Here is a 278,914-nt window from a genome sequence, read left to right on the forward strand (position 1 = left end):
AATCGTGTTCACGGATTTTGTATCTTGAAGAAAAAAAACATGCGATTTTTTCGATACACTTTTGAATGCATTTTTTTCTGGACAAATTTTTGACCGAATTTAGCTTAAATACTTATAAAATACTCATTAAAAGTGATTTCATCTCGATTGATCAATAAATAAAAATGTACCTCGATTTTTAATAACATTTTCAAAATCGACGTTTCTCGACCAGAGAAGCACATTTTGAGAATTTTTTCACTATTTTCAAATATAACCAATGAAACCATTATTTTTGTACTTTTTGCTTTAATTCAAGCAAATGTAACGATATTCATTCAAAAAACTGTTCAAATTCAATTTTCAATAAGAAATCGTTGTCACGGATTTTGTATCCTGAAGAAAAAAAACATGCGATTTTTTCGGTACACTTTTTAATGCATTATTTTCTGGACATATTTATGTCCCAATTCTGCTTAATTACCTATAAAATACTCATTAAAAGTGATTTCATCTCGATTGATCAATAAATAAAAATGTACCTCGATTTTTAATAACATTTTCAAAATCGACGTTTCTCGACCAGAGAAGCACATTTTGAGAATTTTTTCACTATTTTCAAATATAATCACTGAAACCATAACTTTTGTACTTTTTGCTTTAATTCAAGCAAATGTAACGATATTCATTCAAAAAACTGTTCAAATTCAATTTTATATAAGAAATCGTTGTCACGGATTTTGTATCTTGAAGAAAAAAAACATGCGATTTTTTCGGTACACTATTTAATGCATTTTCTTCTGGACAAATTTTTGACCGAATTCAGCTTAATTACGTATAAAATACTCATTAAAAGGGATTTCATCTCGATTGATCAATAAATAAAAATGTACCTCGATTTTTAATAACATTTTCAAAATCGACGTTCCTCGACCAGAAAAGCATATTTTGAGTTTTATTTTCACTATTTTCAAATATAACCAATTAAACCATTATTTTTGTACTTTTTGCTTTAATTCAAGCAAATGTAACGATATTCATTCAAAAAGCTGTTCAAATTCAATTTTCAATAAGAAATCGTTGTCACGGATTTTGTATCTTGAAGAAAAAAAACATGCGATTTTTTCGATACACTTCTGAAAGCATTTTTTTCTGGACAAATGTTTGACCGAATTTAGCTTAAATACTTATAAAATACTCATTAAAAGTGATTTCATCTCGATTGATCAATAAATAAAAATGTACCTCGATTTTTAATAACATTTTCAAAATCGACGTTTCTCGACCAGAGAAGCACATTTTGAGAATGTTTTCACTATTTTCAAATATAACCAATGAAACCATTATTTTTGTACTTTTTGCTTTAATTCAAGCAAATGTAACGATATTCATTCAAAAAACTGTTCAAATTCAATTTTCAATAAGAAATCGTTGTCACGGATTTTGTATCCTGAAGAAAAAAAACATGCGATTTTTTCGGTACACTTTTTAATGCATTATTTTCTGGACATCTTTATGACCGAATTCAGCTTAATTACCTATAAAATACTCATTAAAAGTGATTTCATCTCGATTGATCAATAAATAAAAATGTACCTCGATTTTTTAATAACATTTTCAAAATCGACGTTTCTCGACCAGAGAAGCACATTTTGAGAATTTTTTCACTATTTTCAAATATAATTACTGAAACCATAGTTTTTGTACATTTTGCTTTAATTCAAGCAAATGTAACGATATTCATTCAAAAAACTGTTCAAATTCAATTTTCAATAAGAAATCGTTGTCACGGATTTTGTATCCTGAAGAAAAAAAACATGCGATTTTTTCGGTACACTTTTTAATGCATTATTTTCTGGACATATTTATGACCCAATTCTGCTTAATTACCTATAAAATACTCATTAAAAGTGATTTCATCTCGATTGATCAATAAATAAAAATGTACCTCGATTTTTAATAATATTTTCAAAATCGACGTTTCTCGACCAGAGAAGCACATTTTGAGAATTTTTTCACTATTTACAAATATAATCACTGAAACCATTATTTTTGTACTTTTTGCTTTAATTCAAGCAAATGTAACGATATTCATTCAAAAAGCTGTTCAAATTCAATTTTCAATAAGAAATCGTTGTCACGGATTTTGTATCTTGAAGAAAAAAAACATGCGATTTTTTCGATACACTTCTGAAAGCATTTTTTTCTGGACAAATGTTTGACCGAATTTAGCTTAAATACTTATAAAATACTCATTAAAAGTGATTTCATCTCGATTGATCAATAAATAAAAATGTACCTCGATTTTTAATAACATTTTCAAAATCGACGTTTCTCGACCAGAGAAGCACATTTTGAGAATGTTTTCACTATTTTCAAATATAACCAATGAAACCATTATTTTTGTACTTTTTGCTTTAATTCAAGCAAATGTAACGATATTCATTCAAAAAACTGTTCAAATTCAATTTTCAATAAGAAATCGTTGTCACGGATTTTGTATCCTGAAGAAAAAAAACATGCGATTTTTTCGGTACACTTTTTAATGCATTATTTTCTGGACATCTTTATAACCGAATTCAGCTTAATTACCTATAAAATACTCATTAAAAGTGATTTCATCTCGATTGATCAATAAATAAAAATGTACCTCGATTTTTTAATAACATTTTCAAAATCGACGTTTCTCGACCAGAGAAGCACATTTTGAGAATTTTTTCACTATTTTCAAATATAATTACTGAAACCATAGTTTTTGTACTTTTTGCTTTAATTCAAGCAAATGTAACGATATTCATTCAAAAAACTGTTCAAATTCAATTTTCAATAAGAAATCGTTGTCACGGATTTTGTATCCTGAAGAAAAAAAACATGCGATTTTTTCGGTACACTTTTTAATGCATTATTTTCTGGACATATTTATGACCCAATTCTGCTTAATTACCTATAAAATACTCATTAAAAGTGATTTCATCTCGATTGATCAATAAATAAAAATGTACCTCGATTTTTAATAATATTTTCAAAATCGACGTTTCTCGACCAGAGAAGCACATTTTGAGAATTTTTTCACTATTTTCAAATATAATCACTGAAACCATTATTTTTGTACTTTTTGCTTTAATTCAAGCAAATGTAACGATATTCATTCAAAAAGCTGTTCAAATTCAATTTTCAATAAGAAATCGTTGTCACGGATTTTGTATCTTGAAGAAAAAAAACATGCGATTTTTTCGATACACTTCTGAAAGCATTTTTTTCTGGACAAATGTTTGACCGAATTTAGCTTAAATACTTATAAAATACTCATTAAAAGTGATTTCATCTCGATTGATCAATAAATAAAAATGTACCTCGATTTTTAAGAACATTTTCAAAATCGACGTTTCTCGACCAGAGAAGCACATTTTGAGAATGTTTTCACTATTTTCAAATATAACCAATGAAACCATTATTTTTGTACTTTTTGCTTTAATTCAAGCAAATGTAACGATATTCATTCAAAAAACTGTTCAAATTCAATTTTCAATAAGAAATCGTTGTCACGGATTTTGTATCCTGAAGAAAAAAAACATGCGATTTTTTCGGTACACTTTTTAATGCATTATTTTCTGGACATCTTTATGACCGAATTCAGCTTAATTACCTATAAAATACTCATTAAAAGTGATTTCATCTCGATTGATCAATAAATAAAAATGTACCTCGATTTTTAATAACATTTTCAAAATCGACGTTTCTCGACCAGAGAAGCACATTTTGAGAATTTTTTCACTATTTTCAAATATAATTACTGAAACCATAGTTTTTGTACTTTTTGCTTTAATTCAAGCAAATGTAACGATATTCATTCAAAAAACTGTTCAAATTCAATTTTCACTTAGAAATCGTGTTCACGGATTTTGTATCTTGAAGAAAAAAAACATGCGATTTTTTCGATACACTTTTGAATGCATCTTTTTCTGGACAAATTTTTGACCGAATTTAGCTTAAATACTTATAAAATACTCATTTAAAGTGATTTCATCTCGATTGATCAATAAATAAAAATGTACCTCGATTTTTAATAACATTTTCAAAATCGACGTTTCTCGACCAGAGAAGCACATTTTGAGAATTTTTTCACTATTTTCAAATTAAACCAATGAAACCATTATTTTTGTACTTTTTGCTTTAATTCAAGCAAATGTAACGATATTCATTAAAAAAACTGTTCAAATTCAATTTTCAATAAGAAATCGTTGTCACGGATTTTGTATCCTGAAGAAAAAAAACATGCGATTTTTTCGGTACACTTTTTAATGCATTATTTTCTGGACATATTTATGACCCAATTCTGCTTAATTACCTATAAAATACTCATTAAAAGTGATTTCATCTCGATTGATCAATAAATAAAAATGTACCTCGATTTTTAATAACATTTTCAAAATCGACGTTTCTCGACCAGAGAAGCACATTTTGAGAATTTTTTCACTATTTTCAAATATAAACACTGAAACCATTATTTTTGTACTTTTTGCTTTAATCCAAGCAAATATAACGACATTCATTCAAAAAACTGTTCAAATTCAATTTTCAATAAGAAATCGATGTCACGGATTTTGTATCCTGAAGAAAAAAAACATGCGATTTTTTCGGTACACTTTTTAATGCATTTTTTTCTGGACAAAGTTTTGACCGAATTCAGCTTAATTACGTATAAAATACTCATTAAAAGTGATTTCATCTCGATTGATCAATAAGTAAAAATTTACCTCGATTTTTAATAACATTTTCAAAATCGACGTTTCTCGACCAGAAAAGCACATTTTGAGAATTTTTTCACTATTTTCAAATATAATTACTGAAACCATAGTTTTTGTACTTTTTGCTTTAATTCAAGCAAATGTAACGATATTCATTCACAAAACTGTTAAAATTCAATTTTCACTTAGAAATCGTGTTCACGGATTTTGTATCTTGAAGAAAAAAAACATGCGATTTTTTCGATACACTTTTGAATGCATTTTTTTCTGGACAAATTTTTGACCGAATTTAGCTTAAATACTTATAAAATACTCATTAAAAGTGATTTCATCTCGATTGATCAATAAATAAAAATGTACCTCGATTTTTAATAACATTTTCAAAATCGACGTTTCTCGACCAGAAAAGCACATTTTGAGTTTTTTTTCACTATTTTCAAATATAACCAATGAAACCATTATTTTTGTAATTTTTGCTTTAATTCAAGCAAATATAACGATATTCATTCAAAAAACTGTTCAAATTCAATTTTCAATAAGAAATCGTTGTCACGGATTTTGTATCTTGAAGAAAAAAACATGCGATTTTTTCGGTACACTTTTTAATGCATTTTCTTCTGGACAAATTTTTGACCGAATTCAGCTTAATTACCTATAAAATACTCATTAAAAGTGATTTCATCTCGATTGATCAATAAATAAAAATGTACCTCGATTTTTAATAACATTTTCAAAATCGACGTTTCTCGACCAGAGAAGCACATTTTGAGAATTTTTTCACTATTTTCAAATATAAACACTGAAACCATTATTTTTGTACTTTTTGCTTTAATCCAAGCAAATATAACGACATTCATTCAAAAAACTGTTCAAATTCAATTTTCAATAAGAAATCGATGTCACGGATTTTGTATCCTGAAGAAAAAAATCATGCGATTTTTTCGGTACACTTTTTAATGCATTTTTTTCTGGACAAAGTTTTGACCGAATTCAGCTTAATTACGTATAAAATACTCATTAAAAGTGATTTCATCTCGATTGATCAATAAGTAAAAATTTACCTCGATTTTTAATAACATTTTCAAAATCGACGTTTCTCGACCAGAAAAGCACATTTTGAGAATTTTTTCACTATTTTCAAATATAATTACTGAAACCATAGTTTTTGTACTTTTTGCTTTAATTCAAGCAAATGTAACGATATTCATTCACAAAACTGTTAAAATTCAATTTTCACTTAGAAATCGTTGTCACGGATTTTGTATCCTGAAGAAAAAAACATGCGATTTTTTCGGTACACTTTTTAATGCATTATTTTCTGGACATATTTATGACCCAATTCTGCTTAATTACCTATAAAATACTCATTAAAAGTGATTTCATCTCGATTGATCAATAAATAAAAATGTACCTCGATTTTTAATAACATTTTCAAAATCGACGTTTCTCGACCAGAGAAGCACATTTTGAGAATTTTTTCACTATTTTCAAATATAACCAATGAAACCATTATTTTTGTACTTTTTGCTTTAATTCAAGCAAATGTAACGATATTCATTCAAAAAAACTGTTCAAATTCAATTTTCAATAAGAAATCGTTGTCACGGATTTTGTATCCTGAAGAAAAAAAACATGCGATTTTTTCGGTACACTTTTTAATGCATTATTTTCTGGACATATTTATGACCCAATTCTGCTTAATTACCTATAAAATACTCATTAAAAGTGATTTCATCTCGATTGATCAATAAATAAAAATGTACCTCGATTTTTAATAACATTTTCAAAATCGACGTTTCTCGACCAGAGAAGCACATTTTGAGAATTTTTTCACTATTTTCAAATATAAACACTGAAACCATTATTTTTGTACTTTTTGCTTTAATCCAAGCAAATATAACGACATTCATTCAAAAAACTGTTCAAATTCAATTTTCAATAAGAAATCGATGTCACGGATTTTGTATCCTGAAGAAAAAAAACATGCGATTTTTTCGGTACACTTTTTAATGCATTTTTTTCTGGACAAAGTTTTGACCGAATTCAGCTTAATTACGTATAAAATACTCATTAAAAGTGATTTCATCTCGATTGATCAATAAATAAAAATTTACCTCGATTTTTAATAACATTTTCAAAATCGACGTTTCTCGACCAGAGAAGCACATTTTGAGAATTTTTTCACTATTTTCAAATATAATTACTGAAACCATAGTTTTTGTACTTTTTGCTTTAATTCAAGCAAATGTAACGATATTCATTCACAAAACTGTTAAAATTCAATTTTCACTTAGAAATCGTGTTCACGGATTTTGTATCTTGAAGAAAAAAAACATGCGATTTTTTCGATACACTTTTGAATGCATTTTTTTCTGGACAAATTTTTGACCGAATTTAGCTTAAATACTTATAAAATACTCATTAAAAGTGATTTCATCTCGATTGATCAATAAATAAAAATGTACCTCGATTTTTAATAACATTTTCAAAATCGACGTTTCTCGACCAGAGAAGCACATTTTGAGAATTTTTTCACTATTTTCAAATATAACCAATGAAACCATTATTTTTGTACTTTTTGCTTTAATTCAAGCAAATGTAACGATATTCATTCAAAAAACTGTTCAAATTCAATTTTCAATAAGAAATCGTTGTCACGGATTTTGTATCCTGAAGAAAAAAACATGCGATTTTTTCGGTACACTTTTTAATGCATTATTTTCTGGACATATTTATGACCCAATTCTGCTTAATTACCTATAAAATACTCATTAAAAGTGATTTCATCTCGATTGATCAATAAATAAAAATGTACCTCGATTTTTAATAACATTTTCAAAATCGACGTTTCTCGACCAGAGAAGCACATTTTGAGAATTTTTTCACTATTTTCAAATATAATTACTGAAACCATAGTTTTTGTACTTTTTGCTTTAATTCAAGCAAATGTAACGATATTCATTCAAAAAACTGTTAAAATTCAATTTTCACTTAGAAATCGTGTTCACGGATTTTGTATCTTGAAGAAAAAAAACATGCGATTTTTTCGATACACTTTTGAATGCATTTTTTTCTGGACAAATTTTTGACCGAATTTAGCTTAAATACTTATAAAATACTCATTAAAAGTGATTTCATCTCGATTGATCAATAAATAAAAATGTACCTCGATTTTTAATAACATTTTCAAAATCGACGTTTCTCGACCAGAGAAGCACATTTTGAGAATGTTTTCACTATTTTCAAATATAACCAATGAAACCATTATTTTTGTACTTTTTGCTTTAATTCAAGCAAATGTAACGATATTCATTCAAAAAACTGTTCAAATTCAATTTTCAATAAGAAATCGTTGTCACGGATTTTGTATCCTGAAGAAAAAAAACATGCGATTTTTTCGGTACACTTTTTAATGCATTATTTTCTGGACATCTTTATGACCGAATTCAGCTTAATTACCTATAAAATACTCATTAAAAGTGATTTCATCTCGATTGATCAATAAATAAAAATGTACCTCGATTTTTAATAACATTTTCAAAATCGACGTTTCTCGACCAGAGAAGCACATTTTGAGAATTTTTTCACTATTTTCAAATATAATTACTGAAACCATAGTTTTTGTACTTTTTGCTTTAATTCAAGCAAATGTAACGATATTCATTCAAAAAACTGTTAAAATTCAATTTTCACTTAGAAATCGTGTTCACGGATTTTGTATCTTGAAGAAAAAAAACATGCGATTTTTTCGATACACTTTTGAATGCATTTTTTTCTGGACAAATTTTTGACCGAATTTAGCTTAAATACTTATAAAATACTCATTAAAAGTGATTTCATCTCGATTGATCAATAAATAAAAATGTACCTCGATTTTTAATAACATTTTCAAAATCGACGTTTCTCGACCAGAGAAGCACATTTTGAGAATGTTTTCACTATTTTCAAATATAACCAATGAAACCATTATTTTTGTACTTTTTGCTTTAATTCAAGCAAATGTAACGATATTCATTCAAAAAACTGTTCAAATTCAATTTTCAATAAGAAATCGTTGTCACGGATTTTGTATCCTGAAGAAAAAAAACATGCGATTTTTTCGGTACACTTTTTAATGCATTATTTTCTGGACATCTTTATGACCGAATTCAGCTTAATTACCTATAAAATACTCATTAAAAGTGATTTCATCTCGATTGATCAATAAATAAAAATGTACCTCGATTTTTAATAACATTTTCAAAATCGACGTTTCTCGACCAGAGAAGCACATTTTGAGAATTTTTTCACTATTTTCAAATATAATTACTGAAACCATAGTTTTTGTACTTTTTGCTTTAATTCAAGCAAATGTAACGATATTCATTCAAAAAACTGTTAAAATTCAATTTTCACTTAGAAATCGTGTTCACGGATTTTGTATCTTGAAGAAAAAAAACATGCGATTTTTTCGATACACTTTTGAATGCATTTTTTTCTGGACAAATTTTTGACCGAATTTAGCTTAAATACTTATAAAATACTCATTAAAAGTGATTTCATCTCGATTGATCAATAAATAAAAATGTACCTCGATTTTTAATAACATTTTCAAAATCGACGTTTCTCGACCAGAGAAGCACATTTTGAGAATGTTTTCACTATTTTCAAATATAACCAATGAAACCATTATTTTTGTACTTTTTGCTTTAATTCAAGCAAATGTAACGATATTCATTCAAAAAACTGTTCAAATTCAATTTTCAATAAGAAATCGTTGTCACGGATTTTGTATCCTGAAGAAAAAAAACATGCGATTTTTTCGGTACACTTTTTAATGCATTATTTTCTGGACATCTTTATGACCGAATTCAGCTTAATTACCTATAAAATACTCATTAAAAGTGATTTCATCTCGATTGATCAATAAATAAAAATGTACCTCGATTTTTAATAACATTTTCAAAATCGACGTTTCTCGACCAGAGAAGCACATTTTGAGAATTTTTTCACTATTTTCAAATATAATTACTGAAACCATAGTTTTTGTACTTTTTGCTTTAATTCAAGCAAATGTAACGATATTCATTCAAAAAACTGTTAAAATTCAATTTTCACTTAGAAATCGTGTTCACGGATTTTGTATCTTGAAGAAAAAAAACATGCGATTTTTTCGATACACTTTTGAATGCATTTTTTTCTGGACAAATTTTTGACCGAATTTAGCTTAAATACTTATAAAATACTCATTAAAAGTGATTTCATCTCGATTGATCAATAAATAAAAATGTACCTCGATTTTTAATAACATTTTCAAAATCGACGTTTCTCGACCAGAGAAGCACATTTTGAGAATTTTTTCACTATTTTCAAATATAACCAATGAAACCATTATTTTTGTACTTTTTGCTTTAATTCAAGCAAATGTAACGATATTCATTCAAAAAACTGTTCAAATTCAATTTTCAATAAGAAATCGTTGTCACGGATTTTGTATCCTGAAGAAAAAAACATGCGATTTTTTCGGTACACTTTTTAATGCATTATTTTCTGGACATATTTATGACCCAATTCTGCTTAATTACCTATAAAATACTCATTAAAAGTGATTTCATCTCGATTGATCAATAAATAAAAATGTACCTCGATTTTTAATAACATTTTCAAAATCGACGTTTCTCGACCAGAGAAGCACATTTTGAGAATTTTTTCACTATTTTCAAATATAATTACTGAAACCATAGTTTTTGTACTTTTTGCTTTAATTCAAGCAAATGTAACGATATTCATTCAAAAAACTGTTAAAATTCAATTTTCACTTAGAAATCGTGTTCACGGATTTTGTATCTTGAAGAAAAAAAACATGCGATTTTTTCGATACACTTTTGAATGCATTTTTTTCTGGACAAATTTTTGACCGAATTTAGCTTAAATACTTATAAAATACTCATTAAAAGTGATTTCATCTCGATTGATCAATAAATAAAAATGTACCTCGATTTTTAATAACATTTTCAAAATCGACGTTTCTCGACCAGAGAAGCACATTTTGAGAATGTTTTCACTATTTTCAAATATAACCAATGAAACCATTATTTTTGTACTTTTTGCTTTAATTCAAGCAAATGTAACGATATTCATTCAAAAAACTGTTCAAATTCAATTTTCAATAAGAAATCGTTGTCACGGATTTTGTATCCTGAAGAAAAAAAACATGCGATTTTTTCGGTACACTTTTTAATGCATTATTTTCTGGACATCTTTATGACCGAATTCAGCTTAATTACCTATAAAATACTCATTAAAAGTGATTTCATCTCGATTGATCAATAAATAAAAATGTACCTCGATTTTTAATAACATTTTCAAAATCGACGTTTCTCGACCAGAGAAGCACATTTTGAGAATTTTTTCACTATTTTCAAATATAATTACTGAAACCATAGTTTTTGTACTTTTTGCTTTAATTCAAGCAAATGTAACGATATTCATTCACAAAACTGTTAAAATTCAATTTTCACTTAGAAATCGTGTTCACGGATTTTGTATCTTGAAGAAAAAAAACATGCGATTTTTTCGATACACTTTTGAATGCATTTTTTTCTGGACAAATTTTTGACCGAATTTAGCTTAAATACTTATAAAATACTCATTAAAAGTGATTTCATCTCGATTGATCAATAAATAAAAATGTACCTCGATTTTTAATAACATTTTCAAAATCGACGTTTCTCGACCAGAGAAGCACATTTTGAGAATGTTTTCACTATTTTCAAATATAACCAATGAAACCATTATTTTTGTACTTTTTGCTTTAATTCAAGCAAATGTAACGATATTCATTCAAAAAACTGTTCAAATTCAATTTTCAATAAGAAATCGTTGTCACGGATTTTGTATCCTGAAGAAAAAAAACATGCGATTTTTTCGGTACACTTTTTAATGCATTATTTTCTGGACATCTTTATGACCGAATTCAGCTTAATTACCTATAAAATACTCATTAAAAGTGATTTCATCTCGATTGATCAATAAATAAAAATGTACCTCGATTTTTAATAACATTTTCAAAATCGACGTTTCTCGACCAGAGAAGCACATTTTGAGAATTTTTTCACTATTTTCAAATATAATTACTGAAACCATAGTTTTTGTACTTTTTGCTTTAATTCAAGCAAATGTAACGATATTCATTCAAAAAACTGTTAAAATTCAATTTTCACTTAGAAATCGTGTTCACGGATTTTGTATCTTGAAGAAAAAAAACATGCGATTTTTTCGATACACTTTTGAATGCATTTTTTTCTGGACAAATTTTTGACCGAATTTAGCTTAAATACTTATAAAATACTCATTAAAAGTGATTTCATCTCGATTGATCAATAAATAAAAATGTACCTCGATTTTTAATAACATTTTCAAAATCGACGTTTCTCGACCAGAGAAGCACATTTTGAGAATGTTTTCACTATTTTCAAATATAACCAATGAAACCATTATTTTTGTACTTTTTGCTTTAATTCAAGCAAATGTAACGATATTCATTCAAAAAACTGTTCAAATTCAATTTTCAATAAGAAATCGTTGTCACGGATTTTGTATCCTGAAGAAAAAAAACATGCGATTTTTTCGGTACACTTTTTAATGCATTATTTTCTGGACATCTTTATGACCGAATTCAGCTTAATTACCTATAAAATACTCATTAAAAGTGATTTCATCTCGATTGATCAATAAATAAAAATGTACCTCGATTTTTAATAACATTTTCAAAATCGACGTTTCTCGACCAGAGAAGCACATTTTGAGAATTTTTTCACTATTTTCAAATATAATTACTGAAACCATAGTTTTTGTACTTTTTGCTTTAATTCAAGCAAATGTAACGATATTCATTCAAAAAACTGTTAAAATTCAATTTTCACTTAGAAATCGTGTTCACGGATTTTGTATCTTGAAGAAAAAAAACATGCGATTTTTTCGATACACTTTTGAATGCATTTTTTTCTGGACAAATTTTTGACCGAATTTAGCTTAAATACTTATAAAATACTCATTAAAAGTGATTTCATCTCGATTGATCAATAAATAAAAATGTACCTCGATTTTTAATAACATTTTCAAAATCGACGTTTCTCGACCAGAGAAGCACATTTTGAGAATGTTTTCACTATTTTCAAATATAACCAATGAAACCATTATTTTTGTACTTTTTGCTTTAATTCAAGCAAATGTAACGATATTCATTCAAAAAACTGTTCAAATTCAATTTTCAATAAGAAATCGTTGTCACGGATTTTGTATCCTGAAGAAAAAAAACATGCGATTTTTTCGGTACACTTTTTAATGCATTATTTTCTGGACATCTTTATGACCGAATTCAGCTTAATTACCTATAAAATACTCATTAAAAGTGATTTCATCTCGATTGATCAATAAATAAAAATGTACCTCGATTTTTAATAACATTTTCAAAATCGACGTTTCTCGACCAGAGAAGCACATTTTGAGAATTTTTTCACTATTTTCAAATATAATTACTGAAACCATAGTTTTTGTACTTTTTGCTTTAATTCAAGCAAATGTAACGATATTCATTCAAAAAACTGTTAAAATTCAATTTTCACTTAGAAATCGTGTTCACGGATTTTGTATCTTGAAGAAAAAAAACATGCGATTTTTTCGATACACTTTTGAATGCATTTTTTTCTGGACAAATTTTTGATCGAATTTAGCTTAAATACTTATAAAATACTCATTAAAAGTGATTTCATCTCGATTGATCAATAAATAAAAATGTACCTCGATTTTTAATAACATTTTCAAAATCGACGTTTCTCGACCAGAGAAGCACATTTTGAGAATGTTTTCACTATTTTCAAATATAACCAATGAAACCATTATTTTTGTACTTTTTGCTTTAATTCAAGCAAATGTAACGATATTCATTCAAAAAACTGTTCAAATTCAATTTTCAATAAGAAATCGTTGTCACGGATTTTGTATCCTGAAGAAAAAAAACATGCGATTTTTTCGGTACACTTTTTAATGCATTATTTTCTGGACATCTTTATGACCGAATTCAGCTTAATTACCTATAAAATACTCATTAAAAGTGATTTCATCTCGATTGATCAATAAATAAAAATGTACCTCGATTTTTAATAACATTTTCAAAATCGACGTTTCTCGACCAGAGAAGCACATTTTGAGAATTTTTTCACTATTTTCAAATATAATTACTGAAACCATAGTTTTTGTACTTTTTGCTTTAATTCAAGCAAATGTAACGATATTCATTCACAAAACTGTTAAAATTCAATTTTCACTTAGAAATCGTGTTCACGGATTTTGTATCTTGAAGAAAAAAAACATGCGATTTTTTCGATACACTTTTGAATGCATTTTTTTCTGGACAAATTTTTGACCGAATTTAGCTTAAATACTTATAAAATACTCATTAAAAGTGATTTCATCTCGATTGATCAATAAATAAAAATGTACCTCGATTTTTAATAACATTTTCAAAATCGACGTTTCTCGACCAGAGAAGCACATTTTGAGAATTTTTTCACTATTTTCAAATATAACCAATGAAACCATTATTTTTGTACTTTTTGCTTTAATTCAAGCAAATGTAACGATATTCATTCAAAAAACTGTTCAAATTCAATTTTCAATAAGAAATCGTTGTCACGGATTTTGTATCCTGAAGAAAAAAAACATGCGATTTTTTCGGTACACTTTTTAATGCATTATTTTCTGGACATCTTTATGACCGAATTCAGCTTAATTACCTATAAAATACTCATTAAAAGTGATTTCATCTCGATTGATCAATAAATAAAAATGTACCTCGATTTTTAATAACATTTTCAAAATCGACGTTTCTCGACCAGAGAAGCACATTTTGAGAATTTTTTCACTATTTTCAAATATAATTACTGAAACCATAGTTTTTGTACTTTTTGCTTTAATTCAAGCAAATGTAACGATATTCATTCAAAAAACTGTTAAAATTCAATTTTCACTTAGAAATCGTGTTCACGGATTTTGTATCTTGAAGAAAAAAAACATGCGATTTTTTCGATACACTTTTGAATGCATTTTTTTCTGGACAAATTTTTGACCGAATTTAGCTTAAATACTTATAAAATACTCATTAAAAGTGATTTCATCTCGATTGATCAATAAATAAAAATGTACCTCGATTTTTAATAACATTTTCAAAATCGACGTTTCTCGACCAGAGAAGCACATTTTGAGAATGTTTTCACTATTTTCAAATATAACCAATGAAACCATTATTTTTGTACTTTTTGCTTTAATTCAAGCAAATGTAACGATATTCATTCAAAAAACTGTTCAAATTCAATTTTCAATAAGAAATCGTTGTCACGGATTTTGTATCCTGAAGAAAAAAAACATGCGATTTTTTCGGTACACTTTTTAATGCATTATTTTCTGGACATCTTTATGACCGAATTCAGCTTAATTACCTATAAAATACTCATTAAAAGTGATTTCATCTCGATTGATCAATAAATAAAAATGTACCTCGATTTTTAATAACATTTTCAAAATCGACGTTTCTCGACCAGAGAAGCACATTTTGAGAATTTTTTCACTATTTTCAAATATAATTACTGAAACCATAGTTTTTGTACTTTTTGCTTTAATTCAAGCAAATGTAACGATATTCATTCAAAAAACTGTTAAAATTCAATTTTCACTTAGAAATCGTGTTCACGGATTTTGTATCTTGAAGAAAAAAAACATGCGATTTTTTCGATACACTTTTGAATGCATTTTTTTCTGGACAAATTTTTGACCGAATTTAGCTTAAATACTTATAAAATACTCATTAAAAGTGATTTCATCTCGATTGATCAATAAATAAAAATGTACCTCGATTTTTAATAACATTTTCAAAATCGACGTTTCTCGACCAGAGAAGCACATTTTGAGAATGTTTTCACTATTTTCAAATATAACCAATGAAACCATTATTTTTGTACTTTTTGCTTTAATTCAAGCAAATGTAACGATATTCATTCAAAAAACTGTTCAAATTCAATTTTCAATAAGAAATCGTTGTCACGGATTTTGTATCCTGAAGAAAAAAAACATGCGATTTTTTCGGTACACTTTTTAATGCATTATTTTCTGGACATCTTTATGACCGAATTCAGCTTAATTACCTATAAAATACTCATTAAAAGTGATTTCATCTCGATTGATCAATAAATAAAAATGTACCTCGATTTTTAATAACATTTTCAAAATCGACGTTTCTCGACCAGAGAAGCACATTTTGAGAATTTTTTCACTATTTTCAAATATAATTACTGAAACCATAGTTTTTGTACTTTTTGCTTTAATTCAAGCAAATGTAACGATATTCATTCAAAAAACTGTTAAAATTCAATTTTCACTTAGAAATCGTGTTCACGGATTTTGTATCTTGAAGAAAAAAAACATGCGATTTTTTCGATACACTTTTGAATGCATTTTTTTCTGGACAAATTTTTGATCGAATTTAGCTTAAATACTTATAAAATACTCATTAAAAGTGATTTCATCTCGATTGATCAATAAATAAAAATGTACCTCGATTTTTAATAACATTTTCAAAATCGACGTTTCTCGACCAGAGAAGCACATTTTGAGAATGTTTTCACTATTTTCAAATATAACCAATGAAACCATTATTTTTGTACTTTTTGCTTTAATTCAAGCAAATGTAACGATATTCATTCAAAAAACTGTTCAAATTCAATTTTCAATAAGAAATCGTTGTCACGGATTTTGTATCCTGAAGAAAAAAAACATGCGATTTTTTCGGTACACTTTTTAATGCATTATTTTCTGGACATCTTTATGACCGAATTCAGCTTAATTACCTATAAAATACTCATTAAAAGTGATTTCATCTCGATTGATCAATAAATAAAAATGTACCTCGATTTTTAATAACATTTTCAAAATCGACGTTTCTCGACCAGAGAAGCACATTTTGAGAATTTTTTCACTATTTTCAAATATAATTACTGAAACCATAGTTTTTGTACTTTTTGCTTTAATTCAAGCAAATGTAACGATATTCATTCAAAAAACTGTTAAAATTCAATTTTCACTTAGAAATCGTGTTCACGGATTTTGTATCTTGAAGAAAAAAAACATGCGATTTTTTCGATACACTTTTGAATGCATTTTTTTCTGGACAAATTTTTGACCGAATTTAGCTTAAATACTTATAAAATACTCATTAAAAGTGATTTCATCTCGATTGATCAATAAATAAAAATGTACCTCGATTTTTAATAACATTTTCAAAATCGACGTTTCTCGACCAGAGAAGCACATTTTGAGAATTTTTTCACTATTTTCAAATATAACCAATGAAACCATTATTTTTGTACTTTTTGCTTTAATTCAAGCAAATGTAACGATATTCATTCAAAAAACTGTTCAAATTCAATTTTCAATAAGAAATCGTTGTCACGGATTTTGTATCCTGAAGAAAAAAAACATGCGATTTTTTCGGTACACTTTTTAATGCATTATTTTCTGGACATATTTATGACCCAATTCTGCTTAATTACCTATAAAATACTCATTAAAAGTGATTTCATCTCGATTGATCAATAAATAAAAATGTACCTCGATTTTTAATAACATTTTCAAAATCGACGTTTCTCGACCAGAGAAGCACATTTTGAGAATTTTTTCACTATTTTCAAATATAATTACTGAAACCATAGTTTTTGTACTTTTTGCTTTAATTCAAGCAAATGTAACGATATTCATTCAAAAAACTGTTAAAATTCAATTTTCACTTAGAAATCGTGTTCACGGATTTTGTATCTTGAAGAAAAAAAACATGCGATTTTTTCGATACACTTTTGAATGCATTTTTTTCTGGACAAATTTTTGACCGAATTTAGCTTAAATACTTATAAAATACTCATTAAAAGTGATTTCATCTCGATTGATCAATAAATAAAAATGTACCTCGATTTTTAATAACATTTTCAAAATCGACGTTTCTCGACCAGAGAAGCACATTTTGAGAATGTTTTCACTATTTTCAAATATAACCAATGAAACCATTATTTTTGTACTTTTTGCTTTAATTCAAGCAAATGTAACGATATTCATTCAAAAAACTGTTCAAATTCAATTTTCAATAAGAAATCGTTGTCACGGATTTTGTATCCTGAAGAAAAAAAACATGCGATTTTTTCGGTACACTTTTTAATGCATTATTTTCTGGACATCTTTATGACCGAATTCAGCTTAATTACCTATAAAATACTCATTAAAAGTGATTTCATCTCGATTGATCAATAAATAAAAATGTACCTCGATTTTTAATAACATTTTCAAAATCGACGTTTCTCGACCAGAGAAGCACATTTTGAGAATTTTTTCACTATTTTCAAATATAATTACTGAAACCATAGTTTTTGTACTTTTTGCTTTAATTCAAGCAAATGTAACGATATTCATTCAAAAAACTGTTAAAATTCAATTTTCACTTAGAAATCGTGTTCACGGATTTTGTATCTTGAAGAAAAAAAACATGCGATTTTTTCGATACACTTTTGAATGCATTTTTTTCTGGACAAATTTTTGATCGAATTTAGCTTAAATACTTATAAAATACTCATTAAATGTGATTTCATCTCGATTGATCAATAAATAAAAATGTACCTCGATTTTTAATAACATTTTCAAAATCGACGTTTCTCGACCAGAGAAGCACATTTTGAGAATGTTTTCACTATTTTCAAATATAACCAATGAAACCATTATTTTTGTACTTTTTGCTTTAATTCAAGCAAATGTAACGATATTCATTCAAAAAACTGTTCAAATTCAATTTTCAATAAGAAATCGTTGTCACGGATTTTGTATCCTGAAGAAAAAAAACATGCGATTTTTTCGGTACACTTTTTAATGCATTATTTTCTGGACATCTTTATGACCGAATTCAGCTTAATTACCTATAAAATACTCATTAAAAGTGATTTCATCTCGATTGATCAATAAATAAAAATGTACCTCGATTTTTAATAACATTTTCAAAATCGACGTTTCTCGACCAGAGAAGCACATTTTGAGAATTTTTTCACTATTTTCAAATATAATTACTGAAACCATAGTTTTTGTACTTTTTGCTTTAATTCAAGCAAATGTAACGATATTCATTCAAAAAACTGTTAAAATTCAATTTTCACTTAGAAATCGTGTTCACGGATTTTGTATCTTGAAGAAAAAAAACATGCGATTTTTTCGATACACTTTTGAATGCATTTTTTTCTGGACAAATTTTTGATCGAATTTAGCTTAAATACTTATAAAATACTCATTAAATGTGATTTCATCTCGATTGATCAATAAATAAAAATGTACCTCGATTTTTAATAACATTTTCAAAATCGACGTTTCTCGACCAGAGAAGCACATTTTGAGAATGTTTTCACTATTTTCAAATATAACCAATGAAACCATTATTTTTGTACTTTTTGCTTTAATTCAAGCAAATGTAACGATATTCATTCAAAAAACTGTTCAAATTCAATTTTCAATAAGAAATCGTTGTCACGGATTTTGTATCCTGAAGAAAAAAAACATGCGATTTTTTCGGTACACTTTTTAATGCATTATTTTCTGGACATCTTTATGACCGAATTCAGCTTAATTACCTATAAAATACTCATTAAAAGTGATTTCATCTCGATTGATCAATAAATAAAAATGTACCTCGATTTTTAATAACATTTTCAAAATCGACGTTTCTCGACCAGAGAAGCACATTTTGAGAATTTTTTCACTATTTTCAAATATAATTACTGAAACCATAGTTTTTGTACTTTTTGCTTTAATTCAAGCAAATGTAACGATATTCATTCAAAAAACTGTTAAAATTCAATTTTCACTTAGAAATCGTGTTCACGGATTTTGTATCTTGAAGAAAAAAAACATGCGATTTTTTCGATACACTTTTGAATGCATTTTTTTCTGGACAAATTTTTGATCGAATTTAGCTTAAATACTTATAAAATACTCATTAAATGTGATTTCATCTCGATTGATCAATAAATAAAAATGTACCTCGATTTTTAATAACATTTTCAAAATCGACGTTTCTCGACCAGAGAAGCACATTTTGAGAATGTTTTCACTATTTTCAAATATAACCAATGAAACCATTATTTTTGTACTTTTTGCTTTAATTCAAGCAAATGTAACGATATTCATTCAAAAAACTGTTCAAATTCAATTTTCAATAAGAAATCGTTGTCACGGATTTTGTATCCTGAAGAAAAAAAACATGCGATTTTTTCGGTACACTTTTTAATGCATTATTTTCTGGACATCTTTATGACCGAATTCAGCTTAATTACCTATAAAATACTCATTAAAAGTGATTTCATCTCGATTGATCAATAAATAAAAATGTACCTCGATTTTTAATAACATTTTCAAAATCGACGTTTCTCGACCAGAGAAGCACATTTTGAGAATTTTTTCACTATTTTCAAATATAATTACTGAAACCATAGTTTTTGTACTTTTTGCTTTAATTCAAGCAAATGTAACGATATTCATTCAAAAAACTGTTAAAATTCAATTTTCACTTAGAAATCGTGTTCACGGATTTTGTATCTTGAAGAAAAAAAACATGCGATTTTTTCGATACACTTTTGAATGCATTTTTTTCTGGACAAATTTTTGACCGAATTTAGCTTAAATACTTATAAAATACTCATTTAAAGTGATTTCATCTCGATTGATCAATAAATAAAAATGTACCTCGATTTTTAATAACATTTTCAAAATCGACGTTTCTCGACCAGAGAAGCACATTTTGAGAATTTTTTCACTATTTTCAAATATAACCAATGAAACCATTATTTTTGTACTTTTTGCTTTAATTCAAGCAAATGTAACGATATTCATTCAAAAAACTGTTCAAATTCAATTTTCAATAAGAAATCGTTGTCACGGATTTTGTATCCTGAAGAAAAAAAACATGCGATTTTTTCGGTACACTTTTTAATGCATTATTTTCTGGACATCTTTATGACCGAATTCAGCTTAATTACCTATAAAATACTCATTAAAAGTGATTTCATCTCGATTGATCAATAAATAAAAATGTACCTCGATTTTTAATAACATTTTCAAAATCGACGTTTCTCGACCAGAGAAGCACATTTTGAGAATTTTTTCACTATTTTCAAATATAATTACTGAAACCATAGTTTTTGTACTTTTTGCTTTAATTCAAGCAAATGTAACGATATTCATTCAAAAAACTGTTAAAATTCAATTTTCACTTAGAAATCGTGTTCACGGATTTTGTATCTTGAAGAAAAAAAACATGCGATTTTTTCGATACACTTTTGAATGCATTTTTTTCTGGACAAATTTTTGACCGAATTTAGCTTAAATACTTATAAAATACTCATTAAAAGTGATTTCATCTCGATTGATCAATAAATAAAAATGTACCTCGATTTTTAATAACATTTTCAAAATCGACGTTTCTCGACCAGAGAAGCACATTTTGAGAATTTTTTCACTATTTTCAAATATAATTACTGAAACCATAGTTTTTGTACTTTTTGCTTTAATTCAAGCAAATGTAACGATATTCATTCAAAAAACTGTTAAAATTCAATTTTCACTTAGAAATCGTGTTCACGGATTTTGTATCTTGAAGAAAAAAAACATGCGATTTTTTCGATACACTTTTGAATGCATTTTTTTCTGGACAAATTTTTGATCGAATTTAGCTTAAATACTTATAAAATACTCATTAAATGTGATTTCATCTCGATTGATCAATAAATAAAAATGTACCTCGATTTTTAATAACATTTTCAAAATCGACGTTTCTCGACCAGAGAAGCACATTTTGAGAATGTTTTCACTATTTTCAAATATAACCAATGAAACCATTATTTTTGTACTTTTTGCTTTAATTCAAGCAAATGTAACGATATTCATTCAAAAAACTGTTCAAATTCAATTTTCAATAAGAAATCGTTGTCACGGATTTTGTATCCTGAAGAAAAAAAACATGCGATTTTTTCGGTACACTTTTTAATGCATTATTTTCTGGACATCTTTATGACCGAATTCAGCTTAATTACCTATAAAATACTCATTAAAAGTGATTTCATCTCGATTGATCAATAAATAAAAATGTACCTCGATTTTTAATAACATTTTCAAAATCGACGTTTCTCGACCAGAGAAGCACATTTTGAGAATTTTTTCACTATTTTCAAATATAATTACTGAAACCATAGTTTTTGTACTTTTTGCTTTAATTCAAGCAAATGTAACGATATTCATTCAAAAAACTGTTAAAATTCAATTTTCACTTAGAAATCGTGTTCACGGATTTTGTATCTTGAAGAAAAAAAACATGCGATTTTTTCGATACACTTTTGAATGCATTTTTTTCTGGACAAATTTTTGATCGAATTTAGCTTAAATACTTATAAAATACTCATTAAATGTGATTTCATCTCGATTGATCAATAAATAAAAATGTACCTCGATTTTTAATAACATTTTCAAAATCGACGTTTCTCGACCAGAGAAGCACATTTTGAGAATGTTTTCACTATTTTCAAATATAACCAATGAAACCATTATTTTTGTACTTTTTGCTTTAATTCAAGCAAATGTAACGATATTCATTCAAAAAACTGTTCAAATTCAATTTTCAATAAGAAATCGTTGTCACGGATTTTGTATCCTGAAGAAAAAAAACATGCGATTTTTTCGGTACACTTTTTAATGCATTATTTTCTGGACATCTTTATGACCGAATTCAGCTTAATTACCTATAAAATACTCATTAAAAGTGATTTCATCTCGATTGATCAATAAATAAAAATGTACCTCGATTTTTAATAACATTTTCAAAATCGACGTTTCTCGACCAGAGAAGCACATTTTGAGAATTTTTTCACTATTTTCAAATATAATTACTGAAACCATAGTTTTTGTACTTTTTGCTTTAATTCAAGCAAATGTAACGATATTCATTCAAAAAACTGTTAAAATTCAATTTTCACTTAGAAATCGTGTTCACGGATTTTGTATCTTGAAGAAAAAAAACATGCGATTTTTTCGATACACTTTTGAATGCATTTTTTTCTGGACAAATTTTTGACCGAATTTAGCTTAAATACTTATAAAATACTCATTTAAAGTGATTTCATCTCGATTGATCAATAAATAAAAATGTACCTCGATTTTTAATAACATTTTCAAAATCGACGTTTCTCGACCAGAGAAGCACATTTTGAGAATTTTTTCACTATTTTCAAATATAACCAATGAAACCATTATTTTTGTACTTTTTGCTTTAATTCAAGCAAATGTAACGATATTCATTCAAAAAACTGTTCAAATTCAATTTTCAATAAGAAATCGTTGTCACGGATTTTGTATCCTGAAGAAAAAAAACATGCGATTTTTTCGGTACACTTTTTAATGCATTATTTTCTGGACATCTTTATGACCGAATTCAGCTTAATTACCTATAAAATACTCATTAAAAGTGATTTCATCTCGATTGATCAATAAATAAAAATGTACCTCGATTTTTAATAACATTTTCAAAATCGACGTTTCTCGACCAGAGAAGCACATTTTGAGAATTTTTTCACTATTTTCAAATATAATTACTGAAACCATAGTTTTTGTACTTTTTGCTTTAATTCAAGCAAATGTAACGATATTCATTCAAAAAACTGTTAAAATTCAATTTTCACTTAGAAATCGTGTTCACGGATTTTGTATCTTGAAGAAAAAAAACATGCGATTTTTTCGATACACTTTTGAATGCATTTTTTTCTGGACAAATTTTTGACCGAATTTAGCTTAAATACTTATAAAATACTCATTAAAAGTGATTTCATCTCGATTGATCAATAAATAAAAATGTACCTCGATTTTTAATAACATTTTCAAAATCGACGTTTCTCGACCAGAGAAGCACATTTTGAGAATGTTTTCACTATTTTCAAATATAACCAATGAAACCATTATTTTTGTACTTTTTGCTTTAATTCAAGCAAATGTAACGATATTCATTCAAAAAACTGTTCAAATTCAATTTTCAATAAGAAATCGTTGTCACGGATTTTGTATCCTGAAGAAAAAAAACATGCGATTTTTTCGGTACACTTTTTAATGCATTATTTTCTGGACATCTTTATGACCGAATTCAGCTTAATTACCTATAAAATACTCATTAAAAGTGATTTCATCTCGATTGATCAATAAATAAAAATGTACCTCGATTTTTAATAACATTTTCAAAATCGACGTTTCTCGACCAGAGAAGCACATTTTGAGAATTTTTTCACTATTTTCAAATATAATTACTGAAACCATAGTTTTTGTACTTTTTGCTTTAATTCAAGCAAATGTAACGATATTCATTCAAAAAACTGTTAAAATTCAATTTTCACTTAGAAATCGTGTTCACGGATTTTGTATCTTGAAGAAAAAAAACATGCGATTTTTTCGATACACTTTTGAATGCATTTTTTTCTGGACAAATTTTTGACCGAATTTAGCTTAAATACTTATAAAATACTCATTAAAAGTGATTTCATCTCGATTGATCAATAAATAAAAATGTACCTCGATTTTTAATAACATTTTCAAAATCGACGTTTCTCGACCAGAGAAGCACATTTTGAGAATTTTTTCACTATTTTCAAATATAATTACTGAAACCATAGTTTTTGTACTTTTTGCTTTAATTCAAGCAAATGTAACGATATTCATTCAAAAAACTGTTAAAATTCAATTTTCACTTAGAAATCGTGTTCACGGATTTTGTATCTTGAAGAAAAAAAAACATGCGATTTTTTCGATACACTTTTGAATGCATTTTTTTCTGGACAAATTTTTGATCGAATTTAGCTTAAATACTTATAAAATACTCATTAAAAGTGATTTCATCTCGATTGATCAATAAATAAAAATGTACCTCGATTTTTAATAACATTTTCAAAATCGACGTTTCTCGACCAGAGAAGCACATTTTGAGAATGTTTTCACTATTTTCAAATATAACCAATGAAACCATTATTTTTGTACTTTTTGCTTTAATTCAAGCAAATGTAACGATATTCATTCAAAAAACTGTTCAAATTCGATTTTCAATAAGAAATCGTTGTCACGGATTTTGTATCCTGAAGAAAAAAAACATGCGATTTTTTCGGTACACTTTTTAATGCATTATTTTCTGGACATCTTTATGACCGAAATCAGCTTAATTACCTATAAAATACTCATTAAAAGTGATTTCATCTCGATTGATCAATAAATAAAAATGTACCTCGATTTTTAATAACATTTTCAAAATCGACGTTTCTCGACCAGAGAAGCACATTTTGAGAATTTTTTCACTATTTTCAAATATAATTACTGAAACCATAGTTTTTGTACTTTTTGCTTTAATTCAAGCAAATGTAACGATATTCATTCAAAAAACTGTTAAAATTCAATTTTCACTTAGAAATCGTGTTCACGGATTTTGTATCTTGAAGAAAAAAAACATGCGATTTTTTCGATACACTTTTGAATGCATTTTTTTCTGGACAAATTTTTGACCGAATTTAGCTTAAATACTTATAAAATACTCATTAAAAGTGATTTCATCTCGATTGATCAATAAATAAAAATGTACCTCGATTTTTAATAACATTTTCAAAATCGACGTTTCTCGACCAGAGAAGCACATTTTGAGAATTTTTTCACTATTTTCAAATATAATTACTGAAACCATAGTTTTTGTACTTTTTGCTTTAATTCAAGCAAATGTAACGATATTCATTCAAAAAACTGTTAAAATTCAATTTTCACTTAGAAATCGTGTTCACGGATTTTGTATCTTGAAGAAAAAAAACATGCGATTTTTTCGATACACTTTTGAATGCATTTTTTTCTGGACAAATTTTTGATCGAATTTAGCTTAAATACTTATAAAATACTCATTAAAAGTGATTTCATCTCGATTGATCAATAAATAAAAATGTACCTCGATTTTTAATAACATTTTCAAAATCGACGTTTCTCGACCAGAGAAGCACATTTTGAGAATTTTTTCACTATTTTCAAATATAATTACTGAAACCATAGTTTTTGTACTTTTTGCTTTAATTCAAGCAAATGTAACGATATTCATTCAAAAAACTGTTAAAATTCAATTTTCACTTAGAAATCGTGTTCACGGATTTTGTATCTTGAAGAAAAAAAACATGCGATTTTTTCGATACACTTTTGAATGCATTTTTTTCTGGACAAATTTTTGATCGAATTTAGCTTAAATACTTATAAAATACTCATTAAAAGTGATTTCATCTCGATTGATCAATAAATAAAAATGTACCTCGATTTTTAATAACATTTTCAAAATCGACGTTTCTCGACCAGAGAAGCACATTTTGAGAATGTTTTCACTATTTTCAAATATAACCAATGAAACCATTATTTTTGTACTTTTTGCTTTAATTCAAGCAAATGTAACGATATTCATTCAAAAAACTGTTCAAATTCAATTTTCAATAAGAAATCGTTGTCACGGATTTTGAATCCTGAAGAAAAAAAACATGCGATTTTTTCGGTACACTTTTTAATGCATTATTTTCTGGACATCTTTATGACCGAATTCAGCTTAATTACCTATAAAATACTCATTAAAAGTGATTTCATCTCGATTGATCAATAAATAAAAATGTACCTCGATTTTTAATAACATTTTCAAAATCGACGTTTCTCGACCAGAGAAGCACATTTTGAGAATTTTTTCACTATTTTCAAAAATAATTACTGAAACCATAGTTTTTGTACTTTTTGCTTTAATTCAAGCAAATGTAACGATATTCATTCAAAAAACTGTTAAAATTCAATTTTCACTTAGAAATCGTGTTCACGGATTTTGTATCTTGAAGAAAAAAAACATGCGATTTTTTCGATACACTTTTGAATGCATTTTTTTCTGGACAAATTTTTGACCGAATTTAGCTTAAATACTTATAAAATACTCATTAAAAGTGATTTCATCTCGATTGATCAATAAATAAAAATGTACCTCGATTTTTAATAACATTTTCAAAATCGACGTTTCTCGACCAGAGAAGCACATTTTGAGAATGTTTTCACTATTTTCAAATATAACCAATGAAACCATTATTTTTGTACTTTTTGCTTTAATTCAAGCAAATGTAACGATATTCATTCAAAAAACTGTTCAAATTCAATTTTCAATAAGAAATCGTTGTCACGGATTTTGTATCCTGAAGAAAAAAAACATGCGATTTTTTCGGTACACTTTTTAATGCATTATTTTCTGGACATCTTTATGACCGAATTCAGCTTAATTACCTATAAAATACTCATTAAAAGTGATTTCATCTCGATTGATCAATAAATAAAAATGTACCTCGATTTTTAATAACATTTTCAAAATCGACGTTTCTCGACCAGAGAAGCACATTTTGAGAATTTTTTCACTATTTTCAAATATAATTACTGAAACCATAGTTTTTGTACTTTTTGCTTTAATTCAAGCAAATGTAACGATATTCATTCAAAAAACTGTTAAAATTCAGTTTTCACTTAGAAATCGTGTTCACGGATTTTGTATCTTGAAGAAAAAAAACATGCGATTTTTTCGATACACTTTTGAATGCATTTTTTTCTGGACAAATTTTTGACCGAATTTAGCTTAAATACTTATAAAATACTCATTAAAAGTGATTTCATCTCGATTGATCAATAAATAAAAATGTACCTCGATTTTTAATAACATTTTCAAAATCGACGTTTCTCGACCTGAGAAGCACATTTTGAGAATTTTTTCACTATTTTCAAATATAATTACTGAAACCATAGTTTTTGTACTTTTTGCTTTAATTCAAGCAAATGTAACGATATTCATTCAAAAAACTGTTAAAATTCAATTTTCACTTAGAAATCGTGTTCACGGATTTTGTATCTTGAAGAAAAAAAACATGCGATTTTTTCGATACACTTTTGAATGCATTTTTTTCTGGACAAATTTTTGATCGAATTTAGCTTAAATACTTATAAAATACTCATTAAAAGTGATTTCATCTCGATTGATCAATAAATAAAAATGTACCTCGATTTTTAATAACATTTTCAAAATCGACGTTTCTCGACCAGAGAAGCACATTTTGAGAATTTTTTCACTATTTTCAAATATAATTACTGAAACCATAGTTTTTGTACTTTTTGCTTTAATTCAAGCAAATGTAACGATATTCATTCAAAAAACTGTTAAAATTCAATTTTCACTTAGAAATCGTGTTCACGGATTTTGTATCTTGAAGAAAAAAAACATGCGATTTTTTCGATACACTTTTGAATGCATTTTTTTCTGGACAAATTTTTGATCGAATTTAGCTTAAATACTTATAAAATACTCATTAAAAGTGATTTCATCTCGATTGATCAATAAATAAAAATGTACCTCGATTTTTAATAACATTTTCAAAATCGACGTTTCTCGACCAGAGAAGCACATTTTGAGAATTTTTTCACTATTTTCAAATATAATTACTGAAACCATAGTTTTTGTACTTTTTGCTTTAATTCAAGCAAATGTAACGATATTCATTCAAAAAACTGTTAAAATTCAATTTTCACTTAGAAATCGTGTTCACGGATTTTGTATCTTGAAGAAAAAAAACATGCGATTTTTTCGATACACTTTTGAATGCATTTTTTTCTGGACAAATTTTTGATCGAATTTAGCTTAAATACTTATAAAATACTCATTAAAAGTGATTTCATCTCGATTGATCAATAAATAAAAATGTACCTCGATTTTTAATAACATTTTCAAAATCGACGTTTCTCGACCAGAGAAGCACATTTTGAGAATGTTTTCACTATTTTCAAATATAACCAATGAAACCATTATTTTTGTACTTTTTGCTTTAATTCAAGCAAATGTAACGATATTCATTCAAAAAACTGTTCAAATTCAATTTTCAATAAGAAATCGTTGTCACGGATTTTGAATCCTGAAGAAAAAAAACATGCGATTTTTTCGGTACACTTTTTAATGCATTATTTTCTGGACATCTTTATGACCGAATTCAGCTTAATTACCTATAAAATACTCATTAAAAGTGATTTCATCTCGATTGATCAATAAATAAAAATGTACCTCGATTTTTAATAACATTTTCAAAATCGACGTTTCTCGACCAGAGAAGCACATTTTGAGAATTTTTTCACTATTTTCAAAAATAATTACTGAAACCATAGTTTTTGTACTTTTTGCTTTAATTCAAGCAAATGTAACGATATTCATTCAAAAAACTGTTAAAATTCAATTTTCACTTAGAAATCGTGTTCACGGATTTTGTATCTTGAAGAAAAAAAACATGCGATTTTTTCGATACACTTTTGAATGCATTTTTTTCTGGACAAATTTTTGACCGAATTTAGCTTAAATACTTATAAAATACTCATTAAAAGTGATTTCATCTCGATTGATCAATAAATAAAAATGTACCTCGATTTTTAATAACATTTTCAAAATCGACGTTTCTCGACCAGAGAAGCACATTTTGAGAATGTTTTCACTATTTTCAAATATAACCAATGAAACCATTATTTTTGTACTTTTTGCTTTAATTCAAGCAAATGTAACGATATTCATTCAAAAAACTGTTCAAATTCAATTTTCAATAAGAAATCGTTGTCACGGATTTTGTATCCTGAAGAAAAAAAACATGCGATTTTTTCGGTACACTTTTTAATGCATTATTTTCTGGACATCTTTATGACCGAATTCAGCTTAATTACCTATAAAATACTCATTAAAAGTGATTTCATCTCGATTGATCAATAAATAAAAATGTACCTCGATTTTTAATAACATTTTCAAAATCGACGTTTCTCGACCAGAGAAGCACATTTTGAGAATTTTTTCACTATTTTCAAATATAATTACTGAAACCATAGTTTTTGTACTTTTTGCTTTAATTCAAGCAAATGTAACGATATTCATTCAAAAAACTGTTAAAATTCAGTTTTCACTTAGAAATCGTGTTCACGGATTTTGTATCTTGAAGAAAAAAAACATGCGATTTTTTCGATACACTTTTGAATGCATTTTTTTCTGGACAAATTTTTGACCGAATTTAGCTTAAATACTTATAAAATACTCATTAAAAGTGATTTCATCTCGATTGATCAATAAATAAAAATGTACCTCGATTTTTAATAACATTTTCAAAATCGACGTTTCTCGACCTGAGAAGCACATTTTGAGAATTTTTTCACTATTTTCAAATATAATTACTGAAACCATAGTTTTTGTACTTTTTGCTTTAATTCAAGCAAATGTAACGATATTCATTCAAAAAACTGTTAAAATTCAATTTTCACTTAGAAATCGTGTTCACGGATTTTGTATCTTGAAGAAAAAAAACATGCGATTTTTTCGATACACTTTTGAATGCATTTTTTTCTGGACAAATTTTTGATCGAATTTAGCTTAAATACTTATAAAATACTCATTAAAAGTGATTTCATCTCGATTGATCAATAAATAAAAATGTACCTCGATTTTTAATAACATTTTCAAAATCGACGTTTCTCGACCAGAGAAGCACATTTTGAGAATGTTTTCACTATTTTCAAATATAACCAATGAAACCATTATTTTTGTACTTTTTGCTTTAATTCAAGCAAATGTAACGATATTCATTCAAAAAACTGTTCAAATTCAATTTTCAATAAGAAATCGTTGTCACGGATTTTGTATCCTGAAGAAAAAAAACATGCGATTTTTTCGGTACACTTTTTAATGCATTATTTTCTGGACATCTTTATGACCGAATTCAGCTTAATTACCTATAAAATACTCATTAAAAGTGATTTCATCTCGATTGATCAATAAATAAAAATGTACCTCGATTTTTAATAACATTTTCAAAATCGACGTTTCTCGACCAGAGAAGCACATTTTGAGAATTTTTTCACTATTTTCAAATATAACCAATGAAACCATCACAAAGCGCCACGAAAGCTTGCTTAGTGCGTTCGGCTGTTAACCGAAAGGTTGGTGGTTCGAGCCCATCCGGGAGCGGTGTTGTGAGGTCTCAGATGAACCGAAAAAAGTCAAAGTTTTTCCACAATACCTGACGACCACTTAATTTCCGGGCATCTGTGGCGCCATGGTTAGCGCGTTCGGCTGTTAACCGAAAGGTTGGTGGTTAGAGACCACGCTGGGCCGTTAGTGTGAAGTGTTATAAGTAACGTAAAAAGTCAAAGTTTTTCCACAATACCTGACAACATTTTAAATTTTAAGCTTCTGTGTCGCAATGCTTAGTGCGTTCGGCTGTTAACCGAAAGGTTGGTGGTTCGAGCCCATCCGGGAGCGGTTAACAGCCGAACGCGCTAACCATTGCGGCACGGAAGCCCAAAAATTAAATGTTCGTCAGTTATTTTTAAAAAACTCTGAATTTTTCGTTACATCTACGACCTCACAACATCGCTCCCGGATGGGCTCGAACCACCAACCTTTCGGTTAACAGCCGACGGCGTTAACCATTGTGCAACGGAAGCCCAAAGATTAAATGTTCGTCAGGTATTGTGGAAAAGCTTTGACTTTTTACGTCACATCTGAGACTTCACAACACCGCTCCCGGATGGGCTCGAACCACAAACCTTTTGAATAACAGCTGAACGCTCTAACCATTGCGCCACGGAAGCCCAAAAATTAAATGTTCGTCAGTTATTTTTAAAAAACTCTGAATTTTACGTTACATCTAAGACCTCACAACACCGCTCCCGGATGGGCTCGAACCACCAACCTTTCGGTTAACAGCCGACGGCGTTAACCATTGCGCAACGGAAGCCCAAAAGATTAAATGTTCGTCAGGTATTGTGGAAAAACTTTGGCTTTTTACGTTACATGTGAGAGCTCACAAAACCGCTCCCGGGTGGGCTCGAACCACCAACCTTTCGGTTAACAGCTGAACGCTCTAACCATTGCGCCACGGAAGCCCAAAAATTAAATGTTCGTCAGTTATTTTTAAAAAACTCTGAATTTTACGTTACATCTAAGACCTCACAACACCGCTCCCGGATGGGCTCGAACCACCAACCTTTCGGTTAACAGCCGACGGCGTTAACCATTGCGCAACGGAAGCCCAAAGATTAAATGTTCGTCAGGTATTGTGGAAAAACTTTGACTTTTTACGTCACATCTGAGACCTCACAACACCGCTCACGGATGGGCTCGAACCACCAACCTTTCGGTTAACAGCCGAACGCGCTAACCATTGCGCCACGGAAGCCCAAAAATTAAATGGTCGTCGGGTATTGTGGAAACACTTTGGCTTTTTACGTTACATGTGAGAGCTCACAACACCGCTCCCGGGTGGGCTCGAACCACCAACCTTTCGGTTAACAGCCGAACGCGCTAACCATTGCGCCACAGAAGCCCAAAGATTAAATGTTCGTCAGGTATTTTTAAAAAACTCTGAATTTTACGTTACATCTAAGACCTCACAACACCGCTCCCGGATGGGCTCGAACCACCAACCTTTCGGTTAACAGCCGAACGCGCTTACCATTGCGCCACGGAAGCCCAAAAATTAAATGTTCGTCAGTTATTTTTAAAAAACTCTGAATTTTACGTTACATCTAAGACCTCACAACACCGCTCCCGGATGGGCTCGAACCACCAACCTTTCGGTTAACAGCCGACGGCGTTAACCATTGCGCAACGGAAGCCCAAAGATTAAATGTTCGTCAGGTATTGTGGAAAAACTTTGGATTTTTACGTTACATGTGAGATTTCACAACACCGCTCCCGGGTGGGCTCGAACCACCAACCTTTCGGTTAACAGCCGAACGCGCTAACCATTGCGCCACAGAAGCCCAAAGATTAAATGTTCGTCAGGTATTTTTAAAAAACTCTGAATTTTACGTTACATCTAAGACCTCACAACACCGCTCCCGGATGGGCTCGAACCACCAACCTTTCGGTTAACAGCCGACGGCGTTAACCATTGCGCAACGGAAGCCCAAAGATTAAATGTTCGTCAGGTATTGTGGAAAAACTTTGGATTTTTACGTTACATGTGAGATTTCACAACACCGCTCCCGGGTGGGCTCGAACCACCAACCTTTCGGTTAACAGCCGAACGCGCTAATCATTGCGCCACGGAAGCCCAAAAAGTAAATGGTCGTCGGGTATTGTGGAAACACTTTGGCTTTTTACGTTACATGTGAGAGCTCACAACACCGCTCCCGGGTGGGCTCGAACCACCAACCTTTCGGTTAACAGCCGAACGCGCTAACCATTGCGCCACAGAAGCCCAAAGATTAAATGTTCGTCAGGTATTTTTAAAAAACTCTGAATTTTACGTTACATCTAAGACCTCACAACACCGCTCCCGGATGGGCTCGAACCACCAACCTTTCGGTTAACAGCCGAACGCGCTTACCATTGCGCCACGGAAGCCCAAAAATTAAATGTTCGTCAGTTATTTTTAAAAAACTCTGAATTTTACGTTACATCTAAGACCTCACAACACCGCTCCCGGATGGGCTCGAACCACCAACCTTTCGGTTAACAGCCGACGGCGTTAACCATTGCGCAACGGAAGCCCAAAGATTAAATGTTCGTCAGGTATTGTGGAAAAACTTTGGATTTTTACGTTACATGTGAGATTTCACAACACCGCTCCCGGGTGGGCTCGAACCACCAACCTTTCGGTTAACAGCCGAACGCGCTAACCATTGCGCCACAGAAGCCCAAAGATTAAATGTTCGTCAGGTATTTTTAAAAAACTCTGAATTTTACGTTACATCTAAGACCTCACAACACCGCTCCCGGATGGGCTCGAACCACCAACCTTTCGGTTAACAGCCGACGGCGTTAACCATTGCGCAACGGAAGCCCAAAGATTAAATGTTCGTCAGGTATTGTGGAAAAACTTTGGATTTTTACGTTACATGTGAGATTTCACAACACCGCTCCCGGGTGGGCTCGAACCACCAACCTTTCGGTTAACAGCCGAACGCGCTAACCATTGCGCCACGGAAGCCCAAAAATTAAATGGTCGTCGGGTATTGTGGAAACACTTTGGCTTTTTACGTTACATGTCAGAGCTCACAACACCGCTCCCGGGTGGGGTCGAACCACCAACCTTTCGGTTAACAGCCGAACGCGCTAACCATTGCGCCACGGAAGCCCAAAAATTAAATGGTCGTCGGGTTTTGTGGAAACACTTTGGCTTTTTACGTTACATGTGAGAGCTCACAACACCGCTCCCGGGTGGGCTCGAACCACCAACCTTTCGGTTAACAGCCGAACGCGCTAACCATTGCGCCACGGAAGCCCAAAAATTAAATGTTCGTCAGTTATTTTTAAAAAACTCTGAATTTTACGTTACATCTAAGACCTCACAACACCGCTCCCGGATGGGCTCGAACCACCAACCTTTCGGTTAACAGCCGACGGCGTTAACCATTGCGCAACGGAAGCCCAAAGATTAAATGTTCGTCAGGTATTGTGGAAAAACTTTGACTTTTTACGTCACATCTGAGACCTCACAACACCGCTCCCGGATGGGCTCGAACCACCAACCTTTCGGTTAACAGCCGAACGCGCTAACCATTGCGCCACGGAAGCTCAAAAATTAAATGGTCGTCAGGTATTGTGGAAAAACTTTGACTTTTTACGTCACATCTGAGACCTCACAACACCGCTCCCGGATGGTCTCGAACCACCAACCTTTCAGTTAACAGCCGAACGCGCTAACCATTGCGCCACGGAAGCCCAAAGATTAAATGTTCGTCAGGTATTTTTAAAAAACTCTGAATTTTACGTTACATCTAAGACCTCACAACACCGCTCCCGGATGGGCTCGAACCACCAACCTTTCGGTTAACAGCCGACGGCGTTAACCATTGCGCAACGGAAGCCCAAAGATTAAATGTTCGTCAGGTATTGTGGAAAAACTTTGGATTTTTACGTTACCTGTGAGATTTCACAACTCCGCTCCCGGGTGGGCTCGAACCACCAACCTATTAGTTAACAGCCGAACGCGCTAACCATTGAGCCACGGAAGCCCAAAAATTAAATGGTCGTCAGGTATTGTGGAAAAACTTTGGCTTTTTACGTTACATTTGAGACTTCACAACACTGCTCCCGGGTGGGCTCGAACCACCAACCTTAAGCTTAACATCCGAACACGCTAACCATGGAGCCAAGGAAGCCCAAAAATTAAATGTTCGTCAGTTATTTTTAAAAAACTCTGAATTTTACGTTACATCTAAGACCTCACAACACGGTCCCGGGTGGGCTCGAACCACCAACCTTTCGGTTAACAGCCGAACGCGCTAACCATTGCGCCACGGAAGCTCAAAAATTAAATGGTCGTCAGGTATTGTGGAAAAACTTTGGCATTTGACATTACGTTTGAGATCTCACAACACCGCTCCCGGGTGGGCTCGAACTACCAACCTTTCGGTTAACAGCCGAACGCGCTAACCATTGCGCCACGGAAGCTCAAAAATTAAACGGTCGTCAGGTATTGTGGAAAAACTTTGGCTTTTTACGTTACATTTGAGACTTCACAACACGGCAGCCGGGTGGGGTCGAACCACCAACCTTTTGGTTAACATCCGACGGCGTTAACCATTGCGCAACGGAAGCCCAAAAGATTAAATGTTCGTCAGGTATTGTGGAAAAACTTTGGCTTTTTAAGTTACATGTGAGAGCTCACAACACCGCTCCCGGGTGGGCTCGAACCACCAACCTTTCGGTTAACAGCCGAACGCGCTAACCATTGCGCCACAGAAGCCCAAAGATTAAATGTTCGTCAGGTATTTTTAAAAAACTCTGAATTTTACGTTACATTTAAGACCTCACAACACCGCTCCTGGATGGGCTCGAACCACCAACCTTTCGGTTAACAGCCGACGGCGTTAACCATTGCGCAACGGAAGCCCAAAGATTAAATGTTCGTCAGATATTGTGGAAAAACTTTGGATTTTTACGTTACATGTGAGATTTCACAACACCGCTCCCGGGTGGGCTCGAACCACCAACCTTTCGGTTAACAGCCGAACGCGCTAACCATTGCGCCACGGAAGCCCAAAAATTAAATGGTCGTCGGGTATTGTGGAAACACTTTGGCTTTTTACGTTACATGTCAGAGCTCACAACACCGCTCCCGGGTGGGGTCGAACCACCAACCTTTCGGTTAACAGCCGAACGCGCTAACCATTGCGCCACGGAAGCCCAAAAATTAAATGGTCGTCGGGTTTTGTGGAAACACTTTGGCTTTTTACGTTACATGTGAGAGCTCACAACACCGCTCCCGGGTGGGCTCGAACCACCAACCTTTCGGTTAACAGCCGAACGCGCTAACCATTGCGCCACGGAAGCCCAAAAATTAAATGTTCGTCAGTTATTTTTAAAAAACTCTGAATTTTACGTTACATCTAAGACCTCACAACACCGCTCCCGGATGGGCTCGAACCACCAACCTTTCGGTTAACAGCCGACGGCGTTAACCATTGCGCAACGGAAGCCCAAAGATTAAATGTTCGTCAGGTATTGTGGAAAAACTTTGACTTTTTACGTCACATCTGAGACCTCACAACACCGCTCCCGGATGGGCTCGAACCACCAACCTTTCGGTTAACAGCCGAACGCGCTAACCATTGCGCCACGGAAGCTCAAAAATTAAATGGTCGTCAGGTATTGTGGAAAAACTTTGACTTTTTACGTCACATCTGAGACCTCACAACACCGCTCCCGGATGGTCTCGAACCACCAACCTTTCAGTTAACAGCCGAACGCGCTAACCATTGCGCCACGGAAGCCCAAAGATTAAATGTTCGTCAGGTATTTTTAAAAAACTCTGAATTTTACGTTACATCTAAGACCTCACAACACCGCTCCCGGATGGGCTCGAACCACCAACCTTTCGGTTAACAGCCGACGGCGTTAACCATTGCGCAACGGAAGCCCAAAGATTAAATGTTCGTCAGGTATTGTGGAAAAACTTTGGATTTTTACGTTACCTGTGAGATTTCACAACTCCGCTCCCGGGTGGGCTCGAACCACCAACCTATTAGTTAACAGCCGAACGCGCTAACCATTGAGCCACGGAAGCCCAAAAATTAAATGGTCGTCAGGTATTGTGGAAAAACTTTGGCTTTTTACGTTACATTTGAGACTTCACAACACTGCTCCCGGGTGGGCTCGAACCACCAACCTTAAGCTTAACATCCGAACACGCTAACCATGGAGCCAAGGAAGCCCAAAAATTAAATGTTCGTCAGTTATTTTTAAAAAACTCTGAATTTTACGTTACATCTAAGACCTCACAACACGGTCCCGGGTGGGCTCGAACCACCAACCTTTCGGTTAACAGCCGAACGCGCTAACCATTGCGCCACGGAAGCTCAAAAATTAAATGGTCGTCAGGTATTGTGGAAAAACTTTGGCATTTGACATTACGTTTGAGATCTCACAACACCGCTCCCGGGTGGGCTCGAACTACCAACCTTTCGGTTAACAGCCGAACGCGCTAACCATTGCGCCACGGAAGCTCAAAAATTAAACGGTCGTCAGGTATTGTGGAAAAACTTTGGCTTTTTACGTTACATTTGAGACTTCACAACACGGCAGCCGGGTGGGGTCGAACCACCAACCTTTTGGTTAACATCCGACGGCGTTAACCATTGCGCAACGGAAGCCCAAAAGATTAAATGTTCGTCAGGTATTGTGGAAAAACTTTGGCTTTTTAAGTTACATGTGAGAGCTCACAACACCGCTCCCGGGTGGGCTCGAACCACCAACCTTTCGGTTAACAGCCGAACGCGCTAACCATTGCGCCACAGAAGCCCAAAGATTAAATGTTCGTCAGGTATTTTTAAAAAACTCTGAATTTTACGTTACATTTAAGACCTCACAACACCGCTCCTGGATGGGCTCGAACCACCAACCTTTCGGTTAACAGCCGACGGCGTTAACCATTGCGCAACGGAAGCCCAAAGATTAAATGTTCGTCAGATATTGTGGAAAAACTTTGGATTTTTACGTTACATGTGAGATTTCACAACACCGCTCCCGGGTGGGCTCGAACCACCAACCTTTCGGTTAACAGCCGAACGCGCTAACCATTGCGCCACGGAAGCCCAAAAATTAAATGGTCGTCGGGTATTGTGGAAACACTTTGGCTTTTTACGTTACATGTCAGAGCTCACAACACCGCTCCCGGGTGGGGTCGAACCACCAACCTTTCGGTTAACAGCCGAACGCGCTAACCATTGCGCCACGGAAGCCCAAAAATTAAATGGTCGTCGGGTTTTGTGGAAACACTTTGGCTTTTTACGTTACATGTGAGAGCTCACAACACCGCTCCCGGGTGGGCTCGAACCACCAACCTTTCGGTTAACAGCCGAACGCGCTAACCATTGCGCCACGGAAGCCCAAAAATTAAATGTTCGTCAGTTATTTTTAAAAAACTCTGAATTTTACGTTACATCTAAGACCTCACAACACCGCTCCCGGATGGGCTCGAACCACCAACCTTTCGGTTAACAGCCGACGGCGTTAACCATTGCGCAACGGAAGCCCAAAGATTAAATGTTCGTCAGGTATTGTGGAAAAACTTTGACTTTTTACGTCACATCTGAGACCTCACAACACCGCTCCCGGATGGGCTCGAACCACCAACCTTTCGGTTAACAGCCGAACGCGCTAACCATTGCGCCACGGAAGCTCAAAAATTAAATGGTCGTCAGGTATTGTGGAAAAACTTTGACTTTTTACGTCACATCTGAGACCTCACAACACCGCTCCCGGATGGTCTCGAACCACCAACCTTTCAGTTAACAGCCGAACGCGCTAACCATTGCGCCACGGAAGCCCAAAGATTAAATGTTCGTCAGGTATTTTTAAAAAACTCTGAATTTTACGTTACATCTAAGACCTCACAACACCGCTCCCGGATGGGCTCGAACCACCAACCTTTCGGTTAACAGCCGACGGCGTTAACCATTGCGCAACGGAAGCCCAAAGATTAAATGTTCGTCAGGTATTGTGGAAAAACTTTGGATTTTTACGTTACCTGTGAGATTTCACAACTCCGCTCCCGGGTGGGCTCGAACCACCAACCTATTAGTTAACAGCCGAACGCGCTAACCATTGAGCCACGGAAGCCCAAAAATTAAATGGTCGTCAGGTATTGTGGAAAAACTTTGGCTTTTTACGTTACATTTGAGACTTCACAACACTGCTCCCGGGTGGGCTCGAACCACCAACCTTAAGCTTAACATCCGAACACGCTAACCATGGAGCCAAGGAAGCCCAAAAATTAAATGTTCGTCAGTTATTTTTAAAAAACTCTGAATTTTACGTTACATCTAAGACCTCACAACACGGTCCCGGGTGGGCTCGAACCACCAACCTTTCGGTTAACAGCCGAACGCGCTAACCATTGCGCCACGGAAGCTCAAAAATTAAATGGTCGTCAGGTATTGTGGAAAAACTTTGGCATTTGACATTACGTTTGAGATCTCACAACACCGCTCCCGGGTGGGCTCGAACTACCAACCTTTCGGTTAACAGCCGAACGCGCTAACCATTGCGCCACGGAAGCTCAAAAATTAAACGGTCGTCAGGTATTGTGGAAAAACTTTGGCTTTTTACGTTACATTTGAGACTTCACAACACGGCAGCCGGGTGGGGTCGAACCACCAACCTTTTGGTTAACATCCGACGGCGTTAACCATTGCGCAACGGAAGCCCAAAAGATTAAATGTTCGTCAGGTATTGTGGAAAAACTTTGGCTTTTTAAGTTACATGTGAGAGCTCACAACACCGCTCCCGGGTGAGCTCGAACCACCAACCTTTCGGTTAACAGCTGAACGCTCTAACCAATGCGCCACGGAAGCCCAAAAATTAAATGTTCGTCAGTTATTTTTAAAAAACTCTGAATTTTACGTTACATCTAAGACCTCACAACACCGCTCCCGGATGGGCTCGAACCACCAACCTTTCGGTTAACAGCCGACGGCGTTAACCATTGCGCAACGGAAGCCCAAAGATTAAATGTTCGTCAGGTATTGTGGAAAAACTTTGACTTTTTACGTCACATCTGAGACCTCACAACACCGCTCACGGATGGGCTCGAACCACCAACCTTTCGGTTAACAGCCGAACGCGCTAACCATTGCGCCACGGAAGCCCAAAAATTAAATGGTCGTCGGGTATTGTGGAAACACTTTGGCTTTTTACGTTACATGTGAGAGCTCACAACACCGCTCCCGGGTGGGGTCGAACCACCAACCTTTCGGTTAACAGCCGATCGCGCTAACCATTGCGCCACGGAAGCCCAAAAATTAAATGGTCGTCGGGTATTGTGGAAACACTTTGGCTTTTTACGTTACATGTGAGAGCTCACAACACCGCTCCCGGGTGGGCTCGAACCACCAACCTTTCGGTTAACAGCCGAACGCGCTAACCATTGCGCCACAGAAGCCCAAAGATTAAATGTTCGTCAGGTATTTTTAAAAAACTCTGAATTTTACGTTACATCTAAGACCTCACAACACCGCTCCCGGATGGGCTCGAACCACCAACCTTTCGGTTAACAGCCGAACGCGCTAACCATTGCGCCACGGAAGCTCAAAAATTAAATGGTCGTCAGGTATTGTGGAAAAACTTTGGCATTTGACATTACGTTTGAGATCTCACAACACCGCTCCCGGGTGGGCTCGAACCACCAACCTTTCGGTTAACAGCCGAACGCGCTAACCATTGCGCCACGGAAGCTCAAAAATTAAACGGTCGTCAGGTATTGTGGAAAAACTTTGGCTTTTTTCGTTACATTTGAGACTTCACAACACGGCAGCCGGGTGGGGTCGAACCACCAACCTTTTGGTTAACATCCGACGGCGTTAACCATTGCGCAACGGAAGCCCAAAAGATTAAATGTTCGTCAGGTATTGTGGAAAAACTTTGGCTTTTTAAGTTACATGTGAGAGCTCACAACACCGCTCCCGGGTGGGCTCGAACCACCAACCTTTCGGTTAACAGCTGAACGCTCTAACCAATGCGCCACGGAAGCCCAAAAATTAAATGTTCGTCAGTTATTTTTAAAAAACTCTAAATTTTACGTTACATCTAAGACCTCACAACTCGCTCCCGGATGGGCTCGAACCACCAACCTTTCGGTTAACAGCCGAACGCGCTAACCATTGCGCCACGGAAGCCCAAAAATTAAATGGTCGTCGGGTATTGTGGAAACACTTTGGCTTTTTACGTTACATGTGAGAGCTCACAACACCGCTCCCGGGTGGGCTCGAACCACCAACCTTTCGGTTAACAGCCGAATGCGCTAACCATTGCGCCACAGAAGCCCAAAGATTAAATGTTCGTCAGGTATTTTTAAAAAACTCTGAATTTTACGTTACATCTAAGACCTCACAACACCGCTCCCGGATGGGCTCGAACCACCAACCTTTCGGTTAACAGCCGAACGCGCTAACCATTGCGCCACGGAAGCCCAAAAATTAAATGTTCGTCACTTATTTTTAAAAAACTCTGAATTTTACGTTACATCTAAGACCTCACAACACCGCTCCCGGATGGGCTCGAACCACCAACCTTTCGGTTAACAGCCGACGGCGTTAACCATTGCGCAACGGAAGCCCAAAGATTAAAGTTCGTCAGGTATTGTGGAAAAACTTTGGATTTTTACGTTACATGTGAGATTTCACAACACCGCTCCCGGGTGGGCTCGAACCACCAACCTTTCGGTTAACAGCCGAACGCGCTAACCATTGCGCCACGGAAGCCCAAAAAATAAATGGTCGTCGGGTATTGTGGAAACACTTTTGCTTTTTACGTTACATGTCAGAGCTCACAACACCGCTCCCGGGTGGGGTCGAACCACCAACCTTTCGGTTAACAGCCGAACGCGCTAACCATTGCGCCACGGAAGCCCAAAAATTAAATGGTCGTCGGGTATTGTGGAAACACTTTGGCTTTTTACGTTACATGTGAGAGCTCACAACACCGCTCCCGGGTGGGCTCGAACCACCAACCTTTCGGTTAACAGCCGAACGCGCTAACCATTGCGCCACAGAAGCCCAAAGATTAAATGTTCGTCAGGTATTTTTAAAAAACTCTGAATTTTACGTTACATCTAAGACCTCACAACACCGCTCCCGGATGGGCTCGAACCACCAACCTTTCGGTTAACAGCCGAACGCGCTAACCATTGCGCCACGGAAGCCCAAAAATTAAATGTTCGTCAGTTATTTTTAAAAAACTCTGAATTTTACGTTACATCTAAGACCTCACAACACCGCTCCCGGATGGGCTCGAACCACCAACCTTTCGGTTAACAGCCGACGGCGTTAACCATTGCGCAACGGAAGCCCAAATATTAAATGTTCGTCAGGTATTGTGGAAAAACTTTGACTTTTTACGTCACATCTGAGACCTCACAACACCGCTCCCGGATGGGCTCGAACCACCAACCTTTCGGTTAACATCCGAACGCGCTAACCATTGCGCCACGGAAGCTCAAAAATTAAATGGTCGTCAGGTATTGTGGAAAAACTTTGACTTTTTACGTCACATCTGAGACCTCACAACACCGCTCCCGGATGGTCTCGAACCACCAACCTTTCAGTTAACAGCCGAACGCGCTAACCATTGCGCCACGGAAGCCCAAAGATTAAATGTTCGTCAGGTATTTTTAAAAAACTCTGAATTTTACGTTACATCTACGACCTCACAACACCGCTCCCGGATGGGCTCGAACCACCAACCTTTCGGTTAACAGCCGACGGCGTTAACCATTGCGCAACGGAAGCCCAAAGATTAAATGTTCGTCAGGTATTGTGGAAAAACTTTGGATTTTTACGTTACCTGTGAGATTTCACAACTCCGCTCCCGGGTGGGCTCGAACCACCAACCTATTAGTTAACAGCCGAACGCGCTAACCATTGAGCCACGGAAGCCCAAAAATTAATTGGTCGTCAGGTATTGTGGAGAAACTTTGGCTTTCTACGTTACATTTGAGACTTCACAACACTGCTCCCGGGTGGGCTCGAACCACCAACCTTAAGCTTAACATCCGAACACGCTAACCATGGAGCCAAGGAAGCCCAAAAATTAAATGTTCGTCAGTTATTTTTAAAAAACTCTGAATTTTACGTTACATCTAAGACCTCACAACACGGTCCCGGGTGGGCTCGAACCACCAACCTTTCGGTTAACAGCCGAACGCGCTAACCATTGCGCCACGGAAGCTCAAAAATTAAATGGTCGTCAGGTATTGTGGAAAAACTTTGGCATTTGACATTACGTTTGAGATCTCACAACACCGCTCCCGGGTGGGCTCGAACCACCAACCTTTCGGTTAACAGCCGAACGCGCTAACCATTGCGCCACGGAAGCTCAAAAATTAAACGGTCGTCAGGTATTGTGGAAAAACTTTGGCTTTTTACGTTACATTTGAGACTTCACAACACGGCAGCCGGGTGGGCTCGAACCACCAACCTTTTGGTTAACATCCGAACGCGCTAACCTTCGAGCCAAGGAAGCTCAGAAATGAAATGGTCGTCAGGTATTGTGGAAAAACTCTGACTTTTTACGTCACATCAGAGACTTCAAAACACCGCTCCCGGATGGGCTCGAACCACAAACCTTTTGAATAACAGCTGAACGCGCTAACCATTGCGCCACGGAAGCCCAAAAATTAAATGTTCGTCAGATATTTTTAAAAAACTCTGAATTTTACGTTACATCTAAGACCTCACAACACCGCTCCCGGATGGGCTCGAACCACCAACCTTTCGGTTAACAGCCGACGGCGTTAACCATTGCGCAACGGAAGTCCAAAGATTAAATGTTCGTCAGGTATTGTGGAAAAACTTTGGATTTTTACGTTACCTGTGAGATTTCACAACTCCGCTCCCGGGTGGGCTCGAACCACCAACCTATTAGTTAACAGCCGAACGCGCTAACCATTGAGCCACGGAAGCCCAAAAATTAAATGGTCGTCAGGTATTGTGGAAAAACTTTGGCTTTTTACGTTACATTTGAGACTTCACAACACTGCTCCCGGGTGGGCTCGAACCACCAACCTTAAGCTTAACATCCGAACACGCTAACCATGGAGCCAAGGAAGCTCAGAAATGAAATGGTCGTCAGGTATTGTGGAAAAACTTTGACTTTTTACGTCACATCTGAGACTTCACAACACCGCTCCCGGATGGGCTCGAACCACCAACCTTTCGGTTAGCAGCCGAACGGGCTAACCATTGCGCCACGGAAGCCCAAAAATTAAATGTTCGTCAGTTATTTTTAAAAAACTCTGAATTTTACGTTACATCAAAACCTCACAACACCGCTCCCGGATGGGCTCGAACCACCAACCTTTCGGTTAACAGCCGACGGCGTTAACCATTGCGCAACGGAAGCCCAAAGATTAAATGTTCGTCAGGTATTGTGGAAAAACTTTGGATTTTTACGTTACCTGTGAGATTTCACAACTCCGCTCCCGGGTTGGCTCGAACCACCAACCTATTAGTTAACAGCCGAACGCGCTAACCATTGAGCCACGGAAGCCCAAAAATTAAATGATCGTCAGGTATTGTGGAAAAACTTTGGCTTTTTACGTTACATTTGAGACTTCACAACACTGCTCCCGGGTGGGCTCGAACCACCAACCTTAAGCTTAACATCCGAACACGCTAACCATGGAGCCAAGGAAGCTCAGAAATGAAATGGTCGTCAGGTATTGTGGAAAAACTCTGACTTTTTACGTCACATTCGAGACTTCAAAACACCGCTCCCGGATGGGCTCGAACCACAAACCTTTTGAATAACAGCTGAACGCGCTAACCATTGCGCCACGGAAGCCCAAAAATTAAATGTTCGTCAGATATTTTTAAAAAACTCTGAATTTTACGTTACATCTAAGACCTCACAACACCGCTCCCGGATGGGCTCGAACCACCAACCTTTCGGTTAACAGCCGACGGCGTTAACCATTGCGCAACGGAAGTCCAAAGATTAAATGTTCGTCAGGTATTGTGGAAAAACTTTGGATTTTTACGTTACCTGTGAGATTTCACAACTCCGCTCCCGGGTGGGCTCGAACCACCAACCTATTAGTTAACAGCCGAACGCGCTAACCATTGAGCCACGGAAGCCCAAAAATTAAATGGTCGTCAGGTATTGTGGAAAAACTTTGGCTTTTTACGTTACATTTGAGACTTCACAACACTGCTCCCGGGTGGGCTCGAACCACCAACCTTAAGCTTAACATCCGAACACGCTAATTATGGAGCCAAGGAAGCTCAGAAATGAAATGGTCGTCAGGTATTGTGGAAAAACTTTGACTTTTTACGTCACATCTGAGACTTCACAACACCGCTCCCGGATGGGCTCGAACCACCAACCTTTCGGTTAGCAGCCGAACGCGCTAACCATTGCGCCACGGAAGCCCAAAAATTAAATGTTCGTCAGTTATTTTTAAAAAACTCTGAATTTTACGTTACATCAAAACCTCACAACACCGCTCCCGGATGGGCTCGAACCACCAACCTTTCGGTTAACAGCCGACGGCGTTAACCATTGCGCAACGGAAGCCCAAAGATTAAATGTTCGTCAGGTATTGTGGAAAAACTTTGGATTTTTACGTTACCTGTGAGATTTCACAACTCCGCTCCCGGGTTGGCTCGAACCACCAACCTATTAGTTAACAGCCGAACGCGCTAACCATTGAGCCACGGAAGCCCAAAAATTAAATGATCGTCAGGTATTGTGGAAAAACTTTGGCTTTTTACGTTACATTTGAGACTTCACAACACTGCTCCCGGGTGGGCTCGAACCACCAACCTTAAGCTTAACATCCGAACACGCTAACCATGGAGCCAAGGAAGCTCAGAAATGAAATGGTCGTCAGGTATTGTGGAAAAACTTTGATTTTACGTCACATCTGAGACCTCACAACACCGCTCACGGATGGGCTCGAACCACCAACCTTTCGGTTAACAGCCGAACGCGCTAACCATTGCGCCACGGAAGCCCAAAAATTAAATGTTCGTCAGTTATTTTTAAAAAACTCTGAATTTTACGTTACATCTAAGACCTCACAACACCGCTCCCAGATGGGCTCGAACCACCAACCTTTCGGTTAACAGCCGACGGCGTTAACCATTGCGCAACGGAAGCCCAAGGATTAAATGTTCGTCAGGTATTGTGGAAAAACTTTGGATATTTACGTTACATGTGAGATTTCACAACACCGCTCCCGGGTGGGCTCGAACCACCAACCTTTCGGTTAACAGCCGAACGCGCTAACCATTGCGCCAGGGAAGCTCAAAAATTAAATGGTCGTCAGGTATTGTGGAAAAACTTTGGCATTTGACATTACGTTTGAGATCTCACAACACCGCTCCCGGGTGGGCTCGAACCACCAACCTTTCGGTTAACAGCCGAACGCGCTAACCATTGCGCCACGGAAGCCCAAAAATTAAACGGTCGTCAGGTATTGTGGAAAAACTTTGGCTTTTTACGTTACATTTGGGACTTCACAACACGGCAGCCGGGTGGGCTCGAACCACCAACCTTTTGGTTAACATCCGAACGCGCTAACCTTCGAGCCAAGGAAGCTCAGAAATGAAATGGTCGTCAGGTATTGTGGAAAAACTCTGACTTTTTACGTCACATCAGAGACTTCAAAACACCGCTCCCGGATGGGCTCGAACCACAAACCTTTTGAATAAGAGCTGAACGCGCTAACCATTGCGCCACGGAAGCCCAAAAATTAAATGTTCGTCAGATATTTTTAAAAAACTCTGAATTTTACGTTACATCTAAGACCTCACAACACCGCTCCCGGATGGGCTCGAACCACCAACCTTTCGGTTAACAGCCGACGGCGTTAACCATTGCGCAACGGAAGCCCTAAGATTAAATGTTCGTCAGGTATTGTGGCAAAACTTTGGATTTTTACGTTACCTGTGAGATTTCACAACTCCGCTCCCGGGTTGGCTCGAACCACCAACCTATTAGTTAACAGCCGAACGCGCTAACCATTGAGCCACGGAAGCCCAAAAATTAAATGGTCGTCAGGTATTGTGGAAAAACTTTGGCTTTTTACGTTACATTTGAGACTTCACAACACTGCTCCCGGGTGGGCTCGAACCACCAACCTTAAGCTTAACATCCGAACACGCTAACCATGGAGCCAAGGAAGCTCAGAAATGAAATGGTCGTAAGGTATTGTGGAAAAACTTTGATTTTACGTCACATCTGAGACCTCACAACACCGCTCACGGATGGGCTCGAACCACCAACCTTTCGGTTAACAGCCGAACGCGCTAACCATTGCGCCACGGAAGCCCAAAAATTAAATGTTCGTCAGTTATTTTTAAAAAACTCTGAATTTTACGTTACATCTAAGACCTCACAACACCGCTCCCAGATGGGCTCGAACCACCAACCTTTCGGTTAACAGCCGACGGCGTTAACCATTGCGCAACGGAAGCCCAAAGATTAAATGTTCGTCAGGTATTGTGGAAAAACTTTGGATTTTTACGTTACATGTGAAAATTCACAACACCGCTCCCGGGTGGGCTCGAACCACCAACCTTTCGTTTAACAGCCGAACGCGCTAACCATTGCGCCACGGAAGCTCAAAAATTAAATGGTCGTCAGGTATTGTGGAAAAACTTTGGCATTTGACATTACGTTTGAGATCTCACAACACCGCTCCCGGGTGGGCTCGAACCACCAACCTTACGGTTAACAGCCGAACGCGCTAACCATTGCGCCACGGAAGCTCAAAAATTAAACGGTCGTCAGGTATTGTGGAAAAACTTTGGCTTTTTACGTTACATTTGAGACTTCACAACACGGCAGCCGGGTGGGCTCGAACCACCAACCTTTTGGTTAACATCCGAACGCGCTAACCTTCGAGCCAAGGAAGCTCAGAAATGAAATGGTCGTCAGGTATTGTGGAAAAACTCTGACTTTTTACGTCACATCAGAGACTTCAAAACACCGCTTCCGGATGGGCTCGAACCACAAACCTTTTGAATAACAGCTGAACGCGCTAACCATTTCGCCACGGAAGCCCAAAAATTAAATGTTCGTCAGATATTTTTAAAAAACTCTGAATTTTACGTTACATCTAAGACCTCACAACACCGCTCTCGGATGGGCTCGAACCACCAACCTTTCGGTTAACAGCCGACGGCGTTAACCATTGCGCAACGGAAGCCCAAAGATTAAATGTTCGTCAGGTATTGTGGAAAAACTTTGTATTTTTACGTTACCTGTGAGATTTCACAACTCCGCTCCCGGGTGGGCTCGAACCACCAACCTATTAGTTAACAGCCGAACGCGCTAACCATTGAGCCACGGAAGCCCAAAAATTAAATGGTCGTCAGGTATTGTGGAAAAACTTTGGCTTTTTACGTTACATTTGAGACTTCACAACAATGCTCCCGGGTGGGCTCGAACCACCAACCTTAAGCTTAACATCCGAACACGCTAACCATGGAGCCAAGGAAGCTCAGAAATGAAATGGTCGTCAGGTATTGTGGAAAAACTCTGACTTTTTACGTCACATCAGAGACTTCAAAACACCGCTCCCGGATGGGCTCGAACCACAAACATTTTGAATAACAGCTGAACGCGCTAACCATTGCGCCACGGAAGCCCAAAAATTAAATGTTCGTCAGATATTTTTAAAAAACTCTGAATTTTACGTTACATCTAAGACCTCACAACACCGCTCCCGGATGGGCTCGAACCACCAACCTTTCGGTTAACAGCCGACGGCGTTAACCATTGCGCAACGGAAGTCCAAAGATTAAATGTTCGTCAGGTATTGTGGAAAAAATTTGGATTTTTACGTTACATGTGAGATTTCACAACACCGCTCCCGGGTGGGCTCGAACCACCAACCTTTCGGTTAACAGCCGAACGCGCTAACCATTGCGCCACGGAAGCTCAAAAATTAAACGGTCGTCAGGTATTGTGGAAAAACTTTGGCTTTTTACGTTACATTTGAGACTTCACAACACTGCTCCCGGGTGGGCTCGAACCACCAACCTTAAGCTTAACATCCGAACACGCTAACCATGGAGCCAAGGAAGATCAGAAATGAAATGGTCGTCAGGTATTGTGGAAAAACTTTGACTTTTTACGTCACATCTGAGACTTCACAACACCGCTCCCGGATGGGCTCGAACCACCAACCTTTCGGTTAACAGCCGAACGCGCTAACCATTGCGCCACGGAAGCCCAAAAATTAAATGTTCGTCAGTTATTTTTAAAAAACTCTGAATTTTACGTTACATCTAAGACCTCACAACACCGCTCCCGGATGGGCTCGAACCACCAACCTTTCGGTTAACAGCCGACCGCGCTAACCATTGAGCCACGGAAGCCCAAAGATTAAATGTTCGTCAGGTATTTTTAAAAAACTCTGAATTTTACGTTACATCTAAGACCTCACAACACCGCTCCCGGATGGGCTCGAACCACCAACCTTTCGGTTAACAGCCGACGGCGTTAACCATTGCGCAACGGAAGCCCAAAGATTAAATGTTCGTCAGGTATTGTGGAAAAACTTTGGATTTTTACGTTACCTGTGAGATTTCACAACTCCGCTCCCGGGTGGGCTCGAACCACCAACCTATTAGTTAACAGCCGAACGCGCTAACCATTGAGCCACGGAAGCCCAAAAATTAAATGGTCGTCAGGTATTGTGGAGAAACTTTGGCTTTTTACGTTACATTTGAGACTTCACAACACTGCTCCCGGGTGGGCTCGAACCACCAACCTTAAGCTTAACATCCGAACACGCTAACCATGGAGCCAAGGAAGCCCAAAAATTAAATGTTCGTCAGTTATTTTTAAAAAACTCTGAATTTTACGTTACATCTAAGACCTCACAACACGGTCCCGGGTGGGCTCGAACCACCAACCTTTCGGTTAACAGCCGAACGCGCTAACCATTGCGCCACGGAAGCTCAAAAATTAAATGGTCGTCAGGTATTGTGGAAAAACTTTGGCATTTGACATTACGTTTGAGATCTCACAACACCGCTCCCGGGTGGGCTGGAACCACCAACCTTTCGGTTAACAGCCGAACGCGCTAACCATTGCGCCACGGAAGCTCAAAAATTAAACGGTCGTCAGGTATTGTGGAAAAACTTTGGCTTTTTACGTTACATTTGAGACTTCACAACACGGCAGCCGGGTGGGCTCGAAACACCAACCTTTTGGTTAACATCCGAACGCGCTAACCTTCGAGCCAAGGAAGCTCAGAAATGAAATGGTCGTCAGGTATTGTGGAAAAACTCTGACTTTTTACGTCACATCAGAGACTTCAAAACACCGCTCCCGGATGGGCTCGAACCACAAACATTTTGAATAACAGCTGAACGCGCTAACCATTGCGCCACGGAAGCCCAAAAATTAAATGTTCGTCAGATATTTTTAAAAAACTCTGAATTTTACGTTACATCTAAGACCTCACAACACCGCTCCCGGATGGGCTCGAACCACCAACCTTTCGGTTAACAGCCGACGGCGTTAACCATTGCGCAACGGAAGTCCAAAGATTAAATGTTCGTCAGGTATTGTGGAAAAACTTTGGATTTTTACGTTACCTGTGAGATTTCACAACTCCGCTCCCGGGTGGGCTCGAACCACCAACCTATTAGTTAACAGCCGAACGCGCTAACCATTGAGCCACGGAAGCCCAAAAATTAAATGGTCGTCAGGTATTGTGGAAAAACTTTGGCTTTTTACGTTACATTTGAGACTTCACAACACTGCTCCCGGGTGGGCTCGAACCACCAACCTTAAGCTTAACATCCGAACACGCTAACCATGGAGCCAAGGAAGCTCAGAAATGAAATGGTCGTCAGGTATTGTGGAAAAACTTTGACTTTTTACGTCACATCTGAGACTTCACAACACCGCTCCCGGATGGGCTCGAACCACCAAACTTTCGGTTAGCAGCCGAACGCGCTAACCATTGCGCCACGGAAGCCCAAAAATTAAATGTTCGTCAGTTATTTTTAAAAAACTCTGAATTTTACGTTACATCTAAGACCTCACAACACCGCTCCCGGATGGGCTCGAACCACCAACCTTTCGGTTAACAGCCGACGGCGTTAACCATTGCGCAACGGAAGCCCAAAGATTAAATGTTCGTCAGGTATTGTGGAAAAACTTTGGATTGTTACGTTACATGTGAGATTTCACAACACCGCTCCCGGGTGGGCTCGAACCACCAACCTTTCGGTTAACAGCCGAACGCGCTAACCATTGCGCCAGGGAAGCTCAAAAATTAAATGGTCGTCAGGTATTGTGGAAAAACTTTGGCATTTGACATTACGTTTGAGATCTCACAACACCGCTCCCGGGTGGGCTCGAACCACCAACCTTTCGGTTAACAGCCGAACGCGCTAACCATTGCGCCACGGAAGCCCAAAAATTAAACGGTCGTCAGGTATTGTGGAAAAACTTTGGCTTTTTACGTTACATTTGAGACTTCACAACACGGCAGCCGGGTGGGCTCGAACCACCAACCTTTTGGTTAACATCCAAACGCGCTAACCTTCGAGCCAAGGAAGCTCAGAAATGAAATGGTCGTCAGGTATTGTGGAAAAACTTTGGCATTTGACATTACGTTTGAGATCTCACAACACGGCAGCCGGGTGGGCTCGAAACACCAACCTTTTGGTTAACATCCGAACGCGCTAACCTTCGAGCCAAGGAAGCTCAGAAATGAAATGGTCGTCAGGTATTGTGGAAAAACTTTGACTTTTTACGTCACATCTGAGACTTCACAACACCGCTCCCGGATGGGCTCGAACCACCAAACTTTCGGTTAGCAGCCGAACGCGCTAACCATTGCGCCACGGAAGCCCAAAAATTAAATGTTCGTCAGTTATTTTTAAAAAACTCTGAATTTTACGTTACATCTAAGACCTCACAACACCGCTCCCGGATGGGCTCGAACCACCAACCTTTCGGTTAACAGCCGACGGCGTTAACCATTGCGCAACGGAAGCCCAAAGATTAAATGTTCGTCAGGTATTGTGGAAAAACTTTGGATTGTTACGTTACATGTGAGATTTCACAACACCGCTCCCGGGTGGGCTCGAACCACCAACCTTTCGGTTAACAGCCGAACGCGCTAACCATTGAGCCACGGAAGCCCAAAAATTAAATGGTCGTCAGGTATTGTGGAAAAACTTTGGCTTTTTACGTTACATTTGAGACTTCACAACACTGCTCCCGGGTGGGCTCGAACCGCCAACCTTAAGCTTAACATCCGAACACGCTAACCATGGAGCCAAGGAAGCCCAAAAATTAAATGTTCGTCAGTTATTTTTAAAAAACTCTGAATTTTACGTTACATCTAAGACCTCACAACACGGTCCCGGGTGGGCTCGAACCACCAACCTTTCGGTTAACAGCCGAACGCGCTAACCATTGCGCCACGGAAGCTCAAAAATTAAATGGTCGTCAGGTATTGTGGAAAAACTTTGGCATTTGACATTACGTTTGAGATCTCACAACACGGCAGCCGGGTGGGCTCGAAACACCAACCTTTTGGTTAACATCCGAACGCGCTAACCTTCGAGCCAAGGAAGCTCAGAAATGAAATGGTCGTCAGGTATTGTGGAAAAACTCTGACTTTTTACGTCACATCAGAGACTTCAAAACACCGCTCCCGGATGGGCTCGAACCACAAACATTTTGAATAACAGCTGAACGCGCTAACCATTGCGCCACGGAAGCCCAAAAATTAAATGTTCGTCAGATATTTTTAAAAAACTCTGAATTTTACGTTACATCTAAGACCTCACAACACCGCTCCCGGATGGGCTCGAACCACCAACCTTTCGGTTAACAGCCGACGGCGTTAACCATTGCGCAACGGAAGTCCAAAGATTAAATGTTCGTCAGGTATTGTGGAAAAACTTTGGATTTTTACGTTACCTGTGAGATTTCACAACTCCGCTCCCGGGTGGGCTCGAACCACCAACCTATTAGTTAACAGCCGAACGCGCTAACCATTGAGCCACGGAAGCACAAAAATTAAATGGTCGTCAGGTATTGTGGAAAAACTTTGGCTTTTTACGTTACATTTGAGACTTCACAACACTGCTCCCGGGTGGGCTCGAACCACCAACCTTAAGCTTAACATCCGAACACGCTAACCATGGAGCCAAGGAAGCTCAGAAATGAAATGGTCGTCAGGTATTGTGGAAAAACTTTGACTTTTTACGTCACATCTGAGACTTCACAACACCGCTCCCGGATGGGCTCGAACCACCAAACTTTCGGTTAGCAGCCGAACGCGCTAACCATTGCGCCACGGAAGCCCAAAAATTAAATGTTCGTCAGTTATTTTTAAAAAACTCTGAATTTTACGTTACATATAAGACCTCACAACACCGCTCCCGGATGGGCTCGAACCACCAACCTTAAGCTTAACATCCGAACACGCTAACCATGGAGCCAAGGAAGCCCAAAAATTAAATGTTCGTCAGTTATTTTTAAAAAACTCTGAATTTTACGTTACATCTAAGACCTCACAACACGGTCCCGGGTGGGCTCGAACCACCAACCTTTCGGTTAACAGCCGAACGCGCTAACCATTGCGCCACGGAAGCTCAAAAATTAAATGGTCGTCAGGTATTGTGGAAAAACTTTGGCATTTGACATTACGTTTGAGATCTCACAACACCGCTCCCGGGTGGGCTGGAACCACCAACCTTTCGGTTAACAGCCGAACGCGCTAACCATTGCGCCACGGAAGCTCAAAAATTAAACGGTCGTCAGGTATTGTGGAAAAACTTTGGCTTTTTACGTTACATTTGAGACTTCACAACACGGCAGCCGGGTGGGCTCGAAACACCAACCTTTTGGTTAACATCCGAACGCGCTAACCTTCGAGCCAAGGAAGCTCAGAAATGAAATGGTCGTCAGGTATTGTGGAAAAACTCTGACTTTTTACGTCACATCAGAGACTTCAAAACACCGCTCCCGGATGGGCTCGAACCACAAACATTTTGAATAACAGCTGAACGCGCTAACCATTGCGCCACGGAAGCCCAAAAATTAAATGTTCGTCAGATATTTTTAAAAAACTCTGAATTTTACGTTACATCTAAGACCTCACAACACCGCTCCCGGATGGGCACGAACCACCAACCTTTCGGTTAACAGCCGACGGCGTTAACCATTGCGCAACGGAAGTCCAAAGATTAAATGTTCGTCAGGTATTGTGGAAAAACTTTGGATTTTTACGTTACCTGTGAGATTTCACAACTCCGCTCCCGGGTGGGCTCGAACCACCAACCTATTAGTTAACAGCCGAACGCGCTAACCATTGAGCCACGGAAGCCCAAAAATTAAATGGTCGTCAGGTATTGTGGAAAAACTTTGGCTTTTTACGTTACATTTGAGACTTCACAACACTGCTCCCGGGTGGGCTCGAACCACCAACCTTAAGCTTAACATCCGAACACGCTAACCATGGAGCCAAGGAAGCTCAGAAATGAAATGGTCGTCAGGTATTGTGGAAAAACTTTGACTTTTTACGTCACATCTGAGACTTCACAACACCGCTCCCGGATGGGCTCGAACCACCAAACTTTCGGTTAGCAGCCGAACGCGCTAACCATTGCGCCACGGAAGCCCAAAAATTAAATGTTCGTCAGTTATTTTTAAAAAACTCTGAATTTTACGTTACATCTAAGACCTCACAACACCGCTCCCGGATGGGCTCGAACCACCAACCTTTCGGTTAACAGCCGACGGCGTTAACCATTGCGCAACGGAAGCCCAAAGATTAAATGTTCGTCAGGTATTGTGGAAAAACTTTGGATTTTTACGTTACATGTGAGATTTCACAACACCGCTCCCGGGTGGGCTCGAACCACCAACCTTTCGGTTAACAGCCGAACGCGCTAACCATTGCGCCAGGGAAGCTCAAAAATTAAATGGTCGTCAGGTATTGTGGAAAAACTTTGGCATTTGACATTACGTTTGAGATTTCACAACACCGCTCCCGGGTGGGCTCGAACCACCAACCTTTCGGTTAACAGCCGAACGCGCTAACCATTGCGCCACGGAAGCTCAAAAATTAAATGGTCGTCAGGTATTGTGGAAAAACTTTGGCTTTTTACGTTACATTTGAGACTTCACAACACGGCAGCCGGGTGGGCTCGAACCACCAACCTTTTGGTTAACATCCGAACGCGCTAACCTTCGAGCCAAGGAAGCTCAGAAATGAAATGGTCGTCAGGTATTGTGGAAAAACTCTGGCTTTTTACGTCATATCAGAGACTTCAAAACACCGCTCCCGGATGGGCTCGAACCACAAACCTTTTGAATAAGAGCTGAACGCGCTAACCATTGCGCCACGGAAGCCCAAAAATTAAATGTTCGTCAGATATTTTTAAAAAACTCTGAATTTTACGTTACATCTAAGACCTCACAACACCGCTCCCGGATGGGCTCGAACCACCAACCTTTCGGTTAACAGCCGACGGCGTTAACCATTGCGCAACGGAAGCCCAAGGATTAAATGTTCGTCAGGTATTGTGGAAAAACTTTGGATATTTACGTTACATGTGAGATTTCACAACACCGCTCCCGGGTGGGCTCGAACCACCAACTTTTCGGTTAACAGCCGAACGCGCTAACCATTGCGCCAGGGAAGCTCAAAAATTAAATGGTCGTCAGGTATTGTGGAAAAACTTTGGCATTTGACATTACGTTTGAGATCTCACAACACCGCTCCCGGGTGGGCTCGAACCACCAACCTTTCGGTTAACAGCCGAACGCGCTAACCATTGCGCCACGGAAGCCCAAAAATTAAACGGTCGTCAGGTATTGTGGAAAAACTTTGGCTTTTTACGTTACATTTGAGACTTCACAACACGGCAGCCGGGTGGGTTCGAACCACCAACCTTTTGGTTAACATCCGAACGCGCTAACCTTCGAGCCAAGGAAGCTCAGAAATGAAATGGTCGTCAGGTATTGTGGAAAAACTCTGACTTTTTACGTCACATCAGAGACTTCAAAACACCGCTCCCGGATGGGCTCGAACCACAAACCTTTTGAATAAGAGCTGAACGCGCTAACCATTGCGCCACGGAAGCCCAAAAATTAAATGTTCGTCAGATATTTTTAAAAAACTCTGAATTTTACGTTACATCTAAGACCTCACAACACCGCTCCCGGATGGGCTCGAACCACCAACCTTTCGGTTAACAGCCGACGGCGTTAACCATTGCGCAACGGAAGCCCTAAGATTAAATGTTCGTCAGGTATTGTGGAAAAACTTTGGATTTTTACGTTACCTGTGAGATTTCACAACTCCGCTCCCGGGTTGGCTCGAACCACCAACCTATTAGTTAACAGCCGAACGCGCTAACCATTGAGCCACGGAAGCCCAAAAATTAAATGGTCGTCAGGTATTGTGGAAAAACTTTGGCTTTTTACGTTACATTTGAGACTTCACAACACTGCTCCCGGGTGGGCTCGAACCACCAACCTTAAGCTTAACATCCGAACACGCTAACCATGGAGCCAAGGAAGCTCAGAAATGAAATGGTCGTCAGGTATTGTGGAAAAACTTTGATTTTACGTCACATCTGAGACCTCACAACACCGCTCACGGATGGGCTCGAACCACCAACCTTTCGGTTAACAGCCGAACGCGCTAACCATTGCGCCACGGAAGCCCAAAAATTAAATGTTCGTCAGTTGTTTTTAAAAAACTCTGAATTTTACGTTACATCTAAGACCTCACAACACCGCTCCCAGATGGGCTCGAACCACCAACCTTTCGGTTAACAGCCGACGGCGTTAACCATTGCGCAACGGAAGCCCAAGGATTAAATGTTCGTCAGGTATTGTGGAAAAACTTTGGATATTTACGTTACATGTGAGATTTCACAACACCGCTCCCGGGTGGGCTCGAACCACCAACTTTTCGGTTAACAGCCGAACGCGCTAACCATTGCGCCAGGGAAGCTCAAAAATTAAATGGTCGTCAGGTATTGTGGAAAAACTTTGGCATTTGACATTACGTTTGAGATCTCACAACACCGCTCCCGGGTGGGCTCGAACCACCAACCTTTCGGTTAACAGCCGAACGCGCTAACCATTGCGCCACGGAAGCCCAAAAATTAAACGGTCGTCAGGTATTGTGGAAAAACTTTGGCTTTTTACGTTACATTTGAGACTTCACAACACGGCAGCCGGGTGGGTTCGAACCACCAACCTTTTGGTTAACATCCGAACGCGCTAACCTTCGAGCCAAGGAAGCTCAGAAATGAAATGGTCGTCAGGTATTGTGGAAAAACTCTGACTTTTTACGTCACATCAGAGACTTCAAAACACCGCTCCCGGATGGGCTCGAACCACAAACCTTTTGAATAAGAGCTGAACGCGCTAACCATTGCGCCACGGAAGCCCAAAAATTAAATGTTCGTCAGATATTTTTAAAAAACTCTGAATTTTACGTTACATCTAAGACCTCACAACACCGCTCCCGGATGGGCTCGAACCACCAACCTTTCGGTTAACAGCCGACGGCGTTAACCATTGCGCAACGGAAGCCCTAAGATTAAATGTTCGTCAGGTATTGTGGAAAAACTTTGGATTTTTACGTTACCTGTGAGATTTCACAACTCCGCTCCCGGGTTGGCTCGAACCACCAACCTATTAGTTAACAGCCGAACGCGCTAACCATTGAGCCACGGAAGCCCAAAAATTAAATGGTCGTCAGGTATTGTGGAAAAACTTTGGCTTTTTACGTTACATTTGAGACTTCACAACACTGCTCCCGGGTGGGCTCGAACCACCAACCTTAAGCTTAACATCCGAACACGCTAACCATGGAGCCAAGGAAGCTCAGAAATGAAATGGTCGTCAGGTATTGTGGAAAAACTTTGATTTTACGTCACATCTGAGACCTCACAACACCGCTCACGGATGGGCTCGAACCACCAACCTTTCGGTTAACAGCCGAACGCGCTAACCATTGCGCCACGGAAGCCCAAAAATTAAATGTTCGTCAGTTATTTTTAAAAAACTCTGAATTTTACGTTACATCTAAGACCTCACAACACCGCTCCCAGATGGGCTCGAACCACCAACCTTTCGGTTAACAGCCGACGGCGTTAACCATTGAGCCACGGAAGCCCTAAAATTAAATGGTCGTCAGGTATTGTGGAAAAACTTTGGCTTTTTACGTTACATTTGAGACTTCACAACACTGCTCCCGGGTGGGCTCGAACCACCAACCTTAAGCTTAACATCCGAACACGCTAACCATGGAGCCAAGGAAGCTCAGAAATGAAATGGTCGTCAGGTATTGTGGAAAAACTTTGGCTTTTTACGTTACATTTGAGACTTCACAACACTGCTCCCGGGTGGGCTCGAACCACCAACCTTAAGCTTAACATCCGAACACGCTAATCATGGAGCCAAGGAAGCTCAGAAATGAAATGGTCGTCAGGTATTGTGGAAAAACTCTGAATTTTACGTTACATCTAAGACCTCACAACACCGCTCCCGGATGGGCTCGAACCACCAATCTTTCGGTTAGCAGCCGACGGCGTTACCCATTGCGCAACGGAAGCCCAAAGATTAAATGTTCGTCAGGTATTGTGGAAAAACTTTGGATTTTTACGTTACATGTGAGATTTCACAACACCGCTCCCGGGTGGGCTCGAACCACCAACCTTTCGGTTAACAGCCGAACGCGCTAACCATTGCGCCACGGAAGCTCAAAAATTAAACGGTCGTCAGGTATTGTGGAAAAACTTTGGCTTTTTACGTTACATTTGAGACTTCACAACACTGCTCCCGGGTGGGCTCGAACCACCAACCTTAAGCTTAACATCCGAACACGCTTACCATGGAGCCAAGGAAGATCAGAAATGAAATGGTCGTCAGGTATTGTGGAAAAACTTTGACTTTTTACGTCACATCTGAGACTTCACAACACCGCTCCCGGATGGGCTCGAACCACCAACCTTTCGGTTAACAGCCGAACGCGCTAACCATTGCGCCACGGAAGCCCAAAAATTAAATGTTCGTCAGTTATTTTTAAAAAACTCTGAATTTTACGTTACATCTAAGACCTCACAACACCGCTCCCGGATGGGCTCGAACCACCAACCTTTCGGTTAACAGCCGACGGCGTTAACCATTGCGCAACGGAAGCCCAAAGATTAAATGTTCGTCAGGTAATGTGGAAAAACTTTGGATTTTTACGTTACATGTGAGATTTCACAACACCGCTCCCGGGTGGGCTCGAACCACCAACCTTTCGGTTAACAGCCGAACGCGCTAACCATTGCGCCACGGAAGCTTAAAAATTAAACGGTCGTCAGGTATTGTGGAAAAACTTTGGCTTTTTACGTTACATTTGAGACTTCACAACACGGCAGCCGGGTGGGCTCGAACCACCAACCTTTTGGTTAACATCCGAACGCGCTAACCTTCGAGCCGAGGAAGCTCAGAAATGAAATGGTCGTCAGGTATTGTGGAAAAACTCTGACTTTTTACGTCACATCAGAGACTTCAAAACACCGCTCCCGGATGGGCTCGAACCACAAACCTTTCGGTTAACAGCCGACGGCGTTAACCATTGCGCAACGGAAGCACAAAGATTAAATGTTCGTCAGGTATTGTGGAAAAACTTTGTATTTTTACGTTACCTGTGAGATTTCACAACTCCGCTCCCGGGTGGGCTCGAACCACCAACCTATTAGTTAACAGCCGAACGCGCTAACCATTGAGCCACGGAAGCCCAAAAATTAAATGGTCGTCAGGTATTGTGGAAAAACTTTGGCTTTTTACGTTACATTTGAGACTTCACAACACTGCTCCCGGGTGGGCTCGAACCACCAACCTTAAGCTTAACATCCGAACACGCTAACCATGGAGCCAAGGAAGATCAGAAATGAAATGGTCGTCAGGTATTGTGGAAAAACTTTGACTTTTTACGTCACATCTGAGACTTCACAACACCGCTCCCGGATGGGCTCGAACCTTCAACCTTTCGGTTAACAGCCGAACGCGCTAACCATTGCGCCACGGAAGCCCAAAAATTAAATGTTCGTCAGTTATTTTTAAAAAACTCTGAATTTTACGTTACATCTAAGACCTCACAACACCGCTCCCGGATGGGCTCGAACCACCAACCTTTCGGTTAACAGCCGACGGCGTTAACCATTGCGCAACGGAAGCCCAAAGATTAAATGTTCGTCAGGTATTGTGGAAAAACTTTGGATTTTTACGTTACATGTGAGATTTCACAACACCGCTCCCGGGTGGGCTCGAACCACCAACCTTTCGGTTAACAGCCGAACGCGCTAACCATTGCGCCACGGAAGCTCAAAAATTAAACGGTCGTCAGGTATTGTGGAAAAACTTTGGCTTTTTACGTTACATTTGAGACTTCACAACACTGCTCCCGGGTGGGCTCGAACCACCAACCTTAAGCTTAACATCCGAACACGCTAACCATGGAGCCAAGGAAGATCAGAAATGAAATGGTCGTCAGGTATTGTGGAAAAACTTTGACTTTTTACGTCACATCTGAGACTTCACAACACCGCTCCCGGATGGGCTCGAACCACCAACCTTTCGGTTAACAGCCGAACGCGCTAACCATTGCGCCACGGAAGCCCAAAAATTAAATGTTCGTCAGTTATTTTTAAAAAACTCTGAATTTTACGTTACATCTAAGACCTCACAACACCGCTCCCGGATGGGCTCGAACCACCAACCTTTCGGTTAACAGCCGACGGCGTTAACCATTGCGCAACGGAAGCCCAAAGATTAAATGTTCGTCAGGTAATGTGGAAAAACTTTGGATTTTTACGTTACATGTGAGATTTCACAACACCGCTCCCGGGTGGGCTCGAACCACCAACCTTTCGGTTAACAGCCGAACGCGCTAACCATTGCGCCACGGAAGCTTAAAAATTAAACGGTCGTCAGGTATTGTGGAAAAACTTTGGCTTTTTACGTTACATTTGAGACTTCACAACACGGCAGCCGGGTGGGCTCGAACCACCAACCTTTTGGTTAACATCCGAACGCGCTAACCTTCGAGCCGAGGAAGCTCAGAAATGAAATGGTCGTCAGGTATTGTGGAAAAACTCTGACTTTTTACGTCACATCAGAGACTTCAAAACACCGCTCCCGGATGGGCTCGAACCACAAACCTTTCGGTTAACAGCCGACGGCGTTAACCATTGCGCAACGGAAGCACAAAGATTAAATGTTCGTCAGGTATTGTGGAAAAACTTTGTATTTTTACGTTACCTGTGAGATTTCACAACTCCGCTCCCGGGTGGGCTCGAACCACCAACCTATTAGTTAACAGCCGAACGCGCTAACCATTGAGCCACGGAAGCCCAAAAATTAAATGGTCGTCAGGTATTGTGGAAAAACTTTGGCTTTTTACGTTACATTTGAGACTTCACAACACTGCTCCCGGGTGGGCTCGAACCACCAACCTTAAGCTTAACATCCGAACACGCTAACCATGGAGCCAAGGAAGCTCAGAAATGAAATGGTCGTCAGGTATTGTGGAAAAACTTTGACTTTTTACGTCACATCTGAGACTTCACAACACCGCTCCCGGATGGGCTCGAACCTTCAACCTTTCGGTTAACAGCCGAACGCGCTAACCATTGCGCCACGGAAGCCCAAAAATTAAATGTTCGTCAGTTATTTTTAAAAAACTCTGAATTTTACGTTACATCTAAGACCTCACAACACCGCTCCCGGATGGGCTCGAACCACCAACCTTTCGGTTAACAGCCGACGGCGTTAACCATTGCGCAACGGAAGCCCAAAGATTAAATGTTCGTCAGGTATTGTGGAAAAACTTTGGATTTTTACGTTACATGTGAGATTTCACAACACCGCTCCCGGGTGGGCTCGAACCACCAACCTTTCGGTTAACAGCCGAACGCGCTAACCATTGCGCCACGGAAGCTCAAAAATTAAATGGTCGTCAGGTATTGTGCAAAAACTTTGGCATTTGACATTACGTTTGAGATCTCACAACACCGCTCCCGGGTGGGCTCGAACCACCAACCTTTCGGTTAACAGCCGAACGCGCTAACCATTGCGCCACGGAAGCTCAGAAATGAAATGGTCGTCAGGTATTGTGGAAAAACTTTGACTTTTTACGTCACATCTGAGACTTCACAACACCGCTCCCGGATGGGCTCGAACCTTCAACCTTTCGGTTAACAGCCGAACGCGCTAACCATTGCGCCACGGAAGCCCAAAAATTAAATGTTCGTCAGTTATTTTTAAAAAACTCTGAATTTTACGTTACATCTAAGACCTCTCAACACCGCTCCCGGATGGGCTCGAACCACCAACCTTTCGGTTAACAGCCGACGGCGTTAACCATTGCGCAACGGAAGCCCAAAGATTAAATGTTCGTCACGTTGTGGAAAAACTTTGGATTTTTACGTTACATGTGAGATTTCACAACACCGCTCCCGGGTGGGCTCGAACCACCAACCTTTCGGTTAACAGCCGAACGCGCTAACCATTGCGCCACGGAAGCTCAAAAATTAAATGGTCGTCAGGTATTGTGCAAAAACTTTGGCATTTGACATTACGTTTGAGATCTCACAACACCGCTCCCGGGTGGGCTCGATCCACCAACCTTTCGGTTAACAGCCGAACGCGCTAACCATTGCGCCACGGAAGCTCAAAAACTAAACGGTCGTCAGGTATTGTGGAAAAACTTTGGCTTTTTACGTTACATTTGAGACTTCACAACACGGCAGCCGGGTGGGCTCGAACCACCAACCTTTTGGTTAACATCCGAACGCGCTAACCTTCGAGCCGAGGAAGCTCAGAAATGAAATGGTCGTCAGGTATTGTGGAAAAACTCTGACTTTTTACGTCACATCAGAGACTTCAAAACACCGCTCCCGGATGGGCTCGAACCACAAACCTTTCGGTTAACAGCCGACGGCGTTAACCATTGCGCAACGGAAGCACAAAGATTAAATGTTCGTCAGGTATTGTGGAAAAACTTTGTATTTTTACGTTACCTGTGAGATTTCACAACTCCGCTCCCGGGTGGGCTCGAACCACCAACCTATTAGTTAACAGCCGAACGCGCTAACCATTGAGCCACGGAAGCCCAAAAATTAAATGGTCGTCAGGTATTGTGGAAAAACTTTGGCTTTTTACGTTACATTTGAGACTTCACAACACTGCTCCCGGGTGGGCTCGAACCACCAACCTTAAGCTTAACATCCGAACACGCTAACCATGGAGCCAAGGAAGATCAGAAATGAAATGGTCGTCAGGTATTGTGGAAAAACTTTGACTTTTTACGTCACATCTGAGACTTCACAACACCGCTCCCGGATGGGCTCGAACCTTCAACCTTTCGGTTAACAGCCGAACGCGCTAACCATTGCGCCACGGAAGCCCAAAAATTAAATGTTCGTCAGTTATTTTTAAAAAACTCTGAATTTTACGTTACATCTAAGACCTTACAACACCGCTCCCGGATGGGCTCGAACCACCAACCTTTCGGTTAACAGCCGACGGCGTTAACCATTGCGCAACGGAAGCCCAAAGATTAAATGTTCGTCAGGTATTGTGGAAAAACTTTGGATTTTTACGTTACATGTGAGATTTCACAACACCGCTCCCGGGTGGGCTCGAACCACCAACCTTTCGGTTAACAGCCGAACGCGCTAACCATTGCGCCACGGAAGCTCAAAAATTAAACGGTCGTCAGGTATTGTGGAAAAACTTTGGCTTTTTACGTTACATTTGAGACTTCACAACACTGCTCCCGGGTGGGCTCGAACCACCAACCTTAAGCTTAACATCCGAACACGCTAACCATGGAGCCAAGGAAGATCAGAAATGAAATGGTCGTCAGGTATTGTGGAAAAACTTTGACTTTTTACGTCACATCTGAGACTTCACAACACCGCTCCCGGATGGGCTCGAACCACCAACCTTTCGGTTAACAGCCGAACGCGCTAACCATTGCGCCACGGAAGCCCAAAAATTAAATGTTCGTCAGTTATTTTTAAAAAACTCTGAATTTTACGTTACATCTAAGACCTCACAACACCGCTCCCGGATGGGCTCGAACCACCAACGTTTCGGTTAACAGCCGACGGCGTTAACCATTGCGCAACGGAAGCCCAAAGATTAAATGTTCGTCAGGTAATGTGGAAAAACTTTGGATTTTTACGTTACATGTGAGATTTCACAACACCGCTCCCGGGTGGGCTCGAACCACCAACCTTTCGGTTAACAGCCGAACGCGCTAACCATTGCGCCACGGAAGCTTAAAAATTAAACGGTCGTCAGGTATTGTGGAAAAACTTTGGCTTTTTACGTTACATTTGAGACTTCACAACACGGCAGCCGGGTGGGCTCGAACCACCAACCTTTTGGTTAACATCCGAACGCGCTAACCTTCGAGCCGAGGAAGCTCAGAAATGAAATGGTCGTCAGGTATTGTGGAAAAACTCTGACTTTTTACGTCACATCAGAGACTTCAAAACACCGCTCCCGGATGGGCTCGAACCACAAACCTTTCGGTTAACAGCCGACGGCGTTAACCATTGCGCAACGGAAGCACAAAGATTAAATGTTCGTCAGGTATTGTTGAAAAACTTTGTATTTTTACGTTACCTGTGAGATTTCACAACTCCGCTCCCGGGTGGGCTCGAACCACCAACCTATTAGTTAACAGCCGAACGCGCTAACCATTGCGCCACGGGAGCTCAGAAATGAAATGGTCGTCAGGTATTGTGGAAAAACTTTGACTTTTTACGTCACATCTGAGACTTCACAACACCGCTCCCGGATGGGCTCGAACCTTCAACCTTTCGGTTAACAGCCGAACGCGCTAACCATTGCGCCACGGAAGCCCAAAAATTAAATGTTCGTCAGTTATTTTTAAAAAACTCTGAATTTTACGTTACATCTAAGACCTCTCAACACCGCTCCCGGATGGGCTCGAACCACCAACCTTTCGGTTAACAGCCGACGGCGTTAACCATTGCGCAACGGAAGCCCAAAGATTAAATGTTCGTCAGGTATTGTGGAAAAACTTTGGATTTTTACGTTACATGTGAGATTTCACAACACCGCTCCCGGGTGGGCTCGAACCACCAACCTTTCGGTTAACAGCCGAACGCGCTAACCATTGCGCCACGGAAGCTCAAAAATTAAATGGTCGTCAGGTATTGTGCAAAAACTTTGGCATTTGACATTACGTTTGAGATCTCACAACACCGCTCCCGGGTGGGCTCGATCCACCAACCTTTCGGTTAACAGCCGAACGCGCTAACCATTGCGCCACGGAAGCTCAAAAACTAAACGGTCGTCAGGTATTGTGGAAAAACTTTGGCTTTTTACGTTACATTTGAGACTTCACAACACGGCAGCCGGGTGGGCTCGAACCACCAACCTTTTGGTTAACATCCGAACGCGCTAACCTTCGAGCCAAGGAAGCTCAGAAATGCAATGGTCGTCAGGTATTGTGGAAAAACTCTGACTTTTTACGTCACATCAGAGACTTCAAAACACCGCTCCCGGATGGGCTCGAACCACAAACCTTTTGAATAACAGCTGAACGCGCTAACCATTGCGCCACGGAAGCCCAAAAATTAAATGTTCGTCAGATATTTTTAAAAAACTCTGAATTTTACGTTACATCTAAGACCTCACAACACCGCTCCCGGATGGGCTCGAAACACCAACCTTTCGGTTAACAGCCGACGGCGTTAACCATTGCGCAACGGAAGCCCAAAGATTAAATGTTCGTCAGGTATTGTGGAAAAACTTTGGATTTTTACGTTACATTTGAGACTTCACAACACCGCTCCCGGATGGGCTCGAACCACCAACCTTTCGGTTAACAGCCGAACGCGCTAACCATTGCGCCACGGAAGCCCAAAAATTAAATGTTCGTCAGTTATTTTTAAAAAACTCTGAATTTTACGTTACATCTAAGACCTCACAACACCGCTCCCGGATGGGCTCGAACCACCAACCTTTCGGTTAACAGCCGATGGCGTTAACCATTGCGCAACGGAAGCCCAAAGATTAAATGTTCGTCAGGTATTGTGGAAAAACTTTGGATTTTTACGTTACATGTGAGATTTCACAACACCGCTCCCGGGTGGGCTCGAACCACCAACCTTTCGGTTAACAGCCGAACGCGCTAACCATTGCGCCACGGAAGCCCAAAGATTAAATGGTCGTCAGGTATTGTGGAAAAACTTTGACTTTTTACGTCACATCTGAGACTTCACAACACCGCTCCCGGATGGGCTCGAACCACAAACCTTTTCAATAACAGCAGAACGCGCTAACCATTGCGCCACGGAAGCCCAAAAATTAAATGTTCGTCAGTTATTTTTAAAAAACTGTGAATTTTACGTTACATCTAAGACCTCACAACACAGCTCCCGGATGGGCACGAACCACCAACCTTTCGGTTAACAGCCGACGGCGTTAACCATTGCGCAACGGAAGCCCAAAGATTAAATGTTCGTCAGATATCTTTAAAAAACTCTGAATTTTACGTTACATCTAAGACCTCACAACACCGCTCCCGGATGGGCTCGAAACACCAACCTTTCGGTTAACAGCCGAACGCGCTAACCATTGCGCCACGGAAGCCCAAAGATTAAATGGTCGTCAGGTATTGTGGAAAAACTTTGACTATTTTCGTCACATCTGAGACTTCACAACACCGCTCCCGGATGGGCTCGAACCACAAACCTTTTGAATAACAGCTGAACGCTCTAACCATTGCGCCACGGAAGCCCAAAAATTAAATGTTCGTCAGTTATTTTTAAAAAACTGTGAATTTTACGTTACATCTAAGACCTCGCAACACAGCTCCCGGATGGGCACGAACCACCAACCTTTCGGTTAACAGCCGACGGCGTTAACCATTGCGCAACGGAAGCCCAAAGATTAAATGTTCGTCAGGTATTGTGGAAAAACTTTGGAGTTTTACGTTACCTGTGAGATTTCACAACACCGCTCCCGGGTGGGCTCGAACCACCAACCTTTCGGTTAACAGCCGAACGCGCTAACCATTGCGCCACGGAAGCCCAACGATTAAATGTTCGTCAGGTATTGTGGAAAAACTTTGGGTTTTTACGTTACATGTGAGATTTCACAACACCGCTCTTGGGTGGGTTCGAACCACCAACCTCTCGGTTAACAGCCGACGGCGTTAACCATTGCGCAACGGAAGCCCAAAGATTAAATGTTCGTCAGGTATTGTGGAAAAACTTTGACTTTTTACGTCACATCTGAGACCTCACAACACCGCTCACGGACGGGCTCGAACCACTAACCTTTCGGTTAACAGCCGAACGCGCTAACCATTGCGCCACGGAAGCCCAAAAATTAAATGGTCGTCAGGTATTTTTAAAAAACTCTGAGTTTTACGTTACCTGTGAGATTTCACAACACCGCTCCCGGGTGGGCTCGAACCACCAACCTTTCGGTTAACAGCCGAACGCGCTAACCATTGCGCCACGGAAGCCTAACGATTAAATGTTCGTCAGGTATTATGGAAAAACTTTGGATTTTTACGTTACATGTGAGATTTCACAACACCGCTCTTGGGTGGGCTCGAACCACCAACCTTTCGGTTAACAGCCGACGGCGTTAACCATTGCGCAACGGAAGCCCAAAGATTAAATGTTCGTCAGGTATTGTGGAAAAACTTTGACTTTTTACGTCACATCTCAGACCTCACAACACCGCTCACGGATGGGCTCGAAGCACCAACCTTTCGGTTAACAGCCGAACGCGCTAACCATTGCGCCACGGAAGCCCAAAAATTAAATGGTCGTCGGGTATTGTGGAAACACTTTGGCTTTTTACGTTACATGTGAGAGCTCACAACACCGCTCCCGGGTGGGCTCGAACCACCAACCTTTCTGTTAACAGCCGAACGCGCTAACCATTGCGCCACAGAAGCCCAAAGATTAAATGTTCGTCAGGTATTTTTAAAAAACTCTGAATTTTACGTTACATCTAAGACCTCACAACACCGCTCCCGGATGGGCTCGAACCACCAACCTTTCGGTTAACAGCCGAACGCGCTAACCATTGCGCCACGGAAGCCCAAAAATTAAATGTTCGTCAGTTATTTTTAAAAAACTCTGAATTTTACGTTACATCTAAGACCTCACAAAAACCGCTCCCGGATGGGCTCGAACCACCAACCTTTCGGTTAACAGCCGACGGCGTTAACCATTGCGCAACGGAAGCCCAAAGATAAAATGTTCGTCAGGTATTGTGGAAAAACTTTGGATTTTTACGTTACATGTGAGATTTCACAACACCGCTCCCGGGTGGGCTCGAACCACCAACCTTTCGGTTAACAGCCGAACGCGCTAACCATTGCGCCACGGAAGCCCAAAAATTAAATGTTCGTCAGTTATTTTTAAAAAACTCTGAATTTTACGTTACATCTACGACCTCACAACATCGCTCCCGGATGGGCTCGAACCACCAACCTTTCGGTTAACAGCCGACGGCGTTAACCATTGCGCAACGGAAGCCCAAAAACTAAATGTTCGTCAGGTATTGTGGAAAAACTTTGGAGTTTTACGTTACATGTGAGATTTCACAACACCGCTCCCGGGTGGGCTCGAACCACCAACCTTTCGGTTAACAGCCGAACGCGCTAACCATTGCGCCACGGAAGCCCAAAAATTAAATGTTCGTCAGGTATTGTGGAAAAACTTTGACTTTTTACGTCACATCTGAGACCTCACAACACCGCTCCCGGATGGGCTCGAACCACCAACCTTTCGGTTAACAGCCGAACGCGCTAACCATTGCGCCACGGAAGCTCAAAAATTAAATGGTCGTCAGGTATTGTGGAAAAACTTTGACTTTTTACGTCACATCTGAGACTTCACAACACCGCTCCCGGATGGTCTCGAACCACCAACCTTTCAGTTAACAGCCGAACGCGCTAACCATTGCGCCACGGAAGCCCAAAGATTAAATGTTCGTCAGGTATTTTTAAAAAACTCTGAAGTTTACGTTACATCTAAGACCTCACAACACCGCTCCCGGGTGGGCTCGAACCACCAACCTTTCGGTTAACAGCCGAACGCGCTAACCATTGCGCCACGGAAGCCCAAAAATTAAATGGTCGTCGGGTATTGTGGAAACACTTTGGCTTTTTACGTTACATGTGAGAGCTCACAACACCGCTCCCGGGTGGGCTCGAACCACCAACCTTTCGGTTAACAGCCGAACGCGCTACCCATTGCGCCACGGAAGCCCAAAAATTAAATGGTCGTCGGGTATTGTGGAAACACTTTGGCTTTTTACGTTACATGTGAGAGCTCACAACACCGCTCGCGGGTGGGCTCGAACCACCAACCTTTCGGTTAACAGCCGAACGCGCTAACCATTGCGCCACAGAAGCCCAAAGATTAAATGTTCGTCAGGTATTTTTAAAAAATTCTGAATTTTACGTTACATCTAAGACCTCACAACACCGCTCCCGGATGGGCTCGAACGACCAACCTTTCGGTTAACAGCCGAACGCGCTAACCATTGCGCCACGGAAGCCCAAAAATTAAATGTTCGTCAGTTATTTTTAAAAAACTCTGAATTTTACGTTACATCTAAGACCTCACAAAAACCGCTCCCGGATGGGCTCGAACCACCAACCTTTCGGTTAACAGCCGACGGCGTTAACCATTGCGCAACGGAAGCCCAAAGATAAAATGTTCGTCAGGTATTGTGGAAAAACTTTGGATTTTTACGTTACATGTGAGATTTCACAACACCGCTCCCGGGTGGGCTCGAACCACCAACCTTTCGGTTAACAGCCGAACGCGCTAACCATTGCGCCACGGAAGCCCAAAAATTAAATGTTCGTCAGTTATTTTTAAAAAACTCTGAATTTTACGTTACATCTACGACCTCACAACATCGCTCCCGGATGGGCTCGAACCACCAACCTTTCGGTTAACAGCCGACGGCGTTAACCATTGCGCAACGGAAGCCCAAAAACTAAATGTTCGTCAGGTATTGTGGAAAAACTTTGGAGTTTTACGTTACATGTGAGATTTCACAACACCGCTCCCGGGTGGGCTCGAACCACCAACCTTTCGGTTAACAGCCGAACGCGCTAACCATTGCGCCACGGAAGCCCAAAAATTAAATGTTCGTCAGGTATTGTGGAAAAACTTTGACTTTTTACGTCACATCTGAGACCTCACAACACCGCTCCCGGATGGGCTCGAACCACCAACCTTTCGGTTAACAGCCGAACGCGCTAACCATTGCGCCACGGAAGCTCAAAAATTAAATGGTCGTCAGGTATTGTGGAAAAACTTTGACTTTTTACGTCACATCTGAGACTTCACAACACCGCTCCCGGATGGTCTCGAACCACCAACCTTTCAGTTAACAGCCGAACGCGCTAACCATTGCGCCACGGAAGCCCAAAGATTAAATGTTCGTCAGGTATTTTTAAAAAACTCTGAAGTTTACGTTACATCTAAGACCTCACAACACCGCTCCCGGGTGGGCTCGAACCACCAACCTTTCGGTTAACAGCCGAACGCGCTAACCATTGCGCCACGGAAGCCCAAAAACTAAATGGTCGTCGGGTATTGTGGAAACACTTTGGCTTTTTACGTTACATGTGAGAGCTCACAACACCGCTCCCGGGTGGGCTCGAACCACCAACCTTTCGGTTAACAGCCGAACGCGCTACCCATTGCGCCACGGAAGCCCAAAAATTAAATGGTCGTCGGGTATTGTGGAAACACTTTGGCTTTTTACGTTACATGTGAGAGCTCACAACACCGCTCGCGGGTGGGCTCGAACCACCAACCTTTCGGTTAACAGCCGAACGCGCTAACCATTGCGCCACAGAAGCCCAAAGATTAAATGTTCGTCAGGTATTTTTAAAAAATTCTGAATTTTACGTTACATCTAAGACCTCACAACACCGCTCCCGGATGGTCTCGAACCACCAACCTTTCAGTTAACAGCCGAACGCGCTAACCATTGCGCCACGGAAGCCCAAAGATTAAATGTTCGTCAGGTATTTTTAAAAAACTCTGAAGTTTACGTTACATCTAAGACCTCACAACACCGCTCCCGGGTGGGCTCGAACCACCAACCTTTCGGTTAACAGCCGAACGCGCTAACCATTGCGCCACGGAAGCCCAAAAATTAAATGGTCGTCGGGTATTGTGGAAACACTTTGGCTTTTTACGTTACATGTGAGAGCTCACAACACCGCTCCCGGGTGGGCTCGAACCACCAACCTTTCTGTTAACAGCCGAACGCGCTAACCATTGCGCCACAGAAGCCCAAAGATTAAATGTTCGTCAGGTATTTTTAAAAAACTCTGAATTTTACGTTACATCTAAGACCTCACAACACCGCTCCCGGATGGGCTCGAACCACCAACCTTTCGGTTAACAGCCGAACGCGCTAACCATTGCGCCACGGAAGCCCAAAAATTAAATGTTCGTCAGTTATTTTTAAAAAACTCTGAATTTTACGTTACATCTAAGACCTCACAAAAACCGCTCCCGGATGGGCTCGAACCACCAACCTTTCGGTTAACAGCCGACGGCGTTAACCATTGCGCAACGGAAGCCCAAAGATAAAATGTTCGTCAGGTATTGTGGAAAAACTTTGGATTTTTACGTTACATGTGAGATTTCACAACACCGCTCCCGGGTGGGCTCGAACCACCAACCTTTCGGTTAACAGCCGAACGCGCTAACCATTGCGCCACGGAAGCCCAAAAATTAAATGTTCGTCAGTTATTTTTAAAAAACTCTGAATTTTACGTTACATCTACGACCTCACAACATCGCTCCCGGATGGGCTCGAACCACCAACCTTTCGGTTAACAGCCGACGGCGTTAACCATTGCGCAACGGAAGCCCAAAAACTAAATGTTCGTCAGGTATTGTGGAAAAACTTTGGAGTTTTACGTTACATGTGAGATTTCACAACACCGCTCCCGGGTGGGCTCGAACCACCAACCTTTCGGTTAACAGCCGAACGCGCTAACCATTGCGCCACGGAAGCCCAAAAATTAAATGTTCGTCAGGTATTGTGGAAAAACTTTGACTTTTTACGTCACATCTGAGACCTCACAACACCGCTCCCGGATGGGCTCGAACCACCAACCTTTCGGTTAACAGCCGAACGCGCTAACCATTGCGCCACGGAAGCTCAAAAATTAAATGGTCGTCAGGTATTGTGGAAAAACTTTGACTTTTTACGTCACATCTGAGACTTCACAACACCGCTCCCGGATGGTCTCGAACCACCAACCTTTCAGTTAACAGCCGAACGCGCTAACCATTGCGCCACGGAAGCCCAAAGATTAAATGTTCGTCAGGTATTTTTAAAAAACTCTGAAGTTTACGTTACATCTAAGACCTCACAACACCGCTCCCGGGTGGGCTCGAACCACCAACCTTTCGGTTAACAGCCGAACGCGCTAACCATTGCGCCACGGAAGCCCAAAAATTAAATGGTCGTCGGGTATTGTGGAAACACTTTGGCTTTTTACGTTACATGTGAGAGCTCACAACACCGCTCCCGGGTGGGCTCGAACCACCAACCTTTCGGTTAACAGCCGAACGCGCTACCCATTGCGCCACGGAAGCCCAAAAATTAAATGGTCGTCGGGTATTGTGGAAACACTTTGGCTTTTTACGTTACATGTGAGAGCTCACAACACCGCTCGCGGGTGGGCTCGAACCACCAACCTTTCGGTTAACAGCCGAACGCGCTAACCATTGCGCCACAGAAGCCCAAAGATTAAATGTTCGTCAGGTATTTTTAAAAAATTCTGAATTTTACGTTACATCTAAGACCTCACAACACCGCTCCCGGATGGGCTCGAACGACCAACCTTTCGGTTAACAGCCGAACGCGCTAACCATTGCGCCACGGAAGCCCAAAAATTAAATGTTCGTCAGTTATTTTTAAAAAACTCTGAATTTTACGTTACATCTAAGACCTCACAACACCGCTCCCGGGTGGGCTCGAACCACCAACCTTTCGTTTAACAGCCGAACGCGCTAACCATTGCGCCACGGAAGCCCAAAAATTAAATGGTCGTCGGGTATTGTGGAAACACTTTGGCTTTTTACGTTACATGTGAGAGCTCACAACACCGCTCCCGGGTGGGCTCGAACCACCAACCTTTCGATTAACAGCCGAACGCGCTAACCATTGCGCCACGGAAGCCCAAAAATTAAATGGTCGTTGGGTATTGTGGAAACACTTTGGCTTTTTACGTTACATGTGAGAGCTCACAACACCGCTCCCGGGTGGGCTCGAACCACCAACCTTTCGGTTAACAGCCGAACGCGCTAACCATTGCGCCACAGAAGCCCAAAGATTAAATGTTCGTCAGGTATTTTTAAAAAACTCTGAATTTTACGTTACATCTAAGACCTCACAACACCGCTCCCGGATGGGCTCGAACCACCAACCTTTCGGTTAACAGCCGAACGCGCTAACCATTGCGCCACGGAAGCCCAAAAATTAAATGTTCGTCAGTTATTTTTAAAAAACTCTGAATTTTACGTTACATCTACGACCTCACAACATCGCTCCCGGATGGGCTCGAACCACCAACCTTTCGGTTAACAACCGACGGCGTTAACCATTGTGCAACGGAAGCCCAAAGATTAAATGTTCGTCAGGTATTGTGGAAAAGCTTTGACTTTTTACGTCACATCTGAGACTTCACAACACCGCTCCCGGATGGGCTCGAACCACAAATCTTTTGAATAACAGCTGAACGCTCTAACCATTGCGCCACGGAAGCCCAAAAATTAAATGTTCGTCAGTTATTTTTAAAAAACTCTGAATTTTACGTTACATCTAAGACCTCACAACACCGCTCCCGGGTGGGCTCGAACCACCAACCTTTCGGTTAACAGCCGAACGCGCTAACCATTGCGCCACGGAAGCCCAAAAATTAAATGGTCGTCGGGTATTGTGGAAACACTTTGGCTTTTTACGTTACATGTGAGAGCTCACAACACCGCTCCCGGGTGGGCTCGAACCACCAACCTTTCGGTTAACAGCCGAACGCGCTACCCATTGCGCCACGGAAGCCCAAAAATTAAATGGTCGTCGGGTATTGTGGAAACACTTTGGCTTTTTACGTTACATGTGAGAGCTCACAACACCGCTCCCGGGTGGGCTCGAACCACCAACCTTTCGGTTAACAGCCGAACGCGCTAACCATTGCGCCACAGAAGCCCAAAGATTAAATGTTCGTCAGGTATTTTTAAAAAATTCTGAATTTTACGTTACATCTAAGACCTCACAACACCGCTCCCGGATGGGCTCGAACCACCAACCTTTCGGTTAACAGCCGAACGCGCTAACCATTGCGCCACGGAAGCCCAAAAATTAAATGTTCGTCAGTTATTTTTAAAAAACTCTGAATTTTACGTTACATCTAAGACCTCACAACACCGCTCCCGGATGGGCTCGAACCACCAACCTTTCGGTTAACAGCCGACGGCGTTAACCATTGCGCAACGGAAGCCCAAAAACTAAATGTTCGTCAGGTATTGTGGAAAAACTTTGGAGTTTTACGTTACATGTGAGATTTCACAACACCAATCCCGGGTGGGCTCGAACCACCAACCTTTCGGTTAACAGCCGAACGCGCTAACCATTGCGCCACGGAAGCCCAAAAATTAAATGTTCGTCAGGTATTGTGGAAAAACTTTGACTTTTTACGTCACATCTGAGACCTCACAACACCGCTCCCGGATGGGCTCGAACCACCAACCTTTCGGTTAACAGCCGAACGCGCTAACCATTGCGCCACGGAAGCTAAAAATTAAATGTTCGTCAGTTACTTTTAAAAAACTCTGAATTTTACGTTACATCTAAGACCTCACAACACCGCTCCCGGATGGGCTCGAACCACCAACCTTTCGGTTAACAGCCGACGGCGTTAACCATTGCGCAACGGAAACCCAAAGATAAAATGTTCGTCAGGTATTGTGGAAAAACTTTGGATTTTTACTTTACATGTGAGATTTCACAACACCGCTCCCGGGTGGGCTCGAACCACCAACCTTTCGGTTAACAGCCGAACGCGCTAACCTTTGCGCCACGGAAGCCCAAAAATTAAATGTTCGTCAGGTATTGTGGAAAAACTTTGGCATTTGACATTACGTTTGAGATCTCACAACACCGCTCCCGGGTGGGCTCGAACCACCAACCTTTCGGTTAACAGCCGAACGCGCTAACCATTGCGCCACGGAAGCTCAAAAATTAAACGGTCGTCAGGTATTGTGGAAAAACTTTGGCTTTTTACGTTACATTTGAGACTTCACAACACGGCAGCCGGGTGGGCTCGAACCATCAACCTTTTGGTTAACATCCGAACGCGCTAACCTTCGAGGCAAGGAAGCTCAGAAATGAAATGGTCGTCAGGTATTGTGGAAAAACTCTGACTTTTTACGTCACATCCAAGACTTCAAAACACCGCTCCCGGGTGGGCTCGAACCACCAACCTTTCGGTTAACAGCTGAACGCTCTAACCATTGCGCCACGAAAGCCCAAAAATTAAATGTTCGTCAGTTATTTTTAAAAAACTCTGAATTTTACGTTACATCTAAGACCTCACAACACCGCTCCCGGATGGGCTCGAACCACCAACCTTTCGGTTAACAGCCGACGGCGTTAACCATTGCGCAACGGAAGCCCAAAGATTAAATGTTCGTCAGGTATAGTGGAGACACTTTGGCTTTTTACGTTACATGTGAGAGCTCACAACACCGCTCCCGGGTGGGCTCGAACCACCAACCTTTCGGTTAACAGCCGAACGCGCTAACCATTGCGCCACAGAAGCCCAAAGATTAAATGTTCGTCAGGTATTTTTAAAAAACTCTGAATTTTACGTTACATCTAAGACCTCACAACACCGCTCCCGGATGGGCTCGAACCACCAACCTTTCGGTTAACAGCCGAACGCGCTAACCATTGCGCCACGGAAGCCCAAAAATTAAATGTTCGTCAGTTATTTTTAAAAAACTCTGAATTTTACGTTACATCTAAGACCTCACAACACCGCTCCCGGATGGGCTCGAACCACCAACCTTTCGGTTAACAGCCGACGGCGTTAACCATTGCGCAACGGAAGCCCAAAGATTAAATGTTCGTCAGGTATTGTGGAAAAATTTTGGATTTTTACGTTACATGTGAGATTTCACAACACCGCTCCCGGGTGGGCTCGAACCACCAACCTTTCGGTTAACAGCCGAACGCGCTAACCATTGCGCCACGGAAGCCCAAAAATTAAATGGTCGTCGGGTATTGTGGAAACACTTTGGCTTTTTACGTTACATGTGAGAGTTCACAACACCGCTCCCGGGTGGGCTCGAACCACCAACCTTTCGGTTAACAGCCGAACGCGCTAACCATTGCGCCACGGAAGCCCAAAAATTAAATGGTCGTCGGGTATTGTGGAAACACTTTGGCTTTTTACGTTACATGTGAGAGCTCACAACACCGCTCCCGGGTGGGCTCGAACCACCAACCTTTCGGTTAACAGCCGAACGCGCTAACCATTGCGCCACAGAAGCCCAAAGATTAAATGTTCGTCAGGTATTTTTAAAAAACTCTGAATTTTACGTTACATCTAAGACCTCACAACACCGCTCCCGGATGGGCTCGAACCACCAAACTTTCGGTTAACAGCCGAACGCGCTAACCATTGCGCCACGGAAGCCCAAAAATTAAATGTTCGTCAGTTATTTTTAAAAAACTCTGAATTTTACGTTACATCTAAGACCTCACAACACCGCTCCCGGATGGGCTCGAACCACCAACCTTTCGGTTAACAGCCGACGGCGTTAACCATTGCGCAACGGAAGCCCAAAAATTAAATGTTCGTCAGGTATTGTGGAAAAACTTTGGAGTTTTACGTTACATGTGAGATTTCACAACACCGCTCCCGGGTGGGCTCGAACCACCAACCTTTCGGTTAACAGCCGAACGCGCTAACCATTGCGCCACGGAAGCCCAAAAATTAAATGTTCGTCAGGTATTGTGGAAAAACTTTGACTTTTTACGTCACATCTGAGACCTCACAACACCGCTCCCGGATGGGCTCGAACCACCAACCTTTCGGTTAACAGCCGAACGCGCTAACCATTGCGCCACGGAAGCTCAAAAATTAAATGGTCGTCAGGTATTGTGGAAAAACTTTGACTTTTTACGTCACATCTGAGACCTCACAACACCGCTCCCGGATGGTCTCGAACCACCAACCTTTCAGTTAACAGCCGAACGCGCTAACCATTGCGCCACGGAAGCCCAAAGATTAAATGTTCGTCAGGTATTTTTAAAAAACTCTGAAGTTTACGTTACATCTAAGACCTCACAACACCGCTCCCGGATGGGCTCGAACCACCAACCTTTCGGTTAACAGCCGACGGCGTTAACCATTGCGCAACGGAAGCCCAAAGATTAAATGTTCGTCAGGTATTGTGGAAAAACTTTGGATTTTTACGTTACCTGTGAGATTTCACAACTCCGCTCCCGGGTGGGCTCGAACCACCAACCTATTAGTTAACAGCCGAACGCGCTAACCATTGAGCCACGGAAAACCAAAAATTAAATGGTCGTCAGGTATTGTGGAAAAACTTTGGCTTTTTACGTTACATTTGAGACTTCACAACACTGCTCCCGGGTGGGCTCGAACCACCAACCTTAAGCTTAACATCCGAACACGCTAACCATGGAGCCAAGGAAGCCCAAAAATTAAATGTTCGTCAGTTATTTTTAAAAAACTCTGAATTTTACGTTACATCTAAGACCTCACAACACCGCTCCCGGGTGGGCTCGAACCACCAACCTTTCGGTTAACAGCCGAACGCGCTAACCATTGCGCCACGGAAGCCCAAAAATTAAATGGTCGTCGGGTATTGTGGAAACACTTTGGCTTTTTACGTTACATGTGAGAGCTCACAACACCGCTCCCGGGTGGGCTCGAACCACCAACCTTTCGGTTAACAGCCGAACGCGCTAACCATTGCGCCACGGAAGCCCAAAAATTAAATGGTCGTTGGGTATTGTGGAAACACTTTGGCTTTTTACGTTACATGTGAGAGCTCACAACACCGCTCCCGGGTGGGCTCGAACCACCAACCTTTCGGTTAACAGCCGAACGCGCTAACCATTGCGCCAAAGAAGCCCAAAGATTAAATGTTCGTCAGGTATTTTTAAAAAACTCTGAATTTTACGTTACATCTAAGACCTCACAACACCGCTCCCGGATGGGCTCGAACCACCAACCTTTCGGTTAACAGCCGAACGCGCTAACCATTGCGCCACGGAAGCCCAAAAATTAAATGTTCGTCAGTTATTTTTAAAAAACTCTGAATTTTACGTTACATCTACGACCTCACAACATCGCTCCCGGATGGGCTCGAACCACCAACCTTTCGGTTAACAGCCGACGGCGTTAACCATTGTGCAACGGAAGCCCAAAGATTAAATGTTCGTCAGGTATTGTGGAAAAGCTTTGACTTTTTACGTCACATCTGAGACTTCACAACACCGCTCCCGGATGGGCTCGAACCACAAATCTTTTGAATAACAGCTGAACGCTCTAACCATTGCGCCACGGAAGCCCAAAAATTAAATGTTCGTCAGTTATTTTTAAAAAACTCTGAATTTTACGTTACATCTAAGACCTCACAACACCGCTCCCGGGTGGGCTCGAACCACCAACCTTTCGGTTAACAGCCGAACGCGCTAACCATTGCGCCACGGAAGCCCAAAAATTAAATGGTCGTCGGGTATTGTGGAAACACTTTGGCTTTTTACGTTACATGTGAGAGCTCACAACACCGCTCCCGGGTGGGCTCGAACCACCAACCTTTCGGTTAACAGCCGAACGCGCTAACCATTGCGCCACGGAAGCCCAAAAATTAAATGGTCGTTGGGTATTGTGGAAACACTTTGGCTTTTTACGTTACATGTGAGAGCTCACAACACCGCTCCCGGGTGGGCTCGAACCACCAACCTTTCGGTTAACAGCCGAACGCGCTAACCATTGCGCCACAGAAGCCCAAAGATTAAATGTTCGTCAGGTATTTTTAAAAAACTCTGAGTTTTACGTTACATCTAAGACCTCACAACACCGCTCCCGGATGGGCTCGAACCACCAACCTTTCGGTTAAGAGCCGAACGCGCTAACCATTGCGCCACGGAAGCCCAAAAATTAAATGTTCGTCAGTTATTTTTAAAAAACTCTGAATTTTACGTTACATCTACGACCTCACAACATCGCTCCCGGATGGGCTCGAACCACCAACCTTTCGGTTAACAACCGACGGCGTTAACCATTGTGCAACGGAAGCCCAAAGATTAAATGTTCGTCAGGTATTGTGGAAAAGCTTTGACTTTTTACGTCACATCTGAGACTTCACAACACCGCTCCCGGATGGGCTCGAACCACAAATCTTTTGAATAACAGCTGAACGCTCTAACCATTGCGCCACGGAAGCCCAAAAATTAAATGTTCGTCAGTTATTTTTAAAAAACTCTGAATTTTACGTTACATCTAAGACCTCACAACACCGCTCCCGGGTGGGCTCGAACCACCAACCTTTCGGTTAACAGCCGAACGCGCTAACCATTGCGCCACGGAAGCCCAAAAATTAAATGGTCGTCGGGTATTGTGGAAACACTTTGGCTTTTTACGTTACATGTGAGAGCTCACAACACCGCTCCCGGGTGGGCTCGAACCACCAACCTTTCGGTTAACAGCCGAACGCGCTACCCATTGCGCCACGGAAGCCCAAAAATTAAATGGTCGTCGGGTATTGTGGAAACACTTTGGCTTTTTACGTTACATGTGAGAGCTCACAACACCGCTCCCGGGTGGGCTCGAACCACCAACCTTTCGGTTAACAGCCGAACGCGCTAACCATTGCGCCACAGAAGCCCAAAGATTAAATGTTCGTCAGGTATTTTTAAAAAATTCTGAATTTTACGTTACATCTAAGACCTCACAACACCGCTCCCGGATGGGCTCGAACCACCAACCTTTCGGTTAACAGCCGACGGCGTTAACCATTGCGCAACGGAAGCCCAAAAACTAAATGTTCGTCAGGTATTGTGGAAAAACTTTGGAGTTTTACGTTACATGTGAGATTTCACAACACCGCTCCCGGGTGGGCTCGAACCACCAACCTTTCGGTTAACAGCCGAACGCGCTAACCATTGCGCCACGGAAGCCCAAAAATTAAATGTTCGTCAGGTATTGTGGAAAAACTTTGACTTTTTACGTCACATCTGAGACCTCACAACACCGCTCCCGGATGGGCTCGAACCACCAACCTTTCGGTTAACAGCCGAACGCGCTAACCATTGCGCCACGGAAGCTCAAAAATTAAATGGTCGTCAGGTATTGTGGAAAAACTTTGACTTTTTACGTCACATCTGAGACTTCACAACACCGCTCCCGGATGGTCTCGAACCACCAACCTTTCAGTTAACAGCCGAACGCGCTAACCATTGCGCCACGGAAGCCCAAAGATTAAATGTTCGTCAGGTATTTTTAAAAAACTCTGAAGTTTACGTTACATCTAAGACCTCACAACACCGCTCCCGGGTGGGCTCGAACCACCAACCTTTCGGTTAACAGCCGAACGCGCTAACCATTGCGCCACGGAAGCCCAAAAATTAAATGGTCGTCGGGTATTGTGGAAACACTTTGGCTTTTTACGTTACATGTGAGAGCTCACAACACCGCTCCCGGGTGGGCTCGAACCACCAACCTTTCGGTTAACAGCCGAACGCGCTACCCATTGCGCCACGGAAGCCCAAAAATTAAATGGTCGTCGGGTATTGTGGAAACACTTTGGCTTTTTACGTTACATGTGAGAGCTCACAACACCGCTCCCGGGTGGGCTCGAACCACCAACCTTTCGGTTAACAGCCGAACGCGCTAACCATTGCGCCACAGAAGCCCAAAGATTAAATGTTCGTCAGGTATTTTTAAAAAATTCTGAATTTTACGTTACATCTAAGACCTCACAACACCGCTCCCGGATGGGCTCGAACCACCAACCTTTCGGTTAACAGCCGAACGCGCTAACCATTGCGCCACGGAAGCCCAAAAATTAAATGTTCGTCAGTTATTTTTAAAAAACTCTGAATTTTACGTTACATCTAAGACCTCACAACACCGCTCCCGGGTGGGCTCGAACCACCAACCTTTCGTTTAACAGCCGAACGCGCTAACCATTGCGCCACGGAAGCCCAAAAATTAAATGGTCGTCGGGTATTGTGGAAACACTTTGGCTTTTTACGTTACATGTGAGAGCTCACAACACCGCTCCCGGGTGGGCTCGAACCACCAACCTTTCGGTTAACAGCCGAACGCGCTAACCATTGCGCCACGGAAGCCCAAAAATTAAATGGTCGTTGGGTATTGTGGAAACACTTTGGCTTTTTACGTTACATGTGAGAGCTCACAACACCGCTCCCGGGTGGGCTCGAACCACCAACCTTTCGGTTAACAGCCGAACGCGCTAACCATTGCGCCACAGAAGCCCAAAGATTAAATGTTCGTCAGGTATTTTTAAAAAACTCTGAATTTTACGTTACATCTAAGACCTCACAACACCGCTCCCGGATGGGCTCGAACCACCAACCTTTCGGTTAACAGCCGAACGCGCTAACCATTGCGCCACGGAAGCCCAAAAATTAAATGTTCGTCAGTTATTTTTAAAAAACTCTGAATTTTACGTTACATCTACGACCTCACAACATCGCTCCCGGATGGGCTCGAACCACCAACCTTTCGGTTAACAACCGACGGCGTTAACCATTGTGCAACGGAAGCCCAAAGATTAAATGTTCGTCAGGTATTGTGGAAAAGCTTTGACTTTTTACGTCACATCTGAGACTTCACAACACCGCTCCCGGATGGGCTCGAACCACAAATCTTTTGAATAACAGCTGAACGCTCTAACCATTGCGCCACGGAAGCCCAAAAATTAAATGTTCGTCAGTTATTTTTAAAAAACTCTGAATTTTACGTTACATCTAAGACCTCACAACACCGCTCCCGGGTGGGCTCGAACCACCAACCTTTCGGTTAACAGCCGAACGCGCTAACCATTGCGCCACGGAAGCCCAAAAATTAAATGGTCGTCGGGTATTGTGGAAACACTTTGGCTTTTTACGTTACATGTGAGAGCTCACAACACCGCTCCCGGGTGGGCTCGAACCACCAACCTTTCGGTTAACAGCCGAACGCGCTAACCATTGCGCCACGGAAGCCCAAAAATTAAATGGTCGTCGGGTATTGTGGAAACACTTTGGCTTTTTACGTTACATGTGAGAGCTCACAACACCGCTCCCGGGTGGGCTCGAACCACCAACCTTTCGGTTAACAGCCGAACGCGCTAACCATTGCGCCACAGAAGCCCAAAGATTAAATGTTCGTCAGGTATTTTTAAAAAATTCTGAATTTTACGTTACATCTAAGACCTCACAACACCGCTCCCGGATGGGCTCGAACCACCAACCTTTCGGTTAACAGCCGAACGCGCTAACCATTGCGCCACGGAAGCCCAAAAATTAAATGTTCGTCAGTTATTTTTAAAAAACTCTGAATTTTACGTTACATCTAAGACCTCACAACACCGCTCCCGGGTGGGCTCGAACCACCAACCTTTCGTTTAACAGCCGAACGCGCTAACCATTGCGCCACGGAAGCCCAAAAATTAAATGGTCGTCGGGTATTGTGGAAACACTTTGGCTTTTTACGTTACATGTGAGAGCTCACAACACCGCTCCCGGGTGGGCTCGAACCACCAACCTTTCGGTTAACAGCCGAACGCGCTAACCATTGCGCCACGGAAGCCCAAAAATTAAATGGTCGTTGGGTATTGTGGAAACACTTTGGCTTTTTACGTTACATGTGAGAGCTCACAACACCGCTCCCGGGTGGGCTCGAACCACCAACCTTTCGGTTAACAGCCGAACGCGCTAACCATTGCGCCACAGAAGCCCAAAGATTAAATGTTCGTCAGGTATTTTTAAAAAACTCTGAATTTTACGTTACATCTAAGACCTCACAACACCGCTCCCGGATGGGCTCGAACCACCAACCTTTCGGTTAACAGCCGAACGCGCTAACCATTGCGCCACGGAAGCCCAAAAATTAAATGTTCGTCAGTTATTTTTAAAAAACTCTGAATTTTACGTTACATCTACGACCTCACAACATCGCTCCCGGATGGGCTCGAACCACCAACCTTTCGGTTAACAACCGACGGCGTTAACCATTGTGCAACGGAAGCCCAAAGATTAAATGTTCGTCAGGTATTGTGGAAAAGCTTTGACTTTTTACGTCACATCTGAGACTTCACAACACCGCTCCCGGATGGGCTCGAACCACAAATCTTTTGAATAACAGCTGAACGCTCTAACCATTGCGCCACGGAAGCCCAAAAATTAAATGTTCGTCAGTTATTTTTAAAAAACTCTGAATTTTACGTTACATCTAAGACCTCACAACACCGCTCCCGGGTGGGCTCGAACCACCAACCTTTCGGTTAACAGCCGAACGCGCTAACCATTGCGCCACAGAAGCCCAAAGATTAAATGTTCGTCAGGTATTTTTAAAAAATTCTGAATTTTACGTTACATCTAAGACCTCACAACACCGCTCCCGGATGGGCTCGAACCACCAACCTTTCGGTTAACAGCCGAACGCGCTAACCATTGCGCCACGGAAGCCCAAAAATTAAATGTTCGTCAGTTATTTTTAAAAAACTCTGAATTTTACGTTACATCTAAGACCTCACAACACCGCTCCCGGATGGGCTCGAACCACCAACCTTTCGGTTAACAGCCGACGGCGTTAACCATTGCGCAACGGAAGCCCAAAAACTAAATGTTCGTCAGGTATTGTGGAAAAACTTTGGAGTTTTACGTTACATGTGAGATTTCACAACACCGCTCCCGGGTGGGCTCGAACCACCAACCTTTCGGTTAACAGCCGAACGCGCTAACCATTGCGCCACGGAAGCCCAAAAATTAAATGTTCGTCAGGTATTGTGGAAAAACTTTGACTTTTTTCGTCACATCTGAGACCTCACAACACCGCTCCCGGATGGGCTCGAACCACCAACCTTTCGGTTAACAGCCGAACGCGCTAACCATTGCGCCACGGAAGCTCAAAAATTAAATGGTCGTCAGGTATTGTGGAAAAACTTTGACTTTTTACGTCACATCTGAGACTTCACAACACCGCTCCCGGATGGTCTCGAACCACCAACCTTTCAGTTAACAGCCGAACGCGCTAACCATTGCGCCACGGAAGCCCAAAGATTAAATGTTCGTCAGGTATTTTTAAAAAACTCTGAAGTTTACGTTACATCTAAGACCTCACAACACCGCTCCCGGGTGGGCTCGAACCACCAACCTTTCGGTTAACAGCCGAACGCGCTAACCATTGCGCCACGGAAGCCCAAAAATTAAATGGTCGTCGGGTATTGTGGAAACACTTTGGCTTTTTACGTTACATGTGAGAGCTCACAACACCGCTCCCGGGTGGGCTCGAACCACCAACCTTTCGGTTAACAGCCGAACGCGCTACCCATTGCGGCACGGAAGCCCAAAAATTAAATGGTCGTCGGGTATTGTGGAAACACTTTGGCTTTTTACGTTACATGTGAGAGCTCACAACACCGCTCCCGGGTGGGCTCGAACCACCAACCTTTCGGTTAACAGCCGAACGCGCTAACCATTGCGCCACAGAAGCCCAAAGATTAAATGTTCGTCAGGTATTTTTAAAAAATTCTGAATTTTACGTTACATCTAAGACCTCACAACACCGCTCCCGGATGGGCTCGAACCACCAACCTTTCGGTTAACAGCCGAACGCGCTAACCATTGCGCCACGGAAGCCCAAAAATTAAATGTTCGTCAGTTATTTTTAAAAAACTCTGAATTTTACGTTACATCTAAGACCTCACAACACCGCTCCCGGATGGGCTCGAACCACCAACCTTTCGGTTAACAGCCGACGGCGTTAACCATTGCGCAACGGAAGCCCAAAAACTAAATGTTCGTCAGGTATTGTGGAAAAACTTTGGAGTTTTACGTTACATGTGAGATTTCACAACACCGCTCCCGGGTGGGCTCGAACCACCAACCTTTCGGTTAACAGCCGAACGCGCTAACCATTGCGCCACGGAAGCCCAAAAATTAAATGTTCGTCAGGTATTGTGGAAAAACTTTGACTTTTTACGTCACATCTGAGACCTCACAACACCGCTCCCGGATGGGCTCGAACCACCAACCTTTCGGTTAACAGCCGAACGCGCTAACCATTGCGCCACGGAAGCTCAAAAATTAAATGGTCGTCAGGTATTGTGGAAAAACTTTGACTTTTTACGTTACATGTGAGAGCTCACAACACCGCTCCCGGGTGGGCTCGAACCACCAACCTTTCGGTTAACAGCCGAACGCGCTAACCATTGCGCCACAGAAGCCCAAAGATTAAATGTTCGTCAGGTATTTTTAAAAAACTCTGAATTTTACGTTACATCTACGACCTCACAACATCGCTCCCGGATGGGCTCGAACCACCAACCTTTCGGTTAACAGCCGACGGCGTTAACCATTGTGCAACGGAAGCCCAAAGATTAAATGTTCGTCAGGTATTGTGGAAAAGCTTTGACTTTTTACGTCACATCTGAGACTTCACAACACCGCTCCCGGATGGGCTCGAACCACAAACGTTTTGAATAACAGCTGAACTCTCTAACCATTGCGCCACGGAAGCCCAAAAATTAAATGTTCGTCAGTTATTTTTAAAAAACTCTGAATTTTACGTTACATCTAAGACCTCGCAACACCGCTCCCGGATGGGCTCGAACCACCAACCTTTCGGTTAACAGCCGACGGCGTTAACCATTGCGCAACGGAAGCCCAAAGATTAAATGTTCGTCAGGTATTGTGGAAAAACTTTGACTTTTTACGTCACATCTGAGACCTCACAACACCGCTCACGGATGGGCTCGAACCACCAACCTTTCGGTTAACAGCCGAACGCGCTAACCATTGCGCCACGGAAGCCCAAAAATTAAATGGTCGTCGGGTATTGTGGAAACACTTTGGCTTTTTACGTTACATGTGAGAGCTCACAACACCGCTCCCGGGTGGGCTCGAACCACCAACCTTTCGGTTAACAGCCGAACGCGCTAACCATTGCGCCACAGAAGCCCAAAGATTAAATGTTCGTCAGGTATTTTTAAAAAACTCTGAATTTTACGTTACATCTAAGACCTCACAACACCGCTCCCAGATGGGCTCGAACCACCAGCCTTTCGGTTAACAGCCGAACGCGCTAACCATTGCGCCACGGAAGCCCAAAAATTAAATGTTCGTCAGTTATTTTTAAAAAACTCTGAATTTTACGTTACATCTAAGACCTCACAACACCGCTCCCGGATGGGCTCGAACCACCAACCTTTCGGTTAACAGCCGACGGCGTTAACCATTGCGCAACGGAAGCCCAAAGATTAAATGTTCGTCAGGTATTGTGGAAAAACTTTGTATTTTTACGTTACCTGTGAGATTTCACAACTCCGCTCCCGGGTGGGCTCGAACCACCAACCTATTAGTTAACAGCCGAACGCGCTAACCATTGAGCCACGGAAGCCCAAAAATTAAATGGTCGTCAGGTATTGTGGAAAAACTTTGGCTTTTTACGTTACATTTGAGACTTCACAACACTCCTCCCGGGTGGGCTCGAACCACCAACCTTAAGCTTAACATCCGAAAACGCTAACCATGGAGCCAAGGAAGCTCAGAAATGAAATAGTCGTCAGGTATTGTGGAAAAACTTTGACTTTTTACGTCACATCTGAGACTTCACAACACCGCTCCCGGATGGGCTCGAACCACCAACCTTTCGGTTAACAGCCGAACGCGCTAACCATTGCGCCACGGAAGCCCAAAAATTAAATGTTCGTCAGTTATTTTTAAAAAACTCTGAATTTTACGTTACATCTAAGACCTCACAACACCGCTCCCGGATGGGCTCGAACCACCAATCTTTCGGTTAACAGCCGACGGCGTTAACCATTGCGCAACGGAAGCCCAAAGATTAAATGTTCGTCAGGTATTGTGGAAAAACTTTGGATTTTTACGTTACATGTGAGATTTCACAACACCGCTCCCGGGTGGGCTCGAACCACCAACCTTTCGGTTAACAGCCGAACGCGCTAACCATTGCGCCACGGAAGCTCAAAAATTAAATGGTCGTCAGGTATTGTGCAAAAACTTTGGCATTTGACATTACGTTTGAGATCTCACAACACCGCTCCCGGGTGGGCTCGAACCACCAACCTTTCTGTTAACAGCCGAACGCGCTAACCATTGCGCCACGGAAGCTCAAAAATTAAACGGTCGTCAGGTATTGTGGAAAAACTTTGGCTTTTTACGTTACATTTGAGACTTCACAACACGGCAGCCGGGTGGGCTCGAACCACCAACCTTTTGGTTAACATCCGAACGCGCTAACCTTCGAGCCAAGGAAGCTCAGAAATGAAATGGTCGTCAGGTATTGTGGAAAAACTCTGACTTTTTACGTCACATCAGAGACTTCAAAACACCGCTCCCGGATGGGCTCGAACCACAAACCTTTTGAATAACAGCTGAACGCGCTAACCATTGCGCCACGGAAGCCCAAAAATTAAATGTTCGTCAGATATTTTTAAAAAACTCTGAATTTTACGCTACATCTAAGACCTCACAACACCGCTCCCGGATGGGCTCGAACCACCAACCTTTCGGTTAACAGCCGACGGCGTTAACCATTGCGCAACGGAAGCCCAAAGATTAAATGTTCGTCAGGTATTGTGGAAAAACTTTGGATTTTTACGTTACCTGTGAGATTTCACAACTCCGCTCCCGGGTGGGCTCGAACCACCAACCTATTAGTTAACAGCCGAACGCGCTAACCATTGAGCCACGGAAGCCCAAAAATTAAATGGTCGTCAGGTATTGTGGAAAAACTTTGGCTTTTTACGTTACATTTGAGACTTCACAACACGGCAGCCGGGTGGGCTCGAACCACCAACCTTTTGGTTAACATCCGAACGCGCTAACCTTCGAGCCAAGGAAGCTCAGAAATGAAATGGTCGTCAGGTATTGTGGAAAAACTCTGACTTTTTACGTCACATCAGAGACTTCAAAACACCGCTCCCGGATAGGCTCGAACCACAAACCTTTTGAATAACAGCTGAACGCGCTAACCATTGCGCCACGGAAGCCCAAAAATTAAATGTTCGTCAGATATTTTTAAAAAATTCTGAATTTTACGTTACATCTAAGACCTCACAACACCGCTCCCGGATGGGCTCGAACCACCAACCTTTCGGTTAACAGCCGACGGCGTTAACCATTGCGCAACGGAAGCCCAAAGATTAAATGTTCGTCAGGTATTGTGGAAAAACTTTGGATTTTTACGTTACCTGTGAGATTTCACAACTCCGCTCCCGGGTGGGCTCGAACCACCAACCTATTAGTTAACAGCCGAACGCGCTAACCATTGAGCCACGGAAGCCCAAAAATTAAATGGTCGTCAGGTATTGTGGAAAAACTTTGGCTTTTTACGTTACATTTGAGACTTCACAACACTGCTCCCGGGTGGGCTCGAACCACCAACCTTAAGCTTAACATCCGAACACGCTAACCATGGAGCCAAGGAAGCTCAGAAATGAAATGGTCGTCAGGTATTGTGGAAAAACTCTGAATTTTACGTTACATCTAAGACCTCACAACACCGCTCCCGGATGGGCTCGAACCACCAACCTTTCGGCTAACAGCCGACGGCGTTAACCATTGCGCAACGGAAGCCCAAAGATTAAATGTTCGTCAGGTATTGTGGAAAAACTTTGGATTTTTACGTTACATGTGAGATTTCACAACACCGCTCCCGGGTGGGCTCGAACCACCAACCTTTCGGTTAACAGCCGAACGCGCTAACCATTGCGCCACGGAAGCTTAAAAATTAAACGGTCGTCAGGTATTGTGGAAAAACTTTGGCTTTTTACGTTACATTTGAGACTTCACAACACGGCAGCCGGGTGGGCTCGAACCACCAACCTTTTGGTTAACATCCGAACGCGCTAACCTTCGAGCCAAGGAAGCTCAGAAATGAAATGGTCGTCAGGTATTGTGGAAAAACTCTGACTTTTTACGTCACATCAGAGACTTCAAAACACCGCTCCCGGATGGGCTCGAACCACAAACCTTTTGAATAACAGCTGAACGCGCTAACCATTGCGCCACGGAAGCCCAAAAATTAAATGTTCGTCAGATATTTTTAAAAAACTCTGAATTTTACGCTACATCTAAGACCTCACAACACCGCTCCCGGATGGGCTCGAACCACCAACCTTTCGGTTAACAGCCGACGGCGTTAACCATTGCGCAACGGAAGCCCAAAGATTAAATGTTCGTCAGGTATTGTGGAAAAACTTTGGATTTTTACGTTACCTGTGAGATTTCACAACTCCGCTCCCGGGTGGGCTCGAACCACCAACCTATTAGTTAACAGCCGAACGCGCTAACCATTGAGCCACGGAAGCCCAAAAATTAAATGGTCGTCAGGTATTGTGGAAAAACTTTGGCTTTTTACGTTACATTTGAGACTTCACAACACGGCAGCCGGGTGGGCTCGAACCACCAACCTTTTGGTTAACATCCGAACGCGCTAACCTTCGAGCCAAGGAAGCTCAGAAATGAAATGGTCGTCAGGTATTGTGGAAAAACTCTGACTTTTTACGTCACATCAGAGACTTCAAAACACCGCTCCCGGATAGGCTCGAACCACAAACCTTTTGAATAACAGCTGAACGCGCTAACCATTGCGCCACGGAAGCCCAAAAATTAAATGTTCGTCAGATATTTTTAAAAAATTCTGAATTTTACGTTACATCTAAGACCTCACAACACCGCTCCCGGATGGGCTCGAACCACCAACCTTTCGGTTAACAGCCGACGGCGTTAACCATTGCGCAACGGAAGCCCAAAGATTAAATGTTCGTCAGGTATTGTGGAAAAACTTTGGATTTTTACGTTACCTGTGAGATTTCACAACTCCGCTCCCGGGTGGGCTCGAACCACCAACCTATTAGTTAACAGCCGAACGCGCTAACCATTGAGCCACGGAAGCCCAAAAATTAAATGGTCGTCAGGTATTGTGGAAAAACTTTGGCTTTTTACGTTACATTTGAGACTTCACAACACTGCTCCCGGGTGGGCTCGAACCACCAACCTTAAGCTTAACATCCGAACACGCTAACCATGGAGCCAAGGAAGCTCAGAAATGAAATGGTCGTCAGGTATTGTGGAAAAACTCTGAATTTTACGTTACATCTAAGACCTCACAACACCGCTCCCGGATGGGCTCGAACCACCAACCTTTCGGCTAACAGCCGACGGCGTTAACCATTGCGCAACGGAAGCCCAAAGATTAAATGTTCGTCAGGTATTGTGGAAAAACTTTGGATTTTTACGTTACATGTGAGATTTCACAACACCGCTCCCGGGTGGGCTCGAACCACCAACCTTTCGGTTAACAGCCGAACGCGCTAACCATTGCGCCACGGAAGCTTAAAAATTAAACGGTCGTCAGGTATTGTGGAAAAACTTTGGCTTTTTACGTTACATTTGAGACTTCACAACACGGCAGCCGGGTGGGCTCGAACCACCAACCTTTTGGTTAACATCCGAACGCGCTAACCTTCGAGCCAAGGAAGCTCAGAAATGAAATGGTCGTCAGGTATTGTGGAAAAACTCTGACTTTTTACGTCACATCAGAGACTTCAAAACACCGCTCCCGGATGGGCTCGAACCACAAACCTTTTGAATAACAGCTGAACGCGCTAACCATTGCGCCACGGAAGCCCAAAAATTAAATGTTCGTCAGATATTTTTAAAAAACTCTGAATTTTACGCTACATCTAAGACCTCACAACACCGCTCCCGGATGGGCTCGAACCACCAACCTTTCGGTTAACAGCCGACGGCGTTAACCATTGCGCAACGGAAGCCCAAAGATTAAATGTTCGTCAGGTATTGTGGAAAAACTTTGGATTTTTACGTTACCTGTGAGATTTCACAACTCCGCTCCCGGGTGGGCTCGAACCACCAACCTATTAGTTAACAGCCGAACGCGCTAACCATTGAGCCACGGAAGCCCAAAAATTAAATGGTCGTCAGGTATTGTGGAAAAACTTTGGCTTTTTACGTTACATTTGAGACTTCACAACACGGCAGCCGGGTGGGCTCGAACCACCAACCTTTTGGTTAACATCCGAACGCGCTAACCTTCGAGCCAAGGAAGCTCAGAAATGAAATGGTCGTCAGGTATTGTGGAAAAACTCTGACTTTTTACGTCACATCAGAGACTTCAAAACACCGCTCCCGGATAGGCTCGAACCACAAACCTTTTGAATAACAGCTGAACGCGCTAACCATTGCGCCACGGAAGCCCAAAAATTAAATGTTCGTCAGATATTTTTAAAAAATTCTGAATTTTACGTTACATCTAAGACCTCACAACACCGCTCCCGGATGGGCTCGAACCACCAACCTTTCGGTTAACAGCCGACGGCGTTAACCATTGCGCAACGGAAGCCCAAAGATTAAATGTTCGTCAGGTATTGTGGAAAAACTTTGGATTTTTACGTTACCTGTGAGATTTCACAACTCCGCTCCCGGGTGGGCTCGAACCACCAACCTATTAGTTAACAGCCGAACGCGCTAACCATTGAGCCACGGAAGCCCAAAAATTAAATGGTCGTCAGGTATTGTGGAAAAACTTTGGCTTTTTACGTTACATTTGAGACTTCACAACACTGCTCCCGGGTGGGCTCGAACCACCAACCTTAAGCTTAACATCCGAACACGCTAACCATGGAGCCAAGGAAGCTCAGAAATGAAATGGTCGTCAGGTATTGTGGAAAAACTCTGAATTTTACGTTACATCTAAGACCTCACAACACCGCTCCCGGATGGGCTCGAACCACCAACCTTTCGGCTAACAGCCGACGGCGTTAACCATTGCGCAACGGAAGCCCAAAGATTAAATGTTCGTCAGGTATTGTGGAAAAACTTTGGATTTTTACGTTACATGTGAGATTTCACAACACCGCTCCCGGGTGGGCTCGAACCACCAACCTTTCGGTTAACAGCCGAACGCGCTAACCATTGCGCCACGGAAGCTTAAAAATTAAACGGTCGTCAGGTATTGTGGAAAAACTTTGGCTTTTTACGTTACATTTGAGACTTCACAACACGGCAGCCGGGTGGGCTCGAACCACCAACCTTTTGGTTAACATCCGAACGCGCTAACCTTCGAGCCAAGGAAGCTCAGAAATGAAATGGTCGTCAGGTATTGTGGAAAAACTTTGACTTTTTACGTCACATCTGAGACTTCACAACACCGCTCCCGGATGGGCTCGAACCTTCAACCTTTCGGTTAACAGCCGAACGCGCTAACCATTGCGCCACGGAAGCCCAAAAATTAAATGTTCGTCAGTTATTTTTAAAAAACTCTGAATTTTACGTTACATCTAAGACCTCACAACACCGCTCCCGGATGGGCTCGAACCACCAACCTTTCGGTTAACAGCCGACGGCGTTAACCATTGCGCAACGGAAGCCCAAAGATTAAATGTTCGTCAGGTATTGTGGAAAAACTTTGGATTTTTACGTTACATGTGAGATTTCACAACACCGCTCCCGGGTGGGCTCGAACCACCAACCTTTCGGTTAACAGCCGAACGCGCTAACCATTGCGCCACGGAAGCTCAAAAATTAAACGGTCGTCAGGTATTGTGGAAAAACTTTGGCTTTTTACGTTACATTTGAGACTTCACAACACGGCAGCCGGGTGGGCTCGAACCACCAACCTTTTGGTTAACATCCGAACGCGCTAACCTTCGAGCCAAGGAAGCTCAGAAATGCAATGGTCGTCAGGTATTGTGGAAAAACTCTGACTTTTACGTCACATCAGAGACTTCAAAACACCGCTCCCGGATGGGCTCGAACCACAAACCTTTTGAATAACAGCTGAACGCGCTAACCATTGCGCCACGGAAGCCCAAAAATTAAATGTTCGTCAGATTTTTAAAAAACTTTGAATTTTACGTTACATCTAAGACCTCACAACACCGCTCCCGGAAGGGCTCGAAACACCAACCTTTCGGTTAACAGCCGAACGCGCTAACCATTGCGCCACGGAAGCCCAAAGATTAAATGGTCGTCAGGTATTGTGGAAAAACTTTGACTTTTTACGTCACATCTGAAACTTCACAACACCGCTCCCGGATGGGCTCGAACCACAAACCTTTTGAATAACAGCAGAACGCTCTAACCATTGCGCCACGGAAGACCAAAAATTAAATGTTCGTCGGTTATTTTTAAAAAACTCTGAATTTTACGTTACATCTAAGACCTCACAACACCGCTCCCGGATGGGCTCGAACCACCAAACTTTCGGTTAACAGCCGACGGCGTTAACCATTGTGCAACGGAAGCCCAAAGATTAAATGTTCGTTAGGTATTGTGGAAAAACTTTGACTATTTACGTCACATCTGAGACTTCACAACACCGCTCCCGGATGGGCTCGAACCACAAACCTTTTGAATAACAGCTGAACGCTCTAACCATTGCGCCACGGAAGCCCAAAAATTAAATGTTCGTCAGTTATTTTTAAAAAACAGTGAATTTTACGTTACATCTAAGACCTCACAACACAGCTCCCGGATGGGTACGAACCACCAACCTTTCGGTTAACAGCCGACGGCGTTAACCATTGCGCAACGGAAGCCCAAAGATTAAATGTTCGTCAGGTATTGTGGAAAAACTTTGGAGTTTTACGTTACCTGTGAGATTTCACAACACCGCTCCCGGGTGGGCTCGAACCACCAACCTTTCGGTTAACAGCCGAACGCGCTAACCATTGCGCCACGGAAGCCCAACGATTAAATGTTCGTCAGGTATTGTGGAAAAACTTTGGATTTTTACGTTACATTTGAGACTTCACAACACTGCTCCCGGGTGGGCTCGAACCACCAACCTTAAGCTTAACATCCGAACACGCTAACCATGGAGCCAAGGAAGCTCAGAAATGAAATGGTCGTCAGGTATTGTGGAAAAACTTTGACTTTTTACGTCACATATGAGACTTCACAACACTGCTCCCGGATGGGCTCGAACCACCAACCTTTCGGTTAACAGCCGAACGCGCTAACCATTGCGCCACGGAAGCCCAAAAATTAAATGTTCGTCAGTTATTTTTAAAAAACTCTGAATTTTACGTTACATCTAAGACCTCACAACACCGCTCCCGGATGGGCTCGAACCACCAACCTTTCGGTTAACAGCCGACGGCGTTAACCATTGCGCAACGGAAGCCCAAAGATTAAATGTTCGTCAGGTATTGTGGAAAAACTTTGGATTTTTACGTTACATGTGAGATTTCACAACACCGCTCCCGGGTGGGCTCGAACCACCAACCTTTCGGTTAACAGCCGAACGCGCTAACCATTGCGCCACGGAAGCCCAAAGATTAAATGGTCGTCAGGTATTGTGGAAAAACTTTGACTTTTTACGTCACATCTGAGACTTCACAACACCGCTCCCGGATGGGCTCGAACCACAAACCTTTTCAATAACAGCAGAACGCGCTAACCATTGCGCCACGGAAGCCCAAAAATTAAATGTTCGTCAGATATTTTTAAAAAACTCTGAATTTTACGTTACATCTAAGACCTCACAACACCGCTCCCGGAAGGGCTCGAAACACCAACCTTTCGCTTAACAGCCGAATGCGCTAACCATTGCGCCACGGAAGCCCAAAGATTAAATGGTCGTCAGGTATTGTGGAAAAACTTTGACTTTTTACGTCACATCTGAGACTTCACAACACCGCTCCCGGATGGGCTCGAACCACAAACCTTTTGAATAACAGCAGAACGCTCTAACCATTGCGCCACGGAAGACCAAAAATTAAATGTTCGTCAGTTATTTTTAAAAAACTCTGAATTTTACGTTACATCTAAGACCTCACAACACCGCTCCCGGATGGGCTCGAACCACCAACCTTTCGGTTAACAGCCGACGGCGTTAACCATTGTGCAACGGAAGCCCAAAGATTAAATGTTCGTTAGGTATTGTGGAAAAACTTTGACTATTTACGTCACATCTGAGACTTCACAACACCGCTCCCGGATGGGCTCGAACCACAAACCTTTTGAATAACAGCTGAACGCTCTAACCATTGCGCCACGGAAGCCCAAAAATTAAATGTTCGTCAGTTATTTTTAAAAAACAGTGAATTTTACGTTACATCTAAGACCTCACAACACAGCTCCCGGATGGGCACGAACCACCAACCTTTTGGTTAACAGCCGACGGCGTTAACCATTGCGCAACGGAAGCCCAAAGATTAAATGTTCGTCAGGTATTGTGGAAAAACTTTGGAGTTTTACGTTACCTGTGAGATTTCACAACACCGCTCCCGGGTGGGCTCGAACCACCAACCTTTCGGTTAACAGCCGAACGCGCTAACCATTGCGCCACGGAAGCCCAACGATTAAATGTTCGTCAGGTATTGTGGAAAAACTTTGGATTTTTACGTTACATGTGAGATTTCACAACACCGCTCTTGGGTGGGTTCGAACCACCAACCTCTCGGTTAACAGCCGACGGCGTTAACCATTGCGCAACGGAAGCCCAAAGATTAAATGTTCGTCAGGTATTGTGGAAAAACTTTGACTTCTTACGTCAAATCTGAGACCTCACAACACCGCTCACGGATGGGCTCGAACCACTAACCTTTCGGTTAACAGCGGAACGCGCTAACCATTGCGCCACGGAAGCCCAAAAATTAAATGTTCGTCAGTTATTTTTAAAAAACTCTGAATTTTACGTTACATCTAAGACCTCACAACACCGCTCCCGGAAGGGCTCGAAACACCAACCTTTCGCTTAACAGCCGAACGCGCTAACCATTGCGCCACGGAAGGCCAAAGATTAAATGGTCGTCAGGTATTGTGGAAAAACTTTGACTTTTTACGTCACATCTGAGACTTCACAACACCGCTCCCGGATGGGCTCGAACCACAAACCTTTTGAATAACAGCAGAACGCTCTAACCATTGCGCCACGGAAGACCAAAAATTAAATGTTCGTCAGTTATTTTTAAAAAACTCTGAATTTTACGTTACATCTAAGACCTCACAACACCGCTCCCGGATGGACTCGAACCACCAACCTTTCGGTTAACAGCCGACGGCGTTAACCATTGTGCAACGGAAGCCCAAAGATTAAATGTTCGTTAGGTATTGTGGAAAAACTTTGACTATTTACGTCACATCTGAGACTTCACAACACCGCTCCCGGATGGGCTCGAACCACAAACCTTTTGAATAACAGCAGAACGCTCTAACCATTGCGCCACGGAAGACCAAAAATTAAATGTTCGTCAGTTATTTTTAAAAAACTCTGAATTTTACGTTACATCTAAGACCTCACAACACAGCTCCCGGATGGGCACGAACCACCAACCTTTCGGTTAACAGCCGACGGCGTTAACCATTGCGCAACGGAAGCCCAAAGATTAAATGTTCGTCAGGTATTGTGGAAAAACTTTGGAGTTGTACGTTACCTGTGAGATTTCACAACACCGCTCCCGGGTGGGCTCGAACCACCAACCTTTCGGTTAACAGCCGAACGCGCTAACCATTGCGCCACGGAAGCCCAACGATTAAATGTTCGTCAGGTATTGTGGAAAAACTTTGGATTTTTACGTTACATGTGAGATTTCACAACACCGCTCTTGGGTGGGCTCGAACCACCAACCTTTCGGTTAACAGCCGACGGCGTTAACCATTGCGCAACGGAAGCCCAAAGATTAAATGTTCGTCAGGTATTGTGGAAAAACTTTGACTTTTTACGTCACATCTCAGACCTCACAACACCGCTCACGGATGGGCTCGAACCACCAACCTTTCGGTTAACAGCCGAACGCGCTAACCATTGCGCCACGGAAGCCCAAAAATTAAATGGTCGTCGGGTATTGTGGAAACACTTTGGCTTTTTACGTTACATGTGAGAGCTCACAACACCGCTCCCGGGTGGGCTCGAACCACCAACATTTCTGTTAACAGCCGAACGCGCTAACCATTGCGCCACAGAAGCCCAAAGATTAAATGTTCGTCAGGTATTTTTAAAAAACTCTGAATTTTACGTTACATCTAAGACCTCACAACACCGCTCCCGGATGGGCTCGAACCACCAACCTTTCGGTTAACAGCCGAACGCGCTAACCATTGCGCCACGGAAGCCCAAAAATTAAATGTTCGTCAGGTATTGTGGAAAAACTTTGGCATTTGACATTACGTTTGAGATCTCACAACACCGCTCCCGGGTGGGCTCGAACCAACAACCTTTCGGTTAACAGCCGAACGCGCTAACCATTGCGCCACGGAAGCTCAAAAATTAAACGGTCGTCAGGTATTGTGGAAAAACTTTGGCTTTTTACGTTACATTTGAGACTTCACAACACGGCAGCCGGGTGGGCTCGAAACACCAACCTTTTGGTTAACATCCGAACGCGCTAACCTTCGAGCCAAGGAAGCTCAGAAATGAAATGGTCGTCAGGTATTGTGGAAAAACTCTGACTTTTTACGTCACATCCGAGACTTCAAAACACCGCTCCCGGATGGGCTCGAACCACAAACCTTTTGAATAACAGCTGAATGCGCTAACCATTGCGCCACGGAAGCCCAAAAATTAAATGTTCGTCAGATATTTTTAAAAACTCTGAATTTTACGTTACATCTATGACCTCACAACACCGCTCCCGGACGGGCTCGAACCACCAACCTTTCGGTTAACAGCCGACGGCGTTAACCATTGCGCAACGGAAGCCCAAAGATTAAATGTTCGTCAGGTATTGTGGAAAAGCTTTGGAGTTTTACGTTACCTGTGAGATTTCACAACACCGCTCCCGGGTGGGCTCGAACCACCAACCTTTCGGTTAACAGCCGAACGCGCTAACCATTGCGCCACGGAAGCCCAACAATTAAATGTTCGTCAGATATTGTGGAAAAACTTTGGATTTTTACGTTACATGTGAGATTTCACAACACCGCTCTTGGGTGGGCTCGAACCACCAACCTTTCGGTTAACAGCCGACGGCGTTAACCATTGTGCAACGGAAGCCCAAAGATTAAATGTTCGTCAGGTATTGTGGAAAAACTTTCGCATTTGACATTACGTTTGAGATCTCACAACACCGCTCCCGGGTGGGCTCGAACCACCAACCTTTCGGTTAACAGCCGAACGCGCTAACCATTGCACCACGGAAGCTCAAAAATTAAACGGTCGTCAGGTATTGTGGAAAAACTTTGGCTTTTTACGTTACATGTGAGATCTCACAACACCGCTCCCGGGTGGGCTCGAACCACCAACCTTTCGGTTAACAGCCGAACGCGCTAACCTTCGAGCCAAGGAAGCTCAGAAATGAAATGGTCGTCAGGTATTGTGGAAAAACTCTGACTTTTTACGTCACATCCGAGACTTCAAAACACCGCTCCCGGATGGGCTCGAACCACAAACCTTTTGAATAACAGCTGAACGCGCTAACCATTGCGCCACGGAAGCCTAAAAACTAAATGTTCGTCAGATATTTTTAAAGAACTCTGAATTTTACGTTACATCTAAGACCTCACAACACCGCTCCCGGATGGGCTCGAACCACCAACCTTTCGGTTAACAGCCGACGGCGTTAACCATTGCGCAACGGAAGCCCAAAGATTAAATGTTCCTCAGGTATTGTGGAAAAACTTTGGATTTTTACGTTACATGTGAGATCTCACAACACCGCTCCCGGGTGGGCTCGAACCACCAACCTTTCGGTTAACAGCCGAACGCGCTAACCATTGCGCCACGGAAGCCCAAAAATTAAATGGTCGTCGGGTATTGTGGAAACACTTTGGCTTTTTACGTTACATGTGAGAGCTCACAACACCGCTCCCGGGTGGGCTCGAACCACCAACCTTTCTGTTAACAGCCGAACGCGCTAACCATTGCGCCACAGAAGCCCAAAGATTAAATGTTCGTCAGGTATTTTTAAAAAACTCTGAATTTTACGTTACATCTAAGACCTCACAACACCGCTCCCGGATGGGCTCGAACCACCAACCTTTCGGTTAACAGCAGAACGCGCTAACCATTGCGCCACGGATGCCCAAAAAATAAATGTTCGTCAGTTATTTTTAAAAAAATCTGAATTTTACGTTACATCTAAGACCTCACAACACCGCTCCCGGATGGGCTCGAACCACCAACCTTTCGGTTAACAGCCGACGGCGTTAACCATTGCGCAACGGAAGCCCAAAGATAAAATGTTCGTCAGGTATTGTGGAAAAACTTTGGATTTTTACGTTACATGTGAGATTTCACAACACCGCTCCCGGGTGGGCTCGAACCACCAACCTTTTGGTTAATAGCCGAACGCGCTAACCATTGCGCCACAGAAGCCCAAAGATTAAATGTTCGTCAGGTATTGTGGAAAAACTTTGGATTTTTACGTTACATGTGAGATTTCACAACACCGCTCCCGGGTGGGCTCGAACCACCAACCTTTCGGTTAACAGCCGACGGCGTTAACCATTGCGCAACGGAAGCCCAAAGATAAAATGTTCGTCAGGTATTGTGGAAAAACTTTGGATTTTTACGTTACATGTGTGATTTCACAACACCGCTCCCGGGTGGGCTCGAACCACCAACCTTTTGGTTAACAGCCGAACGCGCTAACCATTGCGCCACGGAAGCCCAAAGATTAAATGTTCGTCAGGTATTGTGGAAAAACTTTGGCATTTGACATTACGTTTGAGATCTCACAACACCGCTCCCGGGTGGGCTCGAACCACCAACCTTTCGGTTAACAGCCGAACGCGCTAACCATTGCGCCACGGAAGCTCAAAAATTAAACGGTCGTCAGGTATTGTGGAAAAACTTTGGCTTTTTACGTTACATTTGAGACTTCACAACACGGCAGCCGGGTGGGCTCGAACCACCAACCTTTTGGTTAATATCCGAACGCGCTAACCTTCGAGCCAAGGAAGCTCAGAAATGAAATGGTCGTCAGGTATTGTGGAAAAACTCTGACTTTTTACGTCACATCCGAGACTTCAAAACACCGCTCCCGGATGGGCTCGAACCACAAACCTTTTGAATAACAGCTGAACGCGCTAACCATTGCGCCACGGAAGCCCAAAAATTAAATGTTCGTCAGATATTTTTAAAAAACTCTGAATTTTACGTTACATCTAAGACCTCACAACACCGCTCCCGGATGGGCTCGAACCACCAACCTTTCGGTTAACAGCCGACGGCGTTAACCATTGCGCAACGGAAGCCCAAAGATTAAATGTTCCTCAGGTATTGTGGAAAAACTTTGGATTTTTACGTTACATGTGAGATCTCACAACACCGCTCCCGGGTGGGCTCGAACCACCAACCTTTCGGTTAACAGCCGAACGCGCTAACCATTGCGCCACGGAAGCCCAAAAATTAAATGGTCGTCGGGTATTGTGGAAACACTTTGGCTTTTTACGTTACATGTGAGAGCTCACAACACCGCTCCCGGGTGGGCTCGAACCACCAACCTTTCTGTTAACAGCCGAACGCGCTAACCATTGCGCCACAGAAGCCCAAAGATTAAATGTTCGTCAGGTATTTTTAAAAAACTCTGAATTTTACGTTACATCTAAGACCTCACAACACCGCTCCCGGATGGGCTCGAACCACCAACCTTTCGGTTAACAGCCGAACGCGCTAACCATTGCGCCACGGATGCCCAAAAATTAAATGTTCGTCAGTTATTTTTAAAAAACTCTGAATTTTACGTTACATCTAAGACCTCACAACACCGCTCCCGGATGGGCTCGAACCACCAACCTTTCGGTTAACAGCCGACGGCGTTAACCATTGCGCAACGGAAGCCCAAAGATAAAATGTTCGTCAGGTATTGTGGAAAAACTTTGGATTTTTACGTTACATGTGAGATTTCACAACACCGCTCCCGGGTGGGCTCGAACCACCAACCTTTTGGTTAATAGCCGAACGCGCTAACCATTGCGCCACGGAAGCCCAAAGATTAAATGTTCGTCAGGTATTGTGGAAAAACTTTGGATTTTTACGTTACATGTGAGATTTCACAACACCGCTCCCGGGTGGGCTTGAACCACCAACCTTTTGGTTAACAGCCGAACGCGCTAACCATTGCGCCACAGAAGCCCAAAGATTAAATGTTCGTCAGGTATTTTTAAAAAACTCTGAATTTTACGTTACATCTAAGACCTCACAACACCGCTCCCGGATGGGCTCGAACCACCAACCTTTCGGTTAACAGCCGACGGCGTTAACCATTGCGCAACGGAAGCCCAAAGATAAAATGTTCGTCAGGTATTGTGGAAAAACTTTGGATTTTTACGTTACATGTGTGATTTCACAACACCGCTCCCGGGTGGGCTCGAACCACAAACCTTTTGAATAACAGCTGAATGCGCTAACCATTGCGCCACGGAAGCCCAAAAATTAAATGTTCCTCAGATATTTTTAAAAAACTCTGAATTTTACGTTACATCTATGACCTCACAACACCGCTCCCGGATGGGCTCGAACCACCAACCTTTCGGTTAACAGCCGACGGCGTTAACCATTGCGCAACGGAAGCCCAAAGATTAAATGTTCGTCAGGTATTGTGGAAAAACTTTGGCTTTTTACGTCACATCTGAAACCTCAAAACACCGCTCCCGGATGGGCTCGAACCACCAACCTTTCGGTTAACAGCCGAACGCGCTAACCATTGCGCCACGGAAGCTCAAAAATTAAATGGTCGTCAGGTATTGTGGAAAAACTTTTACTTTTTACGTCACATCTGAGACCTCACAACACCGCTCCCGGATGGTCTCGAACCACCAACCTTTCAGTTAACAGCCGAACGCGCTAACCATTGCGCCACGGAAGCCCAAAGATTAAATGTTCGTCAGGTATTGTGGAAAAACTTTGGCATTTGACATTACGTTTGAGATCTCACAACACCGCTCCCGGGTGGGCTCGAACCACCAACCTTTCGGTTAACAGCCGAACGCGCTAACCATTGCGCCACGGAAGCTCAAAAATTAAACGGTCGTCAGGTATTGTGGAAAAACTTTGGCTTTTTACGTTACATTTGAGACTTCACAAGACGGCAGCCGGGTGGGCTCGAACCACCAACCTTTTGGTTAACATCCGAACGCGCTAACCTTCGAGCCAAGTAAGCTCAGAAATAAAATGGTCGTCAGGTATTGTGGAAAAACTCTGACTTTTTACGTCACATCCGAGACTTCAAAACACCGCTCCCGGATGGGCTCGAACCACAAACCTTTTGAATAACAGCTGAAATCGCTAACCATTGCGCCACGGAAGCCCAAACATTAAATGTTCGTCAGATATTTTTAAAAACTCTGAATTTTACGTTACATCTATGACCTCACAACACCGCTCCCGGATGGGCTCGAACCACCAACCTTTCGGTTAACAGCCGACGGCGTTAACCATTGCGCAACGGAAGCCCAAAGATTAAATGTTCGTCAGGTATTGTGGAAAAACTTTGGATTTTTTCGTTACATGTGAGATCTCACAACACCGCTCCCGGGTGGGCTCGAACCACCAACCTTTCGGTTAACAGCCGAACGCGCTAACCTTCGAGCCAAGGAAGCTCAGAAATGAAATGGTCGTCAGGTATTGTGGAAAAACTCTGACTTTTTACGTCACATTCGAGACTTCAAAACACCGCTCCCGGATGGGCTCGAACCACAAACCTTTTGAATAACAGCTGAACGCGCTAACCATTGCGCCACGGAAGCCCAAAAATTAAATGGTCGTCGGGTATTGTGGAAACACTTTGGCTTTTTACGTTACATGTGAGAGCTCACAACACCGCTCCCGGGTGGGCTCGAACCACCAACCTTTCTGTTAACAGCCGAACGCGCTAACCATTGCGCCACAGAAGCCCAAAGATTAAATGTTCGTCAGGTATTTTTAAAAAACTCTGAATTTTACGTTACATCTAAGACCTCACAACACCGCTCCCGGATGGGCTCGAACCACCAACCTTTCGGTTAACAGCCGACGGCGTTAACCATTGCGCCACGGAAGCCCAAAGATTAAATGTTCGTCAGGTATTGTGGAAAAACTTTGACTTTTTACGTCACATCTGAGACTTCACAACACCGCTCCCGGATGGGCTCGAACCACAAACCTTTTGAATAACAGCTGAACGCTCTAACCATTGCGCCACGGAAGCCCAAAAATTAAATGTTCGTCAGTTATTTTTAAAAAACTCTGAATTTTACGTTACATCTAAGACCTCACAACACCGCTCACGGATGGGCTCGAACCACCAACCTTTCGGTTAACAGCCGAACGCGCTAACCATTGCGCCACGGAAGCCCAAAAATTAAATGGTCGTCGGGTATTGTGGAAACACTTTGGCTTTTTACGTTACATGTGAGAGCTCACAACACCGCTCCCGGGTGGGCTCGAACCACCAACCTTTCGGTTAACAGCCGAACGCGCTAACCATTGCGCCACGGAAGCCCAAAGATTAAATGTTCGTCAGGTATTTTTAAAAAACTCTGAATTTTACGTTACATCTAAGACCTCACAACACCGCTCCCGGATGGGCTCGAACCACCAACCTTTCGGTTAACAGCAGAACGCGCTAACCATTGCGCCACGGATGCCCAAAAAATAAATGTTCGTCAGTTATTTTTAAAAAAATCTGAATTTTACGTTACATCTAAGACCTCACAACACCGCTCCCGGATGGGCTCGAACCACCAACCTTTCGGTTAACAGCCGACGGCGTTAACCATTGCGCAACGGAAGCCCAAAGATAAAATGTTCGTCAGGTATTGTGGAAAAACTTTGGATTTTTACGTTACATGTGAGATTTCACAACACCGCTCCCGGGTGGGCTCGAACCACCAACCTTTTGGTTAATAGCCGAACGCGCTAACCATTGCGCCACAGAAGCCCAAAGATTAAATGTTCGTCAGGTATTGTGGAAAAACTTTGGATTTTTACGTTACATGTGAGATTTCACAACACCGCTCCCGGGTGGGCTCGAACCACCAACCTTTCGGTTAACAGCCGACGGCGTTAACCATTGCGCAACGGAAGCCCAAAGATAAAATGTTCGTCAGGTATTGTGGAAAAACTTTGGATTTTTACGTTACATGTGTGATTTCACAACACCGCTCCCGGGTGGGCTCGAACCACCAACCTTTTGGTTAACAGCCGAACGCGCTAACCATTGCGCCACGGAAGCCCAAAGATTAAATGTTCGTCAGGTATTGTGGAAAAACTTTGGCATTTGACATTACGTTTGAGATCTCACAACACCGCTCCCGGGTGGGCTCGAACCACCAACCTTTCGGTTAACAGCCGAACGCGCTAACCATTGCGCCACGGAAGCTCAAAAATTAAACGGTCGTCAGGTATTGTGGAAAAACTTTGGCTTTTTACGTTACATTTGAGACTTCACAACACGGCAGCCGGGTGGGCTCGAACCACCAACCTTTTGGTTAATATCCGAACGCGCTAACCTTCGAGCCAAGGAAGCTCAGAAATGAAATGGTCGTCAGGTATTGTGGAAAAACTCTGACTTTTTACGTCACATCCGAGACTTCAAAACACCGCTCCCGGATGGGCTCGAACCACAAACCTTTTGAATAACAGCTGAACGCGCTAACCATTGCGCCACGGAAGCCCAAAAATTAAATGTTCGTCAGATATTTTTAAAAAACTCTGAATTTTACGTTACATCTAAGACCTCACAACACCGCTCCCGGATGGGCTCGAACCACCAACCTTTCGGTTAACAGCCGACGGCGTTAACCATTGCGCAACGGAAGCCCAAAGATTAAATGTTCCTCAGGTATTGTGGAAAAACTTTGGATTTTTACGTTACATGTGAGATCTCACAACACCGCTCCCGGGTGGGCTCGAACCACCAACCTTTCGGTTAACAGCCGAACGCGCTAACCATTGCGCCACGGAAGCCCAAAAATTAAATGGTCGTCGGGTATTGTGGAAACACTTTGGCTTTTTACGTTACATGTGAGAGCTCACAACACCGCTCCCGGGTGGGCTCGAACCACCAACCTTTCTGTTAACAGCCGAACGCGCTAACCATTGCGCCACAGAAGCCCAAAGATTAAATGTTCGTCAGGTATTTTTAAAAAACTCTGAATTTTACGTTACATCTAAGACCTCACAACACCGCTCCCGGATGGGCTCGAACCACCAACCTTTCGGTTAACAGCCGAACGCGCTAACCATTGCGCCACGGATGCCCAAAAATTAAATGTTCGTCAGTTATTTTTAAAAAACTCTGAATTTTACGTTACATCTAAGACCTCACAACACCGCTCCCGGATGGGCTCGAACCACCAACCTTTCGGTTAACAGCCGACGGCGTTAACCATTGCGCAACGGAAGCCCAAAGATAAAATGTTCGTCAGGTATTGTGGAAAAACTTTGGATTTTTACGTTACATGTGAGATTTCACAACACCGCTCCCGGGTGGGCTCGAACCACCAACCTTTTGGTTAATAGCCGAACGCGCTAACCATTGCGCCACGGAAGCCCAAAGATTAAATGTTCGTCAGGTATTGTGGAAAAACTTTGGATTTTTACGTTACATGTGAGATTTCACAACACCGCTCCCGGGTGGGCTTGAACCACCAACCTTTTGGTTAACAGCCGAACGCGCTAACCATTGCGCCACAGAAGCCCAAAGATTAAATGTTCGTCAGGTATTTTTAAAAAACTCTGAATTTTACGTTACATCTAAGACCTCACAACACCGCTCCCGGATGGGCTCGAACCACCAACCTTTCGGTTAACAGCCGACGGCGTTAACCATTGCGCAACGGAAGCCCAAAGATAAAATGTTCGTCAGGTATTGTGGAAAAACTTTGGATTTTTACGTTACATGTGTGATTTCACAACACCGCTCCCGGGTGGGCTCGAACCACAAACCTTTTGAATAACAGCTGAATGCGCTAACCATTGCGCCACGGAAGCCCAAAAATTAAATGTTCCTCAGATATTTTTAAAAAACTCTGAATTTTACGTTACATCTATGACCTCACAACACCGCTCCCGGATGGGCTCGAACCACCAACCTTTCGGTTAACAGCCGACGGCGTTAACCATTGCGCAACGGAAGCCCAAAGATTAAATGTTCGTCAGGTATTGTGGAAAAACTTTGGCTTTTTACGTCACATCTGAAACCTCAAAACACCGCTCCCGGATGGGCTCGAACCACCAACCTTTCGGTTAACAGCCGAACGCGCTAACCATTGCGCCACGGAAGCTCAAAAATTAAATGGTCGTCAGGTATTGTGGAAAAACTTTTACTTTTTACGTCACATCTGAGACCTCACAACACCGCTCCCGGATGGTCTCGAACCACCAACCTTTCAGTTAACAGCCGAACGCGCTAACCATTGCGCCACGGAAGCCCAAAGATTAAATGTTCGTCAGGTATTGTGGAAAAACTTTGGCATTTGACATTACGTTTGAGATCTCACAACACCGCTCCCGGGTGGGCTCGAACCACCAACCTTTCGGTTAACAGCCGAACGCGCTAACCATTGCGCCACGGAAGCTCAAAAATTAAACGGTCGTCAGGTATTGTGGAAAAACTTTGGCTTTTTACGTTACATTTGAGACTTCACAAGACGGCAGCCGGGTGGGCTCGAACCACCAACCTTTTGGTTAACATCCGAACGCGCTAACCTTCGAGCCAAGTAAGCTCAGAAATAAAATGGTCGTCAGGTATTGTGGAAAAACTCTGACTTTTTACGTCACATCCGAGACTTCAAAACACCGCTCCCGGATGGGCTCGAACCACAAACCTTTTGAATAACAGCTGAAATCGCTAACCATTGCGCCACGGAAGCCCAAACATTAAATGTTCGTCAGATATTTTTAAAAACTCTGAATTTTACGTTACATCTATGACCTCACAACACCGCTCCCGGATGGGCTCGAACCACCAACCTTTCGGTTAACAGCCGACGGCGTTAACCATTGCGCAACGGAAGCCCAAAGATTAAATGTTCGTCAGGTATTGTGGAAAAACTTTGGATTTTTTCGTTACATGTGAGATCTCACAACACCGCTCCCGGGTGGGCTCGAACCACCAACCTTTCGGTTAACAGCCGAACGCGCTAACCTTCGAGCCAAGGAAGCTCAGAAATGAAATGGTCGTCAGGTATTGTGGAAAAACTCTGACTTTTTACGTCACATTCGAGACTTCAAAACACCGCTCCCGGATGGGCTCGAACCACAAACCTTTTGAATAACAGCTGAACGCGCTAACCATTGCGCCACGGAAGCCCAAAAATTAAATGGTCGTCGGGTATTGTGGAAACACTTTGGCTTTTTACGTTACATGTGAGAGCTCACAACACCGCTCCCGGGTGGGCTCGAACCACCAACCTTTCTGTTAACAGCCGAACGCGCTAACCATTGCGCCACAGAAGCCCAAAGATTAAATGTTCGTCAGGTATTTTTAAAAAACTCTGAATTTTACGTTACATCTAAGACCTCACAACACCGCTCCCGGATGGGCTCGAACCACCAACCTTTCGGTTAACAGCCGACGGCGTTAACCATTGCGCCACGGAAGCCCAAAGATTAAATGTTCGTCAGGTATTGTGGAAAAACTTTGACTTTTTACGTCACATCTGAGACTTCACAACACCGCTCCCGGATGGGCTCGAACCACAAACCTTTTGAATAACAGCTGAACGCTCTAACCATTGCGCCACGGAAGCCCAAAAATTAAATGTTCGTCAGTTATTTTTAAAAAACTCTGAATTTTACGTTACATCTAAGACCTCACAACACCGCTCACGGATGGGCTCGAACCACCAACCTTTCGGTTAACAGCCGAACGCGCTAACCATTGCGCCACGGAAGCCCAAAAATTAAATGGTCGTCGGGTATTGTGGAAACACTTTGGCTTTTTACGTTACATGTGAGAGCTCACAACACCGCTCCCGGGTGGGCTCGAACCACCAACCTTTCGGTTAACAGCCGAACGCGCTAACCATTGCGCCACGGAAGCCCAAAGATTAAATGTTCGTCAGGTATTGTGGAAAAACCTTGGCTTTTTACGTTACATTTGAGACTTCACAACACGGCTCCTGGGTGAGCTCGAACCACCAACCTTTCGGTTAAAAGCCGACGGCGTTAACCATTGCGCAACGGAAGCCCAAAGATAAAATGTTCGTCAGGTATTGTGGAAAAACTTTGGATTTTTACGTTACATATGAGATTTCACAACACCGCTCCCGGGTGGGCTCGAACCACCAACCTTTCGCTTAACAGCCGAACGCGCTAACCATTGCGCCACGGAAGCCCAAAGATTAAATGTTCGTCAGGTATTGTGGAAAAACTTTGGCATTTGACATTACGTTTGAGATTTCACAACACCGCTCCCGGATGGGCTCGAACCACAAACCTTTTGAATAACAGCTGAACGCTCTAACCATTGCGCCACGGAAGCCCAAAAATTAAATGTTCGTCAGTTATTTTTAAAAAACTCTGAATTTTACGTTACATCTAAGACCTCACAACACCGCTCACGGATGGGCTTGAACCACCAACCTTTCGGTTAACAGCCGAACGCGCTAACCATTGCGCCACGGAAGCCCAAAAATTAAATGGTCGTCGGGTATTGTGGAAACACTTTGGCTTTTTACGTTACATGTGAGAGCTCACAACACCGCTCCCGGGTGGGCTCGAACCACCAACCTTTCGGTTAACAGCTGAACGCGCTAACCATTGCGCCACGGAAGCCCAAAGATTAAATGTTCGTCAGGTATTGTGGAAAAACCTTGGCTTTTTACGTTACATTTGAGACTTCACAACACGGCTCCTGGGTGGGCTCGAACCACCAACCTTTCGGTTAACAGCCGAACGCGCTAACCATTGCGCCACGGAAGCCCAAAGATTAAATGTTCGTCAGGTATTGTGGAAAAACCTTGGCTTTTTACGTTACATTTGAGACTTCACAACACGGCTCCTGGGTGAGCTCGAACCACCAACCTTTCGGTTAACAGCCGACGGCGTTAACCATTGCGCAACGGAAGCCCAAAGATAAAATGTTCGTCAGGTATTGTGGAAAAACTTTGGATTTTTACGTTACATATGAGATTTCACAACACCGCTCCCGGGTGGGCTCGAACCACCAACCTTTCGGTTAACAGCCGAACGCGCTAACCATTGCGCCACGGAAGCCCAAAGATTAAATGTTCGTCAGGTATTGTGGAAAAACTTTGGCATTTGACATTACGTTTGAGATCTCACAACACCGCTCCCGGGTGGGCTCGAACCACCAACCTTTCGGTTAACAGCTGAACGCGCTAACCATTGCGCCACGGAAGCTCAAAAATTAAACGGTCGTCAGGTATTGTGGAAAAACTTAGGCTTTTTACGTTACATTTGAGACTTCACAACACGGCAGCCGGGTGGGCTCGAACCATCAACCTTTTGGTTAACATCCGAACGCGCTAACCTTCGAGCCAAGGAAGCTCAGAAATGATATGGTCGTCAGGTATTGTGGAAAAACTCTGACTTTTTACGTCACATCCGAGACTTCAAAACATCGCTCCCGGATGGGCTCGAACCACAAACCTTTTGAATAACAGCTGAACGCGCTAACCATTGCGCCACGGAAGCCCAAAAATTAAATTTTCGTCAGATATTTTTATAAAACTCTGAATTTTACGTTACATCTACGACCTCACAACACCGCTCCCGGATGGGCTCGAACCACCAACCTTTCGGTTAACAGCCGACGGCGTTAACCATTGCGCAACGGAAGCCCAAAGATTAAATGCTCGTCAGGTATTGTGGAAAAACTTTGGATTTTTACGTTACATGTGAGATCTCACAACACCGCTCCCGGGTGGGCTCGAACCACCAACCTTTCGGTTAACAGCCGAACGCGCTAACCATTGCGCCACGGAAGCCCAAAGATTAAATGTTCGTCGGGTATTGTGGAAACACTTTGGCTTTTTACGTTACATGTGAGAGCTCACAACATCGCTCCCGGGTGGGCTCGAAACACCAACCTTTCGGTTAACAGCCGAACGCGCTAACCATTGCGCCACGGAAGCCCAAAGATTAAATGTTCGTCAGGTATTGTGGAAAAACCTTGGCTTTTTACGTTACATTTGAGACTTCACAACACGGCTCCTGGGTGGGCTCGAACCACCAACCTTTCGGTTAAAGGGTATGAGAAGCTTCGTTTGAAAAACCTCTGATTTATATAGCAAAAGATAGAATTAATTACTGTGAATTCAAAAATATCAAGCGTTTAATTCTCCGATTTCTAGTTATTTGGCAATATGCGTTTGAAAATGCTTCATATGAAATTATTTAAAATCCACTTTTTAAAAGTTTTTAAGAAAGGCTACGTTTTCTTGTTTTTGACGTCACGCACGCGAGATGGTGCCACTCTCTCCGCTATCAAAGCATAGACAGAGCACGAGACGGGTAGCGCTCGCGCTCGCTCGTATAGGTTTGCCCGTGTGATGTCATAAACCAACCGAACAAGCTGACAAGACAAAATGATTTATATATCGAAGCTGAGTTTTCGTGATTTTCCAATGGATTTTAAAAATAGAAACTTTGGTTCAATTATATTAAAAACTTTATATTTTGAAAGTAGAGACTTGAAGGTGTAATATAATACCACTTTCGTGCTAAAATATGATATGAAATTGTAAATTCCCATACCCTTTAACAGCCGAACGCGCTAACCATTGCGCCACGGAAGCCCAAAAATTAAATGGTCGTCGGGTATTGTGGAAACACTTTGGCTCTTTACGTTACATGTGAGACTTCAAAACACCACTCCCGGATGGGCTCGAACCACAAACCTTTTGAATAACAGCTGAACGCGCTAACCATTGCGCCACGGAAGCCCAAAAATTAAATGTTCGTCAGATATTTTTAAAAAACTCTGAATTTTACGTTACATCTAAGACCTCACAACACCCCTCCCGGATGGGCTCGAACCACCAACCTTTCGGTTAACAGCCGACGGCGTTGACCATTGCGCAACGGAAGCCCAAAGATTAAATGCTCGTCAGGTATTGTGGAAAAACTTTGGATTTTTACGTTACATGTGAGATCTCACAACACCGATCCCGGGTGGGCTCGAACCACCAACCTTTCGGTTAACAGCCGAACGCGCTAACCATTGCGCCACGGAAGCCCAAAGATTAAATGGTCGTCAGGTATTGTGGAAAAACTCTGACTTTTTACGTCACATCCGAGACTTCAAAACATCGCTCCCGGATGGGCTCGAACCACAAACCTTTTGAATAACAGCTGAACGCGCTAACCATTGCGCCACGGAAGCCCAAAAATTAAATTTTCGTCAGATATTTTTATAAAACTCTGAATTTTACGTTACATCTACGACCTCACAACACCGCTCCCGGATGGGCTCGAACCACCAACCTTTCGGTTAACAGCCGACGGCGTTAACCATTGCGCAACGGAAGCCCAAAGATTAAATGCTCGTCAGGTATTGTGGAAAAACTTTGGATTTTTACGTTACATGTGAGATCTCACAACACCGCTCCCGGGTGGGCTCGAACCACCAACCTTTCGGTTAACAGCCGAACGCGCTAACCATTGCGCCACGGAAGCCCAAAGATTAAATGTTCGTCGGGTATTGTGGAAACACTTTGGCTTTTTACGTTACATGTGAGAGCTCACAACATCGCTCCCGGGTGGGCTCGAAACACCAACCTTTCGGTTAACAGCCGAACGCGCTAACCATTGCGCCACGGAAGCCCAAAGATTAAATGTTCGTCAGGTATTGTGGAAAAACCTTGGCTTTTTACGTTACATTTGAGACTTCACAACACGGCTCCTGGGTGGGCTCGAACCACCAACCTTTCGGTTAAAGGGTATGAGAAGCTTCGTTTGAAAAACCTCTGATTTATATAGCAAAAGATAGAATTAATTACTGTGAATTCAAAAATATCAAGCGTTTAATTCTCCGATTTCTAGTTATTTGGCAATATGCGTTTGAAAATGCTTCATATGAAATTATTTAAAATCCACTTTTTAAAAGTTTTTAAGAAAGGCTACGTTTTCTTGTTTTTGACGTCACGCACGCGAGATGGTGCCACTCTCTCCGCTATCAAAGCATAGACAGAGCACGAGACGGGTAGCGCTCGCGCTCGCTCGTATAGGTTTGCCCGTGTGATGTCATAAACCAACCGAACAAGCTGACAAGACAAAATGATTTATATATCGAAGCTGAGTTTTCGTGATTTTCCAATGGATTTTAAAAATAGAAACTTTGGTTCAATTATATTAAAAACTTTATATTTTGAAAGTAGAGACTTGAAGGTGTAATATAATACCACTTTCGTGCTAAAATATGATATGAAATTGTAAATTCCCATACCCTTTAACAGCCGAACGCGCTAACCATTGCGCCACGGAAGCCCAAAAATTAAATGGTCGTCGGGTATTGTGGAAACACTTTGGCTCTTTACGTTACATGTGAGACTTCAAAACACCACTCCCGGATGGGCTCGAACCACAAACCTTTTGAATAACAGCTGAACGCGCTAACCATTGCGCCACGGAAGCCCAAAAATTAAATGTTCGTCAGATATTTTTAAAAAACTCTGAATTTTACGTTACATCTAAGACCTCACAACACCCCTCCCGGATGGGCTCGAACCACCAACCTTTCGGTTAAAAGCCGACGGCGTTGACCATTGCGCAACGGAAGCCCAAAGATTAAATGCTCGTCAGGTATTGTGGAAAAACTTTGGATTTTTACGTTACATGTGAGATCTCACAACACCGATCCCGGGTGGGCTCGAACCACCAACCTTTCGGTTAACAGCCGAACGCGCTAACCATTGCGCCACGGAAGCCCAAAGATTAAATGGTCGTCAGGTATTGTGGAAAAACTCTGACTTTTTACGTCACATCCGAGACTTCAAAACATCGCTCCCGGATGGGCTCGAACCACAAACCTTTTGAATAACAGCTGAACGCGCTAACCATTGCGCCACGGAAGCCCAAAAATTAAATTTTCGTCAGATATTTTTATAAAACTCTGAATTTTACGTTACATCTACGACCTCACAACACCGCTCCCGGATGGGCTCGAACCACCAACCTTTCGGTTAACAGCCGACGGCGTTAACCATTGCGCAACGGAAGCCCAAAGATTAAATGCTCGTCAGGTATTGTGGAAAAACTTTGGATTTTTACGTTACATGTGAGATCTCACAACACCGCTCCCGGGTGGGCTCGAACCACCAACCTTTCGGTTAACAGCCGAACGCGCTAACCATTGCGCCACGGAAGCCCAAAGATTAAATGTTCGTCGGGTATTGTGGAAACACTTTGGCTTTTTACGTTACATGTGAGAGCTCACAACATCGCTCCCGGGTGGGCTCGAAACACCAACCTTTCGGTTAACAGCCGAACGCGCTAACCATTGCGCCACGGAAGCCCAAAGATTAAATGTTCGTCAGGTATTGTGGAAAAACCTTGGCTTTTTACGTTACATTTGAGACTTCACAACACGGCTCCTGGGTGGGCTCGAACCACCAACCTTTCGGTTAAAGGGTATGAGAAGCTTCGTTTGAAAAACCTCTGATTTATATAGCAAAAGATAGAATTAATTACTGTGAATTCAAAAATATCAAGCGTTTAATTCTCCGATTTCTAGTTATTTGGCAATATGCGTTTGAAAATGCTTCATATGAAATTATATAAAATCCACTTTTTAAAAGTTTTTAAGAAAGGCTACGTTTTCTTGTTTTTGACGTCACGCACGCGAGATGGTGCCACTCTCTCCGCTATCAAAGCATAGACAGAGCACGAGACGGGTAGCGCTCGCGCTCGCTCGTATAGGTTTGCCCGTGTGATGTCATAAACCAACCGAACAAGCTGACAAGACAAAATGATTTATATATCGAAGCTGAGTTTTCGTGATTTTCCAATGGATTTTAAAAATAGAAACTTTGGTTCAATTATATTAAAAACTTTATATTTTGAAAGTAGAGACTTGAAGGTGTAATATAATACCACTTTCGTGCTAAAATATGATATGAAATTGTAAATTCCCATACCCTTTAACAGCCGAACGCGCTAACCATTGCGCCACGGAAGCCCAAAAATTAAATGGTCGTCGGGTATTGTGGAAACACTTTGGCTCTTTACGTTACATGTGAGACTTCAAAACACCACTCCCGGATGGGCTCGAACCACAAACCTTTTGAATAACAGCTGAACGCGCTAACCATTGCGCCACGGAAGCCCAAAAATTAAATGTTCGTCAGATATTTTTAAAAAACTCTGAATTTTACGTTACATCTAAGACCTCACAACACCCCTCCCGGATGGGCTCGAACCACCAACCTTTCGGTTAACAGCCGACGGCGTTGACCATTGCGCAACGGAAGCCCAAAGATTAAATGCTCGTCAGGTATTGTGGAAAAACTTTGGATTTTTACGTTACATGTGAGATCTCACAACACCGATCCCGGGTGGGCTCGAACCACCAACCTTTCGGTTAACAGCCGAACGCGCTAACCATTGCGCCACGGAAGCCCAAAGATTAAATGTTCGTCAGGTATTGTGGAAAAACTTTGACTTTTTACGTCACATCTGAGACTTCACAACACCGCTCCCGGATGGGCTCGAACCACAAACCTTTTGAATAACAGCTGAACGCTCTAACCATTGCGCCACGGAAGCCCAAAAATTAAATGTTCGTCAGTTATTTTTAAAAAACTCTGAATTTTACGTTACATCTAAGACCTCACAACACCGCTCACGGATGGGCTCGAACCACCAACCTTTCGGTTAACAGCCGAACGCGCTAACCATTGCGCCACGGAAGCCCAAAAATTAAATAGTCGTCGGGTATTGTGGAAACACTTTGGCTTTTTACGTTACATGTGAGAGCTCACAACACCGCTCCCGGGTGGGCTCGAACCGCCAACCTTTCGGTTAACAGCCGAACGCGCTAACCATTGCGCCACGGAAGCCCAAAGATTAAATGTTCGTCAGGTATTGTGGAAAAACCTTGGCTTTTTACGTTACATTTGAGACTTCACAACACGGCTCCTGGGTGGGCTCGAACCACCAACCTTTCGGTTAACAGCCGAACGCGCTAACCATTGCGCCACGGAAGCCCAAAGATTAAATGTTCGTCAGGTATTGTGGAAAAACCTTGGCTTTTTACGTTACATTTGAGACTTCACAACACGGCTCCTGGGTGGGCTCGAACCACCAACCTTTCGGTTAACAGCCGAACGCGCTAACCATTGCGCCACGGAAGCCCAAAGATTAAATGTTCGTCAGGTATTGTGGAAAAACCTTGGCTTTTTACGTTACATTTGAGACTTCACAACACCGCTCCCGGGTCTGCTCGAACCACCAACCTTTCTGTTAACAGCCGAACGCGCTAACCATTGCGCCACAGAAGCCCAAAGATTAAATGTTCGTCAGGTATTTTTAAAAAACTCTGAATTTTACGTTACATCTAAGACCTCACAACACCGCTCCCGGATGGGCTCGAACCACCAACCTTTCGGTTAACAGCCGAACGCGCTAACCATTGCGCCACGGAAGCTAAAAATTAAATGTTCGTCAGTTACTTTTAAAAAACTCTGAATTTTACGTTACATCTAAGACCTCACAACACCGCTCCCGGATGGGCTCGAACCACCAACCTTTCGGTTAACAGCCGACGGCGTTAACCATTGCGCAACGGAAGCCCAAAGATAAAATGTTCGTCAGGTATTGTGGAAAAACTTTGGATTTTTACGTTACATGTGAGATTTCACAACACCGCTCCCGGGTGGGCTCGATACACCAACCTTTCGGTTAACAGCCGAACGCGCTAACCATTGCGCCACGGAAGCCCAAAGAGTAAATGTTCGTCAGGTATTGTGGAAAAACTTTGGCTTTTTACGTTACATTTGAGACTTCACAACACGGCAGCCGGGTGGGGTCGAACCACCAACCTTTTGGTTAACATCCGAACGCGCTAACCTTCGAGCCAAGGAAGCTCAGAAATGAAATGGTCGTCAGGTATTGTGGAAAAACTCTGACTTTTTACGTCACATCCGAGACTTCAAAACACCGCTCCCGGATGGGCTCGAACCACAAACCTTTTGAATAACAGCTGAATGCGCTAACCATTGCGCCAAGGAAACCCAAAAATTAAATGTTCGTCAGATATTTTTAAAAAACTCTGAATTTTACGTTACATCTATGACCTCACAACACCGCTCCCGGATGGGCTCGAACCACCAACCTTTCGGTTAACAGCCGACGGCGTTAACCATTGCGCAACGGAAGCCCAAAGATTAAATGTTCGTCAGGTATTGTGGAAAAACTTTGGATTTTTACGTTACATGTGAGATCTCACAACACCGCTCCCGGCTGGGCTCGAACCACCAACCTTTCGGTTAACAGCCGAACGCGCTAACCATTGCGCCACGGAAGCCCAAAAATTAAATGTTCGTCAGGTATTGTGGAAAAACTTTGACTTTTTACGTCACATCTGAGACCTCACAACACCGCTCCCGGATGGGCTCGAACCACGAACCTTTCGGTTAACAGCCGAACGCGCTAACCATTGCGCCACGGAAGCTCAAAGATTAAATGTTCGTCAGGTATTGTGGAAAAACTTTGGCTTTTTACGTTACATTTGAGACTTCACAACACGGCAGCCGGGTGGGCTCGGACCATCAACCTTTTGGTTAACATCCGAACGCGCTAACCTTCGAGCCAAGGAAGCTCAGAAATGAAATGGTCGTCAGGTATTGTGGAAAAACTCTGACTTTTTACGTCACATCCGAGACTTCAAAACACCGCTCCCGGGTGGGCTCGAACCACCAACCTTTCGAATAACAGCTGAACGCTCTAACCATTGCGCCACGAAAGCCCAAAAATTAAATGTTCGTCAGTTATTTTTAAAAAACTCTGAATTTTACGTTACATCTAAGACCTCACAACACCGCTCCCGGATGGGCTCGAACCACCAACCTTTCGGTTAACAGCCGACGGCGTTAACCATTGCGCAACGGAAGCCCAAAGATTAAATGTTCGTCAGGTATAGTGGAAAAACTTTGACTTTTTACGTCACATCTGAGACCTCACAACACCGCTCACGGATGGGCTCGAACCACCAACCTTTCGGTTAAAGGCCGAACGCGCTAACCATTGCGCCACGGAAGCCCAAAAATTAAATGGTCGTCGGGTATTGTGGAAACACTTTGGCTTTTTACGTTACATGTGAGAGCTCACAACACCGCTCCCGGGTGGGCTCGAACCACCAACCTTTCGGTTAACAGCCGAACGCGCTAACCATTGCGCCACAGAAGCCCAAAAATTAAATGGTCGTCGGGTATTGTGGAAACACTTTGGCTTTTTACGTTACATGTGAGAGCTCACAACACCGCTCCCGGGTGGGCTCGAACCACCAACCTTTCGGTTAACAGCCGAACGCGCTAACCATTGCGCCACAGAAGCCCAAAGATTAAATGTTCGTCAGGTATTTTTAAAAAACTCTGAATTTTACGTTACATCTAAGACCTCACAACACCGCTCCCGGATGGGCTCGAACCACCAACCTTTCGGTTAACAGCCGAACGCGCTATCCATTGCGCCACGGAAGCCCAAAAATTAAATGTTCGTCAGTTATTTTTAAAAAACTCTGAATTTTACGTTACATCTAAGACCTCACAACACCGCTCCCGGATGGGCTCGAACCACCAACCTTTCGGTTAACAGCCGACGGCGTTAACCATTGCGCAACGGAAGCCCAAAGATTAAATGTTCGTCAGGTATTGTGGAAAAACTTTGGATTTTTACGTTACATGTGAGATTTCACAACACCGCTCCCGGGTGGGCTCGAACCACCAACCTTTCGGTTAACAGCCGAACGCGCTAACCATTGCGCCACGGAAGCCCAAAAATTAAATGGTCGTCGGGCATTGTGCAAACACTTTGGCTTTTTACGTTACATGTGAGAGCTCACAACACCGCTCCCGGGTGGGCTCGAACCACCAACCTTTCGGTTAACAGCCGAACGCGCTAACCATTGCGCCACGGAAGCCCAAAAATTAAATGGTCGTCGGGTATTGTGGAAACACTTTGGCTTTTTACGTTACATGTGAGAGCTCACAACACCGCTCCCGGGTGGGCTCGAACCACCAACCTTTCGGTTAACAGCCGAACGCGCTAACCATTGCGCCACGGAAGCTCAAAAATTAAATGGTCGTCAGGTATTGTGGAAAAACTTTGACTTTTTACGTCACATCTGAGACCTCACAACACCGCTCCCGGATGGTCTCGAACCACCAACCTTTCAGTTAACAGCCGAACGCGCTAACCATTGCGCCACGGAAGCCCAAAGATTAAATGTTCGTCAGGTATTTTTAAAAAACTCTGAAGTTTACGTTACATCTAAGACCTCACAACACCGCTCCCGGATGGGCTCGAACCACCAACCTTTCGGTTAACAGCCGACGGCGTTAACCATTGCGCAACGGAAGCCCAAAGATTAAATGTTCGTCAGGTATTGTGGAAAAACTTTGGATTTTTACGTTACCTGTGAGATTTCACAACTCCGCTCCCGGGTGGGCTCGAACCACCAACCTATTAGTTAACAGCCGAACGCGCTAAACATTGAGCCACGGAAAACCAAAAATTTAATGGTCGTCAGGTATTGTGGAAAAACTTTGGCTTTTTACGTTACATTTGAGACTTCACAACACTGCTCCCGGGTGGGCTCGAACCACCAACCTTAAGCTTAACATCCGAACACACTAACCATGGAGCCAAGGAAGCCCAAAAATTAAATGTTCGTCAGTTATTTTTAAAAAACTCTGAATTTTACGTTACATCTAAGACCTCACAACACCGCTCCCGGTTGGGCTCGAACCACCAACCTTTCGGTTAACAGCCGAACGCGCTAACCATTGCGCCACGGAAGCCCAAAAATTAAATGGTCGTCGGGTATTGTGGAAACACTTTGGCTTTTTACGTTACATGTGAGAGCTCACAACACCGCTCCCGGGTGGGCTCGAACCACCAACCTTTCGGTTAACAGCCGAACGCGCTAACCATTGCGCCACGGAAGCTCAAAAATTAAATGGTCGTCAGGTATTGTGGAAAAACTTTGACTTTTTACGTCACATCTGAGACCTCACAACACCGCTCCCGGATGGTCTCGAACCACCAACCTTTCAGTTAACAGCCGAACGCGCTAACCATTGCGCCACGGAAGCCCAAAGATTAAATGTTCGTCAGGTATTTTTAAAAAACTCTGAAGTTTACGTTACATCTAAGACCTCACAACACCGCTCCCGGATGGGCTCGAACCACCAACCTTTCGGTTAACAGCCGACGGCGTTAACCATTGCGCAACGGAAGCCCAAAGATTAAATGTTCGTCAGGTATTGTGGAAAAACTTTGGATTTTTACGTTACCTGTGAGATTTCACAACTCCGCTCCCGGGTGGGCTCGAACCACCAACCTATTAGTTAACAGCCGAACGCGCTAACCATTGAGCCACGGAAAACCAAAAATTAAATGGTCGTCAGGTATTGTGGAAAAACTTTGGCTTTTTACGTTACATTTGAGACTTCACAACACTGCTCCCGGGTGGGCTCGAACCACCAACCTTAAGCTTAACATCCGAACACGCTAACCATGGAGCCAAGGAAGCCCAAAAATTAAATGTTCGTCAGTTATTTTTAAAAAACTCCGAATTTTACGTTACATCTAAGACCTCACAACACCGCTCCCGGGTGGGCTCGAACCACCAACCTTTCGGTTAACAGCCGAACGCGCTAACCATTGCGCCACGGAAGCCCAAAAATTAAATGGTCGTCGGGTATTGTGGAAACACTTTGGCTTTTTACGTTACATGTGAGAGCTCACAACACCGCTCCCGGGTGGGCTCGAACCACCAACCTTTCGGTTAACAGCCGAACGCGCTAACCATTGCGCCACGGAAGCCCAAAAATTAAATGGTCGTCGGGTATTGTGGAAACACTTTGGCTTTTTACGTTACATGTGAGAGCTCACAACACCGCTCCCGGGTGGGCTCGAACCACCAACCTTTCGGTTAACAGCCGAACGCGCTAACCATTGCGCCACAGAAGCCCAAAGATTAAATGTTCGTCAGGTATTTTTAAAAAACTCTGAATTTTACGTTACAACTTAGACCTCACAACACCGCTCCCGGGTGGGCTCGAACCACCAACCTTTCGGTTAACAGCCGAACGCGCTAACCATTGCGCCACGGAAGCCCAAAAATTAAATGGTCGTCGGGTATTGTGGAAACACTTTGGCTTTTTACGTTACATGTGAGAGCTCACAACACCGCTCCCGGGTGGGCTCGAACCACCAACCTTTCAGTTAACAGCCGAACGCGCTAACCATTGCGCCACGGAAGCCCAAAAATTAAATGGTCGTCGGGTATTGTGGAAACACTTTGGCTTTTTACGTTACATGTGAGAGCTCACAACACCGCTCCCGGGTGGGCTCGAACCACCAACCTTTCGGTTAACAGCCGAACGCGCTAACCATTGCGCCACGGAAGCTCAAAAATTAAATGGTCGTCAGGTATTGTGGAAAAACTTTGACTTTTTACGTCACATCTGAGACCTCACAACACCGCTCCCGGATGGTCTCGAACCACCAACCTTTCAGTTAACAGCCGAACGCGCTAACCATTGCGCCACGGAAGCCCAAAGATTAAATGTTCGTCAGGTATTTTTAAAAAACTCTGAAGTTTACGTTACATCTAAGACCTCACAACACCGCTCCCGGATGGGCTCGAACCACCAACCTTTCGGTTAACAGCCGACGGCGTTAACCATTGCGCAACGGAAGCCCAAAGATTAAATGTTCGTCAGGTATTGTGGAAAAACTTTGGATTTTTACGTTACCTGTGAGATTTCACAACTCCGCTCCCGGGTGGGCTCGAACCACCAACCTATTAGTTAACAGCCGAACGCGCTAACCATTGAGCCACGGAAAACCAAAAATTAAATGGTCGTCAGGTATTGTGGAAAAACTTTGACTTTTTACGTCACATCTGAGACCTCACAACACCGCTCCCGGATGGTCTCGAACCACCAACCTTTCAGTTAACAGCCGAACGCGCTAACCATTGCGCCACGGAAGCCCAAAGATTAAATGTTCGTCAGGTATTTTTAAAAAACTCTGAAGTTTACGTTACATCTAAGACCTCACAACACCGCTCCCGGATGGGCTCGAACCACCAACCTTTCGGTTAACAGCCGACGGCGTTAACCATTGCGCAACGGAAGCCCAAAGATTAAATGTTCGTCAGGTATTGTGGAAAAACTTTGGATTTTTACGTTACCTGTGAGATTTCACAACTCCGCTCCCGGGTGGGCTCGAACCACCAACCTATTAGTTAACAGCCGAACGCGCTAACCATTGAGCCACGGAAAACCAAAAATTAAATGGTCGTCAGGTATCGTGGAAAAACTTTGGCTTTTTACGTTACATTTGAGACTTCACAACACTGCTCCCGGGTGGGCTCGAACCACCAACCTTAAGCTTAACATCCGAACACGCTAACCATGGAGCCAAGGAAGCCCAAAAATTAAATGTTCGTCAGTTATTTTTAAAAAACTCTGAATTTTACGTTACATCTAAGACCTCACAACACCGCTCCCGGGTGGGCTCGAACCACCAACCTTTCGGTTAACAGCCGAACGCGCTAACCATTGCGCCACGGAAGCCCAAAAATTAAATGGTCGTCGGGTATTGTGGAAACACTTTGGCTTTTTACGTTACATGTGAGAGCTCACAACACCGCTCCCGGGTGGGCTCGAACCACCAACCTTTCGGTTAACAGCCGAACGCGCTAACCATTGCGCCACGGAAGCCCAAAAATTAAATGGTCGTCGGGTATTGTGGAAACACTTTGGCTTTTTACGTTACATGTGAGAGCTCACAACACCGCTCCCGGGTGGGCTCGAACCACCAACCTTTCGGTTAACAGCCGAACGCGCTAACCATTGCGCCACAGAAGCCCAAAGATTAAATGTTCGTCAGGTATTTTTAAAAAACTCTGAATTTTACGTTACATCTAAGTACTCACAACACCGCTCCCGGATGGGCTCGAACCACCAACCTTTCGGTTAACAGCCGAACGCGCTAACCATTGCGCCACGGAAGCCCAAAAATTAAATGTTCGTCAGTTATTTTTAAAAAACTCTGAATTTTACGTTACATCTAAGACCTCACAACACCGCTCCCGGATGGGCTCGAACCACCAACCTTTCGGTTAACAGCCGACGGCGTTAACCATTGCGCAACGGAAGCCCAAAGATTAAATGTTCGTCAGGTATTGTGGAAAAGTTTGACTTTTTACGTCACATCTGAGACCTCACAACACCGCTCACGGATGGGCTCGAACCACCAACCTTTCGGTTAACAGCCGAACGCGCTAACCATTGCGCCACGGAAGCCCAAAAATTAAATGGTCGTCGGGTATTGTGGAAACACTTTGGCTTTTTACGTTACATGTGAGAGCTCACAACACCGCTCCCGGGTGGGCTCGAACCACCAACCTTTCGGTTAACAGCCGAACGCGCTAACCATTGCGCCACGGAAGCCCAAAAATTAAATGGTCGTCGGGTATTGTGGAAACACTTTGGCTTTTTACGTTACATGTGAGAGCTCACAACACCGCTCCCGGGTGGGCTCGAACCACCAACCTTTCGGTTAACAGCCGAACGCGCTAACCATTGCGCCACGGAAGCCCAAAAATTAAATGGTCGTCGGGTATTGTGGAAACACTTTGGCTTTTTACGTTACATGTGAGAGCTCACAACACCGCTCCCGGGTGGGCTCGAACCACCATCCTTTCGGTTAACAGCTGAACGCTCTAACCATTGCGCCACGGAAGCCCAAAAATTAAATGTTCGTCAGTTATTTTTAAAAAACTCTGAATTTTACGTTACATCTAAGACCTCACAACACCGCTCCCGGATGGGCTCGAACCACCAACCTTTCGGTTAACAGCCGACGGCGTTAACCATTGCGCAACGGAAGCCCAAAGATTAAATGTTCGTCAGGTATTGTGGAAAAGTTTGACTTTTTACGTCACATCTGAGACCTCACAACACCGCTCACGGATGGGCTCGAACCACCAACCTTTCGGTTAACAGCCGAACGCGCTAACCATTGCGCCACGGAAGCCCAAAAATTAAATGGTCGTCGGGTATTGTGGAAACACTTTGGCTTTTTACGTTACATGTGAGAGCTCACAACACCGCTCCCGGGTGGGCTCGAACCACCAACCTTTCGGTTAACAGCCGAACGCGCTAACCATTGCGCCACGGAAGCCCAAAAATTAAATGGTCGTCGGGTATTGTGGAAACACTTTGGCTTTTTACGTTACATGTGAGAGCTCACAACACCGCTCCCGGGTGGGCTCGAACCACCAACCTTTCGGTTAACAGCCGAACGCGCTAACCATTGCGCCACGGAAGCCCAAAAATTAAATGGTCGTCGGGTATTGTGGAAACACTTTGGCTTTTTACGTTACATGTGAGAGCTCACAACACCGCTCCCGGGTGGGCTCGAACCACCATCCTTTCGGTTAACAGCTGAACGCTCTAACCATTGCGCCACGGAAGCCCAAAAATTAAATGTTCGTCAGTTATTTTTAAAAAACTCTGAATTTTACGTTACATCTAAGACCTCTCAACACCGCTCCCGGATGGGCTCGAACCACCAACCTTTCGGTTAACAGCCGACGGCGTTAACCATTGCGCAACGGAAGCCCAAAGATTAAATGTTCGTCAGGTATTGTGGAAAAATTTGACTTTTTACGTCACATCTGAGACCTCACAACACCGCTCACGGATGGGCTCGAACCACCAACCATTCGGTTAACAGCCGAACGCGCTAACCATTGCGCCATGGAAGCCCAAAAATTAAATGGTCGTCGGGTATTGTGGAAACACTTTGGCTTTTTACGTTACATGTGAGAGCTCACAACATCGCTCCCGGGTGGGCTCGAACCACCAACCTTTCGGTTAACAGCCGAACGCGCTAACCATTGCGCCACAGAAGCCCAAAGATTAAATGTTCGTCAGGTATTTTTAAAAAACTCTGAATTTTACGTTACATCTAAGACCTCACAACACCGCTCCCGGATGGGCTCGAACCACCAACCTTTCGGTTAACAGCCGAACGCGCTAACCATTGCGCCACGGAAGCCCAAAAATTAAATGTTCGTCAGTTATTTTTAAAAAACTCTGAATTTTACGTTACATCTACGACCTCACAACATCGCTCCCGGATGGGCTCGAACCACCAACCTTTCGGTTAACAGCCGACGGCGTTAACCATTGTGCAACGGAAGCCCAAAGATTAAATGTTCGTCTGGTATTGTGGAAAAGCTTTGACTTTTTACGTCACATCCGAGACTTCACAACACCGCTCCCGGATGGGCTCGAACCACAAACCTTTTGAATAACAGCTGAACGCTCTAACCATTGCGCCACGGAAGCCCAAAAATTGAATGTTTGTCAGTTATTTTTAAAAAACTCTGAATTTTACGTTACATCTAAGACCTCACAACACCGCTCCCGGATGGGCTCGAACCACCAACCTTTCGGTTAACAGCCGACGGCGTTAACCATTGCGCAACGGAAGCCCAAAAGATTAAATGTTCGTCAGGTATTGTGGAAAAACTTTGGCTTTTTACGTTACATGTGAGAGCTCACAACACCGCTCCCGGGTGGGCTCGAACCACCATCCTTTCGGTTAACAGCTGAACGCTCTAACCATTGCGCCACGGAAGCCCAAAAATTAAATGTTCGTCAGTTATTTTTAAAAAACTCTGAATTTTACGTTACATCTAAGACCTCACAACACCGCTCCCGGATGGGCTCGAACCACCAACCTTTCGGTTAACAGCCGACGGCGTTAACCATTGCGCAACGGAAGCCCAAAGATTAAATGTTCGTCAGGTATTGTGGAAAAATTTGACTTTTTACGTCACATCTGAGACCTCACAACACCGCTCACGGATGGGCTCGAACCACCAACCTTTCGGTTAACAGCCGAACGCGCTAACCATTGCGCCACGGAAGCCCAAAAATTAAATGGTCGTCGGGTATTGTGGAAACACTTTGGCTTTTTACGTTACATGTGAGAGCTCACAACACCGCTCCCGGGTGGGCTCGAACCACCAACCTTTCGGTTAACAGCCGAACGCGCTAACCATTGCGCCACGGAAGCCCAAAAATTAAATGGTCGTCGGGTATTGTGGAAACACTTTGGCTTTTTACGTTACATGTGAGAGCTCACAACACCGCTCCCGGGTGGGCTCGAACCACCAACCTTTCGGTTAACAGCCGAACGCGCTAACCATTGCGCCACGGAAGCCCAAAAATTAAATGGTCGTCGGGTATTGTGGAAACACTTTGGCTTTTTACGTTACATGTGAGAGCTCACAACACCGCTCCCGGGTGGGCTCGAACCACCAACCTTTCGGTTAACAGCCGAACGCGCTAACCATTGCGCCACAGAAGCCCAAAGATTAAATGTTCGTCAGGTATTTTTAAAAAACTCTGAATTTTACGTTACATCTAAGACCTCACAACACCGCTCCCGGATGGGCTCGAACCACCAACCTTTCGGTTAACAGCCGACGGCGTTAACCATTGCGCAACGGAAGCCCAAAAGATTAAATGTTCGTCAGGTATTGTGGAAAAACTTTGGCTTTTTACGTTACATGTGAGAGCTCACAACACCGCTCCCGGGTGGGCTCGAACCACCATCCTTTCGGTTAACAGCTGAACGCTCTAACCATTGCGCCACGGAAGCCCAAAAATTAAATGTTCGTCAGTTATTTTTAAAAAACTCTGAATTTTACGTTACATCTAAGACCTCACAACACCGCTCCCGGATGGGCTCGAACCACCAACCTTTCGGTTAACAGCCGACGGCGTTAACCATTGCGCAACGGAAGCCCAAAGATTAAATGTTCGTCAGGTATTGTGGAAAAATTTGACTTTTTACGTCACATCTGAGACCTCACAACACCGCTCACGGATGGGCTCGAACCACCAACCATTCGGTTAACAGCCGAACGCGCTAACCATTGCGCCACGGAAGCCCAAAAATTAAATGGTCGTCGGGTATTGTGGAAACACTTTGGCTTTTTACGTTACATGTGAGAGCTCACAACACCGCTCCCGGGTGGGCTCAAACCACCAACCTTTCGGTTAACAGCCGAACGCGCTAACCATTGCGCCACAGAAGCCCAAAGATTAAATGTTCGTCAGGTATTTTTAAAAAACTCTGAATTTTACGTTACATCTAAGACCTCACAACACCGCTCCCGGATGGGCTCGAACCACCAACCTTTCGGTTAACAGCCGAACGCGCTAACCATTGCGCCACAGAAGCCCAAAGATTAAATGTTCGTCAGGTATTGTGGAAAAACTTTGTATTTTTACGTTACCTGTGAGATTTCACAACTCCGCTCCCGGGTGGGCTCGAACCACCAACCTATTAGTTAACAGCCGAACGCGCTAACCATTGAGCCACGGAAGCCCAAAAATTAAATGGTCGTCAGGTATTGTGGAAAAACTTTGGCTTTTTACGTTACATTTGAGACTTCACAACACTGCTCCCGGGTGGGCTCGAACCACCAACCTTAAGCTTAACATCCGAACACGCTAACCATGGAGCCAAGGAAGCTCAGAAATGAAATGGTCGTCAGGTATTGTGGAAAAACTTTGACTTTTTACGTCACATCTGAGACTTCACAACACCGCTCCCGGATGGGCTCGAACCACCAACCTTTCGGTTAGCAGCCGAACGCGCTAACCATTGCGCCACGGAAGCCCAAAAATTAAATGTTCGTCAGTTATTTTTAAAAAACTCTGAATTTTACGTTACATCTAAGACCTCACAACACCGCTCCCGGATGGGCTCGAACCACCAACCTTTCGGTTAACAGCCGACGGCGTTAACCATTGCGCAACGGAAGCCCAAAGATTAAATGTTCGTCAGGTATTGTGGAAAAACTTTGGATTTTTACGTTACATGTGAGATTTCACAACACCGCTCCCGGGTGGGCTCGAACCACCAACCTTTCGGTTAACAGCCGAACGCGCTAACCATTGCACCAGGGAAGCTCAAAAATTAAATGGTCGTCAGGTATTGTGGAAAAACTTTGGCATTTGACATTACGTTTGAGATCTCACAACACCGCTCCCGGGTGGGCTCGAACCACCAACCTTTCGGTTAACAGCCGAACGCGCTAACTATTGCGCCACGGAAGCCCAAAAATTAAACGGTCGTCAGGTATTGTGGAAAAACTTTGGCTTTTTACGTTACATTTGAGACTTCACAACACGGCAGCCGGGTGGGCTCGAACCACCAACCTTTTGGTTAACATCCGAACGCGCTAACCTTCGAGCCAAGGAAGCTCAGAAATGAAATGGTCGTCAGGTATTGTGGAAAAACTCTGACTTTTTACGTCACATCAGAGACTTCAAAACACCGCTCCCGGATGGACTCGAACCACAAACCTTTTGAATAAGAGCTGAACGCGCTAACCATTGCGCCACGGAAGCCCAAAAATTAAATGTTCGTCAGATATTTTTAAAAAACTCTGAATTTTACGTTACATCTAAGACCTCACAACACCGCTCCCGGATGGGCTCGAACCACCAACCTTTCGGTTAACAGCCGACGGCGTTAACCATTGCGCAACGGAAGCCCAAAGATTAAATGTTCGTCAGGTATTGTGGAAAAACTTTGGATTTTTACGTTACCTGTGAGATTTCACAACTCCGCTCCCGGGTGGGCTCGAACCACCAACCTATTAGTTAACAGCCGAACGCGCTAACCATTGAGCCACGGAAGCCCAAAAATTAAATGGTCGTCAGGTATTGTGGAAAAACTTTGGCTTTTTACGTTACATTTGAGACTTCATAACACTGCTCCCGGGTGGGCTCGAACCACCAACCTTAAGCTTAACATCCGAACACGCTAACCATGGAGCCAAGGAAGCTCAGAAATGAAATGGTCGTCAGGTATTGTGGAAAAACTTTGATTTTACGTCACATCTGAGACCTCACAACACCGCTCACGGATGGGCTCGAACCACCAACCTTTCGGTTAACAGCCGAACGCGCTAACCATTGCGCCACGGAAGCCCAAAAATTAAATGTTCGTCAGTTATTTTTAAAAAACTCTGAATTTTACGTTACATCTAAGACCTCACAACACCGCTCCCAGATTGGCTCGAACCACCAACCTTTCGGTTAACAGCCGACGGCGTTAACCATTGCGCAACGGAAGCCCAAAGATTAAATGTTCGTCAGGTATTGTGGAAAAACTTTGGATTTTTACGTTACATGTGAAAATTCACAACACCGCTCCCGGGTGGGCTCGAACCACCAACCTTTCGTTTAACAGCCGAACGCGCTAACCATTGCGCCACGGAAGCTCAAAAATTAAATGGTCGTCAGGTATTGTGGAAAAACTTTGGCATTTGACATTACGTTTGAGATCTCACAACACCGCTCCCGGGTGGGCTCGAACCACCAACCTTACGGTTAACAGCCGAACGCGCTAACCATTGCGCCACGGAAGCTCAAAAATTAAACGGTCGTCAGGTATTGTGGAAAAACTTTGGCTTTTTACGTTACATTTGAGACTTCACAACACGGCAGCCGGGTGGGCTCGAACCACCAACCTTTTGGTTAACATCCGAACGCGCTAACCTTCGAGCCAAGGAAGCTCAGAAATGAAATGGTCGTCAGGTATTGTGGAAAAACTCTGACTTTTTACGTCACATCAGAGACTTCAAAACACCGCTCCCGGATGGGCTCGAACCACAAACCTTTTGAATAACAGCTGAACGCGCTAACCATTGCGCCACGGAAGCCCAAAAATTAAATGTTCGTCAGATATTTTTAAAAAACTCTGAATTTTACGTTACATCTAAGACCTCACAACACCGCTCCCGGATGGGCTCGAACCACCAACCTTTCGGTTAACAGCCGACGGCGTTAACCATTGCGCAACGGAAGCCCAAAGATTAAATGTTCGTCAGGTATTGTGGAAAAACTTTGTATTTTTACGTTACCTGTGAGATTTCACAACTCCGCTCCCGGGTGGGCTCGAACCACCAACCTATTAGTTAACAGCCGAACGCGCTAACCATTGAGCCACGGAAGCCCAAAAATTAAATGGTCGTCAGGTATTGTGGAAAAACTTTGGCTTTTTACGTTACATTTGAGACTTCACAACACTGCTCCCGGGTGGGCTCGAACCACCAACCTTAAGCTTAACATCCGAACACGCTAACCATGGAGCCAAGGAAGCTCAGAAATGAAATGGTCGTCAGGTATTGTGGAAAAACTTTGACTTTTTACGTCACATCTGAGACTTCACAACACCGCTCCCGGATGGGCTCGAACCACCAACCTTTCGGTTAGCAGCCGAACGCGCTAACCATTGCGCCACGGAAGCCCAAAAATTAAATGTTCGTCAGTTATTTTTAAAAAACTCTGAATTTTACGTTACATCTAAGACCTCACAACACCGCTCCCGGATGGGCTCGAACCACCAACCTTTCGGTTAACAGCCGACGGCGTTAACCATTGCGCAACGGAAGCCCAAAGATTAAATGTTCGTCAGGTATTGTGGAAAAACTTTGGATTTTTACGTTACATGTGAGATTTCACAACACCGCTCCCGGGTGGGCTCGAACCACCAACCTTTCGGTTAACAGCCGAACGCGCTAACCATTGCGCCAGGGAAGCTCAAAAATTAAATGGTCGTCAGGTATTGTGGAAAAACTTTGGCATTTGACATTACGTTTGAGATCTCACAACACCGCTCCCGGGTGGGCTCGAACCACCAACCTTTCGGTTAACAGCCGAACGCGCTAACCATTGCGCCACGGAAGCCCAAAAATTAAATGTTCGTCAGTTATTTTTAAAAAACTCTGAATTTTACGTTACATCTAAGACCTCACAACACCGCTCCCAGATGGGCTCGAACCACCAACCTTTCGGTTAACAGCCGACGGCGTTAACCATTGCGCAACGGAAGCCCAAAGATTAAATGTTCGTCAGGTATTGTGGAAAAACTTTGGATTTTTACGTTACATGTGAAAATTCACAACACCGCTCCCGGGTGGGCTCGAACCACCAACCTTTCGTTTAACAGCCGAACGCGCTAACCATTGCGCCACGGAAGCTCAAAAATTAAATGGTCGTCAGGTATTGTGGAAAAACTTTGGCATTTGACATTACGTTTGAGATCTCACAACACCGCTCCCGGGTGGGCTCGAACCACCAACCTTACGGTTAACAGCCGAACGCGCTAACCATTGCGCCACGGAAGCTCAAAAATTAAACGGTCGTCAGGTATTGTGGAAAAACTTTGGCTTTTTACGTTACATTTGAGACTTCACAACACGGCAGCCGGGTGGGCTCGAACCACCAACCTTTTGGTTAACATCCGAACGCGCTAACCTTCGAGCCAAGGAAGCTCAGAAATGAAATGGTCGTCAGGTATTGTGGAAAAACTCTGACTTTTTACGTCACATCAGAGACTTCAAAACACCGCTCCCGGATGGGCTCGAACCACAAACCTTTTGAATAACAGCTGAACGCGCTAACCATTGCGCCACGGAAGCCCAAAAATTAAATGTTCGTCAGATATTTTTAAAAAACTCTGAATTTTACGTTACATCTAAGACCTCACAACACCGCTCCCGGATGGGCTCGAACCACCAACCTTTCGGTTAACAGCCGACGGCGTTAACCATTGCGCAACGGAAGCCCAAAGATTAAATGTTCGTCAGGTATTGTGGAAAAACTTTGTATTTTTACGTTACATGTGAGATTTCACAACTCCGCTCCCGGGATGGCTCGAACCACCAACCTATTAGTTAACAGCCGAACGCGCTAACCATTGAGCCGCGGAAGCCCAAAAATTAAATGGTCGTCAGGTATTGTGGAAAAACTTTGGCTTTTTACGTTACATTTGAGACTTCACAACACTGCTCCCGGGTGGGCTCGAACCACCAACCTTAAGCTTAACATCCGAACACGCTAACCATGGAGCCAAGGAAGCTCAGAAATGAAATGGTCGTCAGGTATTGTGGAAAAACTTTGACTTTTTACGTCACATCTGAGACTTCACAACACCGCTCCCGGATGGGCTCGAACCACCAACCTTTCGGTTAGCAGCCGAACGCGCTAACCATTGCGCCACGGAAGCCCAAAAATTAAATGTTCGTCAGTTATTTTTAAAAAACTCTGAATTTTACGTTACATCTAAGACCTCACAACACCGCTCCCGGATGGGCTCGAACCACCAACCTTTCGGTTAACAGCCGACGGCGTTAACCATTGCGCAACGGAAGCCCAAAGATTAAATGTTCGTCAGGTATTGTGGAAAAACTTTGGATTTTTACGTTACATGTGAGATTTCACAACACCGCTCCTGGGTGGGCTCGAACCACCAACCTTTCGGTTAACAGCCGAACGCGCTAACCATTGCGCCAGGGAAGCTCAAAAATTAAATGGTCGTCAGGTATTGTGGAAAAACTTTGGCATTTGACATTACGTTTGAGATCTCACAACACCGCTCCCGGGTGGGCTCGAACCACCAACCTTTCGGTTAACAGCCGAACGCGCTAACCATTGCGCCACGGAAGCTCAAAAATTAAACGGTCGTCAGGTATTGTGGAAAAACTTTGGCTTTTTACGTTACATTTGAGACTTCACAACACGGCAGCCGGGTGGGCTCGAACCACCAACCTTTTGGTTAACATACGAACGCGCTAACCTTCGAGCCAAGGAAGCTCAGAAATGAAATGGTCGTCAGGTATTGTGGAAAAACTCTGACTTTTTACGTCACATCAGAGACTTCAAAACACCGCTCCCGGATGGGCTCGAACCACAAACCTTTTGAATAACAGCTGAACGCGCTAACCATTGCGCCACGGAAGCCCAAAAATTAAATGTTCGTCAGATATTTTTAAAAAACTCTGAATTTTACGTTACATCTAAGACCTCACAACACCGCTCCCGGATGGGCTCGAACCACCAACCTTTCGGTTAACAGCCGACGGCGTTAACCATTGCGCAACGGAAGCCCAAAGATTAAATGTTCGTCAGGTATTGTGGAAAAACTTTGTATTTTTACGTTACCTGTGAGATTTCACAACTCCGCTCCCGGGTGGGCTCGAACCACCAACCTATTAGTTAACAGCCGAACGCGCTAACCATTGAGCCACGGAAGCCCAAAAATTAAATGGTCGTCAGGTATTGTGGAAAAACTTTGGCTTTTTACGTTACATTTGAGACTTCAAAACACTGCTCCCGGGTGGGCTCGAACCACCAACCTTAAGCTTAACATCCGAACACGCTAACCATGGAGCCAAGGAAGCTCAGAAATGAAATGGTCGTCAGGTATTGTGGAAAAACTTTGACTTTTTACGTCACATCTGAGACTTCACAACACCGCTCCCGAATGGGCTCGAACCACCAACCTTTCGGTTAACAGCCGAACGCGCTAACCATTGCGCCACGGAAGCCCAAAAATTAAATGTTCGTCAGTTATTTTTAAAAAACTCTGAATTTTACGTTACATCTAAGACCTCACAACACCGCTCCCGGATGGGCTCGAACCACCAATCTTTCGGTTAACAGCCGACGGCGTTAACCATTGCGCAACGGAAGCCCAAAGATTAAATGTTCGTCAGGTATTGTGGAAAAACTTTGGATTTTTACGTTACATGTGAGATTTCACAACTCCGCTCCCGGGATGGCTCGAACCACCAACCTATTAGTTAACAGCCGAACGCGCTAACCATTGAGCCGCGGAAGCCCAAAAATTAAATGGTCGTCAGGTATTGTGGAAAAACTTTGGCTTTTTACGTTACATTTGAGACTTCACAACACTGCTCCCGGGTGGGCTCGAACCACCAACCTTAAGCTTAACATCCGAACACGCTAACCATGGAGCCAAGGAAGCTCAGAAATGAAATGGTCGTCAGGTATTGTGGAAAAACTTTGACTTTTTACGTCACATCTGAGACTTCACAACACCGCTCCCGGATGGGCTCGAACCACCAACCTTTCGGTTAGCAGCCGAACGCGCTAACCATTGCGCCACGGAAGCCCAAAAATTAAATGTTCGTCAGTTATTTTTAAAAAACTCTGAATTTTACGTTACATCTAAGACCTCACAACACCGCTCCCGGATGGGCTCGAACCACCAACCTTTCGGTTAACAGCCGACGGCGTTAACCATTGCGCAACGGAAGCCCAAAGATTAAATGTTCGTCAGGTATTGTGGAAAAACTTTGGATTTTTACGTTACATGTGAGATTTCACAACACCGCTCCCGGGTGGGCTCGAACCACCAACCTTTCGGTTAACAGCCGAACGCGCTAACCATTGCGCCAGGGAAGCTCAAAAATTAAATGGTCGTCAGGTATTGTGGAAAAACTTTGGCATTTGACATTACGTTTGAGATCTCACAACACCGCTCCCGGGTGGGCTCGAACCACCAACCTTTCGGTTAACAGCCGAACGCGCTAACCATTGCGCCACGGAAGCTCAAAAATTAAACGGTCGTCAGGTGTTGTGGAAAAACTTTGGCTTTTTACGTTACATTTGAGACTTCACAACACGGCAGCCGGGTGGGCTCGAACCACCAACCTTTTGGTTAACATACGAACGCGCTAACCTTCGAGCCAAGGAAGCTCAGAAATGAAATGGTCGTCAGGTATTGTGGAAAAACTCTGACTTTTTACGTCACATCAGAGACTTCAAAACACCGCTCCCGGATGGGCTCGAACCACAAACCTTTTGAATAACAGCTGAACGCGCTAACCATTGCGCCACGGAAGCCCAAAAATTAAATGTTCGTCAGATATTTTTAAAAAACTCTGAATTTTACGTTACATCTAAGACCTCACAACACCGCTCCCGGATGGGCTCGAACCACCAACCTTTCGGTTAACAGCCGACGGCGTTAACCATTGCGCAACGGAAGCCCAAAGATTAAATGTTCGTCAGGTATTGTGGAAAAACTTTGTATTTTTACGTTACCTGTGAGATTTCACAACTCCGCTCCCGGGTGGGCTCGAACCACCAACCTATTAGTTAACAGCCGAACGCGCTAACCATTGAGCCACGGAAGCCCAAAAATTAAATGGTCGTCAGGTATTGTGGAAAAACTTTGGCTTTTTACGTTACATTTGAGACTTCACAACACTGCTCCCGGGTGGGCTCGAACCACCAACCTTAAGCTTAACATCCGAACACGCTAACCATGGAGCCAAGGAAGCTCAGAAATGAAATGGTCGTCAGGTATTGTGGAAAAACTTTGACTTTTTACGTCACATCTGAGACTTCACAACACCGCTCCCGAATGGGCTCGAACCACCAACCTTTCGGTTAACAGCCGAACGCGCTAACCATTGCGCCACGGAAGCCCAAAAATTAAATGTTCGTCAGTTATTTTTAAAAAACTCTGAATTTTACGTTACATCTAAGACCTCACAACACCGCTCCCGGATGGGCTCGAACCACCAATCTTTCGGTTAACAGCCGACGGCGTTAACCATTGCGCAACGGAAGCCCAAAGATTAAATGTTCGTCAGGTATTGTGGAAAAACTTTGGATTTTTACGTTACATGTGAGATTTCACAACTCCGCTCCCGGGATGGCTCGAACCACCAACCTATTAGTTAACAGCCGAACGCGCTAACCATTGAGCCGCGGAAGCCCAAAAATTAAATGGTCGTCAGGTATTGTGGAAAAACTTTGGCTTTTTACGTTACATTTGAGACTTCACAACACTGCTCCCGGGTGGGCTCGAACCACCAACCTTAAGCTTAACATCCGAACACGCTAACCATGGAGCCAAGGAAGCTCAGAAATGAAATGGTCGTCAGGTATTGTGGAAAAACTTTGACTTTTTACGTCACATCTGAGACTTCACAACACCGCTCCCGGATGGGCTCGAACCACCAACCTTTCGGTTAGCAGCCGAACGCGCTAACCATTGCGCCACGGAAGCCCAAAAATTAAATGTTCGTCAGTTATTTTTAAAAAACTCTGAATTTTACGTTACATCTAAGACCTCACAACACCGCTCCCGGATGGGCTCGAACCACCAACCTTTCGGTTAACAGCCGACGGCGTTAACCATTGCGCAACGGAAGCCCAAAGATTAAATGTTCGTCAGGTATTGTGGAAAAACTTTGGATTTTTACGTTACATGTGAGATTTCACAACACCGCTCCCGGGTGGGCTCGAACCACCAACCTTTCGGTTAACAGCCGAACGCGCTAACCATTGCGCCAGGGAAGCTCAAAAATTAAATGGTCGTCAGGTATTGTGGAAAAACTTTGGCATTTGACATTACGTTTGAGATCTCACAACACCGCTCCCGGGTGGGCTCGAACCACCAACCTTTCGGTTAACAGCCGAACGCGCTAACCATTGCGCCACGGAAGCCCAAAAATTAAACGGTCGTCAGGTATTGTGGAAAAACTTTGGCTTTTTACGTTACATTTGAGACTTCACAACACGGCAGCCGGGTGGGCTCGAACCACCAACCTTTTGGTTAACATCCGAACGCGCTAACCTTCGAGCCAAGGAAGCTCAGAAATGAAATGGTCGTCAGGTATTGTGGAAAAACTCTGACTTTTTACGTCACATCAGAGACTTCAAAACACCGCTCCCGGATGGGCTCGAACCACAAACCTTTTGAATAAGAGCTGAACGCGCTAACCATTGCGCCACGGAACCCCAAAAATTAAATGTTCGTCAGATATTTTTAAAAAACTCTGAATTTTACGTTACATCTAAGACCTCACAACACCGCTCCCGGATGGGCCCGAACCACCAACCTTTCGGTTAACAGCCGACGGCGTTAACCATTGCGCAACGGAAGCCCAAAGATTAAATGTTCGTCAGGTATTGTGGAAAAACTTTGGATTTTTACGTTACCTGTGAGATTTCACAACTCCGCTCCCGGGTGGGCTCGAACCACCAACCTATTAGTTAACAGCCGAACGCGCTAACCATTGAGCCACGGAAGCCCAAAAATTAAATGGTCGTCAGGTATTGTGGAAAAACTTTGGCTTTTTACGTTACATTTGAGACTTCACAACACTGCTCCCGGGTGGGCTCGAACCACCAACCTTAAGCTTAACATCCGAACACGCTAACCATGGAGCCAAGGAAGCTCAGAAATGAAATGGTCGTCAGGTATTGTGGAAAAACTTTGATTTTACGTCACATCTGAGACCTCACAACACCGCTCACGGATGGGCTCGAACCACCAACCTTTCGGTTAACAGCCGAACGCGCTAACCATTGCGCCACGGAAGCCCAAAAATTAAATGTTCGTCAGTTATTTTTAAAAAAACTCTGAATTTTACGTTACATCTAAGACCTCACAACACCGCTCCCAGATGGGCTCGAACCACCAACCTTTCGGTTAACAGCCGACGGCGTTAACCATTGCGCAACGGAAGCCCAAAGATTAAATGTTCGTCAGGTATTGTGGAAAAACTTTGGATTTTTACGTTACATGTGAAAATTCACAACACCGCTCCCGGGTGGGCTCGAACCACCAACCTTTCGTTTAACACCCGAACGCGCTAACCATTGCGCCACGGAAGCTCAAAAATTAAATGGTCGTCAGGTATTGTGGAAAAACTTTGGCATTTGACATTACGTTTGAGATCTCACAACACCGCTCCCGGGTGGGCTCGAACCACCAACCTTTCTGTTAACAGCCGAACGCGCTAACCATTGCGCCACGGAAGCTCAAAAATTAAACGGTCGTCAGCTATTGTGGAAAAACTTTGGCTTTTTACGTTACATTTGAGACTTCACAACACGGCAGCCGGGTGGGCTCGAACCACCAACCTTTTGGTTAACATCCGAACGCGCTAACCTTCGAGCCAAGGAAGCTCAGAAATGAAATGGTCGTCAGGTATTGTGGAAAAACTCTGACTTTTTACGTCACATCAGAGACTTCAAAACACCGCTCCCGGATGGGCTCGAACCACAAACCTTTTGAATAACAGCTGAACGCGCTAACCATTGCGCCACGGAAGCCCAAAAATTAAATGTTCGTCAGATATTTTTAAAAAACTCTGAATTTTACGTTACATCTAAGACCTCACAACACCGCTCCCGGATGGGCTCGAACCACCAACCTTTCGGTTAACAGCCGAACACGCTAACCATGGAGCCAAGGAAGCTCAGAAATGAAATGGTCGTCAGGTATTGTGGAAAAACTTTGACTTTTTACATCACATCTGAGACTTCACAACACCGCTCCCGGATGGGCTCGAACCACCAACCTTTCGGTTAACAGCCGAACGCGCTAACCATTGCGCCACGGAAGCCCAAAAATTAAATGTTCGTCAGTTATTTTATAAAAACTCTGAATTTTACGTTACATCTAAGACCTCACAACACCGCTCCCGGATGGGCTCGAACCACCAATCTTTCGGTTAACAGCCGACGGCGTTAACCATTGCGCAACGGAAGCCCAAAGATTAAATGTTCGTCAGGTATTGTGGAAAAACTTTGGATTTTTACGTTACATGTGAGATTTCACAACACCGCTCCCGGGTGGGCTCGAACCACCAACCTTTCGGTTAACAGCCGAACGCGCTAACCATTGCGCCACGGAAGCTCAAAAATTAAACGGTCGTCAGGTATTGTGGAAAAACTTTGGCCTTGTACGTTACATTTGAGACTTCACAACACTGCTCCCGGGTGGGCTCGAACCACCAACCTTAAGCTTAACATCCGAACACGCTAACCATGGAGCCAAGGAAGCTCAGAAATGAAATGGTCGTCAGGTATTGTGGAAAAACTTTGACTTTTTACGTCACATCTGAGACTTCACAACACCGCTCCCGGATGGGCTCGAACCACCAACCTTTCGGTTAACAGCCGAACGCGCTAACCATTGCGCCACGGAAGCCCAAAAATTAAATGTTCGTCAGTTATTTTTAAAAAACTCTGAATTTTACGTTACATCTAAGACCTCACAACACCGCTCCCGGATGGGCTCGAACCACTAACCTTTCGGTTAACAGCCGACGGCGTTAACCATTGCGCAACGGAAGCCCAAAGATTAAATGTTCGTCAGGTATTGTGGAAAAACTTTGGATTTTTACGTTACATGTGAGATTTCACAACACCGCTCCCGGGTGGGCTCGAACCACCAACCTTTCGGTTAACAGCCGAACGCGCTAACCATTGCGCCACGGAAGCTCAAAAATTAAACGGTCGTCAGGTATTGTGGAAAAACTTTGGCTTTTTACGTTACATTTGAGACTTCACAACACTGCTCCCGGGTGGGCTCGAACCACCAACCTTAAGCTTAACATCCGAACACGCTAACCATGGAGCCAAGGAAGCTCAGAAATGAAATGGTCGTCAGGTATTGTGGAAAAACTTTGACTTTTTACGTCACATCTGAGACTTCACAACACCGCTCCCGGATGGGCTCGAACCACCAACCTTTCGGTTAACAGCCGAACGCGCTAACCATTGCGCCACGGAAGCCCAAAAATTAAATGTTCGTCAGTTATTTTTAAAAAACTCTGAATTTTACGTTACATCTAAGACCTCACAACACCGCTCCCGGATGGGCTCGAACCACCAACCTTTCGGTTAACAGCCGACGGCGTTAACCATTGCGCAACAAAAGCCCAAAGATTAAATGTTCGTCAGGTATTGTGGAAAAACTTTGGATTTTTACGTTACATGTGAGATTTCACAACTCCGCTCCCGGGTGGGCTCGAACCACCAACCTATTAGTTAACAGCCGAACGCGCTAACCATTGAGCCGCGGAAGCCCAAAAATTAAATGGTCGTCAGGTATTGTGGAAAAACTTTGGCTTTTTACGTTACATTTGAGACTTCACAACACTGCTCCCGGGTGGGCTCGAACCACCAACCTTAAGCTTAACATCCGAACACGCTAACCATGGAGCCAAGGAAGCTCAGAAATGAAATGGTCGTCAGGTATTGTGGAAAAACTTTGACATTTTACGTCACATCTGAGACTTCACAACACCGCTCCCGGATGGGCTCGAACCACCAACCTTTCGGTTAACAGCCGAACGCGCTAACCATTGCGCCACGGAAGCCCAAAAATTAAATGTTCGTCAGTTATTTTTAAAAAACTCTGAATTTTACGTTACATCTAAGACCTCACAACACCGCTCCCGGATGGGCTCGAACCACCAATCTTTCGGTTAACAGCCGACGGCGTTAACCATTGCGCAACGGAAGCCCAAAGATTAAATGTTCGTCAGGTATTGTGGAAAAACTTTGGATTTTTACGTTACATGTGAGATTTCACAACACCGCTCCCGGGTGGGCTCGAACCACCAACCTTTCGGTTAACAGCCGAACGCGCTAACCATTGCGCCACGGAAGCTCAAAAATTAAACGGTCGTCAGGTATTGTGGAAAAACTTTGGCTTTTTACGTTACATTTGAGACTTCACAACACTGCTCCCGGGTGGGCTCGAACCACCAACCTTAAGCTTAACATCCGAACACGCTAACCATGGAGCCAAGGAAGCTCAGAAATGAAATGGTCGTCAGGTATTGTGGAAAAACTTTGACTTTTTACGTCACATCTGAGACTTCACAACACCGCTCCCGGATGGGCTCGAACCACCAACCTTTCGGTTAACAGCCGAACGCGCTAACCATTGCGCCACGGAAGCCCAAAAATTAAATGTTCGTCAGTTATTTTTAAAAAACTCTGAATTTTACGTTACATCTAAGACCTCACAACACCGCTCCCGGATGGGCTCGAACCACCAACCTTTCGGTTAACAGCCGACGGCGTTAACCATTGCGCAACAAAAGCCCAAAGATTAAATGTTCGTCAGGTATTGTGGAAAAACTTTGGATTTTTACGTTACATGTGAGATTTCACAACTCCGCTCCCGGGTGGGCTCGAACCACCAACCTATTAGTTAACAGCCGAACGCGCTAACCATTGAGCCGCGGAAGCCCAAAAATTAAATGGTCGTCAGGTATTGTGGAAAAACTTTGGCTTTTTACGTTACATTTGAGACTTCACAACACTGCTCCCGGGTGGGCTCGAACCACCAACCTTAAGCTTAACATCCGAACACGCTAACCATGGAGCCAAGGAAGCTCAGAAATGAAATGGTCGTCAGGTATTGTGGAAAAACTTTGACATTTTACGTCACATCTGAGACTTCACAACACCGCTCCCGGATGGGCTCGAACCACCAACCTTTCGGTTAACAGCCGAACGCGCTAACCATTGCGCCACGGAAGCCCAAAAATTAAATGTTCGTCAGTTATTTTTAAAAAACTCTGAATTTTACGTTACATCTAAGACCTCACAACACCGCTCCCGGATGGGCTCGAACCACCAATCTTTCGGTTAACAGCCGACGGCGTTAACCATTGCGCAACGGAAGCCCAAAGATTAAATGTTCGTCAGGTATTGTGGAAAAACTTTGGATTTTTACGTTACATGTGAGATTTCACAACACCGCTCCCGGGTGGGCTCGAACCACCAACCTTTCGGTTAACAGCCGAACGCGCTAACCATTGCGCCACGGAAGCTCAAAAAGTAAACGGTCGTCAGGTATTGTGGAAAAACTTTGGCTTTTTACGTTACATTTGAGACTTCACAACACTGCTCCCGGGTGGGCTCGAACCACCAACCTTAAGCTTAACATCCGAACACGCTAACCATGGAGCTAAGGAAGCTCAGAAATGAAATGGTCGTCAGGTATTGTGGAAAAACTTTGACTTTTTACGTCACATCTGAGACTTCACAACACCGCTCCCGGATGGGCTCGAACCACCAACCTTTCGGTTAACAGCCGAACGCGCTAAGCATTGCGCCACGGAAGCCCAAAAATTAAATGTTCGTCAGTTATTTTTAAAAAACTCTGAATTTTACGTTACATCTAAGACCTCACAACACCGCTCCCGGATGGGCTCGAACCACCAACCTTTCGGTTAACAGCCGACGGCGTTAACCATTGCGCAACGGAAGCCCAAAGATTAAATGTTCGTCAGGTATTGTGGAAAAACTTTGGATTTTTACGTTACATGTGAGATTTCACAACACCGCTCCCGGGTGGGCTCGAACCACCAACCTTTCGGTTAACAGCCGAACGCGCTAACCATTGCGCCACGGAAGCTCAAAAATTAAATGGTCGTCAGGTATTGTGCAAAAACTTTGGCATTTGACATTACGTTTGAGATCTCACAACACCGCTCCCGGGTGGGCTCGAACCACCAACCTTTCTGTTAACAGCCGAACGCGCTAACCATTGCGCCACGGAAGCTCAAAAATTAAACGGTCGTCAGGTATTGTGGAAAAACTTTGGCTTTTTACGTTACATTTGAGACTTCACAACACGGCAGCCGGGTGGGCTCGAACCACCAACCTTTTGGTTAACATCCGAACGCGCTAACCTTCGAGCCAAGGAAGCTCAGAAATGAAATGGTCGTCAGGTATTGTGGAAAAACTCTGACTTTTTACGTCACATCAGAGACTTCAAAACACCGCTCCCGGATGGGCTCGAACCACAAACCTTTTGAATAACAGCTGAACGCGCTAACCATTGCGCCACGGAAGCCCAAAAATTAAATGTTCGTCAGATATTTTTAAAAAACTCTGAATTTTACGTTACATCTAAGACCTCACAACACCGCTCCCGGATGGGCTCGAACCACCAACCTTTCGGTTAACAGCCGACGGCGTTAACCATTGCGCAACGGAAGCCCAAAGATTAAATGTTCGTCAGGTATTGTGGAAAAACTTTGGATTTTTACGTTACATGTGAGATTTCACAACACCGCTCCCGGGTGGGCTCGAACCACCAACCTTTCGGTTAACAGCCGAACGCGCTAACCATTGCGCCACGGAAGCTCAAAAATTAAACAGTCGTCAGGTATTGTGGAAAAACTTTGGCTTTTTACGTTACATTTGAGACTTCACAACACTGCTCCCGGGTGGGCTCGAACCACCAACCTTAAGCTTAACATCCGAACACGCTAACCATGGAGCCAAGGAAGCTCAGAAATGAAATGGTCGTCAGGTATTGTGGAAAAACTTTGACTTTTTACGTCACATCTGAGACTTCACAACACCGCTCCCGGATGGGCTCGAACCACCAACCTTTCGGTTAACAGCCGAACGCGCTAACCATTGCGCCACGGAAGCCCAAAAATTAAATGTTCGTCAGTTATTTTTAAAAAACTCTGAATTTTACGTTACATCTAACCTCACAACACCGCTCCCGGATGGGCTCGAACCACCAACCTTTCGGTTAACAGCCGACGGCGTTAACCATTGCGCAACGGAAGCCCAAAGATTAAATGTTCGTCAGGTATTGTGGAAAAACTTTGGATTTTTACGTTACATGTGAGATTTCACAACACCGCTCCCGGGTGGGCTCGAACCACCAACCTTTCGGTTAACAGCCGAACGCGCTAACCATTGCGCCACGGAAGCTCAAAAATTAAATGGTCGTCAGGTATTGTGCAAAAACTTTGGCATTTGACATTACGTTTGAGATCTCACACCACCGCTCCCGGGTGGGCTCGAACCACCAACCTTTCTGTTAACAGCCGAACGCGCTAACCATTGCGCCACGGAAGCTCAAAAATTAAACGGTCGTCAGGTATTGTGGAAAAACTTTGGCTTTTTACGTTACATTTGAGACTTCACAACACGGCAGCCGGGTGGGCTCGAACCACCAACCTTTTGGTTAACATCCGAACGCGCTAACCTTCGAGCCAAGGAAGCTCAGAAATGAAATGGTCGTCAGGTATTGTGGAAAAACTCTGACTTTTTACGTCACATCAGAGACTTCAAAACACCGCTCCCGGATAGGCTCGAACCACAAACCTTTTGAATAACAGCTGAACGCGCTAACCATTGCGCCACGGAAGCCCAAAAATTAAATGTTCGTCAGATATTTTTAAAAAATTCTGAATTTTACGTTACATCTAAGACCTCACAACACCGCTCCCGGATGGGCTCGAACCACCAACCTTTCGGTTAACAGCCGACGGCGTTAACCATTGCGCAACGGAAGCCCAAAGATTAAATGTTCGTCAGGTATTGTGGAAAAACTTTGGATTTTTACGTTACCTGTGAGATTTCACAACTCCGCTCCCGGGTGGGCTTGAACCACCAACCTATTAGTTAACAGCCGAACGCGCTAACCATTGAGCCACGGAAGCCCAAAAATTAAATGGTCGTCAGGTATTGTGGAAAAACTTTGGCTTTTTACGTTACATTTGAGACTTCACAACACTGCTCCCGGGTGGGCTCGAACCACCAACCTTAAGCTTAACATCCGAACACGCTAACCATGGAGCCAAGGAAGCTCAGAAATGAAATGGTCGTCAGGTATTGTGGAAAAACTCTGAATTTTACGTTACATCTAAGACCTCACAACACCGCTCCCGGATGGGCTCGAACCACCAACCTTTCGGCTAACAGCCGACGGCGTTAACCATTGCGCAACGGAAGCCCAAAGATTAAATGTTCGTCAGGTATTGTGGAAAAACTTTGGATTTTTACGTTACATGTGAGATTTCACAACACCGCTCCCGGGTGGGCTCGAACCACCAACCTTTCGGTTAACAGCCGAACGCGCTAACCATCGCGCCACGGAAGCTTAAAAATTAAACGGTCGTCAGGTATTGTGGAAAAACTTTGGCTTTTTACGTTACATTTGAGACTTCACAACACGGCAGCCGGGTGGGCTCGAACCACCAACCTTTTGGTTAACATCCGAACGCGCTAACCTTCGAGCCAAGGAAGCTCAGAAATGAAATGGTCGTCAGGTATTGTGGAAAAACTCTGACTTTTTACGTCACATCAGAGACTTCAAAACACCGCTCCCGGATGGGCTCGAACCACAAACCTTTTGAATAACAGCAGAACGCTCTAACCATTGCGCCACGGAAGACCAAAAATTAAATGTTCGTCAGTTATTTTTAAAAAACTCTGAATTTTACGTTACATCTAAGACCTCACAACACCGCTCCCGGATGGGCTCGAACCACCAACCTTTCGGTTAACAGCCGACGGCGTTAACCATTGTGCAACGGAAGCCCAAAGATTAAATGTTCGTTAGGTATTGTGGAAAAACTTTGACTATTTACGTCACATCTGAGACTTCACAACACCGCTCCCGGGTGGGCTCGAAGCACCAACCTTTTGGTTAACATCCGAACGCATAAACCTTCGAGCCAAGGAAGCTCAGAAATGAAATGGTCGTCAGGTATTGTGGAAAAACTCTGACTTTTTACGTCACATCAGAGACTTCAAAACACCGCTCCCGGATGGGCTCGAACCACAAACCTTTTGAACAACAGCTGAACGCTCTAACCATTGCGCCACGGAAGCCCAAAAATTAAATGTTCGTCAGTTATTTTTAAAAAACTGTGAATTTTACGTTACATCTAAGACCTCACAACACAGCTCCCGGATGGACACGAACCACCAACCTTTCGGTTAACAGCCGACGGCGTTAACCATTGCGCAACGGAAGCCCAAAGATTAAATGTTCGTCAGGTATTGTGGAAAAACTTTGGAGTTTTACGTTACCTGTGAGATTTCACAACACCGCTCCCGGGTGGGCTCGAAGCACCAACCTTTCGGTTAACAGCCGACGGCGTTAACCATTGCGCAACGGAAGCCCAAAGATTAAATGTTCGTCAGGTATTGTGGAAAAACTTTGACTTTTTACGTCACATCTGAGACCTCACAACACCGCTCACGGATGGGCTCGAACCACTAACCTTTCGGTTAACAGCCGAACGCGCTAACCATTGCGCCACGGAAGCCCAAAAATTAAATGGTCGTCGGGTATTGTGGAAACACTTTGGCATTTTACGTTACATGTGAGAGCTCACAACACCGCTCCCGGGTGGGCTCGAACCACCAACCTTTCTGTTAACAGCCGAACGCGCTAACCATTGCGCCACAGAAGCCCAAAGATTAAATGTTCGTCAGGTATTTTTAAAAAACTCTGAGTTTTACGTTACCTGTGAGATTTCACAACACCGCTCCCGGGTGGGCTCGAACCACCAACCTTTCGGTTAACAGCCGAACGCGCTAACCATTGCGCCACGGAAGCTCAAAAATTAAATGGTCGTCAGGTATTGTGCAAAAACTTTGGCATTTGACATTACGTTTGAGATCTCACACCACCGCTCCCGGGTGGGCTCGAACCACCAACCTTTCTGTTAACAGCCGAACGCGCTAACCATTGCGCCACGGAAGCTCAAAAATTAAACGGTCGTCAGGTATTGTGGAAAAACTTTGGCTTTTTACGTTACATTTGAGACTTCACAACACGGCAGCCGGGTGGGCTCGAACCACCAACCTTTTGGTTAACATCCGAACGCGCTAACCTTCGAGCCAAGGAAGCTCAGAAATGAAATGGTCGTCAGGTATTGTGGAAAAACTCTGACTTTTTACGTCACATCAGAGACTTCAAAACACCGCTCCCGGATAGGCTCGAACCACAAACCTTTTGAATAACAGCTGAACGCGCTAACCATTGCGCCACGGAAGCCCAAAAATTAAATGTTCGTCAGATATTTTTAAAAAATTCTGAATTTTACGTTACATCTAAGACCTCACAACACCGCTCCCGGATGGGCTCGAACCACCAACCTTTCGGTTAACAGCCGACGGCGTTAACCATTGCGCAACGGAAGCCCAAAGATTAAATGTTCGTCAGGTATTGTGGAAAAACTTTGGATTTTTACGTTACCTGTGAGATTTCACAACTCCGCTCCCGGGTGGGCTTGAACCACCAACCTATTAGTTAACAGCCGAACGCGCTAACCATTGAGCCACGGAAGCCCAAAAATTAAATGGTCGTCAGGTATTGTGGAAAAACTTTGGCTTTTTACGTTACATTTGAGACTTCACAACACTGCTCCCGGGTGGGCTCGAACCACCAACCTTAAGCTTAACATCCGAACACGCTAACCATGGAGCCAAGGAAGCTCAGAAATGAAATGGTCGTCAGGTATTGTGGAAAAACTCTGAATTTTACGTTACATCTAAGACCTCACAACACCGCTCCCGGATGGGCTCGAACCACCAACCTTTCGGCTAACAGCCGACGGCGTTAACCATTGCGCAACGGAAGCCCAAAGATTAAATGTTCGTCAGGTATTGTGGAAAAACTTTGGATTTTTACGTTACATGTGAGATTTCACAACACCGCTCCCGGGTGGGCTCGAACCACCAACCTTTCGGTTAACAGCCGAACGCGCTAACCATCGCGCCACGGAAGCTTAAAAATTAAACGGTCGTCAGGTATTGTGGAAAAACTTTGGCTTTTTACGTTACATTTGAGACTTCACAACACGGCAGCCGGGTGGGCTCGAACCACCAACCTTTTGGTTAACATCCGAACGCGCTAACCTTCGAGCCAAGGAAGCTCAGAAATGAAATGGTCGTCAGGTATTGTGGAAAAACTCTGACTTTTTACGTCACATCAGAGACTTCAAAACACCGCTCCCGGATGGGCTCGAACCACAAACCTTTTGAATAACAGCAGAACGCTCTAACCATTGCGCCACGGAAGACCAAAAATTAAATGTTCGTCAGTTATTTTTAAAAAACTCTGAATTTTACGTTACATCTAAGACCTCACAACACCGCTCCCGGATGGGCTCGAACCACCAACCTTTCGGTTAACAGCCGACGGCGTTAACCATTGTGCAACGGAAGCCCAAAGATTAAATGTTCGTTAGGTATTGTGGAAAAACTTTGACTATTTACGTCACATCTGAGACTTCACAACACCGCTCCCGGGTGGGCTCGAAGCACCAACCTTTTGGTTAACATCCGAACGCATAAACCTTCGAGCCAAGGAAGCTCAGAAATGAAATGGTCGTCAGGTATTGTGGAAAAACTCTGACTTTTTACGTCACATCAGAGACTTCAAAACACCGCTCCCGGATGGGCTCGAACCACAAACCTTTTGAACAACAGCTGAACGCTCTAACCATTGCGCCACGGAAGCCCAAAAATTAAATGTTCGTCAGTTATTTTTAAAAAACTGTGAATTTTACGTTACATCTAAGACCTCACAACACAGCTCCCGGATGGACACGAACCACCAACCTTTCGGTTAACAGCCGACGGCGTTAACCATTGCGCAACGGAAGCCCAAAGATTAAATGTTCGTCAGGTATTGTGGAAAAACTTTGGAGTTTTACGTTACCTGTGAGATTTCACAACACCGCTCCCGGGTGGGCTCGAAGCACCAACCTTTCGGTTAACAGCCGACGGCGTTAACCATTGCGCAACGGAAGCCCAAAGATTAAATGTTCGTCAGGTATTGTGGAAAAACTTTGACTTTTTACGTCACATCTGAGACCTCACAACACCGCTCACGGATGGGCTCGAACCACTAACCTTTCGGTTAACAGCCGAACGCGCTAACCATTGCGCCACGGAAGCCCAAAAATTAAATGGTCGTCGGGTATTGTGGAAACACTTTGGCATTTTACGTTACATGTGAGAGCTCACAACACCGCTCCCGGGTGGGCTCGAACCACCAACCTTTCTGTTAACAGCCGAACGCGCTAACCATTGCGCCACAGAAGCCCAAAGATTAAATGTTCGTCAGGTATTTTTAAAAAACTCTGAGTTTTACGTTACCTGTGAGATTTCACAACACCGCTCCCGGGTGGGCTCGAACCACCAACCTTTCGGTTAACAGCCGAACGCGCTAACCATTGCGCCACGGAAGCCCAACGATTAAATGTTCGTCAGGTATTGTGGAAAAACTTTGGATTTTTACGTTACATGTGAGATTTCACAACACCGCTCTTGGGTGGGCTCGAACCACCAACCTTTCGGTTAACAGCCGACGGCGTTAACCATTGCGCAACGGAAGCCCAAAGATTAAATGTTCGTCAGGTATTGTGGAAAAACTTTGACTTTTTACGTCACATCTCAGACCACACAACACCGCTCACGGATGGGCTCGAACCACCAACCTTTCGGTTAACAGCCGAACGCGCTAACCATTGCGCCACGGAAGCCCAAAAATTAAATGGTCGTCGGGTATTGTGGAAACACTTTGGCTTTTTACGTTACATGTGAGAGCTCACAACACCGCTCCCGGGTGGGCTCGAACCACCAACCTTTCTGTTAACAGCCGAACGCGCTAACCATTGCGCCACAGAAGCCCAAAGATTAAATGTTCGTCAGGTATTTTTAAAAAACTCTGAATTTTACGTTACATCTAAGACCTCACAACACCGCTCCCGGATGGGCTCGAACCACCAACCTTTCGGTTAACAGCCGAACGCGCTAACCATTGCGCCACAGAAGCCCAAAGATTAAATGTTCGTCAGGTATTTTTAAAAAACTCTGAGTTTTACGTTACCTGTGAGATTTCACAACACCGCTCCCGGGTGGGCTCGAACCACCAACCTTTCGGTTAACAGCCGAACGCGCTAACCATTGCGCCACGGAAGCCCAACGATTAAATGTTCGTCAGGTATTGTGGAAAAACTTTGGATTTTTACGTTACATGTGAGATTTCACAACACCGCTCTTGGGTGGGCTCGAACCACCAACCTTTCGGTTAACAGCCGACGGCGTTAACCATTGCGCAACGGAAGCCCAAAGATTAAATGTTCGTCAGGTATTGTGGAAAAACTTTGACTTTTTACGTCACATCTCAGACCTCACAACACCGCTCACGGATGGGCTCGAACCACCAACCTTTCGGTTAACAGCCGAACGCGCTAACCATTGCGCCACGGAAGCCCAAAAATTAAATGGTCGTCGGGTATTGTGGAAACACTTTGGCTTTTTACGTTACATGTGAGAGCTCACAACACCGCTCCCGGGTGGGCTCGAACCACCAACCTTTCTGTTAACAGCCGAACGCGCTAACCATTGCGCCACAGAAGCCCAAAGATTAAATGTTCGTCAGGTATTTTTAAAAAACTCTGAATTTTACGTTACATCTAAGACCTCACAACACCGCTCCCGGATGGGCTCGAACCACCAACCTTTCGGTTAACAGCCGAACGCGCTAACCATTGCGCCACGGAAGCCCAAAAATTAAATGTTCGTCAGTTATTTTTAAAAAACTCTGAATTTTACGTTACATCTAAGACCTCACAACACCGCTCCCGGATGGGCTCGAACCACCAACCTTTCGGTTAACAGCCGACGGCGTTAACCATTGCGCAACGGAAGCCCAAAGATAAAATGTTCGTCGTATTGTGGAAAAACTTTGGATTTTTACGTTACATGTGAGATTTCACAACACCGCTCCCGGGTGGGCTCGAACCACCAACCTTTCGGTTAACAGCCGAACGCGCTAACCATTGCGCCACGGAAGCCCAAAAATTAAATGTTCGTCAGGTATTGTGGAAAAACTTTGACTTTTTACGTCACATCTGAGACCTCACAACACCGCTCCCGGATGGTCTCGAACCACCAACCTTTCAGTTAACAGCCGAACGCGCTAACCATTGCGCCACGGAAGCCCAAAGATTAAATGTTCGTCAGGTATTGTGGAAAAACTCTGAATTTTACGTTACATCTATGACCTCACAACACCGCTCCCGGATGGGCTCGAACCACCAACCTTTCGGTTAACAGCCGACGGCGTTAACCATTGCGCAACGGAAGCCCAAAGATTAAATGTTCGTCAGGTATTGTGGAAAAACTTTGGATTTTTACGTTACATGTGAGATTTCACAACACCGCTCCCGGGTGGGCTCGAGCCACCAACCTTTCGGTTAACAGCCGAACGCGCTAACCATTGCGCCACGGAAGCCCAAAGATTAAACGGTCGTCAGGTATTGTGGAAAAACTTTGACTTTTTACGTCACATCTGAGACTTCACAACACCGCTCCCGGATGGGCTCGAACCACAAACCTTTTGAATAACAGCAGAACGCTCTAACCATTGCGCCACGGAAGACCAAAAATTAAATGTTCGTCAGTTATTTTTAAAAAACTCTGAATTTTACGTTACATCTAAGACCTCACAACACCGCTCCCGGATGGGCTCGAACCACCAACCTTTCGGTTAACAGCCGACGGCGTTAACCATTGTGCAACGGAAGCCCAAAGATTAAATGTTCGTCAGGTATTGTGGAAAAACTTTGACTTTTTACGTCACATCTGAGACCTCACAACACCGCTCACGGATGGGCTCGAACCACTAACCTTTCGGTTAACAGCCGAACGCGCTAACCATTGCGCCACGGAAGCCCAAAAATTAAATGGTCGTCGGGTATTGTGGAAACACTTTGGCATTTTACGTTACATGTGAGAGCTCACAACACCGCTCCCGGGTGGGCTCGAACCACCAACCTTTCTGTTAACAGCCGAACGCGCTAACCATTGCGCCACAGAAGCCCAAAGATTAAATGTTCGTCAGGTATTTTTAAAAAACTCTGAGTTTTACGTTACCTGTGAGATTTCACAACACCGCTCCCGGGTGGGCTCGAACCACCAACCTTTCGGTTAACAGCCGAACGCGCTAACCATTGCGCCACAGAAGCCCAAAGATTAAATGTTCGTCAGGTATTTTTAAAAAACTCTGAGTTTTACGTTACCTGTGAGATTTCACAACACCGCTCCCGGGTGGGCTCGAACCACCAACCTTTCGGTTAACAGCCGAACGCGCTAACCATTGCGCCACGGAAGCCCAACGATTAAATGTTCGTCAGGTATTGTGGAAAAACTTTGGATTTTTACGTTACATGTGAGATTTCACAACACCGCTCTTGGGTGGGCTCGAACCACCAACCTTTCGGTTAACAGCCGACGGCGTTAACCATTGCGCAACGGAAGCCCAAAGATTAAATGTTCGTCAGGTATTGTGGAAAAACTTTGACTTTTTACGTCACATCTCAGACCTCACAACACCGCTCACGGATGGGCTCGAACCACTAACCTTTCGGTTAACAGCCGAACGCGCTAACCATTGCGCCACAGAAGCCCAAAGATTAAATGTTCGTCAGGTATTTTTAAAAAACTCTGAGTTTTACGTTACCTGTGAGATTTCACAACACCGCTCCCGGGTGGGCTCGAACCACCAACCTTTCGGTTAACAGCCGAACGCGCTAACCATTGCGCCACGGAAGCCCAACGATTAAATGTTCGTCAGGTATTGTGGAAAAACTTTGACTTTTTACGTCACATCTCAGACCTCACAACACCGCTCACGGATGGGCTCGAACCACCAACCTTTCGGTTAACAGCCGAACGCGCTAACCATTGCGCCACGGAAGCCCAAAAATTAAATGGTCGTCGGGTATTGTGGAAACACTTTGGCTTTTTACGTTACATGTGAGAGCTCACAACACCGCTCCCGGGTGGGCTCGAACCACCAACCTTTCTGTTAACAGCCGAACGCGCTAACCATTGCGCCACAGAAGCCCAAAGATTAAATGTTCGTCAGGTATTTTTAAAAAACTCTGAATTTTACGTTACATCTAAGACCTCACAACACCGCTCCCGGATGGGCTCGAACCACCAACCTTTCGGTTAACAGCCGAACGCGCTAACCATTGCGCCACGGAAGCCCAAAAATTAAATGTTCGTCAGTTATTTTTAAAAAACTCTGAATTTTACGTTACATCTAAGACCTCACAACACCGCTCCCGGATGGGCTCGAACCACCAACCTTTCGGTTAACAGCCGACGGCGTTAACCATTGCGCAACGGAAGCCCAAAGATAAAATGTTCGTCGTATTGTGGAAAAACTTTGGATTTTTACGTTACATGTGAGATTTCACAACACCGCTCCCGGGTGGGCTCGAACCACCAACCTTTCGGTTAACAGCCGAACGCGCTAACCATTGCGCCACGGAAGCCCAAAAATTAAATGTTCGTCAGGTATTGTGGAAAAACTTTGACTTTTTACGTCACATCTGAGACCTCACAACACCGCTCCCGGATGGTCTCGAACCACCAACCTTTCAGTTAACAGCCGAACGCGCTAACCATTGCGCCACGGAAGCCCAAAGATTAAATGTTCGTCAGGTATTGTGGAAAAACTCTGAATTTTACGTTACATCTATGACCTCACAACACCGCTCCCGGATGGGCTCGAACCACCAACCTTTCGGTTAACAGCCGACGGCGTTAACCATTGCGCAACGGAAGCCCAAAGATTAAATGTTCGTCAGGTATTGTGGAAAAACTTTGGATTTTTACGTTACATGTGAGATTTCACAACACCGCTCCCGGGTGGGCTCGAGCCACCAACCTTTCGGTTAACAGCCGAACGCGCTAACCATTGCGCCACGGAAGCCCAAAGATTAAACGGTCGTCAGGTATTGTGGAAAAACTTTGACTTTTTACGTCACATCTGAGACTTCACAACACCGCTCCCGGATGGGCTCGAACCACAAACCTTTTGAATAACAGCAGAACGCTCTAACCATTGCGCCACGGAAGACCAAAAATTAAATGTTCGTCAGTTATTTTTAAAAAACTCTGAATTTTACGTTACATCTAAGACCTCACAACACCGCTCCCGGATGGGCTCGAACCACCAACCTTTCGGTTAACAGCCGACGGCGTTAACCATTGTGCAACGGAAGCCCAAAGATTAAATGTTCGTCAGGTATTGTGGAAAAACTTTGGATTTTTACGTTACATGTGAGATTTCACAACACCGCTCTTGGGTGGGTTCGAACCACCAACCTCTCGGTTAACAGCCGACGGCGTTAACCATTGCGCAACGGAAGCCCAAAGATTAAATGTTCGTCAGGTATTGTGGAAAAACTTTGACTTTTTACGTCACATCTGAGACCTCACAACACCGCTCACGGATGGGCTCGAACCACTAACCTTTCGGTTAACAGCCGAACGCGCTAACCATTGCGCCACGGAAGCCCAAAAATTAAATGGTCGTCGGGTATTGTGGAAACACTTTGGCATTTTACGTTACATGTGAGAGCTCACAACACCGCTCCCGGGTGGGCTCGAACCACCAACCTTTCTGTTAACAGCCGAACGCGCTAACCATTGCGCCACAGAAGCCCAAAGATTAAATGTTCGTCAGGTATTTTTAAAAAACTCTGAGTTTTACGTTACCTGTGAGATTTCACAACACCGCTCCCGGGTGGGCTCGAACCACCAACCTTTCGGTTAACAGCCGAACGCGCTAACCATTGCGCCACGGAAGCCCAACGATTAAATGTTCGTCAGGTATTGTGGAAAAACTTTGGATTTTTACGTTACATGTGAGATTTCACAACACCGCTCTTGGGTGGGCTCGAACCACCAACCTTTCGGTTAACAGCCGACGGCGTTAACCATTGCGCAACGGAAGCCCAAAGATTAAATGTTCGTCAGGTGTTGTGGAAAAACTTTGACTTTTTACGTCACATCTCAGACCTCACAACACCGCTCACGGATGGGCTCGAACCACCAACCTTTCGGTTAACAGCCGAACGCGCTAACCATTGCGCCACGGAAGCCCAAAAATTAAATGGTCGTCGGGTATTGTGGAAACACTTTGGCTTTTTACGTTACATGTGAGAGCTCACAACACCGCTCCCGGGTGGGCTCGAACCACCAACCTTTCTGTTAACAGCCGAACGCGCTAACCATTGCGCCACGGAAGCCCAAAAATTAAATGTTCGTCAGTTATTTTTAAAAAACTCTGAATTTTACGTTACATCTATGACCTCACAACACCGCTCCCGGATGGGCTCGAACCACCAACCTTTCGGTTAACAGCCGACGGCGTTAACCATTGCGCAACGGAAGCCCAAAGATTAAATGTTCGTCAGGTATTGTGGAAAAACTTTGGATTTTTACGTTACATGTGAGATTTCACAACACCGCTCCCGGGTGGGCTCGAGCCACCAACCTTTCGGTTAACAGCCGAACGCGCTAACCATTGCGCCACGGAAGCCCAAAGATTAAACGGTCGTCAGGTATTGTGGAAAAACTTTGACTTTTTACGTCACATCTGAGACTTCACAACACCGCTCCCGGATGGGCTCGAACCACAAACCTTTTGAATAACAGCAGAACGCTCTAACCATTGCGCCACGGAAGCCCAAAAATTAAATGTTCGTCAGTTATTTTTAAAAAACTGTGAATTTTACGTTACATCTAAGACCTCACAACACAGCTCCCGGATGGGCACGAACCACCAACCTTTCGGTTAACAGCCGACGGCGTTAACCATTGCGCAACGGAAGCCCAAAGATTAAATGTTCGTCAGGTATTGTGGAAAAACTTTGGAGTTTTACGTTACCTGTGAGATTTCACAACACCGCTCCCGGGTGGGCTCGAACCACCAACCTTTCAGTTAACAGCCGAACGCGCTAACCATTGCGCCACGGAAGCCCAACGATTAAATGTTCGTCAGATATTGTGGAAAAACTTTGGATTTTTACGTTACATGTGAGATTTCACAACACCGCTCTTGGGTGGGCTCGAACCACCAACCTTTCGGTTAACAGCCGACGGCGTTAACCATTGCGCAACGGAAGCCCAAAGATTAAATGTTCGTCAGGTATTGTGGAAAAACTTTGACTTTTTACGTCACATCTGAGACATCAAAACACCGCTCACGGATGGGCTCGAACCACTAACCTTTCGGTTAACAGCCGAACGCGCTAACCATTGCGCCACGGAAGCCCAAAAATTAAATGGTCGTCGGGTATTGTGGAAACACTTTGGCTTTTTACGTTACATGTGAGAGCTCACAACACTGCTCCCGGGTGGGCTCGAACCACCAACCTTTCTGTTAACAGCCGAACGCGCTAACCATTGCGCCACAGAAGCCCAAAGATTAAATGTTCGTCAGGTATTTTTAAAAAACTCTGAGTTTTACGTTACCTGTGAGATTTCACAACACCGCTCCCGGATGGGCTCGAACCACCAACCTTTCGGTTAACAGCCGACGGCGTTAACCATTGCGCAACGGAAGCCCAAAGATTAAATGTTCGTCAGGTATTGTGGAAAAACTTTGGATTTTTACGTTACATGTGAGATTTCACAACACCGCTCCCGGGTGGGCTCGAGCCACCAACCTTTCGGTTAACAGCCGAACGCGCTAACCATTGCGCCACGGAAGCCCAAAGATTAAACGGTCGTCAGGTATTGTGGAAAAACTTTGACTTTTTACGTCACATCTGAGACTTCACAACACCGCTCCCGGATGGGCTCGAACCACAAACCTTTTGAATAACAGCAGAACGCTCTAACCATTGCGCCACGGAAGCCCAAAAATTAAATGTTCGTCAGTTATTTTTAAAAAACTGTGAATTTTACGTTACATCTAAGACCTCACAACACAGCTCCCGGATGGGCACGAACCACCAACCTTTCGGTTAACAGCCGACGCCGTTAACCATTGCGCAACGGAAGCCCAAAGATTATATGTTCGTCAGGTATTGTGGAAAAACTTTGGAGTTTTACGTTACCTGTGAGATTTCACAACACCGCTCCCGGGTGGGCTCGAACCACCAACCTTTCAGTTAACAGCCGAACGCGCTAACCATTGCGCCACGGAAGCCCAACGATTAAATGTTCGTCAGATATTGTGGAAAAACTTTGGATTTTTACGTTACATGTGAGATTTCACAACACCGCTCTTGGGTGGGCTCGAACCACCAACCTTTCGGTTAACAGCCGACGGCGTTAACCATTGCGCAACGGAAGCCCAAAGATTAAATGTTCGTCAGGTATTGTGGAAAAACTTTGACTTTTTACGTCACATCTGAGACATCAAAACACCGCTCACGGATGGGCTCGAACCACTAACCTTTCGGTTAACAGCCGAACGCGCTAACCATTGCGCCACGGAAGCCCAAAAATTAAATGGTCGTCGGGTATTGTGGAAACACTTTGGCTTTTTACGTTACATGTGAGAGCTCACAACACTGCTCCCGGGTGGGCTCGAACCACCAACCTTTCTGTTAACAGCCGAACGCGCTAACCATTGCGCCACAGAAGCCCAAAGATTAAATGTTCGTCAGGTATTTTTAAAAAACTCTGAGTTTTACGTTACCTGTGAGATTTCACAACACCGCTCCCGGGTGGGCTCGAACCACCAACCTTTCGGTTAACAGCCGAACGCGCTAACCATTGCGCCACGGAAGCCCAAAAATTAAATGGTCGTCGGGTATTGTGGAAACACTTTGGCTTTTTACGTTACATGTGAGAGCTCACAACACCGCTCCCGGGTGGGCTCGAACCACCAACCTTTCGGTTAACAGCCGAACGCGCTAACCATTGCGCCACAGAAGCCCAACGATTAAATGTTCGTCAGGTATTGTGGAAAAACTTTGGATTTTTACGTTACATGTGAGATTTCACAACACCGCTCTTGGGTGGGCTCGAACCACCAACCTTTCGGTTAACAGCCGACGGCGTTAACCATTGCGCAACGGAAGCCCAAAAATTAAATGTTCGTCAGGTGTTGTGGAAAAACTTTGACTTTTTACGTCACATCTCAGACCTCACAACACCGCTCACGGATGGGCTCGAACCACCAACCTTTCGGTTAACAGCCGAACGCGCTAACCATTGCGCAACGGAAGCCCAAAGATAAAATGTTCGTCGGGTATTGTGGAAACACTTTGGCTTTTTACGTTACATGTGAGAGCTCACAACACCGCTCCCGGGTAGGCTCGAACCACCAACCTTTCTGTTAACAGCCGAACGCGCTAACCATTGCGCCACAGAAGCCCAAAGATTAAATGTTCGTCAGTTATTTTTAAAAAACTCTGAATTTTACGTTACATCTAAGACCTCACAACACAGCTCCCGGATGGGCACGAACCACCAACCTTTCGGTTAACAGCCGACGGCGTTAACCATTGCGCAACGGAAGCCCAAAGATTAAATGTTCGTCAGGTATTGTGGAAAAACTTTGGAGTTTTACGTTACCTGTGAGATTTCACAACACCGCTCCCGGGTGGGCTCGAACCACCAACCTTTCAGTTAACAGCCGAACGCGCTAACCATTGCGCCACGGAAGCCCAACGATTAAATGTTCGTCAGATATTGTGGAAAAACTTTGGATTTTTACGTTACATGTGAGATTTCACAACACCGCTCTTGGGTGGGCTCGAACCACCAACCTTTCGGTTAACAGCCGACGGCGTTAACCATTGCGCAACGGAAGCCCAAAGATTAAATGTTCGTCAGGTATTGTGGAAAAACTTTGACTTTTTACGTCACATCTGAGACATCAAAACACCGCTCACGGATGGGCTCGAACCACTAACCTTTCGGTTAACAGCCGAACGCGCTAACCATTGCGCCACGGAAGCCCAAAAATTAAATGGTCGTCGGGTATTGTGGAAACACTTTGGCTTTTTACGTTACATGTGAGAGCTCACAACACTGCTCCCGGGTGGGCTCGAACCACCAACCTTTCTGTTAACAGCCGAACGCGCTAACCATTGCGCCACAGAAGCCCAAAGATTAAATGTTCGTCAGGTATTTTTAAAAAACTCTGAGTTTTACGTTACCTGTGAGATTTCACAACACCGCTCCCGGGTGGGCTCGAACCACCAACCTTTCGGTTAACAGCCGAACGCGCTAACCATTGCGCCACGGAAGCCCAAAAATTAAATGGTCGTCGGGTATTGTGGAAACACTTTGGCTTTTTACGTTACATGTGAGAGCTCACAACACCGCTCCCGGGTGGGCTCGAACCACCAACCTTTCGGTTAACAGCCGAACGCGCTAACCATTGCGCCACAGAAGCCCAACGATTAAATGTTCGTCAGGTATTGTGGAAAAACTTTGGATTTTTACGTTACATGTGAGATTTCACAACACCGCTCTTGGGTGGGCTCGAACCACCAACCTTTCGGTTAACAGCCGACGGCGTTAACCATTGCGCAACGGAAGCCCAAAAATTAAATGTTCGTCAGGTGTTGTGGAAAAACTTTGACTTTTTACGTCACATCTCAGACCTCACAACACCGCTCACGGATGGGCTCGAACCACCAACCTTTCGGTTAACAGCCGAACGCGCTAACCATTGCGCAACGGAAGCCCAAAGATAAAATGTTCGTCGGGTATTGTGGAAACACTTTGGCTTTTTACGTTACATGTGAGAGCTCACAACACCGCTCCCGGGTGGGCTCGAACCACCAACCTTTCTGTTAACAGCCGAACGCGCTAACCATTGCGCCACAGAAGCCCAAAGATTAAATGTTCGTCAGGTATTTTTAAAAAACTCTGAATTTTACGTTACATCTAAGACCTCACAACACCGCTCCCGGATGGGCTCGAACCACCAACCTTTCGGTTAACAGCCGAACGCGCTAACCATTGCGCCACGGAAGCCCAAAAATTAAATGTTCGTCAGTTATTTTTAAAAAACTCTGAATTTTACGTTACATCTAAGACCTCACAACACCGCTCCCGGATGGGCTTGAACCACCAACCTTTCGGTTAACAGCCGACGGCGTTAACCATTGCGCAACGGAAGCCCAAAGATAAAATGTTCGTCAGGTATTGTGGAAAAACTTTGGATTTTTACGTTACATGTGAGATTTCACAACACCGCTCCCGGGTGGGCTCGAACCACCAACCTTTCGGTTAACAGCCGAGCGCGCTAACCATTGCGCCACGGAAGCCCAAAAATTAAATGTTCGTCAGGTATTGTGGAAAAACTTTGACTTTTTACGTCACATCTGAGACCTCACAACACCGCTCCCGGATGGTCTCGAACCACCAACCTTTCAGTTAACAGCCGAACGCGCTAACCATTGCGCCACGGAAGCCCAAAGATTAAATGTTCGTCAGGTATTGTGGAAAAACTCTGAATTTTACGTTACATCTATGACCTCACAACACCGCTCCCGGATGGGCTCGAACCACCAACCTTTCGGTTAACAGCCGACGGCGTTAACCATTGCGCAACGGAAGCCCAAAGATTAAATGTTCGTCAGGTATTGTGGAAAAACTTTGGATTTTTACGTTACATGTGAGATTTCACAACACCGCTCCCGGGTGGGCTCGAGCCACCAACCTTTCGGTTAACAGCCGAACGCGCTAACCATTGCGCCACGGAAGCCCAAAGATTAAACGGTCGTCAGGTATTGTGGAAAAACTTTGACTTTTTACGTCACATCTGAGACTTCACAACACCGCTCCCGGATGGGCTCGAACCACAAACCTTTTGAATAACAGCAGAACGCTCTAACCATTGCGCCACGGAAGACCAAAAATTAAATGTTCGTCAGTTATTTTTAAAAAACTCTGAATTTTACGTTACATCTAAGACCTCACAACACCGCTCCCGGATGGGCTCGAACCACCAACCTTTCGGTTAACAGCCGACGGCGTTAACCATTGTGCAACGGAAGCCCAAAGATTAAATGTTCGTTAGGTATTGTGGAAAAACTTTGACTATTTACGTCACATCTGAGACTTCACAACACCGCTCCCGGATGGGCTCGAACCACAAACCTTTTGAATAACAGCTGAACGCTCTAACCATTGCGCCACGGAAGCCCAAAAATTAAATGTTCGTCAGTTATTTTTAAAAAACTGTGAATTTTACGTTACATCTAAGACCTCACAACACAGCTCCCGGATGGGCACGAACCACCAACCTTTCGGTTAACAGCCGACGGCGTTAACCATTGCGCAACGGAAGCCCAAAGATTAAATGTTCGTCAGGTATTGTGGAAAAACTTTGGAGTTTTACGTTACCTGTGAGATTTCACAACACCGCTCCCGGGTGGGCTCGAACCACCAACCTTTCAGTTAACAGCCGAACGCGCTAACCATTGCGCCACGGAAGCCCAACGATTAAATGTTCGTCAGATATTGTGGAAAAACTTTGGATTTTTACGTTACATGTGAGATTTCACAACACCGCTCTTGGGTGGGCTCGAACCACCAACCTTTCGGTTAACAGCCGACGGCGTTAACCATTGCGCAACGGAAGCCCAAAGATTAAATGTTCGTCAGGTATTGTGGAAAAACTTTGACTTTTTACGTCACATCTGAGACATCAAAACACCGCTCACGGATGGGCTCGAACCACTAACCTTTCGGTTAACAGCCGAACGCGCTAACCATTGCGCCACGGAAGCCCAAAAATTAAATGGTCGTCGGGTATTGTGGAAACACTTTGGCTTTTTACGTTACATGTGAGAGCTCACAACACTGCTCCCGGGTGGGCTCGAACCACCAACCTTTCTGTTAACAGCCGAACGCGCTAACCATTGCGCCACAGAAGCCCAAAGATTAAATGTTCGTCAGGTATTTTTAAAAAACTCTGAGTTTTACGTTACCTGTGAGATTTCACAACACCGCTCCCGGGTGGGCTCGAACCACCAACCTTTCGGTTAACAGCCGAACGCGCTAACCATTGCGCCACGGAAGCCCAAAAATTAAATGGTCGTCGGGTATTGTGGAAACACTTTGGCTTTTTACGTTACATGTGAGAGCTCACAACACCGCTCCCGGGTGGGCTCGAACCACCAACCTTTCTGTTAACAGCCGAACGCGCTAACCATTGCGCCACAGAAGCCCAAAGATTAAATGTTCGTCAGGTATTTTTAAAAAACTCTGAATTTTACGTTACATCTAAGACCTCACAACACCGCTCCCGGATGGGCTCGAACCACCAACCTTTCGGTTAACAGCCGAACGCGCTAACCATTGCGCCACGGAAGCCCAAAAATTAAATGTTCGTCAGTTATTTTTAAAAAACTCTGAATTTTACGTTACATCTAAGACCTCACAACACCGCTCCCGGATGGGCTCGAACCACCAACCTTTCGGTTAACAGCCGACGGCGTTAACCATTGCGCAACGGAAGCCCAAAGATAAAATGTTCGTCGTATTGTGGAAAAACTTTGGATTTTTACGTTACATGTGAGATTTCACAACACCGCTCCCGGGTGGGCTCGAACCACCAACCTTTCGGTTAACAGCCGAGCGCGCTAACCATTGCGCCACGGAAGCCCAAAAATTAAATGTTCGTCAGGTATTGTGGAAAAACTTTGACTTTTTACGTCACATCTGAGACCTCACAACACCGCTCCCGGATGGTCTCGAACCACCAACCTTTCAGTTAACAGCCGAACGCGCTAACCATTGCGCCACGGAAGCCCAAAGATTAAATGTTCGTCAGGTATTGTGGAAAAACTCTGAATTTTACGTTACATCTATGACCTCACAACACCGCTCCCGGATGGGCTCGAACCACCAACCTTTCGGTTAACAGCCGACGGCGTTAACCATTGCGCAACGGAAGCCCAAAGATTAAATGTTCGTCAGGTATTGTGGAAAAACTTTGGATTTTTACGTTACATGTGAGATTTCACAACACCGCTCCCGGGTGGGCTCGAGCCACCAACCTTTCGGTTAACAGCCGAACGCGCTAACCATTGCGCCACGGAAGCCCAAAGATTAAACGGTCGTCAGGTATTGTGGAAAAACTTTTACTTTTTACGTCACATCTGAGACTTCACAACACCGCTCCCGGATGGGCTCGAACCACAAACCTTTTGAATAACAGCAGAACGCTCTAACCATTGCGCCACGGAAGACCAAAAATTAAATGTTCGTCAGTTATTTTTAAAAAACTCTGAATTTTACGTTACATCTAAGACCTCACAACACCGCTCCCGGATGGGCTCGAACCACCAACCTTTCGGTTAACAGCCGACGGCGTTAACCATTGTGCAACGGAAGCCCAAAGATTAAATGTTCGTTAGGTATTGTGGAAAAACTTTGACTATTTACGTCACATCTGAGACTTCACAACACCGCTCCCGGATGGGCTCGAACCACAAACCTTTTGAATAACAGCTGAACGCTCTAACCATTGCGCCACGGAAGCCCAAAAATTAAATGTTCGTCAGTTATTTTTAAAAAACTGTGAATTTTACGTTACATCTAAGACCTCACAACACAGCTCCCGGATGGGCACGAACCACCAACCTTTCGGTTAACAGCCGACGGCGTTAACCATTGCGCAACGGAAGCCCAAAGATTAAATGTTCGTCAGGTATTGTGGAAAAACTTTGGAGTTTTACGTTACCTGTGAGATTTCACAACACCGCTCCCGGGTGGGCTCGAACCACCAACCTTTCAGTTAACAGCCGAACGCGCTAACCATTGCGCCACGGAAGCCCAACGATTAAATGTTCGTCAGATATTGTGGAAAAACTTTGGATTTTTACGTTACATGTGAGATTTCACAACACCGCTCTTGGGTGGGCTCGAACCACCAACCTTTCGGTTAACAGCCGACGGCGTTAACCATTGCGCAACGGAAGCCCAAAGATTAAATGTTCGTCAGGTATTGTGGAAAAACTTTGACTTTTTACGTCACATCTGAGACATCAAAACACCGCTCACGGATGGGCTCGAACCACTAACCTTTCGGTTAACAGCCGAACGCGCTAACCATTGCGCCACGGAAGCCCAAAAATTAAATGGTCGTCGGGTATTGTGGAAACACTTTGGCTTTTTACGTTACATGTGAGAGCTCACAACACTGCTCCCGGGTGGGCTCGAACCACCAACCTTTCTGTTAACAGCCGAACGCGCTAACCATTGCGCCACAGAAGCCCAAAGATTAAATGTTCGTCAGGTATTTTTAAAAAACTCTGAGTTTTACGTTACCTGTGAGATTTCACAACACCGCTCCCGGGAGGGCTCGAACCACCAACCTTTCGGTTAACAGCCGAACGCGCTAACCATTGCGCCACGGAAGCCCAAAAATTAAATGGTCGTCGGGTATTGTGGAAACACTTTGGCTTTTTACGTTACATGTGAGAGCTCACAACACCGCTCCCGGGTGGGCTCGAACCACCAACCTTTCTGTTAACAGCCGAACGCGCTAACCATTGAGCCACAGAAGCCCAAAGATTAAATGTTCGTCAGGTATTTTTAAAAAACTCTGAATTTTACGTTACATCTAAGACCTCACAACACCGCTCCCGGATGGGCTCGAACCACCAACCTTTCGGTTAACAGCCGAACGCGCTAACCATTGCGCCACGGAAGCCCAAAAATTAAATGTTCGTCAGTTATTTTTAAAAAACTCTGAATTTTACGTTACATCTAAGACCTCACAACACCGCTCCCGGATGGGCTTGAACCACCAACCTTTCGGTTAACAGCCGACGGCGTTAACCATTGCGCAACGGAAGCCCAAAGATTAAATGTTCGTCAGGTATTGTGGAAAAACTTTGGAGTTTTACGTTACCTGTGAGATTTCACAACACCGCTCCCGGATGGGCTCGAACCACAAACCTTTTGAATAACAGCTGAACGCTCTAACCATTGCGCCACGGAAGCCCAAAAATTAAATGTTCGTCAGTTATTTTTAAAAAACTGTGAATTTTACGTTACATCTAAGACCTCACAACACAGCTCCCGGATGGGCATGAACCACCAACCTTTCGGTTAACAGCCGACGGCGTTAACCATTGCGCAACGGAAGCCCAAAGATTAAATGTTCGTCAGGTATTGTGGAAAAACTTTGGAGTTTTACGTTACCTGTGAGATTTCACAACACCGCTCCCGGGTGGGCTCGAACCACCAACCTTTCAGTTAACAGCCGAACGCGCTAACCATTGCGCCACGGAAGCCCAACGATTAAATGTTCGTCAGATATTGTGGAAAAACTTTGGATTTTTACGTTACATGTGAGATTTCACAACACCGCTCTTGGGTGGGCTCGAACCACCAACCTTTCGGTTAACAGCCGACGGCGTTAACCATTGCGCAACGGAAGCCCAAAGATTAAATGTTCGTCAGGTATTGTGGAAAAACTTTGACTTTTTACGTCACATCTGAGACATCAAAACACCGCTCACGGATGGGCTCGAACCACTAACCTTTCGGTTAACAGCCGAACGCGCTAACCATTGCGCCACGGAAGCCCAAAAATTAAATGGTCGTCGGGTATTGTGGAAACACTTTGGCTTTTTACGTTACATGTGAGAGCTCACAACACTGCTCCCGGGTGGGCTCGAACCACCAACCTTTCTGTTAACAGCCGAACGCGCTAACCATTGCGCCACAGAAGCCCAAAGATTAAATGTTCGTCAGGTATTTTTAAAAAACTCTGAGTTTTACGTTACCTGTGAGATTTCACAACACCGCTCCCGGGTGGGCTCGAACCACCAACCTTTCGGTTAACAGCCGAACGCGCTAACCATTGCGCCACGGAAGCCCAAAAATTAAATGGTCGTCGGGTATTGTGGAAACACTTTGGCTTTTTACGTTACATGTGAGAGCTCACAACACCGCTCCCGGGTGGGCTCGAACCACCAACCTTTCTGTTAACAGCCGAACGCGCTAACCATTGCGCCACAGAAGCCCAAAGATTAAATGTTCGTCAGGTATTTTTAAAAAACTCTGAATTTTACGTTACATCTAAGACCTCACAACACCGCTCCCGGATGGGCTCGAACCACCAACCTTTCGGTTAACAGCCGAACGCGCTAACCATTGCGCCACGGAAGCCCAAAAATTAAATGTTCGTCAGTTATTTTTAAAAAACTCTGAATTTTACGTTACATCTAAGACCTCACAACACCGCTCCCGGATGGGCTCGAACCACCAACCTTTCGGTTAACAGCCGACGGCGTTAACCATTGCGCAACGGAAGCCCAAAGATAAAATGTTCGTCGTATTGTGGAAAAACTTTGGATTTTTACGTTACATGTGAGATTTCACAACACTGCTCCCGGGTGGGCTCGAACCACCAACCTTTCTGTTAACAGCCGAACGCGCTAACCATTGCGCCACAGAAGCCCAAAGATTAAATGTTCGTCAGGTATTTTTAAAAAACTCTGAATTTTACGTTACATCTAAGACCTCACAACACCGCTCCCGGATGGGCTCGAACCACCAACCTTTCGGTTAACAGCCGAACGCGCTAACCATTGCGCCACGGAAGCCCAAAAATTAAATGTTCGTCAGTTATTTTTAAAAAACTCTGAATTTTACGTTACATCTAAGACCTCACAACACCGCTCCCGGATGGGCTTGAACCACCAACCTTTCGGTTAACAGCCGACGGCGTTAACCATTGCGCAACGGAAGCCCAAAGATAAAATGTTCGTCAGGTATTGTGGAAAAACTTTGGATTTTTACGTTACATGTGAGATTTCACAACACCGCTCCCGGGTGGGCTCGAACCACCAACCTTTCGGTTAACAGCCGAGCGCGCTAACCATTGCGCCACGGAAGCCCAAAAATTAAATGTTCGTCAGGTATTGTGGAAAAACTTTGACTTTTTACGTCACATCTGAGACCTCACAACACCGCTCCCGGATGGTCTCGAACCACCAACCTTTCAGTTAACAGCCGAACGCGCTAACCATTGCGCCACGGAAGCCCAAAGATTAAATGTTCGTCAGGTATTGTGGAAAAACTCTGAATTTTACGTTACATCTATGACCTCACAACACCGCTCCCGGATGGGCTCGAACCACCAACCTTTCGGTTAACAGCCGACGGCGTTAACCATTGCGCAACGGAAGCCCAAAGATTAAATGTTCGTCAGGTATTGTGGAAAAACTTTGGATTTTTACGTTACATGTGAGATTTCACAACACCGCTCCCGGGTGGGCTCGAGCCACCAACCTTTCGGTTAACAGCCGAACGCGCTAACCATTGCGCCACGGAAGCCCAAAGATTAAACGGTCGTCAGGTATTGTGGAAAAACTTTGACTTTTTACGTCACATCTGAGACTTCACAACACCGCTCCCGGATGGGCTCGAACCACAAACCTTTTGAATAACAGCAGAACGCTCTAACCATTGCGCCACGGAAGACCAAAAATTAAATGTTCGTCAGTTATTTTTAAAAAACTCTGAATTTTACGTTACATCTAAGACCTCACAACACCGCTCCCGGATGGGCTCGAACCACCAACCTTTCGGTTAACAGCCGACGGCGTTAACCATTGTGCAACGGAAGCCCAAAGATTAAATGTTCGTCAGGTATTGTGGAAAAACTTTGGAGTTTTACGTTACCTGTGAGATTTCACAACACCGCTCCCGGATGGGCTCGAACCACAAACCTTTTGAATAACAGCTGAACGCTCTAACCATTGCGCCACGGAAGCCCAAAAATTAAATGTTCGTCAGTTATTTTTAAAAAACTGTGAATTTTACGTTACATCTAAGACCTCACAACACAGCTCCCGGATGGGCATGAACCACCAACCTTTCGGTTAACAGCCGACGGCGTTAACCATTGCGCAACGGAAGCCCAAAGATTAAATGTTCGTCAGGTATTGTGGAAAAACTTTGGAGTTTTACGTTACCTGTGAGATTTCACAACACCGCTCCCGGGTGGGCTCGAACCACCAACCTTTCAGTTAACAGCCGAACGCGCTAACCATTGCGCCACGGAAGCCCAACGATTAAATGTTCGTCAGATATTGTGGAAAAACTTTGGATTTTTACGTTACATGTGAGATTTCACAACACCGCTCTTGGGTGGGCTCGAACCACCAACCTTTCGGTTAACAGCCGACGGCGTTAACCATTGCGCAACGGAAGCCCAAAGATTAAATGTTCGTCAGGTATTGTGGAAAAACTTTGACTTTTTACGTCACATCTGAGACATCAAAACACCGCTCACGGATGGGCTCGAACCACTAACCTTTCGGTTAACAGCCGAACGCGCTAACCATTGCGCCACGGAAGCCCAAAAATTAAATGGTCGTCGGGTATTGTGGAAACACTTTGGCTTTTTACGTTACATGTGAGAGCTCACAACACTGCTCCCGGGTGGGCTCGAACCACCAACCTTTCTGTTAACAGCCGAACGCGCTAACCATTGCGCCACAGAAGCCCAAAGATTAAATGTTCGTCAGGTATTTTTAAAAAACTCTGAGTTTTACGTTACCTGTGAGATTTCACAACACCGCTCCCGGGTGGGCTCGAACCACCAACCTTTCGGTTAACAGCCGAACGCGCTAACCATTGCGCCACGGAAGCCCAAAAATTAAATGGTCGTCGGGTATTGTGGAAACACTTTGGCTTTTTACGTTACATGTGAGAGCTCACAACACCGCTCCCGGGTGGGCTCGAACCACCAACCTTTCTGTTAACAGCCGAACGCGCTAACCATTGCGCCACAGAAGCCCAAAGATTAAATGTTCGTCAGGTATTTTTAAAAAACTCTGAATTTTACGTTACATCTAAGACCTCACAACACCGCTCCCGGATGGGCTCGAACCACCAACCTTTCGGTTAACAGCCGAACGCGCTAACCATTGCGCCACGGAAGCCCAAAAATTAAATGTTCGTCAGTTATTTTTAAAAAACTCTGAATTTTACGTTACATCTAAGACCTCACAACACCGCTCCCGGATGGGCTCGAACCACCAACCTTTCGGTTAACAGCCGACGGCGTTAACCATTGCGCAACGGAAGCCCAAAGATAAAATGTTCGTCGTATTGTGGAAAAACTTTGGATTTTTACGTTACATGTGAGATTTCACAACACTGCTCCCGGGTGGGCTCGAACCACCAACCTTTCTGTTAACAGCCGAACGCGCTAACCATTGCGCCACAGAAGCCCAAAGATTAAATGTTCGTCAGGTATTTTTAAAAAACTCTGAATTTTACGTTACATCTAAGACCTCACAACACCGCTCCCGGATGGGCTCGAACCACCAACCTTTCGGTTAACAGCCGAACGCGCTAACCATTGCGCCACGGAAGCCCAAAAATTAAATGTTCGTCAGTTATTTTTAAAAAACTCTGAATTTTACGTTACATCTAAGACCTCACAACACCGCTCCCGGATGGGCTTGAACCACCAACCTTTCGGTTAACAGCCGACGGCGTTAACCATTGCGCAACGGAAGCCCAAAGATAAAATGTTCGTCAGGTATTGTGGAAAAACTTTGGATTTTTACGTTACATGTGAGATTTCACAACACCGCTCCCGGGTGGGCTCGAACCACCAACCTTTCGGTTAACAGCCGAGCGCGCTAACCATTGCGCCACGGAAGCCCAAAAATTAAATGTTCGTCAGGTATTGTGGAAAAACTTTGACTTTTTACGTCACATCTGAGACCTCACAACACCGCTCCCGGATGGTCTCGAACCACCAACCTTTCAGTTAACAGCCGAACGCGCTAACCATTGCGCCACGGAAGCCCAAAGATTAAATGTTCGTCAGGTATTGTGGAAAAACTCTGAATTTTACGTTACATCTATGACCTCACAACACCGCTCCCGGATGGGCTCGAACCACCAACCTTTCGGTTAACAGCCGACGGCGTTAACCATTGCGCAACGGAAGCCCAAAGATTAAATGTTCGTCAGGTATTGTGGAAAAACTTTGGATTTTTACGTTACATGTGAGATTTCACAACACCGCTCCCGGGTGGGCTCGAGCCACCAACCTTTCGGTTAACAGCCGAACGCGCTAACCATTGCGCCACGGAAGCCCAAAGATTAAACGGTCGTCAGGTATTGTGGAAAAACTTTGACTTTTTACGTCACATCTGAGACTTCACAACACCGCTCCCGGATGGGCTCGAACCACAAACCTTTTGAATAACAGCAGAACGCTCTAACCATTGCGCCACGGAAGACCAAAAATTAAATGTTCGTCAGTTATTTTTAAAAAACTCTGAATTTTACGTTACATCTAAGACCTCACAACACCGCTCCCGGATGGGCTCGAACCACCAACCTTTCGGTTAACAGCCGACGGCGTTAACCATTGTGCAACGGAAGCCCAAAGATTAAATGTTCGTCAGGTATTGTGGAAAAACTTTGGATTTTTACGTCACATGTGAGATTTCACAACACCGCTCTTGGGTGGGTTCGAACCACCAACCTCTCGGTTAACAGCCGACGGCGTTAACCATTGCGCAACGGAAGCCCAAAGATTAAATGTTCGTCAGGTATTGTGGAAAAACTTTGACTTTTTACGTCACATCTGAGACCTCACAACACCGCTCACGGATGGGCTCGAACCACTAACCTTTCGGTTAACAGCCGAACGCGCTAACCATTGCGCCACGGAAGCCCAAAAATTAAATGGTCGTCGGGTATTGTGGAAACACTTTGGCATTTTACGTTACATGTGAGAGCTCACAACACCGCTCCCGGGTGGGCTCGAACCACCAACCTTTCTGTTAACAGCCGAACGCGCTAACCATTGCGCCACAGAAGCCCAAAGATTAAATGTTCGTCAGGTATTTTTAAAAAACTCTGAGTTTTACGTTACCTGTGAGATTTCACAACACCGCTCCCGGGTGGGCTCGAACCACCAACCTTTCGGTTAACAGCCGAACGCGCTAACCATTGCGCCACGGAAGCCCAACGATTAAATGTTCGTCAGGTATTGTGGAAAAACTTTGGATTTTTACGTTACATGTGAGATTTCACAACACCGCTCTTGGGTGGGCTCGAACCACCAACCTTTCGGTTAACAGCCGACGGCGTTAACCATTGCGCAACGGAAGCCCAAAGATTAAATGTTCGTCAGGTATTGTGGAAAAATTTTGACTTTTTACGTCACATCTCAGACCTCACAACACCGCTCACGGATGGGCTCGAACCACCAACCTTGCGGTTAACAGCCGAACGCGCTAACCATTGCGCCACGGAAGCCCAAAAATTAAATGGTCGTCGGGTATTGTGGAAACACTTTGGCTTTTTACGTTACATGTGAGAGCTCACAACACCGCTCCCGGGTGGGCTCGAACCACCAACCTTTCTGTTAACAGCCGAACGCGCTAACCATTGCGCCACAGAAGCCCAAAAATTAAATGTTCGTCAGTTATTTTTAAAAAACTCTGAATTTTACGTTACATCTAAGACCTCACAACACCGCTCCCGGATGGGCTTGAACCACCAACCTTTCGGTTAACAGCCGACGGCGTTAACCATTGCGCAACGGAAGCCCAAAGATAAAATGTTCGTCAGGTATTGTGGAAAAACTTTGGATTTTTACGTTACATGTGAGATTTCACAACACCGCTCCCGGGTGGGCTCGAACCACCAACCTTTCGGTTAACAGCCGAACGCGCTAACCATTGCGCCACGGAAGCCCAAAAATTAAATGTTCGTCAGGTATTGTGGAAAAACTTTGACTTTTTACGTCACATCTGAGACCTCACAACACCGCTCCCGGATGGTCTCGAACCACCAACCTTTCAGTTAACAGCCGAACGCGCTAACCATTGCGCCACGGAAGCCCAAAGATTAAATGTTCGTCAGGTATTGTGGAAAAACTCTGAATTTTACGTTACATCTATGACCTCACAACACCGCTCCCGGATGGGCTCGAACCACCAACCTTTCGGTTAACAGCCGACGGCGTTAACCATTGCGCAACGGAAGCCCAAAGATTAAATGTTCGTCAGGTATTGTGGAAAAACTTTGGATTTTTACGTTACATGTGAGATTTCACAACACCGCTCCCGGGTGGGCTCGAGCCACCAACCTTTCTGTTAACAGCCGAACGCGCTAACCATTGCGCCACAGAAGCCCAAAGATTAAATGTTCGTCAGGTATTTTTAAAAAACTCTGAATTTTACGTTACATCTAAGACCTCACAACACCGCTCCCGGATGGGCTCGAACCACCAACCTTTCGGTTAACAGCCGAACGCGCTAACCATTGCGCCACGGAAGCCCAAAAATTAAATGTTCGTCAGTTATTTTTAAAAAACTCTGAATTTTACGTTACATCTAAGACCTCACAACACCGCTCCCGGATGGGCTCAAACCACCAACCTTTCAGTTAACAGCCGAACGCGCTAACCATTGCGCCACGGAAGCCCAAAGATTAAATGTTCGTCAGGTATTGTGGAAAAACTCTGAATTTTACGTTACATCTATGACCTCACAACACCGCTCCCGGATGGGCTCGAACCACCAACCTTTCGGTTAACAGCCGACGGCGTTAACCATTGCGCAACGGAAGCCCAAAGATTAAATGTTCGTCAGGTATTGTGGAAAAACTTTGGATTTTTACGTTACATGTGAGATTTCACAACACCGCTCCCGGGTGGGCTCGAGCCACCAACCTTTCGGTTAACAGCCGAACGCGCTAACCATTGCGCCACGGAAGCCCAAAGATTAAACGGTCGTCAGGTATTGTGGAAAAACTTTGACTTTTTACGTCACATCTGAGACTTCACAACACCGCTCCCGGATGGGCTCGAACCACAAACCTTTTGAATAACAGCAGAACGCTCTAACCATTGCGCCACGGAAGACCAAAAATTAAATGTTCGTCAGTTATTTTTAAAAAACTCTGAATTTTACGTTACATCTAAGACCTCACAACACCGCTCCAGGATGGGCTCGAACCACCAACCTTTCGGTTAACAGCCGACGGCGTTAACCATTGTGCAACGGAAGCCCAAAGATTAAATGTTCGTTAGGTATTGTGGAAAAACTTTGACTATTTACGTCACATCTGAGACTTCACAACACCGCTCCCGGATGGGCTCGAACCACAAACCTTTTGAATAACAGCTGAACGCTCTAACCATTGCGCCACGGAAGCCCAAAAATTAAATGTTCGTCAGTTATTTTTAAAAAACTGTGAATTTTACGTTACATCTAAGACCTCACAACACAGCTCCCGGATGGGCACGAACCACCAACCTTTCGGTTAACAGCCGACGGCGTTAACCATTGCGCATCGGAAGCCCAAAGATTAAATGTTCGTCAGGTATTGTGGAAAAACTTTGGAGTTTTACGTTACCTGTGAGATTTCACAACACCGCTCCCGGGTGGGCTCGAACCACCAACCTTTCGGTTAACAGCCGAACGCGCTAACCATTGCGCCACGGAAGCCCAACGATTAAATGTTCGTCAGATATTGTGGAAAAACTTTGGATTTTTACGTTACATGTGAGATTTCACAACACCGCTCTTGGGTGGGCTCGAACCACCAACCTTTCGGTTAACAGCCGACGGCGTTAACCATTGCGCAACGGAAGCCCAAAGATTAAATGTTCGTCAGGTATTGTGGAAAAACTTTGACTTTTTACGTCACATCTGAGACCTCACAACACCGCTCACGGATGGGCTCGAACCACTAACCTTTCGGTTAACAGCCGAACGCGCTAACCATTGCGCCACGGAAGCCCAAAAATTAAATGGTCGTCGGGTATTGTGGAAACACTTTGGCTTTTTACGTTACATGTGAGAGCTCACAACACTGCTCCCGGGTGGGCTCGAACCACCAACCTTTCTGTTAACAGCCGAACGCGCTAACCATTGCGCCACAGAAGCCCAAAGATTAAATGTTCGTCAGGTATTTTTAAAAAACTCTGAGTTTTACGTTACCTGTGAGATTTCACAACACCGCTCCCGGGTGGGCTCGAACCACCAACCTTTCGGTTAACAGCCGAACGCGCTAACCATTGCGCCACGGAAGCCCAACGATTAAATGGTCGTCAGGTATTGTGGAAAAACTTTGGATTTTTACGTTACATGTGAGATTTCACAACACCGCTCTTGGGTGGGCTCGAACCACCAACCTTTCGGTTAACAGCCGACGGCGTTAACCATTGCGCAACGGAAGCCCAAAGATTAAATGTTCGTCAGGTATTGTGGAAAAACTTTGACTTTTTACGTCATATCTCAGACCTCACAACACCGCTCACGGATGGGCTCGAACCACCAACCTTTCGGTTAACAGCCGACGGCGTTAACCATTGCGCAACGGAAGCCCAAAGATAAAATGTTCGTCAGGTATTGTGGAAAAACTTTGGATTTTTACGTTACATGTGAGATTTCACAACACCGCTCCCGGGTGGGCTCGAACCACCAACCTTTCGGTTAACAGCCGAACGCGCTAACCATTGCGCCACGGAAGCCCAAAGATTAAATGTTCGTCAGGTATTGTGGAAAAACTTTGACTTTTTACGTCACATCTGAGACCTCACAACACCGCTCCCGGATGGTCTCGAACCACCAACCTTTCAGTTAACAGCCGAACGCGCTAACCATTGCGCCACGGAAGCCCAAAGATTAAATGTTCGTCAGGTATTGTGGAAAAACTTTCGCATTTGACATTACGTTTGAGATCTCACAACACCGCTCCCGGGTGGGCTCGAACCACCAACCTTTCGGTTAACAGCCGAACGCGCTAACCATTGCGCCACGGAAGCTCAAAAATTAAACGGTCGTCAGGTATTGTGGAAAAACTTTGGCTTTTTACGTTACATTTGAGACTTCACAACACGGCAGCCGGGTGGGCTCGAACCACCAACCTTTTGGTTAACATCCGAACGCGCTAACCTTCGAGCCAAGGAAGCTCAGAAATGAAATGGTCGTCAGGTATTGTGGAAAAACTCTGACTTTTTACGTCACATCCGAGACTTCAAAACACCGCTCCCGGATGGGCTCGAACCACAAACCTTTTGAATAACAGCTGAATGCGCTAACCATTGCGCCACGGAAGCCCAAAAATTAAATGTTCGTCAGATATTTTTAAAAACTCTGAATTTTACGTTACATCTATGACCTCACAACACCTTTCCCGGATGGGCTCGAACCACCAACCTTTCGGTTAACAGCCGACGGCGTTAACCATTGCGCAACGGAAGCCCAAAGATTAAATGTTCGTCAGGTATTGTGGAAAAACTTTGACTTTTTACGTCACATCTGAGACCTCACAACACCGCTCACGGATGGGCTCGAACCACTAACCTTTCGGTTAACAGCCGAACGCGCTAACCATTGCGCCACGGAAGCCCAAAAATTAAATGGTCGTCGGGTATTGTGGAAACACTTTGGCTTTTTACGTTACATGTGAGAGCTCACAACACCGCTCCCGGGTGGGCTCGAACCACCAACCTTTCTGTTAACAGCCGAACGCGCTAACCATTGCGCCACAGAAGCCCAACGATTAAATGTTCGTCAGGTATTGTGGAAAAACTTTGGATTTTTACGTTACATGTGAGATTTCACAACACCGCTCTTGGGTGGGCTCGAACCACCAACCTTTCGGTTAACAGCCGACGGCGTTAACCATTGCGCAACGGAAGCCCAAAGATTAAGTGTTCGTCAGGTATTGTGGAAAAACTTTGACTTTTTACGTCATATCTCAGACCTCACAACACCGCTCACGGATGGGCTCGAACCACTAACCTTTCGGTTAACAGCCGAACGCGCTAACCATTGCGCCACGGAAGCCCAAAAATTAAATGTTCGTCAGGTATTTTTAAAAAACTCTGAGTTTTACGTTACCTGTGAGATTTCACAACACCGCTCCCGGGTGGGCTCGAACCACCAACCTTTCGGTTAACAGCCGAACGCGCTAACCATTGCGCCACGGAAGCCCAACGATTAAATGTTCGTCAGGTATTGTGGAAAAACTTTGGATTTTTACGTTACATGTGAGATTTCACAACACCGCTCTTGGGTGGGCTCGAACCACCAACCTTTCGGTTAACAGCCGACGGCGTTAACCATTGCGCAACGGAAGCCCAAAGATTAAATGTTCGTCAGGTATTGTGGAAAAACTTTGACTTTTTACGTCATATCTCAGACCTCACAACACCGCTCACGGATGGGCTCGAACCACCAACCTTTCGGTTAACAGCCGACGGCGTTAACCATTGCTTAACGGAAGCCCAAAGATAAAATGTTCGTCAGGTATTGTGGAAAAACTTTGGATTTTTACGTTACATGTGAGATTTCACAACACCGCTCCCGGGTGGGCTCGAACCACCAACCTTTCGGTTAACAGCCGAACGCGCTAACCATTGCGCCACGGAAGCCCAAAGATTAAATGTTCGTCAGGTATTGTGGAAAAACTTTGACTTTTTACGTCTCATCTGAGACCTCACAACACCGCTCCCGGATGGTCTCGAACCACCAACCTTTCAGTTAACAGCCGAACGCGCTAACCATTGCGCCACGGAAGCCCAAAGATTAAATGTTCGTCAGGTATTGTGGAAAAACTTTCGCATTTGACATTACGTTTGAGATCTCACAACACGGCAGCCGGGTGGGCTCGAACCACCAACCTTTTGGTTAACATCCGAACGCGCTAACCTTCGAGCCAAGGAAGCTCAGAAATGAAATGGTCGTCAGGTATTGTGGAAAAACTCTGACTTTTTACGTCACATCCGAGACTTCAAAACACCGCTCCCGGATGGGCTCGAACCACAAACCTTTTGAATAACAGCTGAATGCGCTAACCATTGCGCCACGGAAGCCCAAAAATTAAATGTTCGTCAGATATTTTTAAAAACTCTGAATTTTACGTTACATCTATGACCTCACAACACCGCTCCCGGATGGGCTCGAACCACCAACCTTTCGGTTAACAGCCGACGGCGTTAACCATTGCGCAACGGAAGCCCAAAGATTAAATGTTCGTCAGGTATTGTGGAAAAACTTTGGATTTTTACGTTACATGTGAGATCTCACAACACCGCTCCCGGGTGGGCTCGAACCACCAACCTTTCGGTTAACAGCCGAACGCGCTAACCTTCGAGCCAAGGAAGCTCAGAAATGAAATGGTCGTCAGGTATTGTGGAAAAACTCTGACTTTTTACGTCACATCCGAGACTTCAAAACACCGCTCCCGGATGGGCTCGAACCACAAACCTTTTGAATAACAGCTGAACGCGCTAACCATTGCGCCACGGAAGCCCAAAAATTAAATGTTCGTCAGATATTTTTAAAAAACTCTGAATTTTACGTTACATCTAAGACCTCACAACACCGCTCCCGGATGGGCTCGAACCACCAACCTTTCGGTTAACAGCCGACGGCGTTAACCATTGCGCAACGGAAGCCCAAAGATTAAATGTTCCTCAGGTATTGTGGAAAAACTTTGGATTTTTACGTTACATGGGAGATCTCACAACACCGCTCCCGGGTGGGCTCGAACCACCAACCTTTCGGTTAACAGCCGAACGCGCTAACCATTGCGCCACGGAAGCCCAAAAATTAAATGGTCGTCGGGTATTGTGGAAACACTTTGGCTTTTTACGTTACATGTGAGAGCTCACAACACCGCTCCCGGGTGGGCTCGAACCACCAACCTTTCTGTTAACAGCCGAACGCGCTAACCATTGCGCCACAGAAGCCCAAAGATTAAATGTTCGTCAGGTATTTTTAAAAAACTATGAATTTTACGTTACATCTAAGACCTCACAACACCGCTCCCGGATGGGCTCGAACCACCAACCTTTCGGTTAACAGCCGAACGCGCTAACCATTGCGCCACGGATGCCCAAAAATTAAATGTTCGTCAGGTATTGTGGAAAAACTTTCGCATTTGACATTACGTTTGAGATCTCACAACACCGCTCCCGGGTGGGCTCGAACCACCAACCTTTCGGTTAACAGCCGAACGCGCTAACCATTGCGCCACGGAAGCTCAAAAATTAAACGGTCGTCAGGTATTGTGGAAAAACTTTGGCTTTTTACGTTACATTTGAGACTTCACAACACGGCAGCCGGGTGGGCTCGAACCACCAACCTTTTGGTTAACATCCGAACGCGCTAACCTTCGAGCCAAGGAAGCTCAGAAATGAAATGGTCGTCAGGTATTGTGGAAAAACTCTGACTTTTTACGTCACATCCGAGACTTCAAAACACCGCTCCCGGATGGGGTCGAACCACAAACCTTTTGAATAACAGCTGAATGCGCTAACCATTGCGCCACGGAAGCCCAAAAATTAAATGTTCGTCAGATATTTTTAAAAAACTCTGAATTTTACGTTACATCTAAGACCTCACAACACCGCTCCCGGATGGGCTCGAACCACCAACCTTTCGGTTAACAGCCGACGGCGTTAACCATTGCGCAACGGAAGCCCAAAGATTAAATGTTCGTCAGGTATTGTGGAAAAACTTTGGATTTTTACGTTACATGTGAGATCTCACAACACCGCTCCCGGGTGGGCTCGAACCACCAACCTTTCGGTTAACAGCCGAACGCGCTAACCTTCGAGCCAAGGAAGCTCAGAAATGAAATGGTCGTCAGGTATTGTGGAAAAACTCTGACTTTTTACGTCACATCCGAGACTTCAAAACACCGCTCCCGGATGGGCTCGAACCACAAACCTTTCGAATAACAGCTGAACGCGCTAACCATTGCGCCACGGAAGCCCAAAAATTAAATGTTCGTCAGATATTTTTAAAAAACTCTGAATTTTACGTTACATCTAAGACCTCACAACACCGCTCCCGGATGGGCTCGAACCACCAACCTTTCGGTTAACAGCCGACGGCGTTAACCATTGCGCAACGGAAGCCCAAAGATTAAATGTTCCTCAGGTATTGTGGAAAAACTTTGGATTTTTACGTTACATGTGAGATCTCACAACACCGCTCCCGGGTGGGCTCGAACCACCAACCTTTCGGTTAACAGCCGAACGCGCTAACCATTGCGCCACGGAAGCCCAAAAATTAAATGGTCGTCGGGTATTGTGGAAACACTTTGGCTTTTTACGTTACATGTGAGAGCTCACAACACCGCTCCCGGGTGGGCTCGAACCACCAACCTTTCGGTTAACAGCCGAACGCGCTAACCATTGCGCCACGGAAGCCCAAAGATTAAATGTTCGTCAGGTATTGTGGAAAAACTTTGGCATTTGACATTACGTTTGAGATCTCACAACACCGCTCCCGGGTGGGCTCGAACCACCAACCTTTCGGTTAACAGCCGAACGCGCTAACCATTGCGCCACGGAAGCCCAAAAATTAAATGTTCGTCAGGTATTTTTAAAAAACTCTGAGTTTTACGTTACCTGTGAGATTTCACAACACCGCTCCCGGGTGGGCTCGAACCACCAACCTTTCGGTTAACAGCCGAACGCGCTAACCATTGCGCCACGGAAGCCCAACGATTAAATGTTCGTCAGGTATTGTGGAAAAACTTTGGATTTTTACGTTACATGTGAGATTTCACAACACCGCTCTTGGGTGGGCTCGAACCACCAACCTTTCGGTTAACAGCCGACGGCGTTAACCATTGCGCAACGGAAGCCCAAAGATTAAATGTTCGTCAGGTATTGTGGAAAAACTTTGACTTTTTACGTCATATCTCAGACCTCACAACACCGCTCACGGATGGGCTCGAACCACCAACCTTTCGGTTAACAGCCGACGGCGTTAACCATTGCTTAACGGAAGCCCAAAGATAAAATGTTCGTCAGGTATTGTGGAAAAACTTTGGATTTTTACGTTACATGTGAGATTTCACAACACCGCTCCCGGGTGGGCTCGAACCACCAACCTTTCGGTTAACAGCCGAACGCGCTAACCATTGCGCCACGGAAGCCCAAAGATTAAATGTTCGTCAGGTATTGTGGAAAAACTTTGACTTTTTACGTCTCATCTGAGACCTCACAACACCGCTCCCGGATGGTCTCGAACCACCAACCTTTCAGTTAACAGCCGAACGCGCTAACCATTGCGCCACGGAAGCCCAAAGATTAAATGTTCGTCAGGTATTGTGGAAAAACTTTCGCATTTGACATTACGTTTGAGATCTCACAACACGGCAGCCGGGTGGGCTCGAACCACCAACCTTTTGGTTAACATCCGAACGCGCTAACCTTCGAGCCAAGGAAGCTCAGAAATGAAATGGTCGTCAGGTATTGTGGAAAAACTCTGACTTTTTACGTCACATCCGAGACTTCAAAACACCGCTCCCGGATGGGCTCGAACCACAAACCTTTTGAATAACAGCTGAACGCGCTAACCATTGCGCCACGGAAGCCCAAAAATTAAATGTTCGTCAGATATTTTTAAAAACTCTGAATTTTACGTTACATCTATGACCTCACAACACCGCTCCCGGATGGGCTCGAACCACCAACCTTTCGGTTAACAGCCGACGGCGTTAACCATTGCGCAACGGAAGCCCAAAGATTAAATGTTCGTCAGGTATTGTGGAAAAACTTTGGATTTTTACGTTACATGTGAGATCTCACAACACCGCTCCCGGGTGGGCTCGAACCACCAACCTTTCGGTTAACAGCCGAACGCGCTAACCTTCGAGCCAAGGAAGCTCAGAAATGAAATGGTCGTCAGGTATTGTGGAAAAACTCTGACTTTTTACGTCACATCCGAGACTTCAAAACACCGCTCCCGGATGGGCTCGAACCACAAACCTTTTGAATAACAGCTGAACGCGCTAACCATTGCGCCACGGAAGCCCAAAAATTAAATGTTCGTCAGATATTTTTAAAAAACTCTGAATTTTACGTTACATCTAAGACCTCACAACACCGCTCCCGGATGGGCTCGAACCACCAACCTTTCGGTTAACAGCCGACGGCGTTAACCATTGCGCAACGGAAGCCCAAAGATTAAATGTTCCTCAGGTATTGTGGAAAAACTTTGGATTTTTACGTTACATGGGAGATCTCACAACACCGCTCCCGGGTGGGCTCGAACCACCAACCTTTCGGTTAACAGCCGAACGCGCTAACCATTGCGCCACGGAAGCCCAAAAATTAAATGGTCGTCGGGTATTGTGGAAACACTTTGGCTTTTTACGTTACATGTGAGAGCTCACAACACCGCTCCCGGGTGGGCTCGAACCACCAACCTTTCTGTTAACAGCCGAACGCGCTAACCATTGCGCCACAGAAGCCCAAAGATTAAATGTTCGTCAGGTATTTTTAAAAAACTATGAATTTTACGTTACATCTAAGACCTCACAACACCGCTCCCGGATGGGCTCGAACCACCAACCTTTCGGTTAACAGCCGAACGCGCTAACCATTGCGCCACGGATGCCCAAAAATTAAATGTTCGTCAGGTATTGTGGAAAAACTTTCGCATTTGACATTACGTTTGAGATCTCACAACACCGCTCCCGGGTGGGCTCGAACCACCAACCTTTCGGTTAACAGCCGAACGCGCTAACCATTGCGCCACGGAAGCTCAAAAATTAAACGGTCGTCAGGTATTGTGGAAAAACTTTGGCTTTTTACGTTACATTTGAGACTTCACAACACGGCAGCCGGGTGGGCTCGAACCACCAACCTTTTGGTTAACATCCGAACGCGCTAACCTTCGAGCCAAGGAAGCTCAGAAATGAAATGGTCGTCAGGTATTGTGGAAAAACTCTGACTTTTTACGTCACATCCGAGACTTCAAAACACCGCTCCCGGATGGGGTCGAACCACAAACCTTTTGAATAACAGCTGAATGCGCTAACCATTGCGCCACGGAAGCCCAAAAATTAAATGTTCGTCAGATATTTTTAAAAAACTCTGAATTTTACGTTACATCTAAGACCTCACAACACCGCTCCCGGATGGGCTCGAACCACCAACCTTTCGGTTAACAGCCGACGGCGTTAACCATTGCGCAACGGAAGCCCAAAGATTAAATGTTCGTCAGGTATTGTGGAAAAACTTTGGATTTTTACGTTACATGTGAGATCTCACAACACCGCTCCCGGGTGGGCTCGAACCACCAACCTTTCGGTTAACAGCCGAACGCGCTAACCTTCGAGCCAAGGAAGCTCAGAAATGAAATGGTCGTCAGGTATTTGTGGAAAAACTCTGACTTTTTACGTCACATCCGAGACTTCAAAACACCGCTCCCGGATGGGCTCGAACCACAAACCTTTCGAATAACAGCTGAACGCGCTAACCATTGCGCCACGGAAGCCCAAAAATTAAATGTTCGTCAGATATTTTTAAAAAACTCTGAATTTTACGTTACATCTAAGACCTCACAACACCGCTCCCGGATGGGCTCGAACCACCAACCTTTCGGTTAACAGCCGACGGCGTTAACCATTGCGCAACGGAAGCCCAAAGATTAAATGTTCCTCAGGTATTGTGGAAAAACTTTGGATTTTTACGTTACATGTGAGATCTCACAACACCGCTCCCGGGTGGGCTCGAACCACCAACCTTTCGGTTAACAGCCGAACGCGCTAACCATTGCGCCACGGAAGCCCAAAAATTAAATGGTCGTCGGGTATTGTGGAAACACTTTGGCTTTTTACGTTACATGTGAGAGCTCACAACACCGCTCCCGGGTGGGCTCGAACCACCAACCTTTCGGTTAACAGCCGAACGCGCTAACCATTGCGCCACGGAAGCCCAAAGATTAAATGTTCGTCAGGTATTGTGGAAAAACTTTGGCATTTGACATTACGTTTGAGATCTCACAACACCGCTCCCGGGTGGGCTCGAACCACCAACCTTTCGGTTAACAGCCGACGGCGTTAACCATTGCGCAACGGAAGCCCAAAGATTAAATGTTCGTCAGGTATTGTGGAAAAACTTTGGATTTTTACGTTACATGTGAGATCTCACAACACCGCTCCCGGGTGGGCTCGAACCACCAACCTTTCGGTTAACAGCCGAACGCGCTAACCTTCGAGCCAAGGAAGCTCAGAAATGAAATGGTCGTCAGGTATTTGTGGAAAAACTCTGACTTTTTACGTCACATCCGAGACTTCAAAACACCGCTCCCGGATGGGCTCGAACCACAAACCTTTCGAATAACAGCTGAACGCGCTAACCATTGCGCCACGGAAGCCCAAAAATTAAATGTTCGTCAGATATTTTTAAAAAACTCTGAATTTTACGTTACATCTAAGACCTCACAACACCGCTCCCGGATGGGCTCGAACCACCAACCTTTCGGTTAACAGCCGACGGCGTTAACCATTGCGCAACGGAAGCCCAAAGATTAAATGTTCCTCAGGTATTGTGGAAAAACTTTGGATTTTTACGTTACATGTGAGATCTCACAACACCGCTCCCGGGTGGGCTCGAACCACCAACCTTTCGGTTAACAGCCGAACGCGCTAACCATTGCGCCACGGAAGCCCAAAAATTAAATGGTCGTCGGGTATTGTGGAAACACTTTGGCTTTTTACGTTACATGTGAGAGCTCACAACACCGCTCCCGGGTGGGCTCGAACCACCAACCTTTCGGTTAACAGCCGAACGCGCTAACCATTGCGCCACGGAAGCTCAAAAATTAAACGGTCGTCAGGTATTGTGGAAAAACTTTGGCTTTTTACGTTACATTTGAGACTTCACAACACGGCAGCCGGGTGGGCTCGAACCACCAACCTTTTGGTTAACATCCGAACGCGCTAACCTTCGAGCCAAGGAAGCTCAGAAATGAAATGGTCGTCAGGTATTGTGGAAAAACTCTGACTTTTTACGTCACATCCGAGACTTCAAACACCGCTCCCGGATGGGCTCGAACCACAAACCTTTTGAATAACAGCTGAATGCGCTAACCATTGCGCCACGGAAGCCCAAAAATTAAATGTTCGTCAGATATTTTTAAAAAACTCTGAATTTTACGTTACATCTATGACCTCACAACACCGCTCCCGGATGGGCTCGAACCACCAACCTTTCGGTTAACAGCCGACGGCGTTAACCATTGCGCAACGGAAGCCCAAAGATTAAATGTTCGTCAGGTATTGTGGAAAAACTTTGGATTTTTACGTTACATGTGAGATCTCACAACACCGCTCCCGGGTGGGCTCGAACCACCAACCTTTCGGTTAACAGCCGAACGCGCTAACCATTGCGCCACGGAAGCCCAAAAATTAAATGTTCGTCAGGTATTGTGGAAAAACTTTGACTTTTTACGTCACATCTGAGACCTCAAAACACCGCTCCCGGATGGGCTCGAACCACCAACCTTTCGGTTAACAGCCGAACGCGCTAACCATTGCGCCACGGAAGCTCAAAAATTAAATGGTCGTCAGGTATTGTGGAAAAACTTTGACTTTTTACGTCACATCTGAGACCTCACAACACCGCTCCCGGATGGTCTCGAACCACCAACCTTTCAGTTAACAGCCGAACGCGCTAACCATTGCGCCACGGAAGCCCAAAGATTAAATGTTCGTCAGGTATTGTGGAAAAACTTTGGCATTTGACATTACGTTTGAGATCTCACAACACCGCACCCGGGTGGGCTCGAACCACCAACCTTTCGGTTAACAGCCGAACGCGCTAACCATTGCGCCACGGAAGCTCAAAAATTAAACGGTCGTCAGGTATTGTGGAAAAACTTTGGCTTTTTACGTTACATTTGAGACTTCACAACACGGCAGCCGGGTGGGCTCGAACCACCAACCTTTTGGTTAACATCCGAACGCGCTAACCTTCGAGCCAAGGAAGCTCAGAAATGAAATGGTCGTCAGGTATTGTGGAAAAACTCTGACTTTTTACGTCACATCCGAGACTTCAAAACACCGCTCCCGGATGGGCTCGAACCACAAACCTTTCGAATAACAGCTGAACGCGCTAACCATTGCGCCACGGAAGCCCAAAAATTAAATGTTCGTCAGATATTTTTAAAAAACTCTGAATTTTACGTTACATCTAAGACCTCACGACACCGCTCCCGGATGGGCTCGAACCACCAACCTTTCGGTTAACAGCCGACGGCGTTAACCATTGCGCAACGGAAGCCCAAAGATTAAATGTTCCTCAGGTATTGTGGAAAAACTTTGGATTTTTACGTTACATGTGAGATCTCACAACACCGCTCCCGGGTGGGCTCGAACCACCAACCTTTCGGTTAACAGCCGAACGCGCTAACCATTGCGCCACGGAAGCCCAAAAATTAAATGGTAGTCGGGTATTGTGGAAACACTTTGGCTTTTTACGTTACATGTGAGAGCTCACAACACCGCTCCCGGGTGGGCTCGAACCACCAACCTTTCTGTTAACAGCCGAACGCGCTAACCATTGCGCCACAGAAGCCCAAAGATTAAATGTTCGTCAGGTATTTTTAAAAAACTCTGAATTTTACGTTACATCTAAGACCTCACAACACCGCTCCCGGATGGGCTCGAACCACCAACCTTTCGGTTAACAGCCGAACGCGCTAACCATTGCGCCACGGATGCCCAAAAATTAAATGTTCGTCAGTTATTTTTAAAAAACTCTGAATTTTACATTACATCTAAGACCTCACAACACCGCTCCCGGATGGGCTCGAACCACCAACCTTTCGGTTAACAGCCGACGGCGTTAACCATTGCGCAACGGAAGCCCAAAGATAAAATGTTCGTCAGGTATTGTGGAAAAACTTTGGATTTTTACGTTACATGTGAGATTTCACAACACCGCTCCCGGGTGGGCTCGAACCACCAACCTTTTGGTTAACAGCCGAACGCGCTAACCATTGCGCCACGGAAGCCCAAAGATTAAATGTTCGTCAGGTATTGTGGAAAAACTTTGGCATTTGACATTACGTTTGAGATCTCACAACACCGCTCCCGGGTGGGCTCGAACCACCAACCTTTCGGTTAACAGCCGAACGCGCTAACCATTGCGCCACGGAAGCTCAAAAATTAAACGGTCGTCAGGTATTGTGGAAAAACTTTGGCTTTTTACGTTACATTTGAGACTTCACAACACGGCAGCCGGGTGGGCTCGAACCACCAACCTTTTGGTTAACATCCGAACGCGCTAACCTTCGAGCCAAGGAAGCTCAGAAATGAAATGGTCGTCAGGTATTGTGGAAAAACTCTGACTTTTTACGTCACATCCGAGACTTCAAACACCGCTCCCGGATGGGCTCGAACCACAAACCTTTTGAATAACAGCTGAATGCGCTAACCATTGCGCCACGGAAGCCCAAAAATTAAATGTTCGTCAGATATTTTTAAAACTCTGAATTTTACGTTACATCTATGACCTCACAACACCGCTCCCGGATGGGCTCGAACCACCAACCTTTCGGTTAACAGCCGACGGCGTTAACCATTGCGCAACGGAAGCCCAAAGATTAAATGTTCGTCAGGTATTGTGGAAAAACTTTGGATTTTTACGTTACATGTGAGATCTCACAACACCGCTCCCGGGTGGGCTCGAACCACCAACCTTTCGGTTAACAGCCGAACGCGCTAACCTTCGAGCCAAGGAAGCTCAGAAATGAAATGGTCGTCAGGTATTGTGGAAAAACTCTGACTTTTTACGTCACATCCGAGACTTCAAAACACCGCTCCCGGATGGGCTCGAACCACAAACCTTTTGAATAACAGCTGAACGCGCTAACCATTGCGCCACGGAAGCCCAAAAATTAAATGGTCGTCTGGTATTGTGGAAACACTTTGGCTTTTTACGTTACATGTGAGAGCTCACAACACCGCTCCCGGATGGGCTCGAACCACCAACCTTTCGGTTAACAGCCGAACGCGCTAACCATTGCGCCACGGATGCCCAAAAATTAAATGTTCGTCAGTTATTTTTAAAAAACTCTGAATTTTACATTACATCTAAGACCTCACAACACCGCTCCCGGATGGGCTCGAACCACCAACCTTTCGGTTAACAGCCGACGGCGTTAACCATTGCGCAACGGAAGCCCAAAGATAAAATGTTCGTCAGGTATTGTGGAAAAACTTTGGATTTTTACGTTACATGTGAGATTTCACAACACCGCTCCCGGGTGGGCTCGAACCACCAACCTTTTGGTTAACAGCCGAACGCGCTAACCATTGCGCCACGGAAGCCCAAAGATTAAATGTTCGTCAGGTATTGTGGAAAAACTTTGGCATTTGACATTACGTTTGAGATCTCACAACACCGCTCCCGGGTGGGCTCGAACCACCAACCTTTCGGTTAACAGCCGAACGCGCTAACCATTGCGCCACGGAAGCTCAAAAATTAAACGGTCGTCAGGTATTGTGGAAAAACTTTGGCTTTTTACGTTACATTTGAGACTTCACAACACGGCAGCCGGGTGGGCTCGAACCACCAACCTTTTGGTTAACATCCGAACGCGCTAACCTTCGAGCCAAGGAAGCTCAGAAATGAAATGGTCGTCAGGTATTGTGGAAAAACTCTGACTTTTTACGTCACATCCGAGACTTCAAACACCGCTCCCGGATGGGCTCGAACCACAAACCTTTTGAATAACAGCTGAATGCGCTAACCATTGCGCCACGGAAGCCCAAAAATTAAATGTTCGTCAGATATTTTTAAAACTCTGAATTTTACGTTACATCTATGACCTCACAACACCGCTCCCGGATGGGCTCGAACCACCAACCTTTCGGTTAACAGCCGACGGCGTTAACCATTGCGCAACGGAAGCCCAAAGATTAAATGTTCGTCAGGTATTGTGGAAAAACTTTGGATTTTTACGTTACATGTGAGATCTCACAACACCGCTCCCGGGTGGGCTCGAACCACCAACCTTTCGGTTAACAGCCGAACGCGCTAACCTTCGAGCCAAGGAAGCTCAGAAATGAAATGTTCGTCAGGTATTGTGGAAAAACTCTGACTTTTTACGTCACATCCGAGACTTCAAAACACCGCTCCCGGATGGGCTCGAACCACAAACCTTTTGAATAACAGCTGAACGCGCTAACCATTGCGCCACGGAAGCCCAAAAATTAAATGGTCGTCTGGTATTGTGGAAACACTTTGGCTTTTTACGTTACATGTGAGAGCTCACAACACCGCTCCCGGGTGGGCTCGAACCACCAACCTTTCTGTTAACAGCCGAACGCGCTAACCATTGCGCCACGGATGCCCAAAAATTAAATGTTCGTCAGTTATTTTTAAAAAACTCTGAATTTTACGTTACATCTAAGACCTCACAACACCGCTCCCGGATGGGCTCGAACCACCAACCTTTCGGTTAACAGCCGACGGCGTTAACCATTGCGCAACGGAAGCCCAAAGATGAAATGTTCGTCAGGTATTGTGGAAAAACTTTGGATTTTTACGTTACATGTGAGATTTCACAACACCGCTCCCGGGTGGGCTCGAACCACCAACCTTTTGGTTAACAGCCGAACGCGCTAACCATTGCGCCACAGAAGCCCAAAGATTAAATGTTCGTCAGGTATTTTTAAAAAACTCTGAATTTTACGTTACATCTAAGACCTCACAACACCGCTCCCGGATGGGCTCGAACCACCAACCTTTCGGTTAACAGCCGACGGCGTTAACCATTGCGCAACGGAAGCCCAAAGATAAAATGTTCGTCAAGTATTGTGGAAAAACTTTGGATTTTTACTTTACATGTGAGATTTCACAACACCGCTCCCGGGTGGGCTCGAACCACCAACCTTTTGGTTAACAGCCGAACGCGCTAACCATTGCGCCACGGAAGCCCAAAGCTTAAATGTTCGTCAGGTATTGTGGAAAAACTTTGGCATTTGACATTACGTTTGATATCTCACAACACCGCGCCCGGGTGGGCTCGAACCACCAACCTTTCGGTTAACAGCCGAACGCGCTAACCATTGCGCCACGGAAGCTCAAAAATTAAACGGTCGTCAGGTATTGTGGAAAAACTTTGGCTTTTTACGTTACATTTGAGACTTCACAACACGGCAGCCGGGTGGGCTCGAACCACCAACCTTTTGGTAAACATCCGAACGCGCTAACCTTCGAGCCAAGGAAGCTCAGAAAAGAAATGGTCGTCAGGTATTGTGGAAAAACTCTGACTTTTTACGTCACATCCGAGACTTCAAAACACCGCTCCCGGATGGGCTCGAACCACAAACCTTTTGAATAACAGCTGAATGCGCTAACCATTGCGCCACGGAAGCCCAAAAATTAAATGTTCGTCAGATATTTTTAAAAAACTCTGAATTTTACGTTACATCTATGACCTCACAACACTGCTCCCGGATGGGCTCGAACCACCAACCTTTCGGTTAACAGCCGACGGCGTTAACCATTGCGCAACGGAAGCCCAAAGATTAAATGTTCGTCAGGTATTGTGGAAAAACTTTGACTTTTTACGTCACATCTGAGACCTCAAAACACCGCTCCCGGATGGGCTCGAACCACCAACCTTTCGGTTAACAGCCGAACGCGCTAACCATTGCGCCACGGAAGCTCAAAAATTAAATGGTCGTCAGGTATTGTGGAAAAACTTTGACTTTTTCCGTCACATCTGAGACCTCACAACACCGCTCCCGGATGGGCTCGAACCACCAACCTTTCGGTTAACAGCCGACGGCGTTAACCATTGCGCAACGGAAGCCCAAAGATTAAATGTTCGTCAGGTATTGTGGAAAAACTTTGGATTTTTACGTTACATGTGAGATCTCACAACACCGCTCCCGGGTGGGCTCGAACCACCAACCTTTCGGTTAACAGCCGAACGCGCTAACCTTCGAGCCAAGGAAGCTCAGAAATGAAATGGTCGTCAGGTATTGTGGAAAAACTCTGACTTTTTACGTCACATCCGAGACTTCAAAACACCGCTCCCGGATGGGCTCGAACCACAAACCTTTTGAATAACAGCTGAACGCGCTAACCATTGCGCCACGGAAGCCCAAAAATTAAATGGTCGTCTGGTATTGTGGAAACACTTTGGCTTTTTACGTTACATGTGAGAGCTCACAACACCGCTCCCGGGTGGGCTCGAACCACCAACCTTTCTGTTAACAGCCGAACGCGCTAACCATTGCGCCACGGATGCCCAAAAATTAAATGTTCGTCAGTTATTTTTAAAAAACTCTGAATTTTACGTTACATCTAAGACCTCACAACACCGCTCCCGGATGGGCTCGAACCACCAACCTTTCGGTTAACAGCCGACGGCGTTAACCATTGCGCAACGGAAGCCCAAAGATGAAATGTTCGTCAGGTATTGTGGAAAAACTTTGGATTTTTACGTTACATGTGAGATTTCACAACACCGCTCCCGGGTGGGCTCGAACCACCAACCTTTTGGTTAACAGCCGAACGCGCTAACCATTGCGCCACAGAAGCCCAAAGATTAAATGTTCGTCAGGTATTTTTAAAAAACTCTGAATTTTACGTTACATCTAAGACCTCACAACACCGCTCCCGGATGGGCTCGAACCACCAACCTTTCGGTTAACAGCCGACGGCGTTAACCATTGCGCAACGGAAGCCCAAAGATAAAATGTTCGTCAAGTATTGTGGAAAAACTTTGGATTTTTACTTTACATGTGAGATTTCACAACACCGCTCCCGGGTGGGCTCGAACCACCAACCTTTTGGTTAACAGCCGAACGCGCTAACCATTGCGCCACGGAAGCCCAAAGCTTAAATGTTCGTCAGGTATTGTGGAAAAACTTTGGCATTTGACATTACGTTTGAGATCTCACAACACCGCGCCCGGGTGGGCTCGAACCACCAACCTTTCGGTTAACAGCCGAACGCGCTAACCATTGCGCCACGGAAGCTCAAAAATTAAACGGTCGTCAGGTATTGTGGAAAAACTTTGGCTTTTTACGTTACATTTGAGACTTCACAACACGGCAGCCGGGTGGGCTCGAACCACCAACCTTTTGGTTAACATCCGAACGCGCTAACCTTCGAGCCAAGGAAGCTCAGAAAAGAAATGGTCGTCAGGTATTGTGGAAAAACTCTGACTTTTTACGTCACATCCGAGACTTCAAAACACCGCTCCCGGATGGGCTCGAACCACAAACCTTTTGAATAACAGCTGAATGCGCTAACCATTGCGCCACGGAAGCCCAAAAATTAAATGTTCGTCAGATATTTTTAAAAAACTCTGAATTTTACGTTACATCTATGACCTCACAACACTGCTCCCGGATGGGCTCGAACCACCAACCTTTCGGTTAACAGCCGACGGCGTTAACCATTGCGCAACGGAAGCCCAAAGATTAAATGTTCGTCAGGTATTGTGGAAAAACTTTGACTTTTTACGTCACATCTGAGACCTCAAAACACCGCTCCCGGATGGGCTCGAACCACCAACCTTTCGGTTAACAGCCGAACGCGCTAACCATTGCGCCACGGAAGCTCAAAAATTAAATGGTCGTCAGGTATTGTGGAAAAACTTTGACTTTTTCCGTCACATCTGAGACCTCACAACACCGCTCCCGGATGGTCTCGAACCACCAACCTTTCAGTTAACAGCCGAACGCGCTAACCATTGCGCCACGGAAGCCCAAAGATTAAATGTTCGTCAGGTATTGTGGAAAAACTTTCGCATTTGACATTACGTTTGAGATCTCACAACACCGCTCCCGGGTGGGCTCGAACGACCAACCTTTCGGTTAACAGCCGAACGCGCTAACCATTGCGCCACGGAAGCTCAAAAATTAAACGGTCGTCAGGTATTGTGGAAAAACTTTGGCTTTTTACGTTACATTTGAGACTTCACAAGACGGCAGCCGGGTGGGCTCGAACCACCAACCTTTCGGTTAACATCCGAACGCGCTAACCTTCGAGCCAAGTAAGCTCAGAAATAAAATGGTCGTCAGGTATTGTGGAAAAACTCTGACTTTTTACGTCACATCCGAGACTTCAAAACACCGCTCCCGGATGGGCTCGAACCACAAACCTTTTGAATAACAGCTGAATGCGCTAACCATTGCGCCACGGAAGCCCAAAAATTAAATGTTCGTCAGATATTTTTAAAAACTCTGAATTTTACGTTACATCTATGACCTCACAACACCGCTCCCGGATGGGCTCGAACCACCAACCTTTCGGTTAACAGCCGACGGCGTTAACAATGCGCAACGGAAGCCCAAAGATTAAATGTTCGTCAGGTATTGTGGAAAAACTTTGGATTTTTACGTTACATGTGAGATCTCGCAACACCGCTCCCGGGTGGGCTCGAACCACCAACCTTTCGGTTAACAGCCGAACGCGCTAACCTTCGAGCCAAGGAAGCTCAGAAATGAAATGGTCGTCAGGTATTGTGGAAAAACTCTGACTTTTTACGTCACATCCGAGACTTCAAAGCACCGCTCCCGGATGGGCTCGAACCACAAACCTTTTGAATAACAGCTGAACGCGCTAACCATTGCGCCACGGAAGCCCAAAAATTAAATGGTCGTCGGGTATTGTGGAAACACTTTGGCTTTTTACGTTACATGTGAGAGCTCACAACACCGCTCCCGGGTGGGCTCGAACCACCAACCTTTCTGTTAACAGCCGAACGCGCTAACCATTGCGCCACAGAAGCCCAAAGACTAAATGTTCGTCAGGTATTTTTAAAAAACTCTGAATTTTACGTTACATCTAAGACCTCACAACACCGCTCCCGGATGCGCTCGAACCACCAACCTTTCGGTTAACAGCCGACGGCGTTAACCATTGCGCAACGGAAGCCCAAAGATTAAATGCTCGTCAGGTATTGTGGAAAAACTTTGGATTTTTACGTTACATATGAGATTTCACAACACGGCTCCTGGGTGGGCTCGAACCACCAACCTTTCGGTTAACAGCCGAACGCGCTAACCATTGCGAAACGGAAGCCCAAAGATTAAATGTTCATCAGGTATTGTGGAAAAACCTTGGCTTTTTACGTTACATTTGAGACTTCACAACACGGCTCCTGGGTGGGCTCGAACCACCAACCTTTCGGTTAACAGCCGAACGCGCTAACCATTGCGCCACGGAAGCCCGAAGATTAAATGTTCGTCAGGTATTGTGGAAAAACCTTGGCTTTTTACGTTACATTTGAGACTTCACAACACGGCTCCTGGGTGAGCTCGAACCACCAACCTTTCGGTTAAAAGCCGACGGCGTTAACCATTGCGCAACGGAAGCCCAAAGATAAAATGTTCGTCAGGTATTGTGGAAAAACTTTGGCATTTGACATTACGTTTGAGATTTCACAACACCGCTCCCGGATGGGCTCGAACCACAAACCTTTTGAATAACAGCTGAACGCTCTAACCATTGCGCCACGGAAGCCCAAAAATTAAATGTTCGTCAGTTATTTTTAAAAAACTCTGAATTTTACGTTACATCTAAGACCTCACAACACCGCTCACGGATGGGCTCGAACCACCAACCTTTCGGTTAACAGCCGAACGCGCTAACCATTGCGCCACGGAAGCCCAAAAATTAAATGGTCGTCGGGTATTGTGGAAACACTTTGGCTTTTTACGTTACATGTGAGAGCTCACAACACCGCTCCCGGGTGGGCTCGAACCACCAACCTTTCGGTTAACAGCTGAACGCGCTAACCATTGCGCCACGGAAGCCCAAAGATTAAATGTTCGTCAGGTATTGTGGAAAAACCTTGGCTTTTTACGTTACATTTGAGACTTCACAACACGGCTCCTGGGTGGGCTCGAACCACCAACCTTTCGGTTAACAGCCGAACGCGCTAACCATTGCGCCACGGAAGCCCAAAGATTAAATGTTCGTCAGGTATTGTGGAAAAACTTTGACTTTTTACGTCACATCTGAGACTTCACAACACCGCTCCCGGATGGGCTCGAACCACAAACCTTTTGAATAACAGCTGAACGCTCTAACCATTGCGCCACGGAAGCCCAAAAATTAAATGTTCGTCAGTTATTTTTAAAAAACTCTGAATTTTACGTTACATCTAAGACCTCACAACACCGCTCACGGATGGGCTCGAACCACCAACCTTTCGGTTAACAGCCGAACGCGCTAACCATTGCGCCACGGAAGCCCAAAAATTAAATGGTCGTCGGGTATTGTGGAAACACTTTGGCTTTTTAAGTTACATGTGAGAGCTCACAACACCGCTCCCGGGTGGGCTCGAACCTCCAACCTTTCGGTTAACAGCTGAACGCTCTAACCATTGCGCCACGGAAGCCCAAAGATTAAATGTTCGTCAGGTATTGTGGAAAAACCTTGGCTTTTTACGTTACATTTGAGACTTCACAACACGGCTCCTGGGTGGGCTCGAACCACCAACCTTTCGGTTAACAGCCGAACGCGCTAACCATTGCGCCACGGAAGCCCAAAGATTAAATGTTCGTCAGGTATTGTGGAAAAACCTTGGCTTTTTACGTTACATTTGAGACTTCACAACACGGCTCCTGGGTGAGCTCGAACCACCAACCTTTCGGTTAACAGCCGACGGCGTTAACCATTGCGCAACGGAAGCCCAAAGATAAAATGTTCGTCAGGTATTGTGGGAAAACTTTGGATTTTTACGTTACATATGAGATTTCACAACACCGCTCCCGGGTGGGCTCGAACCACCAACCTTTCGGTTAACAGCCGAACGCGCTAACCATTGCGCCACGGAAGCCCAAAGATTAAATGTTCGTCAGGTATTGTGGAAAAACTTTGGCATTTGACATTACGTTTGAGATCTCACAACACCGCTCCCGGGTGGGCTCGAACCACCAACCTTTCGGTTAACAGCTGAACGCGCTAACCATTGCGCCACGGAAGCTCAAAAATTAAACGGTCGTCAGGTATTGTGGAAAAACTTAGGCTCTTTACGTTACATTTGAGACTTCACAACACGGCAGCCGGGTGGGCTCGAACCATCAACCTTTTGGTTAACATCCGAACGCGCTAACCTTCGAGCCAAGGAAGCTCAGAAATGATATGGTCGTCAGGTATTGTGGAAAAACTCTGACTTTTTACGTCACATCCGAGACTTCAAAACATCGCTCCCGGATGGGCTCGAACCACAAACCTTTTGAATAACAGCTGAACGCGCTAACCATTGCGCCACGGAAGCCCAAAAATTAAATTTTCGTCAGATATTTTTAAAAAACTCTGAATTATACGTTACATCTACGACCTTACAACACCGCTCCCGGATGGGCTCGAACCACCAACCTTTCGGTTAACAGCCGACGGCGTTAACCATTGCGCAACGGAAGCCCAAAGATTAAATGCTCGTCAGGTATTGTGGAAAAACTTTGGATTTTTACGTTACATGTGAGATCTCACAACACCGCTCCCGGGTGGGCTCGAACCACCAACCTTTCGGTTAACAGCCGAACGCGCTAACCATTGCGCCACGGAAGCCCAAAGATTAAATGTTCGTCGGGTATTGTGGAAACACTTTGGATTTTTACGTTACATGTGAGATCTCACAACACCGCTCCCGGGTGGGCTCGAACCACCAACCTTTCGGTTAACAGCCGAACGCGCTAACCATTGCGCCACGGAAGCCCAAAGATTAAATGTTCGTCGGGTATTGTGGAAACACTTTGGCTTTTTACGTTACATGTGAGAGCTCACAACATCGCTCCCGGGTGGGCTCGAAACACCAACCTTTCGGTTAACAGCCGAACCTGCTAACCATTGCGCCACGGAAGCCCAAAGATTAAATGTTCGTCAGGTATTGTGGAAAAACCTTGGCTTTTTACGTTACATTTGAGACTTCACAACACGGCTCCTGGGTGGGCTCGAACCACCAACCTTTCGGTTAAAGGGTATGAGAAGCTTCGTTTGAAAAACCTCTGATTTATATAGCAAAAGATAGAATTAATTACTGTGAATTCAAAAATATCAAGCGTTTAATTCTCCGATTTCTAGTTATTTGGCAATATGCGTTTGAAAATGCTTCATATGAAATTATTTAAAATCCACTTTTTAAAAGTTTTTAAGAAAGGCTACGTTTTCTTGTTTCTGACGTCACGCACGCGAGATGGTGCCACTCTCTCCGCTATCAAAGCATAGACAGAGCACGAGACGGGTAGCGCTCGCGCTCGCTCGAATAGGTTTGCCCGTGTGATGTCATAAACCAACCGAACAAGCTGACAAGACAAAATGATTTATATATCGAAGCTGAGTTTTCGTGATTTTCCAATGGATTTTAAAAATAGAAACTTTGGTTCAATTATATTAAAAACTTTATATTTTGAAAGTAGAGACTTGAAAGTGTAATATAATACCACTTTCGTGCTAAAATATGATATGAAATTGTAAATTCCCATACCCTTTAACAGCCGAACGCGCTAACCATTGCGCCACGGAAGCCCAAAAATTAAATGGTCGTCGGGTATTGTGGAAACACTTTGGCTTTTTACGTTACATGTGAGACTTCAAAACACCACTCCCGGATGGGCTCGAACCACAAACCTTTTGAATAACAGCTGAACGCGCTAACCATTGCGCCACGGAAGCCCAAAAATTAAATGTTCGTCAGATATTTTTAAAAAACTCTGAATTTTACGTTACATCTAAGACCTCACAACACCCCTCCCGGATGGGCTCGAACCACCAACCTTTCGGTTAACAGCCGACGGCGTTAACCATTGCGCAACGGAAGCCCGAAGATTAAATGCTCGTCAGGTATTGTGGAAAAACTTTGGATTTTTACGTTACATGTGAGATCTCACAACACCGCTCCCGGGTGGGCTCGAACCACCAACCTTTCGGTTAACAGCCGAACGCGCTAACCATTGCGCCACGGAAGCCCAAAGATTAAATGTTCGTCAGGTATTGTGGAAAAACTTTGACTTTTTACGTCACATCTGAGACTTCACAACACCGCTCCCGGATGGGCTCGAACCACAAACCTTTTGAATAACAGCTGAACGCTCTAACCATTGCGCCACGGAAGCCCAAAAATTAAATGTTCGTCAGTTATTTTTAAAAAACTCTGAATTTTACGTTACATCTAACACCTCACAACACCGCTCACGGATGGGCTCGAACCACCAACCTTTCGGTTAACAGCCGAACGCGCTAACCATTGCGCCACGGAAGCCCAAAAATTAAATAGTCGTCGGGTATTGTGGAAACACTTTGGCTTTTTACGTTACATGTGAGAGCTCACAACACGGCTCCTGGGTGGGCTCGAACCACCAACCTTTCGGTTAACAGCCGAACGCGCTAACCATTGCGCCACGGAAGCCCAAAGATTAAATGTTCGTCAGGTATTGTGGAAAAACCTTGGCTTTTTACGTTACATTTGAGATTTCACAACACGGCTCCTGGGTGGGCTCGAACCACCAACCTTTCGGTTAACAGCCGAACGCGCTAACCATTGCGCCACGGAAGCCCAAAGATTAAATGTTCGTCAGGTATTGTGGAAAAACCTTGGCTTTATACGTTACATTTGAGACTTCACAACACCGCTCCCGGGTGGGCTCGAACCACCAACCTTTCTGTTAACAGCCGAACGCGCTAACCATTGCGCCACAGAAGCCCAAAGATTAAATGTTCGTCAGGTATTTTTAAAAAACTCTGAATTTTACGTTACATCTAAGACCTCACAACACCGCTCCCGGATGGGCTCGAACCACCAACCTTTCGGTTAACAGCCGAACGCGCTAACCATTGCACCACGGAAGCTAAAAATTAAATGTTCGTCAGTTACTTTTAAAAAACTCTGAATTTTACGTTACATCTAAGACCTCACAACACCGCTCCCGGATGGGCTCGAACCACCAACCTTTCGGTTAACAGCCGACGGCGTTAACCATTGCGCAACGGAAGCCCAAAGATAAAATGTTCGTCAGGTATTGTGGAAAAACTTTGGATTTTTACGTTACATGTGAGATTTCACAACACCGCTCCCGGGTGGGCTCGAACCACCAACCTTTCGGTTAACAGCCTAACGCGCTAACCATTGCGCCACGGAAGCCCAAAGAGTAAATGTTCGTCAGGTATTGTGGAAAAACTTTGGCATTTGACATTACGTTTGAGATCTCACAACACCGCTCCCGGGTGGGCTCGAACCACCAACCTTTCGGTTAACAGCCGAACGCGCTAACCATTGCTCCAAGGAAGCTCAAAAATTAAACGGTCGTCTGGTATTGTGGAAAAACTTTGGCTTTTTACGTTACATTTGAGACTTCACAACACGGCAGCCGGGTGGGGTCGAACCACCAACCTTTTGGTTAACATCCGAACGCGCTAACCTTCGAGCCAAGGAAGCTCAGAAATGAAATGGTCGTCAGGTATTGTGGAAAAACTCTGACTTTTTACGTCACATCCGAGACTTCAAAACACCGCTCCCGGATGGGCTCGAACCACAAACCTTTTGAATAACAGCTGAACGCGCTAACCATTGCGCCACGGAAGCCCAAAAATTAAATGTTCGTCAGATATTTTTAAAAAACTCTGAATTTTACGTTACATCTAAGACCTCACAACACCGCTCCCGGATGGGCTCGAACCACCAACCTTTCGGTTAACAGCCGACGGCGTTAACCATTGCGCAACGGAAGCCCATAGATTAAATGCTCGTCAGGTATTGTGGAAAAACTTTGGATTTTTACGTTACATGTGAGATCTCACAACACCGCACCCGGGTGGGCTCGAACCACCAACCTTTCGGTTAACAGCCGAACGCGCTAACCATTGCGCCACGGAAGCCCAAAATTAAATGTTCGTCAGGTATTGTGGAAAAACTTTGACTTTTTACGTCACATCTGAGACCTCAAAACACCGCTCCCGGATGGGCTCGAACCACCAACCTTTCGGTTAACAGCCGAACGCGCTAACCATTGCGCCACGGAAGCTCAAAAATTAAATGGTCGTCAGGTATTGTGGAAAAACTTTGACTTTTTACGTCACATCTGAGACTTCACAACACCGCTCCCGGATGGGCTCGAACCACAAACCTTTTGAATAACAGCTAAACGCGCTAACCATTGCGCCACGAAAGCCCAAAAATTAAATGTTCGTCAGTTATTTTTAAAAAACTCTGAATTTTACGTTACATCTAAGACCTCACAACACCGCTCCCGGAAGGGCTCGAACCAACAACCTTTCGGTTAACAGCCGACGGCGTTAACCATTGCGCCACGGAAGCCCAAAGATTAAATGTTCGTCAGGTATTGTGGAAAAACTTTGGATTTTTACGTCACATCTGAGACTTTACAACACCGATCACGGATGGGCTCGAACCACCAACCTTTCGGTTAACAGCCGAACGCGCTAACCATTGCGCCACGGAAGCCCAAAAATTAAATAGTCGTCGGGTATTGTGGAAACACTTTGGCTTTTTACGTTACATGTGAGAGCTCAAAACACCGCTCCCGGGTGGGCTCGAACCACCAACCTTTCGGTTAACAGCCGAACGCGCTAACCATTGCGCCACGGAAGCCCAAAGATTAAATGTTCGTCAGGTATTGTGGAAAAACCTTGGCTTTTTACGTTACATTTGAGACTTCACAACACGGCTCCTGGGTGGGCTCGAACCACCAACCTTTCGGTTAACAGCCGAACGCGCTAACCATTGCGCCACGGAAGCCCAAAGATTAAATGTTCGTCAGGTATTGTGGAAAAACCTTGGCTTTTTACGTTACATTTGAGATTTCACAACACGGCTCCTGGGTGGGCTCGAACCACCAACCTTTCGGTTAACAGCCGAACGCGCTAACCATTGCGCCACGGAAGCCCAAAGATTAAATGTTCGTCAGGTATTGTGGAAAAACCCTGGCTTTTTACGTTACATTTGAGACTTCACAACACCGCTCCCGGGTGGGCTCGAACCACCAACCTTTCTGTTAACAGCCGAACGCGCTAACCATTGCGCCACAGAAGCCCAAAGATTAAATGTTCGTCAGGTATTTTTAAAAAACTCTGAATTTTACGTTACATCTAAGACCTCACAACACCGCTCCCGGATGGGCTCGAACCACCAACCTTTCGGTTAACAGCCGAACGCGCTAACCATTGCGCCACGGAAGCTAAAAATTAAATGTTCGTCAGTTACTTTTAAAAAACTCTGAATTTTACGTTACATCTAAGACCTCACAACACCGCTCCCGGATGGGCTCGAACCACCAACCTTTCGGTTAACAGCCGACGGCGTTAACCATTGCGCAACGGAAGCCCAAAGATAAAATGTTCGTCAGGTATTGTGGAAAAACTTTGGATTTTTACGTTACATGTGAGATTTCACAACACCGCTCCCGGGTGGGCTCGAACCACCAACCTTTCGGTTAACAGCCTAACGCGCTAACCATTGCGCCACGGAAGCCCAAAGAGTAAATGTTCGTCAGGTATTGTGGAAAAACTTTGGCATTTGACATTACGTTTGAGATCTCACAACACCGCTCCCGGGTGGGCTCGAACCACCAACCTTTCGGTTAACAGCCGAACGCGCTAACCATTGCTCCAAGGAAGCTCAAAAATTAAACGGTCGTCAGGTATTGTGGAAAAACTTTGGCTTTTTACGTTACATTTGAGACTTCACAACACGACAGCCGGGTGGGGTCGAACCACCAACCTTTTGGTTAACATCCGAACGCGCTAACCTTCGAGCCAAGGAAGCTCAGAAATGAAATGGTCGTCAGGTATTGTGGAAAAACTCTGACTTTTTACGTCACATCCGAGACTTCAAAACACCGCTCCCGGATGGGCTCGAACCACAAACCTTTTGAATAACAGCTGAATGCGCTAACCATTGCGCCACGGAAACCCAAAAATTAAATGTTCGTCAGGTATTGTGGAAAAACTTTGACTTTTTACGTCACATCTGAGACCTCACAACACCGCTCCCGGATGGGCTCGAACCACGAACCTTTCGGTTAACAGCCGAACGCGCTAACCATTGCGCCACGGAAGCTCAAAGATTAAATGTTCGTCAGGTATTGTGGAAAAACTTTGGCATTTGACATTACGTTTGAGATCTCACAACACCGCTCCCGGGTGGGCTCGAACCACCAACCTTTCGGTTAACAGCCGAACGCGCTAACCATTGCGCCACAGAAGCTCAAAAATTAAACGGTCGTCAGGTATTGTGGAAAAACTTTGGCTTTTTACGTTACATTTGAGACTTCACAACACGGCAGCCGGGTGGGCTCGAATCATCAACCTTTTGGTTAACATCCGAACGCGCTAACCATCGAGCCAAGGAAGCTCAGAAATGAAATGGTCGTCAGGTATTGTGGAAAAACTCTGACTTTTTACGTCACATCCGAGACTTCAAAACACCGCTCCCGGATGGGCTCGAACCACAAACCTTTTGAATAACAGCTGAACGCGCTAACCATTGCGCCACGGAAGCCCAAAAATTAAATGTTCGTCAGATATTTTTAAAAAACTCTGAATTTTACGTTACATCTAAGACCTCACAACACCGCTCCCGGATGGGCTCGAACCACCAACCTTTCGGTTAACAGCCGACGGCGTTAACCATTGCGCAACGGAAGCCCAAAGATTAAATGCTCGTCAGGTATTGTGGAAAAACTTTGGATTTTTACGTTACATGTGAGATCTCACAACACCGCACCCGGGTGGGCTCGAACCACCAACCTTTCGGTTAACAGCCGAACGCGCTAACCATTGCGCCACGGAAGCCCAAAATTAAATGTTCGTCAGGTATTGTGGAAAAACTTTGACTTTTTACGTCACATCTGAGACCTCACAACACCGCTCCCGGATGGGCTCGAACCACCAACCTTTCGGTTAACAGCCGAACGCGCTAACCATTGCGCCACGGAAGCTCAAAAATTAAATGGTCGTCAGGTATTGTGGAAAAACTTTGACTTTTTACGTCACATCTGAGACTTCACAACACCGCTCCCGGATGGGCTCGAACCACAAACCTTTTGAATAACAGCTAAACGCGCTAACCATTGCGCCACGAAAGCCCAAAAATTAAATGTTCGTCAGTTATTTTTAAAAAACTCTGAATTTTACGTTACATCTAAGACCTCACAACACCGCTCCCGGAAGGGCTCGAACCAACAACCTTTCGGTTAACAGCCGACGGCGTTAACCATTGCGCCACGGAAGCCCAAAGATTAAATGTTCGTCAGGTATTGTGGAAAAACTTTGGATTTTTACGTCACATCTGAGACTTCACAACACCACTCCCGGATGGGCTCGAACCACAAACCTTTTGAATAACAGCTGAACGCTCTAACCATTGCGCCACGAAAGCCCAAAAATTAAATGTTCGTCAGTTATTTTTAAAAACCTCTGAATTTTACGTTACATCTAAGACCTCACAACACCGCTCCTGAATGGGCTCGAACCACCAACCTTTCGGTTAACAGCCGACGGCGTTAACCATTGCGCAACGGAAGCCCAAAGATTAAATGTTCGTCAGGTATTGTGGAAAAACTTTGGATTTTTACGTTACATGTGAGATCTCAAAACACCGCTCCCGGGTGGGCTCGAACCACCAACCTTTCGGTTAACAGCCGAACGCGCTAACCATTGCGCCACGGAAGCCCAAAATTAAATGTTCGTCAGGTATTGTGGAAAAACTTTGACTTTTTACGTCACATCTGAGACCTCACAACACCGCTCCCGGATGGGCTCGAACCACCAACCTTTCGGTTAACAGCCGAACGCGCTAACCATTGCGCCACGGAAGCTCAAAAATTAAATGGTCGTCAGGTATTGTGGAAAAACTTTGACTTTTTACGTCACATCTGAGACTTCACAACACCGCTCCCGGATGGGCTCGAACCACAAACCTTTTGAATAACAGCTAAACGCGCTAACCATTGCGCCACGAAAGCCCAAAAATTAAATGTTCGTCAGTTATTTTTAAAAAACTCTGAATTTTACGTTACATCTAAGACCTCACAACACCGCTCCCGAATGGGCTCGAACCACCAACCTTTCGGTTAACAGCCGATCGCGCTAACCATTGCGCCACGGAAGCTCAAAAATTAAATAGTCGTCAGGTATTGTAGAAAAACTTTGACTTTTTACCGAATTTAGCTTAAATACTTATAAAATACTCATTAAAAGTAATTTCATCTCGATTGATCAATAAATAAAAATGTACCTCGATTATTAGTACCAATTTCAAAATCGACGTTTCTAGACCAGAAAAGCCCATTTTGAGTTTTTTTCACTATTTTCAAATATAACCAATGAAACCACTATTTTTGTACTTTTTGCTTTAATTCAAGCAAATGTAACGATATTCATTCAAAAAACTGTTCAAATTCAATTTTCAATAAGAAATCGTTGTCACGGATTTTGTATCTTGAAGAGAAAAAACATGCGATTTTTTCGGTACACTTTTTAATGCATTTTTTTCTAGACAAGTTTTTGACCGAATTCAGCTTAATTACCTATAAAATACTCATTAAAAGTGATTTCATCTCGATTGATCAATAAATAAAAATGTACCTCGATTTTTAATAACATTTTCAAAATCGACGTTTCTCGACCAGAGAAGCTCATTTTGAGAATTTTTTCACTATTTTCAAATATAATCACTGAAACCATTATTTTTGTAGTTTTTGCTTTAATCCAAGCAAATGTAACGTTATTCATTCAAAAAACTGTTCCAATTCAATTTTCAATAAGAAATCGTTGTCACGGATTTTGTATCTTGAAGAAAAAAACATGCGATTTTTTCGGTACACTTTTTAATGCATTATTTTCTGGACATATTTATGACCCAATTCAGCTTATTTAACTATAAAATACTCATTAAAAGTGATTTCATCTCGATTGATCAATAAATAAAAATGTACCTCGATTTTTAATAACATTTTCAAAATCGACGTTTCTCGACCAGAGAAGCACATTTTGAGAATTTTTTCACTATTTTCAAATATAATCACTGAAACCATTATTTTTGTACTTTTTGCTTTAATCCAAGCAAATATAACGACATTTATTCAAAAAACTGTTATAATTCAATTTTCAATAAGAAATCGTGTTCACGGATTTTGAATCTTGAAGAAAAAAAACATGCGATTTTTTCGGTACACTTTTTAATGCATTTTTTTCTGGACAAATTTTTGACCGAATTCAGCTTAATTACTTATAAAATACTCATTAAAAGTGATTTCATCTCGATTGATCAATAAATAAAAATGTACCTCGATTTTTAATAACATTTTCAAAATCGACGTTTCTCGACCAGAGAAGCACATTTTGAGAATTTTTTCACTATTTTCAAATATAATCACTGAAACCATAGTTTTTGTACTTTTTGTTTTAATTCATGCAAATGTAACGATATTCATTCAAAAAACTGTTCAAATTCATTTTCAATAAGAAATCGTTGTCACGGATTTTGTATCTTGAAGAAAAAAAACATGCGATTTTTTCGGTACACTTTTGAATGCATTTTTTTCTGGACAAATTTTTGACCGAATTTAGCTTAAATTCTTATAAAATACTCATTAAAAGTGATTTCATCTCGATTGATCAATAAATAAAAGTGTACCTCGATTATTAGTACCATTTTCAAAATCGACGTTTCTCGACCAGAAAAGCACATTTTGAGGTTTTTTTTCACTATTTTCAAATATAACCAATGAAACCATTATTTTTGTACTTTTTGCTTTAATTCAAGCAAATGTAACGATATTCATTCAAAAAACTGTTCAAATTCAATTTTCAATAAGAAATCGTTGTCACGGAGTTTGTATCTTGAAGACAAAAAACATGCGATTTTTTCGGTACACTTTTGAATGCATTTTTTTCTGGACAAATTTTTGACCGAATTATGCTTATTTACCTATAGCATTCTCATTAAAAGGGATTTCATCTCGATTGATCAATAAATAAAAATGTACCTCGATTTTTAATAACATTTTCAAAATCGACGTTTCTCGACCAGAGAACCACATTTTGAGAGTTTTTTCACTATTTTCAAATATAATCACTGAAACCATTATTTTTTTACTTTTTGCTTTAATTCAAGCAAATGTAACGATATTCATTCAAAAAACTGTTCAAATTCAATTTTCAATAAGAAATCGTTGTCACGGATTTTGTATCTTGAAGAAAAAAAACATGCGATTTTTTCGGTACACTTTTTAATGCATTTTCTTCTGGACAAATTTTTGACCGAATTCAGCTTAATTACGTATAAAATACTCATTAAAAGTGATTTCATCTCTATTGATCATAAATAAAAATGTACCTCGATTATTAGTACCATTTTCAAAATCGACGTTTCTCGACCAGAAAAGCACATTTTTAGTTTTTTTTTCACTATTTTCAGATATAACCAATGAAACCATTATTTTTGTACTTTTTGCTTTAATTCATGCAAATTTAACGATATTCATTCAAAAAACTGTTCAAGTTCAATTTTCAATAAGAAATCGTTGTCACGGATTTTGTATCTTGAAGAAAAAACATGCGATTTTTTCGGTACACTTTTTAATGCATTTTTTTCTGGACAAAGTTTTGACCGAATTCAGCTTAATTACCTTTAAAATACTCATTAAAAGTGATTTCATCTCCATTGATCAATAAATAAAAATGTACCTCGATTTATAATAACATTTTCAAAATCGACGTTTCTCGACCAGAAAAGCACATTTTGAGTTTTTTTTTCACTATTTTCAAATTTAACCAATGAAACCATTATTTTTGTACTTTTTGCTTTAATTCAAGCAAATGTAACGATATTCATTCAAAAAACTGTTCAAATTCAATTTTCAATAAGAAATCGTTGTCACGGATTTTGTATCTTGAAGAAAAAAAACATGCGATTTTTTCGGTACACTTTCTAATGCATTTTCTTCTGGACAAATTTTTGACCGAATTCAGCTTAATTACGTATAAAATACTCATTAAAAGTGATTTCATCTCTATTGATCATAAATAAAAATGTACCTCGATTATTAGTACCATTTTCAAAATCGACGTTTCTCGACCAGAAAAGCACATTTTGAGTTTTTTTTCACTATTTTCAAATATAACCAATGAAACCATTATTTTTGTACTTTTTGCTTTAATTCAAGCAAATGTAACGATATTCATTCAAAAAACTGTTCAAATTCAATTTTCAATAAGAAATCGTTGTCACGGATTTTGTATCTTGAAGAAAAAAAATATGCGATTTTTTCGGTACACTTTTTAATGCATTTTTTTCTGGACAAAGTTTTGACCGAATTCAGCTTAATTACCTTTAAAATACTCATTAAAAGTGATTTCATCTCGATTGATCAATAAATAAAAATGTACCTCGATTTTTAATAACATTTTCAAAATCGACGTTTCTCGACCAGAGAAGCACATTTTGAGAGTTTTTTCACTATTTTCAAATATAATCACTGAAACCATTATTTTTTTACTTTTTGCTTTAATTCAAGCAAATGTAACGATATTCATTCAAAAAACTGTTCAAATTCAATTTTCAATAAGAAATCGTTGTCACGGATTTTGTATCTTGAAGAAAAAAAACATGCGATTTTTTCGGTACACTTTTTAATGCATTTTTTTCTGGACAAATTTTTGACCGAATTCAGCTTAATTACTTATAAAATACTCATTAAAAGTGATTTCATCTCGATTGATCAAAAATAAAAATGTACCTCGATTATTAGTACCATTTTCAAAATCGACGTTTCTCGACCAGAAAAGCACATTTTGAGTTTTTTTTCACTATTTTCAAATATAATCACTGAAACCATAGTTTTTGTACTTTTTGTTTTAATTCATGCAAATGTAACGATATTCATTCAAAAAACTGTTCAAATTCATTTTCAATAAGAAATCGTTGTCACGGATTTTGTATCTTGAAGAAAAAAAACATGCGATTTTTTCGGTACACTTTTGAATGAATTTTTTTCTGGACAAATTTTTGACCGAATTTAGCTTAAATTCTTATAAAATACTCATTAAAAGTGATTTCATCTCGATTGATCAATAAATAAAAGTGTACCTCGATTATTAGTACCATTTTCAAAATCGACGTTTCTCGACCAGAAAAGCACATTTTGAGGTTTTTTTTCACTATTTTCAAATATAACCAATGAAACCATTATTTTTGTACTTTTTGCTTTAATTCAAGCAAATGTAACGATATTCATTCAAAAAACTGTTCAAATTCAATTTTCAATAAGAAATCGTTGTCACGGAGTTTGTATCTTGAAGACAAAAAACATGCGATTTTTTCGGTACACTTTTGAATGCATTTTTTTCTGGACAAATTTTTGACCGAATTATGCTTATTTACCTATAGCATTCTCATTAAAAGTGATTTCATCTCGATTGATCAATAAATAAAAATGTACCTCGATTTTTAATAACATTTTCAAAATCGACGTTTCTCGACCAGAGAACCACATTTTGAGAGTTTTTTCACTATTTTCAAATATAATCACTGAAACCATTATTTTTTTACTTTTTGCTTTAATTCAAGCAAATGTAACGATATTCATTCAAAAAACTGTTCAAATTCAATTTTCAATAAGAAATCGTTGTCACGGATTTTGTATCTTGAAGAAAAAAAACATGCGATTTTTTCGGTACACTTTTTAATGCATTTTCTTCTGGACAAATTTTTGACCGAATTCAGCTTAATTACGTATAAAATACTCATTAAAAGTGATTTCATCTCTATTGATCATAAATAAAAATGTACCTCGATTATTAGTACCATTTTCAAAATCGACGTTTCTCGACCAGAAAAGCACATTTTTAGTTTTTTTTTCACTATTTTCAGATATAACCAATGAAACCATTATTTTTGTACTTTTTGCTTTAATTCATGCAAATTTAACGATATTCATTCAAAAAACTGTTCAAGTTCAATTTTCAATAAGAAATCGTTGTCACGGATTTTGTATCTTGAAGAAAAAACATGCGATTTTTTCGGTACACTTTTTAATGCATTTTTTTCTGGACAAAGTTTTGACCGAATTCAGCTTAATTACCTTTAAAATACTCATTAAAAGTGATTTCATCTCCATTGATCAATAAATAAAAATGTACCTCGATTTATAATAACATTTTCAAAATCGACGTTTCTCGACCAGAAAAGCACATTTTGAGTTTTTTTTTCACTATTTTCAAATTTAACCAATGAAACCATTATTTTTGTACTTTTTGCTTTAATTCAAGCAAATGTAACGATATTCATTCAAAAAACTGTTCAAATTCAATTTTCAATAAGAAATCGTTGTCACGGATTTTGTATCTTGAAGAAAAAAAACATGCGATTTTTTCGGTACACTTTCTAATGCATTTTCTTCTGGACAAATTTTTGACCGAATTCAGCTTAATTACGTATAAAATACTCATTAAAAGTGATTTCATCTCTATTGATCATAAATAAAAATGTACCTCGATTATTAGTACCATTTTCAAAATCGACGTTTCTCGACCAGAAAAGCACATTTTGAGTTTTTTTTCACTATTTTCAAATATAACCAATGAAACCATTATTTTTGTACTTTTTGCTTTAATTCAAGCAAATGTAACGATATTCATTCAAAAAACTGTTCAAATTCAATTTTCAATAAGAAATCGTTGTCACGGATTTTGTATCTTGAAGAAAAAAAATATGCGATTTTTTCGGTACACTTTTTAATGCATTTTTTTCTGGACAAAGTTTTGACCGAATTCAGCTTAATTACCTTTAAAATACTCATTAAAAGTGATTTCATCTCGATTGATCAATAAATAAAAATGTACCTCGATTTTTAATAACATTTTCAAAATCGACGTTTCTCGACCAGAGAAGCACATTTTGAGAGTTTTTTCACTATTTTCAAATATAATCACTGAAACCATTATTTTTTTACTTTTTGCTTTAATTCAAGCAAATGTAACGATATTCATTCAAAAAACTGTTCAAATTCAATTTTCAATAAGAAATCGTTGTCACGGATTTTGTATCTTGAAGAAAAAAAACATGCGATTTTTTCGGTACACTTTTTAATGCATTTTTTTCTGGACAAATTTTTGACCGAATTCAGCTTAATTACTTATAAAATACTCATTAAAAGTGATTTCATCTCGATTGATCAAAAATAAAAATGTACCTCGATTATTAGTACCATTTTCAAAATCGACGTTTCTCGACCAGAAAAGCACATTTTGAGTTTTTTTTCACTATTTTCAAATATAACCAATGAAACCATAGTTTTTGTACTTTTTGTTTTAATTCATGCAAATGTAACGATATTCATTCAAAAAACTGTTCAAATTCAATTTTCAATAAGAAATCGTTGTCACGGATTTTGTATCTTGAAGAAAAAAAACATGCGATTTTTTCGGTACACTTTTGAATGCATTTTTTTCTGGACAAATTTTTGACCGAATTTAGCTTAAATACTTATAAAATACTCATTAAAAGTGATTTCATCTCGATTGATCAATAAATAAAAGTGTACCTCGATTATTAGTACCATTTTCAAAATCGACGTTTCTCGACCAGAAAAGCACATTTTGAGGTTTTTTTTCACTATTTTCAAATATAACCAATGAAACCATTATTTTTGTACTTTTTGCTTTAATTCAAGCAAATGTAACGATATTCATTCAAAAAACTGTTCAAATTCAATTTTCAATAAGAAATCGTTGTCACGGAGTTTGTATCTTGAAGACAAAAAACATGCGATTTTTTCGGTACACTTTTGAATGCATTTTTTTCTGGACAAATTTTTGACCGAATTATGCTTATTTACCTATAAAATTCTCATTAAAAGTGATTTCATCTCGATTGATCAATAAATAAAAATGTACCTCGATTTTTAATAACATTTTCAAAATCGACGTTTCTCGACCAGAGAACCACATTTTGAGAGTTTTTTCACTATTTTCAAATATAATCACTGAAACCATTATTTTTTTACTTTTTGCTTTAATTCAAGCAAATGTAACGATATTCATTCAAAAAACTGTTCAAATTCAATTTTCAATAAGAAATCGTTGTCACGGATTTTGTATCTTGAAGAAAAAAAACATGCGATTTTTTCGGTACACTTTTTAATGCATTTTCTTCTGGACAAATTTTTGACCGAATTCAGCTTAATTACGTATAAAATACTCATTAAAAGTGATTTCATCTCTATTGATCATAAATAAAAATGTACCTCGATTATTAGTACCATTTTCAAAATCGACGTTTCTCGACCAGAAAAGCACATTTTTAGTTTTTTTTTCACTATTTTCAGATATAACCAATGAAACCATTATTTTTGTACTTTTTGCTTTAATTCATGCAAATGTAACGATATTCATTCAAAAAACTGTTCAAATTCAATTTTCAATAAGAAATCGTTGTCACGGATTTTGTATCTTGAAGAAAAAACATGCGATTTTTTCGGTACACTTTTTAATGCATTTTTTTCTGGACAAAGTTTTGACCGAATTCAGCTTAATTACCTTTAAAATACTCATTAAAAGTGATTTCATCTCCATTGATCAATAAATAAAAATGTACCTCGATTTATAATAACATTTTCAAAATCGACGTTTCTCGACCAGAAAAGCACATTTTGAGTTTTTTTTTCACTATTTTCAAATATAACCAATGAAACCATTATTTTTGTACTTTTTGCTTTAATTCAAGCAAATGTAACGATATTCATTCAAAAAACTGTTCAAATTCAATTTTCAATAAGAAATCGTTGTCACGGATTTTGTATCTTGAAGAAAAAAAACATGCGATTTTTTCGGTACACTTTTTAATGCATTTTCTTCTGGACAAATTTTTGACCGAATTCAGCTTAATTACGTATAAAATACTCATTAAAAGTGATTTCATCTCTATTGATCATAAATAAAAATGTACCTCGATTATTAGTACCATTTTCAAAATCGACGTTTCTCGACCAGAAAAGCACATTTTGAGGTTTTTTTTCACTATTTTCAAATATAACCAATGAAACCATTATTTTTGTACTTTTTGCTTTAATTCAAGCAAATGTAACGATATTCATTCAAAAAACTGTTCAAATTCAATTTTCAATAAGAAATCGTTGTCACGGATTTTGTATCTTGAAGAAAAAAAATATGCGATTTTTTCGGTACACTTTTTAATGCATTTTTTTCTGGACAAAGTTTTGACCGAATTCAGCTTAATTACCTTTAAAATACTCATTAAAAGTGATTTCATCTCGATTGATCAATAAATAAAAATGTACCTCGATTTTTAATAACATTTTCAAAATCGACGTTTCTCGACCAGAGAAGCACATTTTGAGAGTTTTTTCACTATTTTCAAATATAATCACTGAAACCATTATTTTTTTACTTTTTGCTTTAATTCAAGCAAATGTAACGATATTCATTCAAAAAACTGTTCAAATTCAATTTTCAATAAGAAATCGTTGTCACGGATTTTGTATCTTGAAGAAAAAAACATGCGATTTTTTCGGTACACTTTTTAATGCATTTTCTTCTGGACAAATTTTTGACCGAATTTAGCTTAAATACTTATAATATACTCATTAAAAGTGATTTCATCTCGATTGATCAATAAATAAAAGTGTACCTCGATTATTAGTACCATTTTCAAAATCGACGTTTCTCGACCAGAAAAGCACATTTTGAGGTTTTTTTTCACTATTTTCAAATATAACCAATGAAACCATTATTTTTGTACTTTTTGCTTTAATTCAAGCAAATGTAACGATATTCATTCAAAAAACTGTTCAAATTCAATTTTCAATAAGAAATCGTTGTCACGGAGTTTGTATCTTGAAGACAAAAAACATGCGATTTTTTCGGTACACTTTTGAATGCATTTTTTTCTGGACAAATTTTTGACCGAATTTAGCTTAAATTCTTATAAAATACTCATTAAAAGTGATTTCATCTCGATTGATCAATAAATAAAAGTGTACCTCGATTATTAGTACCATTTTCAAAATCGACGTTTCTCGACCAGAAAAGCACATTTTGAGGTTTTTTTTCACTATTTTCAAATATAACCAATGAAACCATTATTTTTGTACTTTTTGCTTTAATTCAAGCAAATGTAACGATATTCATTCAAAAAACTGTTCAAATTCAATTTTCAATAAGAAATCGTTGTCACGGAGTTTGTATCTTGAAGACAAAAAACATGCGATTTTTTCGGTACACTTTTGAATGCATTTTTTTCTGGACAAATTTTTGACCGAATTATGCTTATTTACCTATAGCATTCTCATTAAAAGTGATTTCATCTCGATTGATCAATAAATAAAAATGTACCTCGATTTTTAATAACATTTTCAAAATCGACGTTTCTCGACCAGAGAACCACATTTTGAGAGTTTTTTCACTATTTTCAAATATAATCACTGAAACCATTATTTTTTTACTTTTTGCTTTAATTCAAGCAAATGTAACGATATTCATTCAAAAAACTGTTCAAATTCAATTTTCAATAAGAAATCGTTGTCACGGATTTTGTATCTTGAAGAAAAAAAACATGCGATTTTTTCGGTACACTTTTTAATGCATTTTCTTCTGGACAAATTTTTGACCGAATTCAGCTTAATTACGTATAAAATACTCATTAAAAGTGATTTCATCTCTATTGATCATAAATAAAAATGTACCTCGATTATTAGTACCATTTTCAAAATCGACGTTTCTCGACCAGAAAAGCACATTTTTAGTTTTTTTTTCACTATTTTCAGATATAACCAATGAAACCATTATTTTTGTACTTTTTGCTTTAATTCATGCAAATTTAACGATATTCATTCAAAAAACTGTTCAAGTTCAATTTTCAATAAGAAATCGTTGTCACGGATTTTGTATCTTGAAGAAAAAACATGCGATTTTTTCGGTACACTTTTTAATGCATTTTTTTCTGGACAAAGTTTTGACCGAATTCAGCTTAATTACCTTTAAAATACTCATTAAAAGTGATTTCATCTCCATTGATCAATAAATAAAAATGTACCTCGATTTATAATAACATTTTCAAAATCGACGTTTCTCGACCAGAAAAGCACATTTTGAGTTTTTTTTTCACTATTTTCAAATTTAACCAATGAAACCATTATTTTTGTACTTTTTGCTTTAATTCAAGCAAATGTAACGATATTCATTCAAAAAACTGTTCAAATTCAATTTTCAATAAGAAATCGTTGTCACGGATTTTGTATCTTGAAGAAAAAAAACATGCGATTTTTTCGGTACACTTTCTAATGCATTTTCTTCTGGACAAATTTTTGACCGAATTCAGCTTAATTACGTATAAAATACTCATTAAAAGTGATTTCATCTCTATTGATCATAAATAAAAATGTACCTCGATTATTAGTACCATTTTCAAAATCGACGTTTCTCGACCAGAAAAGCACATTTTGAGTTTTTTTTCACTATTTTCAAATATAACCAATGAAACCATTATTTTTGTACTTTTTGCTTTAATTCAAGCAAATGTAACGATATTCATTCAAAAAACTGTTCAAATTCAATTTTCAATAAGAAATCGTTGTCACGGATTTTGTATCTTGAAGAAAAAAAATATGCGATTTTTTCGGTACACTTTTTAATGCATTTTTTTCTGGACAAAGTTTTGACCGAATTCAGCTTAATTACCTTTAAAATACTCATTAAAAGTGATTTCATCTCGATTGATCAATAAATAAAAATGTACCTCGATTTTTAATAACATTTTCAAAATCGACGTTTCTCGACCAGAGAAGCACATTTTGAGAGTTTTTTCACTATTTTCAAATATAATCACTGAAACCATTATTTTTTTACTTTTTGCTTTAATTCAAGCAAATGTAACGATATTCATTCAAAAAACTGTTCAAATTCAATTTTCAATAAGAAATCGTTGTCACGGATTTTGTATCTTGAAGAAAAAAAACATGCGATTTTTTCGGTACACTTTTTAATGCATTTTTTTCTGGACAAATTTTTGACCGAATTCAGCTTAATTACTTATAAAATACTCATTAAAAGTGATTTCATCTCGATTGATCAAAAATAAAAATGTACCTCGATTATTAGTACCATTTTCAAAATCGACGTTTCTCGACCAGAAAAGCACATTTTGAGTTTTTTTTCACTATTTTCAAATATAATCACTGAAACCATAGTTTTTGTACTTTTTGTTTTAATTCATGCAAATGTAACGATATTCATTCAAAAAACTGTTCAAATTCAATTTTCAATAAGAAATCGTTGTCACGGATTTTGTATCTTGAAGAAAAAAAACATGCGATTTTTTCGGTACACTTTTGAATGCATTTTTTTCTGGACAAATTTTTGACCGAATTTAGCTTAAATACTTATAAAATACTCATTAAAAGTGATTTCATCTCGATTGATCAATAAATAAAAGTGTACCTCGATTATTAGTACCATTTTCAAAATCGACGTTTCTCGACCAGAAAAGCACATTTTGAGGTTTTTTTTCACTATTTTCAAATATAACCAATGAAACCATTATTTTTGTACTTTTTGCTTTAATTCAAGCAAATGTAACGATATTCATTCAAAAAACTGTTCAAATTCAATTTTCAATAAGAAATCGTTGTCACGGAGTTTGTATCTTGAAGACAAAAAACATGCGATTTTTTCGGTACACTTTTGAATGCATTTTTTTCTGGACAAATTTTTGACCGAATTATGCTTATTTACCTATAAAATTCTCATTAAAAGTGATTTCATCTCGATTGATCAATAAATAAAAATGTACCTCGATTTTTAATAACATCTTCAAAATCGACGTTTCTCGACCAGAGAACCACATTTTGAGAGTTTTTTCACTATTTTCAAATATAATCACTGAAACCATTATTTTTTTACTTTTTGCTTTAATTCAAGCAAATGTAACGATATTCATTCAAAAAACTGTTCAAATTCAATTTTCAATAAGAAATCGTTGTCACGGATTTTGTATCTTGAAGAAAAAAAACATGCGATTTTTTCGGTACACTTTTTAATGCATTTTCTTCTGGACAAATTTTTGACCGAATTCAGCTTAATTACGTATAAAATACTCATTAAAAGTGATTTCATCTCTATTGATCATAAATAAAAATGTACCTCGATTATTAGTACCATTTTCAAAATCGACGTTTCTCGACCAGAAAAGCACATTTTTAGTTTTTTTTTCACTATTTTCAGATATAACCAATGAAACCATTATTTTTGTACTTTTTGCTTTAATTCATGCAAATGTAACGATATTCATTCAAAAAACTGTTCAAATTCAATTTTCAATAAGAAATCGTTGTCACGGATTTTGTATCTTGAAGAAAAAACATGCGATTTTTTCGGTACACTTTTTAATGCATTTTTTTCTGGACAAAGTTTTGACCGAATTCAGCTTAATTACCTTTAAAATACTCATTAAAAGTGATTTCATCTCCATTGATCAATAAATAAAAATGTACCTCGATTTATAATAACATTTTCAAAATCGACGTTTCTCGACCAGAAAAGCACATTTTGAGTTTTTTTTTCACTATTTTCAAATATAACCAATGAAACCATTATTTTTGTACTTTTTGCTTTAATTCAAGCAAATGTAACGATATTCATTCAAAAAACTGTTCAAATTCAATTTTCAATAAGAAATCGTTGTCACGGATTTTGTATCTTGAAGAAAAAAAACATGCGATTTTTTCGGTACACTTTTTAATGCATTTTCTTCTGGACAAATTTTCGACCGAATTCAGCTTAATTACGTATAAAATACTCATTAAAAGTGATTTCATCTCTATTGATCATAAATAAAAATGTACCTCGATTATTAGTACCATTTTCAAAATCGACGTTTCTCGACCAGAAAAGCACATTTTGAGGTTTTTTTTAACTATTTTCAAATATAACCAATGAAACCATTATTTTTGTACTTTTTGCTTTAATTCAAGCAAATGTAACGATATTCATTCAAAAAACTGTTCAAATTCAATTTTCAATAAGAAATCGTTGTCACGGATTTTGTATCTTGAAGAAAAAAAATATGCGATTTTTTCGGTACACTTTTTAATGCATTTTTTTCTGGACAAAGTTTTGACCGAATTCAGCTTAATTACCTTTAAAATACTCATTAAAAGTGATTTCATCTCGATTGATCAATAAATAAAAATGTACCTCGATTTTTAATAACATTTTCAAAATCGACGTTTCTCGACCAGAGAAGCACATTTTGAGAGTTTTTTCACTATTTTCAAATATAATCACTGAAACCATTATTTTTTTACTTTTTGCTTTAATTCAAGCAAATGTAACGATATTCATTCAAAAAACTGTTCAAATTCAATTTTCAATAAGAAATCGTTGTCACGGATTTTGTATCTTGAAGAAAAAAACATGCGATTTTTTCGGTACACTTTTTAATGCATTTTCTTCTGGACAAATTTTTGACCGAATTTAGCTTAAATACTTATAAAATACTCATTAAAAGTGATTTCATCTCGATTGATCAATAAATAAAAGTGTACCTCGATTATTAGTACCATTTTCAAAATCGACGTTTCTCGACCAGAAAAGCACATTTTGAGGTTTTTTTTCACTATTTTCAAATATAACCAATGAAACCATTATTTTTGTACTTTTTGCTTTAATTCAAGCAAATGTAACGATATTCATTCAAAAAACTGTTCAAATTCAATTTTCAATAAGAAATCGTTGTCACGGAGTTTGTATCTTGAAGACAAAAAACATGCGATTTTTTCGGTACACTTTTGAATGCATTTTTTTCTGGACAAATTTTTGACCGAATTATGCTTATTTACCTATAAAATTCTCATTAAAAGTGATTTCATCTCGATTGATCAATAAATAAAAATGTACCTCGATTTATAATAACATTTTCAAAATCGACGTTTCTCGACCAGAAAAGCACATTTTGAGTTTTTTTTTCACTATTTTCAAATATAACCAATGAAACCATTATTTTTGTACTTTTTGCTTTAATTCAAGCAAATGTAACGATATTCATTCAAAAAACTGTTCAAATTCAATTTTCAATAAGAAATCGTTGTCACGGATTTTGTATCTTGAAGAAAAAAAACATGCGATTTTTTCGGTACACTTTTTAATGCATTTTCTTCTGGACAAATTTTTGACCGAATTCAGCTTAATTACGTATAAAATACTCATTAAAAGTGATTTCATCTCTATTGATCATAAATAAAAATGTACCTCGATTATTAGTACCATTTTCAAAATCGACGTTTCTCGACCAGAAAAGCACATTTTGAGTTTTTTTTCACTATTTTCAAATATAACCAATGAAACCATTATTTTTGTACTTTTTGCTTTAATTCAAGCAAATGTAACGATATTCATTCAAAAAACTGTTCAAATTCAATTTTCAATAAGAAATCGTTGTCACGGATTTTGTATCTTGAAGAAAAAATGCGATTTTTTCGGTACACTTTTTAATGCATTTTTTTCTGGACAAAGTTTTGACCGAATTCAGCTTAATTACCTTTAAAATACTCATTAAAAGTGATTTCATCTCGATTGATCAATAAATAAAAATGTACCTCGATTTTTAATAACATTTTCAAAATCGACGTTTCTCGACCAGAGAAGCACATTTTGAGAGTTTTTTCACTATTTTCAAATATAATCACTGAAACCATTATTTTTTTACTTTTTGCTTTAATTCAAGCAAATGTAACGATATTCATTCAAAAAACTGTTCAAATTCAATTTTCAATAAGAAATCGTTGTCACGGATTTTGTATCTTGAAGAAAAAAACATGCGATTTTTTCGGTACACTTTTTAATGCATTTTCTTCTGGACAAATTTTTGACCGAATTCAGCTTAATTACGTATAAAATACTCATTAAAAGTGATTTCATCTCTATTGATCATAAATAAAAATGTACCTCGATAATTAGTACCATTTTCAAAATCGACGTTTCTCGACCAGAAAAGCACATTTTGAGTTTTTTTTCAATATTTTAAAATATAACCAATGAAACCATTATTTTTGTACTTTTTGCTTTAATTCAAGCAAATGTAACGATATTCATTCAAAAAACTGTTCAAATTCAATTTTCAATAAGAAATCGTTGTCACGGATTTTGTATCTTGAAGAAAAAAAACATGCGATTTTTTCGGTACACTTTTTAATGCATTTTCTTCTGGACAAATTTTTGACCGAATTCAGCTTAATTACGTATAAAATACTCATTAAAAGTGATTTCATCTCTATTGATCATAAATAAAAATGTACCTCGATTATTAGTACCATTTTCAAAATCGACGTTTCTCGACCAGAAAAGCACATTTTGAGTTTTTTTTCACTATTTTCAAATATAACCAATGAAACCATTATTTTTGTACTTTTTGCTTTAATTCAAGCAAATGTAACGATATTCATTCAAAAAACTGTTCAAATTCAATTTTCAATAAGAAATCGTTGTCACGGATTTTGTATCTTGAAGAAAAAAAATATGCGATTTTTTCGGTACATTTTTAATGCATTTTTTTCTGGACAAAGTTTTGACCGAATTCAGCTTACCTTTAAAATACTCATTAAAAGTGATTTCATCTCGATTGATCAATAAATAAAAATGTACCTCGATTTTTAATAACATTTTCAAAATCGACGTTTCTCGACCAGAGAAGCACATTTTGAGAGTTTTTTCACTATTTTCAAATATAATCACTGAAACCATTATTTTTTTACTTTTTGCATTAATTCAAGCAAATGTAACGATATTCATTCAAAAAACTGTTCAAATTCAATTTTCAATAAGAAATCGTTGTCACGGATTTTGTATCTTGAAGAAAAAAAACATGCGATTTTTTCGGTACACTTTTTAATGCATTTTCTTCTGGACAAATTTTTGACCGAATTCAGCTTAATTACGTATAAAATACTCATTAAAAGTGATTTCATCTCTATTGATCATAAATAAAAATGTACCTCGATTATTAGTACCATTTTCAAAATCGACGTTTCTCGACCAGAAAAGCACATTTTGAGTTTTTTTTCACTATTTTCAAATATAACCAATGAAACCATTATTTTTGTACTTTTTGCTTTAATTCAAGCAAATGTAACGATATTCATTCAAAAAACTGTTCAAATTCAATTTTCAATAAGAAATCGTTGTCACGGATTTTGTATCTTGAAGAAAAAAACATGCGATTTTTTCGGTACACTTTTTAATGCATTTTTTTCTGGACAAAGTTTTGACCGAATTCAGCTTAATTACCTTTAAAATACTCATTAAAAGTGATTTCATCTCTATTGATCACTAAATAAAAATGTACCTCTATTTTTAATAACATTTTCAAAATCGACGTTTCTCGACCAGAGAAGCACATTTTGAGAATTTTTTCACTATTTTCAAATATAATCACTGAAACCATTATTTTTGTTCTTTTTGCTTTAATTCAAGCAAATGTAACGATATTCATTCAAAAAACTGTTCAAATTCAATTTTCAATAAGAAATCGTTGTCACGGATTTTGTATCTTGAAGAAAAAAAACATGCGATTTTTTAAGTACACCTTTTAATGCATTTTCTTCTGGACAAATTGTTGACCGAATTCAGCTTAATTTCCTATAAAATGCTCATTAAAAGTGATTTCATCTCGATTGATCAATAAATAAAAATGTACCTCGATTTTTAATAACATTTTCAAAATCGACGTTTCTCGACCAGAGAAGCACATTTTGAGAATTTTTTCACTATTTTCAAATATAATTACTGAAACCATAGTTTTTGTACTTTTTGCTTTAATTCAAGCAAATGTAACGATATTCATTCAAAAAACTGTTCAAATTCAATTTTCAATAAGAAATCGTTGTCACGGATTTTGTATCTTGAAGAAAAAAAACATGCGATTTTTTCGGTACACTTTTTAATGCATTTTCTTCTGGACAAATTTTTGACCGAATTCAGCTTAATTACGTATAAAATACTCATTCAAAGTGATTTCATCTCGATTGATCAATAAATAAAAATGTACCTCGATTTTTAATAACATTTTCAAAATCGACGTTTCTCGACCAGAAAAGCACATTTTGAGTTTTTTTTCACTATTTTCAAATATAACCAATGAAACCATTATTTTTGTAATTTTTGCTTTAATTCAAGCAAATATAACGATATTCATTCAAAAAACTGTTCAAATTCAATTTTCAATAAGAAATCGTTGTCACGGATTTTGTATCTTGAAGAAAAAAAACATGCGATTTTTTAAGTACACTTTTTAATGCATTTTCTTCTGGACAAATTTTTGACCGAATTCAGCTTAATTTCCTATAAAATACTCATTAAAAGTGATTTCATCTCGATTGATCAATAAATAAAAATGTACCTCGATTTATAATAACATTTTCAAAATCGACGTTTCTCGACCAGAGAAGCACATTTTGAGAATTTTTTCACTATTTTCAAATATAATTACTGAAACCATAGTTTTTGTACTTTTTGCTTTAATTCAAGCAAATGTAACGATATTCATTCAAAAAACTGTTCAAATTCAATTTTCAATAAGAAATCGTTGTCACGGATTTTGTATCTTGAAGAAAAAAAACATGCGATTTTTTCGGTACACTTTTTAATGCATTTTCTTCTGGACAAATTTTTGACCGAATTCAGCTTAATTACGTATAAAATAGTCATTAAAAGGGATTTCATCTCGATGCATCGCATGTCCCGGATTTTGTATCTTGAAGAAAAAAAACATGCGATTTTTTAAGTACACCTTTTAATGCATTTTCTTCTGGACAAATTGTTGACCGAATTCAGCTTAATTTCCTATAAAATGCTCATTAAAAGTGATTTCATCTCGATTGATCAATAAATAAAAATGTACCTCGATTTATAAAAACATTTTCAAAATCGACGTTTCTCGACCAGAGAAGCTTATTTTGAGGTTTTTTTTCACTATTTTCAAATATAATCACTGAAACCATTATTTTTGTTCTTTTTGCTTTAATTCAAGCAAATGTAACGATATTCATTCAAAAAACTGTTCAAATTCATATTTCAATAAGAAATCGTTGTCCCGGATTTTGTAGCCAAGGAAACAGGAACCGAACTAATCAAACTGCTCTCTTCTATTCATAGATATATCTCTACTGACTGGCAAAAGTGGGAAATCAGGTGGATAGAAGGTGACACGACTTCCGGCACACGTAATCAAGTAGACAGTCTTCCTTAAAATATCGTTAAGTGCGGAGAGTCAACAGTAATTTGCGGCGTGCTACTATCAAGAATGTCGGCTTAAACCAGCTACGGACACGACTATACGCCAGGACTTCGGATCAAAAGGGATAATCAAACGGATCGGATGTGTCTCCTCTGACTACCCCAACAAAGGTACCGCAACACCGCCGGAAATAAACGCCACCATCATTTCAAGTAACACAGAAAGACGTAATTATCTACAGAACTGCGGAAAGTGCTCGGTTTTTTTACGGCATTATAGACTCAATGACTCTCGATTCTCATTTTTTATGAACATAACGCGTATGGTTCTCTCAAGCGGTGGAAACGAGATAAAAAATTACATTGAAACGTACAATTAGCCTACCGTATAAAAACGCTTTCGAAACCGGTAAAAAATAAACGGACAAAAAACATCATCTAAACTATCGTCGAACAAAAAATTGCTTATCTTGAACTTAAACTGTGATTAACGAAATCCGAAGATCGCCAGATAGCCAAGGAAACAGGAACCGAACTAATCAAACTGCTCTCTTCTATTCATAGATATATCTCTACTGACTGGCAAAAGTGGGAAATCAGGTGGATAGAAGGTGACACGACTTCCGGCACACGTAATCAAGTAGACAGTCTTCCTTAAAATATCGTTAAGTGCGGAGAGTCAACAGTAATTTGCGGCGTGCTACTATCAAGAATGTCGGCTTAAACCAGCTACGGACACGACTATACGCCAGGACTTCGGATCAAAAGGGATAATCAAACGGATCGGATGTGTCTCCTCTGACTACCCCAACAAAGGTACCGCAACACCGCCGGAAATAAACGCCACCATCATTTCAAGTAACACAGAAAGACGTAATTATCTACAGAACTGCGGAAAGTGCTCGGTTTTTTTACGGCATTATAGACTCAATGACTCTCGATTCTCATTTTTTATGAACATAACGCGTATGGTTCTCTCAAGCGGTGGAAACGAGATAAAAAATTACATTGAAACGTACAATTAGCCTACCGTATAAAAACGCTTTCGAAACCGGTAAAAAATAAACGGACAAAAAACATCATCTAAACTATCGTCGAACAAAAAATTGCTTATCTTGAACTTAAACTGTGATTAACGAAATCCGAAGATCGCCAGATAGCCAAGGAAACAGGAACCGAACTAATCAAACTGCTCTCTTCTATTCATAGGTAGTTATAACGATTTATTTCTTCTTAATTTCTATTCGTATTGGTACTACCAAACAATATCCACCCAAACGACCGCGCTCACTGACAATAAACACTAAAATGGAAGCCTCACTAAGTGATATACTTAGAGAAATGAAGGATATGAGGGCAACGATAAAAACTGATGTAGATAAGATGGGGACTAAGATTAGGTCAGAAGTACAAACTATAGCGTTGAAGGTTGATGACATAAAAACGGCGATGAAAGAGACAAATGGAAAAATTGATAAGATATGTAGAAAAGTTAATGAACATGAAACTAGAATAGAGAAACTTGAAAAGCAAAGCGAAATGGTAGATGATATAAGATTTGATTATGATAGTTTTGTAATTGAAATTAACAACAAGCTAGAATTAAAAAACAAAGAGATTAATGAGCTAAAACATAAGCAGGAACTTATAGAACTGGACAAACGAAGAAATAATTTAGTTATAACCGGTATACCTGAAAAACCAGGTGAAACCAGAGAGCAGCTAGCAGATATCGTGAACGATATCTTTAAGGGATTAATGGGCATACCAACTAGAATACGACCCACACAAGTATATAGACGTGGTGAAATCCGTAGGATAGTTTTAAGTGTAGGAGACGCTGATACTAAAAGAGAGATCTTAAAAAACGCTTACCAATTAAAAGGATCAAATATTTTCATATCACATGATTTCACGCCGAAACAAGAATTTGCTCGATTCCACTTAAGACAGTTCTGTAAAATCCCTGGAAACGAGAAAACTAAATTTATTTCCCACTTCATGCTACAAAAAGGTGATGAAAAATATTATTACAATGAACTTGAACAAAAAGTTCTTGTAAAGAACTAAAATTAAATACCAATAAAATACTCTATATTTGTTATCCATAATAACCCAAAATGAAATTTATCTACTCGAACATCAGAAGCGCAAGATGTAATTTACCAAATCTGATTGCAACGCTAGCGACAAAAGAGATAGATCCGGATATAATAGCCTTAACAGAAACATGGTTTAGAGAAAATACATTTTTATACTTGCAAAATTATAATTTTTTTGGAATAGGGAATAGACTAGGTGGGGGGGTGGGATTCTACTGTAAACAAGATATAAAAATAATCAGAATTTCAAACCTATGCATGTGTACGCAAGACGTGGAGAGTTATGTTATAAAGGTTTTAGAAACTGACGAAATCTATGCGATAATATATAGACCCCACTCCTCAAACTTTCAAAATTTTTTAAATGCCCTGGAATTGATATTGGAGGGACTGGGAACTAATAAAAATAGGAAAATATTAGCAGGTGATTTTAATATAAACCTACTAGAATCCACTCCATGCTCGAATGCCTTAATAGAACTATGTTTGAGCTATGGTCTCAAACAAACTGTCCAAACTCCCACTAGAACAACGATAAGTACTGCCACCTGTATTGATAATATCTTTATAAATTTTGAGGGCATTACCAAAGTACTAGCCAGCGTGGATATAACTGATCATATGCCCTTATACCTTACCTCTACAACAATTCTGAAAAAAGACAATACAGTTAGATTAAGAGATTACAGTAAAACCAATTTACAAAAATTTAAATCAAGAATCAACAATATAAATTGGGAACAACTTTACAATAACTCTGATATCAATACTGCTTACGATTTCTTCGAAGAAAAAATCAGTGCCGAATATAATATGAGTTTTGCATACAAGACAATAAAATTAGGAAAAGACTCGTGGATAACAGACGATATAAAAGAAATTTTGAGGAATAAACATAGAGCACAAAAAAGGTTTAGAAGATCGCCCTCACAGATGAACAAAGATCAATACCTACATCTTAGAAACCGAGCAAACAATATTATTAGAAATAGCCGTAATGAGTTTTTCAGGAGTAAGCTATACGGTTCAAAAACAAATAAAGAAAAATGGCAAATTGTAAATCAACTATTGGGAAAAGGTCAAATGACCCCAGAACAAATTACATTACACCCTAATAAATTAAATGAATATTTTACTAGCAACGAATCTAAACCAGTTAACGTTAAATCATTAAACTTTCTCGAACTAAACCCCAACACAATGGCTCTGTACGAAACCGACGAAGCAGAACTTGTAACCATAATTAACTCTCTACAAAATAACTCATCACCTGGCTTTGACGGCATAAAAGCTAAACCGCTGAAAATAGTGATCGAAAGCATAATAACCCCTCTTAAATACCTAATTAACTTATCCTTCAATCTAGGTATTTATCCAGAAAATCTAAAAAAAACCATAATAGTTCCAATTTTTAAAAAAGACGACCCAAAAACTCCGTCAAATTATCGCCCTATTTCACTGCTATCTATTATAGCAAAAATATTTGATAAAGCCTTTCACATGCGACTCAACTCCTTTGTGGAGAAATTTAACATATTATCGGAATTTCAATTTGGTTTCCGTAGTGGGAATGGTACAATGGAAGCATTAGGGGGAGCATACAAGTATATACTAGAGGCACTTGATCAAAGTGAAATCTGTGTGGGCGTTTTTCTGGATCTACGAAAAGCTTTCGATAGTGTAGATCACGAACATCTACTAAACAAACTATACAAACAAGGGATCAGAGGAACTGCAAGTGCGTGGCTAAAAAGCTACCTAGAAAATAGACAATGCTACACTAGAGTGGGAAGGGATTTATCTGCGCCAAGTCAATTAATATCGGGAGTCCCGCAGGGCTCTATAATATCACCACTCTTATTTAATCTATTCATAAATGACCTGATTAAACAGGCACCGTCTGGTAACATGTTCATGTACGCAGATGACGCGCTCCTTTTATATAAATCCGCAAACCCAATAAATGCAATAGATCAATCAAACCACTACCTAGATAAGATATTTAAGTGGATCACAGATAATGGGCTTCTCCTTAATATAAAAAAGACGGAAGGCATTATATTCCATAATAGGGGTAGAGATGTCAGTAGGGTACTAAATGGTATTGAACTTAATAAGGAAAAAATTAAAATAGTAGATAAATACAAATATCTAGGCCTATACTTTGATAAACACCTAACCTGGGACAGTCATGTTAATATAACCAGCTCAAAATTAGCCCGAGTGAATGGATTGCTTTACCATTGTAGAAAAATGGTACCCAGAAATATTCTAATTGAAATATACCACGCATTATTTAATTCGGTGTTCTCTTATGGAATACAATTCTGGGGCAACACAACAAAAGCTAATAAAAATAGGATACATATCCTACAAAAAAGGGCAATTAGATCAATTTATAATTTATCATTTAGAGACCATACCCAAGAGTATTTTACTAGGGCAAAAATTTTAAACATACAAGAGAGTATACAGTATAATAGCTTATGTTTCATATACACAAACATTAGGCGGGAAAATAGCCTACTAAAACAGAAGCAGAAAAATAGACATACTAGATCACTAGAGCTATTAGATTTACCTAAATGTAACACCTCAAAAAAATTCACGTCTATCTTTTATACGGGAATAAAATTATATAACACAATATCACCTGAAATTCAAGCAAAACCGACTTTAACTAGATTTAAAAAGACTATAAAATCACTAATATTAGAAAAAAATAATAAAACCTTTACTTTTTTATTTAATTTGTTTTTATAAAGCCACCTTTGGCATAACCAATTGTTAAATATTTTATAATATACCATGCCACTGTTCAATTTTAAGTGGATATAACATACATTCATTAAATCTATTTTCATGAATCTTTAACACGAATTAGTATAAGACACCATTGTTAAATCTATTTTTTATTTGATTAAATTAAATTGTTATATTAAATTAAGCAGATAGGCACGGGGCTTACAAGTCACAATGTGACTTAGCCCCGTAGCAAACTGTAATGTAATGACAAGTAAAAAATAAACATTTTTGAATTTGAAATTTGAATTTGAATTTGTATCTTGAAGAAAAAAAACATGCGATTTTTTCGGTACACTTTTTAATGCATTTTCTTCTGGACAAATTTTTGACCGAATTCAGCTTAATTACGTATAAAATACTCATTAAAAGTGATTTCATCTCGATTGATCAATAAATAAAAATGTACCTCGATTTTTTATAACATTTTCAAAATCGACGTTTCTCGACCAGAAAAGCACATTTTGAGTTTTTTTTCACTATTTTCAAATATAACCAATGAAACCATTATTTTTGTAATTTTTGCTTTAATTCAAGCAAATATAACGATATTCATTCAAAAAACTGTTCAAATTCAATTTTCAATAAGAAATCGTTGTCACGGATTTTGTATCTTGAAGAAAAAAACATGCGATTTTTTCGGTACACTTTTTAATGCATTTTCTTCTGGACAAATTTTTGACCGAATTCAGCTTAATTACGTATAAAATACTCATTAAAAGTGATTTCATCTCGATTGATCATAAATAAAAATGTACCTCGATTATTAGTACCATTTTCAAAATCGACGTTTCTCGACCAGAGAAGCACATTTTGAGAATTTTTTCACTATTTTCAAATATAATTACTGAAACCATAGTTTTTGTACTTTTTGCTTTAATTCAAGCAAATGTAACGATATTCATTCAAAAAACTGTTCAAATTCAATTTTCAATAAGAAATCGTTGTCACGGATTTTGTATCTTGAAGAAAAAAACATGCGATTTTTTAAGTACACTTTTTAATGCATTTTCTTCTGGACAAATTTTTGACCGAATTCAGCTTAATTACGTATAAAATGGTCATTAAAAGGGATTTCATCTCGATTGATCAATAAATAAAAATGTACCTCGATTTTTAATAACATTTTCAAAATCGACGTTTCTCGACCAGAGAAGCACATTTTGAGAATTTTTTCACTATTTTCAAATATAATCACTGAAACCATTATTTTTGTACTTTTTGCTTTAATTCAAGCAAATGTAACGATATTCATTCAAAAAACTGTTCAAATTCAATTTTCAATAAGAAATCGTTGTCACGGATTTTGTATCTTGAAGAAAAAAACATGCGATTTTTTCGGTACACTTTTTAATGCATTTTCTTCTGGACAAATTTTTGACCGAATTCAGCTTAATTACGTATAAAATACTCATTAAAAGTGATTTCATCTCGATTGATCAATAAATAAAAATGTACCTCGATTTTTAATAACATTTTCAAAATCGACGTTTCTCGACCAGAAAAGCACATTTTGAGTTTTTTTTCACTATTTTCAAATATAACCAATGAAACCATTATTTTTGTAATTTTTGCTTTAATTCAAGCAAATATAACGATATTCATTCAAAAAACTGTTCAAATTCAATTTTCAATAAGAAATCGTTGTCACGGATTTTGTATCTTGAAGAAAAAAACATGCGATTTTTTCGGTACACTTTTTAATGCATTTTCTTCTGGACAAATTTTTGACCGAATTCAGCTTAATTACGTATAAAATACTCATTAAAAGTGATTTCATCTCGATTGATCATAAATAAAAATGTACCTCGATTATTAGTACCATTTTCAAAATCGACGTTTCTCGACCAGAGAAGCACATTTTGAGAGTTTTTTCACTATTTTCAAATATAATCACTGAAACCATTATTTTTTTACTTTTTGCTTTAATTCAAGCAAATGTAACGATATTCATTCAAAAAACTGTTCAAATTCAAGTTTCAATAAGAAATCGTTGTCACGGATTTTGTATCTTGAAGAAAAAAAACATGCGATTTTTTCGGTACACTTTTTAATGCATTTTCTTCTGGACAAATTTTTGACCGAATTCAGCTTAATTACGTATAAAATACTCATTAAAAGTGATTTCATCTCTATTGATCATAAATAAAAATGTACCTCGATTATTAGTACCATTTTCAAAATCGACGTTTCTCGACCAGAAAAGCACATTTTGAGTTTTTTTTCACTATTTTCAAATATAACCAATGAAACCATTATTTTTGTAATTTTTGCTTTAATTCAAGCAAATATAACGATATTCATTCAAAAAACTGTTCAAATTCAATTTTCAATAAGAAATCGTTGTCACGGATTTTGTATCTTGAAGAAAAAAAACATGCGATTTTTTAAGTACACTTTTTAATGCATTTTCTTCTGGACAAATTTTTGACCGAATTCAGCTTAATTTCCTATAAAATACTCATTAAAAGTGATTTCATCTCGATTGATCAATAAATAAAAATGTACCTCGATTTATAATAACATTTTCAAAATCGACGTTTCTCGACCAGAGAAGCACATTTTGAGAATTTTTTCACTATTTTCAAATATTATTACTGAAACCATAGTTTTTGTACTTTTTGCTTTAATTCAAGCAAATGTAACGATATTCATTCAAAAAACTGTTCAAATTCAATTTTCAATAAGAAATCGTTGTCACGGATTTTGTATCTTGAAGAAAAAAAACATGCGATTTTTTCGGTACACTTTTTAATGCATTTTCTTCTGGACAAATTTTTGACCGAATTCAGCTTAATTACGTATAAAATAGTCATTAAAAGGGATTTCATCTCGATGCATCGCATGTCCCGGATTTTGTATCTTGAAGAAAAAAAACATGCGATTTTTTAAGTACACCTTTTAATGCATTTTCTTCTGGACAAATTGTTGACCGAATTCAGCTTAATTTCCTATAAAATGCTCATTAAAAGTGATTTCATCTCGATTGATCAATAAATAAAAATGTACCTCGATTTATAAAAACATTTTCAAAATCGACGTTTCTCGACCAGAGAAGCTTATTTTGAGGTTTTTTTTCACTATTTTCAAATATAATCACTGAAACCATTATTTTTGTTCTTTTTGCTTTAATTCAAGCAAATGTAACGATATTCATTCAAAAAACTGTTCAAATTCATATTTCAATAAGAAATCGTTGTCCCGGATTTTGTATCTTGAAGAAAAAAAACATGCGATTTTTTCGGTACACTTTTTAATGCATTTTCTTCTGGACAAATTTTTGACCGAATTCAGCTTAATTACGTATAAAATACTCATTAAAAGTGATTTCATCTCGATTGATCAATAAATAAAAATGTACCTCGATTTTTTATAACATTTTCAAAATCGACGTTTCTCGACCAGAAAAGCACATTTTGAGTTTTTTTTCACTATTTTCAAATATAACCAATGAAACCATTATTTTTGTAATTTTTGCTTTAATTCAAGCAAATATAACGATATTCATTCAAAAAACTGTTCAAATTCAATTTTCAATAAGAAATCGTTGTCACGGATTTTGTATCTTGAAGAAAAAAACATGCGATTTTTTCGGTACACTTTTTAATGCATTTTCTTCTGGACAAATTTTTGACCGAATTCAGCTTAATTACGTATAAAATACTCATTAAAAGTGATTTCATCTCGATTGATCATAAATAAAAATGTACCTCGATTATTAGTACCATTTTCAAAATCGACGTTTCTCGACCAGAGAAGCACATTTTGAGAATTTTTTCACTATTTTCAAATATAATTACTGAAACCATAGTTTTTGTACTTTTTGCTTTAATTCAAGCAAATGTAACGATATTCATTCAAAAAACTGTTCAAATTCAATTTTCAATAAGAAATCGTTGTCACGGATTTTGTATCTTGAAGAAAAAAACATGCGATTTTTTAAGTACACTTTTTAATGCATTTTCTTCTGGACAAATTTTTGACCGAATTCAGCTTAATTACGTATAAAATGGTCATTAAAAGGGATTTCATCTCGATTGATCAATAAATAAAAATGTACCTCGATTTTTAATAACATTTTCAAAATCGACGTTTCTCGACCAGAGAAGCACATTTTGAGAATTTTTTCACTATTTTCAAATATAATCACTGAAACCATTATTTTTGTACTTTTTGCTTTAATTCAAGCAAATGTAACGATATTCATTCAAAAAACTGTTCAAATTCAATTTTCAATAAGAAATCGTTGTCACGGATTTTGTATCTTGAAGAAAAAAACATGCGATTTTTTCGGTACACTTTTTAATGCATTTTCTTCTGGACAAATTTTTGACCGAATTCAGCTTAATTACGTATAAAATACTCATTAAAAGTGATTTCATCTCGATTGATCAATAAATAAAAATGTACCTCGATTTTTAATAACATTTTCAAAATCGACGTTTCTCGACCAGAAAAGCACATTTTGAGTTTTTTTTCACTATTTTCAAATATAACCAATGAAACCATTATTTTTGTAATTTTTGCTTTAATTCAAGCAAATATAACGATATTCATTCAAAAAACTGTTCAAATTCAATTTTCAATAAGAAATCGTTGTCACGGATTTTGTATCTTGAAGAAAAAAACATGCGATTTTTTCGGTACACTTTTTAATGCATTTTCTTCTGGACAAATTTTTGACCGAATTCAGCTTAATTACGTATAAAATACTCATTAAAAGTGATTTCATCTCGATTGATCATAAATAAAAATGTACCTCGATTATTAGTACCATTTTCAAAATCGACGTTTCTCGACCAGAGAAGCACATTTTGAGAGTTTTTTCACTATTTTCAAATATAATCACTGAAACCATTATTTTTTTACTTTTTGCTTTAATTCAAGCAAATGTAACGATATTCATTCAAAAAACTGTTCAAATTCAAGTTTCAATAAGAAATCGTTGTCACGGATTTTGTATCTTGAAGAAAAAAAACATGCGATTTTTTCGGTACACTTTTTAATGCATTTTCTTCTGGACAAATTTTTGACCGAATTCAGCTTAATTACGTATAAAATACTCATTAAAAGTGATTTCATCTCTATTGATCATAAATAAAAATGTACCTCGATTATTAGTACCATTTTCAAAATCGACGTTTCTCGACCAGAAAAGCACATTTTGAGTTTTTTTTCACTATTTTCAAATATAACCAATGAAACCATTATTTTTGTACTTTTTGCTTTAATTCAAGCAAATGTAACGATATTCATTCAAAAAACTGTTCAAATTCAATTTTCAATAAGAAATCGTTGTCACGGATTTTGTATCTTGAAGAAAAAAACATGCGATTTTTTCGGTACACTTTTTAATGCATTTTTTTCTGGACAAAGTTTTGACCGAATTCAGCTTAATTACCTTTAAAATACTCATTAAAAGTGATTTCATCTCTATTGATCACTAAATAAAAATGTACCTCGATTTTTAATAACATTTTCAAAATCGACGTTTCTCGACCAGAGAAGCACATTTTGAGAATTTTTTCACTATTTTCAAATATAATCACTGAAACCATTATTTTTGTTCTTTTTGCTTTAATTCAAGCAAATGTAACGATATTCATTCAAAAAACTGTTCAAATTCAATTTTCAATAAGAAATCGTTGTCACGGATTTTGTATCTTGAAGAAAAAAAACATGCGATTTTTTAAGTACACCTTTTAATGCATTTTCTTCTGGACAAATTGTTGACCGAATTCAGCTTAATTTCCTATAAAATGCTCATTAAAAGTGATTTCATCTCGATTGATCAATAAATAAAAATGTACCTCGATTTTTAATAACATTTTCAAAATCGACGTTTCTCGACCAGAGAAGCACATTTTGAGAATTTTTTCACTATTTTCAAATATAATTACTGAAACCATAGTTTTTGTACTTTTTGCTTTAATTCAAGCAAATGTAACGATATTCATTCAAAAAACTGTTCAAATTCAATTTTCAATAAGAAATCGTTGTCACGGATTTTGTATCTTGAAGAAAAAAACATGCGATTTTTTCGGTACACTTTTTAATGCATTTTCTTCTGGACAAATTTTTGACCGAATTCAGCTTAATTACGTATAAAATGGTCATTAAAAGGGATTTCATCTCGATTGATCAATAAATAAAAATGTACCTCGATTTTTAATAACATTTTCAAAATCGACGTTTCTCGACCAGAGAAGCACATTTTGAGAATTTTTTCACTATTTTCAAATATAATCACTGAAACCATTATTTTTGTACTTTTTGCTTTAATTCAAGCAAATGTAACGATATTCATTCAAAAAACTGTTCAAATTCAATTTTCAATAAGAAATCGTTGTCACGGATTTTGTATCTTGAAGAAAAAAACATGCGATTTTTTCGGTACACTTTTTAATGCATTTTCTTCTGGACAAATTTTTGACCGAATTCAGCTTAATTACGTATAAAATACTCATTAAAAGTGATTTCATCTCGATTGATCAATAAATAAAAATGTACCTCGATTTTTAATAACATTTTCAAAATCGACGTTTCTCGACCAGAAAAGCACATTTTGAGTTTTTTTTCACTATTTTCAAATATAACCAATGAAACCATTATTTTTGTAATTTTTGCTTTAATTCAAGCAAATATAACGATATTCATTCAAAAAACTGTTCAAATTCAATTTTCAATAAGAAATCGTTGTCACGGATTTTGTATCTTGAAGAAAAAAACATGCGATTTTTTCGGTACACTTTTTAATGCATTTTCTTCTGGACAAATTTTTGACCGAATTCAGCTTAATTACGTATAAAATACTCATTAAAAGTGATTTCATCTCGATTGATCATAAATAAAAATGTACCTCGATTATTAGTACCATTTTCAAAATCGACGTTTCTCGACCAGAGAAGCACATTTTGAGAGTTTTTTCACTATTTTCAAATATAATCACTGAAACCATTATTTTTTTACTTTTTGCTTTAATTCAAGCAAATGTAACGATATTCATTCAAAAAACTGTTCAAATTCAAGTTTCAATAAGAAATCGTTGTCACGGATTTTGTATCTTGAAGAAAAAAAACATGCGATTTTTTCGGTACACTTTTTAATGCATTTTCTTCTGGACAAATTTTTGACCGAATTCAGCTTAATTACGTATAAAATACTCATTAAAAGTGATTTCATCTCTATTGATCATAAATAAAAATGTACCTCGATTATTAGTACCATTTTCAAAATCGACGTTTCTCGACCAGAAAAGCACATTTTGAGTTTTTTTTCACTATTTTCAAATATAACCAATGAAACCATTATTTTTGTACTTTTTGCTTTAATTCAAGCAAATGTAACGATATTCATTCAAAAAACTGTTCAAATTCAATTTTCAATAAGAAATCGTTGTCACGGATTTTGTATCTTGAAGAAAAAAACATGCGATTTTTTCGGTACACTTTTTAATGCATTTTTTTCTGGATAAAGTTTTGACCGAATTCAGCTTAATTACCTTTAAAATACTCATTAAAAGTGATTTCATCTCTATTGATCACTAAATAAAAATGTACCTCGATTTTTAATAACATTTTCAAAATCGACGTTTCTCGACCAGAGAAGCACATTTTGAGAATTTTTTCACTATTTTCAAATATAATCACTGAAACCATTATTTTTGTTCTTTTTGCTTTAATTCAAGCAAATGTAACGATATTCATTCAAAAAACTGTTCAAATTCAATTTTCAATAAGAAATCGTTGTCACGGATTTTGTATCTTGAAGAAAAAAAACATGCGATTTTTTAAGTACACCTTTTAATGCATTTTCTTCTGGACAAATTGTTGACCGAATTCAGCTTAATTTCCTATAAAATGCTCATTAAAAGTGATTTCATCTCGATTGATCAATAAATAAAAATGTACCTCGATTTTTAATAACATTTTCAAAATCGACGTTTCTCGACCAGAGAAGCACATTTTGAGAATTTTTTCACTATTTTCAAATATAATTACTGAAACCATAGTTTTTGTACTTTTTGCTTTAATTCAAGCAAATGTAACGATATTCATTCAAAAAACTGTTCAAATTCAATTTTCAATAAGAAATCGTTGTCACGGATTTTGTATCTTGAAGAAAAAAAACATGCGATTTTTTCGGTACACTTTTTAATGCATTTTCTTCTGGACAAATTTTTGACCGAATTCAGCTTAATTACGTATAAAATACTCATTCAAAGTGATTTCATCTCGATTGATCAATAAATAAAAATGTACCTCGATTTTTAATAACATTTTCAAAATCGACGTTTCTCGACCAGAAAAGCACATTTTGAGTTTTTTTTCACTATTTTCAAATATAACCAATGAAACCATTATTTTTGTAATTTTTGCTTTAATTCAAGCAAATATAACGATATTCATTCAAAAAACTGTTCAAATTCAATTTTCAATAAGAAATCGTTGTCACGGATTTTGTATCTTGAAGAAAAAAACATGCGATTTTTTCGGTACACTTTTTAATGCATTTTCTTCTGGACAAATTTTTGACCGAATTCAGCTTAATTACGTATAAAATACTCATTAAAAGTGATTTCATCTCGATTGATCATAAATAAAAATGTACCTCGATTATTAGTACCATTTTCAAAATCGACGTTTCTCGACCAGAGAAGCACATTTTGAGAGTTTTTTCACTATTTTCAAATATAATCACTGAAACCATTATTTTTTTACTTTTTGCTTTAATTCAAGCAAATGTAACGATATTCATTCAAAAAACTGTTCAAATTCAAGTTTCAATAAGAAATCGTTGTCACGGATTTTGTATCTTGAAGAAAAAAAACATGCGATTTTTTCGGTACACTTTTTAATGCATTTTCTTCTGGACAAATTTTTGACCGAATTCAGCTTAATTACGTATAAAATACTCATTAAAAGTGATTTCATCTCTATTGATCATAAATAAAAATGTACCTCGATTATTAGTACCATTTTCAAAATCGACGTTTCTCGACCAGAAAAGCACATTTTGAGTTTTTTTTCACTATTTTCAAATATAACCAATGAAACCATTATTTTTGTACTTTTTGCTTTAATTCAAGCAAATGTAACGATATTCATTCAAAAAACTGTTCAAATTCAATTTTCAATAAGAAATCGTTGGCACGGATTTTGTATCTGGAAGAAAAAAACATGCGATTTTTTCGGTACACTTTTTAATGCATTTTTTTCTGGACAAAGTTTTGACCGAATTCAGCTTAATTACCTTTAAAATACTCATTAAAAGTGATTTCATCTCTATTGATCACTAAATAAAAATGTACCTCGATTTTTAATAACATTTTCAAAATCGACGTTTCTCGACCAGAGAAGCACATTTTGAGAATTTTTTCACTATTTTCAAATATAATCACTGAAACCATTATTTTTGTTCTTTTTGCTTTAATTCAAGCAAATGTAACGATATTCATTCAAAAAACTGTTCAAATTCAATTTTCAATAAGAAATCGTTGTCACGGATTTTGTATCTTGAAGAAAAAAAACATGCGATTTTTTAAGTACACCATTTAATGCATTTTCTTCTGGACAAATTGTTGACCGAATTCAGCTTAATTTCCTATAAAATGCTCATTAAAAGTGATTTCATCTCTATTGATCACTAAATAAAAATGTACCTCGATTTTTAATAACATTTTCAAAATCGACGTTTCTCGACCAGAGAAGCACATTTTGAGAATTTTTTCACTATTTTCAAATATAATTACTGAAACCATAGTTTTTGTACTTTTTGCTTTAATTCAAGCAAATGTAACGATATTCATTCAAAAAACTGTTCAAATTCAATTTTCAATAAGAAATCGTTGTCACGGATTTTGTATCTTGAAGAAAAAAACATGCGATTTTTTCGGTACACTTTTTAATGCATTTTCTTCTGGACAAATTTTTGACCGAATTCAGCTTAATTACGTATAAAATACTCATTCAAAGTGATTTCATCTCGATTGATCAATAAATAAAAATGTACCTCGATTTTTAATAACATTTTCAAAATCGACGTTTCTCGACCAGAAAAGCACATTTTGAGTTTTTTTTCACTATTTTCAAATATAACCAATGAAACCATTATTTTTGTAATTTTTGCTTTAATTCAAGCAAATATAACGATATTCATTCAAAAAACTGTTCAAATTCAATTTTCAATAAGAAATCGTTGTCACGGATTTTGTATCTTGAAGAAAAAAACATGCGATTTTTTCGGTACACTTTTTAATGCATTTTCTTCTGGACAAATTGTTGACCGAATTCAGCTTAATTTCCTATAAAATGCTCATTAAAAGTGATTTCATCTCGATTGATCAATAAATAAAAATGTACCTCGATTTTTAATAACATTTTCAAAATCGACGTTTCTCGACCAGAGAAGCACATTTTGAGAATTTTTTCTCTATTTTCAAATATAATTACTGAAACCATAGTTTTTGTACTTTTTGCTTTAATTCAAGCAAATGTAACGATATTCATTCAAAAAACTGTTCAAATTCAATTTTCAATAAGAAATCGTTGTCACGGATTTTGTATCTTGAAGAAAAAAAACATGCGATTTTTTCGGTACACTTTTTAATGCATTTTCTTCTGGACAAATTTTTGACCGAATTCAGCTTAATTACGTATAAAATACTCATTCAAAGTGATTTCATCTCGATTGATCAATAAATAAAAATGTACCTCGATTTTTAATAACATTTTCAAAATCGACGTTTCTCGACCAGAAAAGCACATTTTGAGTTTTTTTTCACTATTTTCAAATATAACCGATGAAACCATTATTTTTGTAATTTTTGCTTTAATTCAAGCAAATATAACGATATTCATTCAAAAAACTGTTCAAATTCAATTTTCAATAAGAAATCGTTGTCACGGATTTTGTATCTTGAAGAAAAAAACATGCGATTTTTTCGGTACACTTTTTAATGCATTTTCTTCTGGACAAATTTTTGACCGAATTCAGCTTAATTACGTATAAAATACTCATTAAAAGTGATTTCATCTCGATTGATCATAAATAAAAATGTACCTCGATTATTAGTACCATTTTCAAAATCGACGTTTCTCGACCAGAGAAGCACATTTTGAGAGTTTTTTCACTATTTTCAAATATAATCACTGAAACCATTATTTTTTTACTTTTTGCTTTAATTCAAGCAAATGTAACGATATTCATTCAAAAAACTGTTCAAATTCAAGTTTCAATAAGAAATCGTTGTCACGGATTTTGTATCTTGAAGAAAAAAAACATGCGATTTTTTCGGTACACTTTTTAATGCATTTTCTTCTGGACAAATTTTTGACCGAATTCAGCTTAATTACGTATAAAATACTCATTAAAAGTGATTTCATCTCTATTGATCATAAATAAAAATGTACCTCGATTATTAGTACCATTTTCAAAATCGACGTTTCTCGACCAGAAAAGCACATTTTGAGTTTTTTTTCACTATTTTCAAATATAACCAATGAAACCATTATTTTTGTACTTTTTGCTTTAATTCAAGCAAATGTAACGATATTCATTCAAAAAACTGTTCAAATTCAATTTTCAATAAGAAATCGTTGGCACGGATTTTGTATCTGGAAGAAAAAAACATGCGATTTTTTCGGTACACTTTTTAATGCATTTTCTTCTGGACAAATTTTTGACCGAATTCAGCTTAATTACGTATAAAATACTCATTCAAAGTGATTTCATCTCGATTGATCAATAAATAAAAATGTACCTCGATTTTTAATAACATTTTCAAAATCGACGTTTCTCGACCAGAAAAGCACATTTTGAGTTTTTTTTCACTATTTTCAAATATAACCGATGAAACCATTATTTTTGTAATTTTTGCTTTAATTCAAGCAAATATAACGATATTCATTCAAAAAACTGTTCAAATTCAATTTTCAATAAGAAATCGTTGTCACGGATTTTGTATCTTGAAGAAAAAAACATGCGATTTTTTCGGTACACTTTTTAATGCATTTTCTTCTGGACAAATTTTTGACCGAATTCAGCTTAATTACGTATAAAATACTCATTAAAAGTGATTTCATCTCGATTGATCATAAATAAAAATGTACCTCGATTATTAGTACCATTTTCAAAATCGACGTTTCTCGACCAGAGAAGCACATTTTGAGAGTTTTTTCACTATTTTCAAATATAATCACTGAAACCATTATTTTTTTACTTTTTGCTTTAATTCAAGCAAATGTAACGATATTCATTCAAAAAACTGTTCAAATTCAAGTTTCAATAAGAAATCGTTGTCACGGATTTTGTATCTTGAAGAAAAAAAACATGCGATTTTTTCGGTACACTTTTTAATGCATTTTCTTCTGGACAAATTTTTGACCGAATTCAGCTTAATTACGTATAAAATACTCATTAAAAGTGATTTCATCTCTATTGATCATAAATAAAAATGTACCTCGATTATTAGTACCATTTTCAAAATCGACGTTTCTCGACCAGAAAAGCACATTTTGAGTTTTTTTTCACTATTTTCAAATATAACCAATGAAACCATTATTTTTGTACTTTTTGCTTTAATTCAAGCAAATGTAACGATATTCATTCAAAAAACTGTTCAAATTCAATTTTCAATAAGAAATCGTTGGCACGGATTTTGTATCTGGAAGAAAAAAACATGCGATTTTTTCGGTACACTTTTTAATGCATTTTTTTCTGGACAAAGTTTTGACCGAATTCAGCTTAATTACCTTTAAAATACTCATTAAAAGTGATTTCATCTCTATTGATCACTAAATAAAAATGTACCTCGATTTTTAATAACATTTTCAAAATCGACGTTTCTCGACCAGAGAAGCACATTTTGAGAATTTTTTCACTATTTTCAAATATAATCACTGAAACCATTATTTTTGTTCTTTTTGCTTTAATTCAAGCAAATGTAACGATATTCATTCAAAAAACTGTTCAAATTCAATTTTCAATAAGAAATCGTTGTCACGGATTTTGTATCTTGAAGAAAAAAAACATGCGATTTTTTAAGTACACCATTTAATGCATTTTCTTCTGGACAAATTGTTGACCGAATTCAGCTTAATTTCCTATAAAATGCTCATTAAAAGTGATTTCATCTCTATTGATCACTAAATAAAAATGTACCTCGATTTTTAATAACATTTTCAAAATCGACGTTTCTCGACCAGAGAAGCACATTTTGAGAATTTTTTCACTATTTTCAAATATAATTACTGAAACCATAGTTTTTGTACTTTTTGCTTTAATTCAAGCAAATGTAACGATATTCATTCAAAAAACTGTTCAAATTCAATTTTCAATAAGAAATCGTTGTCACGGATTTTGTATCTTGAAGAAAAAAACATGCGATTTTTTCGGTACACTTTTTAATGCATTTTCTTCTGGACAAATTTTTGACCGAATTCAGCTTAATTACGTATAAAATACTCATTCAAAGTGATTTCATCTCGATTGATCAATAAATAAAAATGTACCTCGATTTTTAATAACATTTTCAAAATCGACGTTTCTCGACCAGAAAAGCACATTTTGAGTTTTTTTTCACTATTTTCAAATATAACCAATGAAACCATTATTTTTGTAATTTTTGCTTTAATTCAAGCAAATATAACGATATTCATTCAAAAAACTGTTCAAATTCAATTTTCAATAAGAAATCGTTGTCACGGATTTTGTATCTTGAAGAAAAAAAACATGCGATTTTTTAAGTACACTTTTTAATGCATTTTCTTCTGGACAAATTTTTGACCGAATTCAGCTTAATTTCCTATAAAATACTCATTAAAAGTGATTTCATCTCGATTGATCAATAAATAAAAATGTACCTCGATTTATAATAACATTTTCAAAATCGACGTTTCTCGACCAGAGAAGCACATTTTGAGAATTTTTTCACTATTTTCAAATATAGATACTGAAACCATAGTTTTTGTACTTTTTGCTTTAATTCAAGCAAATGTAACGATATTCATTCAAAAAACTGTTCAAATTCAATTTTCAATAAGAAATCGTTGTCACGGATTTTGTATCTTGAAGAAAAAAAACATGCGATTTTTTAAGTACACTTTTTAATGCATTTTCTTCTGGACAAATTTTTGACCGAATTCAGCTTAATTTCCTATAAAATACTCATTAAAAGTGATTTCATCTCGATTGATCAATAAATAAAAATGTACCTCGATTTATAATAACATTTTCAAAATCAACGTTTCTCGACCAGAGAAGCACATTTTGAGAATTTTTTCACTATTTTCAAATATAATTACTGAAACCATAGTTTTTGTACTTTTTGCTTTAATTCAAGCAAATGTAACGATATTCATTCAAAAAACTGTTCAAATTCAATTTTCAATAAGAAATCGTTGTCACGGATTTTGTATCTTGAAGAAAAAAAACATGCGATTTTTTAAGTACACTTTTTAATGCATTTTCTTCTGGACAAATTTTTGACCGAATTCAGCTTAATTACGTATAAAATAGTCATTAAAAGGGATTTCATCTCGATGCATCGCATGTCCCGGATTTTGTATCTTGAAGAAAAAAAACATGCGATTTTTTAAGTACACCTTTTAATGCATTTTCTTCTGGACAAATTGTTGACCGAATTCAGCTTAATTTCCTATAAAATGCTCATTAAAAGTGATTTCATCTCGATTGATCAATAAATAAAAATGTACCTCGATTTATAAAAACATTTTCAAAATCGACGTTTCTCGACCAGAGAAGCACATTTTGAGGTTTTTTTTCACTATTTTCAAATATAATCACTGAAACCATTATTTTTGTTCTTTTTGCTTTAATTCAAGCAAATGTAACGATATTCATTCAAAAAACTGTTCAAATTCATATTTCAATAAGAAATCGTTGTCCCGGATTTTGTATCTTGAAGAAAAAAAACATGCGATTTTTTCGGTACACTTTTTAATGCATTTTCTTCTGGACAAGTTTTTGACCGAATTCAGCTTAATTACCTATAAAATACTCATTAAAAGTGATTTCATCTCTATTGATCACTAAATAAAAATGTACCTCGATTTTTAATAACATTTTCAATATCGACGTTTCTCGACCAGAGAAGCACATTTTGAGAATTTTTTCACTATTTTCAAATATAATCACTGAAACCATTATTTTTGTTCTTTTTGCTTTAATTCAAGCAAATGTAACGATATTCATTCAAAAAACTGTTCAAATTCAATTTTCAATAAGAAATCGTTGTCACGGATTTTGTATCTTGAAGAAAAAAAACATGCGATTTTTTAAGTACACCATTTAATGCATTTTCTTCTGGACAAATTGTTGACCGAATTCAGCTTAATTTCCTATAAAATGCTCATTAAAAGTGATTTCATCTCGATTGATCAATAAATAAAAATGTACCTCGATTTTTAATAACATTTTCAAAATCGACGTTTCTCGACCAGAGAAGCACATTTTGAGAATTTTTTCACTATTTTCAAATATAATTACTGAAACCATAGTTTTTGTACTTTTTGCTTTAATTCAAGCAAATGTAACGATATTCATTCAAAAAACTGTTCAAATTCAATTTTCAATAAGAAATCGTTGTCACGGATTTTGTATCTTGAAGAAAAAAACATGCGATTTTTTCGGTACACTTTTTAATGCATTTTCTTCTGGACAAATTTTTGACCGAATTCAGCTTAATTACGTATAAAATACTCATTCAAAGTGATTTCATCTCGATTGATCAATAAATAAAAATGTACCTCGATTTTTAATAACATTTTCAAAATCGACGTTTCTCGACCAGAAAAGCACATTTTGAGTTTTTTTTCACTATTTTCAAATATAACCAATGAAACCATTATTTTTGTAATTTTTGCTTTAATTCAAGCAAATATAACGATATTCATTCAAAAAACTGTTCAAATTCAATTTTCAATAAGAAATCGTTGTCACGGATTTTGTATCTTGAAGAAAAAAAACATGCGATTTTTTAAGTACACTTTTTAATGCATTTTCTTCTGGACAAATTTTTGACCGAATTCAGCTTAATTACGTATAAAATAGTCATTAAAAGGGATTTCATCTCGATGCATCGCATGTCCCGGATTTTGTATCTTGAAGAAAAAAAACATGCGATTTTTTAAGTACACCTTTTAATGCATTTTCTTCTGGACAAATTGTTGACCGAATTCAGCTTAATTTCCTATAAAATGCTCATTAAAAGTGATTTCATCTCTATTGATCACTAAATAAAAATGTACCTCGATTTTTAATAACATTTTCAAAATCGACGTTTCTCGACCAGAGAAGCACATTTTGAGAATTTTTTCACTATTTTCAAATATAATCACTGAAACCATTATTTTTGTTCTTTTTGCTTTAATTCAAGCAAATGTAACGATATTCATTCAAAAAACTGTTCAAATTCATATTTCAATAAGAAATCGTTGTCCCGGATTTTGTATCTTGAAGAAAAAAAACATGCGATTTTTTCGGTACACTTTTTAATGCATTTTCTTCTGGACAAATTTTTGACCGAATTCAGCTTAATTACGTATAAAATACTCATTAAAAGTGATTTCATCTCGATTGATCAATAAATAAAAATGTACCTCGATTTTTAATAACATTTTCAAAATCGACGTTTCTCGACCAGAAAAGCACATTTTGAGTTTTTTTTCACTATTTTCAAATATAACCAATGAAACCATTATTTTTGTAATTTTTGCTTTAATTCAAGCAAATATAACGATATTCATTCAAAAAACTGTTCAAATTCAATTTTCAATAAGAAATCGTTGTCACGGATTTTGTATCTTGAAGAAAAAAACATGCGATTTTTTCGGTACACTTTTTAATGCATTTTCTTCTGGACAAATTTTTGACCGAATTCAGCTTAATTACGTATAAAATACTCATTAAAAGTGATTTCATCTCGATTGATCATAAATAAAAATGTACCTCGATTATTAGTACCATTTTCAAAATCGACGTTTCTCGACCAGAGAAGCACATTTTGAGAATTTTTTCACTATTTTCAAATATAATTACTGAAACCATAGTTTTTGTACTTTTTGCTTTAATTCAAGCAAATGTAACGATATTCATTCAAAAAACTGTTCAAATTCAATTTTCAATAAGAAATCGTTGTCACGGATTTTGTATCTTGAAGAAAAAAAACATGCGATTTTTTAAGTACACTTTTTAATGCATTTTCTTCTGGACAAATTTTTGACCGAATTCAGCTTAATTACGTATAAAATAGTCATTAAAAGGGATTTCATCTCGATGCATCGCATGTCCCGGATTTTGTATCTTGAAGAAAAAAAACATGCGATTTTTTAAGTACACCTTTTAATGCATTTTCTTCTGGACAAATTGTTGACCGAATTCAGCTTAATTTCCTATAAAATGCTCATTAAAAGTGATTTCATCTCTATTGATCACTAAATAAAAATGTACCTCGATTTTTAATAACATTTTCAAAATCGACGTTTCTCGACCAGAGAAGCACATTTTGAGAATTTTTTCACTATTTTCAGATATAACCAATGAAACCATTATTTTTGTACTTTTTGCTTTAATTCATGCAAATTTAACGATATTCATTCAAAAAACTGTTCAAGTTCAATTTTCAATAAGAAATCGTTGTCACGGATTTTGTATCTTGAAGAAAAAACATGCGATTTTTTCGGTACACTTTTTAATGCATTTTTTTCTGGACAAAGTTTTGACCGAATTCAGCTTAATTACCTTTAAAATACTCATTAAAAGTGATTTCATCTCCATTGATCAATAAATAAAAATGTACCTCGATTTATAATAACATTTTCAAAATCGACGTTTCTCGACCAGAAAAGCACATTTTGAGTTTTTTTTTCACTATTTTCAAATTTAACCAATGAAACCATTATTTTTGTACTTTTTGCTTTAATTCAAGCAAATGTAACGATATTCATTCAAAAAACTGTTCAAATTCAATTTTCAATAAGAAATCGTTGTCACGGATTTTGTATCTTGAAGAAAAAAAACATGCGATTTTTTCGGTACACTTTTTAATGCATTTTCTTCTGGACAAATTTTTGACCGAATTCAGCTTAATTACGTATAAAATACTCATTAAAAGTGATTTCATCTCGATTGATCAATAAATAAAAATGTACCTCGATTTTTAATAACATTTTCAAAATCGACGTTTCTCGACCAGAAAAGCACATTTTGAGTTTTTTTTCACTATTTTCAAATATAACCAATGAAACCATTATTTTTGTAATTTTTGCTTTAATTCAAGCAAATATAACGATATTCATTCAAAAAACTGTTCAAATTCAATTTTCAATAAGAAATCGTTGTCACGGATTTTGTATCTTGAAGAAAAAAACATGCGATTTTTTCGGTACACTTTTTAATGCATTTTCTTCTGGACAAATTTTTGACCGAATTCAGCTTAATTACGTATAAAATACTCATTAAAAGTGATTTCATCTCGATTGATCATAAATAAAAATGTACCTCGATTATTAGTACCATTTTCAAAATCGACGTTTCTCGACCAGAGAAGCACATTTTGAGAATTTTTTCACTATTTTCAAATATAATTATTGAAACCATAGTTTTTGTACTTTTTGCTTTAATTCAAGCAAATGTAACGATATTCATTCAAAAAACTGTTCAAATTCAATTTTCAATAAGAAATCGTTGTCACGGATTTTGTATCTTGAAGAAAAAAAACATGCGATTTTTTAAGTACACTTTTTAATGCATTTTCTTCTGGACAAATTTTTGACCGAATTCAGCTTAATTACGTATAAAATAGTCATAAAAAGGGATTTCATCTCGATTGATCAATAAATAAAAATGTACCTCGATTTTTAATAACATTTTCAAAATCGACGTTTCTCGACCAGAGAAGCACATTTTGAGAATTTTTTCACTATTTTCAAATATAATCACTGAAACCATTATTTTTGTACTTTTTGCTTTAATTCAAGCAAATGTAACGATATTCATTCAAAAAACTGTTCAAATTCAATTTTCAATAAGAAATCGTTGTCACGGATTTTGTATCTTGAAGAAAAAAACATGCGATTTTTTCGGTACACTTTTTAATGCATTTTCTTCTGGACAAATTTTTGACCGAATTCAGCTTAATTACGTATAAAATACTCATTAAAAGTGATTTCATCTCGATTGATCAATAAATAAAAATGTACCTCGATTTTTAATAACATTTTCAAAATCGACGTTTCTCGACCAGAAAAGCACATTTTGAGTTTTTTTTCACTATTTTCAAATATAACCAATGAAACCATTATTTTTGTAATTTTTGCTTTAATTCAAGCAAATATAACGATATTCATTCAAAAAACTGTTCAAATTCAATTTTCAATAAGAAATCGTTGTCACGGATTTTGTATCTTGAAGAAAAAAACATGCGATTTTTTCGGTACACTTTTTAATGCATTTTCTTCTGGACAAATTTTTGACCGAATTCAGCTTAATTACGTATAAAATACTCATTAAAAGTGATTTCATCTCGATTGATCATAAATAAAAATGTACCTCGATTATTAGTACCATTTTCAAAATCGACGTTTCTCGACCAGAGAAGCACATTTTGAGAATTTTTTCACTATTTTCAAATATAATTATTGAAACCATAGTTTTTGTACTTTTTGCTTTAATTCAAGCAAATGTAACGATATTCATTCAAAAAACTGTTCAAATTCAATTTTCAATAAGAAATCGTTGTCACGGATTTTGTATCTTGAAGAAAAAAAACATGCGATTTTTTAAGTACACTTTTTAATGCATTTTCTTCTGGACAAATTTTTGACCGAATTCAGCTTAATTACGTATAAAATAGTCATAAAAAGGGATTTCATCTCGATTGATCAATAAATAAAAATGTACCTCGATTTTTAATAACATTTTCAAAATCGACGTTTCTCGACCAGAGAAGCACATTTTGAGAATTTTTTCACTATTTTCAAATATAATCACTGAAACCATTATTTTTGTACTTTTTGCTTTAATTCAAGCAAATGTAACGATATTCATTCAAAAAACTGTTCAAATTCAATTTTCAATAAGAAATCGTTGTCACGGATTTTGTATCTTGAAGAAAAAAACATGCGATTTTTTCGGTACACTTTTTAATGCATTTTCTTCTGGACAAATTTTTGACCGAATTCAGCTTAATTACGTATAAAATACTCATTAAAAGTGATTTCATCTCGATTGATCAATAAATAAAAATGTACCTCGATTTTTAATAACATTTTCAAAATCGACGTTTCTCGACCAGAAAAGCACATTTTGAGTTTTTTTTCACTATTTTCAAATATAACCAATGAAACCATTATTTTTGTAATTTTTGCTTTAATTCAAGCAAATATAACGATATTCATTCAAAAAACTGTTCAAATTCAATTTTCAATAAGAAATCGTTGTCACGGATTTTGTATCTTGAAGAAAAAAACATGCGATTTTTTCGGTACACTTTTTAATGCATTTTCTTCTGGACAAATTTTTGACCGAATTCAGCTTAATTACGTATAAAATACTCATTAAAAGTGATTTCATCTCGATTGATCATAAATAAAAATGTACCTCGATTATTAGTACCATTTTCAAAATCGACGTTTCTCGACCAGAGAAGCACATTTTGAGAATTTTTTCACTATTTTCAAATATAATTATTGAAACCATAGTTTTTGTACTTTTTGCTTTAATTCAAGCAAATGTAACGATATTCATTCAAAAAACTGTTCAAATTCAATTTTCAATAAGAAATCGTTGTCACGGATTTTGTATCTTGAAGAAAAAAAACATGCGATTTTTTAAGTACACTTTTTAATGCATTTTCTTCTGGACAAATTTTTGACCGAATTCAGCTTAATTACGTATAAAATAGTCATAAAAAGGGATTTCATCTCGATTGATCAATAAATAAAAATGTACCTCGATTTTTAATAACATTTTCAAAATCGACGTTTCTCGACCAGAGAAGCACATTTTGAGAATTTTTTCACTATTTTCAAATATAATCACTGAAACCATTATTTTTGTACTTTTTGCTTTAATTCAAGCAAATGTAACGATATTCATTCAAAAAACTGTTCAAATTCAATTTTCAATAAGAAATCGTTGTCACGGATTTTGTATCTTGAAGAAAAAAACATGCGATTTTTTCGGTACACTTTTTAATGCATTTTCTTCTGGACAAATTTTTGACCGAATTCAGCTTAATTACGTATAAAATACTCATTAAAAGTGATTTCATCTCGATTGATCAATAAATAAAAATGTACCTCGATTTTTAATAACATTTTCAAAATCGACGTTTCTCGACCAGAAAAGCACATTTTGAGTTTTTTTCACTATTTTCAAATATAACCAATGAAACCATTATTTTTGTAAATTTTGCTTTAATTCAAGCAAATATAACGATATTCATTCAAAAAACTGTTCAAATTCAATTTTCAATAAGAAATCGTTGTCACGGATTTTGTATCTTGAAGAAAAAAACATGCGATTTTTTCGGTACACTTTTTAATGCATTTTCTTCTGGACAAATTTTTGACCGAATTCAGCTTAATTACGTATAAAATACTCATTAAAAGTGATTTCATCTCGATTGATCATAAATAAAAATGTACCTCGATTATTAGTACCATTTTCAAAATCGACGTTTCTCGACCAGAGAAGCACATTTTGAGAGTTTTTTCACTATTTTCAAATATAATCACTGAAACCATTATTTTTTTACTTTTTGCTTTAATTCAAGCAAATGTAACGATATTCATTCAAAAAACTGTTCAAATTCAAGTTTCAATAAGAAATCGTTGTCACGGATTTTGTATCTTGAAGAATAAAAACATGCGATTTTTTCGGTACACTTTTTAATGCATTTTCTTCTGGACAAATTTTTGACCGAATTCAGCTTAATTACGTATAAAATACTCATTAAAAGTGATTTCATCTCTATTGATCATAAATAAAAATGTACCTCGATTATTAGTACCATTTTCAAAATCGACGTTTCTCGACCAGAGAAGCACATTTTGAGAGTTTTTTCACTATTTTCAAATATAATCACTGAAACCATTATTTTTTTACTTTTTGCTTTAATTCATGCAAATGTAACGATATTCATTCAAAAAACTGTTCAAATTCAAGTTTCAATAAGAAATCGTTGTCACGGATTTTGTATCTTGAAGAATAAAAACATGCGATTTTTTCGGTACACTTTTTAATGCATTTTCTTCTGGGCAAATTTTTGACCGAATTCAGCTTAATTACGTATAAAATACTCATTAAAAGTGATTTCATCTCGATTGATCAATAAATAAAAATGTACCTCGATTTTTAATAACATTTTCAAAATCGACGTTTCTCGACCAGAAAAGCACATTTTGAGTTTTTTTTCACTATTTTCAAATATAACCAATGAAACCATTATTTTTGTAAATTTTGCTTTAATTCAAGCAAATATAACGATATTCATTCAAAAAACTGTTCAAATTCAATTTTCAATAAGAAATCGTTGTCACGGATTTTGTATCTTGAAGAAAAAAACATGCGATTTTTTCGGTACACTTTTTAATGCATTTTCTTCTGGACAAATTTTTGACCGAATTCAGCTTAATTACGTATAAAATACTCATTAAAAGTGATTTCATCTCGATTGATCATAAATAAAAATGTACCTCGATTATTAGTACCATTTTCAAAATCGACGTTTCTCGACCAGAGAAGCACATTTTGAGAGTTTTTTCACTATTTTCAAATATAATCACTGAAACCATTATTTTTTTACTTTTTGCTTTAATTCAAGCAAATGTAACGATATTCATTCAAAAAACTGTTCAAATTCAAGTTTCAATAAGAAATCGTTGTCACGGATTTTGTATCTTGAAGAATAAAAACATGCGATTTTTTCGGTACACTTTTTAATGCATTTTCTTCTGGACAAATTTTTGACCGAATTCAGCTTAATTACGTATAAAATACTCATTAAAAGTGATTTCATCTCTATTGATCATAAATAAAAATGTACCTCGATTATTAGTACCATTTTCAAAATCGACGTTTCTCGACCAGAAAAGCACATTTTGAGTTTTTTTTCACTATTTTCAAATATAACCAATGAAACCATTATTTTTGTACTTTTTGCTTTAATTCAAGCAAATGTAACGATATTCATTCAAAAAACTGTTCAAATTCAATTTTCAATAAGAAATCGTTGTCACGGATTTTGTATCTTGAAGAAAAAAACATGCGATTTTTTCGGTACACTTTTTAATGCATTTTTTTCTGGACAAAGTTTTGACCGAATTCAGCTTAATTTCCTTTAAAATACTCATTAAAAGTGATTTCATCTCTATTGATCACTAAATAAAAATGTACCTCGATTTTTAATAACATTTTCAAAATCGACGTTTCTCGACCAGAGAAGCACATTTTGAGAATTTTTTCACTATTTTCAAATATAATCACTGAAACCATTATTTTTGTTCTTTTTGCTTTAATTCAAGCAAATGTAACGATATTCATTCAAAAAACTGTTCAAATTCAATTTTCAATAAGAAATCGTTGTCACGGATTTTGTATCTTGAAGAAAAAAAACATGCGATTTTTTAAGTACACCTTTTAATGCATTTTCTTCTGGACAAATTGTTGACCGAATTCAGCTTAATTTCCTATAAAATGCTCATTAAAAGTGATTTCATCTCGATTGATCAATAAATAAAAATGTACCTCGATTTTTAATAACATTTTCAAAATCGACGTTTCTCGACCAGAGAAGCACATTTTGAGAATTTTTTCACTATTTTCAAATATAATTACTGAAACCATAGTTTTTGTACTTTTTGCTTTAATTCAAGCAAATGTAACGATATTCATTCAAAAAACTGTTCAAATTCAATTTTCAATAAGAAATCGTTGTCACGGATTTTGTATCTTGAAGAAAAAAAACATGCGATTTTTTCGGTACACTTTTTAATGCATTTTCTTCTGGACAAATTTTTGACCGAATTCAGCTTAATTACGTATAAAATACTCATTCAAAGTGATTTCATCTCGATTGATCAATAAATAAAAATGTACCTCGATTTTTAATAACATTTTCAAAATCGACGTTTCTCGACCAGAAAAGCACATTTTGAGTTTTTTTCACTATTTTCAAATATAACCAATGAAACCATTATTTTTGTAATTTTTGCTTTAATTCAAGCAAATATAACGATATTCATTCAAAAAACTGTTCAAATTCAATTTTCAATAAGAAATCGTTGTCACGGATTTTGTATCTTGAAGAAAAAAACCATGCGATTTTTTAAGTACACTTTTTAATGCATTTTCTTCTGGACAAATTTTTGACCGAATTCAGCTTAATTTCCTATAAAATACTCATTAAAAGTGATTTCATCTCGATTGATCAATAAATAAAAATGTACCTCGATTTTTAATAACATTTTCAAAATCGACGTTTCTCGACCAGAGAAGCACATTTTGAGAATTTTTTCACTATTTTCAAATATAATCACTGAAACCATTATTTTTGTACTTTTTGCTTTAATTCAAGCAAATGTAACGATATTCATTCAAAAAACTGTTCAAATTCAATTTTCAATAAGAAATCGTTGTCACGGATTTTGTATCTTGAAGAAAAAAACATGCGATTTTTTCGGTACACTTTTTAATGCATTTTCTTCTGGACAAATTTTTGACCGAATTCAGCTTAATTACGTATAAAATACTCATTAAAAGTGATTTCATCTCGATTGATCATAAATAAAAATGTACCTCGATTATTAGTACCATTTTCAAAATCGACGTTTCTCGACCAGAGAAGCACATTTTGAGAATTTTTTCACTATTTTCAAATATAATTACTGAAACCATAGTTTTTGTACTTTTTGCTTTAATTCAAGCAAATGTAACGATATTCATTCAAAAAACTGTTCAAATTCAATTTTCAATAAGAAATCGTTGTCACGGATTTTGTATCTTGAAGAAAAAAAACATGCGATTTTTTAAGTACACTTTTTAATGCATTTTCTTCTGGACAAATTTTTGACCGAATTCAGCTTAATTTCCTATAAAATACTCATTAAAAGTGATTTCATCTCGATTGATCAATAAATAAAAATGTACCTCGATTTTTAATAACATTTTCAAAATCGACGTTTCTCGACCAGAAAAGCACATTTTGAGTTTTTTTTTCACTATTTTCAAATATAACCCATGAAACCATCATTTTTGTAATTTTTGCTTTAATTCAAGCAAATGTAACGATATTCATTCAAAAAACTGTTCAAATTCAATTTTCAATAAGAAATCGTTGTCACGGATTTTGTATCTTGAAGAAAAAAAACATGTGATTTTTTCGGTACACTTTTTAATGCATTTTTTTCTGGACAAAGTTTTGACCGAATTCAGCTTAATTACCTTTAAAATACTAATTAAAAGTGATTTCATCTCGATTGATCAATAAATAAAAATGTACCTCGATTTATAATAACATTTTCAAAATCGACGTTTCTCGACCAGAGAAGCACATTTTGAGAATTTTTTCACTATTTTAAAATATAATTACTGAAACCATAGTTTTTGTACTTTTTGCTTTAATTCAAGCAAGTGTAACGATATACATTCAAAAAACTGTTCAAATTCAATTTTCAATAAGAAATCGTTGTCACGGAATTTGTATCTTGAAGAAAAAAAACATGCGATTTTTTCGGTACACTTTTTAATGCATTTTCTTCTGGACAAATGTTTGACCGAATTCAGCTTAATTACGTATAAAATACTCATTAAAAGTGATTTCATCTCTATTGATCACTAAATAAAAATGTACCTCGATTTTTAATAACATTTTCAAAATCGACGTTTCTCGACCAGAGAAGCACATTTTGAGAACTTTTTCACTATTTTCAAATATAATTACTGAAACCATAGTTTTTGTACTTTTTGCTTTAATTCAAGCAAATGTAACGATATTCATTCAAAAAACTGTTCAAATTCAATTTTCAATAAGAAATCGTTGTCACGGATTTTGTATCTTGAAGAAAAAAAACATGCGATTTTTTCGGTACACTTTTTAATGCATTTTCTTCTGGACAAATTTTTGACCGAATTCAGCTTAATTACGTATAAAATACTCATTAAAAGTGATTTCATCTCGATTGATCATAAATAAAAATGTACCTCGATTATTAGTACCATTTTCAAAATCGACGTTTCTCGACCAGAGAAGCACATTTTGAGAGTTTTTCCCCTATTTTCAAATATAATCACTGAAACCATTATTTTTTTACTTTTTGCTTTAATTCAAGCAAATGTAACGATATTCATTCAAAAAACTGTTCAAATTCAAGTTTCAATAAGAAATCGTTGTCACGGATTTTGTATCTTGAAGAAAAAAAACATGCGATTTTTTCGGTACACTTTTTAATGCATTTTCTTCTGGACAAATTTTTGACCGAATTCAGCTTAATTACGTATAAAATACTCATTAAAAGTGATTTCATCTCTATTGATCATAAATAAAAATGTACCTCGATTATTAGTACCATTTTCAAAATCGACGTTTCTCGACCAGAAAAGCACATTTTGAGTTTTTTTTCACTATTTTCAAATATAACCAATGAAACCATTATTTTTGTACTTTTTGCTTTAATTCAAGCAAATGTAACGATATTCATTCAAAAAACTGTTCAAATTCAATTTTCAATAAGAAATCGTTGTCACGGATTTTGTATCTTGAAGAAAAAAAACATGCGATTTTTTAAGTACACCTTTTAATGCATTTTCTTCTGGACAAATTGTTGACCGAATTCAGCTTAATTTCCTATAAAATGCTCATTAAAAGTGATTTCATCTCGATTGATCAATAAATAAAAATGTACCTCGATTTTTAATAACATTTTCAAAATCGACGTTTCTCGACCAGAGAAGCACATTTTGAGAATTTTTTCACTATTTTCAAATATAATTACTGAAACCATAGTTTTTGTACTTTTTGCTTTAATTCAAGCAAATGTAACGATATTCATTCAAAAAACTGTTCAAATTCAATTTTCAATAAGAAATCGTTGTCACGGATTTTGTATCTTGAAGAAAAAAAACATGCGATTTTTTCGGTACACTTTTTAATGCATTTTCTTCTGGACAAATTTTTGACCGAATTCAGCTTAATTACGTATAAAATACTCATTCAAAGTGATTTCATCTCGATTGATCAATAAATAAAAATGTACCTCGATTTTTAATAACATTTTCAAAATCGACGTTTCTCGACCAGAAAAGCACATTTTGAGTTTTTTTCACAATTTTCAAATATAATCACTGAAACCATTATTTTTGTTCTTTTTGCTTTAATTCAAGCAAATGTAACGATATTCATTCAAAAAACTGTTCAAATTCAATTTTCAATAAGAAATCGTTGTCACGGATTTTGTATCTTGAAGAAAAAAAACATGCGATTTTTTAAGTACACCTTTTAATGCATTTTCTTCTGGACAAATTGTTGACCGAATTCAGCTTAATTTCCTATAAAATGCTCATTAAAAGTGATTTCATCTCGATTGATCAATAAATAAAAATGTACCTCGATTTTTAATAACATTTTCAAAATCAACGTTTCTCGACCAGAGAAGCACATTTTGAGAATTTTTTCACTATTTTCAAATATAATTACTGAAACCATAGTTTTTGTACTTTTTGCTTTAATTCAAGCAAATGTAACGATATTCATTCAAAAAACTGTTCAAATTCAATTTTCAATAAGAAATCGTTGTCACGGATTTTGTATCTTGAAGAAAAAAAACATGCGATTTTTTCGGTACACTTTTTAATGCATTTTCTTCTGGACAAATTTTTGACCGAATTCAGCTTAATTACGTATAAAATACTCATTCAAAGTGATTTCATCTCGATTGATCAATAAATAAAAATGTACCTCGATTTTTAATAACATTTTCAAAATCGACGTTTCTCGACCAGAAAAGCACATTTTGAGTTTTTTTCACTATTTTCAAATATAACCAATGAAACCATTATTTTTGTAATTTTTGCTTTAATTCAAGCAAATATAACGATATTCATTCAAAAAACTGTTCAAATTCAATTTTCAATAAGAAATCGTTGTCACGGATTTTGTATCTTGAAGAAAAAAAACATGCGATTTTTTAAGTACACTTTTTAATGCATTTTCTTCTGGACAAATTTTTGACCGAATTCAGCTTAATTTCCTATAAAATACTCATTAAAAGTGATTTCATCTCGATTGATCAATAAATAAAAATGTACCTCGATTTATAATAACATTTTCAAAATCGACGTTTCTCGACCAGAGAAGCACATTTTGAGAATTTTTTCACTATTTTCAAATATAATTACTGAAACCATAGTTTTTGTACTTTTTGCTTTAATTCAAGCAAATGTAACGATATTCATTCAAAAAACTGTTCAAATTCAATTTTCAATAAGAAATCGTTGTCACGGATTTTGTATCTTGAAGAAAAAAAACATGCGATTTTTTAAGTACACTTTTTAATGCATTTTCTTCTGGACAAATTTTTGACCGAATTCAGCTTAATTACGTATAAAATAGTCATTAAAAGGGATTTCATCTCGATTGATCAATAAATAAAAATGTACCTCGATTTTTAATAACATTTTCAAAATCGACGTTTCTCGACCAGAGAAGCACATTTTGAGAATTTTTTCACTATTTTCAAATATAATCACTGAAACCATTATTTTTGTACTTTTTGCTTTAATTCAAGCAAATGTAACGATATTCATTCAAAAAACTGTTCAAATTCAATTTTCAATAAGAAATCGTTGTCACGGATTTTGTATCTTGAAGAAAAAAACATGCGATTTTTTCGGTACACTTTTTAATGCATTTTCTTCTGGACAAATTTTTGACCGAATTCAGCTTAATTACGTATAAAATACTCATTAAAAGTGATTTCATCTCGATTGATCATAAATAAAAATGTACCTCGATTATTAGTACCATTTTCAAAATCGACGTTTCTCGACCAGAGAAGCACATTTTGAGAATTTTTTCACTATTTTCAAATATAATTACTGAAACCATAGTTTTTGTACTTTTTGCTTTAATTCAAGCAAATGTAACGATATTCATTCAAAAAACTGTTCAAATTCAATTTTCAATAAGAAATCGTTGTCACGGATTTTGTATCTTGAAGAAAAAAAACATGCGATTTTTTAAGTACACTTTTTAATGCATTTTCTTCTGGACAAATTTTTGACCGAATTCAGCTTAATTTCCTATAAAATACTCATTAAAAGTGATTTCATCTCGATTGATCAATAAATAAAAATGTACCTCGATTTTTAATAACATTTTCAAAATCGACGTTTCTCGACCAGAAAAGCACATTTTGAGTTTTTTTTCACTATTTTCAAATATAACCCATGAAACCATCATTTTTGTAATTTTTGCTTTAATTCAAGCAAATGTAACGATATTCATTCAAAAAACTGTTCAAATTCAATTTTCAATAAGAAATCGTTGTCACGGATTTTGTATCTTGAAGAAAAAAAACATGTGATTTTTTCGGTACACTTTTTAATGCATTTTTTTCTGGACAAAGTTTTGACCGAATTCAGCTTAATTACCTTTAAAATACTAATTAAAAGTGATTTCATCTCGATTGATCAATAAATAAAAATGTACCTCGATTTATAATAACATTTTCAAAATCGACGTTTCTCGACCAGAGAAGCACATTTTGAGAATTTTTTCACTATTTTAAAATATAATTACTGAAACCATAGTTTTTGTACTTTTTGCTTTAATTCAAGCAAGTGTAACGATATACATTCAAAAAACTGTTCAAATTCAATTTTCAATAAGAAATCGTTGTCACGGAATTTGTATCTTGAAGAAAAAAAACATGCGATTTTTTCGGTACACTTTTTAATGCATTTTCTTCTGGACAAATGTTTGACCGAATTCAGCTTAATTACGTATAAAATACTCATTAAAAGTGATTTCATCTCTATTGATCACTAAATAAAAATGTACCTCGATTTTTAATAACATTTTCAAAATCGACGTTTCTCGACCAGAGAAGCACATTTTGAGAATTTTTTCACTATTTTCAAATATAATTACTGAAACCATAGTTTTTGTACTTTTTGCTTTAATTCAAGCAAATGTAACGATATTCATTCAAAAAACTGTTCAAATTCAATTTTCAATAAGAAATCGTTGTCACGGATTTTGTATCTTGAAGAAAAAAAACATGCGATTTTTTCGGTACACTTTTTAATGCATTTTCTTCTGGACAAATTTTTGACCGAATTCAGCTTAATTACGTATAAAATACTCATTCAAAGTGATTTCATCTCGATTGATCAATAAATAAAAATGTACCTCGATTTTTAATAACATTTTCAAAATCGACGTTTCTCGACCAGAAAAGCACATTTTGAGTTTTTTTTCACTATTTTCAAATATAACCAATGAAACCATTGTTTTTGTAATTTTTGCTTTAATTCAAGCAAATATAACGATATTCATTCAAAAAACTGTTCAAATTCAATTTTCAATAAGAAATCGTTGTCAAGGATTTTGTATCTTGAAGAAAAAAAACATGCGATTTTTTAAGTACACTTTTTAATGCATTTTCTTCTGGACAAATTTTTGACCGAATTCAGCTTAATTACGTATAAAATAGTCATTAAAAGGGATTTCATCTCGATTGATCAATAAATAAAAATGTACCTCGATTTTTAATAACATTTTCAAAATCGACGTTTCTCGACCAGAAAAGCACATTTTGAGTTTTTTTTTCACTATTTTCAAATATAACCCATGAAACCATCATTTTTGTAATTTTTGCTTTAATTCAAGCAAATGTAACGATATTCATTCAAAAAACTGTTCAAATTCAATTTTCAATAAGAAATCGTTGTCACGGATTTTGTATCTTGAAGAAAAAAAACATGTGATTTTTTCGGTACACTTTTTAATGCATTTTTTTCTGGACAAAGTTTTGACCGAATTCAGCTTAATTACCTTTAAAATACTAATTAAAAGTGATTTCATCTCTATTGATCACTAAATAAAAATGTACCTCGATTTTTAATAACATTTTCAAAATCGACGTTTCTCGACCAGAGAAGCACATTTTGAGAATTTTTTCACTATTTTCAAATATAATTACTGAAACCATAGTTTTTGTACTTTTTGCTTTAATTCAAGCAAATGTAACGATATTCATTCAAAAAACTGTTCAAATTCAATTTTCAATAAGAAATCGTTGTCACGGATTTTGTATCTTGAAGAAAAAAAACATGCGATTTTTTCGGTACACTTTTTAATGCATTTTCTTCTGGACAAATTTTTGACCGAATTCAGCTTAATTACGTATAAAATACTCATTCAAAGTGGTTTCATCTCGATTGATCAATAAATAAAAATGTACCTCGATTTTTAATAACATTTTCAAAATCGACGTTTCTCGACCAGAAAAGCACATTTTGAGTTTTTTTTCACTATTTTCAAATATAACCAATGAAACCATTGTTTTTGTAATTTTTGCTTTAATTCAAGCAAATATAACGATATTCATTCAAAAAACTGTTCAAATTCAATTTTCAATAAGAAATCGTTGTCACGGATTTTGTATCTTGAAGAAAAAAAACATGCGATTTTTTAAGTACACTTTTTAATGCATTTTCTTCTGGACAAATTTTTGACCGAATTCAGCTTAATTACGTATAAAATAGTCATTAAAAGGGATTTCATCTCGATTGATCAATAAATAAAAATGTACCTCGATTTTTAATAACATTTTCAAAATCGACGTTTCTCGACCAGAGAAGCACATTTTGAGAATTTTTTCACTATTTTCAAATATAATCACTGAAACCATTATTTTTGTACTTTTTGCTTTAATTCAAGCAAATGTAACGATATTCATTCAAAAAACTGTTCAAATTCAATTTTCAATAAGAAATCGTTGTCACGGATTTTGTATCTTGAAGAAAAAAACATGCGATTTTTTCGGTACACTTTTTAATGCATTTTCTTCTGGACAAATTTTTGACCGAATTCAGCTTAATTACGTATAAAATACTCATTAAAAGTGATTTCATCTCGATTGATCAATAAATAAAAATGTACCTCGATTTTTAATAACATTTTCAAAATCGACGTTTCTCGACCAGAGAAGCACATTTTGAGAATTTTTTCACTATTTTCAAATATAATCACTGAAACCATTATTTTTGTACTTTTTGCTTTAATTCAAGCAAATGTAACGATATTCATTCAAAAAACTGTTCAAATTCAATTTTCAATAAGAAATCGTTGTCACGGATTTTGTATCTTGAAGAAAAAAACATGCGATTTTTTCGGTACACTTTTTAATGCATTTTCTTCTGGACAAATGTTTGACCGAATTCAGCTTAATTTCCTATAAAATACTCATTAAAAGTGATTTCATCTCGATTGATCAATAAATAAAAATGTACCTCGATTTTTAATAACATTTTCAAAATCGACGTTTCTCGACCAGAAAAGCACATTTTGAGTTTTTTTTTCACTATTTTCAAATATGACCCATGAAACCATCATTTTTGTAATTTTTGCTTTAATTCAAGCAAATGTAACGATATTCATTCAAAAAACTGTTCAAATTCAATTTTCAATAAGAAATCGTTGTCACGGATTTTGTATCTTGAAGAAAAAAAACATGTGATTTTTTCGGTACACTTTTTAATGCATTTTTTTCTGGACAAAGTTTTGACCGAATTCAGCTTAATTACCTTTAAAATACTAATTAAAAGTGATTTCATCTCGATTGATCAATAAATAAAAATGTACCTCGATTTATAATAACATTTTCAAAATCGACGTTTCTCGACCAGAGAAGCACATTTTGAGAATTTTTTCACTATTTTCAAATATAATCACTGAAACCATTATTTTTGTTCTTTTTGCTTTAATTCAAGCAAATGTAACGATATTCATTCAAAAAACTGTTCAAATTCAATTTTCAATAAGAAATCGTTGTCACGGATTTTGTATCTTGAAGAAAAAAAACATGCGATTTTTTAAGTACACCTTTTAATGCATTTTCTTCTGGACAAATTGTTGACCGAATTCAGCTTAATTTCCTATAAAATGCTCATTAAAAGTGATTTCATCTCGATTGATCAATAAATAAAAATGTACCTCGATTTATAATAACATTTTCAAAATCGACGTTTCTCGACCAGAGAAGCACATTTTGAGGTTTTTTTTCACTATTTTCAAATATAATCACTGAAACCATTATTTTTGTTCTTTTTGCTTTAATTCAAGCAAATGTAACGATATTCATTCAAAAAACTGTTCAAATTCATATTTCAATAAGAAATCGTTGTCCCGGATTTTGTATCTTGAAGAAAAAAAACATGCGATTTTTTCGGTACACTTTTTAATGCATTTTTTTCTGGACAAAGTTTTGACCGAATTCAGCTTAATTACCTTTAAAATACTAATTAAAAGTGATTTCATCTCGATTGATCAATAAATAAAAATGTACCTCGATTTATAATAACATTTTCAAAATCGACGTTTCTCGACCAGAGAAGCACATTTTGAGAATTTTTTCACTATTTTAAAATATAATTACTGAAACCATAGTTTTTGTACTTTTTGCTTTAATTCAAGCAAGTGTAACGATATACATTCAAAAAACTGTTCAAATTCAATTTTCAATAAGAAATCGTTGTCACGGATTTTGTATCTTGAAGAAAAAAAACATGCGATTTTTTCGGTACACTTTTTAATGCATTTTCTTCTGGACAAATGTTTGACCGAATTCAGCTTAATTACGTATAAAATACTCATTAAAAGTGATTTCATCTCTATTGATCATAAATAAAAATGTACCTCGATTATTAGTACCATTTTCAAAATCGACGTTTCTCGACCAGAAAAGCACATTTTGAGTTTTTTTTCACTATTTTCAAATATAACCAATGAAACCATTATTTTTGTACTTTTTGCTTTAATTCAAGCAAATGTAACGATATTCATTCAAAAAACTGTTCAAATTCAATTTTCAATAAGAAATCGTTGTCACGGATTTTGTATCTTGAAGAAAAAAACATGCGATTTTTTCGGTACACTTTTTAATGCATTTTTTTCTGGACAAAGTTTTGACCGAATTCAGCTTAATTTCCTTTAAAATACTCATTAAAAGTGATTTCATCTCTATTGATCACTAAATAAAAATGTACCTCGATTTTTAATAACATTTTCAAAATCGACGTTTCTCGACCAGAGAAGCACATTTTGAGAATTTTTTCACTATTTTCAAATATAATCACTGAAACCATTATTTTTGTTCTTTTTGCTTTAATTCAAGCAAATGTAACGATATTCATTCAAAAAACTGTTCAAATTCAATTTTCAATAAGAAATCGTTGTCACGGATTTTGTATCTTGAAGAATAAAAACATGCGATTTTTTCGGTACACTTTTTAATGCATTTTCTTCTGGACAAATTTTTGACCGAATTCAGCTTAATTACGTATAAAATACTCATTAAAAGTGATTTCATCTCTATTGATCATAAATAAAAATGTACCTCGATTTTTAATAACATTTTCAAAATCGACGTTTCTCGACCAGAGAAGCACATTTTGAGAATTTTTTCACTATTTTCAAATATAATCACTGAAACCATTATTTTTGTACTTTTTGCTTTAATTCAAGCAAATGTAACGATATTCATTCAAAAAACTGTTCAAATTCAATTTTCAATAAGAAATCGTTGTCACGGATTTTGTATCTTGAAGAAAAAAACATGCGATTTTTTCGGTACACTTTTTAATGCATTTTCTTCTGGACAAATTTTTGACCGAATTCAGCTTAATTACGTATAAAATACTCATTAAAAGTGATTTCATCTCGATTGATCAATAAATAAAAATGTACCTCGATTTTTAATAACATTTTCAAAATCGACGTTTCTCGACCAGAAAAGCACATTTTGAGTTTTTTTTCACTATTTTCAAATATAACCAATGAAACCATTATTTTTGTAATTTTTGCTTTAATTCAAGCAAATATAACGATATTCATTCAAAAAACTGTTCAAATTCAATTTTCAATAAGAAATCGTTGTCACGGATTTTGTATCTTGAAGAAAAAAACATGCGATTTTTTCGGTACACTTTTTAATGCATTTTCTTCTGGACAAATTTTTGACCGAATTCAGCTTAATTACGTATAAAATACTCATTAAAAGTGATTTCATCTCGATTGATCAATAAATAAAAATGTACCTCGATTTTTAATAACATTTTCAAAATCGACGTTTCTCGACCAGAGAAGCACATTTTGAGAATTTTTTCACTATTTTCAAATATAATCACTGAAACCATTATTTTTGTTCTTTTTGCTTTAATTCAAGCAAATGTAACGATATTCATTCAAAAAACTGTTCAAATTCAATTTTCAATAAGAAATCGTTGTCACGGATTTTGTATCTTGAAGAAAAAAAACATGCGATTTTTTAAGTACACCTTTTAATGCATTTTCTTCTGGACAAATTGTTGACCGAATTCAGCTTAATTTCCTATAAAATGCTCATTAAAAGTGATTTCATCTCGATTGATCAATAAATAAAAATGTACCTCGATTTATAATAACATTTTCAAAATCGACGTTTCTCGACCAGAGAAGCACATTTTGAGGTTTTTTTTCACTATTTTCAAATATAATCACTGAAACCATTATTTTTGTTCTTTTTGCTTTAATTCAAGCAAATGTAACGATATTCATTCAAAAAACTGTTCAAATTCATATTTCAATAAGAAATCGTTGTCCCGGATTTTGTATCTTGAAGAAAAAAAACATGCGATTTTTTCGGTACACTTTTTAATGCATTTTCTTCTGGACAAATTTTTGACCGAATTCAGCTTAATTACGTATAAAATACTCATTCAAAGTGATTTCATCTCGATTGATCAATAAATAAAAATGTACCTCGATTTTTAATAACATTTTCAAAATCGACGTTTCTCGACCAGAAAAGCACATTTTGAGTTTTTTTTTCACTATTTTCAAATATAATCACTGAAACCATTATTTTTGTTCTTTTTGCTTTAATTCAAGCAAATGTAACGATATTCATTCAAAAAACTGTTCAAATTCAATTTTCAATAAGAAATCGTTGTCACGGATTTTGTATCTTGAAGAAAAAAAACATGCGATTTTTTAAGTACACCTTTTAATGCATTTTCTTCTGGACAAATTGTTGACCGAATTCAGCTTAATTTCCTATAAAATGCTCATTAAAAGTGATTTCATCTCGATTGATCAATAAATAAAAATGTACCTCGATTTATAATAACATTTTCAAAATCGACGTTTCTCGACCAGAGAAGCACATTTTGAGGTTTTTTTTCACTATTTTCAAATATAATCACTGAAACCATTATTTTTGTTCTTTTTGCTTTAATTCAAGCAAATGTAACGATATTCATTCAAAAAACTGTTCAAATTCATATTTCAATAAGAAATCGTTGTCCCGGATTTTGTATCTTGAAGAAAAAAAACATGCGATTTTTTCGGTACACTTTTTAATGCATTTTCTTCTGGACAAATTTTTGACCGAATTCAGCTTAATTACGTATAAAATACTCATTCAAAGTGATTTCATCTCGATTGATCAATAAATAAAAATGTACCTCGATTTTTAATAACATTTTCAAAATCGACGTTTCTCGACCAGAAAAGCACATTTTGAGTTTTTTTTTCACTATTTTCAAATATAACCAATGAAACCATTGTTTTTGTAATTTTTGCTTTAATTCAAGCAAATATAACGATATTCATTCAAAAAACTGTTCAAATTCAATTTTCAATAAGAAATCGTTGTCACGGATTTTGTATCTTGAAGAAAAAAAACATGCGATTTTTTAAGTACACTTTTTAATGCATTTTCTTCTGGACAAATTTTTGACCGAATTCAGCTTAATTACGTATAAAATAGTCATTAAAAGGGATTTCATCTCGATTGATCAATAAATAAAAATGTACCTCGATTTTTAATAACATTTTCAAAATCGACGTTTCTCGACCAGAGAAGCACATTTTGAGAATTTTTTCACTATTTTCAAATATAATCACTGAAACCATTATTTTTGTACTTTTTGCTTTAATTCAAGCAAATGTAACGATATTCATTCAAAAAACTGTTCAAATTCAATTTTCAATAAGAAATCGTTGTCACGGATTTTGTATCTTGAAGAAAAAAACATGCGATTTTTTCGGTACACTTTTTAATGCATTTTCTTCTGGACAAATTTTTGACCGAATTCAGCTTAATTACGTATAAAATACTCATTAAAAGTGATTTCATCTCGATTGATCAATAAATAAAAATGTACCTCGATTTTTAATAACATTTTCAAAATCGACGTTTCTCGACCAGAAAAGCACATTTTGAGTTTTTTTTCACTATTTTCAAATATAACCAATGAAACCATTATTTTTGTAATTTTTGCTTTAATTCAAGCAAATATAACGATATTCATTCAAAAAACTGTTCAAATTCAATTTTCAATAAGAAATCGTTGTCACGGATTTTGTATCTTGAAGAAAAAAACATGCGATTTTTTCGGTACACTTTTTAATGCATTTTCTTCTGGACAAATTTTTGACCGAATTCAGCTTAATTACGTATAAAATACTCATTAAAAGTGATTTCATCTCGATTGATCATAAATAAAAATGTACCTCGATTATTAGTACCATTTTCAAAATCGACGTTTCTCGACCAGAGAAGCACATTTTGAGAATTTTTTCACTATTTTCAAATATAATTACTGAAACCATAGTTTTTGTACTTTTTGCTTTAATTCAAGCAAATGTAACGATATTCATTCAAAAAACTGTTCAAATTCAATTTTCAATAAGAAATCGTTGTCACGGATTTTGTATCTTGAAGAAAAAAAACATGCGATTTTTTAAGTACACTTTTTAATGCATTTTCTTCTGGACAAATTTTTGACCGAATTCAGCTTAATTTCCTATAAAATACTCATTAAAAGTGATTTCATCTCGATTGATCAATAAATAAAAATGTACCTCGATTTTTAATAACATTTTCAAAATCGACGTTTCTCGACCAGAAAAGCACATTTTGAGTTTTTTTTTCACTATTTTCAAATATAACCCATGAAACCATCATTTTTGTAATTTTTGCTTTAATTCAAGCAAATGTAACGATATTCATTCAAAAAACTGTTCAAATTCAATTTTCAATAAGAAATCGTTGTCACGGATTTTGTATCTTGAAGAAAAAAAACCTGTGATTTTTTCGGTACACTTTTTAATGCATTTTTTTCTGGACAAAGTTTTGACCGAATTCAGCTTAATTACCTTTAAAATACTAATTAAAAGTGATTTCATCTCGATTGATCAATAAATAAAAATGTACCTCGATTTATAATAACATTTTCAAACTCGACGTTTCTCGACCAGAGAAGCACATTTTGAGAATTTTTTCACTATTTTAAAATATAATTACTGAAACCATAGTTTTTGTACTTTTTGCTTTAATTCAAGCAAGTGTAACGATATACATTCAAAAAACTGTTCAAATTCAATTTTCAATAAGAAATCGTTGTCACGGATTTTGTATCTTGAAGAAAAAAAACATGCGATTTTTTCGGTACACTTTTTAATGCATTTTCTTCTGGACAAATGTTTGACCGAATTCAGCTTAATTACGTATAAAATACTCATTAAAAGTGATTTCATCTCTATTGATCACTAAATAAAAATGTACCTCGATTTTTAATAACATTTTCAAAATCGACGTTTCTCGACCAGAGAAGCACATTTTGAGAATATTTTCACTATTTTCAAATATAATTACTGAAACCATAGTTTTTGTACTTTTTGCTTTAATTCAAGCAAATGTAACGATATTCATTCAAAAAACTGTTCAAATTCAATTTTCAATAAGAAATCGTTGTCACGGATTTTGTATCTTGAAGAAAAAAACATGCGATTTTTTCGGTACACTTTTTAATGCATTTTCTTCTGGACAAATTTTTGACCGAATTCAGCTTAATTACGTATAAAATACTCATTAAAAGTGATTTCATCTCGATTGATCAATAAATAAAAATGTACCTCGATTTTTAATAACATTTTCAAAATCGACGTTTCTCGACCAGAAAAGCACATTTTGAGTTTTTTTTCACTATTTTCAAATATAACCAATGAAACCATTATTTTTGTAATTTTTGCTTTAATTCAAGCAAATATAACGATATTCATTCAAAAAACTGTTCAAATTCAATTTTCAATAAGAAATCGTTGTCACGGATTTTGTATCTTGAAGAAAAAAACATGCGATTTTTTCGGTACACTTTTTAATGCATTTTCTTCTGGACAAATTTTTGACCGAATTCAGCTTAATTACGTATAAAATACTCATTAAAAGTGATTTCATCTCGATTGATCATAAATAAAAATGTACCTCGATTATTAGTACCATTTTCAAAATCGACGTTTCTCGACCAGAGAAGCACATTTTGAGAATTTTTTCACTATTTTCAAATATAATTACTGAAACCATAGTTTTTGTACTTTTTGCTTTAATTCAAGCAAATGTAACGATATTCATTCAAAAAACTGTTCAAATTCAATTTTCAATAAGAAATCGTTGTCACGGATTTTGTATCTTGAAGAAAAAAAACATGCGATTTTTTAAGTACACTTTTTAATGCATTTTCTTCTGGACAAATTTTTGACCGAATTCAGCTTAATTTCCTATAAAATACTCATTAAAAGTGATTTCATCTCGATTGATCAATAAATAAAAATGTACCTCGATTTTTAATAACATTTTCAAAATCGACGTTTCTCGACCAGAAAAGCACATTTTGAGTTTTTTTTTCACTATTTTCAAATATAACCCATGAAACCATCATTTTTGTAATTTTTGCTTTAATTCAAGCAAATGTAACGATATTCATTCAAAAAACTGTTCAAATTCAATTTTCAATAAGAAATCGTTGTCACGGATTTTGTATCTTGAAGAAAAAAAACCTGTGATTTTTTCGGTACACTTTTTAATGCATTTTTTTCTGGACAAAGTTTTGACCGAATTCAGCTTAATTACCTTTAAAATACTAATTAAAAGTGATTTCATCTCGATTGATCAATAAATAAAAATGTACCTCGATTTATAATAACATTTTCAAACTCGACGTTTCTCGACCAGAGAAGCACATTTTGAGAATTTTTTCACTATTTTAAAATATAATTACTGAAACCATAGTTTTTGTACTTTTTGCTTTAATTCAAGCAAGTGTAACGATATACATTCAAAAAACTGTTCAAATTCAATTTTCAATAAGAAATCGTTGTCACGGATTTTGTATCTTGAAGAAAAAAAACATGCGATTTTTTCGGTACACTTTTTAATGCATTTTCTTCTGGACAAATGTTTGACCGAATTCAGCTTAATTACGTATAAAATACTCATTAAAAGTGATTTCATCTCTATTGATCACTAAATAAAAATGTACCTCGATTTTTAATAACATTTTCAAAATCGACGTTTCTCGACCAGAGAAGCACATTTTGAGAATATTTTCACTATTTTCAAATATAATTACTGAAACCATAGTTTTTGTACTTTTTGCTTTAATTCAAGCAAATGTAACGATATTCATTCAAAAAACTGTTCAAATTCAATTTTCAATAAGAAATCGTTGTCACGGATTTTGTATCTTGAAGAAAAAAAACATGCGATTTTTTCGGTACACTTTTTAATGCATTTTCTTCTGGACAAATTTTTGACCGAATTCAGCTTAATTACGTATAAAATACTCATTCAAAGTGATTTCATCTCGATTGATCAATAAATAAAAATGTACCTCGATTTTTAATAACATTTTCAAAATCGACGTTTCTCGACCAGAAAAGCACATTTTGAGTTTTTTTTTCACTATTTTCAAATATAACCAATGAAACCATTGTTTTTGTAATTTTTGCTTTAATTCAAGCAAATATAACGATATTCATTCAAAAAACTGTTCAAATTCAATTTTCAATAAGAAATCGTTGTCACGGATTTTGTATCTTGAAGAAAAAAAACATGCGATTTTTTAAGTACACTTTTTAATGCATTTTCTTCTGGACAAATTTTTGACCGAATTCAGCTTAATTTCCTATAAAATACTCATTAAAAGTGATTTCATCTCGATTGATCAATAAATAAAAATGTACCTCGATTTATAATAACATTTTCAAAATCGACGTTTCTCGACCAGAGAAGCACATTTTGAGAATTTTTTCACTATTTTCAAATATAATCACTGAAACCATTATTTTTGTACTTTTTGCTTTAATTCAAGCAAATGTAACGATATACATTCAAAAAACTGTTCAAATTCAATTTTCAATAAGAAATCGTTGTCACGGATTTTGTATCTTGAAGAAAAAAAACATGCGATTTTTTCGGTACACTTTTCAATGCATTTTCTTCTGGACAAATGTTTGACCGAATTCAGCTTAATTACGTATAAAATACTCATTAAAAGTGATTTCATCTCTATTGATCACTAAATAAAAATGTACCTCGATTTTTAATAACATTTTCAAAATCGACGTTTCTCGACCAGAGAAGCACATTTTGAGAATATTTTCACTATTTTCAAATATAATTACTGAAACCATAGTTTTTGTACTTTTTGCTTTAATTCAAGCAAATGTAACGATATTCATTCAAAAAACTGTTCAAATTCAATTTTCAATAAGAAATCGTTGTCACGGATTTTGTTTCTTGAAGAAAAAAAACATGCGATTTTTTAAGTACACTTTTTAATGCATTTTCTTCTGGACAAATTTTTGACCGAATTCAGCTTAATTTCCTATAAAATACTCATTAAAAGTGATTTCATCTCGATTGATCAATAAATAAAAATGTACCTCGATTTATAATAACATTTTCAAAATCGACGTTTCTCGACCAGAGAAGCACATTTTGAGAATTTTTTCACTATTTTCAAATATAATCACTGAAACCATTATTTTTGTACTTTTTGCTTTAATTCAAGCAAATGTAACGATATACATTCAAAAAACTGTTCAAATTCAATTTTCAATAAGAAATCGTTGTCACGGATTTTGTATCTTGAAGAAAAAAAACATGCGATTTTTTCGGTACACTTTTCAATGCATTTTCTTCTGGACAAATGTTTGACCGAATTCAGCTTAATTACGTATAAAATACTCATTAAAAGTGATTTCATCTCTATTGATCACTAAATAAAAATGTACCTCGATTTTTAATAACATTTTCAAAATCGACGTTTCTCGACCAGAGAAGCACATTTTGAGAATATTTTCACTATTTTCAAATATAATTACTGAAACCATAGTTTTTGTACTTTTTGCTTTAATTCAAGCAAATGTAACGATATTCATTCAAAAAACTGTTCAAATTCAATTTTCAATAAGAAATCGTTGTCACGGATTTTGTATCTTGAAGAAAAAAAACATGCGATTTTTTAAGTACACTTTTTAATGCATTTTCTTCTGGACAAATTTTTGACCGAATTCAGCTTAATTTCCTATAAAATACTCATTAAAAGTGATTTCATCTCGATTGATCAATAAATAAAAATGTACCTCGATTTTTAATAACATTTTCAAAATCGACGTTTCTCGACCAGAAAAGCACATTTTGAGTTTTTTTTTCACTATTTTCAAATATAACCCATGAAACCATCATTTTTGTAATTTTTGCTTTAATTCAAGCAAATGTAACGATATTCATTCAAAAAACTGTTCAAATTCAATTTTCAATAAGAAATCGTTGTCACGGATTTTGTATCTTGAAGAAAAAAAACCTGTGATTTTTTCGGTACACTTTTTAATGCATTTTTTTCTGGACAAAGTTTTGACCGAATTCAGCTTAATTACCTTTAAAATACTAATTAAAAGTGATTTCATCTCGATTGATCAATAAATAAAAATGTACCTCGATTTATAATAACATTTTCAAACTCGACGTTTCTCGACCAGAGAAGCACATTTTGAGAATTTTTTCACTATTTTAAAATATAATTACTGAAACCATAGTTTTTGTACTTTTTGCTTTAATTCAAGCAAGTGTAACGATATACATTCAAAAAACTGTTCAAATTCAATTTTCAATAAGAAATCGTTGTCACGGATTTTGTATCTTGAAGAAAAAAAACATGCGATTTTTTCGGTACACTTTTTAATGCATTTTCTTCTGGACAAATGTTTGACCGAATTCAGCTTAATTACGTATAAAATACTCATTAAAAGTGATTTCATCTCTATTGATCACTAAATAAAAATGTACCTCGATTTTTAATAACATTTTCAAAATCGACGTTTCTCGACCAGAGAAGCACATTTTGAGAATATTTTCACTATTTTCAAATATAATTACTGAAACCATAGTTTTTGTACTTTTTGCTTTAATTCAAGCAAATGTAACGATATTCATTCAAAAAACTGTTCAAATTCAATTTTCAATAAGAAATCGTTGTCACGGATTTTGTATCTTGAAGAAAAAAAACATGCGATTTTTTCGGTACACTTTTTAATGCATTTTCTTCTGGACAAATTTTTGACCGAATTCAGCTTAATTACGTATAAAATACTCATTCAAAGTGATTTCATCTCGATTGATCAATAAATAAAAATGTACCTCGATTTTTAATAACATTTTCAAAATCGACGTTTCTCGACCAGAAAAGCACATTTTGAGTTTTTTTTTCACTATTTTCAAATATAACCAATGAAACCATTGTTTTTGTAATTTTTGCTTTAATTCAAGCAAATATAACGATATTCATTCAAAAAACTGTTCAAATTCAATTTTCAATAAGAAATCGTTGTCACGGATTTTGTATCTTGAAGAAAAAAAACATGCGATTTTTTAAGTACACTTTTTAATGCATTTTCTTCTGGACAAATTTTTGACCGAATTCAGCTTAATTTCCTATAAAATACTCATTAAAAGTGATTTCATCTCGATTGATCAATAAATAAAAATGTACCTCGATTTATAATAACATTTTCAAAATCGACGTTTCTCGACCAGAGAAGCACATTTTGAGAATTTTTTCACTATTTTCAAATATAATCACTGAAACCATTATTTTTGTACTTTTTGCTTTAATTCAAGCAAATGTAACGATATACATTCAAAAAACTGTTCAAATTCAATTTTCAATAAGAAATCGTTGTCACGGATTTTGTATCTTGAAGAAAAAAAACATGCGATTTTTTCGGTACACTTTTCAATGCATTTTCTTCTGGACAAATGTTTGACCGAATTCAGCTTAATTACGTATAAAATACTCATTAAAAGTGATTTCATCTCTATTGATCACTAAATAAAAATGTACCTCGATTTTTAATAACATTTTCAAAATCGACGTTTCTCGACCAGAGAAGCACATTTTGAGAATATTTTCACTATTTTCAAATATAATTACTGAAACCATAGTTTTTGTACTTTTTGCTTTAATTCAAGCAAATGTAACGATATTCATTCAAAAAACTGTTCAAATTCAATTTTCAATAAGAAATCGTTGTCACGGATTTTGTATCTTGAAGAAAAAAAACATGCGATTTTTTAAGTACACTTTTTAATGCATTTTCTTCTGGACAAATTTTTGACCGAATTCAGCTTAATTACGTATAAAATAGTCATTAAAAGGGATTTCATCTCGATTGATCAATAAATAAAAATGTACCTCGATTTTTAATAACATTTTCAAAATCGACGTTTCTCGACCAGAGAAGCACATTTTGAGAATTTTTTCACTATTTTCAAATATAATCACTGAAACCATTATTTTTGTACTTTTTGCTTTAATTCAAGCAAATGTAACGATATACATTCAAAAAACTGTTCAAATTCAATTTTCAATAAGAAATCGTTGTCACGGATTTTGTATCTTGAAGAAAAAAAACATGCGATTTTTTCGGTACACTTTTCAATGCATTTTCTTCTGGACAAATGTTTGACCGAATTCAGCTTAATTACGTATAAAATACTCATTAAAAGTGATTTCATCTCTATTGATCACTAAATAAAAATGTACCTCGATTTTTAATAACATTTTCAAAATCGACGTTTCTCGACCAGAGAAGCACATTTTGAGAATTTTTTCACTATTTTCAAATATAATCACTGAAACCACTATTTTTGTTCTTTTTGCTTTAATTCAAGCAAATGTAACGATATTCATTCAAAAAACTGTTCAAATTCAATTTTCAATAAGAAATCGTTGTCACGGATTTTGTATCTTGAAGAAAAAAAACATGCGATTTTTTAAGTACACCTTTTAATGCATTTTCTTCTGGACAAATTGTTGACCGAATTCAGCTTAATTTCCTATAAAATGCTCATTAAAAGTGATTTCATCTCGATTGATCAATAAATAAAAATGTACCTCGATTTATAATAACATTTTCAAAATCGACGTTTCTCGACCAGAGAAGCACATTTTGAGGTTTTTTTCACTATTTTCAAATATAATCACTGAAACCATTATTTTTGTTCTTTTTGCTTTAATTCAAGCAAATGTAACGATATTCATTCATAAAACTGTTCAAATTCATATTTCAATAAGAAATCGTTGTCCCGGATTTTGTATCTTGAAGAAAAAAAACATGCGATTTTTTCGGTACACTTTTTAATGCATTTTCTTCTGGACAAATTTTTGACCGAATTCAGCTTAATTACGTATAAAATACTCATTAAAAGTGATTTCATCTCTATTGATCACTAAATAAAAATGTACCTCGATTTTTAATAACATTTTCAAAATCGACGTTTCTCGACCAGAGAAGCACATTTTGAGAATATTTTCACTATTTTCAAATATAATTACTGAAACCATAGTTTTTGTACTTTTTGCTTTAATTCAAGCAAATGTAACGATATTCATTCAAAAAACTGTTCAAATTCAATTTTCAATAAGAAATCGTTGTCACGGATTTTGTATCTTGAAGAAAAAAAACATGCGATTTTTTCGGTACACTTTTTAATGCATTTTCTTCTGGACAAATTTTTGACCGAATTCAGCTTAATTACGTATAAAATACTCATTCAAAGTGATTTCATCTCGATTGATCAATAAATAAAAATGTACCTCGATTTTTAATAACATTTTCAAAATCGACGTTTCTCGACCAGAAAAGCACATTTTGAGTTTTTTTTTCACTATTTTCAAATATAACCAATGAAACCATTGTTTTTGTAATTTTTGCTTTAATTCAAGCAAATATAACGATATTCATTCAAAAAACTGTTCAAATTCAATTTTCAATAAGAAATCGTTGTCACGGATTTTGTATCTTGAAGAAAAAAAACATGCGATTTTTTAAGTACACTTTTTAATGCATTTTCTTCTGGACAAATTTTTGACCGAATTCAGCTTAATTTCCTATAAAATACTCATTAAAAGTGATTTCATCTCGATTGATCAATAAATAAAAATGTACCTCGATTTATAATAACATTTTCAAAATCGACGTTTCTCGACCAGAGAAGCACATTTTGAGAATTTTTTCACTATTTTCAAATATAATCACTGAAACCATTATTTTTGTACTTTTTGCTTTAATTCAAGCAAATGTAACGATATACATTCAAAAAACTGTTCAAATTCAATTTTCAATAAGAAATCGTTGTCACGGATTTTGTATCTTGAAGAAAAAAAACATGCGATTTTTTCGGTACACTTTTCAATGCATTTTCTTCTGGACAAATGTTTGACCGAATTCAGCTTAATTACGTATAAAATACTCATTAAAAGTGATTTCATCTCTATTGATCACTAAATAAAAATGTACCTCGATTTTTAATAACATTTTCAAAATCGACGTTTCTCGACCAGAGAAGCACATTTTGAGAATATTTTCACTATTTTCAAATATAATTACTGAAACCATAGTTTTTGTACTTTTTGCTTTAATTCAAGCAAATGTAACGATATTCATTCAAAAAACTGTTCAAATTCAATTTTCAATAAGAAATCGTTGTCACGGATTTTGTATCTTGAAGAAAAAAAACATGCGATTTTTTAAGTACACTTTTTAATGCATTTTCTTCTGGACAAATTTTTGACCGAATTCAGCTTAATTACGTATAAAATAGTCATTAAAAGGGATTTCATCTCGATTGATCAATAAATAAAAATGTACCTCGATTTTTAATAACATTTTCAAAATCGACGTTTCTCGACCAGAGAAGCACATTTTGAGAATTTTTTCACTATTTTCAAATATAATCACTGAAACCATTATTTTTGTACTTTTTGCTTTAATTCAAGCAAATGTAACGATATACATTCAAAAAACTGTTCAAATTCAATTTTCAATAAGAAATCGTTGTCACGGATTTTGTATCTTGAAGAAAAAAAACATGCGATTTTTTCGGTACACTTTTCAATGCATTTTCTTCTGGACAAATGTTTGACCGAATTCAGCTTAATTACGTATAAAATACTCATTAAAAGTGATTTCATCTCTATTGATCACTAAATAAAAATGTACCTCGATTTTTAATAACATTTTCAAAATCGACGTTTCTCGACCAGAGAAGCACATTTTGAGAATTTTTTCACTATTTTCAAATATAATCACTGAAACCACTATTTTTGTTCTTTTTGCTTTAATTCAAGCAAATGTAACGATATTCATTCAAAAAACTGTTCAAATTCAATTTTCAATAAGAAATCGTTGTCACGGATTTTGTATCTTGAAGAAAAAAAACATGCGATTTTTTAAGTACACCTTTTAATGCATTTTCTTCTGGACAAATTGTTGACCGAATTCAGCTTAATTTCCTATAAAATGCTCATTAAAAGTGATTTCATCTCGATTGATCAATAAATAAAAATGTACCTCGATTTATAATAACATTTTCAAAATCGACGTTTCTCGACCAGAGAAGCACATTTTGAGGTTTTTTTCACTATTTTCAAATATAATCACTGAAACCATTATTTTTGTTCTTTTTGCTTTAATTCAAGCAAATGTAACGATATTCATTCATAAAACTGTTCAAATTCATATTTCAATAAGAAATCGTTGTCCCGGATTTTGTATCTTGAAGAAAAAAAACATGCGATTTTTTCGGTACACTTTTTAATGCATTTTCTTCTGGACAAATTTTTGACCGAATTCAGCTTAATTACGTATAAAATACTCATTAAAAGTGATTTCATCTCGATTGATCAATAAATAAAAATGTACCTCGATTTTTAATAACATTTTCAAAATCGACGTTTCTCGACCAGAGAAGCACATTTTGAGAATTTTTTCACTATTTTCAAATATAATCACTGAAACCATTATTTTTGTTCTTTTTGCTTTAATTCAAGCAAATGTAACGATATTCATTCAAAAAACTGTTCAAATTCAATTTTCAATAAGAAATCGTTGTCACGGATTTTGTATCTTGAAGAAAAAAAACATGCGATTTTTTAAGTACACCTTTTAATGCATTTTCTTCTGGACAAATTGTTGACCGAATTCAGCTTAATTTCCTATAAAATGCTCATTAAAAGTGATTTCATCTCGATTGATCAATAAATAAAAATGTACCTCGATTTATAATAACATTTTCAAAATCGACGTTTCTCGACCAGAGAAGCACATTTTGAGGTTTTTTTTCACTATTTTCAAATATAATCACTGAAACCATTATTTTTGTTCTTTTTGCTTTAATTCAAGCAAATGTAACGATATTCATTCAAAAAACTGTTCAAATTCATATTTCAATAAGAAATCGTTGTCCCGGATTTTGTATCTTGAAGAAAAAAAACATGCGATTTTTTCGGTACACTTTTTAATGCATTTTCTTCTGGACAAATTTTTGACCGAATTCAGCTTAATTACGTATAAAATACTCATTAAAAGTGATTTCATCTCGATTGATCAATAAATAAAAATGTACCTCGATTTTTAATAACATTTTCAAAATCGACGTTTCTCGACCAGAAAAGCACATTTTGAGTTTTTTTTCACTATTTTCAAATATAACCAATGAAACCATTATTTTTGTAATTTTTGCTTTAATTCAAGCAAATATAACGATATTCATTCAAAAAACTGTTCAAATTCAATTTTCAATAAGAAATCGTTGTCACGGATTTTGTATCTTGAAGAAAAAAACATGCGATTTTTTCGGTACACTTTTTAATGCATTTTCTTCTGGACAAATTTTTGACCGAATTCAGCTTAATTACGTATAAAATACTCATTAAAAGTGATTTCATCTCGATTGATCATAAATAAAAATGTACCTCGATTATTAGTACCATTTTCAAAATCGACGTTTCTCGACCAGAGAAGCACATTTTGAGAATTTTTTCACTATTTTCAAATATAATTACTGAAACCATAGTTTTTGTACTTTTTGCTTTAATTCAAGCAAATGTAACGATATTCATTCAAAAAACTGTTCAAATTCAATTTTCAATAAGAAATCGTTGTCACGGATTTTGTATCTTGAAGAAAAAAAACATGCGATTTTTTAAGTACACCTTTTAATGCATTTTCTTCTGGACAAATTGTTGACCGAATTCAGCTTAATTTCCTATAAAATGCTCATTAAAAGTGATTTCATCTCGATTGATCAATAAATAAAAATGTACCTCGATTTATAATAACATTTTCAAAATCGACGTTTCTCGACCAGAGAAGCACATTTTGAGGTTTTTTTTCACTATTTTCAAATATAATCACTGAAACCATTATTTTTGTTCTTTTTGCTTTAATTCAAGCAAATGTAACGATATTCATTCAAAAAACTGTTCAAATTCATATTTCAATAAGAAATCGTTGTCCCGGATTTTGTATCTTGAAGAAAAAAAACATGCGATTTTTTCGGTACACTTTTTAATGCATTGACTTCTGGACAAATTTTTGACCGAATTCAGCTTAATTACGTATAAAATACTCATTAAAAGTGATTTCATCTCGATTGATCAATAAATAAAAATGTACCTCGATTTTTAATAACATTTTCAAAATCGACGTTTCTCGACCAGAAAAGCACATTTTGAGTTTTTTCTCACTATTTTCAAATATAACCAATGAAACCATTATTTTTGTAATTTTTGCTTTAATTCAAGCAAATATAACGATATTCATTCAAAAAACTGTTCAAATTCAATTTTCAATAAGAAATCGTTGTCACGGATTTTGTATCTTGAAGAAAAAAACATGCGATTTTTTCGGTACACTTTTTAATGCATTTTCTTCTGGACAAATTTTTGACCGAATTCAGCTTAATTACGTATAAAATACTCATTAAAAGTGATTTCATCTCGATTGATCATAAATAAAAATGTACCTCGATTATTAGTACCATTTTCAAAATCGACGTTTCTCGACCAGAGAAGCACATTTTGAGAATTTTTTCACTATTTTCAAATATAATTACTGAAACCATAGTTTTTGTACTTTTTGCTTTAATTCAAGCAAATGTAACGATATTCATTCAAAAAACTGTTCAAATTCAATTTTCAATAAGAAATCGTTGTCACGGATTTTGTATCTTGAAGAAAAAAAACATGCGATTTTTTAAGTACACTTTTTAATGCATTTTCTTCTGGACAAATTTTTGACCGAATTCAGCTTAATTTCCTATAAAATACTCATTAAAAGTGATTTCATCTCGATTGATCAATAAATAAAAATGTACCTCGATTTTTAATAACATTTTCAAAATCGACGTTTCTCGACCAGAAAAGCACATTTTGAGTTTTTTTTTCACTATTTTCAAATATAACCCATGAAACCATTATTTTTGTAATTTTTGCTTTAATTCAAGCAAATGTAACGATATTCATTCAAAAAACTGTTCAAATTCAATTTTCAATAAGAAATCGTTGTCACGGATTTTGTATCTTGAAGAAAAAAAACATGCGATTTTTTCGGTACACTTTTTAATGCATTTTCTTCTGGACAAATGTTTGACCGAATTCAGCTTAATTACGTATAAAATACTCATTAAAAGTGATTTCATCTCTATTGATCACTAAATAAAAATGTACCTCGATTTTTAATAACATTTTCAAAATCGACGTTTCTCGACCAGAGAAGCACATTTTGAGAATTTTTTCACTATTTTCAAATATAATCACTGAAACCATTATTTTTGTTCTTTTTGCTTTAATTCAAGCAAATGTAACGATATTCATTCAAAAAACTGTTCAAATTCAATTTTCAATAAGAAATCGTTGTCACGGATTTTGTATCTTGAAGAAAAAAAACATGCGATTTTTAAAGTACACCTTTTAATGCATTTTCATCTGGACAAATTGTTGACCGAATTCAGCTTAATTTCCTATAAAATGCTCATTAAAAGTGATTTCATCTCGATTGATCAATAAATAAAAATGTACCTCGATTTATAATAACATTTTCAAAATCGACGTTTCTCGACCAGAGAAGCACATTTTGAGGTTTTTTTCAATATTTTCAAATATAATCACTGAAACCATTATTTTTGTTCTTTTTGCTTTAATTCAAGCAAATGTAACGATATTCATTCAAAAAACTGTTCAAATTCATATTTCAATAAGAAATCGTTGTCCCGGATTTTGTATCTTGAAGAAAAAAAACATGCGATTTTTTCGGTACACTTTTGAATGCATTTTTTTCTGGGCAAATTTTTGACCGAATTTAGCTTAAATACTTATAAAATACTCATTAAAAGTGATTTCATCTCGATTGATCATAAATAAAAATGTACCTCGACTATTAGTACCATTTTCAAAATCGACGTTTCTCGACCAGAGAAGCACATTTTGAGAATTTTTTCACTATTTTCAAATATAATCACTGAAACCATTATTTTTGTACTTTTTGCTTTAATTCAAGCAAATGTAACGATATTCATTCAAAAAACTGTTCAAATTCAATTTTCAATAAGAAATCGTTGTCACGGATTTTGTATCTTGAAGAAAAAAAACATGCGATTTTTTAAGTACACTTTTTAATGCATTTTCTTCTGGACAAATTTTTGACCGAATTCAGCTTAATTGCGTATAAAATACTCATTAAAAGTGATTTCATCTCGATTGATCAATAAATAAAAATGTACCTCGATTTTTAATAACATTTTCAAAATCGACGTTTCTCGACCAGAAAAGCACATTTTGAGTTTTTTTTCACTATTTTCAAATATAACCAATGAAACCATTATTTTTGTAATTTTTGCTTTAATTCAAGCAAATATAACGATATTCATTCAAAAAACTGTTCAAATTCAATTTTCAATAAGAAATCGTTGTCACGGATTTTGTATCTTGAAGAAAAAAACATGCGATTTTTTCGGTACACTTTTTAATGCATTTTCTTCTGGACAAATTTTTGACCGAATTCAGCTTAATTACGTATAAAATACTCATTAAAAGTGATTTCATCTCGATTGATCATAAATAAAAATGTACCTCGATTATTAGTACCATTTTCAAAATCGACGTTTCTCGACCAGAGAAGCACATTTTGAGAATTTTTTCACTATTTTCAAATATAATTACTGAAACCATAGTTTTTGTACTTTTTGCTTTAATTCAAGCAAATGTAACGATATTCATTCAAAAAACTGTTCAAATTCAATTTTCAATAAGAAATCGTTGTCACGGATTTTGTATCTTGAAGAAAAAAAACATGCGATTTTTTAAGTACACTTTTTAATGCATTTTCTTCTGGACAAATTTTTGACCGAATTCAGCTTAATTTCCTATAAAATACTCATTAAAAGTGATTTTATCTCGATTGATCAATAAATAAAAATGTACCTCGATTTTTAATAACATTTTCAAAATCGACGTTTCTCGACCAGAAAAGCACATTTTGAGTTTTTTTTTCACTATTTTCAAATATAACCCATGAAACCATTATTTTTGTAATTTTTGCTTTAATTCAAGCAAATGTAACGATATTCATTCAAAAAACTGTTCAAATTCAATTTTCAATAAGAAATCGTTGTCACGGATTTTGTATCTTGAAGAAAAAAAACATGTGATTTTTTCGGTACACTTTTTAATGCATTTTTTTCTGGACAAAGTTTTGACCGAATTCAGCTTAATTACCTTTAAAATACTAATTAAAAGTGATTTCATCTCGATTGATCAATAAATAAAAATGTACCTCGATTTATAATAACATTTTCAAAATCGACGTTTCTCGACCAGAGAAGCACATTTTGAGAATTTTTTCACTATTTTAAAATATAATTACTGAAACCATAGTTTTTGTACATTTTGCTTTAATTCAAGCAAATGTAACGATATACATTCAAAAAACTGTTCAAATTCAATTTTCAATAAGAAATCGTTGTCACGGATTTTGTATCTTGAAGAAAAAAAACATGCGATTTTTTCGGTACACTTTTTAATGCATTTTCTTCTGGACAAATGTTTGACCGAATTCAGCTTAATTACGTATAAAATACTCATTAAAAGTGATTTCATCTCTATTGATCACTAAATAAAAATGTACCTCGATTTTTAATAACATTTTCAAAATCGACGTTTCTCGACCAGAGAAGCACATTTTGAGAATTTTTTCACTATTTTCAAATATAATCACTGAAACCATTATTTTTGTTCTTTTTGCTTTAATTCAAGCAAATGTAACGATATTCATTCAAAAAACTGTTCAAATTCAGTTTTCAATAAGAAATCGTTGTCACGGATTTTGTATCTTGAAGAAAAAAAACATGCGATTTTTTAAGTACACCTTTTAATGCATTTTCTTCTGGACAAATTGTTGACCGAATTCAGCTTAATTTCCTATAATATGCTCATTAAAAGTGATTTCATCTCGATTGATCAATAAATAAAAATGTACCTCGATTTATAATAACATTTTCAAAATCGACGTTTCTCGACCAGAGAAGCACATTTTGAGGTTTTTTTCACTATTTTCAAATATAATCACTGAAACCATTATTTTTGTTCTTTTTGCTTTAATTCAAGCAAATGTAACGATATTCATTCAAAAAACTGTTCAAATTCATATTTCAATAAGAAATCGTTGTCCCGGATTTTGTATCTTGAAGAAAAAAAACATGCGATTTTTTCGGTACACTTTTTAATGCATTTTCTTCTGGACAAATTTTTGACCGAATTCAGCTTAATTACGTATAAAATACTCATTAAAAGTGATTTCATCTCGATTGATCATAAATAAAAATGTACCTCGATTATTAGTACCATTTTCAAAATCGACGTTTCTCGACCAGAGAAGCACATTTTGAGAATTTTTTCACTATTTTCAAATATA

General features: G+C 39.4%; 1 protein-coding gene and 167 non-coding genes across 168 annotated transcripts; 1 reads left to right on the forward strand and 167 right to left on the reverse strand.

The window, feature by feature from the left end:
- Positions 1-33,783: 33,783 nt before the first annotated feature.
- TRNAN-GUU (transfer RNA asparagine (anticodon GUU)) lies at positions 33,784-33,856 on the reverse strand. The gene has a single exon. It is a non-coding gene; the product is annotated as a tRNA-Asn (tRNA).
- Positions 33,857-34,077: 221 nt separating this feature from the next.
- On the reverse strand, positions 34,078-34,150 carry TRNAN-GUU (transfer RNA asparagine (anticodon GUU)). The gene has a single exon. It is a non-coding gene; the product is annotated as a tRNA-Asn (tRNA).
- Positions 34,151-35,837: 1,687 nt separating this feature from the next.
- TRNAN-GUU (transfer RNA asparagine (anticodon GUU)) lies at positions 35,838-35,910 on the reverse strand. Its single transcript has one exon. It is a non-coding gene; the product is annotated as a tRNA-Asn (tRNA).
- A 221-nt stretch (positions 35,911-36,131) lies between these two features.
- Positions 36,132-36,204, reverse strand: TRNAN-GUU (transfer RNA asparagine (anticodon GUU)). The gene has a single exon. It is a non-coding gene; the product is annotated as a tRNA-Asn (tRNA).
- Positions 36,205-37,891: 1,687 nt separating this feature from the next.
- Positions 37,892-37,964, reverse strand: TRNAN-GUU (transfer RNA asparagine (anticodon GUU)). Its single transcript has one exon. It is a non-coding gene; the product is annotated as a tRNA-Asn (tRNA).
- A 221-nt stretch (positions 37,965-38,185) lies between these two features.
- On the reverse strand, positions 38,186-38,258 carry TRNAN-GUU (transfer RNA asparagine (anticodon GUU)). The gene has a single exon. It is a non-coding gene; the product is annotated as a tRNA-Asn (tRNA).
- Positions 38,259-40,532: 2,274 nt separating this feature from the next.
- TRNAN-GUU (transfer RNA asparagine (anticodon GUU)) lies at positions 40,533-40,605 on the reverse strand. Its single transcript has one exon. It is a non-coding gene; the product is annotated as a tRNA-Asn (tRNA).
- A 952-nt stretch (positions 40,606-41,557) lies between these two features.
- TRNAN-GUU (transfer RNA asparagine (anticodon GUU)) lies at positions 41,558-41,630 on the reverse strand. Its single transcript has one exon. It is a non-coding gene; the product is annotated as a tRNA-Asn (tRNA).
- A 1,539-nt stretch (positions 41,631-43,169) lies between these two features.
- Positions 43,170-43,242, reverse strand: TRNAN-GUU (transfer RNA asparagine (anticodon GUU)). The gene has a single exon. It is a non-coding gene; the product is annotated as a tRNA-Asn (tRNA).
- An 808-nt stretch (positions 43,243-44,050) lies between these two features.
- TRNAS-GCU (transfer RNA serine (anticodon GCU)) lies at positions 44,051-44,123 on the reverse strand. Its single transcript has one exon. It is a non-coding gene; the product is annotated as a tRNA-Ser (tRNA).
- Positions 44,124-45,223: 1,100 nt separating this feature from the next.
- Positions 45,224-45,296, reverse strand: TRNAS-GCU (transfer RNA serine (anticodon GCU)). Its single transcript has one exon. It is a non-coding gene; the product is annotated as a tRNA-Ser (tRNA).
- Positions 45,297-46,247: 951 nt separating this feature from the next.
- TRNAN-GUU (transfer RNA asparagine (anticodon GUU)) lies at positions 46,248-46,320 on the reverse strand. Its single transcript has one exon. It is a non-coding gene; the product is annotated as a tRNA-Asn (tRNA).
- A 2,420-nt stretch (positions 46,321-48,740) lies between these two features.
- On the reverse strand, positions 48,741-48,813 carry TRNAN-GUU (transfer RNA asparagine (anticodon GUU)). The gene has a single exon. It is a non-coding gene; the product is annotated as a tRNA-Asn (tRNA).
- Positions 48,814-50,793: 1,980 nt separating this feature from the next.
- Positions 50,794-50,866, reverse strand: TRNAS-GCU (transfer RNA serine (anticodon GCU)). Its single transcript has one exon. It is a non-coding gene; the product is annotated as a tRNA-Ser (tRNA).
- Positions 50,867-51,233: 367 nt separating this feature from the next.
- Positions 51,234-51,306, reverse strand: TRNAN-GUU (transfer RNA asparagine (anticodon GUU)). The gene has a single exon. It is a non-coding gene; the product is annotated as a tRNA-Asn (tRNA).
- Positions 51,307-51,674: 368 nt separating this feature from the next.
- TRNAS-GCU (transfer RNA serine (anticodon GCU)) lies at positions 51,675-51,747 on the reverse strand. The gene has a single exon. It is a non-coding gene; the product is annotated as a tRNA-Ser (tRNA).
- Positions 51,748-53,140: 1,393 nt separating this feature from the next.
- On the reverse strand, positions 53,141-53,213 carry TRNAS-GCU (transfer RNA serine (anticodon GCU)). The gene has a single exon. It is a non-coding gene; the product is annotated as a tRNA-Ser (tRNA).
- A 1,246-nt stretch (positions 53,214-54,459) lies between these two features.
- Positions 54,460-54,532, reverse strand: TRNAS-GCU (transfer RNA serine (anticodon GCU)). Its single transcript has one exon. It is a non-coding gene; the product is annotated as a tRNA-Ser (tRNA).
- Positions 54,533-54,899: 367 nt separating this feature from the next.
- On the reverse strand, positions 54,900-54,972 carry TRNAN-GUU (transfer RNA asparagine (anticodon GUU)). Its single transcript has one exon. It is a non-coding gene; the product is annotated as a tRNA-Asn (tRNA).
- A 661-nt stretch (positions 54,973-55,633) lies between these two features.
- On the reverse strand, positions 55,634-55,706 carry TRNAN-GUU (transfer RNA asparagine (anticodon GUU)). The gene has a single exon. It is a non-coding gene; the product is annotated as a tRNA-Asn (tRNA).
- A 1,246-nt stretch (positions 55,707-56,952) lies between these two features.
- Positions 56,953-57,025, reverse strand: TRNAN-GUU (transfer RNA asparagine (anticodon GUU)). The gene has a single exon. It is a non-coding gene; the product is annotated as a tRNA-Asn (tRNA).
- Positions 57,026-58,564: 1,539 nt separating this feature from the next.
- On the reverse strand, positions 58,565-58,637 carry TRNAN-GUU (transfer RNA asparagine (anticodon GUU)). The gene has a single exon. It is a non-coding gene; the product is annotated as a tRNA-Asn (tRNA).
- Positions 58,638-59,151: 514 nt separating this feature from the next.
- TRNAN-GUU (transfer RNA asparagine (anticodon GUU)) lies at positions 59,152-59,224 on the reverse strand. The gene has a single exon. It is a non-coding gene; the product is annotated as a tRNA-Asn (tRNA).
- A 955-nt stretch (positions 59,225-60,179) lies between these two features.
- On the reverse strand, positions 60,180-60,252 carry TRNAN-GUU (transfer RNA asparagine (anticodon GUU)). Its single transcript has one exon. It is a non-coding gene; the product is annotated as a tRNA-Asn (tRNA).
- A 514-nt stretch (positions 60,253-60,766) lies between these two features.
- Positions 60,767-60,839, reverse strand: TRNAN-GUU (transfer RNA asparagine (anticodon GUU)). Its single transcript has one exon. It is a non-coding gene; the product is annotated as a tRNA-Asn (tRNA).
- A 955-nt stretch (positions 60,840-61,794) lies between these two features.
- On the reverse strand, positions 61,795-61,867 carry TRNAN-GUU (transfer RNA asparagine (anticodon GUU)). Its single transcript has one exon. It is a non-coding gene; the product is annotated as a tRNA-Asn (tRNA).
- Positions 61,868-61,941: 74 nt separating this feature from the next.
- Positions 61,942-62,014, reverse strand: TRNAN-GUU (transfer RNA asparagine (anticodon GUU)). The gene has a single exon. It is a non-coding gene; the product is annotated as a tRNA-Asn (tRNA).
- Positions 62,015-62,379: 365 nt separating this feature from the next.
- TRNAN-GUU (transfer RNA asparagine (anticodon GUU)) lies at positions 62,380-62,452 on the reverse strand. The gene has a single exon. It is a non-coding gene; the product is annotated as a tRNA-Asn (tRNA).
- A 1,102-nt stretch (positions 62,453-63,554) lies between these two features.
- Positions 63,555-63,627, reverse strand: TRNAN-GUU (transfer RNA asparagine (anticodon GUU)). Its single transcript has one exon. It is a non-coding gene; the product is annotated as a tRNA-Asn (tRNA).
- A 514-nt stretch (positions 63,628-64,141) lies between these two features.
- Positions 64,142-64,214, reverse strand: TRNAN-GUU (transfer RNA asparagine (anticodon GUU)). Its single transcript has one exon. It is a non-coding gene; the product is annotated as a tRNA-Asn (tRNA).
- Positions 64,215-65,022: 808 nt separating this feature from the next.
- TRNAN-GUU (transfer RNA asparagine (anticodon GUU)) lies at positions 65,023-65,095 on the reverse strand. The gene has a single exon. It is a non-coding gene; the product is annotated as a tRNA-Asn (tRNA).
- A 954-nt stretch (positions 65,096-66,049) lies between these two features.
- On the reverse strand, positions 66,050-66,122 carry TRNAN-GUU (transfer RNA asparagine (anticodon GUU)). Its single transcript has one exon. It is a non-coding gene; the product is annotated as a tRNA-Asn (tRNA).
- Positions 66,123-66,928: 806 nt separating this feature from the next.
- Positions 66,929-67,001, reverse strand: TRNAN-GUU (transfer RNA asparagine (anticodon GUU)). The gene has a single exon. It is a non-coding gene; the product is annotated as a tRNA-Asn (tRNA).
- A 367-nt stretch (positions 67,002-67,368) lies between these two features.
- TRNAN-GUU (transfer RNA asparagine (anticodon GUU)) lies at positions 67,369-67,441 on the reverse strand. Its single transcript has one exon. It is a non-coding gene; the product is annotated as a tRNA-Asn (tRNA).
- Positions 67,442-68,249: 808 nt separating this feature from the next.
- TRNAN-GUU (transfer RNA asparagine (anticodon GUU)) lies at positions 68,250-68,322 on the reverse strand. Its single transcript has one exon. It is a non-coding gene; the product is annotated as a tRNA-Asn (tRNA).
- A 220-nt stretch (positions 68,323-68,542) lies between these two features.
- TRNAN-GUU (transfer RNA asparagine (anticodon GUU)) lies at positions 68,543-68,615 on the reverse strand. Its single transcript has one exon. It is a non-coding gene; the product is annotated as a tRNA-Asn (tRNA).
- A 367-nt stretch (positions 68,616-68,982) lies between these two features.
- TRNAN-GUU (transfer RNA asparagine (anticodon GUU)) lies at positions 68,983-69,055 on the reverse strand. The gene has a single exon. It is a non-coding gene; the product is annotated as a tRNA-Asn (tRNA).
- Positions 69,056-69,716: 661 nt separating this feature from the next.
- TRNAN-GUU (transfer RNA asparagine (anticodon GUU)) lies at positions 69,717-69,789 on the reverse strand. Its single transcript has one exon. It is a non-coding gene; the product is annotated as a tRNA-Asn (tRNA).
- Positions 69,790-70,009: 220 nt separating this feature from the next.
- Positions 70,010-70,082, reverse strand: TRNAN-GUU (transfer RNA asparagine (anticodon GUU)). Its single transcript has one exon. It is a non-coding gene; the product is annotated as a tRNA-Asn (tRNA).
- A 367-nt stretch (positions 70,083-70,449) lies between these two features.
- TRNAN-GUU (transfer RNA asparagine (anticodon GUU)) lies at positions 70,450-70,522 on the reverse strand. The gene has a single exon. It is a non-coding gene; the product is annotated as a tRNA-Asn (tRNA).
- Positions 70,523-71,035: 513 nt separating this feature from the next.
- Positions 71,036-71,108, reverse strand: TRNAN-GUU (transfer RNA asparagine (anticodon GUU)). Its single transcript has one exon. It is a non-coding gene; the product is annotated as a tRNA-Asn (tRNA).
- A 514-nt stretch (positions 71,109-71,622) lies between these two features.
- On the reverse strand, positions 71,623-71,695 carry TRNAN-GUU (transfer RNA asparagine (anticodon GUU)). The gene has a single exon. It is a non-coding gene; the product is annotated as a tRNA-Asn (tRNA).
- A 220-nt stretch (positions 71,696-71,915) lies between these two features.
- TRNAN-GUU (transfer RNA asparagine (anticodon GUU)) lies at positions 71,916-71,988 on the reverse strand. The gene has a single exon. It is a non-coding gene; the product is annotated as a tRNA-Asn (tRNA).
- A 367-nt stretch (positions 71,989-72,355) lies between these two features.
- On the reverse strand, positions 72,356-72,428 carry TRNAN-GUU (transfer RNA asparagine (anticodon GUU)). Its single transcript has one exon. It is a non-coding gene; the product is annotated as a tRNA-Asn (tRNA).
- A 1,392-nt stretch (positions 72,429-73,820) lies between these two features.
- Positions 73,821-73,893, reverse strand: TRNAN-GUU (transfer RNA asparagine (anticodon GUU)). Its single transcript has one exon. It is a non-coding gene; the product is annotated as a tRNA-Asn (tRNA).
- Positions 73,894-75,139: 1,246 nt separating this feature from the next.
- Positions 75,140-75,212, reverse strand: TRNAN-GUU (transfer RNA asparagine (anticodon GUU)). Its single transcript has one exon. It is a non-coding gene; the product is annotated as a tRNA-Asn (tRNA).
- A 953-nt stretch (positions 75,213-76,165) lies between these two features.
- TRNAN-GUU (transfer RNA asparagine (anticodon GUU)) lies at positions 76,166-76,238 on the reverse strand. Its single transcript has one exon. It is a non-coding gene; the product is annotated as a tRNA-Asn (tRNA).
- Positions 76,239-76,312: 74 nt separating this feature from the next.
- TRNAN-GUU (transfer RNA asparagine (anticodon GUU)) lies at positions 76,313-76,385 on the reverse strand. Its single transcript has one exon. It is a non-coding gene; the product is annotated as a tRNA-Asn (tRNA).
- A 513-nt stretch (positions 76,386-76,898) lies between these two features.
- TRNAN-GUU (transfer RNA asparagine (anticodon GUU)) lies at positions 76,899-76,971 on the reverse strand. The gene has a single exon. It is a non-coding gene; the product is annotated as a tRNA-Asn (tRNA).
- Positions 76,972-77,778: 807 nt separating this feature from the next.
- TRNAN-GUU (transfer RNA asparagine (anticodon GUU)) lies at positions 77,779-77,851 on the reverse strand. The gene has a single exon. It is a non-coding gene; the product is annotated as a tRNA-Asn (tRNA).
- A 74-nt stretch (positions 77,852-77,925) lies between these two features.
- Positions 77,926-77,998, reverse strand: TRNAN-GUU (transfer RNA asparagine (anticodon GUU)). The gene has a single exon. It is a non-coding gene; the product is annotated as a tRNA-Asn (tRNA).
- Positions 77,999-78,657: 659 nt separating this feature from the next.
- Positions 78,658-78,730, reverse strand: TRNAN-GUU (transfer RNA asparagine (anticodon GUU)). The gene has a single exon. It is a non-coding gene; the product is annotated as a tRNA-Asn (tRNA).
- Positions 78,731-78,804: 74 nt separating this feature from the next.
- Positions 78,805-78,877, reverse strand: TRNAN-GUU (transfer RNA asparagine (anticodon GUU)). Its single transcript has one exon. It is a non-coding gene; the product is annotated as a tRNA-Asn (tRNA).
- A 220-nt stretch (positions 78,878-79,097) lies between these two features.
- TRNAK-CUU (transfer RNA lysine (anticodon CUU)) lies at positions 79,098-79,170 on the reverse strand. Its single transcript has one exon. It is a non-coding gene; the product is annotated as a tRNA-Lys (tRNA).
- A 366-nt stretch (positions 79,171-79,536) lies between these two features.
- Positions 79,537-79,609, reverse strand: TRNAN-GUU (transfer RNA asparagine (anticodon GUU)). The gene has a single exon. It is a non-coding gene; the product is annotated as a tRNA-Asn (tRNA).
- A 514-nt stretch (positions 79,610-80,123) lies between these two features.
- Positions 80,124-80,196, reverse strand: TRNAN-GUU (transfer RNA asparagine (anticodon GUU)). Its single transcript has one exon. It is a non-coding gene; the product is annotated as a tRNA-Asn (tRNA).
- Positions 80,197-80,563: 367 nt separating this feature from the next.
- TRNAN-GUU (transfer RNA asparagine (anticodon GUU)) lies at positions 80,564-80,636 on the reverse strand. The gene has a single exon. It is a non-coding gene; the product is annotated as a tRNA-Asn (tRNA).
- Positions 80,637-81,296: 660 nt separating this feature from the next.
- On the reverse strand, positions 81,297-81,369 carry TRNAN-GUU (transfer RNA asparagine (anticodon GUU)). The gene has a single exon. It is a non-coding gene; the product is annotated as a tRNA-Asn (tRNA).
- Positions 81,370-82,028: 659 nt separating this feature from the next.
- Positions 82,029-82,101, reverse strand: TRNAN-GUU (transfer RNA asparagine (anticodon GUU)). Its single transcript has one exon. It is a non-coding gene; the product is annotated as a tRNA-Asn (tRNA).
- Positions 82,102-82,175: 74 nt separating this feature from the next.
- TRNAN-GUU (transfer RNA asparagine (anticodon GUU)) lies at positions 82,176-82,248 on the reverse strand. Its single transcript has one exon. It is a non-coding gene; the product is annotated as a tRNA-Asn (tRNA).
- Positions 82,249-82,761: 513 nt separating this feature from the next.
- Positions 82,762-82,834, reverse strand: TRNAN-GUU (transfer RNA asparagine (anticodon GUU)). Its single transcript has one exon. It is a non-coding gene; the product is annotated as a tRNA-Asn (tRNA).
- A 1,098-nt stretch (positions 82,835-83,932) lies between these two features.
- Positions 83,933-84,005, reverse strand: TRNAN-GUU (transfer RNA asparagine (anticodon GUU)). The gene has a single exon. It is a non-coding gene; the product is annotated as a tRNA-Asn (tRNA).
- A 367-nt stretch (positions 84,006-84,372) lies between these two features.
- On the reverse strand, positions 84,373-84,445 carry TRNAN-GUU (transfer RNA asparagine (anticodon GUU)). Its single transcript has one exon. It is a non-coding gene; the product is annotated as a tRNA-Asn (tRNA).
- A 660-nt stretch (positions 84,446-85,105) lies between these two features.
- On the reverse strand, positions 85,106-85,178 carry TRNAN-GUU (transfer RNA asparagine (anticodon GUU)). The gene has a single exon. It is a non-coding gene; the product is annotated as a tRNA-Asn (tRNA).
- Positions 85,179-87,158: 1,980 nt separating this feature from the next.
- Positions 87,159-87,231, reverse strand: TRNAN-GUU (transfer RNA asparagine (anticodon GUU)). The gene has a single exon. It is a non-coding gene; the product is annotated as a tRNA-Asn (tRNA).
- Positions 87,232-88,919: 1,688 nt separating this feature from the next.
- Positions 88,920-88,992, reverse strand: TRNAN-GUU (transfer RNA asparagine (anticodon GUU)). Its single transcript has one exon. It is a non-coding gene; the product is annotated as a tRNA-Asn (tRNA).
- Positions 88,993-90,533: 1,541 nt separating this feature from the next.
- TRNAN-GUU (transfer RNA asparagine (anticodon GUU)) lies at positions 90,534-90,606 on the reverse strand. The gene has a single exon. It is a non-coding gene; the product is annotated as a tRNA-Asn (tRNA).
- A 1,541-nt stretch (positions 90,607-92,147) lies between these two features.
- On the reverse strand, positions 92,148-92,220 carry TRNAN-GUU (transfer RNA asparagine (anticodon GUU)). The gene has a single exon. It is a non-coding gene; the product is annotated as a tRNA-Asn (tRNA).
- A 514-nt stretch (positions 92,221-92,734) lies between these two features.
- TRNAN-GUU (transfer RNA asparagine (anticodon GUU)) lies at positions 92,735-92,807 on the reverse strand. The gene has a single exon. It is a non-coding gene; the product is annotated as a tRNA-Asn (tRNA).
- Positions 92,808-93,904: 1,097 nt separating this feature from the next.
- Positions 93,905-93,977, reverse strand: TRNAN-GUU (transfer RNA asparagine (anticodon GUU)). Its single transcript has one exon. It is a non-coding gene; the product is annotated as a tRNA-Asn (tRNA).
- A 514-nt stretch (positions 93,978-94,491) lies between these two features.
- TRNAN-GUU (transfer RNA asparagine (anticodon GUU)) lies at positions 94,492-94,564 on the reverse strand. The gene has a single exon. It is a non-coding gene; the product is annotated as a tRNA-Asn (tRNA).
- Positions 94,565-95,517: 953 nt separating this feature from the next.
- TRNAN-GUU (transfer RNA asparagine (anticodon GUU)) lies at positions 95,518-95,590 on the reverse strand. The gene has a single exon. It is a non-coding gene; the product is annotated as a tRNA-Asn (tRNA).
- Positions 95,591-96,690: 1,100 nt separating this feature from the next.
- On the reverse strand, positions 96,691-96,763 carry TRNAN-GUU (transfer RNA asparagine (anticodon GUU)). Its single transcript has one exon. It is a non-coding gene; the product is annotated as a tRNA-Asn (tRNA).
- Positions 96,764-98,010: 1,247 nt separating this feature from the next.
- TRNAN-GUU (transfer RNA asparagine (anticodon GUU)) lies at positions 98,011-98,083 on the reverse strand. Its single transcript has one exon. It is a non-coding gene; the product is annotated as a tRNA-Asn (tRNA).
- An 808-nt stretch (positions 98,084-98,891) lies between these two features.
- Positions 98,892-98,964, reverse strand: TRNAN-GUU (transfer RNA asparagine (anticodon GUU)). The gene has a single exon. It is a non-coding gene; the product is annotated as a tRNA-Asn (tRNA).
- A 513-nt stretch (positions 98,965-99,477) lies between these two features.
- On the reverse strand, positions 99,478-99,550 carry TRNAN-AUU (transfer RNA asparagine (anticodon AUU)). Its single transcript has one exon. It is a non-coding gene; the product is annotated as a tRNA-Asn (tRNA).
- Positions 99,551-99,918: 368 nt separating this feature from the next.
- TRNAN-GUU (transfer RNA asparagine (anticodon GUU)) lies at positions 99,919-99,991 on the reverse strand. The gene has a single exon. It is a non-coding gene; the product is annotated as a tRNA-Asn (tRNA).
- A 514-nt stretch (positions 99,992-100,505) lies between these two features.
- Positions 100,506-100,578, reverse strand: TRNAN-GUU (transfer RNA asparagine (anticodon GUU)). The gene has a single exon. It is a non-coding gene; the product is annotated as a tRNA-Asn (tRNA).
- Positions 100,579-101,091: 513 nt separating this feature from the next.
- On the reverse strand, positions 101,092-101,164 carry TRNAN-AUU (transfer RNA asparagine (anticodon AUU)). Its single transcript has one exon. It is a non-coding gene; the product is annotated as a tRNA-Asn (tRNA).
- A 954-nt stretch (positions 101,165-102,118) lies between these two features.
- TRNAN-GUU (transfer RNA asparagine (anticodon GUU)) lies at positions 102,119-102,191 on the reverse strand. Its single transcript has one exon. It is a non-coding gene; the product is annotated as a tRNA-Asn (tRNA).
- A 1,393-nt stretch (positions 102,192-103,584) lies between these two features.
- Positions 103,585-103,657, reverse strand: TRNAN-GUU (transfer RNA asparagine (anticodon GUU)). Its single transcript has one exon. It is a non-coding gene; the product is annotated as a tRNA-Asn (tRNA).
- Positions 103,658-104,023: 366 nt separating this feature from the next.
- On the reverse strand, positions 104,024-104,096 carry TRNAN-AUU (transfer RNA asparagine (anticodon AUU)). The gene has a single exon. It is a non-coding gene; the product is annotated as a tRNA-Asn (tRNA).
- Positions 104,097-104,464: 368 nt separating this feature from the next.
- On the reverse strand, positions 104,465-104,537 carry TRNAN-GUU (transfer RNA asparagine (anticodon GUU)). The gene has a single exon. It is a non-coding gene; the product is annotated as a tRNA-Asn (tRNA).
- A 514-nt stretch (positions 104,538-105,051) lies between these two features.
- Positions 105,052-105,124, reverse strand: TRNAN-GUU (transfer RNA asparagine (anticodon GUU)). The gene has a single exon. It is a non-coding gene; the product is annotated as a tRNA-Asn (tRNA).
- Positions 105,125-105,637: 513 nt separating this feature from the next.
- TRNAN-AUU (transfer RNA asparagine (anticodon AUU)) lies at positions 105,638-105,710 on the reverse strand. Its single transcript has one exon. It is a non-coding gene; the product is annotated as a tRNA-Asn (tRNA).
- Positions 105,711-106,664: 954 nt separating this feature from the next.
- TRNAN-GUU (transfer RNA asparagine (anticodon GUU)) lies at positions 106,665-106,737 on the reverse strand. Its single transcript has one exon. It is a non-coding gene; the product is annotated as a tRNA-Asn (tRNA).
- A 1,393-nt stretch (positions 106,738-108,130) lies between these two features.
- On the reverse strand, positions 108,131-108,203 carry TRNAN-GUU (transfer RNA asparagine (anticodon GUU)). Its single transcript has one exon. It is a non-coding gene; the product is annotated as a tRNA-Asn (tRNA).
- Positions 108,204-109,305: 1,102 nt separating this feature from the next.
- On the reverse strand, positions 109,306-109,378 carry TRNAN-GUU (transfer RNA asparagine (anticodon GUU)). Its single transcript has one exon. It is a non-coding gene; the product is annotated as a tRNA-Asn (tRNA).
- A 661-nt stretch (positions 109,379-110,039) lies between these two features.
- On the reverse strand, positions 110,040-110,112 carry TRNAN-GUU (transfer RNA asparagine (anticodon GUU)). The gene has a single exon. It is a non-coding gene; the product is annotated as a tRNA-Asn (tRNA).
- A 1,617-nt stretch (positions 110,113-111,729) lies between these two features.
- TRNAN-GUU (transfer RNA asparagine (anticodon GUU)) lies at positions 111,730-111,802 on the reverse strand. The gene has a single exon. It is a non-coding gene; the product is annotated as a tRNA-Asn (tRNA).
- Positions 111,803-113,419: 1,617 nt separating this feature from the next.
- Positions 113,420-113,492, reverse strand: TRNAN-GUU (transfer RNA asparagine (anticodon GUU)). The gene has a single exon. It is a non-coding gene; the product is annotated as a tRNA-Asn (tRNA).
- A 4,550-nt stretch (positions 113,493-118,042) lies between these two features.
- Positions 118,043-118,115, reverse strand: TRNAN-GUU (transfer RNA asparagine (anticodon GUU)). The gene has a single exon. It is a non-coding gene; the product is annotated as a tRNA-Asn (tRNA).
- Positions 118,116-118,189: 74 nt separating this feature from the next.
- TRNAN-GUU (transfer RNA asparagine (anticodon GUU)) lies at positions 118,190-118,262 on the reverse strand. The gene has a single exon. It is a non-coding gene; the product is annotated as a tRNA-Asn (tRNA).
- Positions 118,263-118,336: 74 nt separating this feature from the next.
- TRNAN-GUU (transfer RNA asparagine (anticodon GUU)) lies at positions 118,337-118,409 on the reverse strand. The gene has a single exon. It is a non-coding gene; the product is annotated as a tRNA-Asn (tRNA).
- Positions 118,410-119,216: 807 nt separating this feature from the next.
- On the reverse strand, positions 119,217-119,289 carry TRNAN-GUU (transfer RNA asparagine (anticodon GUU)). Its single transcript has one exon. It is a non-coding gene; the product is annotated as a tRNA-Asn (tRNA).
- A 660-nt stretch (positions 119,290-119,949) lies between these two features.
- On the reverse strand, positions 119,950-120,022 carry TRNAN-GUU (transfer RNA asparagine (anticodon GUU)). The gene has a single exon. It is a non-coding gene; the product is annotated as a tRNA-Asn (tRNA).
- Positions 120,023-120,096: 74 nt separating this feature from the next.
- On the reverse strand, positions 120,097-120,169 carry TRNAN-GUU (transfer RNA asparagine (anticodon GUU)). Its single transcript has one exon. It is a non-coding gene; the product is annotated as a tRNA-Asn (tRNA).
- Positions 120,170-120,389: 220 nt separating this feature from the next.
- Positions 120,390-120,462, reverse strand: TRNAN-GUU (transfer RNA asparagine (anticodon GUU)). The gene has a single exon. It is a non-coding gene; the product is annotated as a tRNA-Asn (tRNA).
- Positions 120,463-120,683: 221 nt separating this feature from the next.
- On the reverse strand, positions 120,684-120,756 carry TRNAN-GUU (transfer RNA asparagine (anticodon GUU)). The gene has a single exon. It is a non-coding gene; the product is annotated as a tRNA-Asn (tRNA).
- Positions 120,757-121,856: 1,100 nt separating this feature from the next.
- On the reverse strand, positions 121,857-121,929 carry TRNAN-GUU (transfer RNA asparagine (anticodon GUU)). Its single transcript has one exon. It is a non-coding gene; the product is annotated as a tRNA-Asn (tRNA).
- A 74-nt stretch (positions 121,930-122,003) lies between these two features.
- TRNAN-GUU (transfer RNA asparagine (anticodon GUU)) lies at positions 122,004-122,076 on the reverse strand. Its single transcript has one exon. It is a non-coding gene; the product is annotated as a tRNA-Asn (tRNA).
- A 659-nt stretch (positions 122,077-122,735) lies between these two features.
- TRNAN-GUU (transfer RNA asparagine (anticodon GUU)) lies at positions 122,736-122,808 on the reverse strand. Its single transcript has one exon. It is a non-coding gene; the product is annotated as a tRNA-Asn (tRNA).
- Positions 122,809-122,882: 74 nt separating this feature from the next.
- On the reverse strand, positions 122,883-122,955 carry TRNAN-GUU (transfer RNA asparagine (anticodon GUU)). Its single transcript has one exon. It is a non-coding gene; the product is annotated as a tRNA-Asn (tRNA).
- A 513-nt stretch (positions 122,956-123,468) lies between these two features.
- TRNAN-GUU (transfer RNA asparagine (anticodon GUU)) lies at positions 123,469-123,541 on the reverse strand. The gene has a single exon. It is a non-coding gene; the product is annotated as a tRNA-Asn (tRNA).
- A 74-nt stretch (positions 123,542-123,615) lies between these two features.
- TRNAN-GUU (transfer RNA asparagine (anticodon GUU)) lies at positions 123,616-123,688 on the reverse strand. The gene has a single exon. It is a non-coding gene; the product is annotated as a tRNA-Asn (tRNA).
- A 1,685-nt stretch (positions 123,689-125,373) lies between these two features.
- Positions 125,374-125,446, reverse strand: TRNAN-GUU (transfer RNA asparagine (anticodon GUU)). Its single transcript has one exon. It is a non-coding gene; the product is annotated as a tRNA-Asn (tRNA).
- Positions 125,447-125,520: 74 nt separating this feature from the next.
- On the reverse strand, positions 125,521-125,593 carry TRNAN-GUU (transfer RNA asparagine (anticodon GUU)). Its single transcript has one exon. It is a non-coding gene; the product is annotated as a tRNA-Asn (tRNA).
- A 1,394-nt stretch (positions 125,594-126,987) lies between these two features.
- TRNAS-GCU (transfer RNA serine (anticodon GCU)) lies at positions 126,988-127,060 on the reverse strand. The gene has a single exon. It is a non-coding gene; the product is annotated as a tRNA-Ser (tRNA).
- A 2,567-nt stretch (positions 127,061-129,627) lies between these two features.
- On the reverse strand, positions 129,628-129,700 carry TRNAS-GCU (transfer RNA serine (anticodon GCU)). Its single transcript has one exon. It is a non-coding gene; the product is annotated as a tRNA-Ser (tRNA).
- Positions 129,701-130,067: 367 nt separating this feature from the next.
- TRNAN-GUU (transfer RNA asparagine (anticodon GUU)) lies at positions 130,068-130,140 on the reverse strand. Its single transcript has one exon. It is a non-coding gene; the product is annotated as a tRNA-Asn (tRNA).
- A 1,248-nt stretch (positions 130,141-131,388) lies between these two features.
- TRNAS-GCU (transfer RNA serine (anticodon GCU)) lies at positions 131,389-131,461 on the reverse strand. Its single transcript has one exon. It is a non-coding gene; the product is annotated as a tRNA-Ser (tRNA).
- Positions 131,462-131,828: 367 nt separating this feature from the next.
- TRNAN-GUU (transfer RNA asparagine (anticodon GUU)) lies at positions 131,829-131,901 on the reverse strand. The gene has a single exon. It is a non-coding gene; the product is annotated as a tRNA-Asn (tRNA).
- A 1,395-nt stretch (positions 131,902-133,296) lies between these two features.
- TRNAS-GCU (transfer RNA serine (anticodon GCU)) lies at positions 133,297-133,369 on the reverse strand. The gene has a single exon. It is a non-coding gene; the product is annotated as a tRNA-Ser (tRNA).
- A 367-nt stretch (positions 133,370-133,736) lies between these two features.
- On the reverse strand, positions 133,737-133,809 carry TRNAN-GUU (transfer RNA asparagine (anticodon GUU)). The gene has a single exon. It is a non-coding gene; the product is annotated as a tRNA-Asn (tRNA).
- A 1,395-nt stretch (positions 133,810-135,204) lies between these two features.
- TRNAS-GCU (transfer RNA serine (anticodon GCU)) lies at positions 135,205-135,277 on the reverse strand. Its single transcript has one exon. It is a non-coding gene; the product is annotated as a tRNA-Ser (tRNA).
- Positions 135,278-135,644: 367 nt separating this feature from the next.
- Positions 135,645-135,717, reverse strand: TRNAN-GUU (transfer RNA asparagine (anticodon GUU)). The gene has a single exon. It is a non-coding gene; the product is annotated as a tRNA-Asn (tRNA).
- A 2,127-nt stretch (positions 135,718-137,844) lies between these two features.
- TRNAN-GUU (transfer RNA asparagine (anticodon GUU)) lies at positions 137,845-137,917 on the reverse strand. The gene has a single exon. It is a non-coding gene; the product is annotated as a tRNA-Asn (tRNA).
- Positions 137,918-138,431: 514 nt separating this feature from the next.
- TRNAN-GUU (transfer RNA asparagine (anticodon GUU)) lies at positions 138,432-138,504 on the reverse strand. The gene has a single exon. It is a non-coding gene; the product is annotated as a tRNA-Asn (tRNA).
- Positions 138,505-139,605: 1,101 nt separating this feature from the next.
- Positions 139,606-139,678, reverse strand: TRNAN-GUU (transfer RNA asparagine (anticodon GUU)). Its single transcript has one exon. It is a non-coding gene; the product is annotated as a tRNA-Asn (tRNA).
- Positions 139,679-140,779: 1,101 nt separating this feature from the next.
- TRNAN-GUU (transfer RNA asparagine (anticodon GUU)) lies at positions 140,780-140,852 on the reverse strand. Its single transcript has one exon. It is a non-coding gene; the product is annotated as a tRNA-Asn (tRNA).
- Positions 140,853-141,366: 514 nt separating this feature from the next.
- On the reverse strand, positions 141,367-141,439 carry TRNAN-GUU (transfer RNA asparagine (anticodon GUU)). Its single transcript has one exon. It is a non-coding gene; the product is annotated as a tRNA-Asn (tRNA).
- A 661-nt stretch (positions 141,440-142,100) lies between these two features.
- Positions 142,101-142,173, reverse strand: TRNAN-GUU (transfer RNA asparagine (anticodon GUU)). The gene has a single exon. It is a non-coding gene; the product is annotated as a tRNA-Asn (tRNA).
- A 512-nt stretch (positions 142,174-142,685) lies between these two features.
- Positions 142,686-142,758, reverse strand: TRNAN-GUU (transfer RNA asparagine (anticodon GUU)). Its single transcript has one exon. It is a non-coding gene; the product is annotated as a tRNA-Asn (tRNA).
- A 2,568-nt stretch (positions 142,759-145,326) lies between these two features.
- On the reverse strand, positions 145,327-145,399 carry TRNAN-GUU (transfer RNA asparagine (anticodon GUU)). Its single transcript has one exon. It is a non-coding gene; the product is annotated as a tRNA-Asn (tRNA).
- Positions 145,400-147,967: 2,568 nt separating this feature from the next.
- On the reverse strand, positions 147,968-148,040 carry TRNAN-GUU (transfer RNA asparagine (anticodon GUU)). Its single transcript has one exon. It is a non-coding gene; the product is annotated as a tRNA-Asn (tRNA).
- A 660-nt stretch (positions 148,041-148,700) lies between these two features.
- On the reverse strand, positions 148,701-148,773 carry TRNAN-GUU (transfer RNA asparagine (anticodon GUU)). The gene has a single exon. It is a non-coding gene; the product is annotated as a tRNA-Asn (tRNA).
- Positions 148,774-149,578: 805 nt separating this feature from the next.
- TRNAN-GUU (transfer RNA asparagine (anticodon GUU)) lies at positions 149,579-149,651 on the reverse strand. Its single transcript has one exon. It is a non-coding gene; the product is annotated as a tRNA-Asn (tRNA).
- A 1,246-nt stretch (positions 149,652-150,897) lies between these two features.
- Positions 150,898-150,970, reverse strand: TRNAN-GUU (transfer RNA asparagine (anticodon GUU)). Its single transcript has one exon. It is a non-coding gene; the product is annotated as a tRNA-Asn (tRNA).
- Positions 150,971-151,337: 367 nt separating this feature from the next.
- On the reverse strand, positions 151,338-151,410 carry TRNAN-GUU (transfer RNA asparagine (anticodon GUU)). The gene has a single exon. It is a non-coding gene; the product is annotated as a tRNA-Asn (tRNA).
- A 658-nt stretch (positions 151,411-152,068) lies between these two features.
- Positions 152,069-152,141, reverse strand: TRNAN-GUU (transfer RNA asparagine (anticodon GUU)). The gene has a single exon. It is a non-coding gene; the product is annotated as a tRNA-Asn (tRNA).
- A 1,247-nt stretch (positions 152,142-153,388) lies between these two features.
- On the reverse strand, positions 153,389-153,461 carry TRNAN-GUU (transfer RNA asparagine (anticodon GUU)). Its single transcript has one exon. It is a non-coding gene; the product is annotated as a tRNA-Asn (tRNA).
- A 2,862-nt stretch (positions 153,462-156,323) lies between these two features.
- Positions 156,324-156,396, reverse strand: TRNAN-GUU (transfer RNA asparagine (anticodon GUU)). Its single transcript has one exon. It is a non-coding gene; the product is annotated as a tRNA-Asn (tRNA).
- Positions 156,397-157,791: 1,395 nt separating this feature from the next.
- Positions 157,792-157,864, reverse strand: TRNAN-GUU (transfer RNA asparagine (anticodon GUU)). Its single transcript has one exon. It is a non-coding gene; the product is annotated as a tRNA-Asn (tRNA).
- A 2,714-nt stretch (positions 157,865-160,578) lies between these two features.
- TRNAN-GUU (transfer RNA asparagine (anticodon GUU)) lies at positions 160,579-160,651 on the reverse strand. The gene has a single exon. It is a non-coding gene; the product is annotated as a tRNA-Asn (tRNA).
- A 3,737-nt stretch (positions 160,652-164,388) lies between these two features.
- Positions 164,389-164,461, reverse strand: TRNAN-GUU (transfer RNA asparagine (anticodon GUU)). The gene has a single exon. It is a non-coding gene; the product is annotated as a tRNA-Asn (tRNA).
- A 2,710-nt stretch (positions 164,462-167,171) lies between these two features.
- TRNAN-GUU (transfer RNA asparagine (anticodon GUU)) lies at positions 167,172-167,244 on the reverse strand. Its single transcript has one exon. It is a non-coding gene; the product is annotated as a tRNA-Asn (tRNA).
- A 2,270-nt stretch (positions 167,245-169,514) lies between these two features.
- Positions 169,515-169,587, reverse strand: TRNAN-GUU (transfer RNA asparagine (anticodon GUU)). Its single transcript has one exon. It is a non-coding gene; the product is annotated as a tRNA-Asn (tRNA).
- Positions 169,588-170,248: 661 nt separating this feature from the next.
- On the reverse strand, positions 170,249-170,321 carry TRNAN-GUU (transfer RNA asparagine (anticodon GUU)). Its single transcript has one exon. It is a non-coding gene; the product is annotated as a tRNA-Asn (tRNA).
- A 1,685-nt stretch (positions 170,322-172,006) lies between these two features.
- On the reverse strand, positions 172,007-172,079 carry TRNAN-GUU (transfer RNA asparagine (anticodon GUU)). The gene has a single exon. It is a non-coding gene; the product is annotated as a tRNA-Asn (tRNA).
- A 514-nt stretch (positions 172,080-172,593) lies between these two features.
- TRNAN-GUU (transfer RNA asparagine (anticodon GUU)) lies at positions 172,594-172,666 on the reverse strand. The gene has a single exon. It is a non-coding gene; the product is annotated as a tRNA-Asn (tRNA).
- A 368-nt stretch (positions 172,667-173,034) lies between these two features.
- TRNAN-GUU (transfer RNA asparagine (anticodon GUU)) lies at positions 173,035-173,107 on the reverse strand. Its single transcript has one exon. It is a non-coding gene; the product is annotated as a tRNA-Asn (tRNA).
- Positions 173,108-173,328: 221 nt separating this feature from the next.
- TRNAN-GUU (transfer RNA asparagine (anticodon GUU)) lies at positions 173,329-173,401 on the reverse strand. The gene has a single exon. It is a non-coding gene; the product is annotated as a tRNA-Asn (tRNA).
- Positions 173,402-174,501: 1,100 nt separating this feature from the next.
- TRNAN-GUU (transfer RNA asparagine (anticodon GUU)) lies at positions 174,502-174,574 on the reverse strand. Its single transcript has one exon. It is a non-coding gene; the product is annotated as a tRNA-Asn (tRNA).
- Positions 174,575-174,942: 368 nt separating this feature from the next.
- On the reverse strand, positions 174,943-175,015 carry TRNAN-GUU (transfer RNA asparagine (anticodon GUU)). The gene has a single exon. It is a non-coding gene; the product is annotated as a tRNA-Asn (tRNA).
- Positions 175,016-176,115: 1,100 nt separating this feature from the next.
- TRNAN-GUU (transfer RNA asparagine (anticodon GUU)) lies at positions 176,116-176,188 on the reverse strand. Its single transcript has one exon. It is a non-coding gene; the product is annotated as a tRNA-Asn (tRNA).
- Positions 176,189-176,555: 367 nt separating this feature from the next.
- TRNAN-GUU (transfer RNA asparagine (anticodon GUU)) lies at positions 176,556-176,628 on the reverse strand. The gene has a single exon. It is a non-coding gene; the product is annotated as a tRNA-Asn (tRNA).
- A 954-nt stretch (positions 176,629-177,582) lies between these two features.
- On the reverse strand, positions 177,583-177,655 carry TRNAN-GUU (transfer RNA asparagine (anticodon GUU)). Its single transcript has one exon. It is a non-coding gene; the product is annotated as a tRNA-Asn (tRNA).
- Positions 177,656-177,729: 74 nt separating this feature from the next.
- TRNAN-GUU (transfer RNA asparagine (anticodon GUU)) lies at positions 177,730-177,802 on the reverse strand. The gene has a single exon. It is a non-coding gene; the product is annotated as a tRNA-Asn (tRNA).
- Positions 177,803-177,876: 74 nt separating this feature from the next.
- On the reverse strand, positions 177,877-177,949 carry TRNAN-GUU (transfer RNA asparagine (anticodon GUU)). Its single transcript has one exon. It is a non-coding gene; the product is annotated as a tRNA-Asn (tRNA).
- Positions 177,950-178,022: 73 nt separating this feature from the next.
- On the reverse strand, positions 178,023-178,095 carry TRNAN-GUU (transfer RNA asparagine (anticodon GUU)). Its single transcript has one exon. It is a non-coding gene; the product is annotated as a tRNA-Asn (tRNA).
- Positions 178,096-178,463: 368 nt separating this feature from the next.
- Positions 178,464-178,536, reverse strand: TRNAN-GUU (transfer RNA asparagine (anticodon GUU)). Its single transcript has one exon. It is a non-coding gene; the product is annotated as a tRNA-Asn (tRNA).
- Positions 178,537-179,636: 1,100 nt separating this feature from the next.
- On the reverse strand, positions 179,637-179,709 carry TRNAN-GUU (transfer RNA asparagine (anticodon GUU)). The gene has a single exon. It is a non-coding gene; the product is annotated as a tRNA-Asn (tRNA).
- Positions 179,710-180,076: 367 nt separating this feature from the next.
- On the reverse strand, positions 180,077-180,149 carry TRNAN-GUU (transfer RNA asparagine (anticodon GUU)). The gene has a single exon. It is a non-coding gene; the product is annotated as a tRNA-Asn (tRNA).
- A 955-nt stretch (positions 180,150-181,104) lies between these two features.
- On the reverse strand, positions 181,105-181,177 carry TRNAN-GUU (transfer RNA asparagine (anticodon GUU)). Its single transcript has one exon. It is a non-coding gene; the product is annotated as a tRNA-Asn (tRNA).
- A 74-nt stretch (positions 181,178-181,251) lies between these two features.
- Positions 181,252-181,324, reverse strand: TRNAN-GUU (transfer RNA asparagine (anticodon GUU)). The gene has a single exon. It is a non-coding gene; the product is annotated as a tRNA-Asn (tRNA).
- Positions 181,325-181,986: 662 nt separating this feature from the next.
- TRNAN-GUU (transfer RNA asparagine (anticodon GUU)) lies at positions 181,987-182,059 on the reverse strand. The gene has a single exon. It is a non-coding gene; the product is annotated as a tRNA-Asn (tRNA).
- Positions 182,060-182,133: 74 nt separating this feature from the next.
- TRNAN-GUU (transfer RNA asparagine (anticodon GUU)) lies at positions 182,134-182,206 on the reverse strand. Its single transcript has one exon. It is a non-coding gene; the product is annotated as a tRNA-Asn (tRNA).
- A 513-nt stretch (positions 182,207-182,719) lies between these two features.
- Positions 182,720-182,792, reverse strand: TRNAN-GUU (transfer RNA asparagine (anticodon GUU)). Its single transcript has one exon. It is a non-coding gene; the product is annotated as a tRNA-Asn (tRNA).
- A 955-nt stretch (positions 182,793-183,747) lies between these two features.
- TRNAN-GUU (transfer RNA asparagine (anticodon GUU)) lies at positions 183,748-183,820 on the reverse strand. Its single transcript has one exon. It is a non-coding gene; the product is annotated as a tRNA-Asn (tRNA).
- Positions 183,821-184,480: 660 nt separating this feature from the next.
- On the reverse strand, positions 184,481-184,553 carry TRNAN-GUU (transfer RNA asparagine (anticodon GUU)). The gene has a single exon. It is a non-coding gene; the product is annotated as a tRNA-Asn (tRNA).
- A 1,245-nt stretch (positions 184,554-185,798) lies between these two features.
- On the reverse strand, positions 185,799-185,871 carry TRNAN-GUU (transfer RNA asparagine (anticodon GUU)). Its single transcript has one exon. It is a non-coding gene; the product is annotated as a tRNA-Asn (tRNA).
- Positions 185,872-193,132: 7,261 nt separating this feature from the next.
- Positions 193,133-193,205, reverse strand: TRNAN-GUU (transfer RNA asparagine (anticodon GUU)). The gene has a single exon. It is a non-coding gene; the product is annotated as a tRNA-Asn (tRNA).
- A 661-nt stretch (positions 193,206-193,866) lies between these two features.
- On the reverse strand, positions 193,867-193,939 carry TRNAN-GUU (transfer RNA asparagine (anticodon GUU)). The gene has a single exon. It is a non-coding gene; the product is annotated as a tRNA-Asn (tRNA).
- A 74-nt stretch (positions 193,940-194,013) lies between these two features.
- TRNAN-GUU (transfer RNA asparagine (anticodon GUU)) lies at positions 194,014-194,086 on the reverse strand. Its single transcript has one exon. It is a non-coding gene; the product is annotated as a tRNA-Asn (tRNA).
- A 1,177-nt stretch (positions 194,087-195,263) lies between these two features.
- Positions 195,264-195,336, reverse strand: TRNAN-GUU (transfer RNA asparagine (anticodon GUU)). Its single transcript has one exon. It is a non-coding gene; the product is annotated as a tRNA-Asn (tRNA).
- A 2,566-nt stretch (positions 195,337-197,902) lies between these two features.
- Positions 197,903-197,975, reverse strand: TRNAN-GUU (transfer RNA asparagine (anticodon GUU)). Its single transcript has one exon. It is a non-coding gene; the product is annotated as a tRNA-Asn (tRNA).
- A 3,007-nt stretch (positions 197,976-200,982) lies between these two features.
- On the reverse strand, positions 200,983-201,055 carry TRNAN-GUU (transfer RNA asparagine (anticodon GUU)). The gene has a single exon. It is a non-coding gene; the product is annotated as a tRNA-Asn (tRNA).
- Positions 201,056-220,935: 19,880 nt separating this feature from the next.
- On the forward strand, positions 220,936-222,266 carry LOC149609561 (uncharacterized). The gene has a single exon (XM_089860351.1). It carries the CDS (start codon positions 220,940-220,942, stop codon positions 221,699-221,701), a length of 762 nt encoding a protein of 253 aa, XP_089716477.1. The 5' UTR covers positions 220,936-220,939; the 3' UTR covers positions 221,702-222,266.
- Positions 222,267-278,914: the final 56,648 nt, after the last annotated feature.

The sequence above is a fragment of the Phalangium opilio genome, unplaced genomic scaffold, assembly GCF_054372755.1.
Source record: "Phalangium opilio isolate 3A_F unplaced genomic scaffold, DU_Popi_V2 ptg000352l_1, whole genome shotgun sequence".
Taxonomy (NCBI): domain Eukaryota; kingdom Metazoa; phylum Arthropoda; class Arachnida; order Opiliones; family Phalangiidae; genus Phalangium; species Phalangium opilio.

Bases quoted from the DNA above. Each gene is read 5' to 3' on its own strand.
- LOC149609561 (XM_089860351.1), top strand. From the start codon at position 220,940: ATGGAAGCCTCACTAAGTGATATACTTAGAGAAATGAAGGATATGAGG.